This window comes from Acromyrmex echinatior, chromosome 6, assembly GCF_024713525.1.
Source record: "Acromyrmex echinatior isolate Ae372 chromosome 6, ASM2471352v2, whole genome shotgun sequence".
Taxonomy (NCBI): Eukaryota; Metazoa; Arthropoda; class Insecta; order Hymenoptera; family Formicidae; genus Acromyrmex; species Acromyrmex echinatior.
The window spans coordinates 15,666,397-15,953,075 of NC_141857.1; the positions used below are offsets into that span (position 1 = coordinate 15,666,397).

At 36.0% G+C, this 286,679-nt stretch overlaps 10 protein-coding genes, 1 long non-coding RNA gene and 4 pseudogenes across 15 annotated transcripts; 9 read left to right on the top strand and 6 right to left on the bottom strand.

Annotated features, from left to right (window-relative positions):
* The first annotated feature begins 9,165 nt into the window (after positions 1-9,165).
* LOC147909571 (uncharacterized) lies at positions 9,166-15,966 on the top strand. Its single transcript, XM_087406828.1, has 2 exons — positions 9,166-9,501; positions 15,955-15,966. The coding sequence occupies exons 1-2, from the start codon at positions 9,166-9,168 to the stop codon at positions 15,964-15,966; spliced, it is 348 nt and encodes a 115-aa protein (XP_087262954.1).
* Positions 15,967-17,148: 1,182 nt separating this feature from the next.
* LOC105144954 (uncharacterized) lies at positions 17,149-22,311 on the top strand. The gene has a single exon (XM_011054218.2). It carries the CDS (start codon positions 17,149-17,151, stop codon positions 22,309-22,311), a length of 5,163 nt encoding a protein of 1,720 aa, XP_011052520.2.
* Positions 22,312-23,902: 1,591 nt separating this feature from the next.
* Positions 23,903-35,920, top strand: LOC147909572 (uncharacterized; annotated as a pseudogene).
* A 27,686-nt stretch (positions 35,921-63,606) lies between these two features.
* LOC147909573 (uncharacterized) lies at positions 63,607-67,815 on the top strand (annotated as a pseudogene).
* Positions 67,816-81,314: 13,499 nt separating this feature from the next.
* On the bottom strand, positions 81,315-199,200 carry Gclc (glutamate--cysteine ligase). Of its 4 annotated transcripts, none has more exons than XM_087407203.1 (10): positions 198,868-199,200; positions 144,840-144,949; positions 113,691-113,876; positions 113,437-113,609; positions 101,484-101,698; positions 100,978-101,346; positions 96,397-96,744; positions 96,025-96,206; positions 95,732-95,934; positions 81,315-86,117 (listed from the first exon to the last, which is right to left on the bottom strand). In XM_087407203.1, exons 1-9 carry the CDS (start codon positions 199,015-199,017, stop codon positions 95,757-95,759), a joined length of 1,911 nt encoding a protein of 636 aa, XP_087263329.1. In that variant the 5' UTR covers positions 199,018-199,200; the 3' UTR covers positions 81,315-86,117; positions 95,732-95,756. The 4 variants fall into 4 exon arrangements, with proteins under 4 accessions (XP_087263329.1, XP_087263328.1, XP_087263327.1 ...); XM_087407202.1 differs by lacking the exon at positions 81,315-86,117 and adding an exon at positions 92,345-95,183; XM_087407201.1 differs by lacking the exon at positions 81,315-86,117 and having other exon boundaries at positions 95,212-95,934; positions 198,868-199,199.
* LOC147909574 (uncharacterized) lies at positions 102,071-113,430 on the bottom strand (annotated as a pseudogene).
* On the top strand, positions 126,696-130,635 carry LOC105154241 (uncharacterized). The gene is made up of 5 exons (XM_087407205.1): positions 126,696-128,951; positions 129,178-129,226; positions 129,337-129,620; positions 129,708-129,941; positions 130,091-130,635. The coding sequence occupies exons 2-5, from the start codon at positions 129,195-129,197 to the stop codon at positions 130,402-130,404; spliced, it is 864 nt and encodes a 287-aa protein (XP_087263331.1). The 5' UTR covers positions 126,696-128,951; positions 129,178-129,194; the 3' UTR covers positions 130,405-130,635.
* Positions 141,329-143,277, bottom strand: LOC105154236 (uncharacterized). The gene is made up of 4 exons (XM_087407215.1): positions 143,207-143,277; positions 143,079-143,100; positions 142,023-142,680; positions 141,329-141,873 (listed from the first exon to the last, which is right to left on the bottom strand). Exons 1-4 carry the CDS (start codon positions 143,275-143,277, stop codon positions 141,560-141,562), a joined length of 1,065 nt encoding a protein of 354 aa, XP_087263341.1. The 3' UTR covers positions 141,329-141,559.
* On the top strand, positions 153,764-156,214 carry LOC147909575 (uncharacterized). Its single transcript, XM_087407200.1, has one exon. The coding sequence runs from the start codon at positions 153,764-153,766 to the stop codon at positions 155,783-155,785; it is 2,022 nt and encodes a 673-aa protein (XP_087263326.1). The 3' UTR covers positions 155,786-156,214.
* On the top strand, positions 163,122-164,532 carry LOC147909576 (uncharacterized). Its single transcript, XM_087407206.1, has one exon. It carries the CDS (start codon positions 163,122-163,124, stop codon positions 163,674-163,676), a length of 555 nt encoding a protein of 184 aa, XP_087263332.1. The 3' UTR covers positions 163,677-164,532.
* Positions 164,617-165,158, top strand: LOC147909577 (uncharacterized). Its single transcript, XM_087407207.1, has one exon. It carries the CDS (start codon positions 164,623-164,625, stop codon positions 165,145-165,147), a length of 525 nt encoding a protein of 174 aa, XP_087263333.1. The 5' UTR covers positions 164,617-164,622; the 3' UTR covers positions 165,148-165,158.
* Positions 199,201-207,930: 8,730 nt separating the features above from the next.
* Positions 207,931-213,327, top strand: Arfip (ADP ribosylation factor interacting protein arfaptin). Of its 2 annotated transcripts, none has more exons than XM_011052651.2 (6): positions 207,931-208,132; positions 208,426-208,629; positions 208,703-208,888; positions 209,313-209,634; positions 209,712-209,889; positions 209,957-213,327. In XM_011052651.2, the coding sequence occupies exons 2-6, from the start codon at positions 208,428-208,430 to the stop codon at positions 210,107-210,109; spliced, it is 1,041 nt and encodes a 346-aa protein (XP_011050953.1). In that variant the 5' UTR covers positions 207,931-208,132; positions 208,426-208,427; the 3' UTR covers positions 210,110-213,327. The 2 variants fall into 2 exon arrangements, with proteins under 2 accessions (XP_011050953.1, XP_011050954.1); XM_011052652.2 differs by having other exon boundaries at positions 207,932-208,132; positions 208,721-208,888.
* A 23,778-nt stretch (positions 213,328-237,105) lies between these two features.
* Positions 237,106-239,580, bottom strand: LOC147909578 (uncharacterized; annotated as a pseudogene).
* On the bottom strand, positions 238,981-247,413 carry LOC147909579 (uncharacterized). The gene is made up of 4 exons (XR_015545392.1): positions 242,954-247,413; positions 242,137-242,311; positions 240,417-240,542; positions 238,981-239,824 (listed from the first exon to the last, which is right to left on the bottom strand). It is a non-coding gene; the product is annotated as an uncharacterized LOC147909579 (long non-coding RNA).
* A 16,581-nt stretch (positions 247,414-263,994) lies between these two features.
* On the bottom strand, positions 263,995-264,807 carry LOC147909580 (uncharacterized). The gene has a single exon (XM_087406829.1). It carries the CDS (start codon positions 264,805-264,807, stop codon positions 263,995-263,997), a length of 813 nt encoding a protein of 270 aa, XP_087262955.1.
* Positions 264,808-286,679: the final 21,872 nt, after the last annotated feature.

Genomic DNA, 286,679 nt, shown 5'->3' on the forward strand with positions numbered 1-286,679 from the left:
AAGTGCAATTCTATTTATTTTATAATTAAATACTTAATGTTCCTTTACATATTTTTTTTTGCAACTGTAACATAGTTACTCGAAGGGAAATCCTATGGCGGCTCTGGCGGTAAGCGCCAATTATCTTTGTAGTTTGATCGAATGACGCTGGCGGCATAAGAGAGTAAGTAAGAAAGTCGATTAGAGAACTACCATATATGTAACGAACACAATATAAATAAATATTCTTTTTAACGGAAAGCTACGAAGACTTCTTTCTTGTTGTGACTATTACATTTTTCGTAATGAGTTCGCACTGTGGCTCGTGAGAAGAAATTCTCACACGAAAGACACCACACTGCAAGCGGCCCAGAATTCGCATCACTGTCGCGCATCTTTAAATAATTAAAGAACGCGTAGCCTTTAGTGTGAGCATGAAATTCGTGCGGCAACCGTTGACGAGACGTGTCACAAACTGCGAAATCGCGAATGATGGGAGGCAGTGCGGAGAAGCGCAAGCACGGCGAAATGCTGCCGAGTACTATACGCGCAATCATTTGCGGCCTGTCTAATTGTAAAACTAACGTTCTCATAAGCTTGCTCGAGAGCCCTAAGAGAGAGGCGTACGTTTCGAAAACGTGTACGTCTATTCGAAATCGCTGCAACAGCCAAAGTATCGATATCTCGAAAATTTGTTTACATCTATCAATGAAATCTACTTTACATTCTCCAACAACAGCGACGTCGTTCTACCAAGCGAGGCGTGCCCAAATTCTATTTTTATCTTTGATGGCATGGCATGCAACAAGCAGGATGCGGTTAGAGAATACTTGTCGATGCCGTCACGCAAACGTTGACTGTTTCTATCTCTGTCAGACGTACGTGAGGATACCTAAACATCTGATACGCGACAATGCGAACCTGTTAATCCTATTCAAACAGGATTGTACTAACTTGAAACACGTTTACAACGATCACGTGATACCGACATGTTGTACGATCAATTTTATTTGTTATGTCGCGACTGTTGGCAAAAAAAATATGGATTTTAGTGATAGACGAGGATAGTGCACTTAAGGGGATGCTGGAGTGTCCTGTTTTATCATTAATTATTAAAGACTTTTTTCTCTTAATTGTGTTTATGGATTGAAAAATCCTTCTCCACAATTAAAGTATCGACAACAACGCAATTCGCTACATTTGAATACGAAAAAAAATTGAAAGAAAATTGAAGACAGTTTTGTTATCGACTTCTGTAGTCAACACGTCACAATATGTGTTGCATATAAGAGTTTCAGATCTTGCACGTTAAAATGTAGCTGGCGAATTGTAGAAAACCTGAAAGAACAATCCTATGCTTTTAAAAACGAGGTAGAGATTTTAATATAAGAGAAAAGAGTATCCGAAAATTTCGTTTGTATATTATAAGTGAAATTGATGTGAAACCATAAAACCGAGCAATATTTTAGTTCCGAGATATTCCGACAGCGGCGCTGTCATGAAAAGTGCGCCGCTGAATCATAGAAATGATCTGAATTATCGATCTACTCAGGCACATCAATAAACTCTGATCAAAATTTTTTCTTTTGAGAGGAAAAATAATAATAAAATTAATATAATATGATATTAGTTATTTCAATTTTGTTAAAATAATTTCTTCTTAAACAAGAAATGTACCATATTATTTACATATGAATACAAATGAAGATAATTATTTTAATTGCACTGTTCTGTCTTAACATACATTTTATTTAGTAAATTATTGATGCATATATATATAAAATAACAGATATATATATATATATATATATATATATATATATATATTGTGACGTGCGTTTTCCGTCCGTCACAAGGGCCGCATGGCCTGATCGAATAGTGCAGTATAGCGTCCTGGGTCCTCTCACATTTTGGGGGCGGACGCATCTGCGCTTTCCCCGCGTCGTCATTCGTGTATCTTACGCGTTCCGCGCCGTTTTTATTTTCCCGTTTCGGTGTATTCCCGTACCGAGGGTTACAGAGACTGGCGACTCCCGTGACCTTGGCGGAGTGACGCAATCTCACCGGGGAGAAGAGGAGGAAGAACGACAAGGATTGAGAGTCCCGAGACGACCGCTGAGGACAGATCCGCCGGAGGGCACGATACCTGGCCCCGGGTCGCACGCAGGTGATATCCTTCCCGCATCGTTACGCTTTTTTTTTATTATCGCAAAGCATTTTTTATCGCACCCTCTTCCAGGTGCAAAGCGAATCGAGAGTCGGCACGACATGACGGGGAAGGCCACTCTGCGCTACAAGGACGGCGAGAGCCCCGGATAGGCGCAGGCCACGAGGCGGCCTGAGAAAGACTACCGTGATCTCTCGAATTTCGCGCGCCAGGACATGCGATGGACATGACGCGGTTTCCGCGATTAGCGGAAAGCTGCGGGGCCACGCGCCAATCAGGCATGATAAGGACCCCTCGCGGTGATAACGAGCCCTGCGTGCGCCCGGGAGAATTAGCGCCCGGCACTTGAACTGTGGCCCGCTCGGAGAGAGCACGCGAGAGGACGCAGGACGCTAGCGGATTACGAGCCTTCCAAAGTCAGCTAGAACGAGCACCTACGAGGGAACCGCGGTGAAACGAACGTCACCTCTGTAAAGTCGCCGGGTTCCGCGTCCGGGAGGCGTAGCTATCGAATTTATATCGGATATCTAAGAGTGAGTGCTCACGTGGCCTCATCGTGTACTAGAGTTTCGCGGGAACAGAGTACGCCTCCCGGAACGGCCCTTGTCGTCGGGATAACTCTGGGGCGTCCGCCAAGGCCACAGCCTCGTCATTTGTGTCGGTTTTTCTTTTATCGCGGAATATGTTACGTCGAAGCTCCGTGCCGTAGTATTGTCGCGTATCGTATCGTCTCGAGCGTCTGTAACGTAAGATTTGCCTGTTTATTCGATTTTCTATGTCATAGCCCTTAAGATCAATTGATAATCGCAATTGATGAGTGTGCGTATTCTGTCATATTGAGATTGTGTATTGCCGAGCTTGCACGTATTCGAGCCTCCCTTGCATCTCGGCTGAGCAGCGCGAGGTTCCGCGAGCTCGCACGAGGTCACGCCGTGTCCACGCTATAAGCTGCCGAATTCCTTAGCATTTGCGAGGCGATTCGTATAATTCGCGAGAGTATTTCCGTGTGGCGTGAGCTCGTGTCGCGAGAATGTAACGAAATTGATACGCCTAGTGTAAAACTTCGGGCTTATGTAAATCAGTTGTTGCGCTCACATAGAATTTATCGTCTCGGTTGTATCGCCAAATGTAAATGTGAGTCGAAGACTCATTTAATATATTTGTTACTTTTGTTACTGTTAAATTCGTGTGTACTTTATTCTCGCCCCTATTCGCTCCTCCAAACGATCTGCTATCCTCGACCACGAACCGCCCCCTCTGCCATTTCCGAGGCTGAGCTGCCGGTTGAGAGCCGTCGACATTCGCAGCTCATTAAAATAGCATAAAGAAAATATCACGTAACTTCTGGAAAGTGTGGCACGCTCGCTCGTGCCTGGCGCCTAACTATTATTTTGTAATTATGTGCCGCCCTTAAGAGCGGTCGCGGGAAGACGCATTTTTGTCACGTTTCGTTTAACGTCACCCGGCATCCGATCGCCTGCGAGAACCTTAGCTGTGAATGTGCGACGAAGTTGCGCCACGCTCGTGAGTGCGGTTGCAATATATATGCATCAATTATTATATATATATATAATAGATATACATACATACGCGTGTACGTATGATGCGTGTGCGTGCGTGCGGACGGGCGGGCGTACGTGCGTGCGTGCGTGTGTTTGTGTGTGTGTGTGTGTGCGCGCGCGCGCGTGTATGTGTGCGCGAGCGTGTGTGTGTGTGTGTATATATACAACACATCTCTAAACTTTATTTACTGAATTATTTACACGTACATACGAGGTCTGTTCAAAAACTATCGCGAATTTTGTGTTTTTTCAAAAATTATTTATTTCTTCATGAATATCTATTTTGTAGTAATAGATATTCAAAGTAATCCCCATCAGATATTATACACTTGTGCCAACGTTTTTTCCAATCCTCGAAGCACTTCAAAAAATCATTTTTTGTGATCTTGTTCAGCTCCTCCTTCGATGCCGTCTTTATCTCCTCAATCGTAGCGTAGCGTCATCCTTTCATGGGCCTCTTCAGTTTCGGGAACAAGAAAAAGTCACAGGGGGCCAGATCTGGGGAATACGCTGCGGCATCATTAGTGTGTTGTTTTTGGCCAAAAATTCACGCGCACAAGCAACGATGTGTGAGCAGAGGCGTTATCATGATGCAAAAGCCAATTTCGCGGCGACCCATCTCATGCCCAAATCATTGATAAAAATCGAATGGCATGAGCCAATCGATATGTTTAGGTCCTCAGTAACTTCTCTAACGGTGATTCGACGATTGGCCAATACTATTTTCTTCACTTCATCAATGTTTTCGTCTGTTGTTGACGTGCTCGGGCGTCCGGCACGCTCTTCGTCGTTCACATCTTCTCGGCCCTCTGAGAACATTTTGTACCACCGATAAACGTTGCTTCGGTCCAAGGTAGCTTTACCATATGCCACAGTCAACATTCGGAATGCGTCCGCGCACTTAATTTTGTTTTTCACACAAAATTTGATACAGATTCATTGATCCATTTTTTGGAATAGGCAAAAATCGAAGACGAATCAAAACACGTGCAAGCAAAGCAGCTGTCAAAAATTAATTGAACATTCAAAATGGCCGAACTTGTCGGCATAAGTGAGAGACATGAGTACCAACATAACGCCACAAAAAAATCGAAAATCGAATATACGTAACCCGCGGAAATTCAAAATTCGCGATACTTTTTGAACAGACCTCGTATATCGGGGCTCGGTGCGCGATATGTGTTTCGATTGAGCTTCGATTTTGCTCGGATGTCGGAATAACAAGCGACAATCTCGTAGCAGACGTATAAATGAAATTTTCGAGTACTCATTACTCTTATATTAAAGCTCATAACTCGTTTCTGCAAGCATAATATTATTCTTTGAGGTTTTCTGTAAATCACCAGCTACTTATTTTAAACGTGCAAAGTCTAAAATTATTGTATAGAGCACATTTTTTATTCAACTCGGATGTCGAAATGTCGACTTAGTAAGAAACGCCATTCCTCTTATCACGCGCAAGCGAAGTACCTATTTAACTACAAAAATGGATTGAATCATTGTATAAATCAGTAATATATTATCGGCTGAAAACGCTATAATAATAATATATTTTTGTATATATAAAAATATATATTAGGATCGTTGTTTAGGAAAGGAATCGTGCGTCCTTGCTGCATCGGCGATGATGTCAAACCAGAATCGATAGAAATCACATTCTTGAATTGCAGAACGAATTATTGAAACAGAAGTACGACAGAATGAGAAAAAACAAAAAAGGATAGAAACAACTTCGATTGTAATCGGTAAGGCTCCGCACGCTGAGTTGGGCTCATCGAGCGAAACAGCGAGTCTATCCTTTAGAATCTGTCTTTTTCTCTATGATCGCTTGTTTTTAACGACCGAAAATGTTTTCTAGGAAATTTTGCTCAACGTGTGTAATTAAGAAGAGAAAGAACATTATAGATAACATATAAGTTAATTATACTAATCCTATATCCCTCCAATTTATGTATAATAACAAAAATAATTTCAAAACACGATAATTTACGAGATATTGATATTTCCATGATTTTCCATGAGCGTTATATACCACGTTCATAGAAATGATTTGCAAGACATCGACATGGTCTCGCGCGTAAAGTGCGAGATCTGAATGTTAGAGATCCCACGATCGATTCTTTTTTTTTCTTTTTTCATAATTTTTTTTTAAATAAGTGACATTGTTAATAAACACATATTACACGCTAAATATATTTTTATTTAATTATTGAAATTATATGTGTATTTCTAAAAGTTTTAAACTGAAAATTGTAGCAAAAAATAATTCGACGTAGTATACGTCGAATAGATAGAAAACCAGTATTTTTATATGTAAATGAGATCTATTTACTTTTAGAAAAAATCCGAAAAGAAATCATGTTTCTATAATAATGTTACGTTTGATGTCGATCAGTATTTTCTGTGAAATGTTTTTTTTTATAACTATCATCTGAATGTATGAAAATTCTGATAATTAATCAAATCGCAAAAGTGCGATGATTAATATAATTATAAGGATGATGTCAATATAATTTTATAATTAACAAATCAAAAAGCCTTTATATGTGCCTTTATATGTATTAGGTGTTGGAATTAATTCGTAGCGTTTTTTAATGAAAGAATGTTATTTATTTCACATGAGCATTAAAAAATACATTAATGAAAGTACTTCCCATCACTTGTAAAACGCTACGAATTAATTCCAACACCTAATAATATACAAATAATTTTTTATTTATCTATTGAAGTGATTCGGTATTCTTTCTATAGTTATTAGAGTACATGTTAAATTTTGGGCCGACTTTTGAAGCGTCGCCTTCTTTTCCCTCGCCACCGCCGCTCAATACTCGACGGCTGAGCCGCACCGGATCACGCGCGAATGTGTATCTCAGGAGTGTTGCACTAAGAAATATGCTGCGACCGTATCCAGCAAATTATCAATCCTTTACTTTCCTTAGTTTTCTGTGATGTCTTCTTTATTCAATATGCCTTCTTTATTCACATGTTGAAAGAAGACATCACAGAGTTATTGGAGTTAAGTCATCATTCCAGTTAAAAATTTTCGTATTTCGTTCTGTGTCGACTCTTATTAGTCTTAAATTGATATTATCAGTATTCTATATTAAAAGATATTACATTTTGTGGCACATAAGTGTGGTCAGTAGCTCTTTGAAAGAAAACCGAGTGTATCATAAAAATAATAAAATAATATTTTAAAAGTGCATTATATTCAGTAAAATGTATTTACTTATTACTATGATATCGAATCACTATTATGAAGAAAATAACAAGGAAAATATATAGGAAGGAAAATATTTTCATGATAATTTTCATGTTGGAAGATGTATGATCGCAGCATGTTTCTTATACTGTGACGCTCCTGAGATGCACGTCCGCGCGTGATCTAGCGATTCAGCCGTCGACCGTTGAGCGGTTGTAAAGAAAAAATAGGCAGCACTTCAAAAATTGATTCGAAATGTGTAATTATAATAGTTCCGAGCATACTGAAGGACACACATAATTTCTATAATTTTATAAAAATATATTTGGAATAATATGTTTATTAATAACGTTATTTATTTAAAAAAAAAAAGGAAAAAGCAGGATCGAATATAGGATCCTCAACATTCTGATTTCGCACCTAACGCCTGAGACCACGCTGAATTTTTGTGAATCTCCTCTATGAACGCGATACATAAAATACACGGAAAATCGTAAACTATATCTCGTCAACTATCACGTTTTGAAATCATTTTTGCTATTATACGTTAATGAGGAAGGTATATGATTAACTCTTTCACTTACAATATCGTGTGAGACTCGTGATAAAAAAATCGGGCCAAATATAAGTCATTGGTGATAGCCGTGGTACGTCTATCGAGCCAAACGTAAACAACACGTTCCAAGCTGTTAATTATGCCATCGTAACTTAAATCGTAGGGTTAATATAATTTATTAAAAATTATGTATTATCTAGAATGTCTCTTTCCCCCTTATGATACACGCCAAGCGGCCGAGATCGCCGAGAAAGTATTTTCGGTCGCTAGAAACAAGTGACCACAGAGAGACAGACTCATTATTTTGTTAAACGAGCCCAGTTCGACGTGTCCGCGCGGAGACTTACCGATTACAATAGGAACTTCTATCCGTTTTTGTTTTTTCTCTGTCTCGCTCTATCGAGACGACAGAAAATAAAAGAATTTTAAATCACGAATACGGATGCCAGTTCTCCGTTTTTTTTGCCAGAGACTTCGGTTTCTTGGCTAATATTCGATACTCCAGCAGACGTGAAAATCTCCAATTTTTATCGTCTCGGCATACGACGATCAGTACCGACGATAGAATCGTTGGAGAACATTTTCGAAATGATGGACGAGTCCCTAGCAACAAAGGTTCAAAATCGGTTGCAAACATCGGAAGGTCGAGAGGCGTTGCAAGTCGGCTTGGACCCGCTGAATCAAAAGTATGTCAAAGCTGAGGGGAGCGCGAGATAAACAAAAGAGCGGTATAGATTATGTTTACCTACACAAGGATGGGTTGATTATATTTGGCAATAAACATTTCGACGTGGATGATGCGAACAACATAATTATGTATCGACGGCGTATGATACTCCGGTACACTGGTCTTGTAAAGACGTTAGAGTTAATTTTCAAGAAAATTCCCGACGATCTCCTTTACATGGGAAACGATATGAACAAGTACAAGAGCATGCTACAAGTACAAGAGCAAGAAACAGAAGAAGAAATCTGGAAAGGGATTACCTCACGCAATGATAATGTGATCGATTACGTGCACTGGGACGATCCCAACGAGCTAGTGAATCGTTTACGATTGCTCGACGCTTCGCACCGAACGGGCAACAACGCTCACGACAACGAGATGCTATCGATCATCAAGGAACTTCGCGAAGCCGGTCTTATAAATTAAATCGCATATAGACGAAACGAACGAGTCAGTCGAGAGGCGTCAGCAAGAAAAAATACTTTTACCCTGTGTATTATGCGAAGGCGCGTTATAATTTGAGGATACGACAATCTATGGCAAGATGATTTCGTTAAGATGCACCCATACTCGAGCTTCAACAGAGGCCACTACTACATACTCGCCGTCATCGATGTATTGAGCAAGTACGCGTGGGTCGTACCGCTCAAAAGCAAGTGAAAGCGAGACGCCTGATTCTATCGCTAAGATAATTCAAGTGAGTGGAAGATATTCTAAAAATTTACAAACGTTTATAGGGAAAGAATTTTATAACGCCTATGTAGAAAATCTTGGAAAAATACGATGTTAATCACTATTCCACGTATTCAAAGCGTCAACGTATTCAAGCGTTGAAAGCGTCAGTGATTGAGCGGTTCATTCGCACGCTCAAAAACGACGTGTGAAAGATGTTTACACTCAATGACAATTACAAGTGGGTCGACGAGCTGCCGCGTTTCAGATTACAATGCGCGCAAGCATCGCACTATCGGCATGCGACCCGCCGACATAACTCCCGCGATCGTTGAAAGACTCTTGGACACGATGTACAGCGCGATAATAATCGCTGGTCCGGCAAAATTCAAAGTGAGCAATTCGGTACGCGTGAGCAAGTATAAGACGGTTTTTGAGAAGGATTACACGCCAAATTGGACCACCAAGGTATTTACGATCGGTAAAGTGCAGCGTACCAATCCCGTAACCTATCTACTCGAGGATTATCGCAGAAAATCTGTCGCTGGAGCGTTCTACGAGCACGAGTTACATCGCGCTATTCATCCGAACGTGTATCTCATGGAGAAAGTACTGCATCGGAAAGGAGACAAGATGGTAAGTCAAGTGGCTGGGATTCGATAGATTGCACAATTCATGGATACATAAAAACAATATCATTTGATAAAATTTTGATTCGTGTATTTTTTCTACATATAAAAATATATATCAATATAAGTATATAAACGTATATTTTTATTACTTCCCATTCATCATCTTCGTTTTGGAATATACAAAATACATATTATAATTATTTGTAACAACTTATGTATGGAGCAAAATACATATGTACACATAGGTAGTAATACAAATATAAATGTAATACTTATATAAATGTAAAAAAACATAACTAAAGTGTAAATTAAAATAATAGTAATACATAATAATACGTATAAATGATAAAAACATGAGACACATAAAGTGCAAATTAAAATACTATTTAGTAATATATTAATATTTCAGATCAATTGCGTTTAATGCCGACAACCATATTGGCACGTAATTATCACTTCTGAAATTAATTCATTTGTTTGAAAATATATATGTTCAACATCTTAATACTCAGACCGTAGTGGCGCTTCGGATTTTAAAGTAATGTTACTTAACATAAACGGTCTTGTTTCCTATTTTATTGTTTATACACGCGCGCTGAAAAAATGCGTTACTCTCTATACATATTGGTTATTGCGAAGAATTATTGCTAAGGTCTCGGTAGTCTACAGGCTCAGGACGCTCGCACGGAATGCAAGAGATCCGGGTTCGACTCCCGGCCGAGGCAATATTTTTCGCAATAAGTTTATTACAGTCAGTAGTTTACTCAGACCGTAGTGGCGCTTCGGATTTTAAAGTAATGTTTTTTATTTATATTTCTTTTACATAATTTTTTTCTTATTCACAAAAAACTACAGCTAACAGTTCGCAGTCGAGGAGCTGATTTTTATCAAAATAATCCTTAGCGCATATTACATTTGGTACATCTTTAGCATCAGTTACAGTAGATACGATATTCGAGAATCGTGTAAATTTTGTATCGATTTTCTTGACGATACCAACCAATTGATCGAATGCTAATTCAATGCATTGATAAGTTGAACATAAACAATATTGTTGATTCAGTCATCAAATGTCGGATGATTCCAAGCATATAATTTTAGCATTTTCAATCGTACTGAATCGCACTGTCAGCGCTAATAAAATTATCCTTGTGATGATTCTGAAGATAGTTTTGAATGTTCCAACGTTGTTCATAGAGTCCTTTCCATGTTTCGATAGATAGTATTAATTCGTTTCCACGATTATCTCCTATCGCAATCTCTACGTAGCTCGGGCCAATATTGATATCAATTCAGAAATTTATAGATAGAATTTGTATCTCGTATGTCAATGCATATTTCCTGCCTAGTATACGAACCGTACAGGCGCACTATGAAAAAAAAATATAAAAGAAACATTAAATAATTAATTAAATTGTTAATTTGAAAAACATTATAAGAAGAACGACTGTGTACGAATAAATCGAATAAAGTAAAGAACGCCGGTCAAAGTTAGATGTTACGAATATATTTAATCAATTTTTTATTCCAAATGTGATTGCGCGTCGATAATTGTCGGATTTTCAACACAATCATTATGAAACATTTTAATATCCCCTTCTAAAAAATAAAACTCCTAAAAAACGGAAAAAAACTTATTGCAAAAAATATTATCTCAGCCAGGATTCGAACTTGGAACCTTTCAACTTGTCGGGAAGAGTGTCTCAGCTAATTCGACCACTGAGGTTTCGGAAATATTCCTCGCAATAGCCGATATATATAAAGAGAACGCGCATGTATAAACATTATAAAAAGAATTATAAGAAGTTTCTTTCCGTTTTTTAGAGGTTTGTAACATCTAACTTTGACCATTAGGTTCTTTATTTTATTTAATTTGAAAAAGTATAAAAAAGCTGCAAAAGGGATGTTCAAATAATCATGGCATGAGATATTCAGAAAATTGATTATTACTGTCCCTTTTATTCAAAATAAAGAATCCTTCAGATTACAATTTTTTAAGAAATAATGCTATAATGCTTTCTTCACCCATAATTACTTATCGTTATCTTCGAAATATAAATAGCACCACCGGATTCGATCCCGAATTTTTCCAACTAGTTCGAAATAAATTAAATGTTCTTGGAGATTTTTTTAAGCATAGTTTATTATTAGATATTAGACGAAATACAAATTCAGAAAAGTTTAGCAGTGAATGCAAAAACATTAACATTCGAAGAATTGATTAATGAAAGAAATGTTATAGATCCTAAAAATATAGCTGATTATGCATTAGTTTTTATGTTAGTTTTTTATGTTTACATCTTTAACACATAATTTTCAACAACCTATTGTTGTATTTGGCTATGTTAGAACTACAAAAGGTTAAGTGTTAGCACAATTAGTCAAGCTATAATATATTTAGAAGAAACAGGTGCTTATGTGCATTATTTGTGATGGTGCTACGACAAATAGGAAAATCTGGAAAGAACTTGGCATTTGCGGAAATTTTGGAAATATCATTATTTTCCAAATAATTTTTTACGAAATATTTATATGTTTCCTGATGCTTGTCATTTAATAAAATGCATTAAAAATAGATTTTTGTCTCATAAATTGAAGGTAAGTAATTAAAAAATACTCAAAGGCATTCAGTTTGGATGCTTAGTGTTCTATTATTGTTCACATCAAATAAACATAGAAGATAAAGACAGAATGATGATTATGAATGCTTAGTTTAAAAAAAATGCATAAGTGTCAAAACTGAATGCAGTCAGACAGCAAGCATCCAATATTTGAATAGCGATTGACACACATAGCAGTGCCTACGTTAAATATATTAAATTAAATATCTTTCGAAAGTCTATTAGTTATACTTACTTGTTTATATTCAGTTGTATTCAAACATTAACAATTTCTTAATATTTTAAATTTAAATATTTTATTTTTATAAATGCATGATAATTTCATTGATTAAGATTATTATAAACTTTTATATTATGAAGATTGTAAGAATACAGGAAAATTGCGTATTGTTCCCAAATTCACAATCAATCATATTAATGATCACACAATCAAATAATTAATCCAACTAATCAATGAAAATGAGAGTTTCTTTGGTAACTCAGATATAGTACGTGTTATGCTTGGTAAAAAACAATTGAAATAATATTAGGTGTTCAAATAAGTTTCCGCCGTTAGACAAAAGACAGCGCCACTAGCAAGCTATGGTTAAAATTGTCTGATGTAAAACATTATATCGTAAGGTTGGACATCTGTTAACAACATAACCTTGAAATACTAGCGATTTTGTATCAGCATCATATATTTTTTTTTGTGCGAAAATGCCGAGTTTTGAGCCGAATAAACGTCATTTGGGGGAACTTTTGATTTATTTCTTTAATTTGAAGAAATCTGCAGCTGAGGCTCATCGATTGTTTGTAGAAGCATATGGTGAGGCTGCCTTAAGTGAGAGAAGTTGTCGTGAATGATTTCAAAAATTTAAGAACGGTGAATTTGACGTCAAAGACAAAGAACGTAGCGGAAGGCCGAAAATATACGAAGACGCGGAATTGGAAGCATTATTGAATGAAGATTCGTGCCAAACGCAAAAAGAACTTGCACTTACATTTTGACTTACATCAATAAAACATTATGTATCATTCTTTCACAATAAATGCTTAATTTTTGATAAAAAACGGCGGAAACTTATTTGTACACCTAATATTTTTTTATTTTATAGGTATTTAGTAATAGTGTTGCAAAAGTTTAGAATTTTATGAAAAAAGAGGTCAACATTTTTTAAACTGTCGAGAAACAATAAATTTTACAATAAATTTTACAATAAATTTTACAAATAAATAACATGTTCGATGCATTAAATTGACGTATTCCAAGTCAAGGAGTGACATTAACGAGTAAAAATTTTCAAATAAACTAATAAACAATTTCTTATATTAAAAAGAAAGATATTTTATTGAATTTGTTTAATCAAAATAATATATATTGTACTTTAGGTCCTTAATGATTCTTTAAAGTGGTTAAATGATTGGGAAACTGAATTAATCAATAAAACAATAACAAAAGACGAATTTTTAATTGATACACCCGCACAAGGTTTGATAGTTATATTAACATCTAAAATAAATTTAATAAAAGACTTAATAGAGAAATTTAATTTTAAATATGTTTTACATATTTCAGTTTTTAAGTTACACAAAACTGTTTAGAAGTGTGAACATTTTCTCTAAATATGTGTATATCAAAATATATCAATTAAAATTGATAATTAATCTATTTCAAATTCTTATATTACAGAAATTTTTTGGAATTGTTCATCAAGCTGGATGTCAAAACGATCATCTTACATTTCCCACATTTCTCCAATTATATCGTCTGTTGTCAATATATAAAATAGTAAAATCTCCCAAATTTGGGAATTGTTCTATGTACCGAAAATAATATTGTAATTCGCCATTAATTACACGCGAAGAATTTAAATCTATTTTTAATAGATGTTACGTCCAAACCCTTGAAAATTTGGTCAAGGAGACAATGAGGGAGAATGGAGAGGGTGTGGAAGGACGGTTAGACTCAATCTCACAGGTATGCGCGGAGGCGAGCACCTGTGAGTCGAACGCACCTTTTCAGTCCCAGAATATGGATCAACGTCCGAAGGGATGCTATGACACCTGTTCCGCTGGACAGTGCGAACATCGATCCTATTTTTTCGGTCAAGGAACTTAATCCTTTTAACCCGGGACTAGACCTCGTGCGATCTCAGGTATTTGAGGGAAGTGAATGCGAGAGGTGATGTTAATAACAGACAGGGGAATACCTTAAGTTACATTTATTAATAAAATGCAAAATAATAATAATAAAACAAAGGGTTTTATATATTATAAACTTCTCTTTACATAAAAAAAATGTATATTATATATTATAGCTTATGGATGTATGCGTGTATATGTATGTTGTGTGTGTGTGTGTGTGTGTGTGTGTGTGTGTGTGTGTGTGTGTGTGTGTGTGTGTGTGTGTGTGTGTGTGTGTGTGGAGAGAGGAGAAAAGATTAGCGGGTATGGAAGGCGAGAAAAGTGTTGCAGGAATACATCGGGATGAGGTGCTTGTAGAGGACAATGTAAGGTGTGGGATTTCCGGGGAACTAATCTGTCCCCTTTGAAGGAGGGGGACGTAAAGAATCGGAACATTCGATCCCAGTCGATCGGTTCGGGATTTAGTCGAAATGAGAGGGACGAAAGTTGATCCGAAGAAGGAAGAGGGAGTGGGAATCCTTCTTCGTGAGGAGGAGGGGTAGAGAATCGTTCCTCGAGAAGAGGAGGGAGAGGGAATCGTTCCTCGAGAGGAGGAGGGGGAGGGAATCGTTCCTCGAAAGGAGGAGGGGAATAACCAAAGATTTCTTGGATATCGAGATCGATAACAGGAGAAGAGGTGAGGTCCAACGGTTGTGTTGATGAATAGGAGATTTCTGCGAATTGTTCGCCAGTTGATTGTGGCGGCGCGATTATGAGTGGTCCTAGGGAACGGTTCCGCCTACTCCTCCGGTTATAGGAGGGTCGTCCGTGTTTCTTGATGGTACGCACTATGAACCGACGGATTAAAATTGAAGTACGTTCGTTGGAAACGCGTGTATGTATTCATGCACAATAAATGGGTTTTTCCATGCGGGGAAACGCGGGGGTGGACTGTAAATAATTACGACTTTATATTTAGTAGCTGTCCCCAAGATATCAGGTAGGTTCTAGGCGAGTGGCCAAGAAGATCCGTAGTCAGCGAAGAGCGTCCGAAGGGCAGTCGCCGTATGGCTGGTAACTTCAGTTGTTCAGTTGATTTAATTTAAGTTCGCACTCGGATGGGATTGCAAACTGGCGTGATTAGCGCGGGTTATAATAATTTTCGGACTGCCCGAGACAATGAGTAACTGAGCGCGAACTTCATTGACGTGGACCGAGTGATTTAAAATTCTGTACTGACGCTCTGCGCTTCCGCGAGACCTCTATTTATATCCCAAAAAAAGGGCGTTGTGCCCTTTGTCTAGGATGCAAAAGTTAGTTGCAATGTCATAGTTGCGAGATTTACGATTTTTATAAAGTTATATCGTTGTTGATCTAAAGTACATAGTTAGAGTAGTTTCGAGAAGAAGAGAAAGTGATTTACGGTTTTCCTTAAAGAACCAAGATTGCTCCGAAACGGATGATGAATTCTGTTATTCTCGCGGAAAATATGGCTAGGTAAACAAACGGTTACCGTGCGCAAATAGGTTTGCGTGCAAGGCTACCATTGTCTGATTTTAGATAACGCTCCCGTGGGAAGTTATCCTATGCGTTTTACGATTTTTTAAGTTCAACGTGGCGCCTGTTTTCTAAAATGAAATTGTTAGTCAGTCTCGGATGACAAAGCCTAGATTTTCTATTGCGTGACCTCGGTACATTTATAATGTCTTTTGCAATCTTGTCTCTTTTAGGGCCTACATTAAGGTTGTTATTCCTTCCGGGTTGATTGGCATTTATGACTTTTCGCGGAGCCTGTCCGGTTCTTCTTTTCAATTCTGTCAGACCGTTATCAGAAGGCTCTGCTCGAGTCTCGCAGACGCCAACCATAATCGCGACGTGGAGCCGAAGGAAAAAAAATCGTGGCGTCTGTAGGACGTAACATAGAAATACTACAGCTTACATAGAAGAACATGTTAAACAAATAAAATCAAAATTAGACGGTTTTATTGAAACATCATAGTGGGTGTTTGAGATCGGTAATTCGAAAGGAAAGCAAGAATTCTTTCAGTTGATCGACATTAATTGTCATTGAACGCATGCACAAATTGAGCTCGTGATTTCATCTCAAACATGATTTTAATCCTCGTTAAAATCATCAAATTCGTCGTTCTTTGTTCTTTTTAAAAACAATTCGTTACACGCAAACAAGTTGTCGTTACCGGCAACGGACAATCGAAGGTTCTAGAACAATTCAATTCGCGCACGCGAGCGCCGCGCTCCGACGAATACATCACGCGCTGTCACCAATCCCACGCACGGATTTTCTGTCGCGCATGACTATTACGTTGAACGTCGCTAGAAAAGAATCCAAAGCGCCAATCAATTTTGTACACCTAATGCCACGTAATAATTACGATTGTGGCAAATTTTTATTGGATTTTTCCCAAAAGGGAAAGCTCAGGCCGAAAGCAATAAATGCTTCGATCTCGCCGTCCTCCTTCTTACTTCCAAAAAGTTCTTAGAGTTCTTAGAGTCATAATCTCGCTTCGTAAAATCGCCGTGCTAACCGTTTAGTGAAATCGCTATAAACCGAAACTTTCGAGAAGCGTCGAGAAAATTCGCCGAGATTTTCCATCACCGCGATTCCAAACTCAATTTGGAAAAGGTGACCGCATTTAATATTCTGTTAATCTAATCTTTAATTAATTATATCTTTTGACTTTGTAACTGAATATATTAAAGAAATTCTTTTGTTAAATTACAAAGAAACTGAGTTGATTTTACTGTCGTGCATCATACCAGCCGTGCGCCGAACTCTCACTCGAATTTTTCCGCGCGGTGCGCTCTCGCACATTTTCTGGTCCTTCGAGCCGGATTCTCGCCGGCATCCGCAGTGTCGAGTGCATCGCGTTCAGTTTGCTAGTGCTGAAAAGAAAGAGTGAGTGATGGGTAAGAAACTGCAGAATTTGCTGACGAAGCAAGACGACCTTCGCGATCGCATGGCTCAGTCAGTATCAGATCTGGAGGAGCTCGGCGCAGCGAACATTACGCTGGCAGCCGCCGAGACAGTCGTCGGTCTTCTGGATGGATTGTGGGCGAAATTTGAGGCTCAGCATGAACTCATCATAGAGCATCTTGAAGATGCATTCGCGGAGAGCGAATACAACTCGACCAGAGTCGCTAACTCAGCGAGAGTGACGTACATCACGCAACGAAGTCTCCTTCTCGACCATGTTCGGAAACTCAAGGTGAAGGAACCGAGCTCAGCTTCCAAAACAGAAGGTAATGAGTCTTCCGGAAAACCGTCGCTGCCTCGCCTCAAGATTAGTTCTTTCTCTGGCGCATTCGAAGACTGGCCTATCTTCCGAGATCTCTTCCAATCCATTGTCGGAAACAATTCATCAATCTCAGCAATTGAGAAATTTCATTACCTGAAAACTTGTCTGGAGGGTCCTGCCAAGGAACTGATTCAACCATTAGCGATGACCGAAGACAACTATCCACGCGCATGGGAGCTGCTAAGCGAGCGGTACGAAAATAAGAGAGAGTTATCTCGCTCCAATTTCTCCAAGTTTACCGCCGTGGCTAAGATGAAGAGCGAAAGTGCGGAGGAGCTCAACCGCGTCTTCAACGCCTTGACCAGGGTAGTCAACGGCCAGGAGAACATTGATAGGCCTATCAACTCTCATGGCTTCGATCTACTAACTCATCTTGCCGTCGAGCTCTTCGATCCAAGAACTCGCCTGGAGTGGGAGTCACTCTCACGCGCCTCGAGCGACATGCCCACTCTTAAAGAGCTAATGAACTTCATAAACCAAAGAGCACTTACTCTCACAGCCGCCAAACCACAATCGCTCAAGGTCTCCGACAACTCGTCGCGATCCGCCAAGTCGCATCACGTCAAGAAACACACCGAGTCTTCTCAATGCGTTCTATGCAAGAGTAAGCACCACGTGATGGCGTGTGAAGAATTCAAGAAGAAATCCGCGGCCGACCGCAAGGCCGTCGCCGAAACTCACAGGCTGTGCTTCAACTGTCTCGGCTCTCATACATTCGCGAAGTGCCAGTCGACGAAGACGTGTGCTACGTGCAAGTCTCGTCACCACTCAATGTTACACGACGCGTACGCTTCACCGAAACCTCAAGAAGTCAGCTCACTGTCGGCGGTGCGCCGCGACAACAATCACAAGGCCATTTTGCTTGCAACGGCGCGAGTTTCCATCGCTGATCGTCACGGCAATCAGCACACCACACGCGTGCTCATCGACCAAGGTTCGGAAATTTCTCTAATTTCCGAGGCTCTGGTCCAACGCCTACGCTTGCCACGCTCTCGATCCTCAATCGAGGTCATCGGCATCAGCGGCAAGAGCTCCGGGCCCAGCCGGGGAAAGGTGACTCTCAAGGTGACCTCGGTAACAACAGGGACCGACTTCACCGTCGGAGCCTTTGTTCTGCCACGTCTGTCGCTTTATCAAGGCTCTCACGCAAGGATCAGAATGGAGTGGCCACATCTGAAGGGGCTCCAATTGGCAGATCCCGACTACGCAGCAAACGACGCTATTGAGTTGCTTTTTGGAGCGGAAGTATGCTCAATCATTCTCCAGGATGGTCTCCGCAAGGGAGGCCCCCAAGCGCCTATCGCTCAAAAGACGCTGCTCGGCTGGATCTTATCGGGAGGTTGCGACCGAGTAAACAACTCAGCACAACGCCACTCGCTTCAGTGCACAGCAGATCACGAGTTGGCCGACCTTGTGCACCGCTTCTGGGAGCAGGAGCGAGAAGTGCCCGCTCCCGTCGCTCTCACGCCAAAGGAGCAGCAATGCGAGGACATCTTCGCGCTGCAGCACCAACGCACTGCCGAAGGAAGATACATAGTGCGACTACCTTTTGCATCTCCGCCGACGACGCTAGCTGAGACGCGAAGACCTGCGCAACGACTCTTAGTCGCCATGGAGCGACGCTGCGAGAGAGACGCACGATTCGGCGATCTCTACCGAGCCTTCCTGAGGGACTATGAAGACCAAGGTCACATGGAGTTGGCGCCAGAACCTCCGAATTCCAATGAAGATCGGTGCTACCTTCCACATCACGGCGTCCTTCGTGAGTCCAGCACCACGACTAAGCTGAGAGTCGTTTTTAACGGATCGCAGCGTGCAAGGTCAGGTGAGTCACTTAACAATCATCTGCTGGTGGGGGCTAACCTGCTGCCACCCCTCGCGAACGTGCTTTTGCGGTGGCGGTGGCACCGATACGCGCTAGTGGCCGACATCGAGAAGATGTATCGGCAAATTCTTGTGCATCCCGACGACCATAGACATCAGTGCATCCTGTGGCGACACCGCGTTGATGAGCCTGTACGCGAGTTCACATTAAAAACAGTTACTTACGGTCTCGCTTGCGCGCCATTTCTCGCCATTCGCACGCTGCGTCAGCTCGCCGATGACGACGGACCGCGTTTCCCTCGAGGCGCGAGTGCTTTACGACACGACTGCTACGTCGACGATATCGTAACCGGAGCGCACGATAAAGACGACGCTATCGCGCTCCAAGTCGAGCTACGCAACCTCTGCATGGCGGGCGGGTTCCCTCTCCGAAAGTGGGCCGCCAACTGTCAGGAACTTCTTCGCGACATTCCGCCTGAGTACTGTCTCACCAGAGACTCGCGGTCGTGGGACCTAGAGAACCACTCCACGCTGGGATTGCGCTGGTATCCAACCAGGGACGAATTCGCCTTCTCTGTTCCTCGTCGCACCGTCGTCACGTTCACCAAGAGAAGTCTGCTGTCGGAGACCGCTCGACTCTTCGACCCGCTCGGATGGCTGGCTCCGGTAACCATTCAAGCTAAAATTCTGATTCAGTCGGCCTGGCTACAGCAGCTAGAGTGGGACACACCATTGCCGTCAACCATCGCTGGAAAGTGGAAGCGGCTCTGGGAAGAACTTCCACTGCTTGAGAAGGTCAGAGTCGGCCGCTGGCTCGGCACCGGCGACACGAGCTCTCAACTCGAACTGCACGGCTTCGCAGACGCGTCCGAAAGAGGTTACGCCGCCGTGGTGTACCTCCGTATCACCGCAAACAACCAAACGAAGACTCTGTTGTTGACCGCCAAAAGCAAGGTCGCGCCGATCAAGCTCGTTTCTCTCCCGCGACTCGAACTCTGCGCCGCCGCCTTGCTTACAAGCGTGCTCGTGCACACGCGCTCTGTGCTAAACCTGGCGACAACGCCAGTGATCCTGTGGTCCGACTCCAAGGTCACGCTCCACTGGATTCGAGGTCACGCCTCGCGCTGGAAAACGTACGTGGCCAACAGGGTGACACGAATCCAGCAGCAGCTTCCAGAGGCTCAATGGCGTCACGTCCCGGGCAAGGACAACCCTGCCGACTGCGCCTCCCGGGGACTGACACCAAGTGAGCTCCTCAGCCATTCCTTATGGTGGACGGGCCCCGCCTGGTTGAGCGGGAATTCGTCGCTATGGCCAAGCGTCAACCTCGAGCCCATCAAGGACGTACCAGAGCGGCGGGCCGCAACACTCGCAGCAGTCGTCAGGAGCAACCTCGAGCCGGAAGAACTGCTCAGATTCTCGTCGCTTCACCAGCTGCTCAGAGCGACTTCCTGGTGCGTGCGTTGGCGTCACCGCGGTCGCGCGGTCGGCTCTGTGAACGGTCAGCACAACGGGTCGGCGCTTCTCCCAGCTGAACTTGACGCGGCGCTCATCAGGTGGATACGCATAGCGCAGTCACCTTGGCATTACCAAGCGGAGAGAGCAGCTCTCGAAGACAAGCGCGACCTTGCCAGATCCAGCCATCTGCGAACCCTCAGCCCGTGCATGGACGAGCACGGAATTCTGCGAGTTGGAGGGCGTCTCAAGCACGCAGCGCTGTCGTTTGACGAGCGACATCCGATCATCGTGCCTCCAGGGTCATGGCTCACTCGCCTGCTGGTGGAAGCCTACCATCGCCGTACTCTCCACGGAGGAGTCCAGATGACCCTGGGATTGCTACGCCTCCGATTCTGGATTCCACAAGGTCGAGCTGTAGTCAAGCGATGGCTGCATCAATGCGTGACGTGCACTCGGTGGAGGGCTGCCACTCCGCAATCAAAAATGGGGAACCTTCCTCCAGGGAGAGTGACTCCTGCACGCCCATTTCTTCACGTGGGCATCGACTACGCCGGGCCTATTTTCATCAGGACGAGCAAAGGGCGGGGGCACAGCGCTCACAAAGCATTCATCGCAGTTTTTGTCTGTTTTAGCTCCAAGGCCGTTCACCTTGAGGCTGTTTCAGCTTACACCACCGACGCCTTCCTGGCTGCGCTCCGTCGATTCACATCTCGCCGAGGACTGTGCTCGGACATATATTCGGATTGCGGCACCAATTTTTTGGGCGCCGACCGGCAACTTCGCGAGATGCTTCGAGCCTCCTCGGCAGAAGGACAAAGGATCGCACACGTAGCTACATCGGAGTGGATCCATTGGCATTTCAATCCCCCGTCGGGACCTCATTTTGGTGGACTCTGGGAGGCGGCCGTGAAATCGGCTAAGTATCACCTGCGCCGAACCATCGGCGAAACCAGGCTCACCTTCGAGGAAATGAGCACCCTGCTCGCACAAGTGGAAGCATGCCTGAACTCAAGGCCCATGTATGCACTCTCAGACGACTCCGACGACCTCACGGCTCTGACACCAGGTCACCTGCTCATTGGGGCACCACTGCTGGCCATTCCGAAGCCGTCCTTATCGGACAAGAAGGAAAATTTTCTTTCCAGGTGGCAACTTATTCAGCGAATGCGAGACCACTTCTGGCAGAGATGGTCACGCGAGTACTTACACACTCTGGCTATCAGACCGAAATGGACCAAGGACGCTTTGCCACCACGCCTTGGATCGCTATGCATCATTCGCTCCGAGCTCTCACCACCAAATAAGTGGCCTCTGGCGCGAATCACTCAGCTACATCCTGGAGACGACGGCGTAGTGCGAGTGGTCACAGTCAAAACCGCCTCATCCGAATTAACCCGTCCTTTGGTCAAATTAGTTTTATTGCCAGACGAGGCTAACGCGTTTATCTCGCACGCTAATGCATCAAATGTAAAGAAGAGCTTGAATTGATCGCGTGTATTTTCGTGAATCATTTTTTCAATGTTATCTGTCATACAACTCTCGTTTACGGTTCAAGTTCTTCCACGAATTCATTGTATTGTATCGCTTGTCTTATTTACAGTTTTTGTAATCTCAACGAGCTCGAGGTAACGTCAATACATACATCGTCACGGAGATGACGAGGCGGGCGGGAATGTTTGAGATCGGTAATTCGAAAGGAAAGCAAGAATTCTTTCAGTCGATCGACATTAATTGTCATTGAACGCATGCACAAATTGAGCTCGTGATTTCATCTCAAACATGATTTTAATCCTCGTTAAAATCATCAAATTCGTCGTTCTTTGTTCTTTTTAAAAACAATTCGTTACACGCAAACAAGTTGTCGTTACCGGCAACGGACAATCGAAGGTTCTAGAACAATTCAATTCGCGCACGCGAGCGCCGCGCTCCGACGAATACGTCACGCGCTGTCACCAATCCCACGCACGGATTTTCTGTCGCGCATGACTGTTACGTTGAACGTCGCTAGAAAAGAATCCAAAGCGCCAATCAATTTTGTACACCTAATGCCACGTAATAATTACGATTGTGGCAAATTTTTATTGGATTTTTCCCAAAAGGGAAAGCTCAGGCCGAAAGCAATAAATGCTTCGATCTCGCCGTCCTCCTTCTTACTTCCAAAAAGTTCTTAGAGTTCTTAGAGTCATAATCTCGCTTCGTAAAATCGCCGTGCTAACCGTTTAGTGAAATTGCTATAAACCGAAACTTTCGAGAAGCGTCGAGAAAATTCGCCGAGATTTTCCATCACCGCGATTCCAAACTCAATTTGGAAAAGGTGACCGCATTTAATATTCTGTTAATCTAATCTTTAATTAATTATATCTTTTGACTTTGTAACTGAATATATTAAAGAAATTCTTTTGTTAAATTACAAAGAAACTGAGTTGATTTTACTGTCGTGCATCATACCAGCCGTGCGCCGAACTCTCACTCGAATTTTTCCGCGCGGTGCGCTCTCGCACAGTGGGAATGCAACGATTATTATTGAAGATCATAAATTAGCACCTGTACTTGATTGCATAATTATTATATCTCGGGTTTTATAGCAAAAAAAATGATAAAGCAAACTGTTCTATGTAAAACAGCGTTCATACAGCTTACAAATTTTATACCAGAATTAGTAAACCTAAAATCTTGAGGAAGAGAGCTGATACATCCTAATCATATGCTATATGCACTTTTTCAAAAAACTGAATATTATTTTAGAAAAAAACTTAGATATCTAACATTTACGAACAAACTATTGATGCTGTGATAATTAATTACACTTTCATATTTCCATGTAATGATCATAAATTAGACGTAACAAGTTATTGTATTTATTATTATGTAACGATGCAAATACGTCAATACACACGCCAAATAAATAATGATTTATAAAAAAAAACAAGCACGATTATATAATACTTAAAAACATATATAATTAATTTTAATTTAATGAATTTCTATTTACCTATAAATTTCTATTTATAATTAATTTCTTTTTTCCGATCATAAAATTTTCAATTCGTTGTATGAAATCTTTTTTCAAATCAGCGAAAACATAGGTGCCCGACACATATGCTATCTAGCGGTTTACTATTCAGTTACCTCGCGAAGAGATCAATGATTTTAAGAGTGGATACACCTTATATTCTTATACCGTGGTTTAGGTACATCATGGTACATAATCCGTATCGTATCAATACGGCGTATTATCAACAGAAGAGAGAGACTGTGGAGACTTTTAGTTAAAGACGATATACATGACTGGTATACTATAACTGGTTCTATAAAAATACAGCGTATGATTTTCTAACCTGAAAATAGTCATTATAAAATTAAATATTAGACAGTAGCTGACTGGATGTTCAGTTAAATTGGACAAATTTCTATTAGGACCATACATTGAACAGATATACCATAGTTATACATCCATGATTATGTAGGTATTCGTGGATCATCGGAATTGCAACGGTTTCCATTTCAGAAGTCAAGGATAGCAGGTGGCAGTATGCAACAGGATGGATGACCGCTTCGAAGCACTATAAAATTAGTTCTCGAATTTAAGGAAAAACCTTTTTTTTATCATAATTTTATGATGTGTATTCTGGAATAAGATATTAATCAATAATAATACCAATTTTAACAATAAAACTATAAAATTAATATACCATTGAAAACATTACTAACCAGTGATAAAATCCTCAGTGATAAAATATTACCATTGGCAAAAAGTCATTCAGCTTGCTATAAAATATTATTGAAAACGCCATTCATTTTCAATGAGTTTTTCAATGATATTTTTAATAGTAAAATCATCTGTTTTTTTTTTTTTTTGCGACGGGATATCATCCTTATCACATAACTCTTGTACAGGAAATAAGCGCAGACGATCACAGAATGCGAGCAGTGATACATTTTTAACTAATCGAAATTAAAAAATTTTTTCAAGATGCTAGGAGATAAATAATAACTTATTTGTCATTTATTTATAAAATTTTTACGTTTTCTTAAAGCAGAAGATTTTACTGAAAAACAAACTGTTCTCAAAGTACTCGCCTTTGTTAATGCATTCACTACAAAAGAAATAAAGTGTGATTTTTAGAATATAAAATATAATCCTGCGAGAGCATCGCAGATTAAACAATGACTCCAAAATTCACTCGTTTATTGAGCCCTCGATTGGAACTGAGCTATGCCTAAACTTTACTTTATATTGAAACATTAATTATAGAGAAATTTGAAATTGAGGTAACAATTATTATCAGAGCTGGGAATGTAAAAAGAAACGGATTTTCGCATAGACGTAGTACGTGATCCCCCCCACCTCCAATTATGATTGCAATTGTCACCTCAATCTGAAATTCCTTTGTAATTAATATCTCATTGTAGGGTATCATTTGGCACACAGTTCAGTCCATAAATTGAAGACCCAAAAAACGGACGAAAAAAACCCCTTTTTTGAGGTCTTTTCAATATAGATATTAAATTTTTTTTCATTAAATTCTAAATTATTTACAATCAGATCCGCATCTTCAACAAAATCATTTAAAAATTCTGATAATTTTTCATCCTTTGTCATGCCATGATAAAGACCAATCATGAAAACTTTTGTTTCTCTTATATTTATAATTTTCCCTAAATAATAAAATGTAAATAGAAGTTCAGATAAGGCTAATAAGAGTTATACAATATTGTAAGAGCGAAAAATTAGGAGAAGCAGATAATCCTAGATGTTAGCTTCAATTTATTTCGAATGTTTCAGCTAACTTTAGAGTCTTCATCAGCGATTACAAACTAGAAATGCGAGTATATCAAGAAATACATATAATATTGAGAACAAGTAACTTACAGATTGGCAGAAATGCAGCATACATTACACTGCATAAATTTTTTAATTTAACATTATGAAACAAGAAAAATTATCAAATAATAAAAACAGATGACTCATCTCAATGGGAAAACGAAAAAAAGAAACTCAGAAATAACGATTTACAATAATATTAATAGTTAAAAAATAACACAGTATATTAAATATATATCGTTCTTCTGAATATGATTTCGTATGTACAACATAACGTGTCATTTTATAAATTGAACATTACAATATAACACGGGAATAACAACAAGCACTGGAAATAAATATAACTAAGAGCATCAACTAATATAACAAAATTCGAATGTTAATTTTGTTTAAACATGTCCAATAAGGAGATATACGAGTGATGCAAACACTCAATGTCCGTTTTTAAATTAAATCCAATCATTTGCATATAAATATGAGACATTTCTAAATTTAATCACTTATTGAAAAATTTTTCCCTGTCAAGAATTTGGACATTCTCCCAATCGAAATCATGATTTCCAAGTCGATTTTCTGTAGTTACTGATTGGTTTCTATTACTACTTTTCATGTGGTTTTGATGCTCGGATATTCTAATGCCTAATTTTCGACCTATTTAACCACATACGAACCATCATAGTCTTTGCACGGAATCTTGTAAACCACATTTTTATTTGAAAATTTTGGGAGAATGTCTTTTGATGAATCTATTAAGATTATTCAAATTGGAAAAAGACAGTTTCACATTAATGTTCTTGACAATGGAAAAGAGCTTTTCAGAAATCGTTGGAACATAAAATAGAATGAATCATTGAACATTATTAATGGATGTTAATGAACATAACAGTAGTGGCATTATTCCCCTTCATCAGTAATTTATGAAACAAAAATTTTAATCGAGAATTGATAGTGTTGAAAACAAAGTCAATCGGATAGATTATTTAATAAAGTGTTGACTATAAATTTAATATTCTTAAAGTGAAATTTCGGACTCGAAAGCAAAACAGTGCTATCAACCATTCCCGTTATAATACCTCTTTTTTGTGAAATCGGATGTGAGGAGAGATAATTCAAATAACGTCCCGAAAAAATAGGCTTATGAAACCAATCAAATTCTAATTTTCTATCTTCATTGATGATGATTGTCAAATCTAAAAAATTGATTCTATTGTCCCCTATTTTCATTAAAAACTGAAGACTCAAATTAAAAATTGTAAGTATTTTGAATGGAAATTCCTATCATCTCCAATGCCTTCACTTCTAAATCCTCCATCATCAAATTAGCAATAATCAGAAATATATACATAGAGATGAACCCATAGAAGTACCGAATTTTTGTTTGAAAAATTCCCCATTAAAAAAACATCGAATCTGAAACAAAATATCAAAATCTATAACATTTAAAAATTCTTTTTCCGGAAATGACGTTACATTTCTAAAATATCTTCATCTCTTGGCTACATTGTAAGTCCTTGCTTATTCTAATGTTGGTGTGTTGGTGAACAATGAAACAACATCGAAGAAAAATTAAAACCATATCTTTATCTATAATAAAATTGTGTCTACTAATTTTTGTTTTAATTGAAAGCTATTTTCTATGTAAACGATTTAGGTGATTTATTTGCAATTATTGAGAGTATAAATTAGTTCGGTTCGTTTTCCAAAAGATGGCCCCGGCTGTTATGAATGGTTCATAGTGACAACTGATTTTGGCGTTTTCAGAGAAATTAGACATCTGCTAATAATATTCAGTTTATATCGCTTTGAGTTTCATACAAAAACCTTGATTTTTACTGTGTTTGAAATGTCGAATTTTGTGTAATAACCAAGTTTAATTGTTGCTTAACCAAGCAGCATTTGCGGGAGGTTCTAATTTTCTACTTTAATTGGAAGAAAAGTGCAGCTGAAGCCCATCGAATACTTGTCGAAGTTTATGATGACAACTGATAAATCATGTAGGGAATGGTTTCGACGTTTCAAGGATAGAGATTTCAGCGTTGAAGACAAGCCTCGCTCTGGACAGCCAAAAAAATTCGAAGACAAAGAATTAGAGACATTACTCGAAGAAGATCAAAGGACGCAAGAGGAGCTTGCAGAATCATTGGGAGTAACTCAACAAGCCGTTTCTGCACGATTGAGAGCCATGCGAATAATTTAAAAACAAGGATGGATGCCTTATGAATTGAAACCGAGAGACGTTGAAAGACGATTTTTCACTTGCGAACAGCTGATTCAAAGAAAAGGTTTTTTGCATCGGATTGTGACTGAGATGAAAAGTGGATATTCTACGACAACCCCAAGAAGAAAAAATACTACGCTAGCCCGGTCAATCGTTGCCATCGACCTCAACATCAACACCAAAGCCGAACATTCATAATTCGAAGATCATGTTCTGTATCTGGTGGGATCAAAAGGGTGTTGTTTACTATGAGCTGCTGAAACCTGGCGATTCCATTACGGGCGATCGGTATCAGCTACAATTTGATTCGTTTGAGCCGTGCATTATGAGAAAAACGGCCGGAATACGAGCAAAGACATGATAAAGTTTTTTTTTTCATGACAACTCTCGGCCTCATGTCGCAAAAGTCGTAAAAAAATATTTGAAAACGCTCAAATGGGATGTTTTATTGCACCCGCCGTATTCTCCACATTGCTCCTTCTGATTATTGGTTGTTCCGAAGAATGCAGCACGATTTGGCAAGTCATCGGTTCACTTCTTTCACAGAAATCAAAAATTGGCTCCAAAATTGGATCGCTTCCAAAGACGAATCATTTTTTCGAGATGAAATTCAAAAATTGCCTGATGGGAAAAAGTAGTAGTCAGCGATGGACAATACTTTAATTAATCTATTCATTCATTTTGTTTTGAAATAAATGCATTTTTGAACACAAAAAAACGGACCTAACTAATTTATACTCCCAATATTTTCTGCAAAAATAAGTCAGCGGATATAAAGGACTGTCCAAAGAAGAAACTATAATCCGAAAAGGACAATTCGTTTGCGTATCTTTGGAAGATCGTAAACTCTAAGAAGGATGCCGTCAGTGCAAAGTAGTTTTTTGTAAATTTGGTAATCAATAAATCCTTTCTTTTTCCAATTGGATAATACTTCTCTCGTCCCTAGCGAGAATGTTAATAGAATTTTTTGTTAATTTAACATTCGTCTCTATATCACTTAACATCCCCATAATTTCTGAAATGTAATTATTCTTGTTTAAAACTACACTGATGTTATCTTTATCCGCTTTTATGAAAATAATATTGGGATTCTTTTTAATGAATTAAGCTGTGTAACTGATTAAATTCTTTAAACATTTGGCAATACCATTGTTTTCAAAGGGAACCGATAAAAAGTTTTTTAAAATTGGAGTAATTAAATTTTTAGTTTTCATGATTTCATGCAGTAATTTTTTTGATGTTCTCAATATTTTTAATGAAATTCATTAACACTCTCTTACACAATTATTGACAGGAACCGAAAAATTCCTCTCCAACTATAAAAGAATTTGAATTTTCTTTGGAATAGCCGTACCTGATAAATTAATGAATCAATCCTTCCTTATTGTTTACAATGACGACTCAGTTGATCTTTCTAAAAATTCTTTCGGTTCTAATTTTACCTCTAGTTGATTATTCATTGCAAAATCATTATTTCTATGTAATGAGTACCTAAGTTTATCTGAATAACCTTCATTGATGTGATTATTATTATTATTATCATTGTTCGCCAATGTCTAATAATGAACAGGAGTTAAATCATTATAAATTCTTTTATTTAAAAAAAAAATTCATTTGAGTTTTTTTGACAAACTCATTTCTTCACTTCTCAAATGGCGTTGAAACGTATCTTCTTGTTTCATGAAAAAGAAACTCCAAATATGTAACGGAATATGTCCTTGAATTTTTCTCTTAAGGATTAAAATTTGTTTCTTCAAATAGTCAACAGTTTTGTAAGCATCATTCAATTCAATTTTTAAAATTTTCACTATAAACTGGTTATTAAAATAATTCATTCTGTGTTTAGATTTAAAATGAAAGAAATTAAGTTTATAATCTGACAAATATCTAAGAATTGTTGTGGAACAATTTTGTTGTCTATACATGCTTTTTTAAATCTAATATGGATCTTATTTTTAATCAAGAACTTCTAATGTTTAATTATGTCCTTCATAAATTTAACCGGTATAAATCCGAATGTAAAAACAATTATTACGTTTCGCCCTCCATAGAAACATAATTTTATTTTCTTTTTTTGTGTCTTTTCACGCTGAATTATTTATTTTTTATTATTTAATCTCATATCGTCTATCTAAGGTATTTCTAAGCGAGAAACTTATCAAGCGTAGTATGATTCTATCGTACCCACCGCGTGACACGCACGTCGCATGAGTCAATTGAAACACCTATGAGGCGCGTGCCGCGAACCGATGTATTGCGATGAAATTCCAGACAAGATAACTCCACGCGGAGTTAAGAAATCGTTCCTATATGATGGGACTCATGTCATCGTCATCCTATACGAGGTTTAAAAAAAACTAATTCGAAATCGATTAATCAAAACAGCTCAACGCCTGTAATCTCTCAGAATAAGAATAAGCTATCGCGCACCAATCACGGCTCACGACGCGCGTGACGCTTGTCGCTCCGAATCCTTAATAGAATTTCAGCCGCTCTGGCCGAGAATATTGTTAATTTCGAAATCTAACGTTATGTTAATATGTTTTTGATTTACTATCTTTTGATCATCATAACCGCCTTAATTAGCTTGAAACAGATAAGTAAACGCGAATTTGTCACGTTAGCGAGTGTCGACCAATGAATCGGGGAAGGAGCAGCGTGGACCACGGAGAAAGGCCCAAAATTTAATTTGCGAATTATTTCAAAATTCTCAGTTAACGCGAAACAAATTTGATCCGTCAGTTCTAAATTGAATTCGTGGCAACCGTGCCGAATTGATGCAGCCCGATGTGATTAATATTTCCATATGAAAAATCATTTTCCGAATTCGTATTACCAATTCCGAGAAATTCGAGCTCCCCCTTTCTCCCGACTCGCTAGCGCCATCGACTGGCGCCTATATAAACCGGGCGAAAACCGAGCCCGTCGATTAGTTCGATTAGTTCGGATTAGTCCACAACAGCAGCTCAGTCATTATTCTTTCAACAGTCACTAAAATATCTCTTAATATTCGCAATACATACAAAGGGAAGGAATGCATGTGTTTCTTGCAAGTTTGCTCTTTCATATACTCAGGTTGATCGTGCTTGTAGGAGCTGTTCGGCCCTTTCCCTTCTCCTAGACTAATTGCGCTCGTAGGAGCTACTTAATCTATCCTTCCTCAGAATTGACCGTGCTCGTGCGAGGGGCTGCTCAATTCTTCCCTTCATTATTATTTTTTTCTTTTATAATTTATTTCCAATTCTGCTTCTTTTAAATGCAATTATTCAACTGACCGCGTCAGTAATTTAAACAAAATATTTTCGCTAGAATGACCAACCAAGGGATTCACATTAATTTAATATAACCAGAGTGTCAGCCAATTCAGTAATTCAAACTTCAATACAGTTATATTCAACTCTCATTCAATCCATTCCTTTATTCTCTCCCGAAGGGTATAATATAATGAGACGGTTTGATTTGTTCGGATCCATCATCAATTTTCTTGCTAAATGAAAACTAATCAATTTAATTCGTTGTTATTACTAATTCTCAATGAACCAGCGATTCACTAGCGATAATGACGGAATTTGAAGCTCATTTTCTAAATTATTCAATCAAATAATTGATAAGAAACAATATCGAATTTCATCTCAAGAAAACAATAACTATTGATTTAAAATTTTAACAAGGTTAGGCAACTCAATAATTCAAAAAATTCTGAAATGCAATTTGGTGTGCAAGTAGAGTCCAATATTTATTATTTTATTAAAAACTTACAATTAATTATAATTAATATACATTTGATTTGCAAATCGCACGATGAATAAGATGTTGCATAGAACTTCATTTTTTAACGTTAAATGAACAGTATCACATTGATAATCTTGATTATTTTGCAAACCACACAATAAATAAAAGATATATAGTGTTTTGTAGGGCATTGGACTATTAACGGAATAAGATGATGCAATTAATAATCTATTTGTGTAACATCTATTCGTAAATAAGTTTATGTAATCGTGTATTTTGATTCATATAAATATATCCGAGGAAATACTATTTCCAATTTCATTTGTGACAACAATCAGTCACCATTCTGTTAATAATAATTGCTTGATAGAATTCTCTTTAAAATGACGTCATTTAATTTTGCGAATGTAATAAATATGTTAGCAACTACATTTCATTGCGAGTATAACACAAACACCTATAACACCGTTTGAAATTGAAATACATAATGAAATTCACGACATTCTGTAAAATGTTCAAAATACTCGTTCGATATTATTATTAGAACATGATTACGTGTTGGATTTTGCCGATCCACGAATCAGAATCCACGTGAAACACAAGTTGTAGAGTATATTACGGCTGCAGAAAAAGAAGAAGATGAAGATAGTTTTGAACCTGAAGAATGCATTATTGATGATAAAAATGGCAAAATCGACTTCAGTTATAAGAGAAAAGCTATTCAATTTTGGAAGGATGGAAAAAAGACCTGTCGAAGTTTAACTAGTGTACAATCCAAGTTTCGCAAGGTTAAATCCTTAAATCAACTATACAAGTGGGAGACAAGGTAGAGAAAGGTGGAACAAATGCAGATAAATTCGCATTTAATACGGAATACGTATTGCAAAAGTTTGAAGAAGATTGTGATAGAAGATCTATTATTCATGACATTTAAGATTATGAGCCTTGGAGACAAAGGCCCAAGTTGACTTACTCAAATTTAAAACAAGTAAATGGTAGATTTGGAAATTCAAGAATGTGCACAAAATTGTTTCCCGCAAAATAACAACATTCAGGATTCAATTTACCTAAAAATATTGACAATCTAAAAGATGTCGCACAATCGTTTGTTTCAAATGTAAGATCTAACATCTCAGCTATCGGAGTTGAAGAAATTTTATAATGCAGACGAGAGTGACTTCAACCTTGAAATACATTCTGGGCGAACATTGGCGAAATTAGGAACAAAAACAGTTGAAACAATGATTCAATCGATATCTTCTACAACACATAGTTACACTATCATGCCGATTATTTCAAGTGGATCTCTTCTTTCACCACTATATATAATGTTAAAAGAATCTACAGAAACATTGGACAGCGAGTGCAGGAAACTCTATTCTGCCCAGTTAATATTTACATTGAATCGTCGAAGTCAGGAAAACTTATGACGAAATACTTCAAGACAGGTTTAGTGAAGTGTATCTACCGAATACTGGTCGTAAAAGCATGCTTCTACTCAACCTGTGGACATTGTCCGAGTCAGCTAGAATACATTCTTGAAGATAAAGAAATAAAATTTATGACTATTCCAAAGAAAACGACAGGCTTTAGATGTGTTTGGTTTTAGGATTTGGAAGAATTTTGTGCAAACGTTTTCCGATAATGTAATTCTTCAAGAAAAAGATATCAATTTACACTCGTGTAATGACATAATTAAACTGCAATCATTAACCCATAATCAATTTTCTTCGCCTAGATTCAAAAATCTCTCCCAATATGCTTAAAAGCGGTTATTTAACAACGCACTTCGGCGAATTTCCCTGTAGATTTCTGTTATTTCAAAAATGAAAAGCATGTAGTATTTGTGAAAGGGCCGCTTTTATGCGTTGTGCATGGTGTGGCGAGTATTTTTGTTTTCAATATTTTTATGAAGAATACCATTACTGTACTAATTACAATCCATAATTTAAAGAACCTCTATAGTTTTATAGTATCTCGCAATGTATAATTAAATTACAAAATATGTACAAAAAAAGGATTATATTATTAATGTCATATATTAATAGTCAAGAGTCAAACACATTCGTATTATTGAAAATGTAAATCGGAATGTCCAACAAGATTATCAATATTACTTTGCACAATTTAATATTAAAATAGAGTTCCACGTATTATCTTATCATGCGGTTTGTAAAATAGTTAAATAAAATAACAAATAGTACAAATAGTGTACATATGTATGTTGCACTTATTATGATTCATATACCTATATCACTGCGATTGTTTTAATTAATTTGAGAATTTTATCTTTCATACATACAGTTGTCAGTACATACTGTTTTGTATATTTATTCCCTTTTAGAATTCCAGAGGCTTCGTTCCATGGATATTACTGATTCCGATTTTTTTCTTCTATGGCAACATAACGTACGTCCAGGCACTTAACAAGGAAGTTAGGCAACTCAAAAATTCAGAAAATTTTGAAGCATTGCGTGGAAATAGGATAGTTCATCTGGAACACAAAACTATTTTTTATTCGTGCGGAATTACTGTTGATACAGTATCTTTTTTTTCACTATGTTGCAAGTAGCTGTTCTTAAGATCAAAATTAAATGCATGATATTTTATAAAAATAATAATTTCTTTATTCATGCTTTGTTTTTAATTGTCCAAAGTGTTTTGTGCATACTTTCATACACTATAAAAATATTTGAAACTGGTTTTGTAAGCAGTTTGACAAACTATTATTACTATTATTATGTACTATTATTGTTATAGTTGTTATATAAAATTGTTATATAAAATTCACTCTTATTTCAATAGTTGCTGCTATACTGATACTGTACTGGATTGCATTGTATTTGCCTTTCACGCTATTTCGCATAGCCAACGCGGTATGAGACTAATATGTACAGGGCTCGTAAATAGAGAAGTTTTCGTTTATATTTGAAAAATGGATTTTTGGAACATAATTATCATATATATCGTCGTTTTCAGCGTAAAATTTAATTTTAGTTATAATACATAAACGTTAAAATTTAAAAATAGGGGTTATTATATTGGTGGTTATTATACAATAAATAATTATTAGATGTACAAATAAATTTCCGCCGTTTGACAAAAGACGGTGTCACTAGCAAGCTATGGTTAAAATTGTCTGATGTAAAACATTATATCGTAAAGTTAGACATCTGTCAACAACATAACCTTGAAGTACTAGCGATTTTGTATCAGCATCATATATTTTTTTTTGTGCAAAAATACCAAGTTTTGAGCCGAATAAGCGTCATTTGCGGGAACTTTTGATTTACTTCTTTAATTTGAAGAAATCTGCAGCTGAGGCTCATCGATTGCTTGTAGAAGCATATAGTGAGGCTGCCTTAAGTGAGAGAAGTTGTCGTGAATGGTTTCAAAAATTTAAGAACGGTGAATTTGACGTCGAAGACAAAGAATGTAGCGGAAGGCCGAAAGTGTACGAAGACGCGGAATTGGAAACATTATTGAATGAAGATTCGTGCCAAACGCAAAAAGAACTTGCACTTACATTTTGACTTACATCAATAAAACATGTATCGTTCTTTCACAATAAATGCTTAATTTTTAATTAAAAACGGCGGAAACTTATTTGTACACCTAATAATTAAAAAAAATTTTATTACAGTTCTGTAGTACTTATGAAGCCATTCAATTTTTAATGTGGAAATTTTTTTCTATCCCTTATAGTTCCGATGATATTCGCTTCGAAAGAAAAAAACCGATTTTTTTTTAAAGGGATGTTTCATCCTCTAAAACTGAAATTCCACAAACAAAAAATAATTCTGTGTTACGGATAAACAACTCTATTTGTATAAAAAGTTTCAAAATTTTTTGAATTTTTGAGTTGTCTAACCTCCCTTGTAAGTCATTTATAATAAATCAATTATTATAAAAGATTGATATAACATACGGTATGCCGGCTCTAGCGGACTCATGATTTGTCGTTTGACTTAAGGGAATGCTGGAGTGTCCTGTTTTATCATTAAATTTTAAAAACACCTTTCTCATAACTGTGTTTATGGAAAAATCCTTCTCCACAATTAAAGTATCGACAACAAAGCAAATCGCCAGCTACATTTGAATACGAAAAACGAAAGAAAATTAAAGACTTACAGTTTTGTTATCGGCTTCTGTAGTCAACACATCACAATATGTGTTGCATATAAGAGTTTCAGATCTTGCACGTTCATGAAAAGTAGCTGGCGAATTGCGGAAAACCTAAACGAACAATCCCATGCTTTTAGAAACGCGGTAGGAGTTTTAGTTTAAGAGAAAGGTGCATCCGAAAATTTCGTTTGTATATTACGAGTGAAATTAACGTGAAGCCATGAAACTGAGCAATATTTTAGTTCCACGATATTCCGACAGCGGCGCTGTCATGAAAAGTGTGTCGCTGAACCATAGAAATGATCTGAATTATCGACCTACTCAGGCCCATATCAATAAACGTGCCCTGATCAAAGTTTTTTTTTTTTGAGAGGAAAAATAATAAAATAAATATGATATTAGTTATTTCAATTTTGTTGAAATAATTTCTTCCTAAACAAGAAACATACCATATTATTTACATATGAATACAAATGAAAATAATTATTTTAATTACACTGTTCTATCTTTTATATACATTTTATTTAGTAAATTATTGATGCATATATATAAAATAACACATATATATATATATATTAGGTGTTGGAATTAATTCGTAGCGTTTTACAAGTGATGGGAAGTACTTTCATTAATGTATTTTTTAATGCTCATGTGAAATAAATAACATTCTTTCATTAAAAAACGCTACGAATTAATTCCAACACCTAATATATGTATGTATATGTATGTATATATATATGTGTGTGTATATATATATATATATATATATATATATATATATGTATATTATATATAATAGCATAAATACACACGCGTGTGTGCGTGTACATATATACAACACATGTCTAAATTTTATTTACTGAATTATTTACACATGCATATATCAAGGTTCGGAACGCGATGTGTGTTTCGGTTGAGCTTCCTTTCTGCTCGGATGTCGGAACGACAAGCGGCAATCTCGTAATAGACGTAGCATATAAATGAAATTTTCGAATATTCTTTGCTCTTATACTAAAGCTCGTAACTCGTTTCTGCAAGCATAATATTATTCTTTGAGGTTTTCTGTAAATCGCCAGCTACTTATGCAAGGTCTGAAATTATTGTATACAGCACATTTTTGACTCGACTCGAGTCTTAGTAAGAAGCGCCATTCCTCCTATCGGTCGCGCGCAAACGAAGTAGTATCGCTATTCAACTATAGAAATGGATTGAACCATTGTAAATAAACCAGCAATATATTATCAGCCGGAAACGCTATAATAATATATTTTTGTATATATAGAAATATATATCAGGATCGTTGTTTAGAGAAGGAATCGTGCGTCCTTGCTGCATCGACGATGATGCCAGAATCGATAGAAATCATATTCTTGAATTGCAGAACGAATTATTGAAACAGAAGTACGACAGAGTGAGACAGAGAAAAAACAAAAAAGGATAGAAACTTCGAGTGTAATCGGTGAGACTCCGCATGCCGAGCTGGGCTCATCGAACGAAACAGCGAGTCTATCCTTCACAGTCTCTCTCTCTCTCTCTCTCTCTCTCTCTCTCCCTCCCGCCCCCCTCTCCTCTCCTCTCCTTTCCTCTCCTCTCCTCTCCTCTCCTCCCCCCCCCATCTCTCTACGGTAGCTTGTTCCTAGCGACCGAAAATGCTTTCTGGAAAATTTTGGCCGCTCAATGTGTATAATTAAGAGGAGAAGGAACATTATAGATATAAGTTTTAATAAATTATGCTAATCCTATATCCCTCCAATTTATGTATAATAGCAAAAATAATTTAAAAACACGATAATTTACGGGATATTGATATTTCTATGATTTTCCATGAGAGTCATACGAGTATACCACGTTCATAGAAATGATTTGCAAGACCTCGGCGTGGTCTCAAGCGTAAGATGCGAGATCTGAATGTTAGAGATCTCATGATCAATTTTTCTTTTTTCATGATTTTTTTTTGTTTAAGTGACATTGTTAACAAACATATATTACAGGCTAAATATATTTTTATTTAATTATTGAAATTATATGTGTATTTCTAAACGTTTTAATTTACTTTTAGAAAAAATCTAAAAAAAATCATGTTTCTGTAATAATGTTACGTCGATCAGTACTTTCTGTGAAATGTTTTTTTTATAATTATCATCCGAATGAAAATTCTGATAATCAATCAAATCGCAAAAGTGCGATTAATATAATTATAAGGATGATTAATATAATTATAAGAATGATGTCAATATAATTTTATAATTAACAAATCAAAAAGCCTTTATATGTGCCATTATATGCAATATACAAATAATATTTATTTATCTATTAAAGTGATTCGGTATTCTTCCTATAGTTATTGGAATACATGTTAAATTTTGGATCGACTTTTGAAGCATCGCCTTCTTTCCTCCCGCTGCCGCCACTCAATGCTCGACGGCTGAGCTGCACCGGATCGCGCGCGGATGTGTATCTCAGCGTTGCATTAAGAAATATGCTCCGTACCTTCTAGCAAATTATCAATCCTTTACTTTCCTTAGTCTTCTGTGATGTCTTCTTTATTCAACATGCCTTCTTTATTCACATGTTGAATAAAGAAGACATCACGGAGTTGTTGAAGTTTAAAATTACGCATCTCGTTCTGTATCGACTCTTATTAGTCTTAAATTGATATTATCAGTATTCTATATTAAAAGATATTACATTTTGTGACACATAAGCGTGGTCAGTAGCTCTTTGAAAGAAAACCGAATGTATCAATGTAATGTATAAAAATTATAAAATAAATATTTTAAAAGTACATAATATTTAGTAAAATGTATATACTTATTAATATGATGTTCAATCACTATTATTAAGAAAATAACAATTATATAATAAAGAAAATATTTTTATGATAATTTTCATGCTAAAATGTCATGATAATTTTCATGTTGGAAGGTATGATAGCAGCATGTTTCTTATACTATGACGCTCCTGAGATGCACGTTCGCGCGCGATCCAGCGGTTCTGCCGTTGACTGTTGAGCGGTTGTAAAGAAAAAATAGGCAGCACTTCAGAAATTGGCTCGAAATGTGTAACTAGTTCTGAGCACACTGAAGTACACATATAATTTCTATAATTTTATAAAAATATATTTGGAGTAATATGTTCATTAATAACGTTATTTGTTTAAAAAAAATTAAGAAAAAAAGGAAAAAGCAGAATTGAACATAGGATCCTCAACATTCTGATCTCGCACCTAACGCCCGAGACCACGCTGAGTTTTTGCAGACCGCCTCTATAAACGTGGTACATAAAATACACGGAAAATCGTAAACTATATCTCGTTAACTATCACGTTTTGAAATCATTTTTGCTATTATTTATTAATGAGAAAGGTATATGATTAACTCTTTCACTTATAATATCGTATGAGACTCGTGGTAAAGAAATCGGGCGAAACATAAGTATCATTGATGAGAGCCGTGGTATGTCTATCGGGCCAAACATAAACAATATGTTTCAAGCTGTTAATTATGGTACGCGCCATTGTAACTTAAATCGTAGGGCAAAGGATTAATATAATTTAATAAAAATTATGTATTGTCTATATAGAATGTCTCTTTCCTCCTTACGATACACGCCAAGCGGCCGAGATCGTCAAGAAAATATTTTCGGTCGCTAGAAACAAGCGACCACAGAGAGAAGGACAGAGACAGACTCAATGTTTTGCTAGACGAGCCGAGTTCGGCGTGTCCGCACGGAGACTCACCGATTACAATCGGAGCTTCTATCCGTTTTTGTTTTTTCTGTGTCTCGCTCTATTGAAATAACAGAAATTGAAAGAATTTTAAATCACGAACACGGTTGCCAGTTCTCCGTTTTTTTTTTTTGATAGACTTCGGTTTCTTGGACTAATATTCAATACTCCAACAGATGTGAAAATCTTCAATTTTTGTCGTCTGCTGGAGTATTAAATATTAGTCCAAGCTACCGAAGTCTGGCAAAAAAAAAACAAAGAGCTGGCAACCGTGTTTGTGAATTAAAATTCTTTCATTTTCTTTTTATTAAATTATATTAATCATATATCTTTCTCATTAACGTAGCAAAAATGAAAATGCAAAAATGATTTCAAAACATAAACATTGATGAGATATACAATAGTTTAAGACTTTCTGTGCGCTATATGTACCGTGTTCGTTGAGGTGATCCGCAAGAACTCAGCGTGGTCTCGGGCGTTAGGTGCAAGATCACAATATTGAAGATCTTATGTTCGATTCTGCTTTTTCCTTTTTTCATAATTTTTTTTTAATAAATAACGTTATTAATAAACCTATTATTATATTATATTACTCCAAATATACTTTTTATAAAATTACAGAAATTATATACATGTATTTCAATGTGCTCGAAATTAATTGCGCATTTCGGGCCGATTTCTGAAATGCTACCTACTTTTCCTTCATATGTATATAAGTATATCATATTCAAAGCAAAATGTTTTAGCAAATGTGTACACTTGTAGGTCAATGTGTACATTGACTAATAGCAAGTTATAATAAGTATATTTTTACTAAATATACTCTGACTGTGACTTAGATATATCTTCGGATGTAACCATGTATTTGAAATACATGTATACACGTGTAATGTTATAGCACTTTTTCCTTTATTCCCAATACCATTTTAACTTAGGATGTAACATGTATTGTCAGTACGTAAATACATTGCACATACATATGTAGCTATTCCATCTCTTTTTATTATGTTTAATGGGCCTTTTACAATTATAAGCCATAAATCAGCCATAAATAAGAAGTCAGAAAAATTGACTGTAATTGATCAATTTTTAGCTTCTGACTTCTGATTTGTAACTAATGACTTATTGTAGAAGGCCCATAAAAGAGAGATAGAAGTTACTCATACTTAGCTGTTCATGCAGATATATAATATAGACACATTAGTGAATATTAGAATTATATTTTATGTGCATTATGATATACACACAATACAAAAAATAAAACAATAAAATATATTTCTAATTCATATTCATATACGTGTGTAGCTACTTCATCTCTTTTTGTTACGTGTAACAAAAAGGTGTACTGATCTTCTATTTTCTACGTTGAAAAAATAAAAAGAGATATGTTTTTTTATGGTCAAATATACAGATATTAGTGATATATGCTTTTATATTTTCAATATCAGAATATACATACAACTAACATAAATCAAAGCTAACGAGAATCAAAGATGATCGGACGTAACATCTTAAAAAGATAATCAAATTACGAATTCTCTGATAAATCCTCACTTTATGTGTACAGATATATTCATTATATATATATATATATATATATATATATGTGCGAGAGCGCACCGCGCGGAAAGATTCGAGTGAGAGAACGATACAAGATTGATATGATACGCGACAGTAAAGAGAACTCCGTTTCTTTGTAATTTAACAAGAGAATTTTCTTTAATATGCACAGTTACAAATTCAGAAAATATAATTAATTGAGTATTAGATTAACAGAATATTAAATGCGGTCACCTTTTCCAAATGATATTTGGAATCGCGGTGATGGAAAATCTCGGCGATTTTCTCGGCACTTCTCAAAAAGATTCGTTTTATAGCGGTTTTCATTAAGCGATTAGCACGGCGGTTTTTACAAAGCGATATAGTAGCGATACTATGACTCTAAGAACTCTAAGAACTTTTAGACTCTAAGAACTAAGGACTCTAAGAAGGACGGCGAGATCGAAGCATTTATTGCTTTCGGCCTGAGCTTTCTTCTTGGGAAAAATCCAATAAAATTTTGCCACAATCGTAATTATTACGTGGCATTAGGTGTACAAAATTGATTGGCGCTTTGGATTTTTTTCTAACGACGTTCAACGTAACAGTCATGCGCGACAGAAAATCCGTACGTGGGATTGATGACAGCGCGTGACGTATTCGTCGGAGCGCGGCGCTCGCGTGCGCGAATTGAATTGTTCTAGAACTTTCGATTGTCCGTTGCCGGTAACGACAACTTGTTTGCGTGTAACGAATTGTTTTAAAAAGAACAAAGAACGACGAATCGCTTGCTTTTTTTTCGAATTACCGATCTCAAACAATATATATATATACATATATATATATATATATATATATATATATATTGTATATATATATATATATATATACACAGCGCGACAAATATGTTCCCGGACACGAACCACATCTCAGCAACCAGTGGCGACATCTGTGCGTTCAAACATGCATTTTAAAGGTTGAACATTTTGCTATCATCTGTCAAAGTTTCATTCATTTTGGTTGACATATAACGAAGATATGACAGTTCATATTAAACAAGATTTTGGTCGAGGTAGAAATTTTAGTATGGAATAAAGAGCAGTGATTAAATTTAACGCAAAACTTGATAAAAGTGCATCAGAAACATTCCGATCGATGCAACAAGTTTACGGCAGTCAATGTCTAGGTACAATTGTTTTTGAATGGCATAAATGTTTTTTGGAAGGCAGAGAGATCCTTGAAGATGACAAAAAATCAGGACGGCCAATTTTGGTTCGAACACCCGAAATGATCGAAAAAGTACGTGATTTTGTTGCAAACAATCGCAATGCATCACTAAAAATGATGGAGGAGGCTTTAAATATCAGTAGAGAAACGATTCGAATCATATTACATGAAGATTTGGGTAAAACGAAGGTTTGTGCGAAGTTTGTTCCACACACATTAAGAAGCGATCAAAAACTTCATTGATTGTTCGTCAATGTTTGGCTCGAAATCGTGTCTCTGTGTTAAACCATTTACCGTATTTACCTGATTTGGCCCCCTGCGACTTCTCATTATTCCCAAAATTGAAATTGAAATTGAAAGGACGCTTTTTTGATGACATTCCGACCATCCAATCAGCTTCTACACAGGCACTAGAGGCAATTCCGCAAACTGAGCTAGAACATGCATTTGAATCACTATTGAATCGCTGTAACAAGTGTATTGAAGCCAGAGGAGAATATTTTGAATAATAAAACCAAAAAATATGCATATTGTTGTTTCAATTATGATTTTCAGGCTCTGTCCGGGAACATATTTGTCGCACTGTGTATATGGATATTCATGAAAAAGAATTACATTATGTATGTGCAATGTCGTATTCATTTATTGATACCATATTATTATTACCTAAAATGGCATTGGACGTAAGGAAAAAGTGCTACTACGGCTTCGTATCGATATAACTATTAAAGTAAAAAATCTGTACTTTACGTATATTACAGATTTTTAATACTGGTATATATTGGAACACGGCCTACACTGCATGTGTACATAATACAACTGTATTTCTAAGGTCCGATTCTACAAATATAAGATTAACTTCAATTACGGTTTATTTTTTTCTCAATTCTAAAATTGGAAAATTTTCCAAAATAAATTTTACATTTGTGGAACCGACCTTAATACACGTCTTTGCTAAGATGGTAATGTAGGAAACGGAATAAAATTATCGATAATTAATCGATCGAATTTCCTGCATGATCATATTAACTCAGAGGGCGTAAGCATTTTATACATTGGAAATAAAAACCTGTAACATCGACCTTGATTAACTTCAGCCTTCGCTCTAACATCCCCTTAAGGCTTGTTCCCACTCTGATCATACTTTCTCTACTCTAACAACCACTCCGTCACTTTTTCAATCCTATGTCCTGCTCGCGCACATGAGAATTTGTTATACAATAGCATAATTGGTGACAGCGGTGAGATAGTAACGAGAACCGCTGCATCCTAACACAATAAGTAAATATCTAATTACGTTACCAAACGCCACTCGTAACGTAATACACAAATAACAATAAAATTAAAAAAAGAGAAATTTAAGTTTCTCTGATGCATTTTTTTCAACCAATGTGAATAAAAAAACGATTATAATAAATATATAAATATAAATATAAATAAAGACTCTCAATCTTAAACAATAAATATAAACAGGAGTTCAAGTAAGGCTAATGGGAGTCATACGCTGTTGTGAAAACGAAGAATTAGGAGAAGCAAATAATTCTAGGTGTTGCTGGTTATCTTCAAGTAATATATTAGGTGTTGGAATTAATTCGTAGCGTTTTTTAATGAAAGAATGTTATTTATTTCACATGAGCATTAAAAAATACATTAATGAAAGTACTTCCCATCACTTGTAAAACGCTACGAATTAATTCCAACACCTAATAATAGTGGCGGTTCTCCCAGGTCCTCTGAAAAGGGCGCGGGGAGGAGGTGCAGGGGATACTGGTAAGGGCGGGGAAGGGAGAGGAGGCGTGGGAAGTTCTGATACTATCGGTGTTTACTGATATGATGAGTCCCAGCGCTATCAGTGTTTACCGATATGATGCCCACACCCCGCCGCAGGCGTCAGCGTCAGCGGCAGTGTCAACGCCACCGCCGTCACTCCACACCCCGCCGCAGGCGCCAGCGCCATCGCCGCTGCCGCCGCCTCCGCCGCCGCAGACCCCGCGTTCATCCTAAAGTGCGTTTCAGCAGCCGCCGCGGAGTCCATTCCCATCCCAAAATGCGTGGCAGTGTTATAACGCAAACAAGAAATATTAAAAAAAAAAAGAAAGAAAGAAATATATAATAAAAAAATATTCTTACTTTCTCCACACCCTCTCCCTCTCTGTTCTCCTCCTCCTCATTCTCCGCTGAATTCTTATTCCTCTTCCTCTTCCTCCACCGTCTCCTCCTCCTCCTCCTCCGCTGAATTCTTATTCCTCTTCCTCCACAACTTCATCGAGATTGTCGATGAGGTGCTTGAACGCAATTCTGTTAATGCGCACATGAGTGAGGTCGTCTACTTCAGCGGCAATCTCAATAAGGTAATGGAACAATCCTAATTGATCTACATGTAATTGAATGAAATCAATTATGATATCACTCTGAATCTCCTCTGAGAAAGAGAAGGAGGAGGAGGAAGAGGAGGCAGTCTCCTCAACTTTTTGTAGTTCTTTTTGCATGTTATAGCTGCACAGTAAAAAAAAATTATCACTTCACTTAATCACAGAAAATGTGCAACAATATTCTACCATTAACACTAAATGATAGAATATTGTTGCACATTGGGGAAAAAAATATCACTCACGTTATAACAAGTCTTGCGCGCAGACAAAGCAGGACAAAGACTGACGTTGAGAATCTTTGCCGTTGAGAAACGAACCTGCCTAGGATTTATCTATAGGGGGGCAGTTGTATATAAAACACTTTAGATCATAAGTCACGAAAAGTTATCGCTATAGCGCGTCGAGATATAAGATGAATGAATGGATGGAAAGTAAAAAAAGTATATACATAATGATATGAACAAAAACAAATTTTTTTATTCACATATTACATCGTTTCTTTTTTTGTATTAAAAAACTAAAGCCAATAATTCGCAATCGACGAGCTGATGTTTGTTAAAGATGTCACAATCGCGTATAGCGTTTTTGGACGCGATGTTGGAAAATCACGTATACTTGACATCAACTGTATCGACGAGTCGGGCTAATCGTTCGAAAGTTACATAGATACACCCATCAAACTCAAACATCGTATCGTCGTTTCGGTCATCACCATGCGTACGGACGAAGAATTGAGACGTACGAGCGTAGCATCGTTCAGCATGCAAACGCTGACAATTAGTAGTCCAACGCTTATAAAATTGTCCTGGTATTCGTTTCGCAGCATCTTGTAAATATTTCATCGCTGCTCGTAGAGATCCTTCCACGTTTCGAGAGACAGCAGCAGTTCATGTCCGCGATGATCTCCCAGGGCGATCTCCACGTAACGTCAATAAACGCATCTCTCGGTGGACCAATGTTGATTCCAATTTCCAAAAATTTGTAGCCCGTAGTCATCAGATCGTAACGTCTGCTCAATAAACTCACCTTGCGATACTCCATGCTATGTACATACATAATGTTAAAAATGTTTCTTTTGTGTATAGAATGTTAAAACTTACTGCAGTCCTTCTTCGTTTCGTACGATGCGTTACTGTCTTTAGCGAAGTACATTTTTTCAACCATTCATACAAGCGAGTATCGCAAGACTAATTGCACTCGCATAAATTGTGACGTATATATAAAACTTCTAGAATCGAAGAGGGGATAATTCTCCCATCTTTCTAAGAATTGCGAACATGTCGCATGTTTATCGCATCTTTCTGTGTATTTTTTTTTGTCCGCGAGTTTATCAATGCTTATACTTTATGATTTATATTTTGATGATATCGATGACATTGATGATGAGCACGTTGGCGACTTTGACGCCTTTTCTCCAGGACATTCCCAATATCTCGCTTTTTTCTTCGATAACGGTGGACTTGGCGACAACGGTACCCCTTTCGCTAGATTGATTTTCGGCGTATATATTCTTTTACTCGGTCCATGTTTTAACGTTCGTAATTGAAGCTTACGATTAAATGAAAAAAATCTAATACATTGTCTATATACATTGCATATATGTACTGTCAGATCAGATATGTCGTGACGCGTTTAACAGAAGTGTCGATGTTTTCGGATATATACATGCATACATACATACATACGTACATATGTGTTCATACATACATATACGTTCATACATATACGTTCATACATGTACGTTCATACATGTACGTTCATACATATACGTTCATACGTGTACGTTCATACATCCACGTTCATACATACAAGTACATGTATTACAAAGGAAGGGAAAAAGAAATACGTAATAAATACGTTAAGGTATTTTTATTTAAAAAATTCTTTTGCAACCATCAGTTATATATTTTCAATACATTTTGTAACGCGCAATTCTGAACATGTTGCCCACATCGCATAGTATTAGCAACATCCAGCTTAAAGATTCCATGTCTTCGTAAATTGCATTAAGGTCTCGATGTACATGCGTATGTCTCGCTCATCGTCTAAAAGCATATTCCACAGTCACGTTCGTTTCTCGCGTTCCTTAACGTACACGATAGCATCATCTTCAAATACAGCTGCTGTGATCAGGCATTTTGCCTCGTTGTACCTCCCGTCCTCCCATCCATGGTGATAAGTAGTCAACTAGGAAGCGCAAGACCTGTCGGATCTTGTCAAAAATTTCCATGGCATGGAACTCATAAAAATATAATGTATGAGAACGGTCCCCTGTTTCAGCACCGCCACTTCCTTCACGATAAATTTTTTGTTAACAATGAATCCTTGCAGATCCACGAACGTTGGCACGAGCATGTTATCGAGAAGATTGCGATCAATTGCGACGTATCGTAGATCTTATACCATGTCAGAGGTGCACTTAGGATATTGTGCACAACGTTGGTCAATGGATTACTGAACCACGCGATCGTTTATGATGAGATAATAGATTGTTGTATTTGCGGGTACATTTTCTTTACATTCAAAGTCTAATCTCACGTCCATGGTACCACCTCTTGACTGATTCGTTCTATCGAGAGCAATCGATAATCACGAATGGACCATTATGTAAAAAAGAGACTCGGCTCGAGATACTCGTATCCATAGTAGAAATGCGCGTACAGAATACATCAGAATATATATCGCACATCTGTCTTTATCAAAATCTAGATTTAAGTCATCGTACGGATAATATTCCGAATTCAGGTAAAGTTTCGCATTGGTTAATGCAAGTCGTTGAATCGACTTACTCCTCGGACATGACCTGTTTGCATAGCGAAAATAACGTAGCGCGACTTCTCGAGCTGAATAGCCGTCTTGATGGTCCACGAATCCTTGGTTGCTCAGCAAGAGCGGAAACTCGTGCAGATCCCACGAGTGAAAAGCCATGCTCAGATATCGTCCGCTCTTCAAAGCGCGCAGCATCGACAGTTTATTTATCTCGCTCAATAACAGTGCGGCATTCGCCACTGTACTTTGAATAATTCGAGCGTTGGCTCTATCGCCGGATCTCCCGTTAGACAATTGTTGCGCGCTTGTATTAAAATCAACTCGAGACGAGCGTTGATCACCACGCATTTGTAATCTTCGCAAAATCTCAGCAGTACGTAGAGCGGTACATAGAAATTAAAGTATCCGGCTGCAGTAGTCTGCGCATCCCAACCAGCATTCCGTAGAATCACGCTTCTGTCGGATGACACTGTTACATAGTTTTTGAACATGCTAGTTATGCCTGTTACATTTCTGTTACGGTCAATCTCCACATCATTAAGTTCATATCGAATCTCATCGAATATGAACGTGACGCAATTATTTCCCACTACCACATGAGCACTCTGGACCACTTTGTTCTTCGTCAGTTTTCCTTCGACATATAGAAAGCTTTTGTATGGCAGTGTATACAGATCCTGTTGCTGTATGGGTATTCTTATTTCGTCACTGTACCCAAACGTTGTGTTGGCGAACGGGCTGAGTATCAATCTTAACGATCGTGGAAGATCGACTCGTCTTTAATGTTTAAGATATCAATCATCTCAAATGTTGCGCACCGCGAATCTCAAAAACTTTAAAAATGTAACGTTCGATGCGCTGAGTTTCTTCCTCTTCCTGATGCAGCTGAATGAGCGAGTGTTGTCGAGCTGTAGCGTCACCGACCTTGTAAAGAATCCGTTATCTCTCTGCGTACGCTCCGTTCCGTTCAGAACAAGCATTTCACACTCATGTTATCATTGTCGTACGTGCAATCTAACGGTGATCTCTTCTCCTCGAAAATTGAGCAATCGTCCGTTCTGATCGACGATGCGTATCGTTAGATCTGTAATGCTCCATGATCGGCAGGTAAATGATTTACGTCGGCCTTTCCGACATCTTATATCCTGGCGGCACGCTCGGCGAAAATTCATGTATCGTGTGTGCGCTTTTGCCATTGCTGTACGCACTCACGGTCACGTTACACTTTACGCGGATAACGTTTACATTCATTATGTTGATCGACACGTCCGATTCGTGCCACCTTCGGTTGCAGTATACACTTCGACGAAAATCCCAACAGCGATCCAATGATGTTGGACTTGCCAAAATTTATTCTGTATGCATCTAATCTCACATCTCATCGTGTTGCAGTTTGCACGGAGCGTAATTGGGTATTCTCTATCCTCACTATTATCATCATCATCATCAGTGTCATTGTCACCACCCACTACATCAACGATTTCAAGTGCGTCGCGATGCAGACGTTTTCATAAAATCGCGTTTCAGAAATTCATTTATGTCTCGCACTTCGTACGAACCCTCGAGAATTGTAATTTCCGCGTTGTCTTTGGTGAAATAAAATTTGTTGTTCGATTCGTTCACGTTCGGTATCTTGTGATAAGTTTCAAAAATCGCCAGATCGAGCTCGTAATCTCCGTCACTCAAATCTATGACGGGGAAATAATTCGCCGCGAAGACGGTACTCTTTCCGCTCAGTGTAAGCGTCAACGCTAAGCGTCAACGACATGACTGAAAGAGCGTTCGACTAATACTAAGATTTCACAGCACCTCGTCGAGCTTTTTTAAATTCACGCGCGTCTACCGTTTGTAGAAACCGCAGACACATCTATCCGCAGAAACTCTGATCGTATATCTTATAAGACGTGCGATTGTACTCTATCGTCGTACCGTTCTCGATATATCGCACCAGTTCCTTAGGCGTTCGAAGATTACCGAAACTGTCAAAATACACGATGCGATTGTTCCTCTTCACGTACGCTATCCAGTGAGTACTAGGCCCAGTCGCATCGTCCAGATTCACGATACCGCTTTCGTTTCGGCGCACGCCGCTCGTCGGTAACGTGTTACGCATGAAAATGCCTCTAAAGTATGGTACGCGTACACATCTCGCGAGCTCGTTCAATTGTAGATTGGTAGTTGCGCCAGATGGCATTTTTATCATCTTTTTGACGTTTTTTTTTTCTTTGCAGCTACGCCCTGTCCATGTTTGTATGGACCGAGATACAGTCCGCGACCCTATTCCATCGCGCGATTGTGACGTTGCAGTTCTTCGAGCTGACGTCGCGTGACTTTGCTATCGTTTACCGCTTTCGCTACGCTGGCCGCTCCGCCGATCAAGGACCCGAGTGCACCCAACATTGGCAGAAACAGTACGCACTATCTCGTTTCGCCGTAGGAAGTATCCGCTTTTTCGTCGCCTTTTTCTTCGTCATCTTCTTTTTCTTCGGTTTCATGCCCTTGCCGATCTTGGCTTTCATCGCTGCCCAGACGGCAGCTGCGGCGGCTCTCTCGCTCAGAGCCGAATCTCTCGCGACCACGCGTCCTAGCGCTTTATCGGAGAGTACCATGTCCTGCGCTTAAAGACGGGAGATACAGAAAGAAATTTAACGAGTTCACGATACTGTAACGTGACTAGTCGTTGTCGATACTTCGCCAGAGACGAACATGGCTGATGTGCGCGAGCGTGAAAAAATCGCGAGAGAGATCGAAAAGACGAGCGAGTCGATCCGCAAAAAACATCGCGCTCTGAAAACCAATAGAATCGAGGAGGACATGGCATTGGACAGACATTTTAACCCTATTATCAAATCGCTGCGACAGATCGTTGACAGCCCCGGTGTGCGCGCGATAAAGAGACAGTCGCGCGATAATGACTCAGCGTCTGCCTCCAAGCGCGAGAGGAAGAAAGAAGAAGAGGAAAAGGAGGAGGAGGAGGAGGAGGAAGAGGGAGAGAAAGCGAGTGAGACGTTCGAGCATTTCCGCGATCCCGCATAAATCCGATGATCAATCGCACGATCGTGTACAGCGGATAACCTCCACTCCGCGTAAAATGATCGTACCGGCGATAGAATCGTTGGATAATCATTTTCGAAACGGCGGACGGCTCGCTAGTAACAAAGGTTCAAAATCGGTTGCAAACGTCGGAAGATCGAGAGGCGTTGCAAGTCGCTAGGTCAAAAACGTCGAGGCTGTCCTGAGGGGAGCGCGAGATAACAGAAGAGTGGTATAGATTATATACGGCGTTTACCTACACAAGGATGGATTGATGTTTGGCAATAAACATTTCGACGTGGATGATGCGGACAATGTAATTATCGACGGCGTACGATACGCCGGTCTTTACGTTAATTTTCAAGAGAATTTCAAACGATCTCTTCTACATGGAAGACGATATGAACAAGTACAAGAGCATGCTGCAGATGACGAATGCGCACAAGCATCATTCGCAGGGCCGATTATTGAGCAACAGGGGATACAAGTACAAATACGTAATCGCGCCATTGATGTCGATCACACCCAAGAAACAGAAGAAGAAATCTAGAAAAGGATTACCTCACGCAATGAACGACAACGCGATCGATTACGTGCACTGGGACAATCCCAACGAGCTAGTGGAGCGTGTATTGCTCGACGCTTCGCACCGAGCGGGCAACAACGCTCATGACAACGAGATGCTGTCGATTATTGACTAACTTCGCGAAGCCGTCTTATTATAAATTAAATCGCATATCGACAAAACGAGTCAGTCGAGTGGCGCCAGCAAAATTCAAAGTGGGCAAAATTCGGTACGCGTGAGCAAGTACAAGACGATTTTTTAGAAGGGTTACACACCAAATTGGATCACTGAGGTGTTTACGATCATTAAGGTGCAGCGTACCAATCCCGTAACTTATCGAAGACCACGAAAAATCCGTCGCTGGTGCGTTCTACGAGCACGAGTTGCATCGCGCTATTCATCCAGACGTGTATGTCGTGGAAAAAGTACTGCGCAGGAAGAAAGACAAGTAGTTGGGATTCGATGGATCGCATAATTCATGGATACACAGAAACAATGTCATTTGATAAAATTTTTCGTGTATTTTTTTTACATATAAAAATATATATATTAATATAAGTATATAAACATATTTTTTTTTTATTACTCCTCACTCATCATCATCTTCGTTTTATATCTAGCGATTATCTAGCGATATCGCGTTTCATAGTCTCGTAAACATCGTCGCATTCTATATAATAAATGAGACTGTCTGTGTCGGTGTACATGATTGTTTTTGTCGCGATAAATCGGCATGTACGTGTCGTGGTGAAATTCGTACAAGCAGACTTTCGATATGTCAAATATGCACATACCCACGTAAATCTGTTTGTTAAACTTCATCTCGAGTTTGCACATTTCGACGGCGATCAAATTTTCCGCAAAAACGTTACGGCTGTGAAAATTCGGTTTCGCGATCATTGCCTCCGCGCCGTCCGTCCGTCCCATTTTGTTATTAATTTTACATCAACGTGGTTGCACACATTCTCTATGATCTTACCGAACACGGCGTTGTTCATTAGTTTATACAAATTTTTTTCGAAATCGTTTTTCGCGAGCGTTCTAAATTGTGTATTGAGTTCAATGTAACCGCAGAGCCATAGAGATTAAGCGAATTGTAGTACCCGGTGGATCTTTATTACGCGAAGACTGTGACGAGTATGTTGCTGCAGGTTGCGGTAGTGGATGACGTAACACTGCTTATCGTACAACGTCGCGAAGTTTATCTTCGCGCTTGCCAGGCGGTTTATCGTGCGTTGGTCAGAAAGGTAGGTCAGTGTGTTGGTCGTGTAGATGCTTCGGATACTCGAGATCGACTTCGAGAATATAACCAGTAGGTGAATCCGGAGCGATCGCGTCAAAGTTCGCAGCGTCTTCGACCATCGAAATTCGGCGTATGGTAAAGGTTGACATATTGTTCATCCGTACAGATTATTCACATCGTAGTACATCAAGTACGACGATGGTTTCGATGGATCGAACAAACAAATGTACTTGTTGTTAGCCTGCGCATATATGCCAGAGCATTGATTGAGGCCGCCGCGTATACCGCGCTCGATGAACATGATCATATCAATATTAATGTGTAACTCTAATCTTACGCGTGTATATTTTAGCATTTTTGGCGTTTTGGTTTACGTGAAACCTGGCAATGTATAATAATGCGCGGGATCGAGTACAGTAACTCGCGATGCAACTATTGCGGAAATTTTCGAAAATGTCTGCTAATAACAAGACATCAGTTTTCAAGTACAGATCACTGTACTCGTCGAGCATTCGGATGGAGCTTCCAGATATTCGCAGCGTGAGCGTAATCGCTTTCGGATACTGTATCGCCTGTCAACGAACTGAAAAATAATTCGCGCGGTGGTGAGCGCATGTCCTGCAATTTTTTGACGCAATCAATGTACTTGTACGAAAAGACACTTTTTCGTGTGAGTAATTCAAATTTTTCGTCTGATAATGTTGGAAATTCGGAACGTACAATTTTTAATTTATCTTTTTCGAGATACGATGCCAATTTATTGAGGCTTGCATTTAAAAATTTCAAAGAATCAATGAATCTTAATTTTATGCAATTTTTCTGAAAATTATTTCATTTTTGTCTTTGGTGCTATCGACATGTTTAGTGAATGAAATATATTTTTCTTTGATTATCACTACATGTATATCTACATGTCCATCGTACGTGGTAGCAATTTCCTTAATAATAAAATTATAAAATGCGCGTCGTAGCCTGATAAATTGTGAAATACGACTGGAATATAAAACGAATTTTTATAATTTAAATTACAATTCTCTCTGTCGAATGCGCTGGACCACGGTATCTACTGGTGAGATGACAATGATCGCGGACTCACGTGTCGTCCGGCGCGAACGTTTCTCGCAAATGTGACAACGCGTCGCGCTACGGTACGCCTCCCATTGCTGTTAGATAACGTTTCCATGGGCGTTGGCGGATATGATATTTTTCGCGATGCGCCAAATCATTGAATTGTCGCGCGAATCACGCTATACAGTCTTTATCGCGACGGAAGTGATACGATAATAATGCGTCATTGTACGCACATCGCACATCGTAGTAGCCTATACTAAACGCATCATGCTTGATACATGTACGACGTCGCGTCTTCCTTGTCGGATTTCGTCTTGCGTAAGACGCACTCCAGATCGGCGTAGACGATGAACGGCACTCGTTCCCGATTGTTATAGTTGTCGAATTCGAGCCACCTGTCGTCCTCGCTCGGCAGTCGCATGGCGCAGTCATTGATCTTCTGGCAATCCACTTCGTGCGGCTGCAATTTTTTGCACGAACTGAAGTAATGAAGGCACCTGCAAATAATAAATTCTTTTTTACTGTTTCTTATTGACTATTTTTATTATACTTACCGATCACAAAAATATTTCCTGCTCTCGTTCCCAGTAATTTGTGATCTTACAAGGCGGGATAGATTTTTTATCCACGCAAAGTGTCTAATGTTGTAGTTGCGTGAATATTGTAGATACAGGAGATTGACATGCTTCTCTTTCTTGTCATTGGTGAGCCACAAAGGAAAGACCTGTCTATTTTCGATGCTATACACGTTGATCGACACCGCGTTCAACCGTTCGAATTTCGGAATGTCTTTTAATGTCATTGGAAATTCGATACCCGTGAGATTTAACACTGCAATGTAATGCGGGTATGATAATTCCCGATTTACATATCTTTCTGCAGGGTACAGAGCAGCGACCACCGACCACGTGAAACATGCATTGTCCGTCGAATAAACACTGACCCCTCGTTTCGTCGCTATTTCTCGCGACACTTCGATGTGACATCCCGCGTGCATTGAATTATGCTTATTCACATTCACTACCAAATTGAGGTTCGTGATAATGCCCGCTGTTGCGTTCCTGAAATTCTTCGAGCGATGCTAGGATAGGCGACGACGTGTCGCTCCTACCACTCGCGCATATCAGTGCAACGATGTATCTCGCTGTTCTTTGTAATTATGCTTTTATAGCATGTTTATCCTTCGTCGCAAACTCGTTGAACGCGGTTCACTTTTACACTGCCATGTCTTTCTACAGCGTCTCGCACTCGCTCGAGCACTACATCGCCAGCATCTTCTAAAAACTGCCGCTCGATGTGATTAGAGTTTATCACCGTACCTGTCAATATACGACTCTCAAATGCGGCGTCGATTTCTCACTAGACAAGAGATCGTTCGTTGCCACTCGCGTACTCGCCATCAATGTGCACGAAACGTCGCTCCAATTGCAACTTTGCACCCGCGAGTCGCGCGATCCTCACCACCGCGGTTTGTCTGTATCCAAAGGCGCGGACGCTTGGCACGACAAAGTTCTTCAAGCTGCTCGATGCACTCGTCGCATCGTTGCAGCCACGAGAAACACTCCACCAGAGTAGCGACCTGGCCGTACTGTTCTAGCAGTTCGCGTTCCACTCGCTCGTGGTTTTCCATGTTTTTTTTTAATGTGTGCAAAGTGGGCACATGCTGCACGAAAATATAATGTACAAAGGCAGTCTGCAATTCGTGGACGACATGCCGTCTAGCCTACCGAAAGAACCGGTCTCATACACCCTGACGTGATACACACAGACATTTTTTACACACGTGAGACATTTCTCCATCGTTAATGTCAGCTATACGAATCATACATGATGTTTATACGGTTAAAGAACCACCCGTTGTATAATAATTGTGGATCACACAGTGCTTAGTACGAGCATTCAATATACAAATTTCTGGAGACGACATGAATTTTTTTATGCGATCCATTTCACTCGCTCATATCACTAGCGTATCCACTATTGTCGGATAGCATTTCTTCGTCGGACGACTCTTGGTCTATTATATTCTCAAAGTCTACTTCCATTTCATCAAACACTTCGTCTCTAATATTCGCGTACTGTTCCTCATCCATATTTCTAATATATTCTGCTACGTCGACTCTGTCCTCAATGTTACCGATATTCTCGAACTCTACACCATTATGTCCTCAAATTCTATTTCCATTGCTTTAAATAACATGTCTGTATTTACACCATCCATGTCCTCAACGTCTGCATGATGTCAGCCATACTTTTCGCATTACACTTATTACGATTCGGTAATCTTTAAAAACGTCAACTTAGGTGCCGCGCGCTTATGACCCATTATATATTCTATTTGCGACTTCTTTGTCCCTTTGTCTACCCTCCCTATTGCAACATCGGTGACGTGTCATCGATCTCTTCTTACAAAAAAATATCGTTATCGGCGTCTTTCTCTCTTAACGCGTCGCGACGTATCATCGATCTCGCAGTTCTTCCTAGATAAATATCATTATCGACGCTTCTGACCTTGCGCTCTCTTTCAATTTGGAGCGAGTTTTATAGTTAATTTTGCGTCCGAATGCGAATTTTACTTAATTTCTTATGTTTTTATCTACGTTATAACTCTATTGTTAATTACCATTGTTAATTTATTTGTCACATTAATTTATTTGTCACATTGAAAATGATCCAACAAGGATCGAAACGTTTGTTTTGTTCACCTTCTGATTGTCAAATTATATTTTATGTTTTTAATTTTATGACATAGTTTTATTTCATTTTTTTAACTATTTATACAGTTTGTCAATTTATGTTTTAGGCTCGTAGCCCTTTTTCCTTTTTACTTATTTTGATTTATTGAGCCTTATTATTTTTATAATATAATATAATATATAATATGATACACACACATATATATATATATATATAATATATATATAATATAATTTTTTTTTCAGATGTCTCCACTACTTTAGCTAAATTGGAGATTCACAGCCAGGACGTATTTTTTACAAATCGCTCGTTTTAACAATCTCCTAGGTATCTTCTCACGCTCTTTGCTGTAGTCCATGTCAACGTATCGATGTCAGATGATCATGATATTGCAAAATCATTAAATCCTTTTCTGTATTACTCATTGGTAAGCGCACTATCCTTATCAATCAAGAAATACATATCAACCTAGAAATCTATATTTTTGCCAACATTTATGACATAAATCGCAGAAATCTTTATAGAATATATCGATATTCACGATCATTGTATACGCGTTTCATAGATACCATCCTTTTTAAACAACAGATTTGAATTCGCGCATAAGATGCTTCGGTATCTTTGCGTACGTCTGACAGAAATAGAAGCAATCGATGTTCGCGTGTCGTCCCATTGCAAAGTACTCTCTTATCGCGTCCTGCTTGTCGCACGCGACGTTATCAAAGATAAAGATGGAATTCGGAAGCGCCTCGCTCAGTGGAATGACGTCGATGTTATTGAATGTAAAATAACCGATTTCCTCGATCGATGCTAACAAATTCAATTCAGATATCGATATTTCGATTGTTGCAGCAATTTTGAGTATACGTTCTCGAATCGTACACCGTGCGGATTTTCCGGGCTTATCAGCACGTTCGTCTTGTCGCAATTTGACGCACCGCAGATTATAGCGTGTGTAGAGGCCGGTAGCATGTTGCCATGCTTACGCGTCTCTTTATCGGTTTGCACTTTGCCGTCGAGATTCATCACTTTGATGCCCTGGCGCACAAAACCGCATTTTTTCTTTCCACAAAATATTGAAAGCGATATCGCGAGAGAGTCTATTTATAGAGTCACGTAGAGCGAAATCGATCAGTAATCAAATTGTTTCTCGTCGTATCAGATGATCTGCACAGTTTAACCTCCAAAGAACTGGAATACATACCGAAAATTGTACTGCGAGAGTTTGAAAATTGCATAGATCTGTTGTGGAACAGATTATCAGAATATATACGAGCAGATTCGGAGGTACGATGATACCATCGGTACTTGAAGCATTACAATTTACTGAGTCATCAAACGCATATCGATGGTCCGGCGCTTCTGATAAAGAATTGCAGCGAATGTCGTCGAGAGGCTTGTTAAATCATGCATATAAACGTACTTCCTTTCGAACTACAGATTCCCGGATATCAGTTTTGCGCTCCGGGAACGCGATTGGAAAAGCGATTGAATCAAGGAATTAATTCATTGGATGCATGTCGCGAGCACGACATAGCATATTTGCACAGTAATGATCTCACTGAACGACACGCGGCTGACATATACTCGCCGAGAAGGCGCGGAAACGCATTACCACGAGTAATTCGACTTTTAGAGAGAGAGCTGCAGCCACAGCAGTTTGGGTAGCTATGAAGGCCAAAACGAAGATTGGTATGAGTTCGAAAACAGGAAGAGCATGCGGATACTTCCGACGGCGAAATGCGGCGGCGTCCTATCTGTTCTACCGCTACTCGGCATTCTCGAGTCATTGATCGACGACGCGGCGGAAGTCGCCAAGGCAGTAAACGATAACAAAGCGGCGCAGCGTCAGTTGAAAGAACTGCAACATCGTAATCGCGTCATGGAAAATCGCGGAGTTTATTTTGCTCCCTACAAGCGCGGACAAAGTATCGCGCATAGAAAAAAAAACGATGAAACGTTCAAAATGCCGAAGGGAGTAACTACCGATGTGCAACTGCAATTTACGAACCGTATGCGCGATTCCATATTTTAGAGGCATCTTTATGCATACTACATTACCGGTCGAAACGAGAGTACGTCAAAACGAAAGCAGTATCGTAAATCTGGACAATACCAAGGGATCTGAACAACCCGATATAGATTGGGATTGCGAAAAGAGGGAATCGCGTCATGTACTTTGATAGTTTCGGCAATCTTCGGCCGCTGAAGAAACTCGAACGATATCTGGCAAACAGTGCAATCGAGTACAATCGCACGCCTCATCAACGTTATAGCCAGAACAATTGTGGGCAGCTTTGTCTACAGTTTCTACGAACGGTTGACAAGCAGTTCAAGGACCGACATTGTATTGTTTAACTCAGTGCTCGTTTGAAACATGTCGCTGACATTTACGCTGACCGGCAAGAGTAGCGTTCTCGCCGTGAACTACTTTCCAGCGGTAGATTTGGTGACAGCAATTACTCGGTTTAACGAACTTTGAAACGAACTTACTCTAGCAAATGTAAATTAAACAAACAAGTTTTACTATGACAATGAGAAAATACGAACGAGAATTATATGAACTGCGTGATATAGAGCAGTATCTGAAGCGTGAAATTTTACATTCTCACGATGCAAGGAGGATGAAGAGTTACCGCTGGTTATTCGCGCCAACAACATATACGATGAAAAGTGAGATCAAATGCGCCTATCGAATAAATTTTGCAAACATTAACTCGCTGCTGGGATTTTTGTCAAATCGCGTGCTGGAGCCGCGACAGTAGCACGAGTCAGATGTGCCGATAAATCAATGAACATCATACGAATCGAGTGCAACGTGACCGCGTGCGTACAGCAACGACAAGTGCGTGCACGCGAATTTTTGCCGAACGTGCTACCGGGATATAAGATATCAGAAAAGCCGACGCAGATCATTTACCTTCCCATCGTTGTATGGAACATTACGGATCTGACAATTCGCGTGGTATACCAAGACAGTCGATTGTTCGATTTTCGGGGAGAAGAGAGTTAGGTTGCATGTACGGCAGTGCTAACGTACATGAGATGCTTGTGTTGAACGAATAGCCGAAACAGATGAGAGATACACCTTTTATTGGAAAGAAACTCCCCTAAACCTGAAAAGAAAAAAACTCACTGCGTCCGTTGCATTCTTAAAGTCGTTGGGTTTCATACGAAATGGCTAATATCCTAAATATTACCGGTGAGCCGATCTTTGACGACCGCATCGTCAAGATTGAGACTCATACGTACAATCCGTATACTAACACTATATTTGGACATAGCGACGAGATACGGATACCCATACAGCAGCAGGATTTGTATACGTTGCCGTGTGACAATTTTCTCTACATCGAAGAAAGATGGTGAAGAAGAAAAACGATCAGATGTCGACGACGAAATAATTGGAAGTATTAGAAATAATTGCATGGCGTTCATGTTTGATAAAATTCGATATGAACTCAACAGTGTGGAAATTGATCACAATAAAAACGTCGGAATTATCAGTACTATCAAGAATTATGTGTCGATGACGTAAGATAAAGCTTTGATTGCTCTGAACGCAGGATGGAACTCTAGATCTGACATGGAAGAAGGACACTTTAATTTTTGCCAACATGATGTTGGACTTTTGCAAGGATTACAAACGCGTGGTCGTCAACGCTCGCCATGAATTGATTTTGATACGAGCGCGCAACGCATTACAATTGCTTGGTGGGAAATCCTGTGACGGAATCTGAGGTTGAATTATTCAAAGTACAGCGGCGGATGCCCCACGCTGCGTTAAAAGAAATCAATAAATTATCAATGCTGCGAGCATTGAAAAGCGCTATCTGAGCATGAGTTTTCGCTCGTGGGATCTATACGAGTATCCTCAGTTACAGAATACGATCAAGTATTCATGGATTGTCAAAACGGTGACTCAACTTGAAAAGCCGCGATATGTTATCTTTGCTCTACAGACCGATCGAAAGAATGTCATGTTACGAAATGTTAGCGTGTTCGACGATTGTAATTTGAGTATCGTGAAAGTATATTTAAATTCAGAATTTTTTTAGAATTTTTTCAGATATTTTTTTAGAAATTATAGAGTTATAAAGAAGTGTTATATATTTTTAATATATCAGAAATTGAATAAATGTTCCAAAAAAGAATATAAACTTTCTCAGTATTTTTCGTAGGTGTCATAATTCATATAAAAATTCTGCGAAAACTTTGCATCAGGGCGCGATGAAAAGTGGGACCGCTACAACTGTACAATTGCTACGCAACCTTCGTGACTCCCTCATAAACATGAAATTATCTTTTTTCGCGATCTGTACTTGCTTTTACTTGCTTTATGCTTAGCACGTATGTGATTAGAAATTCCTAAAATTCCTGTAGTGATTATAATCTTTATAAAAACTTTTTATAAAGACTTTGCAAAATGCATACATCTTTGTAACTGTAAATACAGTAGTAAATACTGTTCCTACTCCGTATAAATATTATTAATTAGCGTTTTGAATTAAAAATATATAATACGCCATACTAACATTTTGTTCGCTTGTTCGTGACTAATATTACTTTGAATTTTTTGTATATAGTATTTTAATTACAACAGTTGTGCAAGTTTTGTTTAACGCTTTAATATTTTTAAGTTGCTTCATTTAAATACCTGCTTTATTTCTTTCCTTTCTTTCATTCCTTTGGAAATGTAAAAAATTGTCAAATAATTATGATTCATACGTGACTTATTAGATAATTTCCTCCTAATGGAAAAAAACTACCATCTTCTCGCGGTTTCCGTCGAGCAATAATATGGACATTAATATTGATTTATTATTCAAGAATGTTTATAAAAGGTATGTAACACACCTGTTATTTATTAAGATTGCATGTACAGTTGCGTTTTGTTGAACGATTTTGATTTGTAACATATGTAAATGAGTGAAAATATGTGAAATAGTTTCAACACTTGACTCCTGTCCACGTTCCTGGCAAAGAGTAGATTCCTTATTTGCCAAACTTTCAATTTTAAAGCGCTTTTTCGTTTATTTTTCTGCGTTAATTCTTCAACTACAATTTGTATACATTTTAGAAAGGCTAGAATCAAAAAGAAGAGCACAAGTATCTATGACAGAAGAAAAATTTAAAATTTATTTAAAAAAACTTATTTAAAAAAACACAGTAAAAGACTCATTTTGTGTGCGTAGTTCAGAATTAATTTATAATAAACATGAATATACGAGTTCTCATAATTGCCAAATAAAAATTGAAATATTATATCTCTGAGTACATGTATCAAAAAATTGAAAAAAGTAATAAAGACATTAGAGAAGAAAAAGAGCAGTTTATAAAGTTTATTTTAAGATAAAAAAAAATTATAATGTTTTTCAAACGTGAAGTTCATAATCTTTCGAGTATACGCACAGAATTTGTTTGGTAGAACATTTGTATTGATATATATAACACATGTTGTTTCAAAATTTTAAAAATTAGTACTTTACAGTAAAAGAAAATAAAATATCGCAATTAGTATTAAAAAAATACATTTTAAATGGTATTCTCTATTCTGAAATACTATTATAGATGGAATTTTTTTGGTAGAACTTAATTGATAGAATTTTGATAGAACAGTTAGTTTTTGAACACACATTTTCATCAAATGTTTAAAATTTGCATTTTATAGTTAAAAAAAATTGAAACGATTATTTAATCTATATTAGATTTTTTCTTATTATAAAATTACATTTTTTTAGTAATAATAATATTGATAATTAACTATTAATAATGTCATATTAATATTACGAATAACATTAATATATATTTTATTAATATTTATTAATGTTAATGTTCGAAATACAGCTAACACGGACAGTTTTTGCAGATTTGCTGTACGTGCGATATGCAGATCGAAAGCTTCTAGAAGGATTCCAAGCGTCTTAGAGGTTTCCAAAACATAAACTCGGCCATCATCTCATCAATAAAGTCGAAAAATAATAAGCTAAGCTGCACGTAACATGTACGCAGATCTCAACCGCTATAACGGCGAACCAACTCAGATCGGTCGCAGCGCACGCGCGATCGCATGACGCAAAACGCGTAATATGCGTACATCCCAATCAAGAATCCAGATTTAGCGGGCGCGCATGGCAATAGCGTACCACTTGGCCATCGCGCTCGAAATTGCCAATCGCCGCCCAAAACAGAGGGTCACCTCAAAATTTTCAATTTTGCGAATTTCATAGGCGAATGCAAGAGGAAGCCTTTGTTCTTCAAAGAGAATAAAAGGCAAAACCGAGAAGCAATGACTCTCTTTTTCTTCGCTGTTCTCGAGTCAACGCTTCGCTACAAGTGCAATCGCCTAGGAGACGCTCCGCCGCCAGAAAACCGCCGCGTTTGATTCGCAATTGAGAATTCGCGTAAAGCAAAATTCAGCCAAAACGCCGTCTCATTCAAAATTTTCTCGCTATCGCTCTCGCTCTAACTCGCTGTCGAACAGTTAATATTATGAAAAATATTATGAAATTATTGAAATATGCATTTTTTAAAATAAAAAGTAAATGACTAATTAGACTAATACTCGTTTTTACTCTTTTTAACTCTAAAATGCCAAATTTTCAAATTTTGAAAAAAAAAATATCAAGATATACACGATCGTATTTCCAAAGAAATTATGTGAGTGCACTAAAAAGATATTACAAAAAACATCATGTTTGAAACACATTTTGAATTTTTTAACGTTAAAATCATTTTTGCTTAATGAGAGGATTATATGATTATTAAAATTTTTTTAAATCTATCGTTATGTAGAATGTATGTGTCCTTTTTCTCTTATATAGGAACACACCGAGTGGCCGAGAAAGCATATTTTTGGTTTTCGATTTTAGTAGAGGAAACGAACGAGACAGTGAGAGAGAGCTCCCTTTCGCTCTATTATTTCGCTTGTGTTTACAAGTTACTAGTAGAGCGAGAAGGACGGGCGCTCTCTCTCTCGCTGTCTCGCTCGCTCTCGCGTAGCGGCGAAGTCGGCACCAATACGTACGCGACTCGGTACCAATACGTGTCTGCTTGGTGGGGTAGAAGAGATAGGACTGGTTTTCTGTGATGCCGAAAGCCAAATGTACACCACTGCCTGGTGGAGAGGACCGGCGGCGGCGGATCGCGCCTAGCGGCCATTGTCCCGCTACACGTTTTCACCGCGACAAGGATGCAAATTTCCGCACATACCCGCTGCGTAATTTCCTGGGACATTCCCCACATCGCATCTTCCCAGAGACATCACGTACTGTGACATCATTCTCCGCACATCCTCGTGATATTCCCTCGTCCAATGACGTCATGCACTATAACGTCCACTATAAAATCCGACTTCGTGACGTCATCCCCCTTATTTTGTGACGTCACTCTCTCTCTGTGATGGCATTTTCTCGTCTAGTGACCACCTTTTCCCCTTCCCGCGGACCCTTTCTGCCGCGGATACCCCCTTGCCCGCCCCCCCTCGAAGTTCCCGAATTAGAATCGGCCTATATACTCTACTAATAATGAATTATATAAAAATATATAATAAATTAGGAGTCAATAAAATACACTCATAAACAAGAAATAATTGCATAATCTTTATTGTCCAAACTCTTGGAAATTTGATCAAGGAGATAATGAGGAAGAATGAAGAAGGTATGAAAGGACGGTTAGACTCAATCTCACAGGAATACGCGCAGAGGCAAACATCTGAGTCGTATGCACCTTTTCGATTCTGGAATATGGATCAACGTCCGAAGGGACGCTATGACATCTGTTTCGATGGACAGTGCGAACGTCAGTCCTACTTTTGGGTATAAAGAACTTAATCCTTTTGACCCGAGACTGGAACTCGTGCGATCTCAGATATTAGAGGGAAGTGAATGCGAGAGGTGATTCCCATGAATAAAAGACAGCTAGGCAAACATACTAAGTTACATTTATTAATAATAAAAAGAAGGAATATTAAAAGTTTTTACATATAATAAACTTTTTTTTACATAAGAATAAGAAATTTAAACATATACTTAATACATAATGGAGATGTGCGTGCGTGCGTGCGTGCGTGCGTGCGTGCGTGCGTGCGTGCGTATGTATGAGAAAGAGAAGAGGAAATGGTTAAGGGTATTGGAGAAGAAAGTGATGCAGAAACACATCGGGATAAGGTGCTTGTAAAGGACGATGTAAGGAGTGGCGTTTCCTGGGATATAAACTGTGACTATTCTATCCCCTTCGTTGGAGGGGGACGAATATAGCCTAAATAGCCGATCCCAGTCGATTGGCTCAGGATTCGATTGAAAAGGAGGAGTTTGGAAGCTGAAAGGAGGGAAATGAAATCGTTCCTCGAGAGGAGGAGGGAAATAATTTAGGATTTCCCGAATATCAGGATTGATGACAGGAGGAGAGGTGAGATCTAAGGATTGTGTCTGTTCTAACGTTGGTGAGTAGGAGACCTCGCGAAATTAGTCGTCGGTCGGTTGTGGCGGCGCGATTGTGGGCCAAGGGGGCGGTTCTGCCTACTTCTTCAGACGTAAGGAATTCATCCCTGTTTTTTAATGGATGTACTAGTACGCACTACAATCCGAAGGGTTAAAATAAAATATGTGTATGTTTCGTCAGAAACGCGCATAAGTGAATATAAATGTGTTTCCATGCGGGGAGACGAGGGAATCAACCGAAAGGAATGGCGACTTACTTGTTAGCTGGCTATCCACAAGATATCGGATAGCTTTCGGTTGGTATGTGACCGAGCAGGTCCGTTGTCAGCGGAGAGCGCCAGAAGGGCAGTCAAACAAGGGCAGTGTTTCGAAAAGCTGCCAGTTAATTGTCAAACTGCAGAAATGTTTATAAATATATATATTTAAATTGTAATTTTTGTAACGCAATAAACTTTCTCACTTAATTTGACGTTCAATTTAAAAGAAGTTGAGGAACAGTGATGATAGTGTTTATCTACATACGTTTCTTCGGATTCAGTGCAAGATGCATTTAGATATTCCTCTTCGGCTTCATCTTTTCCAAAAATGAAGTCCCTTTTAACTTTACATTTAAACTTCTTTCAATTGGATTAAAGAGTACTTGATAGGTCGTTACTCAATATTAAAGATTGGTTTGAAGGCCAAAATACGTAATCATTTTTGACCCACTGATGTGGGACGTACGAATACTCCATTTTCGTTACATATCGATGTTTTTTTTATTATAGCCACAACTATAAAGTGATTATTACTCAACACTTCGAACACTTTGTGTTGTCTCCTTATAATATCACTGTCTGTTTTGTAGGTCAGCGTGAATCATTTAAGGTTCGTATATGTTTAGCTGGCTCACAATGAAACTCAACACTTGAATATATAAAGAACGTATATTACATTCGCAAAATTAACACAGAGTTTTCTCTCAAAATTGTGTTCACTTGCGTGTGTGTGTTTATAGTTCATTCGCACGGATTGTATGTTGCTCATGCGTGTTCATTCGTTGTCTATAGCACGCGATTTATTCGTTCAGAGCGAATCATCCTGAGCCGCTGTGCGGCAATGCCTGGGGATGTTACTTGATATTCGACGAACACGACTACGCCTGAGGTCGTCACCTTGAGTCGCTATACACACGCACACAGCGAATATAACTAATTGTCGTATAGTAATGAAACCGATTTCGATTATTGCAACGGGAACGACTGACTTTGACTGCTGTCGTGGACTGTCCAATCTCGATGACAATATTAAGACTGAGATCCGTCCATGGTGGAAGGGATATAATATGGTGTGCTCACTTTGCAAGCATCTCTCTCTAAATCTCCGCCGTTTCTGTCTATGAATGTCGCATAAGATTCAAAGGCTGCCAATTGTGAAACGCGAAACGTGGGATAGTAGTCTTTTTATATTAAAACTGTCTTAGGCCCGTATTTATAGTCAAGCTCAAGACAACGCTTCAAGATCAAGATCATCTTGATCAAGATCATCTTGAAATGATATAATTACAAAATAAGACGATCTTCATGAAGAAGATTTTGCTTAAATAAATCTTATTTGATTTGAGATCGACTTGGCGAAGACGTATTTAAAACCATGCTTATTTTTAATTCGGCTGTTTCCATTAGTCCCTTCAATAGGAACACTGAATTCAAGGTAAAGTTAATAGTTTTATAAAGTATAATTTTATGTGTAACTCATGTATAACCCATGCTCTCTATGGTTACACATATGCACTAACACTCCTGCCTACCTAACTTAACAAACAAATGAAGCAAAGTGCTGTTCATGTTCTTTGATGCTGTTCTAAACCAAGTTCTAAACCAAGAATTATGATAATATATTTTATTTTAAATAATCAAGTAAGTAAAATATTATTAAAATATAATTCTGTTGTGTAATACTTCTTTATCTATAAAAAATTATTAATAAAAATATAATTTTATATAGAATGTCATACAAGGAGAAATCTAACCTCCCCAGTAAAAACAAGCATTACACGAGTTTAGAACGTAAAGTATTTTTGCAAATACTCAACGACTACAAACATATAATTGAAATTAAAAAAAATATACAACGATAATACAGCGCTAAAAGATAAAGACTTGACATGGAATGAAATATACAATAAATATAATCAATCTGTCTTAATTTCTCAAGAGGTAAAAAAAATGTATATATAAATGTATATAAAAGATTGTAAAATTTGATTATAACAGAGGACTGTTACTCAATTAAAGAAGTTATGGACTAATTTAAAATAATCTTAGAGAGAATTATTAACAAAAGAAAAGCAATCATATTTAGGGGGACTGGTGAGGGGCAACTGGTAGGGGACCACCACAAGTACAAGTTCCAATACCATATAGCACTACATCTTATGAAACAGCACCTGTTTCATTTATCAAATACGTCTGACACAGAAATCAACGGTGTGCAATGACAATTTTATATACTGAGCTTTTTATAATCTTAATATAATTGTATTATTTATATAATAAATATATTTTAGTTAATTGAGACTTAAGCTAATAGCTATCGGTGATAATCAAAATATAGAATTGGATTCGGATAATGAAGATTGTATAAATACACACAATAGAAACTGTGCAAAGTACTTATTATTACTTATATTTATGTGTATTGTATATTGTGTTGTATATTATATATTGTGTTTGTGTGAAGTGTGTGATCTCTAAATCTCATGAAGTGAAATCTGACTCGAAGAGATTGAAAATTGAAGCAGTCTTCGAAAAAAGAGTGAAAATACTACCATTCTTGTATAAGAAAGATTTGTATTTTCAATGAATGAGACATTATTCTTTTGAAGTAATATCTCACTGTAAAAGAATGATGTCTCATTCCAAAAGAATGAAAATCTGCCACTTTTAAACAAGAATGGTAGTATTTTTACTCTTTTTTCAAGACTGATTCAATTTTTTCTCTTCGAGTCATATTTCACTCAAAGAGAGAGAGAGAGAGAGAGAAAGAGAGAGAGAGTTTTTACACACACACACGCGCGCGCGCGTATTTAGTTCGTCTTCTACGAAGAAGGATGATACATTAACAACTTTGTATAGTAGAGAAAAACAACAAACAAATATGCACAAAGAATAACTATCTAACGTATTGGATAATGAAAAATTAAAACAAATACGTTCTTTAAAACGAAAAAGGGAAACCAAATTGTCAAACACAGAAGAAACATTACATATGAAACGCATAAAACGAATAATGGAACAAGATCAATAATTAGCATATTAAACAAAAACATGAAGACAATATAAGTATGAAAAAAAATCATTTAAATGAAATTCACAATTAGAATTGCAACACTCAAGGGGATGCTGGAGTGTTTTGTTTTACCATTAATTATTAATTATTAATTATTAAAGACTCTTTTCTCTTAATTGTGTTTATGGATTGAAAAATCCTTTTGCACAATTAAAGTATTGACAACGACGCAATTCGCCCGTTACAATTGAATACGAAAAACGAAAGAAAATTGATAACTTACAGTTTTGTTATCGGTATTCTGTAGTCAACACGTCACAATATGTGCTGCATAAAAGTTTCAGACCTTGTTCATAAAAAGTAGCTGGCGAATTGCAGAAAACCTGAAAGAACAATCCTATGCTTTTAGAAATGAAGTAGAGGCTTTAGTATGAGAGAAAAGAGTCTCCGAAAATTTGGTATTTTTGTATTATATATTACGAGTGAAATTGACATGAAGCTATGAAACCAAGCAATATTTTAGTTTCGCAATATTCCGATAGCGGCGCTGTCAAGAAAAGTGCGTTGTTTGCTGAATCATAGAAATGATCTGAATTATCGACCTACACAGACCCATATCAATAAACGTTCTTACGTATTCTGATCAAAGATTTTTCTTTTGAGAGGAAAAATTATAATAAAATAAATATGATATTAGTTATTTCAATTTTGTTGGAATAAATTCTCCATAAACAAGAAACGTACCATATTATTTACATATGAATACAAATGAAGATAATTATTTTAATTGCACAGCTCTGTCTTTTACATACATTTTATTTAGTAAATTATTGATGCATATATATAAAATATCGTGTGCGTGCGTGCGTGCGTGCGCGCGCGCGCGCGCGCGCGTGTGTGTGTGTGTGTGTGTGTGCATATAGTAGCATACATACACACGGGCGTGCGTGCGTGCGTGCGTGCGCGCGTGCGCGTGTATGTATAAGATCTAAGGAGTCTCCAATTAAATACTTATAAAAATAAGTTGCAAAAAAGATGTGATGAAAGATGTTATGTTTAAAAGAAGGATAATTACATCGCCAAACCTGTTTGTGATTAAAGACATTTATGACAAAAGATGTTATATTTAAGATAACTTCATTGCCAAAGCTGTTTGTAATAACATATTTATGATAATGTTATGTTAAAATGTTATGTTTAAAAATGAGATAATATAAAATATAAGATTAAAGTAATAAATCAATGTTTCTGTCAATTATGTGTAATAATTTTTATTATAATCTTCCTCTTATCCTTTTTTTTTTTTTTTTTTTTTTTTTGATAACGGAGGGGAAATGCCTGACGCATACCCCGAGCCTCGGGGAAGAGCCCGGGGTTATGTGGGGCTTGCACCCACTAAAACCCCTCCGAGTGTCCTTACCTGGCCTTGCATGAGGGACTCCCAAGAACGCGTGCAGCATACTTCTGGGAGTCCCTCAGGCCAGTCGGCTTATTGCCGACTTCTATTCCCGCCCGGGGATTTTTATGGCGTCGTCTGAGAGACGACGTGACCCCGGGCGGTGCTTGGCACCTTCGACTTTATTCGGGCGCTGGGGGGACACCACCCCCTGCGCCCGCCGCCCCGGTTGGTGTTAGGGGGGCGGGAGTTGGGGATCACGGCCCCCGCCGCGATCCCCAGCCCCCCGAGGGGCGCCAATCAGAAGTTTGGCGCCCCTCATGCTTCGGCGCCGCGAGAGGAAGTCTCGCGGCGCACCCCCCGCGCGCGGCGGCGCAGGGCTCCCCGCCCGGTCGCGCATTCGACGCGGCCGGAGGATGATGAGCTACTGCACCCCGCGCACGCGGAGGATCTTCCTCTTATCCTAATTATTTTAATAGAACACATATGTTAAAAGATATACATTTTTATAATATTATATCAATAAATAATTAAAAACCTACTATTTTTCATAAAAATAACTTTTGATATAATATTTAGTATCATAAAACTAATATTTAACTTGGATTATTGGCTAATAAATGATTAATCAGTTTCAATATAATCTACTACTTTATTTTTAATTAGTAGTATACTATTCGAAAATTCATAAGTCGAAGTAGTCATAAATAAAGGAATACATGTATATAAAACTATTCTTATAACTAATATATATCAACTATGCGCTTATAATATATACTGTAACATTAATGAATAACATATGAAATAGTATATATGTATATATATATAGATACATATACACGACATAATATAAATTTTATCTGAACAATCATTCAATGAGAGCATTTCGTACAAGAAAACCTTCTCCAGGTTGATAATGAGGCTCGACCACACATATCGGAATTTCATTATTTAAATTTTCTGTTTCTTCATTATCTTCTAACTAATCATTTAAAATCAATGAGATATTATGGAGAACAACACATACCATCACAATTGATATAGACTTAATAATAATAGTAGATTAATAATTTTGTCGTAAGCCCTTTTAACAAACAAGGAAATCTCCGTTACCAAATGTCCTTTCGGCAATTCTCCTTGTTTTTCCGTGAAGCGTATTATAACTAAAACAAAAAAAATACATATAAAATAATTGTATCGTGTGTGCGTGCGTGCGTGCGTGCCTGCGTGCATGTGTGTGTGTCAATAATATAATTATATAAAAGAATTTTAGTTATAAAATATATGTCAAACCTTATTTCTTCATCCGTTGTAGGATTATCAATTGGTGTAAGTAAAAAAGGTAATGCGGAATATTATTATATATATATATATATATATATATATATATATATATATATATATATATATATTCAGCATTTCCAACCAGCATTCCATCCAATTCCCTTTGCCTATATATGTGAGAATTTTGAAAAATTCGACTATCGTGTTCACTTCCTAGCCATTCAGGTACGATATCTAAAATTCTTTGACCCAACAACAATCTACAGAGAGAAAATGAGATGAGATATGAGATGAGATATATAGTTTTTATTTTATATATGCTCTTTTATACGAAATATTTTCTTATAGCGTTTTTCATTAGCAAAACCTAGTACGCACTCAGTGCACATTAAAGCCGTTGTACACTAATCTAATTTGAATATAAAAGTGAGATCTCAATTGATAAAGTATATATCAAACAGGTAGCTCATCAAGAGTTCACTGAGCGCTCAGTGAATGATCGTACTTCAATGCACTCTATATTTTCAAATATCATAAAAAAATATATTGAGAATTTCGCGATTTAACTCATTTCTATATTTTTATTATATTAAATATACATCTTTACATCGATTTATATACAAAAGCTTTAAAGTGCACTGAGTGTGCATCAGTTCTGCCAATGAAAAACGCTACTAAATTATTTATACATGTATATACATAAACATTCAAAGAAAAGTTTTCTTTCCTTTTCTACTTCTGAAAATCTCATCAACATTTTGAGATCTTGTATGTACCAAACGAATATGAGTGCAATCTATTGCGCCATCAGTACTAGGTAGACCTATGGCTCCATTACCACATCCAAGTTCCTTAAATCGTTTATTTTCAAAACGTGATTCTTGTGATAACGGCATTTTTATATATCGATTTAATGTAGCTAGCTAATAAAATGGACACTCTAAACACAATTTGTGAAATTATTGATTGTGATATTGTTATTATATCCCCTAAAACAAATTGCAAAAAATATATATTTTTTACATTATTTAATAACTTATTTTTATTATTGACATATATATAATATTGTGTGTGTGTGTGTGTGTGTATATACGCATACATACATACATACATACACACACACACACACACACACACACACACACACACATATATAAATAATTTACATACCTGAAAACTTGCTGTTGAATAAAATCATAAACATATTAATAATTGTAGAACAGGAGATATTGGCAAGCCTCGATTGTTTATTTTAGCAAATCCTTCTTCTATTAAAGATAAAATACCAAACATTATTGAATTTTTGGAAAAACAGAATCTTCTTTTAAATTCCCATTCACTGTAGAATTCAAAAGGATTTTGATAATCACGGAAATATCGCTTAGGAGCACGTATCAGCCTTTCTTCTTCATCATTTGAAAAATTTAACTCATCCATCTCTAGATTTCGCAGATTTTCCAAATCCATTGTCATAACAAGAGGAGTTTTTTGTCATTCTACCGGTGAAAATACAAGCTTTCAAACCGTCCTTTAAAAAATTCCAAAACAAAATGATTAGGTTAAGCTTATAGCACATATAAACGATGTAAAATAGAAGAAAGTATAAAAAGCAGAAAAATGCAGACCTCTATTATCAATCTAGGTCAATTATACATAAAAGTACAACCGAAGCAACTATTTACAAATTATCACTCGCTTAATATTCCAAAAACCATTGCTTAAGTCCTTATATACATTTTCGTGAAGATCCATTGCTTAAGTCCTCAGACACATCTTCGTCTTATTTATCAATATGTACGTGAAATAAGGCTATCTTAAATGACTGAATTCATAGTTAACAAGGTAGCCTCAATCAAATGCTTAGATGTGATTGTGAATCACATTCAGACTTTTCCAAATAAGATCATCTTGAACAAGGTATGCCTTGAGTACTTGCTTAAATTCTTTTTTTACTATGAATCTAGAGGAATCTTAAGACTGTGCTTAAGGCGGTCTTAAAAATAAGTTCTGACTATGAATACGGCCCTTTAATAATGTCTTAAGATGCTAATACAGTCCTCGGATTGACTTATGACATTTTAAGATTGTACTTAAGACAGTCTTAAATGTAAGAATCGACTATACCGGCCTGTTTCGCGTCGTAAAATTGGTGAAAACAGATCGTATTTATAGTTTTAAGACAGTTTATGCTCTAACGAGGACAAGTGTTTAAGCGCAGTCGCGCGCAATTCGCCTAGATACCTATCTGTCATGCGGAACGGCAAACGAACAGTGTAACGCCTGTCCGTATCGCGAGAAACATTTTCCAAGAAATAGGCTTCGCATTGTTTTCCTTTTTCAGACGGAAGTCTATCTGTAGCAACTTCCTCGATTTTCCAGAATTTAACCAACTGTTTCTTTAAATTCGTTAAACAATAATTCGCGGGAATTAGTGAGTCTTGCAATGATGCGTTTCCGGCGACCACTCTACTTAACCTGGTTTTTTGCAAATGCAGATTGTGATCCTCATGGGATAAATTGATTTGGTCGATCAAGAACAACGATAGCGTGGCATAGCTTGCTCCGATTAACAAATATCGATAGCCCGCGGTACATGAAATTCCGGATCTGTAAGTTTGATATTCGAGGGTACTTTAATAGTGTCTCGCGGAAATACCTCCCCTGGACTCATATCCGTAATAGTTGGTACCGTTAAACACATTTACAAAAATCAATGTTTTACAAAAATCGTTATACACCAATTGTACGGTAATTTGCACACCCTTTGATTGGATGCTCGTATCATTAACTGCATCGATTGATATAGGCTATCTGACCACCAAATTCAAGCGTTTCACGACGGACTCTGATATGAAATTCAGTGGCACACGTGTCTAGGAGTGCTCGGCACTTCATGTTGTTTTGCTTATTATCCCGGATGTAAACTAACGCACTCGTCATTAACTGCGGAGCGAATTGTGATATTGTCATGAGATTCGTTGTTCTAACATCCGATGGCCCAATGTATAGTCATTTAGGCATAGACGGTTCAGCATTCGAAACGTCAGATTTTATTGCATGTTTCTCAAGATGCAAAAGTGTGTTGTAGCATATTATGCAGCTAGAAAATTCACAAGGCGTCTCGCGATGGGATCATATGTAATTATAACAGAATTTCACAACCTTTACTTTCTCGATACGCTCGGATATAGGCAACTATCTGAATTTATCATAAAAATAAGGTGGACACTGTTTATTCTTACACATTATGCAGTTACGCGATACCTTAGCTACGAACGCTTTATTTGACTACTTCGCATTTTTTGGCCGACGATTCGCCCTTGCATCTTTCCACATTTATCTTCGCCTTTTCGCGACGCGCAGATCGCGATTTTATATACGAATTCGTATAATTGCTCAAGCTTGGGAAATTCGTCTCTCTTCAACATCGCCTTCCATTTGTCTAACGCGAATCTTGGTATTTTATTTTCTATGAGATACACGATCATCTCAGGAGAGTAATACCTAAAGTGCTCAGTGACGCGATATGCTGTTGAGCGTCGTCGATGAGCTTTATTAAACCGCTGGTATTTTTTTCTCCTGCACAGGCAAATTTACTAACCTGGAGAGATGTCGCGAGATTAAAATCCGTTTGACATAGGAACGTTCTAGCAATTCCCACGCACTTGTATAACTCATTTCATCAACTGAGAAGATATTTACTTTATTCGTGGCCTCACCTGTCAATGCCGATTTTAGATAATATAACTTATCTACGTCTGATAGATTTGAATGCGAACCTATCATGCTAGCAAATGTTTTTAAACGAAAGCCATTCTTCAAATTTCCCATTGAACATAGGCAGCGGCGCTTCCGGTAATTTTATTCGTCTTCTTTTCGTCGCGGTCGCGATCAATATGTTGTCAACGCTCGTTGTTGCGTTGTTGAAGTCCGACGTGTTTGCTACGCTTAAAACGTTTTCGACTCTACTTGCGAGATCGTAGTATCGCTCTTGAATACTTATATAAATTCCGTTAGATAAATATCACTCGGATCTAACATCACAAGTCATGATATTCCTCGAACGAATACAATTCCTTCAAACGAACAATACGCAACTTCAAAGCGGCGTTGTCGATCTTGCCTTTGTCGAAGATATTCGTCAGACCGATAATTTGTACCTTTAAAGACGTGCGCCTTTGCATGAGAAGTTTGAGCTTGTTAGCCATGATTACAATTCGTTACGAATTAAACTGAACGACTTACACTTGACTGATTATACCACTGATGATGATCGTTCTCGATGCAAGACAAAATTGCCTCTCGTTCGGATGGTACGATCTCGTCCAGAAGGCCATATATCTCGTCAATCAAAAACTGTGAATAATCCAGAGGCTGCGTGAATTGTTCAGAGGCCGCGTGAATTGTCCAAAGACCGCGTGCACAGATCTCACAGGAGGCACCAAAATGTTCTGTAGGTCAGCGTGAACTACTTAAGGATCGCACTGTCTTTGCATGTGTTTAGCTGACTCACAATGAAACTCAACACTTGAGAGTATATAAAAAAACGTATTTCACTCGCAAAATGAATACAGAGTTTTCTCTCGAGATTGTGTTTGCTTGCGTGTATGCATTTATAATTCACTCGCACGATTGTATGTTATTCACGTGTTATTTGTTGTTTATAGCGCGCTCAGGGCGAATCACTCTGAGCTGCTGCATATCATGCGATTGACAACGCTTGAGGATGTCGCATGATATTCGACAGACACGACTACGACCTGAGGCCGTCGTCTTGGGTCGCTATACACACGCACACGGCGAATATAACTAACTATTATATATCGTACAGTGACAAAAGGACTAACCGATTTCGATTATTGCAACGGGAACGACTGACTTCGACTGCTATCGTGGATTGTCTGAACTCGACTGATCTCGACCAAGACTGAGATCCGTCCGAACGCGCTTCCCGATAGGCGATTCACAAAAAATAAGTACGATGATTCTGCGGCTTAGCGTCAAAGGAACACGTATCGCGGCTCCTTTTATGTGCGTGGACGAAATAAGCGTTTGATGTATACTCGAGATCAAGAACACCGAATCCTTTCTTAATATGATGTTGTCATATTATATGCAATTGTGTGCATTTGCCTACGTATGTGCATGTGTTGTCCGTCTATCATTTTTGTTTGATGCATCGTGCATAATGAAAGAACGCATAACATTGTCTGTAATAATATCACAGAACACACTATGTGTTAATTGCTATGTTGACATAACCTCTTTATATCGATCGGAACAATCAGTCATGACTTTGAAATCGATCTTACTTGTAAATAGGGAAATCAGACTTAATAGTAGCAATCTCTGTTGGTCGACAAGACGACTTCAAAATCCATAAATTTGAAATCAAAATGCCTTGATTAAGATTTGTCTTGAAAATTAGATATTTGGCCTTCGAACAAGGAAATTTGACTTATAAGTTGAAATTCTGATTAAAACATAAAATTAGCCATGAAAAGGAGAACACAAATGTCCGCCATGTTTTATAAAAATGATTTCTGAAAACTAAGGCATTAAAAAATATGTTATTTTTCGAGTAATTTAGGCTGAGAAAAAAGTCTATTTCAAGATACTTTTTAATCCAGGTTCGAGATTAAAGTTTTATTGATGTTCGAGAGTGCGCGACAAACGCGGATGAAGAGAGTAGACGAAATATTCTGGTAACGCCACGAAAAAAGAGCTGTGGCGAAGGTTGACTCGCCTTTTTATCAGCCTGGCGAGACAAGGCGCTTTTTCGCAAAATGCGAATGAGGAGGCTCTAAAATTAAAAATTTGAAGTGACCCACGGGCGCCAAGAGCGATTGACAGTTCAAGGCCTCTTTCACGAAAAGGAGTCCTGTGATCATGCACGAAAGAAAATCCACTCGCGCGCTTTCGCCTATCTATCGTTAAACTTGAGTAGCCGTTAGATAGCTGTATGTTTGTGTATGACATGAGTTTCCCATATCATACACAAAGAATAATGAAATAAATAATTTGAAATATGAAGGACGCAAATACAAAATTCATACAGATTTTCTCTGCCGGCATGCATTGCGCGATCATCTTTCGATCTGAAACAATTGACCTATATGCAAAACTTATGATTGCTATGTAATTAACAATTAAATATTAATTATTTAAATTATTTTTTTTTCAAAAGTTCCTTGATACTTAGCAGTGTAAAATTTAATTCTGTAAATTTTCTTTCGTACTTATTTCTGTCACATATCATACGATATTTAGTTTCAAAATCGACGTAACGTCGGACTCTGTTAATATTTTATTCGAGATTATTGAAAAGATGTAAACATGTTATGAGTGGTCAAACTATGGTAGCCCTGGTGACAGAGTGGAAGACTACTATGATTCGTGCGTCTAAATTTTGTTAGATGATATACCGCTATACGGATATCTTGAAAGCGAAAGCTGGAATTAATTAAATTGGTCAAAATAAGGTCGAAATTACTAAAATGTTACTAATATCTGACCTTCTTTTAGATCTAATTGACTAAATTGGAATATGACCCCTAAAGCAAAATGCCTTGCATTATCTGATTTCAACCATAAAATGACATCAACTTTTTTCCCCACTTACCATCATTCGACGTTGATTCGTGTAAATAAGGCTTGGTCGAAAAAACTTTTTGACCTAATAGAAGATCGAATAGAGGTTATTTCGCCGTATTTTGCTGCTTGAGTACATTTTACTAAATTTAACCTTTCACATGTTTCTTTGCTTAACAGCGGCGCTGATTTTAACCTAACTTCATGAACAAACTTTACTGGATACGTTTTGTTACGAATTCAATTTCAAGTGTGCATGAGTTTAAAACTCCTAACTTTAGACCGTGACAATAGCTTTTACCGTTCCAGTTTCTTTTCTAATCTCAATTTTTTATAAATTCCTTCTGATATTATAATACATTTATTCTCGCTCCTGTATCTAACTTAAATTTTACTGTCTTGTTACAATCTTTAATGTGTATGTTTTCATAACATTCCGTATCAATATTATTAATGGTTAATGCGCTAACAATACCCAGATAACCAAATGCGGATTGTCCGCACGGCGAGCGCGCATATCACATATGCGTCATCATATGAGACTTATATTGGTCGCATACGTGCCCGCACAATAATCGCTTTGTGAGCGCAGACGTGCGAGTACTCTCACGTGTGTAACCTTTACAACGCATGCAAATACGTTCTCATTTAAGACTCATATCGCTCGCACGCATGCTGACACTATAATATTAATATTCGAAAAAAAATATATTATTCATATTTATGGCATACAAATTTATGCATGCCCCTTTTATATCGTGCGGGCAGCATGATAATAGCATGATGATACGCACGGCATGATTGCTTTAATGTGACTCTGTGCTCGCACACATGCCCCCATCACGTCATACGGGTAGCAAGCAGTGATGCGTAAAATACTCTTAAAATTTATCTAGATACAGATACAGTTATATGTATGAAAATTCATCTAAATATAGATAGGAGAAATTGAGGAACTGTGCATACCTAAATTTATGCCCTGGAATGGTTTTCCAAGTTTAAAGCAATATAAGTATGAAAACTATAAATATTCTTTTACCATTATCTTCATCGAACAAATTTTCTTACAATAAGTATTTAATCAAAAGGAAAAAACGAAAAAGTGAACAAATTTCTCGCACATCGGGTAATTGTGCGCAAAACAAAAATCGTAAGAAATGAATAAATTGTGAAATATTGACAAAGAAATCAGAAAATATATTCATTATATTGCAATATAAATATATATTAAACATATTTTAAACATATATTGTATATATATTAAGAAAAAATACAAAACTAATATAATAATGCATATAGACTCTAGCAAAATAAAATGGCAAAATAAAATAGTAATGCCAAGAAGAAACGAAAAAATGAATGCTAGTCATAATATGGAAGATGGGTAATTGTGCGCATTTCAAAACGCTTGCGCATAGTTGCCCGCCGCGACCTGACTAGGTACGAAATATGATTATTTCAATAATTCCTAATCAAATTTAATAAATAACAGCTCAAAAGATGCACATAATAACGTACTTTAATAACGTATGCAACTTTAAACAAACAAATTAAAAATACGGATTTACCACCTTATTTTCTGAATGCTAAAATAACAAGAAAAGACGTGATTTCGCTTTTTTGTATTTCTCTGGCTAGCTATTTACATCTAATATCTTGTAGTTATATCTTAAGAGGACGACCTCCTGCGTAAAAATTTCATCACGTTGATGTCTTCATCTGTTGAAAAAGTATCAAAGCAGGATACACACAATTATCCGCTGCGCACAATTCCCTCACACACTTTCCCCTATAAATACACATATTAAGATGTATATAAGTATAGATATTAAATACTTTGAAAGTATCTTCAGATGCATTTCAAATACTCTTAAATTCATTTTATTGTAGTAATGGTAATGTGTAAAAAAAGGTATTTTAAATAAATCATTCATTAATTCATTTTTGTTACGTTTATATAGATAATTGAAAACTTATAATTATCAATAAAACGATTTAAGATAAGAATTATAAGACGATATTATTCATCATAGTTTTATAAATTAAAAATACTTCAAGCACTTTCAGTTTAACTATACATGCGTTAGAAATTTTTATCTAAGATCACTGGCTGCATTCAGTAGAAAAATCAACTATATAACTGTAAAATTCTTTAATATGACTGATTTGCATTTAGATCCTGTGAGGAACTAAAGGAAAGATCATGTTATAGAATTTTGCAACAGCAAATCTACTTTTCTTCTGCGGAATGGAATCATTCGGAAATCACGCATAAAATAAAAGAATTATGACTATGCTGGAGAAATGTATCTGAAAAATGTACCATCTAAAATTCAGATGGTGTATTTTTTTATCTATATAGATACGTACAAATACTTTAATAAAAATCATAACGTGATATGCACGGCATGATTGCATAATGCGACTCATTGTGGTCGCACGCATGCCCTCATCACGTCATGTAAGCAGAGTGATTTCATTATGTGAGCACGATGTGACATGCACGCGTGAGAGCATTATGAGCTCGAATTGTTATCTGGATATGTTCTACATCTATATCACTATTATCGCCTTAATGTAATACACTTGTTACTAACTTTTATATATTCTCACAAAGTGATTGGTTTTTTACATTTAACACACTTCTTGTCGTAAAATCCGGATATTTTCATTCGGTACAGTCGGTTAATTTCTCTCTTAGTGTTTGGAAAGCATTTTGTTGTTCCGCTGTCCATTCGAATTTCGTTCCTTTTTTCGTTAAATTTGTAAGAGGTCTTGCTATTTTAGAAAAATTTAGAAAGAATCTGTAATATCCTGCAAGTCCAAGAAAAGATTGAATATCTTTTATTTTTCTTGGAGTAGGAAAATTGTTTACAGCGCTTATTTTAGCGGAATCAGGTCGAATGCCATCTTCCGTAATAATGTGTCCAAAATATGTCACTTCTTTTCACAAAAACTCATATTTGTCTGAATAAAGTTTCAGGTTATTTTTACAGCAGTCGTTGCATTACTTCAATTAATCATTTATTATGCTCTTTTAAATTTGGTTCATATGCGACTATGTCGGTTTTATATTCCAGTTAATATTGAATTCATTAGCTGTTGAAAAGTGGCGAGCATATTTCTTAGCCTGAATGACATTCGATTGAATTCATAATAACCATAAGGAGTAGAGAAAGCTATTTATGCTTATGGTCTTCATGTATCGGGATCTGATAGTATTATATATCTGAAGCTAAATCCACCATTGAAAAATATTTCGCATTACCTAATTGGTCGAGAATGTTTATAATATTTGATAATGGGAAAGAATCGCTTATCGTGAGATCGTTTAAATTACGAAAATCTACTACGATTCTTATTTTTGTTTTCCAGATGCGCCAATCTTTTTTTTGGACGAATAAGGGGGCGTTCCATCGACTCGTGCTATACCGAATAATTTTTTCTTCGAGCATTTTCTTTATTTGTTTATTTGCTTCTTCCTCATATTTTTCTGATAGCCTATATGGTCTTACATTTATTGGAGCACTATTCGTATGTGTATTAATATCATGTGATATTGCAGAGGTACAAAATAAGATTCTCCAAAAATGACAAATTTTCCAGAATAAAAAAATCATTCTGAAAAATATCGCAAAAGTCGTCGCAAATGTGTTGTAACGTTTTGCTTTTCTCTGTATTCAAGTGCTCGGTTTGTAGTTGCTTGCGTAAGCGCTCCTTCCGTATCGCTGTGTCACTCAACTGTACGTCTTCTAAAGTTATGCGAGCTGGGTGATTATGTCTATCGCTATTTCCATCGTATTGAGTATGCTAATAGGGCACTTATACTCCTATGGTTCTACGAGGCAACAATCAATAAATATTCCGAGTTGTATTTCCTCAGAGTTAACAATTCCAATTTGGTTTTTATTTGTTGTCACTCGTACGATGATTTCGCTACAGAGCGTTAATGTTATTCTCTTATACGAATGCAGTTCAATGTTACTTCACGAATGTGCACATGTCCTTTTTCGAGATTACACTTGGCTCGGTACTTCTCTAATAAAAAGTCTGTTCCTTCATATTCTATCGGAAAATCTGCTCTTTTTGTTTATCTTTTCTTTTTTTCTTTTTTACGCGTTATGCGATTATTATTATTATATTTTAATCAATTTCCCTTCCAGCCTCTGCATTGTTCCCTTTAATCTTTTACTTCCATCCTTCTATCGAGTTCTATCGTCCTTATTCTCCAATATTGATCGAACTATTCGATAAATTCCATATCCTCTATTTAGAAGCTCGCCTAATCCGCGAACTTCACTCCTTCACTCTTTTATTATCTGCTAAATCCTCATTTCCTATCTAATGCAGAGCTTAAAACAATTGCTTTTATTTTTTCCATTAAAATCTCATAGTGGGTAACCGGCCACCTCGTTCACATCTTTTCCACGCAACTAAATGCCTACGAAGTCAGCGATTCAGAGAGGCCCATCGGCTCCTCGATAAAATCTATCAAGCATACCTAATTTAAATAATGTGCGAGAGCGCACCGCGCGGAAAGATTCGAGTGAGAAAACGGCACAAGGTTGATATGATGCACGACAGTAAAGAGAACTCCGTTTCTTTGTAATTTAACAAAAGAATTTTCTTTAATATGCTCAGTTACAAAGTCAAAAAATATAATTAATTAAATATTAGATTAACAGAATATTAAATGCGGTCACCTTTTCCAAATGATATTTTGGAATCGCGGTAATGGAAAATCTCGGCGATTTTCTCGGCACTTCTCGAAAGATTCGTTTTATAGCGATTTCACTAAGCGGTTAGCACGGCGATTTTACGAAGCGAGATTATGACTCTAAGAACTCTAAGAACTTTTAGACTCTAAGAACTAAGGACTCTAAGAACTTTTTAGAAGTAAGAAGGAGGACGGCGAGATCGAAGCATTTATTGCTTTCGGCCTGAGCTTTCTTTTTTGGGAAAAATCCAATAAAATTTTGCCACAATCATAATTATTACGTGGCATTAGGTGTACAAAATTGATTGGCGCTTTGGATTCTTTTCTAACGACGTTCAACGTAACAGTTATGCGCGACAGAAAATCCGTGCGTGGGATTGGTGACAGCGCGTGATGTATTCGTCGGAACGCGGCGCTCGCGTGCGCGAATTGAATCGTTCTAGAACTTTCGATTGTCCGTTGCCGGTAACGACAACTTGTTTGCGTGTAACGACTTGTTTTTAAAAAGAACAAAGAATGCCAAATCGCTGATTTTTATCGAGGATTTAGATCATGCTCGAGATGAAATCACGAGCTCACTTTATGCGTGCGTTCAATGACAATTACTGTCGACTGAAAGAATTCTTGCTTTTCTTTCGAATTACCGATCTCAAACAAATAATAATAACTTAAATAATAATAAAATTAATGACAATAGGAGTCCTAACAGCCTAGTTAGCAATAATAATAACAAATAAATCCAATCGTAGACCCTTTTTCCCGCAGCGTTCCTCCCCCTCCAAATCGCTCTCGTTCACCTTCACTTCCTTTCTCTCAACCTGTTTCCTCAGTGCGTGCGTGCGTGCGTGCGTGTATTAGTGCTCTGTGTTTTTAATGCAAGACATATTGCATGGAATAAAACTAAAAAAGAATAAAAAAGGCGAGGTATTCTTCAAATGAGCCTTAGATGCTGGTTTAGAGAGCTCTACATACAAGAGCGATTCCAACTTGTATAAGACCGCAGAGTTCATCCTCTGTACACGTTTATTTTGATAATAGATATCTAAGTTATAGAGCTGACGGACGGTTAGTGAGAATGTCACCTTATCATATCATCTTTACATACAGATGTCCAAACATCAGAGAAGCAGAGAACAAAATGTGTTAGTACTCTCAAGGTTTATTTTTCTTAGATAGAATCTCAAATTATGTGATGTTGATAGATTGCAGGTATACATGGAGACCAGATTATGGTCTATAATTCCCAATTTCCTATTTGGAACCAATAATAAATCAATTGTTGAATAGACTTAATGATATCATACGTAGCGCTTATAATTTTTCTATGCGTAGAGTTAAAAATCAGAGAAAGAGAAATATACAGAGTGTCTCAAATCACTCGTCCACTCTTTTTATCTCCGCAGGATAAGATCCAATCAAAAATATGTTCAGACCAAAGTTGTGGGATTTAAAAAAATCTATTTATTGATCATATCAGTTTGAGCTTGGTGGATTTGCCAAGGTCAGATCACATCGATTTTTTAAAATGAAACATCATACTTTTTATTCTAGAATCTAATAGCCGATGTCAAGAGCTTTCCAAAATCCTATAATAAAGTATCTTTTGATTAAGTAAATCTCGAGTTATGAAGATTAAAAGTTACAGTATCGCCGGCATTAGCTTTATTCAAGGTGTACCGCATGGAGGTTGCCCGGTCGGATTTACTCGTGTGTGTATGCATGCGTAGGTGCGTGCGTGCGTGCGTGCGTGCGTGCGTGCGTGCGTGCGAGCGTGCGTGCGTGCGTGCGTGCAAATTTTACCCTTGAAAATGAAAAAAAAACTTAAATACGATCATTTTTCGCGGAGTTATACTTATTTGAATTTATGCGAAATTTTGACATAAATTTATCTATGCGATAATTTAGTTGACGAGTGTATTTGAAAGAGTTATTTATAACAGAATTGTGGGTGAACTCAACATAGAAGAAAATTTGACAAAGAATTAGTATGGTTTTAGAGTGGTAAGTCTATCACTGATGCTTTCATTAGACTTAGGGATATAGTTCCGAGGGCAATTGGAAATAGAAAAGTTATCGTTGCGATCAGTTTAGATATAGCAAGTGCGTTCAATTCGATATCTTGACCGACCATAATGCAAGCCTTTGAGTTGACGAGTTAAATATAACAACTTATTTAAAAAGAATAGTTGTCGTGTATTTAAACGATACGAAACTCCTTTATATCAACAATAAGGGTGTAATGGTGGAATCGATAATCACACGTGTGGAGTTTCACAGGGCTTAGTTCTGAGTCCACTTTTGTGGAATATGACTTATGATAGAGTGTTAAGAGTCGAGCTTGATATAGGATGTTCAATTATACGTTATGCAGATACCACTCTGTTGATCGTGGAAGGGGACATAGTCGACTGTGCAATTCGTTCAGCACAAAAATTGTGTTACTATAGTGACTGATAAAATTCAGGAGTTGGGATTTAAAGTTGCTCCTAGTAATACTGAGGCCGTCATTTTTTTGCGTTAGAAGAGTGGCAATTGAAAATAGGCATATCAATGTGCTAGGAGAGAATATTTATGTAAAACTCAACATACGATACCTTGGTGTTTTCGTGGTAATTTAAAATTATCATTCGTCGAGCATTTCAAAGAAATAGGTAGGAGAGCAGAAGTGTTGGTGGGTTCACTTAATAGAATTTTTGCGAATCTTTCCGAATCCCAGCGAAGCAAGACATATATTATATGAAAACGTAGTTTTATCAGTAATTATGGGGGCACTTGCTTGGGGAAAGAAAGTCCTTGCGAATAGAGGAATAGTTAGAAAGATGGACAGTATATTAAGGACTGTGGCAATTAGAATAATAATGCATATAGGATAATGACCGGAGAAGTAGCGCACCTCTTGGCTAGATTTCCTAAGTTCGAAATGGTAGTTAGAAGATATGTAAAAATATATGAAGTTAAAGACTTTATAAGGAGAGATGCATTCAAGTCGGACAATGAGAAAAGAAGCTCTTCTTCAAGAGCAGGCAAAGGAACAGGAACTGGATGAATAAGGAAGGAAAGAATGACAGGAAGGAAAGAATACGTCCGGGCCTCTATGATGAAAAAGTAAGAGCTACAGTTGATTATCAATCAGCGGTTTAGTAGAAATCATGGAAAATTAACTTTCCATGTGATACAATTGATAACGGGATACGAGTGTTTTGAAAAATTCTTAAATAGCATTAAAAAAGCTAACATCAAAAAGTGTTTCTATTTTTGAAGCGCGAGTGCGACGATGTAGAACACACGTTGGTCCATTGTGCAGCGTAGAACAAAGAGAGAGTATTAGCGAAAAAGATAGATGGTGAAATAGAGTTGGAAGCAGTAATTAAGCTGATGTTGGAGAGGCAAGAAGGATGGGACGCATTTGTCACTTTCGTAAAGAGTATAATGTAGCAGAAGGAAGAAGCGGAAAGGAGCGACAAGCCTTAGACTATGATCACAAACGACGTCGCCACTCGGGTCGATGGATGTTGGGACAGATAGCGGATAACATTCACTGCTACAAATCTAGATACCTGCGCCAGATTATTAAATATTAGTACAGATTATTAAATATTAGTACTGGAACGTAGAAAAGGCCATAACAAATGTATTATCACGTCGAACACGGTGTGACTATTGGGGAAGGATGGGGGGGGCGTTTGAGAAAAATACATACCTTACGGTAATGCCAAGACGTCCAAGACCCTCATAAGGTTGTAAAGAACACAGAGGAGATTTTAATGGCTCAGGCAACCCGTAGATATATTATATAAAACAGTTTGGGTGTGCGCGGAGCACATCCCACACTCCCCCGCCCCGGCTCGACCTATCGAGGGATCTATGAAGATTTCCTCCTCTTTAACAAAAAAAATTTCATCGATTCATCGATAAGACTTAGGACTAATAGAATGACTCATAGAATCAGCTTTAAGCATTGATAAAATTAAAAATAAGGTATTGTTGAAAAATATAATCAAATTTTGTTTGTTTCATTTAATAAAAATATATAATTGAACATCATGATTTTGTCAATTAAAAAAAATTATAAAACAAAGCGACGAATACTGATTAAATTGATGTGAATAATACAGGAATAATAATAAGGAAATAATAATAAGGATAATAATAAGGATAAGTTATAAGTTAGATTAAATTTACAACCCCTATAGCAAAAAAATTACAGCAATAATGCTGCAACATTGCAGCGATATTGCTACAAAATTTGTAGCGATATTACCACAAATTTTGTGTTGTATGAAAAGGTTTTTATATTTATGTACCTATCTTTTTAATATGTTCGGAAATATTGTACATGTGTGAAGGTAATATTATTTTATAACGCTCTGTACAAATATAATTCAGAAGAAACAGAGTTATTAATGTAACACGTATGTATACACACACAGACTCACGATTTTGAAGCGAATACTGCAACAGAGAACATTTGAATACATTATGGCATAAAAGTAACTATTATATTTCTACAAAACATTATATGTCCTGCTTTAGATTATGTTTAAAAACAATATTATAAAGTAATTCATAAAACATTATCTTTTTCCCATTACTTTCTGTGAACATTTTTAAACATTTTTTTAACGTTATAGGAACTTTATCTTTTATACGCGATTCAAAATAAAATGCAATGAATACGAGTATGAACACAAAAATTGTCTCTCATAAAAGACAATTTCTAAGATTTCCAATAAGGAAGTGTTTAACCCCCCTTAAAATGTATTTTTGATCATTTTCATGAATAATCAATTCATAACGCATAAACTAAATGTTCCAATAGCTTTAGGAAGACGTCTAACATTGAAATATGGACTTTTATTTTTCTGAAAAAAATCGAAAAATGAAAAAGCAATTTCGTGAAAGTCATATTTATTCAGATTTACACTAATTTATTATATGATAGCCATATCAGATCTAACATTTCGAATTTTTGAAATCTGACTTTAAATTCGCAATCAGCCCAAAAAACATAGAATTGCAAGATTTCATATCCGTCAGATAGAAAAAATATGCTCTTCAAAGAGTAACGACCAATCGTATCATCGATCATTGATTTAGATTTGCCAACGACTAAATTTCGTGTACCGTCTTCCCTCAGTTCGAGAGGACAGTAGCGAATGAGAACGCATCAAGACTGATCCACGAGAAATAAATTTAAGAAAACTGAACATACAAACTCTGCTAAATTAACGTTCCCTCGAACCAGTGAAACAAATAAATATGCGACGATAGATTAAAGGCTTTTATATAGTCCACATAAATAATTGTGATGACTTTTACATTAAGAGACACCTTTTCGATAACCTTGACCTTGACATGTATTATAAAGATGAAGGTACTGACTCAACTTTTTCTTATAAATTAATTGGCGATCTCTTATCGTTTCTAAGATATTAAAAGTATAATTTTATTAATATATCTTTATCTTAAAATATCAAATATTAACAGACTTATAATCTTAAAAATAAAAAAAAACAAATTTAAGACTAATTCGAGTTAAAGTCGATGAAGGTGCCAAAGATTAAATTCAATTTAAAGATTAATTCCATAGTGTTAATCTTCTTTACGGCTCTCTTTGTAGCCATTATCAATAATGATACATCTCTTAAATCGTAATCATTGATCCTTCCGTCAAAAGTGAGTCACTATCAGGTTCCCAACTGCAGTGGAATCTGATTTGCAATATTACAAATTAATAACTAGTCAATATTAATGAAACTAAATCAAATAACTCACCTCAAACGGGAAGTTCAACATTTAAATGGAAGTTTTGGAAGTTTCCATTAATCTTAATTTATCTTAAAAAACAAACCTGGATAATTTCGACCTTGACATATGTCCTCAAGATCATAATTCTGAGTAATATCTTTTAAAAGATTTTAGTTGATCACTGCTATCAATGTATTAACAAATTATTAACAAGTTATTAACAAAATAAAATACTAAAGTAAGACGATTGTTCAGTTCGACCTTCATGTATGCATGCTCTGTAGCCGCATCCCAGTCAGAAATGATAATGAAATCGACATCGAATCGATGTCGAAAGCATCAAATCGATGTCGATTGATGTCGAATCGACGTAGATTCGATATTGATTTCATTATCATTTCTGACTGGGATACCCATACATTTTATGTATAATATTAAATTAAATCTCACTAAATGACTGAGTCTACAATATACATATTAAAAAAAGAATAAATACAAAATATACTAAAAAGAATAAATACGAAAAAGATTAGACAGACCTCTACGCAAGGTAGAGTGTATATTAAACATATTTATTAAATCATTTACCAAATAAATATAAATACTAGCTTCAAATAACTCTGATTCTATATACATGTAATACGTATGTACACTATCCATCATATACAGAAAATAATGAAATTTTGAATGAGTTTTATATAAATACAAAAACTATAAGAAACCGCCGTCTTGAAAACTATAAGAGACCGCCGATTAATTTATAAGGAAAAGTTGATCAGTTCTTCATCTGTAACAAAGTCAAGAGGTTATCGAAGAGGTGTTCTCTAATATAAAGAAATATCCTTATAGTATATAAAATTTTGATCGCTTGTTTTTATTAACTAATGCTACTATATAATATACTGAATAATATAGCGTGTATGGCATTTTGTAATATGCTTTATTGTATCAAAAATCTAAAAGAAAAAAAATCATTTACGAGTGGAAATTAAAAGTAACTCATGTTAACTGCCATCGACAATGTAAAATTAGTAAATAAATAAATTGTAAGATAGAATTATCTAGAATCACCAATTTTATTTTATTTGATGTATGCATAGTGGCATTTCTCTACGTGCTTGAGCGTTTGACTGTTCTGTGATTGGCCCTTACGGCCACGATGATTTGATCGTCCCACGCAACTGGTTTTGTAGTTTTTGCGTGATAAATCGCGCATAGAAAAAAAGTGGAGCTAAGGCACGGCATTGCCTTGCGGGGAACATTCTGGATTTATACGAAGAGGAGAAGGTGTCTGAAAATATCACTGTGTCGTGCTCGGGAGAGTACCATCCTTTTGCCCTCCTGCATCCTCAGGAATTACTGGTTACGACGCCTACGGGGGCGTTTACGGGATTATCCTCCGGTTTCCCTATTCAATAAAAACTTATCACGGAGAAATATCCGTTTATCTCAGCTTAGGCAGTTAAACTCGAAGTCTCATCTCAATCTTACAGCCTATTAGTTATAAAATCTCAGAAGTGGGATATACCTCGAGTTATTGCCGGAAGTCCGTTCAAGCCGACGCCGTAGAGTAAAGTCGTGATTGGTTCGGTGGTTTAGCCATTTTGTTGCTGGAATATTCAGCCTATCTAGCTGTCATCTTCCTTGTAACGTGTTCGTGCAGGCTTACCGTCACTTCGTGTGTCAGATCTTTTGACGTGTTTAGTGCTATGACATCCGCTATGAGTAACTCCCAAGCATCACTCGATAAGCTATCGCTAAGCGAACTTCAACAAAGATTTGCTAATTTAGGCATCGCCCTATTGGACAATCGTGATGTGCCTTGACGCGATAATGACATGCCAGGAAAGTAAAGCGCGCCGCGGTTGGGGTACAACGCTCGTTTTTGCGCTAGTGACATTACCGCAACTCAAGATGTGCGTGCTCGTGAAGACATAGTCTGTGATTTCACACAAGTGTTACATAATATGGCCCAGCAGTTACAGATACTCACCAGGCAGCAGTCGAAATTCGCGGACTTCTTGACAGGACAGAAAGAGTGTCCACGCCTGGTACTAAGATTTCGCTGGATATGCCGGTGGAAAATTTAGACCGTGCATCGTTGGCTTACTCCTCTACAGCCAACATGCCGAATGTATCAGGTAGTGATGAGGGATCTAGCCGCAATCTACGCTCACGCTTACGTCTATAGCTTAAATCATAACCTTGCTCACTTCTCAAATATCGCCATTTGAGATAAGGCGCTGAGGATGAGGACGTCGAGCTGTGGTTGCACAAAATGGACCGTATTGCCTCAATCCACGGAGCGTCGAACAACGTCGAACTGTTCGCGGCGTCAAATAACAAAAATTGGCTCGACATTGATTCGAGCTTGATACCGAACTACTTATTGAATCATGGCCGGTATTCGAAGAAGCCTTGATCAAATATTTCCGTCGACGTATATTCTTTAGCGCGGACAATGCAAAGGATGGAGGCGTGGAAATGGAGCTCAATAAAGAAAGTTTTCAAGAATATGCGATGCAAAAGCTCAGGCTCATCCGACCGTTTCACCTCTCAGAACAGAATTGGATACAGTTACTTACAATCGATATCGGCAGTCTTTCTATTCGTAGTTCTGCAGCCGCCTTGGATGTTGACTCGTTAGACGAATTCCTGAAAAAAATGCATAAGATCGCTTGTAGTTCACTCGCCAGGAAGTCTCAATCTTCGCCAACGTCGTCTATGCTTATTGCAAAACTCCGGGTCATCTAAGAGCCGACTGCTTCAAATTGAAGAGAAAGAAAATATCGCCGAACGCGATCCTTGCTACTCCCGTCATCCCCCGTTGCTGCAGCCGAGAATGTCCCGCCAATCGCCGAAGACGACGACTCAGAGTGGGGTGCGTCGAGGAAAACTCTCCCACGGAAATTAAGATAAGTTATACGATTGTTAAAGTTAATTCCCTTAATGGATTCAATTGTAATTAGTTCTAGACACCGGCTCTCCGATTTCGTTCATTCGAGACTCAAAGCAGTAGTCAGTTCGAACATGAAGTTCGATGATATCAGGCTAAGGTCTTATCGCTCTATTAATGATTCGCACATTAACGTCATAGGTTGATTGACTCTAGTATTTCTCTGGATATATTACCGAATTTGCTAATGCAAATTAAATTTCAGATGATTATTAATGGTTCTTGGTCTATTTCCATTGTATTAGAAATTTTTTCGCCATCAATAATTTAGTTTTGGTATACAAACCACTGGATGTGGATACAAACAACTGGATACAATTATTCGATGAAGTTGCCTCTGTAGAAGTCTTGGTCAAAGGGAATGAATTGCCAGTTGAGGTGCATGCGCATGGATTTTGGACCCGAGACAAGATATTATGCGAGAAATTCGTGACACTCGGGTCGAAGAGACTAAAGATGATTATTTTATAAAGGTAGCCCTTAAGGACATGTCAATTTACGCCTAGGCGCTCAGCGTTTCGCGTATGCTAAGTAACTCGACATTCGTATGATAGTAGACGACCTGCTGTCATGGAAAATTATTAGAAAAAGCACTTCCTCCTTCTGTGCGCAAGTTGTTTTGATCCCTAAAAAGAATGGCTTATCGCGGTTATGCGTGAACCTGAGGCCGTTGAATGTTCAAGTGGAGAAGCAGAAGTAGCCCCTTCCCTGTGATCGTTTAGCGCGTTTAGGAAGCAGAAGAATCTTCACTTTGCTGAATTTTAACCCTTATCCTATTAACATGGGTTACTAGTGACCGAGCAATTCCTGTTCGTGTAAATTTCTTGCAAGCTCGATGAATCCGGCGCTTGTTATCTCCCCGTAAAAAAAGTTTGTGGTGTGGATCGTCGCCCTGCTGTGTACAGCAGGGCGACGATCTGTCATCGATCTGTCTATGACTAGCATGCAGTTCAAATAAGACGCTAGTGATTCATATTAGTATACAAAGAGTGCTTTTCGTGTAAAATAAAAATTGTGTCAAAATCATTATAAATATTCTGTTTTCATTCTAAATTAATATCCGAATGTTTGTTTTCATTTAAAAAAATATTTTTCTAAAAGAATTATTTATTTTTTAGACAATAGATAAAGCTGAAGAGGCGAATCATGCCTTTCTTTATATATTTATCTAAATATGTAGTTACATTATATATTTTTTTTATTAAAAAATACATTATTTTACAATAAAATAAAAAAATGCATATTTTAACTCGATTCTTCCTTGTTGAAAATTACTCATACTTATGCGCTCAAATAATTCAACTTTTTGTACAATAGGATTCGAAGTTCTAGTATTTTTTTTTTTCAAAACATATCTAAACTATAAAACCCTGGAGTCATTATTTTATATTCATTTATTATGAAAAGTTATTATGAAAGTTATAATTTTTTAAATCAAATGCCATTTTTTCCCAACTTATGAGTCTTTCGGTAATTATAAATTATACTACATTTTATTATTTTCCAAAATGAAGTTCCAATATTTATTCTAGAAAGTTGAAAGTGGTGAATTTTTAGAGATTTTTTTTTAATCATTCTGAATAGGTGAAAAAACGAACAGATTCTAGTGATTTTTATTTTACACAAAACACCCTTTGTATTCTAACACTAGCATCTCACTTGAATTGCACGCCAGTCACAGACAGATCGACGACAGATCGTCGCTCTACTGTACACAAATCTCCCTCACCGCAAACTTTTTTTACGGGAAGATAACAAGCGCCATCGCGCGGATAAGCGGATTCATCGAGCTTACGAGAAATTTACACGAACAAGAATCGCTCGATCATTAGTGATCCATGTTGGATGAGGCATCAAATTGTAGCTAGTATGATAAGAGTTAAAGATGGATTCCATCATGTTAGCATTCATCCAGAATATACAAAATTCTTCATATTTGCCACGCCGGACGACCAATGCGATACACTAAACTACCTTTTGGATACTCGGAAGCCCTGGCAGAGTTCCAGAAACGTCTCGTTCAAATCCTTCGGCCTCTCATCCGCGAAGATAAAGTACTGGTCTATGTTAATGACGTAATACCTTCGAGCTTCGTAGAGGAAAATCTGCAGATTCTGTCCCAAGTTTTAAGATTATTCAAGCAGCACAAACTCGAGCTGAATTATTAAAAATGCCAATTTTTAAAAACAAGGATTGAATACCTGGGATACATTCTGTCGGGGCATTGAAAATGACATCCTAAATGACCGCCACATTGAAGCGGTCAAAAGCTTTCCTGTCCCCAAAAACGTTCAACAGCTTCAGCAATTCATCGGTTTGCTCAGTTTTTTCACTTCATAATTTTGCGTCCAAAGCCAAGCCCTAATGCGTTACTTAAGAAATTCACTAAGTGTGAGTCGGATAAGACGTGTATACAATGTTCGAATTATTGAAGTCAGCGCTTATTACATATCCAGTCCTTCGGCTGTACAATCCGGAATTAGATATAGAATTACACACCGATGCGAGTTTCATCGCCTTAGCTGATCCTTTTGCAGAGACAGGAGAACAATATTTTGGCCCCGGTCGCTTTTTACAGCCAAGCCACTAATTTTGCAGAAAACCGCTATCACTCCTTTGAGCTTCTATTGGCGATTGTAAAGGCAGTGGAAAAATTTTATATTTATTTATACAGTTTTTTATCTGGATTTTTCAATTGTGATCGACTGTAATGCGTTGGTCGATGCTGTCAATAAGGCAAGTGTTAATCTCGTATTGTAGGTGGAGTTTAAAGTTACAAAATTATCGATTTAAGCTGATAAAAGAGATGAAAAAATGGCTCATTCGACGCATTGAGTCAAATAATCGCGTCGATGGAAGTTCTTCTTCTGGAAAAGGTGTTGCAGTATAAGCAGCTCGCGGATTCAGCAATCCGTGCGATAGCGGATGTCCATGAGAACGCAGAGTATGACAAATTCTCTTTGATTGAGAGTCTATCAGAAGATTAATGACTCGCACAGATTTGTTGTATCGGAAGTCATGGTTGCAAACGTCATACGTGTCTATCACGACGAATGCGCACATTGTGGGACTGACAAAACAATTCAGGGCAACGCTAATAATTATTGATTCCCCTCACAAAAGAAGGTGCATATTGATAATTGTCTCACGTGCCTTATGGCTAATGTTTCGGTTCATACTAGGGAGAGTGAATTGTTGATGCTGGAAACACCCATCGTCCCGCTAGGCGTGATTCATGTAGATCACTTCGGCCCTTAAGTGGAATTCCACGAAGGGAATTCAAGCATATCTTTGTCGTCATAGACTTCTTTACACGCTTCTCTTTACACGTTTCCGATTAGAACATGCGAAATCATTGAATAATAACTATGATTTTTTATATCTTTGGTAGCCCTTCCGAAATCGTGTCTGATCGTGGAACGACTTATATACTCGCCCGAATTAGCCAAATTTATACGTGCAATTATTGCGATGTAAAAGCACCGATTAGTAGCTGCACCGTGGGCCAATGGAATAGTTGAGCGCGTCAATCGCTTTTTAAAGTCATCCCTACGTAAGACTTCGGAAGTTCGGAATCGCTGGTCGGATAAGGTTGGTAATCCAGTACGTAATAAACATTTATCATTCTGCAATCAAAACTCTCCATCTAAATAGCTCCTGGATTACGAGAAACAAACCGTCAGGATGCGCGGATTGACATTTTTTTGTCCAGTCTTTCTAAAGACATTCTAAATGACGTAGATATTACGGGTCGCATAGATATTAACGCTGCGCGTAATGTTGCGATCCAAGCTTCCAATAGACTTCGCGCTTACAACAAAGCCTTACGATAAACGATACAAGTCATCCATTACGTATAAGCAGGGGGATTATATACTCGTACACGACACAGTAGTAAAGCCTGGTGAGAACAAAAAATTAAAGCTGCCATATCGAGGCAGCTTTATTCGGTCACGAAGATTTTAAACAAAAATAGATAAGCCATTCAAGACATTCCCGGGTTTAAAATTATTCAAAAGCCATTCGGTTTTATCCCCCAATCAAACTCTGGGTTAAATCGGTAGCTTTTTGACTTTCCACTAGACTCACCTTCATGCCGCTCTAGTTCACAAGTTCTAGTTCATAAGTTTTAACTCATAAATTTCATACGCATATATATAACCTAATATTTTATTTTTGTATACGTTAATATTCTCAAAGTGTATTATTTCTACTAGAGATTAAGAATGTTCGACAGCGGCTATAATCATTTCTCAACGAGATCACTAAGTTGCTCCATGTACAATTATTTATTTATATTCGTTCGCTTTTGGAAACCTATAATTGTGTTCGAGTCGAACAATGTACAGGCTGGCCGAGCTGTAAGATAGAATTATGTAGAATCACCAATTTTATTTTATTTGATGAACGCATTGTGACATTCCTCGCGCTTGCGTATTTGACTGTCCTGTGATTGGCCCTTACGGCTACATGATCTAATCATCCCATGTAACTGGTTTTGCCATTGTAGCTTTTGTATGATAGAAAGAAAATGGAATGAAGGCGCAGTGTTGCATTGCGGGAGGGGGGGGGGGCATTCTGAATTTGTACGAAGAGACTAAAGGTGTTTGAAAATACACTGTGTCATGCTCGGGAGTATACCCTCCTTTTGCCCTCCTGCATCCCCAGGAATTCCTGGTTACGACCCCTAGCGTTTACGGAGTTACATCCTCCGGTTTCCCTATTCAATAAAAACCTATCACGGAGAAGTATCTGTTTGTCCCAGGCTTAGGCGGTTAGACTTGAAGTCTCATCTCCGCCTTACATAGATGAATCTTAAAATAACAAATTATTAGAAATTAATTCTGTTAATAAATCATGAAACTTTTAATGGTTTAACTACATACATACACTGTATTATTAATATATTATACAATTAAACTTATTATTCAAGTAGTAAATTTTTCAATATACAATAGTATTGAATTATACAAACAAATTAAACACAAATACAATATATGGAATGTGGGATTTGTTGATTTATCGTTACATAACAACATTTCATATAGCAATATTAACATTTTCTTTTATAAATATAGATATTCAATACTGTTTCCACTTTAAAGAACTTGTTAAAAATTACGAAAATAAACATTTCATTATTATACATTTATATATAGTAATATCAATAAAAGCAATGAATAACAAATGGAATATAAAATTACAAATATAAAATTATGAAACTTTATATTTTATGCTATTCTCCTATTATTTCTTCCTATTATTTAAAAATATAACGTAGAAATGTATTTATGTAAATATACAAGTTAACGGCATAAAATATGCGTAACAATATTACAAAAGTATAAATTTAATGATTTACCTGAAATGTTTCGACATAGTCATCGTTAACAATTTGTTGCTGAACACTTTTCTGCTTTAGCAACAGCAGCAGGTATGGTATCAGTAGTTTTAGATGATACACACTGTCCGAGTAATTCTGGACACGATATATCATTGGAAACAATGCTATGGATTTTTTTTAGTAAATCATAATTGATGCGCTGCGTTATTACAGCATCGTGCCTATTTACACATATATTTTATTAAAATTATGTCGTTATAGTGTTTAAAAAACAATACCGACAGTTCGAAGAAAAAAGAATATTTGCTTACTTATATTCAGGATGCAAAGTGACCTCTTTTCTCAGCCAAGCAGCAGTTGTTAAAAGCTCACCAGAAGCGCGTTTCTGTATTAATTTTAAATATCTTTGGATAGTACAATGTGTATCAGCATCTACATTCATGTTAGCTAAATACGAGTTTACAAGTGGTACGAGACCAGGAAAAATGCCATTCTGAAAAAACATGAAATGGTAATAAAATTCATTTATAAAGTGTACTTTTATTCTTAAATTCTTATAGGAAACAGACAAAATATATATAAATATATAAATTAAGCATATAAATATATATATATATATTTAAAAAAAAAAGAAACGTGTACACCTACAAAATATTTTTATGTATCTTTTATCTGATAAATACCTTTCCATTAATAATTTCATTAATCGTAAACTCAGTATATTCGGATTGAGTATTATCAGATTTTATATCGGAAGTAATATCATGACGAAACCAAAATTTCTCTACTTTCACTGCATTTCTTTTCTGCGCCCTGGTCATATTTTGATCAACTTTGCTAATTGGAATTAAAAGATTTAGCTTGTAACTCAGAATGACTCTTGTTAATAGTACTGTGAAACAAACTATCGCAGCATTCTCGAAATCTGTGATCTGAACTTCACATGGACGGAATTCTACACGCCAACCGATAGACGAGTTTGGCGGTGGTGGTTTAAAACGCATGGTTTGCCAGTTTGTAGATTGTATGTTCTGAAATAGTATTATAATTTATGACACAATAGAAGCATTTACAATCACAGTATCAAAAAATTTACATTAGAATTAAATCGGTCATTTCAGAAACTCTATAAATAAAATCTATTTAAAAACTCTTATTTTTCGAGAACTGAAAAAAGAACGTTTTATTAATTTTTATAACTGTAGCACTAAAAATAATTAAAAATAATTTTAAAAATGCCTCATATATTAAAAATTATCAAAATTATCTCATATATTAAGTGAATGAAACATATCAATTTTAAAACTAATTTTCAAAAAGAAAATTAACTTTAAAAATATATTAACTTATGTTTTTGAAGGAAATGAGCATACATATAATGTGCATATGTATTGTCACGAGTATTGCACAAGCAGGAAAAGTAGAGCGTTAAGATGTAAGCGATTCGGAAGCTACTAAGAATTAAAGAAAGATTATAAATATTAATTTCGCAAATTGTTTAAGAAAAATGTAGCGCAAGGACTTAATTGCGCGATCGATCCATAAAACTCGACGTTGCATCCTTGATCAATAATCAGAATGCTAATTTGACAACAATGGCCTGCAGAAGAACGAGATATCGCGGAACTAAAAAACGGGTGGAAGTCAATAATAATTCTCATTAGCGTCGCGTTACTTTCCCCGTTCAATGTTCAGAAAGAGTACAGTCGCGACGTATTAATTGATAATGTGCATAAGTAGTTAAAACTCGACTAAGTGTATTGTTAAAATTATTTTATTGTAAAGAAATCAAATCGACGATAGTATCAAGTTATTAATTGTGCATCCTGAAATCCGCTCGATTCCGAATCCGGCATCGTGACATTGCACAACAATATATATTTTGTATAATTTATGTACATATGATTTATTTAGGAAATTCCGTAAATATAAAATACTAAAAATATTATAAAGAACATGTTGTAATCTAAAACAAAAAAGAAAGATATTTAACTATATTATTGAAAAATATTATACAATTCTAAATATACATAATTTATTAAAAAGAATAATCATAATATTGAATTTCAATATGCTAAAGTAATTTATTATTAAGTATTTAAAAGGAGTGCCTGACAGGATCCAAAAATAGTTTTTTTTTTTTCATAAATCAATAATACTTTTGGAGAATATTTTAAAATTTTTCTAAAATTTTAGAGCGAAATTCTTCAGTAGATTTAGCGCTTGTAACAGCATGTAAATATTAGACGTATTGCTTATCAAGAAGCAATCCTATTTATATCAATTTATCAATCAAATAAACTGTTAATGCGATGGATGGACATACTCAGAACGCGAACGCAAGTTTTTAATTCGACTTTCTGAAGACTAGCACCAAAGTACCTCAATTGTGGTGTAAAAATATTCAAAATCGCCGCTTTTATTGCCACTGGTACTTTCAACAAAAAATATTCTGCCGTTTTAAAAATCATGAATGAATTAGAAATTAATATTGGGTCAGAAAACAAGCAGCATGTATGATGCACAACAAACTTTCAGGCAGAAGCGCCGACTGAGTAGCACAAAAAAGGGAATAGTTCATTTACATACTGTAGCACAATTGCTCACTGTCCAATGTTGCCAGGAGTTGGAAAATTTTCTCTTAAATTTGAAGGTCTTTTTCTTTCCAAGGGATTTTTTGGAAGTATAAGAAGAAGTTTAGGAAAATTTTTGGCTTCTTGTTTTTTTCTAGGAGAAAAATACAAAGAAATATTCAGATTACGACTAAAAAAAAACATTGAGAAAATCGCAATATACGGATAACTTTCGAACAGACCTGGCAATACTATCAATCACAGCGACTTCTGCGTAAGGAGTTTTTTTTTCTAGCATTGGCTTGTGCGCAAGTGGCTCGTGTGCAATTGATATATTAGGTGTTGGAATTAATTCGTAGCGTTTTACAAGAGATGGCACAAGCAGTACACTATTTCGTTGTTACCTATAGTTCTGTATACATTGTAAACATCTATCATAGGACGTCATTTGCCGTACATAACCTTTCTTGAAATCATAAATAACAATACTGTATAATTCATTGAATATGTCAAAATTTGTGCCAGATAAAGTGTTTTTGCGGGGAGTTTTGCTTCATTACTTTAATATGAACAAAAGTGCAGCTGAAGCTCATCGTATTTTAGTGGATGTGTATAGTGAACATGCTCTGGCTGAGCAAACGTGTAGGAAGTGGTTTGCACGTTTTAAAGCTGGTGATTTCGACTTGGATGACAAGGAGCGACCTGGTCAGCCGAAAAAATTTGAAGATAACGATTTGCAGGCACTGCTCAATGAAAACTCATGTCAAACACTTAAAGAATTATCTACGTCATTGGAAGTTGACTTCTCAACAATAGGAAAACGTCTTAAAAGTTTGGGCATGATCCAGAAGGAAGGACATTGGGTCCCATATGAATTGAAACCAAGGGATATTGAGAGACGTTTTCTCACGTGCGAACTGCTGCTTCAACGGCAGAAAAGAAAAGGTTTTTTGCATCGGATTGTTACCGGTGACGAAAAGTGGATCCATTATGACAATCCAAAGCGCAGAAAGTCATGGGTTAAGCCCGGCGAACCATCAACATCAGTGGCAAAGCCCAATATCCATGGCTCAAAGCTCCTGCTCTGTATTTGGTGGGATCAGAAGGGTGTCATATACTACGAACTGCTAAAACCGCATGAAACCGTTACTGGAGATCTCTACCGACGGCAACTGATGCGCTTGAGCCGTGCATTGAAGCAAAAACGGTCGGAATACTTCGAAAGACACGATAAAGTCATCTTGCTGCACGACAATGCTCGCCCACACGTTGCAAAACCGGTAAAAACATACCTGGAAACACTTAAATGGGAAGTGCTACCGCACCCGCCGTATTCTCCTGATATTGCACCTAGCGACTACCACTTGTTTCGATCATTAGCTCATAGCTTGTGCGAGCAGAAGTTCACATCTTACGAAGATTGTACAAAATGGTTCGATTCCTGGATTTCATCTAAAGATGAACAGTTCTTCCGACGCGGTATTCATTCACTGCCCGAAAGATGGTCAAAAGTAGTAGAAAGTGATGGGAAGTACTTTCATTAATGTATTTTTTAATGCTCATGTGAAATAAATAACATTCTTTCATTAAAAAAACGCTACGAATTAATTCCAACACCTAATACATCCCACAAAAGAGACACTAGCAGCACGTAGACTAGCCTAAATTGTTCGGAATGAATTTAATGAAGAAGCAGAAAAGTTATTGTAAAACTATTGTATGCCCCTGGAATAGATTAGTCCCCAAGCACTGTAGTACTTAAGAACTATACTATTCTTTTACATCGAAAACTTTAAACGCGTTTCCTCAAAATCTATTTTTAGCATTTTCTTCAATTCATTTTGGGTATACGATTATAAAAAAAGCAAATAACTTTGTATAACGCTCATTAATTAGATAATGGTCAACTCTCCTCGATGAATCTAAAAAGTTAAAAAAAATCATTAACAATTTTTTTTGTATGAAAAAAGAGGCTACCTAATGAAAATCATAACTTTTTTTTCAAAGTCGCATAAAATTTTATTTTTATATATTTTTTTAAGTTTTCAAGTTTATTTAGGAAAAAAATTATATGAAAATTAAAAATATTTCTTGATTTTTGTTTCAGAATTAAAGTCATCAGTCAAAATGTACACAAAATGATGACGTCGACAGCCAGGCGCAAACTTGTTAATTTTTTTGTTATTTACAATACCTTTTTGTATACAAAAAATTTAATTACATTCTTAAAACGATAAAAAAATATTTATTATTTCATTTTAAAACATCGCGAAAAATCACCTATTTTTCGATCTCCTAAACCAGGCGCCCTCTCTAAGGCCCGATTGCATCGATCCAACGTTATTTTGACTTTAAACGAAATTTAAAGCTCTCTTTTTTCTTTTTTAAAACTGAGAGAGAGAGAGAGAGAGAGAGAGAGAGAGAGAGAGAGAGAGTGAATTTTAAGCCTCGCTTAAAGTAACATTGGTGCAATCGGGTTTTAAAATAAAAGGAAAATATATAAGTCATCACAAGTTACTGCTTTTCACGTGAATGTAAATTTGATCTAGAGAAGAGGATGCTAATGTGGATTTTTAAAGAAATTATGTACCTATCTCCTCGATCTGATTCTAAGTTCTTTATTATCTTAATTTCGAAAACAAAAATTAATTTATGGAGCTTCTGAAATAACCTATTCAATTGTAATCTCACCTCAAAATGATCAGTATCTTCTAAATCGTTCTGATGAACTTTTTCGGAAAATAAAGACACACTATCTCTGATAAACAGATGAGCTATATGTTGCGCAAGCAAATGATCAATTCCATTATCCAAAAGCTGTTTATATATCTCATCGTCATACGTTAAAGGAACATCATTATATTTTTCACCTTGTCTGCTAAGGTACGAATCAATAGAATCGTACCTAGACTTACTGATTTTAAATTTGTTTTCTTTAAGTGGTTTTAACCCTCGTTCTTCTTGTGTTCTGCAGTCTACTGATGAAGATATGACACTCCATCGACAATCAACATCACTTATGTAGCCTCGATAAAACGGACTGGCAGCAGTTAAAGCCAACTGTCGAATGTTAAAGAAATCTTCTGTAACGTACGTATGAAAGAGAACACTCTATATGCCGCTATTATATTTAATAAAAAGGAAGAAACCAAATGAACAAATAAAGAAACCCAATGATGATATTATTTAACACTAACCATGATGGGACATAAAGGTGTTAATTGATCGTATAATGTTCTTGCTTCTTCTATGTTACATGCTTGAAAAGTAAGTTGCAAACAGCAACATCCCATCCCAAAACCCATTGCGTCCATATAAATACAATTATCTTTAGTTACTTTGGAGGATCCGTCATTCCCCTTGGTAGTAAAATCTTCTTTGAATAACAATGGTACACTTTCATCTCTGTAAACTAGAAAGATGTATTTATATTAAGTGGGAAATTAAAAATTTTGTTAAATATATTATACCTATATATTAAGTATATACTATTATATTATAGTACATTACATAGGACATTATTTATCAAATAATATGATAAAATTTAGACCAATAAAAATAAATCTAAGTATAAGAATTACATTATATTTGGTCAAAGCGGATTATGTTAGTGCTTAAATATTTCTTGTATGAATTTATATACATATCCGATTCTGCAATTGCGCACCGAAATCTTTTTCCGATTTTGAAACGCCATCATGAGCAGAATTAGAGTAATAATGTTACTTCGTTAAGGGGATCCTAAAGACAGTTAGTCATATTGAAAATAACATTTACACACAGATGATTTATATGTTATTTATATTTATATGTTATCATCATTACATTATTGGCTGCGTTCAACGGAAAAAACTGCTCACTGAGCGTTTACTGAGCAAAAAAGGGATTAATATGTTTATTTATTATAATTCATAATGTAGAATAACTTGATAATCTTGTATTATAGATAATCTTTAATATCATATTTCTTATTTATTTATTACTGTTTATTATTTCTCTAATGTCGTATTTGGGTCGTAAGGTTATGTAGCTCAGTGAGCAGTGAACGACTTATAATTATTTATAATATTAAATAACTCGTAAATTATTAATTTTTTTATAATTGTACCTTAATACTTTTATGAACAGAATAATGAAATAAATCAATTGGTGGAAAGAAAACACATAGTTACTTTTAAAAAAATATGCAAAAAGGATAATTTTTTAAATAAGCAATTATGTATTTTTTTCCATCAATTGAGTCATCTCATTACCCTGCATATAAAATTATTAAAGTACGATTATCAGAAAATTAATAGTGTACGAGTTATTTAATATTTTATGTTAATATATGCCAGAAAAAAGTATAAAATATCTTGTAAACTATTGGTTTTTTTATCACTACCTTAATACTTTTATATGCAGAATAATTAGAGGAACACATATTATTTTGTATTTAAAAAATCATACAATTCTATTTAAAAAAGTGGAGGTGAACTTGAAATCTTCGTGCCTCCACCCATAAAAAACTATTAGTAGTATATTGTACCTTTCTTGATGCTACAAGTATATAATTTTAATAAATATATTATTTCATATCTTTAAAAATAGCAGAAATATTCTAAAGTTACCTGACCCTCTTTGTATATAATATCATATAAAAAAAAATATTTGTTTTAATCGGCCATTCAGTTCACAAATTTCTATTTCATGCCAAAAGCACACCCCTAAATTTTTATCAAAAGATTTTACGTTTTAGAGTCGGCTAGTAAACGATTTTTAAATCAAAGTTTCGATTTTCCTTACTACATATTTGATTTAACACAAAAATCAGGTTTAATCAGAATTTTTAATGTATGTTTTTTTGGTCGCTGAACACGATGCAATAATTCGATTATCTCTACGATATATGCCTTAAGAAATGCAGTCCGATTAATAAAAAATGACCAAATTTCGAGGTCGATTTGTAGCAAGATTCTAAGCGTTTAAATAGGTCATTACTCCTCTCAAATTGTAGGTTTATTCACCCTGAATAAGATATCTAGTTAAAATTTTGCCTAAAGTTAGTTCTAAAGTATGTTGCTTTGTGGTTTTGACATCCTCAAAATGTCTCAATTGACAATAAGAAACTCAATTAGAAAATGAAATGACTACATAATATAAAATAAATATCATTTAATTAATTGAAATAAACTACATATCAAATAAATTACACATCAAATAAGGACAAAAATAGAAATAGAATTTCAATGGAATCATAATTGGTGATTCAAATAATTCATAATATATTATCGAAAATTTTGATAATTATACAAATAAATTTCCGGATAGCAGATTTACGTATTAAATCTTGTAAATTTTCGTATTAAACCTTGCGAATTGTTCCAATATTCGCTCTGTTCTGTTTTGAACACGATGGGAAAATCTGAAGGTTATATCTCATTTCAGATTTTCCTTCAGTGATCTCTAAATCTTTGACGTCTAAATGTTAATATTTTAAAAAAAGCTTTGTGTTCTTTGACATGAAAAAGAAGCTTTTAAATTAAGAAGCCAATTAAAAAAAAATTTTTCTTCGTCAGTCTAATATATGTATACTAGGTGTTCAAAATAAAGCGTTACAAATTTTTAATTATTGGAAACACAGCATTATTGAAAAAAATTGTTCAGACAAAAGTTATAGAGTTCAAAAAGGTCTATTTATTGATCTTATCAATTTGACCTGAGCTGGCGTCGCCAAGATTAAGTCAAGATCACCTCCATTTTTTTTAATGGAATATCCTACTTTTGTTTCCAGAATCTAATAGCTGATGTTGAGAGCTTTCTAAAACGCCTTTTCTGCATTTTTTCGGCACCTTTTCTATACTTTTTTATACATCTTTTCTGCACTTCTACACTTTTTCCGCACCTCTCTCCCGCCTTTCTACTTTTCCTGCATCTCTTCCACACCTACTTTTTCTGCACATCTCTACCTTTCTCATACCTCTCCCACATTAATTTCTTATTTCTTCTACATCTCTCCGCATCTCTTCTCACCGTTTCCGCAACTCTTTTGCATCTCTTCCGCACCATTTCTACATCTCTTTTGCATCTCTTCTACATTTGTTCTGCATCTCTTCGTTTCTGCATACCTTTTGCAATCCTTCTACATCTCTTTTGCATCTTTTAAGTATCACTTCTGCACCATTTCCGCATCTTTTCGGCACTTTCCGCATTTATTCCGTACTTCTTCGCAGCGTTCCGGTGCGTCTTCCGCATCTCATCCACACCTTTTTCGCATCTTATCTGTCTGCGTACATTATTTATTTACAGCTATTTATATATATATTGTACGTTATCTATTAATCTGTCAATGTTATTTATCTATTTATCGATATTATCTATCCATCTTCCGATGTTATCTATTCATATTATTTTATATATATTCTATATTATTTTCATTTGGCTGTTTATGATATTTATCATCTACCTATGTTATAATCTATCTACTCATCTATGTTATCTATTCACTTTCTCACACTTTTGACATTTTTTTCGCATTCTTCTCTACACTTTTTCACATCTCTTCTACATGTGGACAACAAATATGGAAAAGTTGCATTGCTGTCGTATTCAAAAACGTGCGATAGTACTTTGCGTTAATTACCGCCGAAGTTATTACTAAAGAGTATGAAAAGAAACGAGAAAAAGAAAATGACTATCTCGCAAATGTCACGTAGTATTTGTATAGATTAAAGAGCACAATGAATGAATTAATAAAAATAGATCAATATACAAAAAAATTTATATCCTACATGGAAAAGAACGGAAAAGTATGCAATAGTGAATATTATGATGAGATAAATATTATATTTATCCAAATAGCTAAATTTGCTGAAAACATCTTGTAAAATCTTGCTGCAAACCTTATTAGCAAAAAGAATACAAATTGGCAGCAAGATTTGATGTATCAAATAGTATCGGCAATTTGCCAGTAAATATGTAACAAAATTTGATGTCACAACTTGGCAATAAGATAAGAATATCAATAGAATTGTTTTTGCCGTCAATGTCAGTCAAAATAATATTTTTAGTACGTAGCTCTTCGACTCACGTGTCGCTTTTAATGCTCGAAATGGTACCGCAAATAGTATCTTGATTCGCAGTGAAATTGCATGCATATGAATCATCAGATTCTTCACGTGTATCAAAAACACGTCATGTTTTCCACATTCCGATTTAACTTTATCGGACAATGAGTGTGAAACATCTCTTTTCCCGCGAGATACGTAACTTAATTCTCTGGCGATATCGGTGCAAATGTAAGAACATTGGGAGGTCGTATCGATAATCGAAAAAAACAATTTTTTCCCGCGTAGAATATACCTTCATCCGAAGAATCTGGAGGCAGACATCAGGTCTTTCGCAAAAGGTGACTAAATTATGTTCGTCCGCCATTTTTTTATTGTCGTCCGGTCTATTCGCGGGTGCGAGTTCTTTGCGAGATATGTCCGGACACATCAACAACACGTGTCATCTCGTACATCAATCGCATTTTAACCTTGTTCTACATTTTTGCGCAATGTGACCGCGAATCAAACAATTCAGACAAGCGTTTTCTTTTTTAACGATATCTTTACGCTCATCTAACGATAACTGACGTGCTTTCTCGCAAGCGAGACTCTCATGACTCGATTTACAAAATATACAGACTGCTTTTCTTGGAAACGAGAAGGACGCTCGCGCTTGCCGTTTCTTTTGATGATTCCGTCTTGCTCTTCGGCTTCTTATTCTTTTCTTGCTCCATCGGTAACCCAAATCCCGTGTCATATCAATGCGTTCCTCGTTTTCCACTTCTAACTAGAAATTTTAACAATCTCGCTACTCGATCTGTGGTTTCTTGTTCGTTCCTTTCCGTCGTTTCTCTTTGCCCGCTACGTTGCCATGCCCGTAGGACTTCTTTGGGGAGGGACGACTCGACCAGAGGATACAACATAGCGCATTTGTCCGTGATTACACCAAGTGTCTCCAACGCGCGTATGTAACACTCGACTTTGTCGTAAATGCCGGAGAGTGCCGATTTCTTGTTCCCCTTTATGGCGTTCTCTAATACTAGACCAAGTAATTCGTGAACGTAAAATTCTATCACCATAACGTTATATCATAACGTCCGAAATGATTTTTCAAACTCATTATTACGCTTTAACGTAATTCTCTCCTGTGGGAGGGAAGCTTTTCACAAGTTCATTCACGCGTTACTTTGGCTTGCAGCAAATATTGGAACTTGTCTTCGTAACTTATAGAGGAATTTTCATGTATCTTCTTGAACTGGTTCCAAAATGGCAGACATTCCTTGATATTATCACTAAATTTTGATAATTCGAGCTTAGGGAAACTTTGACGTTTTCGTAGTGTTATTCGGTATCGTTCTTGGTATGCCTTCGGTCGTCGCGGCCATCATAGTCGTTATTTTCATTTTCGCAGTCAGATACTGCGACTTGTATGTATCATCCGACTCTATGTCTCTTGTGATTGCCTCGTCGTCTAAGTCTGATTGGAAGAGCGCTTGGTTATACGTCGAATGCATCATGTCTAGTTTTGTCATTTTGGTTTCCAAGAACTGGAATGCGACCATCTTATCTTCTTTCAAGCAGTCTCCATTTTTGTAGTGAACACTGAGTGCTTTAATGAAGGCCATTCGAAAGACTTTTCTCTGTTTCTTAACGGCGTCTATCTTGTCTCCTGCTGCCTTGCACACACGTCGATTTCGCAACAGACCCTCGTGTGAAAATGAATCGGCTCACTATCTTCCCCGCAATCCTGTCATGGTCACCAAATGTCAGGTAGGATTGAGGGACACGGGGGGGAGTTCTTCTTTAATTAGTGCCAAAGGATATTTCACACGGATACAAGCTTTATTGTCACACACGTCTTACAACAACGATACACCTCAGTCTCTGCGTTCTATAACGCGCTTCCACACTAAAAACGCCACGCTGCTTCGAGTTCGGGAACTATGATGGCAAATCAATAAGTACCCGTGTTAGTAATGAAGACGCAAGCTTTTCACAAAAATTTTTTTATTTTTTAACGTAATCCCCTTTTAGGAGGATACACTTTTCCCAACGCTTTTGCCATTTTTTTTAACCCCTCAGAAAAATACGATTTGTATTTTTTTTCGAACTCTGCAAAATAGACCTCTGTTTCGGCGATAACCTCCTCATTCGACGTGAATTTCTTACCACCGAGCCATTTTTTCAAGTTTGGAAACAAGAAGAAGTCACAGGGGGCTAAATCTGAAAAGTATGGTGGATGCGGCAGCAATTCGTAGCGCAATTTGACCATGCTTTGAAATTGATAACCGCATTCGCTTGTTGTCCACCGTGAGCAATCGCGGCTGACCCATCGGGCCGACAGCTTTTTCATTCCCAAGTTATCATGCAAAATATTGAATGCGGCGTTCCGTACGACACGCCTACGGTCTCTGCTACTTCATGCACTTTCGTTCAGCGATCAGCGAGAATCATGTCGTGGACTTTTTCAACGATTTCCTCAGTAACCACATCTGCCGGGCGGCCTAGGCGCTCCTCAAAAACAGACGAACGACCACGTTTGAATTCGTTGAACCAATATCTGACGGTTGTCATAGTGAAGAAGTGGTGAAGAGTTCCCATAGACGGCATCCGACTTCATTTTTATTTCTTTGCACGTTTTTCCATCCAAAAATAAGAAATAAATCACGGATCGATATTGCTCTTTTTTCATTGTATCGGAAAACATCAAACACGCTCACTATGAATTGTTGTCAAATCAAGACTATTGCATGAATCACTCTGAAATTTTGTATGGAGTCGTTTGAAAGATGATAGTACACGATAGTAATGCCAACTTGCATCAGCAACGTCGCCTGTCTTGAAACACGGGTACTTATTGATTTGCTCTCGTACACCCGGTCAGATTGTTTTTTGAACCGTCCGGGACAGTTTAATAGAACCTATACTCGCGCTTATTTCCTTAAGATAAAGCAACAAGGCTCCGCGTAAGCCCTACTCCCCACTCTACAAGTTTAATCTTAATAGGTAATAGTTGAGAGTTTTAATAATTTATAATAAAAATTCCTTAGTCTTCCTTAATTAACATCCTTATGCGAGGTGAATCTACTATATTCTGAATCGTATATCTAAAATTGATTTAATTTTATTGGAAGAAGAAAAAAAGAAGAAAAAGGTATTCGTCCTCGCATTCGGGAAGATTTCTATTTGCTGTTAATTGCTTAATTGCTAAACCCTAATACACATCGCTAATATAATGTACGCTTTTACTTATTATTTTATAGAAAGGCTTCTTTAAGAGATCGTGGGATATTTTTAAACATTCTTTAGGGTATTAGATGTACAACTTTGCTTCCGCCGTTTTCTTATAAATGGCTTTAGCGGTAAGTGGTGGTCGAAATAAATAGATCATATAATAAACTTGGGCATCTGTCAACATAACCTCATAGAAATATTAGTCGATTTGTGTCTACATCAAAGTTATTCTCGATTGAAAATGTCAGTTTATGAGCCAAATTCTCATCATTTGCGAGAGGTTTTAATTTTCTACTTCAATATGAAGAAATGCGGCTGAGGCTCATCGAATGCTCTCAAATACTTATGGTGAGGCCGCTATTAGTGAAAGAACGTGTCGTGAGTGGTTTCAACGCTTCAAGAACGGTGATTTTGACGTCGAAGACCGGCATGAATTTTATTTTCAAGGGAACATTTCTTATTTTTTTTATTCTAAATATTACATTCATGTTTTTAATACTTCTTTAGTTCTTTAATTTTTCTTGTTAAAGCCATTTGGAATGGAATAGAAAGATAATTCAATAGGAACACAAAGATATACCTATAGGTTTCATTGTATAAAAATTTATAATAGTACCACTTGGAATATATTCCTTAATTTATTATGTTTGATAGGAGTTTTACCTTTCACCGGCGAACGCAAGGTCTCGGGAGACGCGCGAGTTACAGTTGTAGTTAATCTTTTTTTAATTGTGAAGAAAATAAATAAATGGATATATGTTTCTATGATAAATATGTATTTTTATTTCCCCTTCTACATATTTGAAATAATTTACTATATATTATAATAAAAAACTGCTTTTCAAACGTTTTAAAACAATTTCATTCTTGGATCACTTTTGATCCTGCGTTCGCCATGTGTGCGAATATTACGACGTCCGCTGTCCGAGGATTAACTTGGCGCCAATTGTTGATATCAAATCTTTTATACGAATGATACATATCATTAGAGTTAATATTATTTATTTAATGTGATATAGGATTTAACTTAGCGCCAATTATTGATATCAATAATAAGAATGACATATCATTAGAGATCAATAAGAATTGAGATCAATAATAAGAATGATATATCATTAGAGTTAAATACATAACAAAGTTAATATCAGTTGGTTTTACTTTTTAATTTGGTAGAATTTAACTTGGTTAATTAAAACTTTATCGTTTAATTTTTAATTTGCTTTAATTTGTACAACAGTCTTTTTCAAAGAGTAATAATTTTTAACAGAGAATTAAAGCAGCCATTGTTTGGGTTGGAATAAAAAGATCTTGTATAAAGAATATTTTTGATGAAGAATTAAAATTACTATTACTTGAGTTGAAATAATATTGTAAGATACGTAACGTATCACTTAGGTTCGAGAAGCACCTGTATTCTTAGCGCCTTTTTTACCTTTTTTTAAAAGTAATTTTTTTATACAAATGGTACATAAAATTTTGTGGAATTTAACTTAGTGTTATTGATATCAAATCTTTTATACAAATGATACATATAATTAGAGCTAAATAAATAACAAAGATAATACCATTTGGATTTTACTTTCTAATTTGATAGAATTTAATTTGGTTAGTTAAAATATAATATGTCCATGTAACATTTCTTCCCGGGAAGTTATAAACAAATAGAGATCGATGACCAATGAATTGCATTTTCATTATCATTTCCTTACAATTGATTAACAAATTAGAAAGATTATTACATTTTTTTAAGATTAATTTGGGAAATTTGGGAGGATTATTAATATTTCAGATTGATTGCGTTGAAAGTCCAACAACCATATCGGCATGTAATTATCATTTCTGAAATTAATTCATTTATATGAATATATATATTAGTTCAACATCTCAACACTCAGACCGTAGTAGCGCTTCGTATTTAAAGTTCCTTTAGTTTGTAAGCAGCAAACAGACGATCCGAACAATATCACCACCCGAAATGGACGTGTAGTGAAAAGGTCTGATCGTTTTAAATGTTAGTTATAAGTTACATATACATCATTTTATTTTAAAGCAACCCAGCGCTAATCATTTTGTAATACGACAAATCCTCCGCCAAAATATTTTCTTTTCTCGCAAGGAGGGAGAATGTCCCGGACGATAAAAACCAATCTGACCGGATGTAGTTCCCGAACTCGAAGCAGCGTGGCATTTTTAGTGCGGAAGCGCCGTTATAGAGCGCAGAGACTGAAATATATCGTCGTTATAAGACGTCGTTATATCACGTGTGTGATATAACAATATACAATAAAGCGTGATATACAATAAAGCTTGTATCCGTGTGAAATATACCTTTGGCATTAATTAAAGAAGAACCCACCCGTGTTCCTGAATCCTATCTGACACAAACCTTGAGGAGTATTGATTAGTCCTGAAAGGACACACCCACATTCATTTCCAAAATATAAAAGGAGCTGCCAAAAGCAGAAATTTGTCATTTAATTCATTCAATTCTTTCAATTTTATCAATTCATTCGAAAAGCAGAAGAAACCTATTCAGTATAGTGTGTGTGTGTGTTTTTGTTTGTGCGTGCGTGTGCATGCGTGCGTGCGTGCGTGCGTGCGTGCGTGCGTGGGTGGGTGGGTGGGTGGGTGCGTGCGTGCGTGCGTGCGTGCGTGCGTGCGTGCGTGGGTGCGTGCGTGCGTGGGTGGGTGTGTGGGTGGGTGCGTGCGTGCGTGGGTGCGTGGGTGGGCGGGTGGGTGTGTGTGTGTGTGTGTGTGTGTGTGTGTGTGTGTGTGTGTGTGTGTGTGTGTGTGTGTGTGTGTGTGTGTGTGTGTGTGAAACATTGTCAGACAAATAAGTATTTGTTTAATATAAAAAAATAATGTTATATTTACAAATATTTAGTAAGTATTACCAAATAGTAGCATCGATCCAACCGATGATTAAAATTTCTTGAATGTTATTCAGGATCATGATCTGAATAACATTTGTTCAAGGCCAAGACCATGAAAATTATTCCTATTATTTTCATTTTGATACTAAAAATTCGCTTTTGCGTGAAAATGAAAATAAGAGATACAATCTCTAATAATCTTGATCTTGACAAATGTTATCCACCAGATCATGATTCTGAATAATATTTAAAAGGTTTTAGCCATCAGTTAGACATCTCTGATAATGCTAATGTCGATGATATTCTTTCAAGCTTTATAATTAAAAAAGTACTTAATGATAAAATAACTTTATTATAGTATTTTAAAAAACTCTTGACATTAGCTATTAGATTCTGGAACAAAAGTAGGGTATTCCATTAAAAAAAAATCGATTTGACTTTGATCTGATCTTGGCGATGCCACTCAAGGTCAAACGGATGTGATCAGTGGATCTTTATAAACCCTACAACTTTTATTGAAAACATTTTTCTCAAAAATGCTTTATTTTTTCAAGATATTCGACCGTTTGCAAACTTTTGATACATCCTGTGTATTGTTTAGCAGAAAAAATATTTTGCCATGAAATTTATTTTGGCTTATATCTTATAAAGCCATGAAACCTGTTAACGAAAATTTCGCTCTCAAAACATTATGATACAGTTAAAACATTATGAACAGATAATTATACAGATAAAACATTATGAAAACAGTATACTCCTTATTCGCAATGACGATACATGTTGATATCTTATCATGCTGATATTTTATCTCTTAAAAAGTAATACTACAATACATTAGAATTTTTTGGTTTCTTTTTTTTATGAAATTGCGAAAACGTATACAGAATTGGATTTTAAATTGATTTTTGAAGAATTGTAATAAATAAGATTATAATTTTTCAAAAATCAATTTGCAAAATCTAGCTTTCGTAATTTCATAATAAAAAAAATTATAATAAATAAAATTATTTATGAGCACGAGCGTAGCATAGTGGACAGCGCGCGAGTCTACTATACTAGGAGACTCGGGTTCGATCCGCGGCAGATCCAAGAAATTTTCACTCATACCTCCTCTTCGGCGATCTGGTAAACTACCAAGAGTATCTATTCTCAAGAAAATCTCTCAGAGTGCCAGAGCGCGTTTCATGTACGGAATCAGAACGACGAAATGAATTTCCTACTAGAGAATTGAGTTGACTAGAATTCCGTTCCGTAAGAAATTTGTTTACCAGTAGTTTCATGTAGTTGGAACGGAATAGTAACGAAATGGAAAGTTACTTCAGTTACAAGAATTTTCGATATTTCGTTATTTAAATGCAATTAAAGCAGTAATATGCACAATTTGTGCAATTATCTTATCTATAACATTACTGTGAATACTCAAAAATATTGAATTATAAGAATAAAATATATTTTGTTACCAAAATTCCATTCTGTTACTATTCTGTTCCGACTACATGGGACTGGCAGAGAAACTTCTTACGGAAATTCTAGTTAACCCAATTCTCTAATAAAAAATTTGTTTCGTCGTTCCCATTCCGCGTACATAGGACGGAACTCTCAAACTGCCATTCGGAACCGATGTTAAATTGTAGCTCCCGTATGTCTGTGTATACTCTGCGTGCACATCACGAACATATATAAAGGTAGGCCCCGACTTTGAGATGTTACGCTATCGATGAATAAATAAAAATTATGTGCACTTCAATTGCATTATAGTACATATCGAATGAGATATCAGAATGAATTTTTATTTTGTCTTTAAAAAAAAATCGATATGAGTCTTTAAATGATTTTCTTAATTTCGAATATTGCAATTAAAGTGCTGCTCATGCAGTAATTTCAGCACGAAGAAATTTGTCTCCGATTAAAGGTTTCTATAATTTCTCCTGTCACCTTTAATATATGTTTGATTCTCAAAATATATTAAAAATATATATTAAGATACTGATGTGATTCATAATATTGTTACATACTAGGAATGTTTATAGCAACTTTCTCTCGACGACGTTCTCTAATGTTTCTGGTCAATGTCTTGAAACGTGGATGGCCAGGATATATAGCTTCGTCAGGAAAAAATAAACTCCTAGAAGCACCAGTATTGGGTGTAGGATGAGTAAGAGGGTCAGTAAAGTCAGGAGCTCCTACTCTGCAACATAAATAATAAAACTAATTTAAAAAGTACCACCAACTATGAAATATTATGGCAACAATATCTTTTCATAATTACCTTGGGAAAACAGTTAATGACATTAAGACTTCGTTAGGATGGAGTAATTTTGTTGCCTCTTGCCTTCGATAGCGCATATTAGCTTCAACAACGTTAAAATGAGCTAATAATCCTCCATATGGTTTTCCTGGAGTTCCTTCAAGCATATAAGCACCGTATTCTGGCCTCCAGAGTGATTTTACATTACTGTGAAATAACATTACAATTAGTTGATATTTACACAAATCAATCTTTGCGCATAAATAAAGTAACATAAAATAGCTCATAATTGGCAGGTTTTATCTTATAAATAAAAAATTCTTCAATTATGGCTACTTAACTTTTTATATTACAAATTAGATAAAAAAATTAGATAAAAGAAAATTATCCAAAGTTTACAAATTTTAAATTTTTGTGGGCTGGGAAAGAAAAGTGATTTCTTATAATCTTCGGTGTGCTGAATCCGTACAAATATTCTATTACGTCAAATTTTATAGAAAAATTAGAAGAAAACGTGTTTTTACACATTCTTAGCTAATGTATAAACCCATTATATTAAAGACTTCAAAAAAGATTCAAATAAAAGATTGAATATAATACTTTAAAATAAAAATATTAAATCTTTTACTTTTACCGTATCATCGAAATTCTAATGTTTTGTTTTATGAGTAAGTACATGCGTAGGATGATATAGGATTGCATTTAAGCTTACAGCTACTTTTCTTTTCCAGACAGCAAATGTATTTTTTTGTATTTTCATGTAATACAATTCATTTTTTTAACATATTTTTTAAATTTCAAATTAAATAAAATTACTTAAAATTGTCTTAATCCTTCATGGTCCTTCTGGGTTAAAATGACCCGAACATCATGTTTCACGTTAGATTTCAGAACCTTCCTGGCATTGAAAAGACGTATCTGCCATCGACTGAAGGTTTGAAACTTCAATTATTGATAAAAATGTTCAGCTTTAATCGGACCATTAGTAAGCGTCTAGCAGCCATTCGCACAAAAAGCGTTTTTCTCTTAGATTAAAGTGTTAGCAAGTGTGACCAACGCGTCATTTTTGTTAAAAAAATTTATGATTTATATTTTTGCATTAAATTGCAAAAATAAGCAAGATTGTGAGTGTCCTTCAAGTAAGTATAAAAAAAGATGAGGAAAGAATGTCCATTGTGCCTGTGACTGTGCCTACGATTTCACTTCAATATTAATAACAATAATAATTTTTACATTAATAATAATTTAAACAAATTGCCTTTTACCGAAATTTAACATCATTTTTATCTAAAAGACGATCATCTTCTACCTTCAAAATAAATACCTTTTTTGAAACGTGTGTAACCGTACTATTTTTTTTTTTTTAAATACATCATCTCAAGAGTATTAGGCTAAAACTACATTTAAAAATATTATAATGTTGACGAATTCTCTAGAGTTATTTAAAGGAAATGGATTCCACGCGGCCTGACTATATCATCCGCATAGAATCTCAAGACTCGCCGTCAACGAGATGGTTGAACGGAACAGTGCTCCGGGCAGACATTCCAACACGTGGAACGATCGCTGTGTATAAGAGAAAAATTAAAGGCTTCACTAAAAATCCAAGTCTCTAAACTTGCATCCTTACACGCTTAATAAATTTAAAAAGTTATGATTTTTTAAGTAAAAATGCATTTTTCCGAAATTAACATGTTTATGATTTTTTTTTAAGAGTTAAAATTAAATTTTTCACTACAACATGATTATTCCATTTTCTTAAAGAATAAAATTATATACTGTAATTTTTTGAAGAATGGAACCAATACTATTGGTTTAATAACACTTCAGAAACGGTTCGGATCATTTTAAACCAATGATTACCAAAGTAGTAACCATCCTGTGGCTTTTTTAAAATATGACCATGAAGGGTTAAACAACAAAAAAAAGAGCGCGTTCGTATTTTAAAATTTATTTAATTATTCTATACATATATTCGAGCTTATTTAATATATTCTAATATTTATATGCTATTATGAAACGTGTATAGGAAAATTAAGAGGTAGTTCCAAAAACCGACTACCGTCGGTTTTGGAGATACTTTGTACGGAACTTTATTTCGAGTTAAAATAAAAGAACGTAGTTCGCATGGACTTCTATGAAAAAGCCATTTTTTAAATAAAATAACAAAATGAATAGTTAATGTTCGTATTAATGATGAAATCAATTTTAATGATCTTAATCCATTAAGATCCATGCCTAATACAATCGTGATAGCACCAAACTGAATACATGATTCATAGCATAAACGAAAAAAAAAATTACCCGTATTTCTTCATTTTGCAAAATTGATTGTTTAAACGATAATTGTTTAAACAAATTGTTTAAAAATACCCATTTTTTTAAATTAAAAGTGCCATTCGATTCTACGAATTCGATTCTTATTGAACTTGAGGTGCTTTTTTAGATTTGAGTGAGTCTAAGAAAGCACCCCGAGTTCAGTGAGGCGAGGGGACTCATAGACATAAGCTACCTCAAAATGAGAGGAAAGACGAGTTGTCAAAATCGAAAAATCGAAGAACGATATGCAATACCCAGAACATGGACGGAAGCCGACTTTGCGCATGCAAACCGTTTATAACAATTGTTTGTAATAATTTTTTGCATAAAGCACCGGATCGAAAAAATACTAAGAATAAAAGTTTCTTGTTTTCGAACGTAGAATCGATTGGCACTTTTAGTTTTTAAAAATGGGTATTTTTAAGCAATTTGTTTAAACATTTATCGTCTAAACAATCAATATTTACAACCTATATTTTTATTACAAATTTATCTTTACATAGTACTTACAATAGAATGCATTTTGTAATATTGTATATCCAAACGACATTGAGAGAGAGAGAGAGAGAGAGAGAGAGAGAGAGATTTGGATCAAATTTTCAATTTAACAGGATTTATATTGAATAACCAAATCTTGGTTATTCTAATCAAACTTTAGTTTGAGTAACCAAATTTTGATTAGAACGACATAATTTTTATATGATAAAGTAAGAAAGTTTCTGTTAATCACAAATTAACAAAAATGATTATATTAATAAAACATTTATCTCAGTATACTCTATTTTAAAAGTGCCTTATAAACAGTTAAGATCAATTGATATTAATAACTGAATTATATTAAAGTATATGACATACCCTTTAAAAAAAAACTATTAAGTTTCAATAATTACTATTGGTGTTCCAATAGTTACTATTGAGACTCTAATAGTTACTATTGAGACTCCGATAATTACTATTGAGATTTTAATAGGTACTATTGAGACTCTAATAGTTATTACTGTGATTCCAATAGTTTCAGTAATATTGCAAGTAAACGTACAAGTACGCGCAATATGAAGTTAATGTTGAAATAATATGACATTGAAAGAATATACCTACAAAGCGATGTGCCAAAAATATTTTGAAAATGTTAACATATAGAAATATAGAGGAAAACTATCTATTATGATAGACGTCTAATATGAGATAGTGGCATTTCAGCTAAACTAATAAACGCTATCTATTGATTCCGCTACAAATTTATTACTTTTGGATTGAAAATTATTTACTGAAAAATTCATTAAATTATGTCTGTAGTCGTTGTAAAAAAAGGTTTTAGAATTTGGATGTCTTCAAGTTTCATTAAGATGAGCCTCTAAACCTTGTTTATTATTTAACATGTAAATATTTGGCAATAAATTCTTCATGTAGTGATAAAATAAGATCGTATTAATAAAAAAATACGGGGATGTTGAATTGTTTAATTACAGAAGTTAGATTTGATGGTAAAACCATAAGGCAAAATATGAAATCATAATATGAGATTTATATGAGATATTCAGGGTATTTCTAATATGAAATAACCTATGCTCCCATGTCATAATGAAAATCGTTGCTAAAGTATAAATGTTATTGTACAATAATAAAAAGGACCTGAATGAACATCGAATGCCTTTTTCTGCGATGCTTGATTCCAACTACCTGAAGACGAGTGTCCTAGGTACAATGCATCGTATTCTCATTTTGCGCGCAGCGGCGTTTATTGATATTTTAGAAACATTAATTAAAGTTTTTTAATTGCAATGCTGATCTACTTTACGTTTTATTATCGATTTCTTGGGGCATCTCGTATTAGGAGCTCAATTTTTTGACTTTGCGATTTACTCACTTTTTACATTTCTTTAATTTAAAAAAAAAAAAAAATTTGAATTAAGTTTACATAACATTATCTTAAAACTTATTAAATTCACTTCAAAATGACCCATTATTTTTTTTAATTCTGCCCATAGATTTCTAGCATTTAAAATGAACTCGGTATCTTATAATGGAGGTCTTTTCTACAATATTAAAAATGCAATAATAATATGTTAAGAGTTACGATAAGAACATATTAATTCTGTTCTCATGTCATTTTAATTTCATTTTTATCTCTAATTTTTCGATAATTTATACTTATTGCTCGTTTCTTCATAAATACATACATATAACGCTTTTATTATCTTAAATATTTTTGTCCCTTTTAATATTATTAAATTTATATTTTAGGAATAATAAATAGTACAAAAATATATGTATACTAAGAAATTTTATGTAGTTTATTTAACTTCTCTCTAATTAATCTTTTTATTGATTAATAACTATTTACCAACAGTAACTATTCATCAACAGTAACTATTCACTAATAGTACTAACTATTAGCCAAATAACCATTTTACCATTTGCCAATAGTTTTTTTCCATAAGGGACCTTATATAATTTCGTGATTTCCATGCTTATTCCATGATTTTGCACTAACAATGAGCAAATATGTTATTGATCGATAATGATTTATAACGTAACAATCTAATCGTTGCTTCGTTGACACGTACGCCGCGTGTGTGCTATAGCCCTAGTGAAAATGCAGAACTTTATAAAACATTGACAACTGTTCGATGACGATTTTTTAAGAGTTCATACGTTTTCAAATTTTATAAGAACGTTTACAGAACACCATTGGTTTTAAACACTTTCAGAACGCTTATAAAATACAGTATTGTTTCATGAAAGTTCTGTAATGCTAAAGCAACGCTTTTTAAAGGATACTCAGTAAACGCCGAGCACATCTTCGTGCAGAGAGTTCACTGTCAGACTTTTCAAACATTTAGCAAACGCTTTTCTCAATATCGTGAGACAAGCATTTTTCTTTCGTTCAACAAATGCTGTTCCAATGTGGCGAATTATTGAATCTCAGTAAACGTTTTGTAAGGCTTTTACGCAAAAAGCTTAAAGACGCCAAAAAACGTTTTCCTCAACCCCATAACACAAGCGTTTTTCCTTCGTTTAACAAACATTCTTCTACATATTCAAGCAGTGCACAACGCCACTAGAGGAACACAATAAAATTCAACTTCTCGCATTTAGAAAACCACATCAAATAGGAGGATAAAAGACGCAATGATGAAACTTCTCAATGAAAAATTTTGTACCTTTTTTTTTGATAAAATGTCTGTGTTCAGACTCAACACTTGAACTCAACGTTCATGTAAACATCAAACAAACATTTCTGAAACTTCTTATTTTCGTCAGAGAATGCCTTACAAAACGCCGCAGCGTTGCAATTTCCGCTTTATGAACACTCTACTGATCATTTTTGAATTCTCAATAAATTCCTGCAAACGATTCATGTAAATGTTAAACAAACATTTATGAAACTTCTCATTTTCGTCAGGAAGGCAAACAGACTTTCAATCTCTCTTGGACTGATTTCAAGCGATATTTCGATCATTTTAGCTTACAAGGGAAGAGCGCGAGCTTGAAATTACTGATTTTGAAAAGGTTTATACATGTTAAAGTACTCTAGTAGTAGAGTACTTTGGCAAAGAGATATGACGCAATTTTTAGCCGTTTTCAAGAAAAACCGGTTTCAAGTTTACACCGTTCCGCATATACCGCTCGCGTTAAATCCATTCTCGAGAAAGTGGCGTAACTCAGGCGCTCAGCTGTGGACTACCGATCTATCGACCTAGTTCGATTCCTGCTTATTACACTTTATTTTTCCAAAAAAATTTTTTTTATGTACACTGAATTATGTAAACACTGCGAAGATTTGAATTTAATTTTAATTTCAGAAATATGGCTCTCTCTTGACAAAAGTTTTAAAGAGAGGGTTCGATACGGTAAGGGAGGATAGACCTGATCGTGGAAGTATAATGATTGCGATTAGAAATAACATTAGATATGGAAGAGCACAAATTTTCGAGACTTGTGGAAGTAAGTGGAAGCTTGCGCGGTCGAGATCCTTGTGGGAGGCGAACCCTTCATATTGGTCTCGTGTTAGCGTCCGCCAAACGCCAGTCTTATTAGTGAATGGGAAAGATTTTTCTCGCAATTTCAAGGTAAGATCCTTTTTGGTGGAGATTTTAACTCCCATAACAATATCGTTTGGGACTCTGCCATACTTACCGTACTAGTGGTAGTCTGTGGGAGGCAATAGATGGGAACGATTTGTCATTGCTGAACGATGGCTCCCCCACTTTTCACTGTGCATCTTATCATACCAATTCTAATAGATTTGACTGTGACCAATGTTTCGTTTGAGTTAGTATTGAATTGGTATGTCGGTCCTGACCCATGGGGCAATGATCACTTGCCTATTACCATTGAGGCCCAAGGCAAATCGGATAACAGAATTGGGAATAGGAGAGTTTTGCATCTACACGCTAGGAACACAAACTAGGAACTTTTTCGTGACGTGATAGATAAGAAATTAAAACTTATTACGGACCTGGAATCTATGGAGACGGAAACCATGTATTCGATATTCACTGCCATAGTTGACGAGGCATCAGCTCGATTTCATCAGCTACTCCAGACGTATTGAGAGACGAGAATGTAAGGGGAAGCAAAGTCAAGTACTTCCTTCATGTCCATGGTGGACAAACGAATGTTTGACAGATTGCTCCATCTTCTTAAGCTTTGGAGAAGTTTAAGCAAACAGGTATGAGGAAAGACTTTATAACAACAAAAAAAGTGTAGCGGTTATGAGACAAGAACTTCATAGAATTAAACCAGATAAATTTAGAGATTTCTGTGAAGGCCTGAGAAAGGATTCAGATCCTTTGTTTCAGGTCCTTTGTTTGGAAGACAGTCAAAAGATTTCAATCTAGATACAAGAGACAGCTAACGAATATTCTTCGGGCAAAATGGTGAGGATTCTTGAACAGGTCGATGAACTGAGGGTAGGATGGGTTTGTAATAAGACGCCCTCGTTTGAAAGCGAGAATGAGTTACTAGACTCACTACAATGAGTTTCTAGACTCACCTCTGACGGAAGAAGAATTGTTGTTCGTTAGAAATTAGAAATCTTAATTAGGTCAAGTCTAGTCCAGGAATAGATAGTATCGATTATGTCATTATGAAGCAGCTGTCTCCTATGGATAGATATATATTTCTTCGCATTTACAATTCCATTTTTGCTAGTGGATCTTTTCCAGATTAGAAGAAGTACCTCTAATCACGTTTATACCCAAAGCAGAAGTTTCGGCCGATAGCTCTCGCAAGGAGCTGTCTACGCAAGGTAATGGAAAGAATTCTAAGTAATAAATTAAATTAATGGCAGGAGAATGAGAATAAGTTACCTAGGTCGTGGTTTTCGTAAAGGACTTTCATGCATGAATAATTTAGCAACTCTCTATACGGAAATTCTCAAAGGATACTTCGATGGCAGCTGCTTTCCTTGATATCAAAGCAGCATATGATAATGTTTTAATGAATATATTAATTAACATATTGAATCTGGGTATTCCCTCCACGTTCTGTTGCTTTATTTACAATTTGATATCTCTCAAGTAGATACGGGATAGATACGGAGAATTTTTTTAGTTTTTCAAAGGGCTGCCACAGGGCAGTGTACTGAATCCTATGTTATACGCTATTTACATCTTCAAATTGGAAGAGATCAACTCCCAAGAGTGTAAGATAATTCAATACACTGACGATGTGTGTATATTTTCTGTTATGGACTCGGTCGAGAAATCTTTGAATAGAATCGAAAGTGCAGTTGACATGATTTCTGCTGCGTTAGATAACCTTAGTCTTATCTTATCAGCAGAGAAAACTAAATTATGTGTATTTAGCAAGAATAATAAAGCTCTTAAAATTCAAGTCAAGCGTGATAACGGAGTTAATTATAATAAAAGATCTTTTTCAATTCGGGTTCAGGGAGAAGTAATTAATAAGCAAACTCTGATAAAGTTCTTAGGGATGAATTTACAATCTAATTTGAAATGATCTATTCACGTTAATTCAAATATCAAATTAATAATTCATATCAAAAAAATATCGTTGTATTTGTCCATTATGAATTATAAAGTGCATCTTTGGTGGGGCGCTGATCCAAGGCTACTTAGATTAATTTATCAGGCCTTGATTAGATCTAGGCTAGAATGTAGGAATTTCATGCTTCAGCATCTTTCGAATAAACTTTTACTTGAATTTAACAGTTCAAGTACCGAGCTCTTAGATTGGTCAGGAGTTATAGACAGAGTACTCCGATTAATGTTATTCTGTGTGAGGCGAAGGAGCCTCCCTACTTGTTAGATTCCCATACTTAGAGAGAAATTTCCTATCTAGACTAGCAACAAACTCTAGAAGTCACTTCCTTGAATCCTTGGAAGAGCTTAGAGAATTGGCAGAATACCACGCAGCGCATTAGTCGAGATTACTAGCCCGATTATTAGCTCAGGAGGACATAGATACTAAAAAGCACTACCTTCCTAACCATGATGGTCCATTATGCTTCTCAAAGTCGTCTGATGCTCTGCTTTTTCGTCCAGAGGTTAACCTTGAAAATGATAAATTTTTTGATAGACGTAAATATGATGCTGATGTCATTTTTTTAGGACTATTCAACGAGGAGATTAGTCTGTCCATGCCTTTTCATTGATGGATCATGTGTAAACTCACAATATGCTGGTTTTGCAGTGGTATCTTATAATGGATCTATCTCCGGATATAGATGAACGAGTTTTGTCTCTTCATATTGTGTCGAAGCAATAGTGATTCTCAACTCAGCTCCGGAACTAGGATATAACTATGGGTGGTCCAAGCTAATTATTTTCTCGGACTCTAAATCGGTCCTTAGTGCAGTTTGAGATAAATCACATCTCATTCTCTTTATTAGGGATAGCATCCTTCGTTTGATTAGAGACAGGGGAGATCAAACTCATATAGATTCCTAGCCACATAAGGATTTTGGACAACGAACAAATGAACAGACTGGCTAGGGAGGCTATTGTCTCTAGCAGAGATAACCAATTGGGAATCCCAGTTTCTGAATTCTCAAATCTATGGAACCAACAGATATACAATAAATTGTTTAGGTGGGCTAGCAATAAGTCGCTTACTCACAGTGCAGAATATTGTAACAACTATTTGGTGAAGTCCAAACATGTTTCGTTCAGAAAATTTTAAATAAAGAGAAGGATAGTTGCGACTATTAATAGAATTAGAATTAATAGAACGTCATAACTCAAATATGCAGGCATCCGATTAACGCCATCTAGCGTCAGACGATACAACCGTACATTCTGAGAGGTGGTCGATGACGACAATAATGATGACAATAATAACGACGTATCTTATTCTTAAAGGTAGATCCGGATATTATGTTGCAATATTTTCGCTTGTAGGGCACGCAAAGAAAAAATAAAAGCACATATAACATAATCGAAGGATAAGCTATCAATTAAGTGTACTTATAACTTAATCAGAGACAGTTGTTGTTGAGCTTCAATAATCTCGATCCGGCGCAACTCGCCGGCTCGTGTAAAGGAGCAGGACACTATCCCGCGTTATGTCTTAGCGCTCCAGATGTCGGTGCGCGACCTACACAATGTAAACAGAGCACAGAGATTTATTCTGCATTTTTCTGTATTGATTCGAGATCGCTTGAGAATGCTTTTCTCCAAAATTCTAAAATATTTAGAGGAAAAAATGGCCCCACTTGAAATCGACAAAAATATTTGTAATGTAATTATCGCCTTTATAATGCCAATAGTCATGGAAATAGAATAATTTCGATATAAACACTGTTTATGTTTGTTACTTTGCTCATGTCAATTTGCAGAATATGAAGTTATCTTATACAAGTAGGTAGAATAACACTCGATTACTTTGTAAAAACATCGTAAATATATTTTTTTTTTAATTTCAAGGCAAATGAGAATGAGACGCAGTAATTGGTGCGCAGATTCAATCATAAAACAAAAATTATGATAATTCTTTCGGCGTTTTAGTGAAAAGAGTTTTCACGCGATCTTGAATCAATACAGAAAAACTCAATATCTCTATTGAGTTGGCTATTGAGAGTATTAATAAGAGGTGGAATTTTTTGAGGGATAAGATCAACATCTCGAAAGATGAATTTATGATGGGGGGATCCGGTTGGTACTTAATTCAACTTATTTTAGCTTTGATGAGTAGTTTTATAAAATTTTGGTACCCCTATGAGATCGCCTTTCTCTCCAATAGTAGCCGATTTAATAATGAGGGATTTGGACGCAAGGACATTAGAGATTTTGAGTTTTCGACCTTGTTTTATTTTCATTATGTAGACGATATTGTTATGAGTGTTCCAAAAAATTTTATTGACTTTACACTTGAGATCTTTAATTTGTTACAAATTAAAATTTACCGTAGAATTTAGTGACGACAAAATAAATTTTTTGGATATTACTATTATTAATAATATAATAACAATCTAATTGAATTTGACTAGTACCATAAGCCTACGCATTCAAGAAGATATCTTAATTTTTTTCACATCCACTCTCACAAAAAAGAGGCATAATAATAGGTATGACAGATAGAGCGTCTTTACTAATGGACTTTAAATATCATAAAAAAAATTTCGACACATTATCAGTACATTACTAAAAAATGATTATCCGATTGATCTAATTTTGAATACTATTAACACACGTTAAAAAATTTTTATTCATAAAAGTACGATACAACCAAAAGAATCAAATGATGAAATCAAGAAAGATTGTATTTCTTGATTTGTACTACTATATATTCTAAAAATTTCAGACGAATTCAAAAGGATTAGTAAAACTTTTATTTAAAACCCGCTAAATTAGCTTTTACTAAATAAATTAAATAGTTTGATGAAGGGACACAAAGACATTCTTCCAAGAGAAAAGGGAAAAAAATGTTGTGTATAAAATCTCATGTAAATCCTGCGATGCCTCTTATGTTGAACAGACAGAAAGAAAACTTAAAACTAGATTGGCTCAACATCGTAATCATATTAATCGGAATAGTAACCAATCGGTGATCACAGGACATCAGATTGAACTTGAACATGACTTCGATTGAGAGAATGTCGCGATATTAGATGAAGAGCATTTTCTTAATAAACATTTAATATCTGAGTGTCTTCATATACTCATGCAACAAAATAGTCTCAATTTACACTCAGATACAGAGGGTATACATCAAACTTACATACAATTATTAAAAGACGTTAAATAATTATATGTTGTCGAGTTATACAAATTATTGTTTATGTATTGACTTTGTTCTATCTTCTTTTTATTTTCCTTGTTGACCTGATACGTCTTACTTATTACATAAAATGTATTAGTAATGTTTCGTTCTAACTGCGATTAACATGCGTTTTAACATGATACTCTTTTGTGATAATAAATTTTTAATTGTTTTTTGCTCAAACGTCGAGACAAATTCCTTCGAGACGAATGCCTTGGGGTGAGTCACCAGTTTTTTAATTTTAATTTTTAACTTGTTAGATAGAATAGTTTGAAATATTTATATTATAATTGTGTTAATGTTTTTGATTAGATTTTATAACATCAAATCTGTTAATCTGATGATGATTTCCTTGGACATGAAGGGAGTGATATTTTGAAATTGTATTGCTGAGGATAGTTTCAAAGTGAATTGAAACGTACTATTTTTTGGAATAAAGATTTAAGATTGCGTATTAACTACCACGCTGACTCTCATTCGCCCCGGTTTTTTTTTTTAGATATTTTGTTGTTGAATTTGGGAGAACCCGTAAGAATTATAAATTATTATTTATAATTTAATATTTACTAAAAGGAGATCGGATGGATATAAAATTATACATTGGTAATTGCTAACTAAGCCAGAAAATGATAATGAGAAAGCGATTTATTAATCACATAGTAGAAGGATGGTATGGTCGGTTTCAGCAAAAGCGCTCCTTTTGTGAATCGGGGTATCATTCAGATCTCAAGTCTGCCAACTGCGAAGAAATAAATGAGATTGTTATGATTGATTTCAATGCATCTTCATCACATCCCGCTATGTATCCTTTTCTCTCTTACTACGCAAATATTAAAATTTATTGTGTATCGTTTAAGTAATTATATAGTTTTATTCTCTTGTAATTTTTAAAGTACAATGTACGTGTGATTGATACGTTTAGTTTGAGCCCTCTTAAATTACACTGTCCAATTATAATCTTATAATTGTAAACTCATTTGTCATTTATTAAAGTTTCTTTTATACAAGCAAAATTCATTTTTATTTCAAAGTTTATCCTGCATAGCTGTATAAATGAATACATAAAGAAAATTCTAATTGCATTTTACGAATGTCTTCATAATAGATATGCGATTGGATAATTCTCTTTATGCGGTTATACAAGTTAGTCTAAACAAATTTTTATCTTAATATTTTTCCTTTTTTTATTATTATTATTATTATTATTATTATTATTATCCTTTATTTGTAAACTATAACACATTTTATTTTTTTTCAAAATTGTTTCATTTATCGGCATCTTTTTTTCTAATTTTTTGTTGAATCTTGTTCGAGATCGGTAATTCGGAAGAAAAGCAAGAATTCTTTCAGTCGACCGACATTAATTGTCATTGAACGCATGCATAAATTGAGCTCGTGATTTCATCTCAAGCATGATCTTAATCCTCATTAAAATCATCGAATTCGTCGTTCTTTGTTCTTTTTAAAAACAATTCGTTACACGCAAACAAGCTGTCGTTACCGGCAACGGACAATCGAAAGTTCTAGAACGATTCAATTCGCGCACGCGAGCGCCGCGCTCTGACGAATACGTCATGCGCTGTCACCAATCCCACGCACGGATTTTCTGTCGCGCATGACTGTTACGTTGAACGTCGCTAGAAAAGAATTCAAAGCGCCAATCAATTCTGTACACCTAATGCCACGTAATAATTACGATTGTGGCAAAATTTTATTGGATTTTTCCCAAAAGGGAAAGCTCAGGCCGAAAGCAATAAATGCTTCGATCTCGCCGTCCTCCTTCTTACTTCCAAAAACTTCTTAGAGTTCTTAGAGTCATAATCTCGCTTCGTAAAATCGCCGTGCTAACCGTTTAGTGAAATCGCTATAAACCGAATCTTTCGAGAAGTGCCGAGAAAAATCGCCGAGATTTTCCATCACCGCGATTCCAAACTCAATTTGGAAAAGGTGACCGCATTTAATATTCTGTTAATCTGATCTTTAATTAATTATATCTTTTGACTTTGTAACTGAATATATTAAAGAAATTCTTTTGTTAAATTACAAAGAAACTGAGTTGATTTTACTGTCGTGCATCATACCAGCCGTGCGCCGAACTCTCACTCGAATTTTTCCGCGCGGTGCGCTCTCGCACAAATCTAAAATGAATTTTACTATAGTTATACAAATATTATAGGTTTGCTCGCATCGCATGCTCCTATTATAACTCCTATAATTAAATTATAGCTCCTATTATCACTCCAAACGCGTTAAAATGAGCAAAAGCTATGGTAGGAGTATATTAGAGCATGCGACGCGAACAAACGTTGGTAATCTGAGTAGTACATGATAAAAAGAATCCGAATCTAAATGACGTGCATATAACGAAGACAACAACTAAGATTGACTAAACTATGATCTGAACGATTAGCGAACAAGCGAGAGAGCAAAGAATTAGAGAAAGATGCTTGAAAATTGAGCACATCATGTAATCTTTCCACCATGATTCGTCATCGATCTGTATTTGTTTATAATTAATATTTAACAAAAAGAGATCGAACGGAAATAAAATTATACACTTGTATACACTTGTATAAATTATAAATTATACACTCATTAATTAAGCCAGAAGATAATAACGATTTATTCGGCCTCAATCTCCATTTGTTTATAATTTAATATTTAACTAAAGGAGATTAGGATGCAAACAAAATCACATACAGATTTGTTAATACAAAATGCGTGATATTAGTACAAAACCTATCTTTTAAAAAATAAAAAGATAAAAAAGGACGCTAATATACGAGCTTCTTGAATAGAACCTTAATTACATTACAAATCTTTTTATTATTCCAACCTAAGTAATAGCAACTTTAATTCTTTATCAAAAATTATTTCTCGAAAAAAAATTATTGTACCAGATTAAAAATTAAAATCTAAGATAAAACTTTCTCTTTTAACAGTCAGTCTCAGACTTCCAATTGACATTGATCTTGACTTTGACCTCAAGGAGATTAAGGTCACTGACCTTTTCCATCACTGACTCATTAAAAAGTTATAAACAAAACGATTTTTACAAATATGTAATTTTCGAACACAAGGTACATATTATATTTCAGCAGTATTTTTCCTTGACGGAGGGAGCTGGGGATAGATCTCGCTTCACATGGAAAGTCATGGGCTCCTTGGCGGGGTGGGGGAGGGGGGAGAGTGGAATGAAATTCGCTTTGTGTGGAAAGTCGTACGCTCCTTGATAGAGGGAGGAAATAGGATGAAACTCAAAGGAAAATACTGCTGAAATATGTATTTTGTGTTCGAAAATTATATACTATTCATGAAAATTGTTTTGTTTACAACTTTTTAATGAGTAACGAGCGACGGAAAAGGTCAGGATTAAGGACAAGGTCAATTATAGATCACTTGAAGCTGACTGTATAAAGAAAAAGTTTTACCAAATCCAAATGATACAATCTTAACCCTTATGTTACCACCCAAAAAATGCCACACTAAAAAATTACCACCCGGGGTACCCGGGTACCCATGCAGAAATTTTGAGGTAAAACTGTCGTAAACTTGAAAATAAATTTATGTATTGGATGAATATTGATTTATTAATATTTCATAGAGATATTTCGAGCAAAGTACAATAATAAATTCGTATACAGTAACCTTTATAATCCTCTGCAGGTATAAGATTTAGGCAGCCGCACAATCTGACCCTTGTTTCGACAAGGCCAGGTGTGTTAAATTGAAAAGGTATTTAAAGAATTGAGAGGGGATAGTTGTTTGTACCTGGCGAACTAAGCTAATAGCGTTAGTCTTTCTCGTTTCGGAGCAGTAACACGTATCGCTTAGAGCAGTGAAACGACGCGTAGTATTTTCACAAATATTTTCAAGATCGCCGATTATTGATTCATATACTCTGAAATATAAACATTTTTATTAAAAATATTTACCTATATTTTTTTTACTTTCAAATTAGATTTTGTGTATAAAATAATGGAGGAACTGTCAAGAGCACAATTTCTAAGGTATGTAAAACAATAAGTAAAATAAATATATTTTTTGTATATTTTCATTGATTGCAGGACTGCTTCAAGTATAATTCTTTTAGTTTACATAAATTTATTTATCTGTTTAGATTGAGTGAAGCTGAAAAAAGAGAATACTTGAAAGTATTATTAGGTGATGAAGAAAATGAAAGTTTAGTATCATCTGACAGTGAAGACGACGAATGGCTTCCTGCAGATAATCTTGATCTTGAGGTATCTGATAATGAGCAAGAGAGTGATTACGAGACTGAGTTTCAGGAAGATGTCGGTAGTGATGAGGAGTCTGTAAATGAAGAAGCTGCAGAAGAAGAAAATGAACGTGAAAGCGAATCTGAAGAAGAAAATGAAGACGAGGCTGCTGCAACATCGCAAAGTAAGAACTATATTTTTATAGCTGCACATATATTTCTATTATATTTATTCATATTTTATTTATACTTGACATTTTTATCTGTTTTAGGAAGTAATAATACATCTTTTATTGCTAAAGACAACACAATTTGGCTCAAAAATGCACCGAACCTTCATCAAACACCTTCAAGAAATATTATTCGACAAAGAGCTGGACCACACAGAATCACAGAGATGTTATCGATTTCTGATACTTTCAAAAAAATTATGACTATGGAAATGGTAGATATTATTGTACGTTGCACTAACAAAAAGGCAGAAGCTTTCTATCAAGAATATAACGGTAAACATCCCGAAAGAGAGCCACATCCAGATGGCCGCTAGCTTTCTTTTTCAATATTCTCGACATTTCTGCTTTAGCGGCATACATCATTTATTATGAAAATAATAAAATGATTGAAAAAAAGATAAATCAAAGGAAAATTTTCTTAGACCAGCTTGCAGAAGAGTTAGCCATGCCGATGATTGAAGAGAGAGCTTCAAATCAACAAATTGTACGAAACCCAGCTACAAAATTGGCAGTTGAAAGCTACATTGACCGTCCTACAGTTGCAGCGGAAGTCGTTGCTGACAATCAGCCACGTGATACGACTGGTAGAAAAGTAGTAGTTGGAGCATGCCATATTTGTAACAAACAACCAATTAGGAAACGGCGAAAGACAAAAAAGAGCTGCGTTTCATGCCAAAAGCCAGTTTGCGATGAGCACATAGCAAAAATTACGAAATGTTTGGAATGTAATGAATAACTTTTGAAATGTAATAAAAACGTCATTTTCATTTAATTTGTTTAATAAATTATCAAAAATTAATAATATTTTATGTAATTTATTTATTAAAAATTATTGTATTTCCTCAATTTTTTTAAATCATAATACGTATATTTCACTATTTTTATATAAGGGGTACCCGGGTACTCAGGTGGTACATACATGTACTTTTTTTCAAATTATAATTTTATGAAGAAAAAAAAAACAAAATTTTTTTAATGCATGATTTGATAGAAAATTAGTCAAATCGTGAGGATCCGAGAGGATTTTAGCGTACGTCTTCAGGAAACAATTTATTTAACATAATGCACGCCGATGGGTACCCGGGTACCTGGGTGGTAACATAAGGGTTAATTTAATCAAGATAAATACTAAAAATAAAACTCAAGTGGTATTGTCTTTGTTTATTTAAATCTAATAATATGTATCATTCGTACAAATATTTGATATCAACAATTGGGGTCAAGTTAAATCCCATAATAAATAAATAATATTAATTCTAATGATATGTATCATTCATATATAAATAACACGTCAAGTTGAAAAAAGATGTTCCAACCTCTCCCCAAAAAAATAATAGTAACTTTAACTTTTTTCAAAAATATTTTCATTGAAGATCTTTCTATTCTTAGTCAAGTAATAGCTTTAAATCTTTGCGAACCAGGAGGAAAATTAATATGGATCATATCTGGATATATCTCAAATCTCATACTATACTTCATTATAAATATGCTATAATTTATACTATAATTTATTGTTAGTATGATTGATAACAATGCTTTCTCCAGTTGCATGACACCATGGCAACATGTGCGCGGTACTTTTTTTTTAAGAAGTTATAGAAATTCATTTTGCTGGGATATGCCATACTTCACCTGGATCGCGGAGGATTTAAAAATTGTTGCATAAAAATTGTTATATCACAAAGTTTACTTAACTCTAGTAATAATTTACTTAACTCTAGTAAAATTACCCCAAAAATATAGTAGTAACTTTAATTTATATAAACTTACCTTTTTAAAAAAAGCTAAAAAAGGCTCTGTGTGCACCTTGAAAGAAATTATTTATATGATAAAACATAAATATGATAAAACCTAAATGATACGTATTGAAAAAACCGCTCTACTAAATTAAAAAATAAAATCAACTGATACATATCATCTTTACTAAAAGTGATAAAATATCTTTTAAAAGTGGAACACAAGTGATATACACTATTTTTATTAAGTGATATATTAAAATTGATATCATACTGAGATATACGTTGTTTAATTTTTATCAAGTGACACTCGTTATATCTTTTTTTGTATTTTTGCAAAGTCTTCTTAATCTAACCTTCCAAAAAAAAAGTAACTTTCATTTTTCTTAAAAATATTTTCATTAAAGGTCTTTTTATTTTGATTCAAGTAATAATAACCTTAATTGTCCTTCAAAAATTATCACATGAAAGATATATCACAAAATTTACTTACTCCAGTGATATGTATTATTTATTCTTTTTCGAACAAAAAAAGTAATAACTTTAATACTTTAGTAGTATCATTTGTACAAAAGATTTGATATCAACAACTGGCGCCAAGTTAAATTCTACTATCTTCTTATTCCATCCTTTACCAAAAAATAATAGTAACTTTAATAAAAATAATAATCTTATAATGGCTCAATAATAATAAACAATAAATAACAAGAAGGGGCTACAAGCCAGATTTTTATGTATTTCAGATTCTTAGAACAACGTTTCAACTTTATTATTAGGTCATCCTCAGTGTAAAAAAATTGAACGCAAATTCGACAACATTAATAAAATGGTTAAATACAAATTATACAATTTATAGTTACGCAAAAAGTTGGTAGTATTTCTTCATATCAATCTTCCGCAACAATGCAATGTTTTTTAGTAACTTTAATTTTTCTTCAAACATATTTTTATTAAAAATCTTTCTATTTCAAATAATAATAGAGCTTCAATTAACCTTCAAAAATTATTACATAAAAATTATTGGGAAATTTGTTTAATCGGACACAGTCGTGTCCAAAAGTTAGGTTTTATTCATGAATTTTTTGGTTAATAACTTTTTAACGAATAACGAGCAACGGCTAAATCCTATTGGAGGTCACTCAAGGTCATTACCTTCTTGACAACATATGTCAAAGCCAAGGTTACCGAAGCACGGCTCCCCTTATCGACATATTTACCAAATTATTATCTTCCTATTTCGATCCAAGTAATATCACAAAATTCTTCTTTAATTATTATAATTCTAATGAGATATGTATAATTCATATGGTATTTGTTAATACAAAATGGTCAAATTTATCTTTTTAAAAAAAGACAAAAAAGGTACCAAGAGTATACGTGCTTCTCGAATAGAGTAAATGATATGTTAAATATCTTTTTATTATTCTAACCTAACAGTAGTAGTTTTAATTCTTCTTTGAAAATATTCTTATTCAAGATTCTTTTGAGGAAACCATAGACTTGAGGACCTGCTGATTTATAGTGGAAAAAATAAAAATGGAAACGGCGTGTGATATTATTGGGTCGTTATTCGTTAAAAAGTTATTAACAAAAAAATTCATCAATAAAACCTAACTTTTGGACACGACTGTGAAATTCCTAATAATTTTTATATAATAATTTTTGAAGGCTAATTAAAGCTCTATTACTACTTGAAATAGAAAGATTTTCAATAAAAATATGTTTGAAGAAAAATTAAAGTTACTATTTTGGGGGGAGAAGAGAGATGGAATAAGAAGATACTAGAATTTAACTTGGCACCAATTGTTGATATCAAATTTTTTGTACAAATAGGTTCACCAAAAATTGGAAAACATAAAAGGGATAGAGTATATCAGTGATAGACTTGTACAAACAACATTTCAATTTTAAGAGTTTTGGATACTTTATTAGAATGTTCATGGAAAAGAAAATACCAGAGGAGTGGAAAAAATGCGCAACGCTACATTTTTAAAAAAGGGATCAAGGCTGATCCTAAGAACTATAGAGGCATAAGTCTTTTGAGTTTAGTCGCGAAACTTCACGAAAATTATTATATATCGGAGGAAGTCGCATCCAATAGGCATTAGCGAGGAGTAATAGGGATTTCGCCGAAACAGATCCACGACGGATGCAATATTCATATTTCGCCAGATAGCCGAAAAAGCTATCGAATTTAACAAATCCGTCTTCATGTGCTTCATCGACCTTACACAAGCCTTTGACAGTGAGACTTACCGATGTATTAAGGCTATTGAAGAATCGAAAACTGAACCCATACATCGTAACAATCATTAAAGAATTGAATACCGATAACAATATCTTCATAAAGACGAGAAATAATCTCACAAAGAAAATATCAGTCTCAACCGGAATAAGACAGAGAGACAGTTAAGTTAGTTTAATACTTTTTAATATCATCATGGACGAAATTATTAAGGAGATGAAAATCGCTGATAAAGAATACAGAATGGGAAATAAAGAAATAAAAATAATAAATTATTATAAGAACAAAGGACTTAATTTAAACAACAATATCAAGAGTGTACAGGGCACTTAAGAGTCAAATATTTAATGTAATATTCTATAATTAAAAGTTATATATATATATTATATATATAAAACTTTTAATTATTTATAGAATAATAGTACATTAAATATACTTTTCGTTTGAGTTTTTGTTTTAAAAAATTCTTTCGTTATATTTGATTCTTAAGTGCCCTGTACACTCTTAATGAAAATAATCTACTACGCTGACGATGTCATAATAATATCTGAGGATGAGGATAACCTCCAAAGATTGCTACATCGATTTGAAGTGACGGCGGAAAATATATATGTCGATTTCTGTTCAAAAAACTCACTCGTGATAGCCAGAGAATCGAAGCGCTGTAAACTGGCGGTATATAATAAAAGCGTAAATCAGATCATGACATTTACCGGGTGTATGCATAAGTTTTTTCCGGTTTTTTGGTAAAAAAAACACGTAATTTTCAAGGGAAATTAATTTTTTTTTATTCAAAATATTGGTCATCGGCTTCTACACATTTCGCCCATCTTTCAGGTAATTTATGAATACCATGCCAGAAAAACTGCTTGTCTTTTGCGGCAAACCATTCGTCGAGTCATTTTCCAACTTCCTCGAAATTGCTGAAGTGCTGCTCTGCGAGCGCGTGCCCCATTGATGCGAAGAGGTGATAGTCAGATGGCGCCAGGTCTGAGGAGTACGGCGGATGCGGAAGGATGTCCCATCCAAGCGATTTCAAGGTGTCTTTCACTGGTTTTGCTGTGTGAAACGGCGCATTGTCGTGTAACAAAATCACTTTGCCATGTCTTCTGGCCCATTCCGGTCGTCTTTCGATTAATGCGTGGTTTAAATTAATCATTTGTTGGCGATAGCGTTGTGTATTAACGGTTTCGCCGGGCTTCAAGAGTTCATAATACACAATACCGCTCTGGTCCCACCAGACACAGAGCATGGTCTTCTTGCCGAAGCGATTTGGCCTTAGTGTTGATGGACCGGCTTCGCCAGGTGAAAGCCACGATTTTTTCCGCTTCGGGTTTTCAAAATAAATCCATTTTTCGTCACCCGTCACAATTCGATGCAAAAATGATTTCCTTTCGTAGCGTTGAAGCAGCATTTCACAAGTGACTTTGCGATTTTCCATTTGACATTCATTCAAATTGTGTGGGACCCATTTACCGAGTTTATTGATCTTTCCCATTGCTCGTAAACGTCTGCTGATTGTTTCTTGTGATACATGTAATGCTTCTGCTAATTGCCGTTGAGTTTGAGTTGGGTCTTCATCCAATAACTCCTGCAATTGCTCGTCTTCGCATTTTTGTGGTCTACCAGAGACCGCTCACTGTCTTTCACATTGAAATCACCATTTTTAAATTGTCGAAACCATGTCTCACATGTTCTAATCGATGGAGCGTGTTCACCATATGTTTCTACCAGCAAACGATGACTTTCAACAGCCTTTTTCTTTTGATTAAATAAAAAAAGCAATGCGTGCCGCAAATGTTCTTTTTCAGGCACAAAACTCGACATGATCACTGAACGATAAAACAAAGACGCTAGTTTTTGGCGGACTTAACTTGTATGTGTTTGTAGTTAAATGTCAGACGAACAAAATGGCGTATGTGCCAAATTAATACGCTGCGTACTTTTCGCTGGCGCCATCTCTTAGTTAAACCGGAAAAAAACTTATGCATACACCTGGTAAATATCTTGGAACTAACATCATAAGCAATAGAAACTTGAAAGAAGAGATTCAAGAGCAAACTACCAAAGCCATTATATCCATTACCTGCGCGATGTAATATAGAGAAATAAACATATGAGCTTAAAAAGTAAGAAAGCAAGATAAGGATATACAAAACTTGCGTGAGACCCATAATGACTTATGCCATCAAAACAACAAGACCACTAAACACCTATTAAGAATAAAGGAAGAGGATCTTAAGATACACTCGGCGAGATAGAATCCGCAATAAAGACATCTGCAACATTTGCAACATCCAATATGTAGTAAGATGGGCTAGAGTCAGAAGAGCATGAAGATACCATGTAAATAGGCTGGATGAAGATCGGCCAGCGAAAATTGCCAAAAATAGAAAGTCAAACACCTCCAAACTCCCCGGACGATCGAAATAATGGCTGGACATCAGCAGAAGATAGATATCATAAGAAGATAGACACACACTGGATAAAACACAGGACATGGTCCTACAATAAAAAAAAAATAATAAGAAGGCAAATATAAATGGAAAACGTAAAATAAAAAAAATACATAGAAAACGTTACTCTTCGCCACAGCAATCTCACTACACAAATAGTCTGTTTTCTAAATGTGAATCAATGGATAATCACTCATTTAGTGCCAAATACGTCACTGTTAATTAATGAATGAAATGTGGTATCCCTAACCTTGCTTCAATATATAAGATTCAACATATATATGATATTGTAAAATTGGAATTATAATGTGCTAGAACGTGCAAATATATTGGTATCTTAACTACATAATGCTTCTACATCAAACTTCTTTTCTTTTATAGTTGAATTTCACTGATTATCCAGTGTCAAATATGCTAATATAATATCCTGATAATTCAGTACCAAATATATCACTTCAGTAGATTATCCACTGATTCAGATTTAGAGAGTGTGTTTATCACACATGGATCGTAGGTACGACATTTTTTCTTCATCGTTTTTTTAATCCTTATTTGAAGGACACAATCTACATCTTGCTTACTTTTGCAATTTAATTCAAAAATATAAATCATAAATTTTTTTAATGAAAACGACGCGTTGGTCACACTTGCTGATATTTTGACTCGAGAAAAAACGCTTTTTGCGCGAATGGCTGTCATACGTATATTAACGATGCAATTAAAAAGCTAAGCACCTCTATCAATAGTTGAAGTTTCAAACCTCCAGTCGATGGCAGGTACATGTCCTTCCGATCTCAGGAAGGTTCTGAAATCTAGCATGAAAGATGATGTTCATTTTGATCCATAGTGATCAAAATAAATATTAAAAGTAAAACCTAAGTGGTACTATCTTTGTTACTTAACTCTAATGATATGTATCATATAAAAGATTTAATGTCAACAACTGGCATCAAATTAAGTTCCACAAAATTTTATTACTATTTGTATAAAAGATTTGATATTCTATTATAATAACAGGCGTCAAGTTAAATCCAACAAAATTTCATGTATCATTCGTGAATGATTACCATTTTAAAAAGATAAAAAAAAAGCGTTAAGAATACAGGATCCGATCAAATAAAAGCAGACACGACATGATTCCTCATGAAAAAATTAAAAAATATATATAGAATAAAATTTTTCGATTTTCTGCTTAGTTTTCGAGAAAATCGAGTGTAAAAATTCGCTGCATATGTCATTATGACTAAGCTACAGTTCGTCGAGCGACGTATAATGCATATAATGTTTATAAACAATATGTTTACACAGAATATAAAAGCTATTAGGTTTAAACAAAAACACAAAAAATTTTGGTGAACAAAATTTTATTTCATCAATTATGGTATTACTGGAACTGTTGTCCTTGTTATCGAATACTAACTGTGCCCATCTAATTATCGATGCCAGAACTCTCGGTAAAACATTTTGGTTTTTTAATTGTTCGAACATGTAATTAATTATGTGATTAATCGCTCGACGAATAATAACTTATTGTTAATCGTAAAATCATATGCAACGGATTTTCAAACTCAACTCTTTTCGAAAACTAAGCAGAAAATCGAAAAATTTTATTCCATACATTTTTTATATTTTTTTATAAGGAATTATGTCATACCAGCTGTTACATGTTATTCGATTGTAACATACAATATGTACTTCTCGAATAGAACCTAAGTGATACTTTAAGTATCTTTTTATTTCTCCAACCTAAGTAGTAATAGTTTTAATTCTTCTTAAAAGATATTCTTATTCATGATCCTCTTATTCCAACCCAAGTAAGCTTTAATTTTCTGTCAAAAATTATTAATCCTCGAAAAAAATCATTGTACAAAATTAAAAATTAAATGATACATTATTAATTAACCAAGTCAAATTCTATTAAATTAAAAAGTAAAACTCAAGTAGTATTATATTTGCTATTTATTTAATTTTAATAAAATGTATCATTCATATAAAAGATTTAATATTAACAAGTGGCGCCAAGTTAAATTCCACAAATTTTTATGTATCATTCGTATAAAAAATTTGACATCAATAATTGGCGCAAAATCCCATATCAACCATACCAAATTAAATAAAGAATATAATCCATGTAGTACTATCTTTAACTTTTATACAATGAAACTTAAGTGCATATCTTTGTATTCTATTGAAGGACCTTTCTATTCCAATCCAAATGGCTTTAATTCTTCTTTTTCATATCACATATTATTCGAAGACATTTTTTCTTCCAACCAAAGTAATAATTATTTAATTCTTCAAAACAATATTCAAAACGTTAATAACAAAATTGTGTTACTTTGCCCATTCGAGTGTTACTACAAAAAATTAAAGTAAATACTTGGCGCTATTAGATACATAGTATAACATAGTACTAAAAACATGAACGTAATATTTAAAATAAGAAAAATTACAAATATATATATTCCCATGAGAGTATCCAACGTATATATACGTATATGCAATTGGGTTGTACAGTTACGAAAATTGTACAAGCTACTAGGTTTAAGTCTAACAATTAGGTCTGTTTTTTATTCCTGCATTGTTTGAACTGATGCAATAAGTTGAACTGAAACAAATATGTTCAGATTCGTTTGTAAATCAATCAAGTGTGCGTGAAACGTGGTATAATTAATGTGAAAGTCAAAAGTTCACGTAAATGTGATACGTGATACAATTAATGTGAAAGATAAAATCCTTATTGTTATTCGGTGTGGATTTATGAGAATCTCGTTGAAATTCACGGTCATGAAATTATTCTACTCTTTTCCAGCTCGACTACGGTATGAAGATATCTCTACAAGATAGAAAAGGGAGAAAAGAAGAGAAAGAAAAGGATAGGGAAAACATGTTATTTTCTCTTATAATTAAAAAACAAAGCAAAGGATAAAATTTTGACAAAGGAAAAATTGTCTTAGAATTGTCAGGAATATCATTTTAAGGACAAACGTTTGTTCTGAGATGTATACCCTATATACTTAGATTTCATTGTACAAAAAGATAATACCACTTGGATTATATTCCATATTTAATTTGGTATAGTTGATAGGATTTAACTTGGCTCTTGTTGATATCAAATCTTTTATATAAATGATATATATTATTGAAGTTAAGTAAATAACAAAAATAGTACAGGATATTACTACTTAGGTTTTACTTTTTAATTTGATAGAACTTGTTAGTTAAGAATGTATCATTTGGGTTTTAATTTTTACTTTGGCACAATAATTTTGTTGAGGAGTAATAATTTTTGACAGAAAATTAAAGTTACTGGAATAAGAGGAAAATTGGAATAAGAGGACCTTCAATAAAAGAATATTTTTTAAGAAGAATTAAAATTATTATTACTTGGGTAGGAATAATAAAAAGATACATAATGTATCACTTAGGTTCTATTCGAGGACATATATTGTACTATTAGCGCCTTTTTTTTATCTTTTTTAAAAAGGTAATCATTTATACTAATAATACATAAAATTTTGTAGAATTTAACTTGTCAGTTATTGACATCAAATATTTCATACATATCATAAATGATACATATCATTATTAAAGTAACAAAGATAGTATCTACCACTTAGATTTTACTTTTAATGATACATATCATTATTAAAGTTAAGTAACAAAGATAGTATCTATCACTTAGATTTTATTTTTAGTATTTATCTTGGTTAGATGAGACTGTATCATTTGAATTTTAATTTCAATTTAGTAAAAGTTTTTTTCAAAGAGTAATAATTTTTGACAAAATTAAAGCTGCCATTACTTGAGTTGGAATAAGAGGATCTTCAATAAAAAATATCTTTAAAAAAGAATTAAAACTACTATTGCTTAGATTGGAATAATAAAAAGATACGTAACATGTGATTTATGTTTTATTCGAGAAGCACGTATATTCTTAGCGCCTTCGTTTACCCTTTTTTAAAGATAAGTTTCTACTGATATCACCTATCCTTCTGTATTAACCACCTTCTGTATTAACAAATGAATTATACATATATTTTAATGTGCTTTACTATTACTTCATGGTATTTAGTCATTTACTAACAATAGACGCAGTAAACATCGTGTTTACACGATTTTAAAAATGGAGCTTCCTACAGAGCATTTTTTAATCAAAAGAAAACGGCGATTGAAGGTCATAGAATTCTGATAAAAACTTATGGTAATGTTGCTCCATCAATTAATAAGATGTTGTGTGAACTATTAATCCGAAAGAAACTGTCACCGCTGATCGTTATCGACGTCAATTATACAAACTGAAACAAGCATTAGACCAGAAACGATCTCTAATTGCGAGTAAACGACGCAAAGTGATCTCTCTTCACGACAATGCTCGATCTCATATTGCATTATCATGAAGCGAACGCTATTAAAGCCGAAATGAGAAGTTTTACTGCAATCCGCGCATTCTCCAGATATTGCTCCATCTTCTTTTCACTTGTTCCAGTTCGATGCAACATGCTCTAGAGGATACTTTCATAATTTCGAAGATGTGCGAAAATTTGTTGAAAATTGGATCAACTTCAAAAAAGAATTTTTTTATCGTCGCGAAATCCATCTTTTGCCAGAAAGATGAGAAAAGATGTTATGTAAAACAAAGAAAAATATGTGATTTGATTAAGATATTCATTCATTAATATTATCTTGTTTAAATAAATCAGTTTTTGAGAAAAAAAATTCTCAAAATTAAATCACGCACCAAATAATAACTTTTATGTAATAATTTTTGAAGGATAATTAAAGCTATTATTACTTGAATCAAAATAAAAAGACCTTCAATAAAAATATTTCTGAAAAAAAATAAAAGTAATAGTAACTTTTTACTATTACTTTTTTTGGAAAGTTAGAATAAGAAGACTTTCAACGCAAAAATACAAAAAGATATAACGTATCACTTGGTAAATATTAAATAACGTTTTCACAATATAATATCAATTGGATTTTACGTATCACTTAGTAAAGATAGTAAGTATCAAATGGTTTTATTTTTTAATTTGATAGAGCAGTTTTTTTCCAATATGTATCATTTTGGTTTACTTAACCCTTATGTTACCACCCGGGTACCCGGGTACCCATCGGCGTGCATTATGTTAAATAAATTGTTTCCTGAAGACGTACGCTAAAATCCTCTCGGATCCTCACGATTTGACTAATTTTCTATCAAATCATGCATTAAAAAAATTTTGTTTTTTTTTTCTTCATAAAATTATAATTTGAAAAAAAGTACATGTATGTACCACCTGAGTACCCGGGTACCCCTTATATAAAAATAGTGAAATATACGTATTATGATTTAAAAAAATTGAGGAAATACAATAATTTTTAATAAATAAATTACATAAAATATTATTAATTTTTGATAATTTATTAAACAAATTAAATGAAAATGACGTTTTTATTACATTTCAAAAGTTATTCATTACATTCCAAACATTTCGTAATTTTTGCTATGTGCTCATCGCAAACTGGCTTTTGGCATGAAACGCAGCTCTTTTTTGTCTTTCGCCGTTTCCTAATTGGTTGTTTGTTACAAATATGGCATGCTCCAACTACTACTTTTCTACCAGTCGTATCACGTGGCTGATTGTCAGCAACGACTTCCGCTGCAACTGTAGGACGGTCAATGTAGCTTTCAACTGCCAATTTTGTAGCTGGGTTTCGTACAATTTGTTGATTTGAAGCTCTCTCTTCAATCATCGGCATGGCTAACTCTTCTGCAAGCTGGTCTAAGAAAATTTTCCTTTGATTTATCTTTTTTTCAATCATTTTATTATTTTCATAATAAATGATGTATGCCGCTAAAGCAGAAATGTCGAGAATATTGAAAAAGAAAGCTAGCGGCCATCTGGATGTGGCTCTCTTTCGGGATGTTTACCGTTATATTCTTGATAGAAAGCTTCTGCCTTTTTGTTAGTGCAACGTACAATAATATCTACCATTTCCATAGTCATAATTTTTTTGAAAGTATCAGAAATCGATAACATCTCTGTGATTCTGTGTGGTCCAGCTCTTTGTCGAATAATATTTCTTGAAGGTGTTTGATGAAGGTTCGGTGCATTTTTGAGCCAAATTGTGTTGTCTTTAGCAATAAAAGATGTATTATTACTTCCTAAAACAGATAAAAATGTCAAGTATAAATAAAATATGAATAAATATAATAGAAATATATGTGCAGCTATAAAAATATAGTTCTTACTTTGCGATGTTGCAGCAGCCTCGTCTTCATTTTCTTCTTCAGATTCGCTTTCACGTTCATTTTCTTCTTCTGCAGTTTCTTCATTTACAGACTCCTCATCACTACCGACATCTTCCTGAAACTCAGCCTCGTAATCACTCTCTTGCTCATTATCAGATACCTCAAGATCAAGATTATCTGCAGGAAGCCATTCGTCGTCTTCACTGTCAGATGATACTAAACTTTCATTTTCTTCATCACCTAATAATACTTTCAAATATTCTCTTTTTTCAGCTTCACTCAATCTAAACAGATAAATAAATTTATGTAAACTAAAAGAATTATACTTGAAGCAGTCCTGCAATCAATGAAAATATACCAAAAATATATTTATTTTACTTATTGTTTTACATACCTTAGAAATTGTGCTCTTGACAGTTCCTCCATTATTTTATACACAAAATCTAATTTTAAAGTAAAAAAAATATAGATAAATATTTTTAATAAAAATGTTTATATTTTAGAGTATATGAATCAATAATCGATCTTGAAAATATTTGTGAAAATACTACGCGTCGTTTCACTGCTCTAAGCGATACGTGTTACTGCTCCGAAACGAGAAAGACTGACGCTATTAGCTTAGTTCGCCAGGTACAAACAACTATCCCCTCTCAATTCTTTAAATACCTTTTCAATTTAACACACCTGGCCTTGTCGAAATAAGGGTCAGATAGTGCGGCTGCCTAAATCTTATACCTGCAGAGGATTATAAAGGTTACTGTATACGAATTTATTGTACTTTACTCGAAATATCTCTATGAAATATTAATAAATCAATATTCATCCAATACATAAATTTATTTTCAAGTTTACGACAGTTTTACCTCAAAATTTCTGCATGGGTACCCGGGTACCCCGGGTGATCATTAGTGTGGCATTTTTTGGGTGGTAACATAAGGGTTAACTTCAATGATATGTATCACTTGTATGAAAGATTTGATATCAACAACTAACGCCAAGTTAAATTCCACAAAATTCTATGTATCATTCGGAAAAAAAATTTGATATCAACAACTGGCACCAAATTACATTTTTACAAAATTTTATATATCATTCGTATAAAAGATTTGGTATCAGCAATTGGTGCCAAATTAAGTAAAGAATATAATTCAAGTGATACTGTCTTTAATTTTTATATAACAAAAGCTAAGCAATATCATTGTATTCCTGTGATATTGAAAGAGTTTACTTTCAATCTAAATAGCTTTAATTCTTTATAAAGGAAATTATTATATCGCAATTCATTCAAAAACATTTTCATAAAATTGCTTTACTTTGCTCAATTCAAGTGTTACCACAAAAAAAACTAAAAAAAATTGACACTATAAGATGAACAAATTTAATTTAAATAGAAAAGTTTTTTTTGTTAAAACAGTTGATCTTCTAGATCGAATAAGAAAAACTATGAAAACAATTAAATTTAAAAATTACAATAATAGTTCATAAAAATAGATAATGAAAGATAATTTTAATTTCAAAGTAATAATGAATTTAATCTAAATATTATACCTAATAATTTTCGTTTCATAACGCATGTCTTACAAGTTCAAATTTATTTATCTTAAACTTGCATTAAGAGCTTGCATAACTTTCATAACTTCTACGACTGTATAGCTCAATCGCATATATACACACACTGGATACTTTTACTCTCATGGGAATGTTTCTTATTTTTCTTATTATATATATTATATTTATATTTTTACTAATATGTTATTATATCGAGATTTAGCTAAGTGTTAGCTAGAATGCTAAGTGTTTACTTCTTTAATTTTTTGTGATAACACTTGAATTGAGCAAGGTAATGAAATTTTGCGATATAATTACATTTTGAAGGAGAATTAAATAACTACTACTTTATTTGGAAAAGAAAATGTCTTTGAATAATAATTTCTTTTATGAAAAATTAAAGCCATTTAGATTGGAATAGGAAAATCCTTCAGTAGAAATACAAAGATATTACTTAGATTTCATTGCATAAAAATTGAAGATAATACCACTTGGATTATATTCTTTATTTATGAAATTTAATTTGATACCCATTGTTGATATCAAATTATTACAATGATACATATTGTTAATTATAATATTGTTTATTTAATTTGATATGAGATTTAACGTGACGACAGTTGTTGGAATCAAATCTTTTGTACATTGTAGATTCATCATTGTAAAATTATCTGATTAACGGAGAAAACTAAGTAATTTTTTCTTTTTAATATACTTTAAGATTATTAAAATTGATGATTTCATCATTAATATAAACATTTATTATTCATTTTATTATTTAAAATAATGGCTTTTTCCTAGAAGTCACCAAAAATCCCTTTAAGAGTTTTCATTTTAACCTGAAATCAAACTTTTTATAAAGTTTCATCGAAATCAGAAGTAGTCGCGGTTTTCGGATGTTTATCTGAATTAAGTATTATAATATCAGTATATATAACTTAGACTTACTCTGGATCTTCAGTTTCTTTCTCATTTAAAATTCTTAATATTTCCATAGCTCTTAAACTAAGCTTCGCAGTTTTTGCATCATCATCAAATTTTACGAGTATGTATTCTACCTATATAAAAGTAAAAAATTATACTATCAGAAAGAGAGAAGTATCAACATATTCATTAAATACTAATGTGAATATTAAGCAAAAATAACAGGACAATTGGTTATATTAGATTATTATGATAATAAAAACAATATTCTTATCTACTAAAATAATAATTACATAATATACAATATATATTATCCTAATAAAAAATAAGCAAATAAGCAATGATCAGTAATATTGGGAACAAAGAAAAGGTGTAAAGAAAAGAAAAAAAATTATCAGCAGAGTGGATTATCTATTGAAAGGAAGATATAGAAACATCGATGTATTTCGCGATAAAGGACAATCTGTAGAAAGCACGCAGAAAATCGAGAAAGCAAGATGAGATTTGATAATTAATACTGAGAAATCATAATAATTGTTCATATACGAATCATAATTATATTTAATCATAATAATTATAGTATATATGAATCATAATAATTGAAAAAACTAGCGAATGATGTCGGGGCACCAAAGTTTAGAGTTTTATATTTTCATTATTCGAAGTATATTCTGAGTTTTCACGCTTGCGACAAAACAACTTTCGGCAAAAAGATGATCAGTTAATAAACAAAGGATTGATCAGCTGTTATCGCTAATTAACAAATAGTCGACCAACTATTATTATCGATCAACTTTCATTTTGATTTGTATTACCACTTTTATCGATAAGTGCACCTTTAAATGTACATAGATAGTTACAAATACTTTAAAATCTCAAAAATAAATTAATGCATTTATTAATAAGAGTTATTTCAGTTATTATAAGAGTTATTTCATTTATCGTTATTTCAGATTTGAAAATAATTTTGATTTTAATGATTTTCGAAAAAAAGGACTGATTGGATCATAATGCATTGTGACTTCGATTTTTTTCTCTCTCAAATGGTATTTTTGATCAAAGAACAGAAACCGTTTGGCTCAAATCAATTCCATAAGTTTCTAAGCTGCATTTTATCGATGCTGTTTTTGTATTAAATATTTTTATAATTTTTTGAGAATTATTTTATATAATTTATATATTGTTACAAATTATATTGAATCCTTATCTATAATATTTTTCTCAGAAACAAAAGTTTTTAACACAACTTATATAGTTGTAATTGACAATATACTGCTCTCATAATAAATTATTCATATTATACAAATTTGTATTGGCAAATCGAATATCTTTTTAAAAAATAACAAATTTGGATTATTACTTTAATGATTGTTTAGGACCAGATAAGCATTAAAAGCAACCGTTTATTATTCTGCTCACTGGAGAAGAATCTCGAAAAATTACATTTTAAACAATAAATGATGGCTATTTCAAAGATTTACTCTAAAAATTTTTAAAACATTGTTTAAAATATAATTTTTAGTAAAAATACAACTTATTATTTGTTTACTCCAATTCCTTCACTGTAATATTAATAATTTTCTTCCTTTTCATATCGTAATTCAGAATTTCGTTCATTTCATTTCATAAATATGAAATATTTATTTGTATTTATTGTAAATTTCAAATTTTAAATATTTTCTAATGTTGTTTATGACAAAACTTTGAAAAGAAATTTTGGAAATATTTATTGACTGATGTTTTTAATATTGTTTGTTTGGGTAATTTAATTAATACTGATTGAATTTATTAATATATGTTTATTACTTAAAATGTGTATTTCAAAAGCATACACTTTTTAATGATATTTTATCGAATTTGCAATTGAAATTACTCCTCAATTGAACTCAATTTAAGAATACAGCAGTAGTTGTTAGAGATTTCATGGAACCTTTTCAGTATCAATACTTATTCAGCATCGCGATATCCATCAAAGTATTCGCGTGGCCGGTCACTTGATTGCGCCGCGCTTGATGGCGCAAACTTTAAACGCGACGGTGATTCAACGGTTTCAAAGGCTCATCATTCAAACACTATTGACACTCAACATTTTGCTATTAACATTTTCGACTCAGTTTTTTATGAGGAATACGTATATGCCAGCTCTTCCGATTTATCTTATATAGGATTACCGGATTATCTTATATAGTTATCATAAAGAATCATGCCATTAATATGTTGACTGTTTTAAATGATGTGGATTTATGTTTTAAAATACATTCTGTGTGTGATATAGATTACTCTAATCTGTAAATTAAATTCTGCAAAAATGTGTAATATTTTTTAGATCAAGAAACACGGTAATGTCTTGACACTAAGCCAAACACAGCGATACTATCGTCTTGGTTTACGCGAGATCGCGAGTTACGAAGGATCGAGATTATTGGATATCTCAATAACGACTGAACCGATGAAGTTCTACATACGCTCGATCGAGCTTCCGCTCAAATTGTGTAATAAAATTTTTATTTTTTTTCTACGTGCTCTACGCGCCGAGATATTGCGACGCAAAATTCCGATGTGAAACTTTTAAGATTCGTCGTCGTTATTATTATCATATTCATGTACATCATCGTCCTTCAGCTAAGATGTAACATGTTTCGGCCTGCGCTAGTCATCCAGCCAAAATGTACTGTTAAACGTTTTGGCACGAAAGTGCGTTATTAGTGTATTAAGAAAGAAGTGCTGGGCATGCATGATAAATAATAAACGAAATTATACGCTGGTTTAATATTTGTGAATAACTCAGCTAGGAAATGATAATAAAAAACGCTTTATTTATACGTTTTTAACTTAATACATAACCAAAGGAGATCGAACGGAAACGAAATTATACACTATATTTGTTAACTAGGCCAGAAGATAATAATGACAAAGCGATCTATTCGTCATCGATCTCTATTTGTTTGTAATTAATATTTAACAAAAAAAGATCTAACTAAAATGAAATTATACACTGTTTTTATTAACTAAATTAAAAAATGATAATAAAAATGCGACTTATCGTCCTTGATCTCCATTTGTTTATAATTTAATTTTGTTTTATACAAAATAACAAATATAACAAGTAATATTTAAAATCGGATGGAAAAAAAGATTTACATAAAATTTAATATATATATATATATATATATATATATATATATATATATATATACATACAGTAAATTATATGCTGGTATTTCTTAATTATTATTCTTCGGAAAAGCAAATGATCGTCGTCTTGACATTTTTATCGACTCAAGTAATTATATCTTTAATTCTTCTCTAAAACTTATTATATAAAAATTATATCACAAAGAAAAAGAATCAATAACAGCCAATTTCGGCCCTCCAAATTTTGTACAAACACATGAAAATCTATTTCTTGAGGTCAATTATAAGATAAACTTTATAGAAAGACATGTACGTCACTACAAAATGCGTGATATCAATACAAACTTACCTTTTTAAAAAAGGTAGAAAAAGGTGCTAAGAATATACATGCTTCTGGAATAAAATCTAAATATAACCTAAGTCTTCAACCCAATTAACAGTTTTAATTCTTCTTCTAGGATTTTTATTGAAGGTCTTCTTATTCTAATTCAAGTAGCTTTAAGTTTCTGTCAAAAATTATTAGTCCTCGAAAAAAATTAATTTATCAAATGAAAAATTAAAACTCACCTGACAGTTTTAATTAATCAAGTTAAATTCTATCAAATTAAAAAGTGTTAAAAAAACCCAAGTGGTATTATCTTTGTTATTTACTTAACTTTAATGATATGTATTATTCGTAAAAAATATTTGATAACAACAATTGGCGTCAGATTAAATTTTATATCAAATAAAATAAATAATATTAAATTTAATAATATGTACCAAAGTAAAGAATACAATCCGTAACTGCGTTACCTTATCCATTCAAATGTTATCACAAAAAGTTAAAGAAATAAACACTTGGCAAAGCTAGAGCAAAGCTATCATGGTATAAGATAGTGCTGAAAAAATAAATATAAACGGTATAATATAGTGCTAAAAACATAAATATATAATAAGAAAAATGAAAAATATTTCCTTGAGAGTAAAAGTATCTAGCGTAGGTATATATTCGACGATCAATTGGGTTAAACAGTCGTATAAGTTAGCTAAAAAAGTCGTGCAAGCTATCAGGTTTAAGTGTAAGATTATAAGATAAATAAACTTGGATTTGTAAGACTTGTGTTATAAAAAAGAAAAAAGAAATAAATAGTAAATTTTATTTTTATTCGGCGTAAAAAAAACATTCAGATTAAATTTATTATTACATTAAAATTGTAATTATCTTTTATTATTTATTTTTTTAATTATTATTATAATTTTTGAATTGTTTTTATAGTTATTTTTATTCGATCTAACAGCGCCAAGTGTTTACTTTTTTAATTTTTTGTGGTAATATACTTGACTGTGGATAAGTAACGCAATTACGGATTGCAATCTTTATTTTAGTATAATTTGATGGGATTTAATTTGGCGCCAATTGTTGATATCAATTCTTTTATACGAATGATACATATCACTAAAATTAAGTAAATAACAAAGATAGTACTACTTGAATTTTACTTTTTAACTTGATAGAATTTAACTTGATAAGTTAAAACTGTCATCTGGGTTTTAATTTTTCATTTAATACATTAGTTTTTTCAAGGAATAATAATTTTTGACAAAGAATTAAAGAAATATAACGAGTTGGAATAAGAAGACCTTCAATAAAAATATCCTTGAAGAAGAATTAAAACTATTAATTGGATTGGACACTCGGATTTTATTCGAGAAGCATATTATATTTCATAAAACTGATACTTGCAGTGATAACTACGAGAACAAGTTAATAAGTTCTTAGAAAATCTGTCAGAGGGCTCGCAGTGTCATGTCACATTATTTTTTGACAAGTAGCATCTTTCAGCTGATTACTATCGAATTTTGAGCGGAATTCATCGCGTAGTTTCATTTCTGTAGACGAACAATCTTTGTGTTTTTTGCAAAATGGAAATGGAGTTTCGTGCAGTGATCAAACATCTAGAAGTGAAACGTTTAACGTCAAAGAAATCAAAGTCGAGTTGGATAATGTTCATAGCACATCTGCACCAGCGATTGTATACAATTGGGTAAATGAATTTAAACGTGGTCGTACATTCACATGTGATGCACCTCGTTCGGAACGTCCAATTGAGACTATGCCAGAAATCATCGATAAAGTCCACGATATTGTTTTTACTGATCGACGAGTGAAAATGCGCGAACTTGTTGAAGCCACAGGCATATTACATAGCACAGTGATTTCAATTTTGCACGAACAATTGGATGTGAAAAAGCTATCGGCAAAATGGGTACCGTGTTTGCTCACTGTGGATCATAAACGCGACAGTGTGATGATTTCAAAACAATGTTTGGAGATGTTTCAACGTAATCCAGATGAATTTCTGCGTCGATTCATTACTGGACGAAACATGGATCCATTCACACCCGAGACGAAGGAACAGTCAAAACAATGAACTTCACCGAGTGAACCAGCTCCGAAGAAGTCCGTGAAGTCGGCCGGAAAGGTGATGAGTAGGAATAATAGGCGGGTTCTAACTCAGGTCCTCTGAGGGGAGCGCGGGGCACGGGGGGTACTCGGTGGCGCGAGGAGTACTGGTAGGCGTGGGGAAGGGAGGGGGATGCGCGGGAAGTCCCGGCGCTATCAGTGTTTACTGATATGATGATACGTATCGCTATGTTGTGGTGTCACGTGTTATTGGGACCGCCACCACCACCGCCACCCCGCCGCAGGTACCAGTGCCACCACCGCCGCGGACCCCGCGTCCACCCTAAGTGCGTTTCGAACTGTCGCCGCGGATCCCGCGTCTATCCCAAAAAACAAAAAAAAATGCGTTGCGAGATCACCGCCACCACCCCAACACTCACCCCAAAAATGCGTCCACTATAACGTGGTTTGTCTAGAAGATCGGTGACACATCATCAATGTATCGGCTACATAAAGCGCCTTCAATGAGGGATAGATGATGATAATGAAATCATACTGAATTCTCACAGTTCTTTCTTTCAAGGTCAGAAACGTTGATAATGATATTTATCTAGGAAGAACCGTGAGATCACACATCGTCAGGTAACACATCGCGATGCGTTAAGAGAGAAACTGATAACGATATTTTTGTAAGAAGAGATCGGTGACACATCACCGATGCTGCAACTCAATAGGGAGGGTAGACAAAGGGACAAAGAAGTCGCAAGTAGAATATATAATGGGTCATAAGCGCACGGCATCTCAGTTGAGAAAAATTACCGAATCGCAATAAGTGTAATGTGAAAAGTATGGCTGATATCATGCAGATGTTGAGGACATGGATGATGTAAATGCAGACAAGTTATTTGAAGCATTGCAAATAGAATTTGAGGACATAATGGAGGATGTAGAGTTCGAGAATATCGGTAACATTGAGGACAGAGTCGACGTAGCAGAATATACAGGGTGGGCCATCTATTGGTACGTTTTTGAATTTCGTCGTATGGCAACACCGAACGAGCTACAGACCCGAAATTTTGACAGTTTATTAGTCATACCGTCCGCGGCACGAAACAACATGTTTTCTCTTGAAGAGCGTTTTGAAATTTTAAAAACTTATTTTCAAAGTCAGTGCTGTGTCGCCGAAACTGTACGAATTTTGAAAAGAAATATGGGTCGTGATAGAGCACCCACCGAAGGAGCTATACGCAAATTGGTGAGGAAAGTTCGTGAGAAAGGGATGTTAGTGGATGACATTATATTACGACTGTTTTGAGTGAAATTGGCGCCGAGGTAGTCCAAAATGTCATTAATAATTGGGGTGACCGAATGGCATACTGTAAGGCCAGTAGAGGGAGCCACATGAACGAAATCGTTTTTCATTCTTGACGCGGATACTTTTAGCTTCACAACAAAAAAAAAATTAATAAAAAATATCAATGTATGCTCATTTGATCGCATTTTTAAAAACGTACCAATAGATGGCCCACCCTGTATTAGAAATGTGGATGAGGAACAGTTCGCGAATATTAGAGACGAAGTGTTTGATGAAGTGGAAATAGACTTTGAGAATATAATGAACCAAGAGTCGTCCGACGAAGAAATACTGTCCGACGATAGTGGATGTACTGATAGTGATATGAGCGAGTATGAAATGGATCGCGTAGAAAAATTCGTGTCGTCTCCAGAAATTCGTACATTGAATGCCCGTACTAAGCACTGTGTGATCCACAATTATTATACAACGGATGGTTCTTTAACCGTATGCACATCATGCATGATTCGTATAGCTTAACGATGGAGGAATATATCACGTCAGGGTGCATGAGACCGGTTCTTTCGGTAGGCTAGACGGCTGGTCGTGCACCAATTGCAGACTACCTTTGTACATTATATTCTCATGCAGCATGTGTTCACTTTGCACACATTAAAAAAAAAACGTGGAAAACTACGAGCGAGTAGAACGCGAACTGTTGGAACAGCGCAGCCAGGTCGCTACTCTGGTGGAGTGTTTCTCATGGCTGCAACGATGCGACGAATGCATCGAGCAGCTCGAAGAACTTTGTCGTGCCAAGCGTCCGCGTCTCACCATTGGATATAGACAATCTGCGGTGACGAGAATCGCGCGACTCGCGGGTGCAAAGTTAGAATTGAAGCGACGTTTCGTGCAGGTTGGTGGCGAGTACGCGAGTGGCGAGTACGCGAGTCGCGACGAAAGATCTCTCGTTTGGCGAGAGATCGACGCCGCGTTTGAAAGCCGTATATCGACAGGTGCTGTGATAAACTCTAATCACATTGAGCCGCGGCGGTTTTTGGAAGACGCGAGAGAAATAGTGTTCGAGCGTGTACGAGACGCTGTAGAAAGACACGGTAGCGTAAAAGTGAACACCGCGGTCAACGGTGAGTTCGCGACGAAGGATAAACGTGCTCATAAGAGCATAATTACAAAGAACAATGAGATACACCGATTTGCGCGAGTGATACGAGCAGCGTGTCATCGAGCCTATCCTAGCATCGCTCGAAGAATTCCAGGAACGTGACAGCGGATGGGCATTGTCGCGAATCCTCAATTTGATAGTGAATGTGAATAAGCATAATCCAATGCACGCGGGATGTCACATCAAAAAGTGCCACGAGAAATAGCGACGAAACGAGCGGTGATCAGTGTGCGTTCAACGGGCAATGCGTGCTTCGCGTAGTCGGTGGTCGCCGCGCTGTATCCGGCTGAAAAGAATACGGATCGGGAATCGTCGTATCCGCATTATACGACAGTACTGAATCTCGCAAACATTGAGTTTCCAGTGACTTTAAAAGATATTTATAAATTTGAACGGTTAAACGCGGTGTCGATCAACGTGTACGGCATCGAGAATAAACAGATTCTTCCTCTGCGACTCACCAATGAAAAGAAGAAGAAACACGTCAACGTGTTGTATGTGCAAGATCCACGCAACGGTGTTGGACATTTTGCGTGGATAAAAAACCTATCCCGTCTCGTGAGCTCGCAGATTAGTGGGAAAAAGAACAGGAAATTTTTCTGCGATCGGTAAGTATACATGAAAAAAAAATTATTATAATTTTCCATCTTACTAATAAAATAATGATAAAAGTTATAATTTTTTCTTTTTTCAGATGCTTGCACTATTTCAGTGCCAACGAAAAATTGCAGTCGCACGTAATGGACTGCGAGAAGATGAACGACTCCGCTATCTGACTGCCGAGCGAGGACGACAGGTGGCTCGAATTCGGCAACTATAACAATCGAGAACGAGTGCCGTTCATCGTCTACGCCGATCTGGAATGCGTCTTACGCAAGACGAAATCCGACAAGGAAGATGCATCATCGTACGCGTATCAACAGCATGACGCGTTTAGCATAGGCTACTATATGCGATGTGCGTACGATGACGCGTTATCGTCGTATCACTTCCATCGCGATGAAGACTGTATAGCGTGGTTCGCGCGACAACTCAACGATTTGGCGCATCGAGTGAAAAATATAGTATCCGCCAACGTACCCATGGAAACGTTATCGAAAGAACAATTGGAGGCGTACCATAGCGCGACGCGTTGTCATATTTGTGAGAAACCGTTCGCGCCGGACGATACGAGGGTCCGCGATCATTGTCATCTCATCGGTAGATATCGTGGTCCAGCGCATTCGAATTGTAATTTAAATTATAAAAATTCATTTTATATTTCGATCGTTTTTCACAATTTATCGGGCTACGACGCACATTTTATAATTAAGGAAATTGCTGCCGCGTACGATGGACGTGTAGATATACTACCGATAACTAAAGAAAAATATATTTCATTCACTAAACATGTCGATAGCACCAAAGACGCAAATGAAAAGAATTTTCAGAAAAATTGCATAAAATTAAGATTCATTGATTCTTTCAAATTTTTAAATGCAAGCCTTGATAAATTGGCGTCGTATCTCGATAAAGATAAATTAAAAATTGTACGTTCCGAATTTCCAACATTATCGGATGAAGAATTTGAATTACTCACACGAAAAGGTGTCTTTCCGTACGAGTACATTGATTGTGTCGAAAAATTGCAGGACACGCGCTTACCACCGCACGAATTATTTTTCAGTTCGTTGACAGGCGATACAGTATCCGAGAGCGATTACGCTCACGCCGCGAACATCTGGAAGCGATTCTCCATTCAAACGCTCGGCGAGTACAGTGATCTGTACTTGAAAACTGATGTCTTGTTATTAGCAGACATTTTCGAAAATTTCCGCAATAGCTGCATCGCGAGTTACTGTCCCGCGCATTACTATACATTGCCAGGTTTCATGTGGGACGCCATGCTGAAATTTACACGCATAAGATTCGAGTTGCTCACTGACATTGATATGGTCATGTTCATCGAGCGCGGTATACGCGGTGGCCTCAGTCAATGTTCCGGCAGATACGCGCAGACTAATAACAAGTACATGTGTTCGTTCGATCCGTCGAAACCGTCGTCGTACTTGATGTACTACGATGTGAATAATCTGTACGGATGGGCGATGTGTCAACCTTTACCATACACCGAATTTCGGTGGGTCGAAGACGTTGCGAACTTTGACGTGAACGCGATCGCTCCGGATTCACCTACCGGTTATATTTTCGAGGTTGATCTCGAATATTCGCAGCATCTACACGACCGACACACTGACCTATCTTTCTGTCCAACGCGCGATAAACCGCCTGGCAAGCGCGAAGATAAACTTCTAGCGACGTTGTACGATAAGCAGCGTTACGTCATCCATTACCGCAACCTACAGCAATGTACTCGTCACGGTCTTCGCGTAACAAAGATCCATCGAGTACTACAATTCGCGCAATCTCCATGGCTTCACGATTATATTAAACTCAATACACAATTTAGAACGTCCGCGAAAAACGATTTCGAAAAAAATTTATATAAACTAATGAACAACGCAGTATTCGGCAAAACTATAGAGAATGTGCGCAACCACGTTGATGTCAAATTAATAACAAAATGGAACAGACGGTACGGCGCGGAGGCAATGATCGCGAAACCGAATTTTCACAGCCGCAGCGTCTTTGCGGAAAATTTGATTGTCGTCGAAATGCGCAAACTCGAGGTAAAATTCAACAAACCGATTTACGTGGGTATGTGCATACTTGACATATCGAAAGTCTGTTTATACGAATTTCATCACGAATACATGTCACCGATGTATCGCGACAAATGCAAGATCATGTACACCGACACGGATAGTCTCATTTATTATATAGAATGCGACAATGTTTACGAGACTATGAAACGTGATATCGTTAGATTCGACACGAGCAATTATCCGGCAGACAACGTGTACGATATGCCTCTCGCGAACAAAAAAGTACTCGGCCTGATGAAGGATGAAAATAACAGTGTATTAATTTGACCGAATTTGTTGGATTTAGAGCGAAGATGTACGCGGCGAGAGTGGATGGCAAGAAGGACATTAAAAAGGCGAAAGGCGTAAAGAATAACGTCGTAGCGCGAACGATAACGTTCGACGATGTTTGAACGAAGAGATTGAAATGACTCGCCGTCAATCGTGTATACGATCTAAATTACACGAGGTGTACACGATATCCGAATCGAAAATCGCTCTGAGTCCATACGATGACAAACGATACGTCGTACCGAACTCGACGGAGGCGTTACCATGGGGACATTGGCGGATACCTTTGTAATACAATATATGTATTGAGTATATTATATGTTGCTATTATATGTATTACTATTGTACTTTACACTTTTTTTTACATTTATACAAGTATTATTTTTTATGTATTACGATTATTGTACTTTCATATAATACAGGGTTGGCCATATTCGACGGAAAGATGTTTTTTTTTTTCAATCATGGGAAATGTCGTTACTCGATCTAACATCTCTTTCCCATGATTGAAAAAAAAACATCTTTCCGTCGAATATGGCCAACCCTATACATATCGCATATTTTTTAACATTTATATACGTATTATATACTAGTATTCTAATTTACTTTACTTATTTTATGTGTTATGTTTTTTATCATTTATGCTGCTCCATACATAAATTGTTACAAATAATTATACATTTTGTATACTCCAAAACGAAGATGATGATGATGAATGGGAAGTAATAAAAAAAAAAAAAAACGTTTATATACTTATATTCTTTTATATACTTATATTTTTTTATATACTTATATAGATATATTTTTTTACATGTAGAAAAAAATATGTGAAAAAAAAATTTTATCAAATGACATTGTTTTTGTGTCCATGAATTGTGCGATCCATTGAATTCCAGCCACTTGACGTACACCTTGTCTCCCTTCCTGCGCAGTACTTTCTCCACGAGATACACGTCCGGATGAGTAGCGCGATGCAACTCGTGCTCGTAGAACGCACCAGCGACGGATTTTCCGCGATAGTCTTCGAGTAGATAGGTTACGGGATTGGTACGCTGCACCTTAACGATCGTAAACACCTCGGTGGTCCAATTTGGTGTATAATCCTTCTCAAAAATCGTCTTGTACTTGCTCACGCGTACCGAATCGCCCACTTTGAATTTTGCTGGACCAGCGATTTTTATCACGCTGTACACCGTGTCCAAGAGTCTTTCGGCGATCGCGGGAGTTACGTTGGCGGGTCGCATGCCGATAGTGCGATGCTTGCGCGCATTGTAATCTGATACGAGACGCGGCAGCTCGTCGATCCACTTGTAATTGCCGTTGAGTGTAAACATCTTCCACATATCGCTTTTGAGTGTACGATTGAACCGCTAGACTACCGACGCTTTCAACGTCGAATACGTGGAATAGTGATTAACGTTGTGTTTTTTCAAGATTTTCTGCACACCAACGTTTGTAAAACTCCTTCTCCATATCCGTTTGTAAATTTTTAGGACATCTTCCACTTGCTCGAATTATCTCAACAATAGCATCAGCCGTCTCGCTTCCACCCTTGCTCTTGAGCGGTACGGCCCACGCGTACTTGCTCAACACATCGATGACGGTGAATATGTAGTGGTGGCCTCTGTTGAAACTCGAGTACGGATACATCTCGACAATATCAGCCTGCCATAAATCGTCGTATCCTCGAACTATGACGCGTCTTCGTGGAAAATTTCTTCTCGCCGGAGCGTGCAATCGACATCTCTCCGAGCTAATTTTTCTCTTTTCGCTGGATTTCTTTTTCATGATTCGACGTGTAATACAAAGACCAAAAGTATTTTTTTCTCGCTGACGCCACTAGACTGATTCGTTTCGTCGATACACAATTTAATTTATAATAAGACTGGCTTCGCAAAGTTCTTCAATAATCGACAGCATCTCGTTGTCGTGAGCGTTATTGTCCGCTCGGTGCGAAGCGTCGAGCAATCGTAGACGATCCACCAGCTCGTTGGGATCGTCCCAGAGCACGTAATCGATCGCATTGTCATTTAATGTCATTGCGTGAGGTAATCCCTTTCCAGATTTCTTCTTCTGTTTCTTGTGTGTGATCGACATCAACGGCGCGATTACGTATTTGTACTTATATCCCCTGTTGCTCAATAATCGGCCCTGCGAATGATGCTCGTGTTTGTACGCATTCGTCGCCAGCAGCATGCTCTTGTATTTGTTCATATCGTCTTCCGTGTAAAGGAGATCGTCGGGAATTCTCTTGAAAATTAACTCGTAAAGACCGGGTGAACCGGCGTATCGTACGCCGTCGATAATTATGTTGTCAGCATCATTCACGTCGAAACATTTATTGCCAAACATCAATCCATCCTTGTGTAGGTAAACGCCGTATACATAATCTATACCACTCTTCTGTTTATCTCGCGCTCCCCTCAGGACAGCCTCGACGTACTTTTGACCCAGCGGACCCAAGCCGGCTTGCAACGCCTCTCGACCTTCCGACGTTTGCAACTGATTTTGAACCTTTGTTGCTAGCGAGTCGTCCGTCGTTTCGAAAACGTTATCCAACGATTCTATCGTCGGTACGATCATCGTACGCGGAGTGGAGGTTATCGGCTGTACACGATCGTGCGATAGATCATCGGATTTATCCGAAATCGCGGAACGCTCGAACGTCTCACTCTCTTTCTCTCCCTCTTCCTCCTCCTTCTCCTCTTCTTCTTCTTCCTTCCTCTCGCGTTTGGAGGCAGACGCTGCGTCATCGTCACGCGACTGTCTCTTTATCGCGTGCACACCGGGGCTGTTAACGATTTGTCGCAGCGGTTTGATAGGCATAAAATGTCTGTCCAATGCCATGTTTTCCTCGATTCTACCGGTTTTCAGAGCGCGATTTTTCTTGCGGATCGACTCGCTCGTCTTCTCGATCTCTCTCGCGATTTTTTCACGCTCGCGCACATCAGCCATGTTCGTCTCTGGCGAAGTATCAACAACGACTAGTCACGTTACAGTATTGCGAACTCGTTAAATCCTTTTCTGTATCTCCCGTCTTTAAGCGCACTATCCTTGTCTATTACTAAAAATCCATATTTTTTTTGCCAACAGTCACTGCACAACGTGCAAAATTCGTCGTAAGACATGTCGGTGTTCACGTGATCATTGTAAACGTGTTTCAAGTTGGTACAATCCTGTTTGAACAGGATCAGTAGGTTCGCGTTGTCGCGTATCAGATGTTTAGGTATCCTCGCGTACGTCTGACAAAGATAGAAGCAGTCAACGTTCGCGTGGCGACCCATCGAAAAATATTCTCTCACCGCATCCTGCTTGTCGCATGCCACGTCATCAAAGATAAAAATAGAATTTGGGCGCGCCTCGTTCGGTGGAACGATGTCGCTATTGTTGGAAAACGTAAAGTAGCCGATTTCATCGATAAATGTAAATAAATTTTCGAGATATCGATACTTTGGCTATTGCAATGATTTCGAGTAGACGTACACGTTCTCGAAACGTACGCCATTTGGACTCTCGAGCAAACTTATGAGAACGTTGGTTTTACCACAATTCGACGGGCCGCAAATGATCGCGCGTATAGTACTCGGCAGCATTTCGCTGTGCTTGCGCTTCTCCGCACTGCCTCCCATCATTTGCGATTTCACGTCACAGTTTGTGACACGTATCGTCAGCGGTTGCAGCACGAATTTCATGCTCACACTAAAGATTACGCGCTCTCAAACGATTATTTAAAGGTGCGCGAATCCGCGAATCGCGCAGTAACAAAATGTATCTCGCTGTGTCATCCTTCCGATATTCGAGATTTGAGCGCCGAGCAGTTATATATACCGAAGGTCGTACTCTTACGCGTGTACGGTGAATACATCGAACACGTCTGGGACAAGCTTCCGGAACACGTGAAGGCAGATTCGGAGGTTCGAACTTATCGTCGCTGCGACGAACACTACAATCAGCCGTGGCAGCGGACGCATATCGACGGCCCTACACCGAAGATAAAGGATTGTAGCGAATGTCGGCGTCGCGCGGCAGTCTGCTAAATCGAGCGATAAACGCGCTTCCTTTCAAGTTACATATTCCGGGTTATCAATTTTGCAGTCCGGGCACTCGACTTACGAAACGATTAACCAGAGGAGACGCGGGCATAAATCCGCTGGACGCGGCGTGCCGAGAACACGACATTACGTATTCTCGAAGCAACGATCTCACCGATAGACACGGCGGACAAGGTACTCACCGATAAAGCGCTAGGACGCGTCGTCGCGAGAGATTCGGCTCTGAGCGAGAGAGCCGCCACAGCTGCCGTCTGGGCAGCGATGAAAGCCAAGACCAAGATCGGCATGGGCATGAAACCGAAGAAGAAATCGACGAAAAAAAAAGCGGATACTTCCGACGGCGAAACGAGGCGGTGCGTTACCGTTTCTACCAATGTTGGGTGCACTCGGGTCCTTGATCGGCGGAGCAGCCAGCGTGGCGAAAGCGGTAAACGATAGCAAAACCGCGCGACGTCAGCTCGAAGAGCTGCAACGTCACAATCGCGCGATGGAACAGGGTCGCGGACTGTATCTCGCTCCGTACAAATATGGACGCGGACTGTATCTCGGTCCATACAAACATGGACAGGGCGTAGCTGCAAAGAAAAAAAAAAACGTCAAAAAGACGATAAAAATGCCATCTGGCGCAACTACCAATGTACAATTGAACGAGCTCGCGAGACGTATGCTTGTACCATACTTTAGAGGCGTTTTCATGTGTAACGCGTTACCGACGAGCGGTGTGCGCCGAAACGAAAGCGGTATCGTGAATCTGGACGATGCGACGGGGCCTGGTACTCACTGGGTAGCGTACGCGAAGAGGAACAATCGCGTCATGTATTTTGACAGTTTCAGCAATCTTCGACCGCCTAAGGAACTGGTGCGATATTTCGAGAACAACGCTATGGTGATAGAGTACAATCGCACGTCTTATCAGACGTACGATCAGAGTTTCTGCGGACAGATGTGTCTGCGGTTTCTGCAAACGGTAGACGCGCGTGAATTTAAAAAGCTCGACGAGGTGCTGTGAAATCTTAGTATTAGTCGAACGCTTTTTTCCATCATGTCGTTGACGCTTACGCTGAGCGGAAAGAGCACCGTCCTCGCGGCGAATTACTTCCCCGCCATAGATTTGAGTGACGGAGATTACGAGCTCGGTTTGGTGATTTTTGAGACTTATCACACGATACCGAACGTGAACGAATCGAACAACAAATTTTATTTCATCAAAGACGACGTGGAAATTACAATTCCCGAGGGTTCGTATGAAGTGCGAGATATAAATGAATTTCTGAAACGCGCGATTTTACGAAAACGTCCGCACCGCGACGCACTTGAAACTTGATGTAGTGGGTGATGACAATAACAATAACACTGATGATGATGATGATGATAATGATGAGGGTGAAGAATACCCGATTACGCTCCGCGCAAACTACAACACGATGAAATGTGAGATTAGATGTGCGTACAGAATAAACTTTGACAAGTCCAACAGCATTGGATCGCTGCTGGGATTCTCGTCGAAGCGTATACTGCAGCCGCGAAGGTGGCACGAATCGGACGTGTCGATCAACATAATGAATGTAAACGTTATCCGCGTAGAGTGCAACGTGACCGCGGGTGCATACAGCAACGGCAAAAGCGTGCACACGATACATGAATTTTCGCCGAGCGTGGCGCCAGGATATAAGATATCGGAGAGGCCGACGCAAATCATTTACTTGCCGATCATCGCACGGAGCATTACAGATCTAACGATACGCATCGTCGATCAAAACGACGATTGCTTTTCGAGGAGAAGAGATCACCGTTAGATTGCACGTACGACGGCGACAGTAATAACGTGAGCGTGAAATGATCGTGCTGAACGGAACGGAGCGTACGCAGAGAGATAACGTATCCTTTACAAGGTCGGTGACGCCACAGCTCGATAACACTCGCTCATCCAGCTGCATCAGGAAGAAGAAACTCAACGCGATGAACGTTACATTTTTAAAGTCTTTGGGATTCGCGGTGCGCAACATTTGAGATGACTGATATCTTAAACATTAAAGACGAGCCGATCTTCGACGATCGCATCAAGATTGAGACTCACACGTACAACCCGTTCGCCAACACCACGTTTGGGTAGCGACGAAATAAGAATACCCATACAGCAACAGGATCTGTATACACTGCCGTACGAAAGCTTTCTATATGTCGAGGGAAAACTGACGAAGAACAAAGTGGTCCAGGGTGCTTATGTGACATTGGGAAATAATTGCGTCGCGTTCATATTCGATGAGATTCGATATGAACTCAATGGTGTGGAGATTGACCGTAATAGAAATGTGGGTATAACTAGCACGCTCAAAAACTATGTAACAGTGTCATCCGACAGAAGCGTGATTCTACGGAATGCCGGCTGGGATGCGCAGACTACTGCAGCCGGATATTTTAATTTCTGTGTACCGCTCTACGTACTGCTGGGATTTTGCGAAGATTACAAACGCGTGGTGATCAACGCTCATCACGAGTTGATTTTAATACGAGCGCGCAACGACAACAATTGTCTGACGGAAGATCCAATGGTAGAGCCAACGCTCGAATTATTCAAAGTACAATGGCGAATGCAGCACGTGTTATTGAGCGAGATAAATAAGCTATCGATGCTGCGCGCTTTGGAGAGCGGACGATATCTGAGCATGGCTTTTCGTTCGTGGGATCTGTACGAATTTCCGCTCTTGCAGAGCACAACCAAGCATTCGTGGGCCATCAAGACGGCTACTCAGCTCGAGAAGCCGCGCTACGTTATTTTCGCTATGCAAACAGGTCGAAAAAACGTCATGTTCCGAGGATGTAAGTCGATTCGACGACTGCAAATTAACAATGCGAAACTTTATCTGAATTCGAAATGTTATCCGTACGATGACTTGAATCTGGATTTTGATAAAAACAGATGTGCGATTCTGTACGACTTGTACGCGCGTTTCTGCAAGGGCTACTTCGGATACGAGTATCTCGAGCCGAGTCTCACCTTTACAACTTTTTTACGTAATGGTCCATTCGTGATCATCGATTGCTCTCGACAGAACGAATCAGTCAAGAGTGGCACCGTGGACGTGCGATTAGACTTTGAATGTAAAGAGGATGTACCCGCAAATACAACAGCCTATTGTCTCATCATACACGATCGCGTGGTTCAGTATAATCCATTGACCAATGTTGTGCGCAAAATCATCTAAGATGCACCTCTGACACGATATAAGATCTACGATACGTCGCAATCGACCGCAATCGACCGCAGTCTTCTCGACAACATGCTCGTGCCAACGTTCGTGGATCTGCAAGGATTCATCCTTAACAAGAAATTTATCGTGAAGGAAGTAGCGGTGTTGAAACAGGGGACCGTTCTCACGCATTACATTTTTACGAGTCCCATGCCATGGAAATTTTTGACAAGATCCGACAGGTCTTGCGCCTCCTGGTTGATTGCTTATCACCATGGATTGCAATGGGAGGACGGGACGATCCCGTACAACGAGGCGAAACGTCTAATTACGATGGCTGTATTTGAAGATGATGCTGTCGTGTATGTCAAGGGACGCAAGAAACGAACGTGGCTGCAGAACTTGCTTCTGGACGATGAGCGAGAACGCATGTACATCGAGGCCTTGGACGCAGTTTACGAAGACATGGAATCTTTATCTAATCTAGATGTTACTAATATTATACGATGTGGACAACATGTTAAGAATTGCGCGTTACAAAATGTATTGAAAATATATAACTGGTGGTTGCAAAAGAATTTTTTAAATAAAAATACGTTAACGTATTTATTATGTATTTCTTTTCCCTTCCTTTGTAATGTATAAACGTATGTATGTAGTACGTATGTATGTATATATGTATGTATGTATATATGTATGTATGTATAAACGTATGTATAAACGTATGTACGTATGTATAAACGTATGTATAAACCTATGTATAAATTCGTGACAAAGAAAAATACATAAAAGATAAAACTTGATAAAACGTGTCGCGACGTGTCCGATCAGACAGTACATCTGATAGTACATATATGCAATGTATATAGGCAGTATATTAGACTTTTTTTTCATTCAATCGTAAGCTTCAGTTACGAGCGTTAAGACATGGACCGAATAAAGGAATATATACGTCGAAAATCAATCGAGCGAAAGGGGTACTGTCCATTGTCGCCAAGTCCGCCAAGTCCACCGCCTTCGAAGGAAAAAGCGAGATATTGGAAATATCCTGGAGAAAAGGTGTCAAAGTCGCCAACATGCTCATCACCAACGTCATCGATGCCATCGAAATATAAATCATAAAGTATAAGCATTGATAAACTCGCGAACAAAAAAATAAAAAATAAAAAAACGTAGAAAGACTCGATAAAACGTGTTGCAACAGGTTCGCAATTCTTAGAAAAAGAGGGGAGAGTTATCCCCTCTTCGATTCTAGAAGTTATATATATATATATCGCAATTTACGCGGGTGCAATTAGTCTTGCGATACTCGCTTGTACGAACGATTGAAAAATGTACTACGCTGAAGACAGCAACGCATCGTACGAAACGAAGAACTGCAGTAACATGTAAGTTTTAACATTCTATATGCAAAAGAAACGTTTTTTTTTTTAACAGTATGTATATATTAGGTGTTGGAATTAATTCGTAGCGTTTTACAAGTGATGGGAAGTACTTTCATTAATGTATTTTTTAATGCTCATGTGAAATAAATAACATTCTTTCATTAAAAACGCTACGAATTAATTCCAACACCTAATATATACACAGCATGGAGCATCGCAAGATGCGTTTATTGGGTAGACGTTACGATCTGACGACTACGGGCTATAAATTTTTGGAAATTGGAATCAACGTTGGTCCATCGAGTTACGTGGAGATCGCCCTGGGAGATCATCGCGGACATGAACTGCTGCTGTCTCTCGAAACGTGGAAAGGTTTCTACGAGCAGCGATGGAATGTTTACAAGATGCTGCGAAACGAATATAAGGACAATTTTATAAGTGTTGGACCGTTAACCGTCAGCGTTTGCATGCTGAACGATGCTACGCACGTACGTCTCAATTCTTCGTTCGTACGCATGATGATGACCGAAACGACGCTACGACATATGTTTGAGTTTGACGAATGTATCGATGTAACATTTGAACGATTAACCCGACTCGTCGATATGGTTGATGTCAAGTATACGCGATTCTCCAACATCGCGTCCAAAAACGCTATACGCGATAGCGATATTTTTAACAAACATCAGCTCGTCGATTGCGAGCTATTGGCTTTAGTTTTTAATACGTAAAAAAAAAGAAATGATGTAATAATATGTGAATAAAAAAATTTTTTTTGTTCATATCATTATATATATGTACTTTCTTTACTTCCCATCCGTCTATCCATTCATCCATCCATCCATCCATTCATCCTATATCTCGATGCGATATTCTATGATAACTTTTCGTGACGGCACTTATGATCTAAAGTGTTTTGTATACAACTGCCCCTCTATAGATCCTAGGCAGGCTCGCTTCTCAACGGCGAAGATCGATTCTCAACGTCAGTCTTTGCTGAATTTGCATGCTAGTGAAAGTTTTAACGTGATAATATATAACGTGAGTGATTTTTTCCCCAAAGTGTAAAAGTATTCTACTATTTACGCTAAATAGTATTAGGTGTTGGAATTAATTCGTAGCGTTTTACAAGTGATGGGAAGTACTTTCATTAATGTATTTTTTAATGCTCATGTGAAATGAATAACATTCTTTCATTAAAAACGCTACGAATTAATTCCAACACCTAATAGAATATGTTTATTAAGTGATAATATTGTGAATTTTTAAAAAAATTTTTTTTATCGATTTTTTTAAGATTATTTTTCAACGATGAGCAACTTGCAAGATTTAATTCGAATTAGATACGAGTATCCCATGGAAGGGTAAGTTGTTTTTTTTTATCAAACATTTTAGTAATTTTTGCGCTTCATTTTAGTGATTTTGCATCTTTTTACTTTTCAGTACCTTATGGTCGACAACGAGCCGCAAGTCCGGCTACAATTACGGGACGAGGTGGAGGTGCAAATTATCCCCTCAGTAAGTATAACAAATAGATTTATTTTCTATTTTTTTTCTTTTTCCTTTTTAAATTCATTTTGTTCATTTTTCAGCCTGTATCTCGATCTTTTATCCAGATCAGAGGCTTCATTAACATAGCCACTTGGCGAATAAGAAGAAGCGAAAGAGAATGTAACCGGGAGAATCAAGTCGACATGTGGGAAGAAAGGGATTTCTTTCTAGCAGAATTATTTGGTCTCCGACCGTACGAACCTGATCCGGAGCCGGAAGACTGGAATTGTATCATAAATTTATATATGTGAATTTCTCTTCTTATATGTTACATGCTAATGTAACGCTTTTGTTTTACAGAAACGACGGCTATCATTTTTTAATTTCGGGACGCGGCGGTGGTGGTGGCACTGGTGCCTGCGGCGGGGTGGCGGCGGTGGCGACAGGCCCGAAACGCACTATAACTTTTCGTGACGGCACTTATAATCTAAAGTAATATGTGAATAAAAAAATTTTTTTTATTCATATCATTATATATATATATGTACTTTCTTTACTTCCCATCCGTCTATCCATCCATCCATCCATCCATTCATCCTATATCTCGACGCGATATTCTATAGTGATAACTTTTCGTGACGGCACTTATGATCTAAAGTGTTTTGTATACAACTGCCCCTCTATAGATCCTAGGCAGGCTCGCTTCTCAACGGCGAAGATCGATTCTCAACGTTAGTCTTTGTCCTGCTTTGCCCGCGCGCAAGACGTGAGTGATATTTTTTTTTCCCCAACGTGCAACAATATTCTACCATTTAGCGTTAATGATAGAATATTGTTGCACATTTTCTGTGATTAAGTGAAGTGATAATTTTCTGTGATTAAGTGAAGATAATTTTTTTTTATTGTGCAGCTATAACATGCAAAAAGAACAAAAAGTTGAGGAGATTGCCTCCTCCTCCTCTTTCTTAGAGGAGATTCAGAATAATATAGTTGATCTCACTCAATTAAATGTGGATCAATTAAAAGTGTTCCATCGCCTCATCAAAATTTCCGAGGTGGATGATCTCAGGCATGTATGCATTAACAGAATTGCGTTCAAACACCTCATCGACAATCTCAATGAGGCCGTGAAGGAAAAGAAAATGGAAGAGGAAGTAGAAGAAACTAAAGAGGAGAGCGTCTCCTCCTCCTCCTCTTTCTCACAGGAGATTCAGAATGATGATATCATAATTGATCTCTCTCAGTTACGCGTAAATCAATTTGAAGTGTTCGATCGCATCCTCAAGATTGCCGATGAGGTGGACGATCTAAGGCATGTGCGCGTTAATACAGGGTCCGGCAAAATGATCTCCCACATTTTAATCTTTAATAAAAACGCCATTGTAAATGCTATTTAGATTTTATTTTTATTAACTGAAAATTTATGCTATGCCATTTGTTTTTATTGAGTTTTGAAAATTACAGAGTCCAAGTGACGACCATTTTTTTCGATACACATTCGAAGCTGATTTCTAAAAGTTTCCATCACTCGAGCAATAATTTGAGGCGATATTCCTGTAATTTCTTGGCGTATTGCTGCTTTCAATTCGTCAATGGTTCGGGGGTGTTGAAAAACCTTCGCTTTCAGGTAGCCCCAAAGGAAAAAGTCGCATGGGGCAAGATCGGGTGAACGCGCAGGCCACCCAACGTCTCCACGTAACGAGATTACGCGTCCTGGAAACATTCGTTACTTTTCATAAATGTTTCGATAACGAAGGCACGATGCTCGCCCGTCCAATTCATGACGACAACTGAAATGGCAAGGCGCGAGCTACCAACCGACTACGCTAAGCTCCCCCTCTCTTCAATGGTTCAGGGACAGTGGCGGTGCAAAATGTGGGAGATCATTTTGCCGGACCCTGTATAATTGCGCTCAAACAGCTCTTCGACAATCTCGATGAGGCTGTGGAGGAAGAGGAAGTGGAGAAAGAGGAAGTGGAGGAAGAGGAAGTGGAGGAGGACTAAGAATTCAGCGGAGAATAAGGAGGAAGACGGAGAGAGAGTGTGGAGAAGGTAAGAATATTTTTTATTATATAGTTTTTTTCTTTCTTTTTTCTTTAATATTTCTTGTTTGCGTTATAATATTGCCATGCATTTAGGGAGTGGACTCCGCAGTGGCTGTTTGAAATGTATTTTTTTTTTTTAAGGATGGACGCGATGTCTATGGTGGTGGCCCGAAACGCACTTTAGGATGGACGCGGGGTCTGCGGCGGCGGCGGCGGGGTGTGGGGTGACGGCGACAGCGTCTGCAGCGATGGAGTGTTGGGTGACGGCGGCCCCCAATAATATATAACATCACAACATACGGCGATCATCACGGTATCATATCAATAAACACCGATAGCGCTGGGACTTTCCACGCCTCCCCCTCCCTTCCTCGCACCTACCAGTACTCCCCACGCCCCCCTCAGAGGACCTGAGTTAGAACCCGCCTATTATTCCTACTGTGATGGCCACAGTTTTGGGATGCAAAATTATACGCGATATAATTCATATCGATTACCTTCCGTCGAAGCAAACGATCAATGGCGATTACTACGCAGCTTTATCGGACCGTTTCAACAACATTTTAAAGAAAAAACGTCCCCGTTTGGCGAAAAAGAAAGTGCTCTTCCATCAAGACAATGTACGGGTTCACACGTGCCCGCACCGATAGCCAAATTCAACGAATTCCGCTACGAATTGCTTTTACATCCAGCATATTCGCCAGATTTCGCTCCCTGCGACTTTCCTATTTCCAAACCTGAAGAAATGGTTCGGAGGAAAGAGATTCACCACCAGAAAGCAACTCATCGTCGAAACAAAGGCTTATTTTGAAGGGTTGGACAAATCATATTATTCAGATGGCTCGAAAAAGTTGAAGAATCATTGGTTCAAGTGTATCGAACTGAAAGGAGAGTATGTTGAGAAATACAAAATCGATAAAAAAAAATGTGTTTTGGTATGTTTTTCTAAAAACTGATTCACTTGTCCTCGTATATTTCGTTATTTAAAACAATCATGAAATGGAATAACAAAATATGTTTATCACCGAATGTACAAAAACCTTTTATTAAATCGAAATATTACGTAGATATATTCGTTTATTTCATATATTCAGTAAAGTTATTATATGCACAGAAAGTAATTATTATCAGATTTTTATGAAAGTTTGCGTTCAATTTTATTCAACATTATAAAAATTGTCATAATCTAAGCAGTATCCATGAACAATCAAGAATTGTTTTCACCGTAATTTAATGATTAATGACTTTTTTTTTAAACAGAAACTGTAGAATAATTTCCACAGTTTCTGCTGCGGTTCAGTCTTATAACAGTAATCACAGTATGTCAGACAATACTATTGAAAAAATTCAAAATTGTGAGTTATGATGTGACTTTTTTCGTTCATCATCGTTTCACGAATAAGTCGACCTTGCGTGGATCCTCCCGGCTCGTAAGAGCGAGCGTATTTGGGTGTGAATGCTGATTTTCATGCGCCGTTTTAATTTCTTTAATTTTGTAACTTTTTGCGAGAATTTTGAGTAGGGATACAGATGCGAGGATCTCGATAGATGTGTTCTTGAATGTAATGAGCTGCCTCACCCGGTCATCGGAGAAGAAGAGGAGGACCACACAGGGGAAGACTGTTACCGAAAAGGCTCCGGAATACTCCCAGTGGCGGATAAGCGCAGGTCGCTATAATCATTCTATTTACGTCCGCTGTTTGCGCTCTTTTGGTGTCGACCTTGTCTTGCAGAAAAAATTTAGCGGATACCAGAATTTCAGGACGGGAGCCTCTTACATGGAAAAGCAGCACGAGACTCGTACAGAAAGAACGAAAGCATAGTGAAACAGCGAGCTGAAATAGTCTGCCAGACAAACCACAGCGGCCCAAGGTTCAAGAATAACAGCGAAGGACTGGAGAGAAACAAGATTTGATTAACAGAAGACTGATGAAATTAGGATTTCGCGCGGGGCTGCACGAAGTTACATGGCCCACATGATTCGTGAGATCACGCGAAGCGACTATGGGCCATTCTGGCACTTAGAGACTTCCCAGATTGCAATCGGGGAGATTGCCAAAGCTCCGACATGATACTGTGAAACCGAACATGATCCCAAAACTTCACAAAGGAGTGCACATTTTCAAAATCACGTCATTTCCGATTTCATTATGTCGGAACTTTGGCCGATCTCTACCTACAGGATTTCTAGGATGATCCAATCCTAAAGATTCTCATCGCCTGCGTATTACCTATCGAGAATATAGAGAGAGTAGTTATACAAGGGGAATTCTGGACTACAGATAAAGCAACCAACAGACGGCGCTGGCGGGTCGGTCGCGAGAAGAAACTTGATGGGGGGGGGGGGGATAGAATAAGGGAGCGCATAGAGAAATAAAAATATAAAAATGCTACGTAGAGAAAAGATGTAAAAACACAAAAATACTTACCTAATACTCTCATCCCCTGCTGCCTTCTTTGCAGCCGTCACCTCCACCACCTAATGTCCACCTCATCTACCGCCCCCATCCACACAGTTTTTTCAGTCCAAGCGGCAATCTCTGTCACCGTCGCAGCAAAAAATTGTAATAATTCCTCCTCGTCAGCTAAATCGAAGAAGTCGAGCATGAACTCGATCAATTCATCACTCGTTCAAAATATGAAATTAATAATCGGGAGGCTCTCGTCGAGAGTTTCACGATTAACTTCCTTCTCCACTTCGGTGAGAACATCCTCGTCAACAGAGACATCCTCCTCCTCAATTTCGCCGGCCTTCATGAGGAGGACATCCCCCCCCCTCCATTTATTTCTTTCAAATTATAGGATTCTCTGAATTTCATTTTATCATACACCATTTTAAATATAACTGATGAATCCGCGCGCGGACAAGATGTGGACAAGACTGACGCTGAAAAGCATTCTTCGCTGTAGCAAGACTGCTCGGGATTTACCTATGGCAGTTGATGCATATAAAACAAAGTAAATCAAAAAGTGTTGTCGCGAGAAGATCGACATAATACTCATGTGCATTCTATACTTATGATCTTTTCTCTCATTGCAGCTTCCTTGTGATTTCTTTTACTTATTCTCATATGCAAAATACATACATATATATATATATATATGTATATATATATATATATACACACATATATATATATATATATATACATACATATATATATACAGGGTTGGCCATATTTGACGGAAAGATATTTTTTTTTTCAATCATGGGAAACGTCGTTACTCGATCTAACATCTCTGTCAAAAGTTACAGTGTTTGCCAGATCTTTCCGTCGAATATGGCCAACCCTGTATATACATATATTTTTTATTTCTATTGTACTTATACGATTATATTCTAATAATGCTTTTAAAGCGAGCGCAGCGATATTGTCCAAACGCGATGATATCGCGATGATATCGCGATGATGCTGTCGGCACATGTAATATGATACCACGAAAAAGGTAGGAAGGAAAAGAACGAATAAATATCACAAAGACGGAAGGAAAGAATAATTTCAAATACTAAGACATACAGTTTAAATATCCGTTTATTTTTCATATACTATATATTATCATCCTAATTAATAATTCACATTCAATATTTGAATTTTTATCACAAATTATATGTTAGGTGTTTACCGTATCGTATTTGTTGTTTAACGTGACTCGCGATGACATCAATGTAATTTAATACAATAAAAATGTGTTTGCAATTTCGCAAGCGTCGACGTTTTATTAGATTTAGCGTAATCAAAGATTTTTCAAGGACATGCTGCGACAACATGTCACAACATGTTTCGTGGTAACATCACCAATTCGATTTAATATAAATGCGATATTGCCAAATAGTGTACATGTCACGTGACCAAATTTTTCACGAACATTCGACATGGTACGACATGGGATGTCACAACATGTTCGAGCGGTGACATCATCATCATCAATGTAATGTGATACAAATGTCACGTGACCAAGGCCGTGATCCGATTCCTGCTGATAACGCTCATGAGCGTCGTTTGTCTTCGTTTAACATTTGACGAACAACAAAGATAAAATGATTTTAAGCGTTGTGAGCGTGAATCGGACCGCGGCCCAAATAAATGATGTAAAATGAGAAGATTTAGACACAACGCGTCATTAGTCAACGTAAGCGATAACATGACGGCGATTTGATAGAGCAAGCGGCCCAGCTGAATACCAGAGAAGAATACGTCGCATGAAAACAACGATGCGACGAGCTCATAAAATCTGGAAGAGCAGAGTCGTGCCAAACGCCAGCGATTATCGATCAGTGAGAGACAATCAGTGACCGCATGTATCGTGTGACTCCAGAGTTTGACGGATTCGGTGCGTGGACGATTCGTGCACGTGGGTGCTGGATATGGATTTCGATAGCGCGAGATCGAAACAGCGTTCGAGAGTCGTATATTGACAGGCGCGGTGATAAATACTAATCACATCGAGTAGCAGCGATTTTTGGAAGACGCTGGCAGTGTAATGCTAAAGCGAGTGCAAGACACTGAAGACACGGTACTGTGAAAGTGAACAATGGCGATCAATAGCGAGTTTGTAGAGGGCGATAAACGCATCAATAAAAGTATCACCAGCCGAAACTTTCAAATCTTTCGAACAACAGATGTGCGCGAATGATACAAGCGGCACGTCATCGAGCCCATCTTGGCATCACTCGACGAATTTCAGGAACACGACAGCGGGCATTGTCGCGAATTCTCAATTTGGTAGCGAACGTGAATAAGTACAATCTCCCTTGCGCGCGGGATGTTACTTCGAGGTGCCGCGAGAAATTATTCCTAAGAAATCGGTGATCAGTGTGCGTTCGACGGACAATGCGTGCTTCGCGTAGTCGGTGGAAGCCGCTCTATATTCGGCTAAAAGTCATATATATGAATAGAAAATCGTCGTATCCGTATTACACTGCAGTGTTAAATCTCGCGGATATCGAGTTTCCGATAACGTTTCAAAACATTAAAAAATTCGAAAATCTCAACGTATCGATTGACGTGTACGGCATCGAAGATAAGCAGATCCTTCCTCTACGGCTCACAGGCGATAAAAATGAGAAATACATCAGTCTCTTGTACCAAAATTCACGCGACGATAGCATTAGCCACTTTGCGTGGATAAAAGATCTACCCCGTCTCGTGAGATCGCAAATTGCGATCAACTGGGAACAAGAATAAGAAATATTTCTGCGGCTGTTAAGTATAATAAGAAAAGCCAATAAAAAACAGTAAAAAGAAATAGTAAAAAATGATTTCTTTATTATTTATAGGTGCCTCCATTACTTCAGTTCGTGTGAAAAATTACAGTCGCACGCAATGGACTGTCAGAAGATGAATGACTGCGCCATCCGACTGCCGAGCGAGAACGACAGGTGACTCGAATTCGGCAACTATATCACCAGAACGAGTTACCGTTAGTAATATACGAGTATGTCGATTTGGAATATGCTCTAGAAAGGACGGATAGGGATCCTGAATATCAACGACACAAAGTGTTTAGTATCGCGTATCACGTGCATTGCTCGTATGACGCTCGTTGTCGATGTATCGATGTCGTCGTGATGAAGACTGTATAGCATGGTTCGCGCAATGACTCAACGATTTGACGTATCGCGTTAAAAATATCATATCCGCCAATCATGGAAGCGTTGTCTAAACGAGTACATGTTACCGCTGTATCGCAAAAAATGCAAAATTATGTACACTGACACAGACAGTCTCATTTATCACATAAAATACGACGATGTATACGATGCAATTTATCGAGGCTAGCATTTAGAAAAACTTATGAGAATCAATGAATCTTAATTTTACGCAATTTTTCTGAAAATTATTTTCATTTTTATCTTTGGTATCGATTTGCTATCGACATGTTTAATGAATGAAATGTATTTTTCTTGTGTAATCGATAGTACATTTACATGTGTCCATCATGCGTTGTAGCGATTTCTTTAATTATAAAATGTGCGTCGTAGCCATAGAGAAATTATGAAATATGATCGGAATATAGAGTGAATTTTTATAATTAAGATTGCAATTCGAATGTGCTGGACTACGGTATCTACCACGTTTAAGTGGCAATAATCGCGGATCCGCGTGTCGTCCGGCACGAACAGTTTTTCACACACGTGGCAATGCGCTGCGTTACGGTATGCCTTCCATTGCCGTTTAGACAACGCTTCCATGATTGGCGGATATGATATTTTTAACGCAATACGTCAAATCGTTGAGTTATTGCGTGAACCATGCTATACAGTCTTCATCACGACGACATCGATACATCGACAACGAGCGTCATACGAGCAATGCACGTGATACGCGATACTAAACACTTTGTGTCGTTGATATTCAGGATCCCTATCCGTCCTTTCTAGAGCATATTCCAAATCGACATACTCGTATATTACTAACGGTAACTCGTTCTGGTGATATAGTTGCCGAATTCGAGTCACCTGTCGTTCTCGCTCGGCAGTCGGATGGCGCAGTCATTCATCTTCTGACAGTCCATTGCGTGCGACTGTAATTTTTCACACGAACTGAAGTAATGGAGGCACCTATAAATAATAAAGAAATCATTTTTTACTATTTCTTTTTACTGTTTTTTATTGGCTTTTCTTATTATACTTAACAGCCGCAGAAATATTTCTTATTCTTGTTCCCAGTTGATCGCAATTTGCGATCTCACGAGACGGGGTAGATCTTTTATCCACGCAAAGTGGCTAATGCTATCGTCGCGTGAATTTTGGTACAAGAGACTGATGTATTTCTCATTTTTATCGCCTGTGAGCCGTAGAGGAAGGATCTGCTTATCTTCGATGCCGTACACGTCAATCGATACGTTGAGATTTTCGAATTTTTTAATGTTTTGAAACGTTATCGGAAACTCGATATCCGCGAGATTTAACACTGCAGTGTAATACGGATACGACGATTTTCTATTCATATATATGACTTTTAGCCGAATATAGAGCGGCTTCCACCGACTACGCGAAGCACGCATTGTCCGTCGAACGCACACTGATCACCGATTTCTTAGGAATAATTTCTCGCGGCACCTCGAAGTAACATCCCGCGCGCAAGGGAGATTGTACTTATTCACGTTCGCTACCAAATTGAGAATTCGCGACAATGCCCGCTGTCGTGTTCCTGAAATTCGTCGAGTGATGCCAAGATGGGCTCGATGACGTGCCGCTTGTATCATTCGCGCACATCTGTTGTTCGAAAGATTTGAAAGTTTCGGCTGGTGATACTTTTATTGATGCGTTTATCGCCCTCTACAAACTCGCTATTGATCGCCATTGTTCACTTTCACAGTACCGTGTCTTCAGTGTCTTGCACTCGCTTTAGCATTACACTGCCAGCGTCTTCCAAAAATCGCTGCTACTCGATGTGATTAGTATTTATCACCGCGCCTGTCAATATACGACTCTCGAACGCTGTTTCGATCTCGCGCTATCGAAATCCATATCCAGCACCCACGTGCACGAATCGTCCACGCACCGAATCCGTCAAACTCTGGAGTCACACGATACATGCGGTCACTGATTGTCTCTCACTGATCGATAATCGCTGGCGTTTGGCACGACTCTGCTCTTCCAGATTTTATGAGCTCGTCGCATCGTTGTTTTCATGCGACGTATTCTTCTCTGGTATTCAGCTGGGCCGCTTGCTCTATCAAATCGCCGTCATGTTATCGCTTACGTTGACTAATGACGCGTTGTGTCTAAATCTTCTCATTTTACATCATTTATTTGGGCCGCGGTCCGATTCACGCTCACAACGCTTAAAATCATTTTATCTTTGTTGTTCGTCAAATGTTAAACGAAGACAAACGACGCTCATGAGCGTTATCAGCAGGAATCGGATCACGGCCTTGGTCACGTGACATTTGTATCACATTACATTGATGATGATGATGTCACCGCTCGAACATGTTGTGACATCCCATGTCGTACCATGTCGAATGTTCGTGAAAAATTTGGTCACGTGACATGTACACTATTTGGCAATATCGCATTTATATTAAATCGAATTGGTGATGTTACCACGAAACATGTTGTGACATGTTGTCGCAGCATGTCCTTGAAAAATCTTTGATTACGCTAAATCTAATAAAACGTCGACGCTTGCGAAATTGCAAACACATTTTTATTGTATTAAATTACATTGATGTCATCGCGAGTCACGTTAAACAACAAATACGATACGGTAAACACCTAACATATAATTTGTGATAAAAATTCAAATATTGAATGTGAATTATTAATTAGGATGATAATATATAGTATATGAAAAATAAACGGATATTTAAACTGTATGTCTTAGTATTTGAAATTATTCTTTCCTTCCGTCTTTGTGATATTTATTCGTTCTTTTCCTTCCTACCTTTTTCGTGGTATCATATTACATGTGCCGACAGCATCATCGCGATATCATCGCGATATCATCGCGTTTGGACAATATCGCTGCGCTCGCTTTAAAAGCATTATTAGAATATAATCGTATAAGTACAATAGAAATAAAAAATATATGTATATACAGGGTTGGCCATATTCGACGGAAAGATCTGGCAAACACTGTAACTTTTGACAGAGATGTTAGATCGAGTAACGACGTTTCCCATGATTGAAAAAAAAAATATCTTTCCGTCAAATATGGCCAACCCTGTATATATATATGTATGTATATATATATATATATATATATGTGTGTATATATATATATATATACATATATATATATATATATGTATGTATTTTGCATATGAGAATAAGTAAAAGAAATCACAAGGAAGCTGCAATGAGAGAAAAGATCATAAGTATAGAATGCACATGAGTATTATGTCGATCTTCTCGCGACAACACTTTTTGATTTACTTTGTTTTATATGCATCAACTGCCATAGGTAAATCCCGAGCAGTCTTGCTACAGCGAAGAATGCTTTTCAGCGTCAGTCTTGTCCACATCTTGTCCGCGCGCGGATTCATCAGTTATATTTAAAATGGTGTATGATAAAATGAAATTCAGAGAATCCTATAATTTGAAAGAAATAAATGGAGGGGGGGATGTCCTCCTCATGAAGGCCGGCGAAATTGAGGAGGAGGATGTCTCTGTTGACGAGGATGTTCTCACCGAAGTGGAGAAGGAAGTTAAGCGTGAAACTCTCGACGAGAGCCTCCCGATTATTAATTTCATATTTTGAACGAGTGATGAATTGATCGAGTTCATGCTCGACTTCTTCGATTTAGCTGACGAGGAGGAATTATTACAATTTTTTGCTGCGACGGTGACAGAGATTGCCGCTTGGACTGAAAAAACTGTGTGGATGGGGGCGGTAGATGAGGTGGACATTAGGTGGTGGAGGTGATGGCTGCAAAGAAGGCAGCAGGGGATGAGAGTATTAGGTAAGTATTTTTGTGTTTTTACATCTTTTCTCTACGTAGCATTTTTACATTTTTACTTCTCTTCTCTTCTACTTCTCTTCTCCCTCATTCTATCCCCCCCCCCCCTCCCATCCAACAAGTTCTTCTCGCGACCGGTCCGCACATACATTGTAGCATAAACTTCGAAAAGATCGCGATAAAAAAGGACACAGGATCCTGTATGCTACCGAGGAAGTGAGAACTAAGGACGGCTACCAAAATAACGAAAGAGGAAGACCGATGAGACAAGCGTTGAAATATTATAAGACGACTATCTCGAACATTGCGAGATCGATCGGATCGCAAGTGTCGAGTTCGAGCTGAGAGGTTATGAAGAGCACCGCGAGTAGTGAGTAATTTGAATGCCGCGTGCCGCTTGCCCGGATCGCGAGTATTATAAAGAATCCTTGCGTTATTCTCGCACCCTTTCGCCACAGCCAAATCATGTATCGTTTTTTCGTGTAATTATTTGCTCAGTCGCCATTTTGCTTAGTACGCACCGATTTTGATTTTCATTGATTTTGCATTGTTGGGACAATTAATTGCCGCAAGATAATTCCGCATTATAAAATCCAAAAATCGCTTGTACGTGATTCGATGTATTCCGGCGAACTTTAATATCAGCCCAATCAGTGAATTAAGATCTATCTTCACGATAATTGTATCCCTGCTATCGAGAGATCAGATTGTTCTATTCTTATGAGCTCATATTATATCAGAAATTTGAACATTTTGTTAGAGCGTATAGGGTATTCGATAAAATACGCGAGATGGCTGGCCTATCCAATAATCCACGGCTTGTTTACGTATCTCTTACGATTATATCCCTCAATGTACTGCTGAAGTGATAAATATACATTATTTCTTTTTATTACTAATTTTTGTGATTTTAGTATTTTCTCTCACTCGTCCTCCGACTTATTCCCACTTCGAGCGAACTACCCCCTCTACCAATTCCTTAGCTGAGGGATCGGATTTCGTTCGTCACAATAAAGAATTATCGAGAATTGTTTGAGTTAACTAATATATTGAAAAGTAGCACACTCTGTCGTGCCTAACGCCCAACTAAAGTTCAGAAGAATATTCCCAGAATTGTTCTCTTTGAATTTTAAACATTTTTATGAAATGATAATCTGGGATAAATGTTAACCGATCTATTAAGAGTCGAGGTAAGATTGCAAATTGCCGAATGGATCCTATGAAAATGCGATGAAGTTGTGCCGTGCTCTTGAGTATGGTCACAAATTGCACAGCATTGCATTGATTTATTGGCACAATCAAATGTTATAGCTACAGTGAATGGTATTGAGAAGACATTGGACTTGATGTCACACTGCATTCTTTACTTAAAATAAAGAATGAAAGATAAATTTATTGAGAATATTGTTTCAAAGCAATACAATTAGAAAACACGGTAATTCCTCAGCGCAAAAACAAGCGCATTACCATATTCTTCTACGCGAGATCGCGAGTTGCAAAAGATAGAGGTTATTGGATCTCAATAACGATTAAACCGATCAAGTTCTACATACACTCAATTAATAACTTCTATTTGAATTTTGTAATAAAAATGCTTTTTACATTTTTCTACGTGTCCTATGAACGGAGATATTGCGACGCAAAGTTCCGATATAAAATTTAAGATACGCCATCGTTATTATGTTCATATTTATCATTGTCCTTCAGCCAAAATATACTGCTGGACATTTCGACACGAGAGTACGCTAGTCGTCATAATACTCTAGATATACTGAGAAGAGCAAAGGTCATCATTTTGCTACTTACTAATCATACCATATATCAATAATACTAAATGCTTATTGGACTACAGACAATTAGATCGAAAATAGTAAAGTTGTCAGCATTTCGGCTTCAGATAAAAGGATTGTGCTACTTTGATTTGGTATATCCAGAACTTAAAATCAGAATGTACTGCTGGATGTTTTAGCGCGAAAGTGTGTTAATTGATGCAAGAAACGCTAGCGATAAATGGTAAACAAAATTACGCTGGTATTTGTCAACTAGGAAATGATAATGAAAAGCAGATTTATTCGTCATCGATCTCTATTTGTTTATAAATTAATACATATTGTAACAAAAGGAAATCGAACGAAAACGAAATTATATTAGGTGTTGGAATTAATTCGTAGCGTTTTTTAATGAAAGAATGTTATTTATTTCACATGAGCATTAAAAAATACATTAATGAAAGTACTTCCCATCACTTGTAAAACGCTACGAATTAATTCCAACACCTAATATATTATAATTATATAATTATATACTAGGCTGCTGGAAAAGTTTCTGTAAACAATATAAAAAAAAATGTAAAATTCGGTAAATGGCTTTATTGTTTTTCGAAGTATTCGTCTTTAAGATCGATACATTTTTGCATATGCTCGAACCAATTTTCGAAGCATTTTTTGAGGCTGTAATCTCAGAAATTAGTGTACGAAATGTTTCAACAACTGCTTCAGGTGACTCAAATCGTCCACCACGCATCTTCTTTTTAATGTTTGGGAACAAAAAGAAGTCATTAGGTGATAAATCAGGTGAATACGGACAATGAGTCATCAATTCGACATTTTTATTGGATAAAAAAATCAACGGTTTGACGTGCTGTATGACAGCTGGCATTGTCATAATGAAGGATGATGCGACGATTTCGGTTTGTTCTACGCAATTCATTTATGACTTTTGGCAAACAAATTGTTGTATACCAATCAGTATTTACAGTCCTTCGATCCTCTAAAGCCACGGTTGCCACATGTCTGGTATAACTGAAGAAACAAGCAATCATTTGCTTGGCAGCACTGCGTGAACGAACAACGGTTCGGTTTTGTTGGTTTCGGTTCATTTTGAAATACCCAAACAGTGGATTGTTGTTTACTTTCGGGCTCATACGAATAGATCCATATTTCGTCCCCAGTAACGATGTTGTAGATCAAATTTGACCGACCTTGGTTGAATTTCTTGAGCATTTCTTTGCTCCATTTAACACGAGTCATTTAACTTATTTTTGAGCTTCGGTTTCAAATTGTATGGGATCCAACGACTGCAAAGTTTCCGTACGCTCAAGTGATCATGCAAAATCGTATTGCTTTCATGTCAATGCCTAAGGATGTCTGAATTTCGCGGTATGTCATATGCCGGTCTCAATCATTTCACGCACAGCATCAACAGACGTGGATGGATGACCTTCACGGAATCGTCACAAAGAAAGGTACGTCCACGCTGGAATTCGGCAAACTAATTATAAACAGTCCTTGGATGGTGCTTCATCCCCAAAAGCCAAATGAAGTCGATCGATGCATTGTTTCGGAGTTAGATTACATTTGTAATCGTAAAAAATCATTGTCCGAAAATTTTCACGCGAAATTTCCATCTTCTCACAAAATAACTTCTTTTAAAATACTATGCAAACAAAACTAGTTGGCTTGGGTACAAACTGTCAACTGAATTATAGGTTAAAAATGTCTAATTTTACGGATATGATATAGTAGCAGAACGTTAGCGCCACTGGCGTATTAGATTGCAGAAACTTTTCCAGCAGCCTACGTACTAATTTAATTATATACTATATTTAATATAATATTTAATATTGTTAATTAAATCAGAAGATAAAAATGACAAAGCGATTTATCCAACCTCGATATTCATATGTTTATAACTTAATATTTAAAAAGAGACATCATTGTTCAAACTTCTTTTCTTAGTAACTTTTTAACGAAGAATGGGCGACAGTTAAAATTTGTTGGAGGTCACTCGGGGTTGATATGTCAAGGCCAAAGTCATCGGAGCTAAGTCCCCTATTGTCGATATTTAGCCAAAAGAGAATCGGATGGAAACGAAATTATACAATGGTATTTGTTAATGATTATTCTTCATAAAATGCGTAATATCAGCACACAAACTTACTTTCTTAAAAAGGTAAAAAAAGGCGCAAAAAATATACGTCCTTCTCGAATAAATGTCGAACCTAAGTATCCAGCACAATTAATAATAGTTTAATTCTTTTTTTAACGATATTCTTATTGAAGATCTTTTTATTTCAACTCAAGTAATGGCAGCTTTAATTCTCTCTATCAAAAATTATTACTCCTCGAAAAAACTATAAGGCGTATAATTTTGCTTATACCGTTTTTTTTCGAAATTCGAGGCTTTATTGTAAAAAAACTGGTTATACATTTATGAAAGTTGTCCATCGCTGGCCACTACTTTCTTTCGGGCAGCGTACGAATCCCGCGTCGAAAAAACTGGTCATCTTTTGAGGCGATCCACGAATCGATCCAATTTTTTACTTCTTCATAAGACCGGAAGTGCTAGTCAGCCAGGCCGTGTGCCATTGATCGAAACAAGTGATAGTCAGAGGGAGCAACGTCTAGAGAATACGGCGGGTGGGGTAGGACTTCCCATTTCAACGTTTCCAAGTATATCTTGATCATTTTGGGGTTGAGCATTGTCATGCTGCAAAATCACTTTATCGTGTCTCTCGTTGTATTGCGGCCGTTTGTCTTTCAATGCTCGGCTCAAACGCATCAATTGCGTTCGATACTGATCGCCTGTGATTGTTTCAGCCGGTTAACAGCTCATAATATACTATGTCGAGCTGGTCCCACCAAATACAGAGCATGATCTTAGAGCCGTGAATATTCGGTTTGGCCGTCGACGTGGAAGCATGGCCGGCAACTCCTCATGATTTTCTGCGCTTGGGATTATCCCATTTTTCGTCCCCAGTCACAATGTGATGCAGAAAGCCCTTCCGTCTTTGCCTTTCAAGCAGCTGTTCACAAGCAAACAAATGCCATTCAACATCTCTCGGCTTCAACTCGTACGGCACCCAATTTCCTTGCTTCTGAATCATTCCCATGACTTTAAGACGTTTTGAAATGGCTGGTTGAGTCACTCCTAATGATCGTGCCAATTCTTTTTGATTTTGACAAGAGTCTTGATCAAGTAATGCCTTCAATTCTGCATCTTCGAAAACCTTCTCTCTTCTATCGCTATGCTGGTCTTCGACGTGAAAATTCCGTTCTTGAAGTGTTGAAACCTTACAACACGTTCTTTCACTAATAGCGGCTTCACCATAAATATTTGAGAGCATTCGATGAGTCTCAGCCGCAGATTTCTTCATGCATTGAAGCAGAAAATTAAAATCTCCCGCAAATGACAAGAATTTGGCTCGTAAAGTGACATTTTCAATCGAGAATAACTTTATGATGCAGACACAAATCGATTAATATTTCTATGGCGTTATATTGACAGATGCCCAAGTTTATTGTGTGACATCTATGATCTATTTATTTCGATCACCACTTACCGCTAAAGCTATCTATACGAAAAAGGTATAAGCAAAGTTATACACTTAATGTATAATGTACCAAATGAAAAAGTGTAATCCAGAGGCTACATTAATTAATCAAGTTAAATTCTATCAAATTAAAAAATAAAATCCAAGTAGTACTATCTCTTTGTTATTTACTTAATTCGAATGATATGCATCACATATATAAAATTTAATATCAACAATTGATGCTAAATTAAATTCCACAAAATTATATGTATCATTCGTATAAGATTTCGTATCAACAATTGTCACCAAGTTAAATTCTATATCAAATTAAGTAAATAATATATTAACTCTAATGATATGTATTATTTGTATAATAGATTTGATATTAACAACTGGAGCCAAATTAAATCCCATGTCAAATTAAATAAAAAATGCAATCCACAATTGCATTATCTTATCTGTTGAAGGGATAAACTTCTGAAAACCCCAAATCTCTGATTTCGCTATCTGATTGGTACACTACTGTATTTCGGTGCGCTGTTACAAAATCATGAAAATTATCGACAAGGTCATTTTCAAAGTCAAATTTGGAAACATTGATTTTTTTTACATTTTTTCACATTTGACATTAAAAATGATCTTACCAGCAATTTTCATAACGATATACATTATCAACATACTAAACTACAGTAGTATAATAAATCGCGCGCCTCAAAGACATTGATGATTTGAGATCATTAGTGCCATCATTCTCGCAGGCAAGTTGAGAGACATGATTGTCCCTCCTAATGTCGCGACTATAAAGCGCAGCTAGAGACTTTCAAATGGGAGAAGTCCCGTCTGGAGTCGGAAAACAGATATCTCTCGGAGAGGCTGGAAATGCCCTCGCTCCTCCCGTAAACCCCTCTCAAGAGATTAGTAACAGCTTAAAGCCCTTTAAGAAAGACGGTGTTGCCTTCTCCATCATCACCCGCAAAGGCCGCGAAGAGCGTAAAGACTTTTAAAGTTCTCTCCGCCAAACAGGTAGGCAAGCTCCTGGGCAGTACCAGAGCCACCCTGAAGAAAGCTGAGGAATCCGGCTCCCCAGCAGACTGTATGTTCCAAAGTGGTGGAGAGAAAAGCTCATTAAGCTAAAAAAACAGCTAAGGAGGAGAAAGCAAAAGAGCCTGCCAAAGCCACACAATCCTCCAATGATAAATCTGTGGCAAATCAGGGAAGCGCCAAGAGGAGAAGAGAGAATAGCAGCGCCGAATCGGGCAGGAAAGCTGATGTCCACCCGCCCACAGCGGCGGCAGTAATGCTCACATGCTCGCCTTGCAAGTATACTGAAGTGACCGCTAAAGCGAAGAATCACATCTTATTATAGGCTCTCAATATAGGGGCATTCCATGCTCGAAGGGCCCTTGTTTACAACGTAACCTGGCGAGAGCGGCACTGTTAAGGCAGACACTCTTGTGGCAAAGCTCCGCTAGGTCCTTACTGACGAATAGGGAGTTAAGGTGAATCAAAAAAGTCGAGCTATTCTTATCAGGGCTCGACGATTCCACTACGACAGAGATCAAGCCCTAGCGTCCTCTGGGAATTGCGACCTCTCAAGCTGGCGACCTTCAAAAAGGTCCCTAATGATTGAGGTCAGTCAGGGTCCAGCTCCTCCTTGTAGCGGCGAATAAAATCGCTAAGAAAAAATCAACGTGAGCTGGGTGCTGGTGCGCATGCGCGTGCGCCTTCTCCCGACTCGGTCCCTCCAGTGTTTCCGTTGCTTGGAGAAGGAGCACGTGCACGCCTAGTGCCGGGCTCAGGTGGACAGAAGCAGTGATCAGTATTGCTAGATGTGCCGTTTTTCTGATGCATGCGCATTGAGGAGGCCTAACGTATTAAAATAATGTAACATACTAAAATCATAAGAAAATAGATATTATTAGAATTCAAATCCTTTTCAAATTTGAAAATAACAAAAGAATTTTTAGAAGTACAAAAATCAGAAACACAAAAAATAGCCAGATATACATATATGGAGTTGTGCATGTATGCGAAAGTACATATAAGGTGTAGTAACAAGATATCCATTATTTTTGCATGAAATTGAAGGCTTTATTTAGTATAGTTAAAATGATCCGATTTAGGTCAAATATGTACCGTTTTGTTCGATAACTTATTGCCATTTTGAAGGTAATTTCATTATGCCTCTCTCATAGAAACCCTCGTCCCTATTGGTAAAAAACTAGGACAGTTGATTTTCACAAGCTTCTCTTGAGGCGAATTTTTCACCAGCAAAATCATTCGCCATAGACAGAAACAGGTGGTAATCACTTGGAGCCAGGTCCGGACTATAAGACGGATGCACAAGAACCTCCTAGCCAAGCACCCGGAGCTTCTGGCGAGTCACTATCGATGTGTGTGGCCTTGCGTTGTCCTGATGGAACACAATTCCTCTCCTATTGGCCAAAGCTGGCCGCTTATGGGCGATTGCTTCCTTCAGACAATTGTTGACAGTACAGGTCCGAATTAAAAGTTTGGCCGTAGGGGAGCAGCTCTAGTAGACGATTCCCTGCCAATCCCACCAAACACACAGCAAAACCTTCCTGACCGTCAATCCTGGCTTGACCACTGTTTGCGCCGGCTCACCGCGATTCGACCACGACCGTTTTCGCTTGACGTTGTCATAAGTAACCCACTTTTCATCACCAGTCACCATCCGCTTCAGAAATGGATTGATTTTGTTGCGATTCAGCAGCGATTCGCAGATAGAAATTCGGTCCATGAGGTTTGTTTGCGTTAACTCGTGTGGCACCCATACATCGAGCTTCTTTTTGTATCCAGCCTTATTCAAGTGGTTCCAAACGGTTTTTTGTGCAATGTTTAGCTCCTGGGCAATCGAAATAGTGCTTACATGACGGTCGGACTCGACGATTTCCATTATTTTATCGACATTTTCGACAATTGGTCTTCCAGAGCGTGGTGGATCTTTGAGATCAAAATTATCGGAACGGAATCGACGAAACCAAAATTGCGCGTGATTCGCTGTTATAGTATCAGGACCATAAACACTATTCACATTTTCAGCCGCCTGGCTTGCGTTTTCGCCTTTATCGAAGAAAAAGTAAAATATGGCGTATTTTCTCTTTACTGGTGTCCATCTTTGACGCGCGCTCAAACAATACTGAGTCAAGCAATCACAAAACTGTCTGAGAAGTTTTTTTAGTACGAAATTTTATCTTTCTAACCATCTAGCGTAACCCGATCGCACTTATACAATGCGAGATACAGATTACTAAAGCCATCTATTGGAAAAATAATGGATTTCTTTTTACTACACCTATTATATGCAATTATACAGAATTAAATAATTAATATTAATATAGGCATTCTAAGAATGGATTTGAACCAAGAAATAATTCGCATAACTTCTGTAATTAATAATATTTATATAAAAGACGAATTAAAAGAGGAAAGGAAAAAAATATTGATAATATGCAATAAAACATATTTTTTTTAATTTGAAACTAAATATTTTATTTGGCAGAAATTGTAACAAACATTGTCTTCTAACAAACTAATCTCTTCTTAGTCCGCCAAAATCTAGAATTTCGCCTCCACTGTTATAAATAATAATACACTACTGCACTACCATTGCGCATGCGTTAGAAAAGCGACACGTCTAGCAACACTGGTATTTCAGGTGCGATGGAGAAGGGCACTATCAAGGAGTGTTTCGCACTCAACACAAACTTGTGTTCAGCGTGCAAGTTTCTGAGACATGGTGACCATCGTATAGATGATAAGGTGTGCAAAACCTTCAAGAAAGGAGAGAAGTCAGGGGCTGCACTACCGTCGCTAGCTAAGCAGCAGGCGACAGAACAAGCACCGCCAATAGAAGAAGTGGAAATAGTGGGGAAGATACACAATCACTCGACATGGAAGTGGACCCTTCCCTGCTTAGCTCAACCGAGACTCCCTCTTGAGACAATCCCAGCGACGCGGCTGGTCAACGAGTCTTCGAAACTTCGGGGACTGAGTCGGCGAATCTGAAGGAAGCAGTAAACACCATAAATGTCTTGCCAAATCCTCTAAACAAATCTCAATCACGCCTACCAGGCGCAGGACATTTTTTGCATAAACTAGCGGTTGTCTCATCATCACTGAGCCTTACAGGATACCCGATTAACACCCGTGTTGGATTGGGGATATCACGGATTCGACAGTAATAATATGGCGGAGAAGCGCCACCATAGTGCTCCCCGCTCAAGAGCGGGACGTAGTACGCCGCGGCTGAGTAGAGGCGGTTTGTCTTAGTCAATGTGTACCTCCTATCTCGTCTCGGCTGGCCGGCTGGCCGGATTCGAGAGTGCTTTAAAGATCTCGGGAAGTTTGTCCGTGGACTACTCCCCAAACCTCTGATTGTGCCAGCGACTTCAACACCTGGTTCTCTACATAGGGCTGCGGGTATTCCAACGCTCGCGGCCGCAGTCTTGAGGAGTGGGTGCTCGGACTTAGCCTCTCCCTGGTCAACTTAGGGACGAGGAGCATGTGTCCGCTCGCAAGGCGAGTCCATTGTGGACCTGAGCTGAGCATGCATTGCATCATAGATTGAAAGATTGAGAGTCCGATCATAATACTATCGTATTCGATCTCCGTAAGACTCCAGGAAGATGTACATTTGAATAAGAGACAACCGCTTCCGGTGGGCACTTTGCAAGCCTCCCGATGACAGTGATCCGCGGGAGCACATGGTCCGCATCTCAGCCCGACCCGGACCCCGAACGAAGTTGCGAGGCGTCTCGAAGTGCTAATGCACAACACTTGTGAGGCCGCAATGTCGCCGGTGCGACAACGAACATCCCGCGACTGGTGGACGAAGGAGATAGTCGAGTTTCGGCGCTCCTCCGTCCTAGCGAGGCAATGTTTCACACGCGCTCGCGCAAGGGGAGACGCGGCTCGAACTGCGGCAGTGGTCGAGGGGTTCCGCAGCGCCCCTTTGATCATCTGCGGGTTGCCATTAAGAAATTGAAGGCAAGGTCTTAGGAAGAACTTCTCCGGGACCTCGAAAAAGTCGTACAAGATAGTATTGGAAAAGCTCCAATACATAGCACTTCCAATCCCTGAAGACTCTAGATCGGGTCTTGAGAGCCTTGTTCTCTGTCAGGGACCTGTTTCCCCTCATACCCGGACTCGTCAAATGGGTGATCCAACAAGCTCGGGGTCATTGCCGACAAGTTAAAATCGGCGGCTAGGAAATTCGAGGAAGCGTCCAAGGCTTCCGGGCGTGACGGGGTCTCCGGGAAGATATGGATTAGGAGAACGATCTGCCTATTGGACGATGTTGAAAACTCTTCGAGCGCATCATCGCTTCCCGGATAGTTCTGCAGGTGTCTCGAGGGAGTGATCCCGATCTCCACAATTTAGTTTTCATGGGAGAAGATCTATCGTGGAATTTTGCGTCTACAATCTTTTACGTGCCAAACAGTGGGGAGGGGTGGCGGAGTTGTTGGTAGTGTCACTTGGCAATCAATTAATGCCTTCAATCCATCCCATGAGATGCTACAGGGAAAGTCGCTAATCATTTTAGCCTCCCTGGGTACCTCAAGAAGGTGCTTCGGGACTGCCTTCGGGATCGGTCTGCTATATTGCCTCGGCAGAACGGGGAGACACTTACAGAGTCCCACAGAAGTCGGTCTTAGAACCATTCTTATGGAACCTCGCATACGATGTCCTCCACACGCTCATTCCCGCCAGCTGCAGTCTGATCTGCTATACAGATGATACTCTGATCGTGGTCGGGAGGGGGGGGGGGGAGAGGGAGAGGATGTAGGAGGAAACTGCCGTGAAGGCGGAAATTGCGATTGCTAACATCTTTAGACACATAATGGCGGTGGGTCTAGAGATGACCCCCCCTCTCCCTCCCTCAGAAAACGAAGGCTATGTTCTTTTATAGCAAAGCCTCTGGAAAGCCATCTTATGTGGAGATCCTCGTAGAATCTTCCAAGATAGAAATGGGCCTCAGATTAAAGTACCCCGGACTCACTCTTGGGCTCACGAACGGTGGAGCTTCGATCCGCACTTTAGGAATGTTACTCCACAGGCGGGCAGAATGGCGGCAGCTTTGGGACACCTATTGCTTAACTTGGGCGGACTAGAGTCCAAATCTGGCGATTCTGTGAACGTGATATAATCGGTAATCTTTTATAAATCACCAATAAGCCCAAGAAATGGAGGATAATAGGCGTCTCCACCGCCTCGTCTACTGGTATAGCAAAAACTCGCAGTCCGGGTATCCCGAGCTTACAGCACCGCGTCACGTGCTGCGATCACCGTCCTTCCATCATCGACCTGCTTGCCAAAGAATGCGCCGTGGTTTATCGGCGCGTGCAGCGAGTGAAGGAGAGGAGAAACACTATGACCGTGAGGACGGTAGACATAATAAAGCATATACCCTTATTAAAGAGGAGAGACGATGAGAGAGTGGGAGAAAGCTCTCTTAAATCCGCTCTTCTAGGGTAGACAGCAATACAGCCTCATTTAAGGAAGTGAATGAGAAGCCCATGATGAGCCCTCTTTCACATTGTGCAGGTTCTCTCCGGACGTGGATGTTGCTGTGCGAACTTGCACAGGATCGAGAGAGAAGTGTCCTCTCCAGTGTTACCACTGTGACGCCGGGGAGAACATAGCGCTCCATATCCTCGTGCAGTGTCTAACGTGAAGTGTGGAGTGTCAAGTCCTGATGGCCATAATTGGAGCGGACTTATCGCTCCCGAGCGTCATCAGCAAGATGCTCAGGAGCGAAGAGGCGGTGTCCGTCTTCTGCCTCGCAATCATAAGGCAGAAAGATACCGAGAGGATGAGACGCTCCCCCCCCCCCCCCCCAAGGGAAGGTCCCCTGCGGACACACCAAGATGTCTTGCCAAACGACGCTCCACTTCCCCTGCGAGGAAGAAAAAGGGGATGTTGGGCGCACCTGAGATAGATCGGAGACGAGAGGGTGGGGTATATACATTATAGTCTTAAATCTCCCAAGGGCGAGAGGATTCAACATCCTCTTTGAGAAGTTAGAAGATTTTCCCTACGTATAAAAAAAAGGGAAAAGGAGATGGGGTGAGAATTGCTTCGTGTGGAAAGTCGTGCGAAATGTGAGGTGAGAGTCGATCAATGTTAAATGTGAAAAAATATAAAAAAATAGTTTAATATTTAACCTTGAAAATGATTGCCAACAATTTTTGTGATCATATTTCGTAATCAGCGCATCAAAATAATTGCATATCAATCGATAAGAAAATCGAAGACTTTAGGTTTTCGGAAATCCACTCCATTCAAGTATTATCATAAAAAGTTAGAAAAGTAAACACTTAGCGTTGCTAGATCACAGTGTAACATAGTACTAAAAACATAAATGTATATTTAAAATAAGAAAAACGAGAAATATTCTTGTAAGCGTAAAAATATCTAGCATAGATATATAATCGATTGGGTTAAATATTCGTATAAGTTACGAAAGTTGTGCGAGCTATTAAATCTAACAATAAAATAAGTAAACTTTGATTCGTAAGATTTGTGTTATAAAAGAAACAGTAAACTTTATTTTTATTCAGCGTAAAGAAACATTCAAATTAAATTCATTACTACATTAAAATTGTTATTATTTATTATTATTTAATTGTTATAATTATTATTATAATTTTTGAATTGTTTTTATAGTTTTTATTATTCGATTTAGCCAAAGTGTCAAGTGTTTACATCTTTAACTTTTTGTGGTAACACTTGAATGGACAAGGTATCGCAATTATGGATTCCTTATTTAGTTTAATATGGAATTTAACTTGGCGTCAGTTGTTCATATCAAATCTTTTATACGAATGATGCATATTATTAGAGTTAAGTAAATAACAAAGATAATACCGCTTGGGTTTTACTTTTTAATTTCCTAAAATTTAACTTGGTTAGTTAAGAATCTGGGTAATAACACTTATTTAATTTCTCATTTGGTACATTAGTTTTTTTCGAGGAGAATAATTTTTAAATCCATATACAAATCAAACTAATTAAGACTTATAAATCAAAGAACTAGAAAGGATACGGGCAGTAAGAGTCAAGCGCAGAAAACGTCGCGCAAATAATATATAGTGTGAAACTTCTTTATTCAAAACACGCTTTAGTGAATAAGCGCGTTTTAGTGAATAAAGAAGTTTCATTTCAGCATAAGTTTACGTATCATTCCTCGCTTCTGACATCACGATTCCAACATGGCTGCCGCAACTACTTAAGTCTATTTTTTTACATATTAGGTGTACAACTTTGCTTCCGCCGTTTTCCTATAGATGACTTTAGCGGTAAGTGGTGGTCGAAATAAATAGATTATAAACGTCATACAATAAACTTGGGCATCTGTCAATCTAACCCCTAGAAACATTAGTCGATTTGTGTCTGCATCATAAAGTTATTCTCGATTGAAAATGTCAGTTTACGAGCCAAATTCTCGTCATTTGCGAGAGGTTTTAGTTTTCTGCTTCAATATGAAGAAATGCGGCTGAAGCTCATAGAATGCTCTCAAATACTTATGGTGAGGCTGCTATTAGTGAAAGAACGTGTCGTGAGTGGTTTCAACGCTTCAAGAACGGTGATTTTCACGTCGAAGACCAGCATAGTGGTGGAAGAGAGAAGGTTTTCGAAGATGCAGAATTGAAGGCATTACTTGATCAAGACTCTTGTCAAAATCAAAAAGAATTGGCACGATCATTAGGAGTGACTCAATCAGCCATTTCAAAATGTCTCAAAGCCATGGGAATGATTCAGAAGCAAGGAAATTGGGTGCCGTACGAGTTGAAACCGAGAGATGTTGAACGACGTTTGTTTGCTTGTGAACAGCTGCTTGAAAGGCAAAGACGAAAGAGCTTTCTGCATCGCATTGTGACTGGGGACGAAAAATGGGTTCATTACGATAATCCCAAGCGCAGAAAATCATGGGGAGTTCCCGGCCATGCTTCCACGTCAACGTTCCAAACCGAATATTCACGGCTCCAAGATCATGCTCTGTATTTGGTGAGACTAGCTCGGTGTAGTATATTATGAGCTGTTAACCGACTGAAACAATCACAGGCGATCAGTATCGAACGCAATTGATGCGTTTGAGCCGACCATTGAAAGACAAACGGCCGCAATACAACGAGAGACACGATAAAGTGATTTTGCAGCATGACAATGCTCGACCCCAAAATGGTCAAGACATACTTGGAAACGTTGAAATGGGAAGTCCTACCCCACCGTATTCTCCAGACGTTGCTCCCTCTGACTATCATTTGTTTCGATCAATGGCACACGGCCTGGCTGACCAGCACTTCCGGTCTTATGAAGAAGTAAAAAATTGGATCGATTCGTGGATCGCCTCAAAAGATGACCAGTTTTTTCGACGCAGGATTCGTACGCTGCCCGAAAGATGGGAGAAAGTAGTGGCCAGCGATGGACAACTTTCATAAATGTATAACCAGTTTTTTTACAATAAAGCCTCGAATTTCGGAAAAAAACGGCGGAAGCAAAGTTGTACACCTAATACATTAGAATTAAAATTGTTCTTCTCTTTTCTTTTTAACATTTATTCTGTATTTAATTCTGGATTAATATAGGATTTTTTAAATCTATTTGTCATTCCGAATGGTTTAGACGGAGTTCAATCAGTTCCACAAGATGTATTGAAAAGTGCTTATTTGTGAATATTAATAGCATCCAAAGCTTCATGACAAGATTTAGCGATCATGGAGGTGAGTTACTCGCTACTTATTTGATTGAATTTAAATTTCTCAAGTATGTGAATTTAAAGATTCCACTAAAGTGTTGGCGCGGTAAAACATCCCATTTGACCGTTTCCAAATATTTTTTTACGACTTTTGCGACATAAGGCCGAGTGTTGTCATGAAGAAAAATAACTTTATCATGTCTTTGCTCATATTCCGGCCGTTTTTCTCGCAATGCACGGCTCAAACGAATCAATTTGTAGCCGATATCGATCGCCAGTAATGGAATCGCCAGGTTTCAGCAGTTGATAGTAAACAACACCCTTTTGATCCCACCAGATACAGAGCATGATCTTCGAATCATGAATGTTCGGTTTTGGTGTTGATGTTGAGATTGATGGCAATGATTGACCGGACTTAGCGTAATATTTTTTCTTCTTGGGGTCGTAGAATACCCACTTCTCCAGTTACAATTCGATGCAAAAAACCTTTTCTTTGTTGTCTTTGAATCAGCTGTTCGCAAATGAAAAATCGCCTTTCAACTCTCGGTTTCAATTCATAAGGCACCCAATTTCCTTGTTTTTGAATTATTCCCATGGCTCTCAATCGTGTAGAAAGGCTTGTTAAGTTACTCCCAATGATTCTGCAAGCTTCTCTTGCGTTTGACTCTGATCTTCTTCGAGTAATGCCTCTAATTCTTTGTCTTAGAATTTTTTTGGCTATCCAGAGCGAGGCTTGTCTTCAACGCCGAAATCTCCATCCTTGAAACGTCGAAACCATTCCCTACATGATTTATCAGTTGGAGCAGTGTCACCATAAACTTCGACAAGCATTCGATGGGCTTCAGCTGCACTTTTCTTCCAATTAAAGCAGAAAATTAGAACCTCCCGCAAATGCTGCTTAGTTAATACAAAATTCGACATTTCAAACACAGTAAAAATCAAGGTTTTTGTATGAAACTCAAAGCGATATAAACTGAATATTATTAGCAGATGTCTAACCTCTCTGAAAACGCCAAAATCAGCTGTCACTATGAGAATATTGCTGAAGAAGACTCCAAAGAGAACCGAAACGTTCAATAAGTTCTCAAGACTTTAAATAAAAAAAATCAAATGGAATAACAATTTACTTGTTAAAAATTTTATTGCGCACCTCTTTCCGCGTACACTCTCATTAAAGAGATTAATTTTGTCTCTGCTATAATATAAATTATATAAAAAGATAATTTATATTTTTAATTAAGGGTGCAGGAAAGACTAATACTCGTATTCATAGGCCTTATATTTATTATAAGATTTTCTTAAAGTTATCTTTAGATATTCTACAAATTATTTCATTGGCTGCTGAGCATCTAAAGATAAATTTAAGGAAGCCCAAAGTATGACTATGAATACGGGCATTAGGAGACTAAAATAAACGTTTGAATTCCCAAATGTTTCATATCTATATGCAAAAGAATGGACTTAACTTAAGAACGGATACGGAGATGCTTGTACCACTCATATGCCTCCTTATTAGATACGTTTAAACAAAATTGAAATTTGAACTTTATTTTATTAGTTGATATTCTTAGTTGCATTTATTTTCAATACATGTTTAGTTCCATTGTAATGTTTAATTTTAAACGACACGTCACGACGAACAGACGCGATTTTATACTTAGAGGAATGATTTGATAGAACATATATTTGATATATATTATAACTTTCTATTATATTTAATCTTAAAATTGTAAATCTATGTTTCTGAGCTTCGTTTTTTGTTTTCTATTGAGTTGAGTTTGTTTAATTTTTTTCTTGTCTTATAATAGCAAATTATAAATTTATGTGTATTGATTGCTGCAATCTGCAAGTGACTTGCTTTCAATAAAAAATTTTTTATTACTGTATTCGCTGAGGATCACTTCAAAGTAAACCAAAATGTTCGATAAAATAAATGAAGATAACCATCAACACCTGAGTATTATTTGTATTTCCTAATTCTTTACTCTTACATCAGCATTTGAATCTTATTAGCCTTATCTGAATTTTCACTTTGTTGACTAAGGAGACTACTAGTCAGAAACAAATTTTTTTATCTAAGATAATGGCTAAAATACTGCACGAGTAATATTTTAATTATGATATTCGTCATCAGGAAAAAGTCACTTAAAACTCTTGAAAGCTCGTACAGAGAGAATCGAGGTACACATAATTCTATTATAATTGTCCAAGAACCAATTTGAAAAGATCGGCTCTGTCTTCGCAACTTCATAAAAAATGCCAAAAATGTCTCATGTGACATCATATTACTTTTAAAAGAGATAAAATATCAGCATGAAAAAATCAGGGGTCGGTCACATTTCAAATAACTTTTTTTATTAAGGGAGTGCAAATAAGTTTCCGCCGTTTTTAATCAAAAATTAAGCATTTATTGTGAAACAACGGTATATAATGTTTTATTGAAAGTATTGCCTTTTAAGGCTATCCAATTATCGATCCAATTTTTGGTATCTTCATATGATGTGAAGTGCTGCTCAGACAGGCCATGCGTCATCGATCGAAATAGATGGTAATCGGAAGGGGCAATGTCTGGTGAATAAGGCGGGTGGGGTAGAACTTCCCAATTGAATGTTTCCATGTAGGTTTTGACTGGCGCCGCAACATGTGGTCGAGCATTATCATGCAGGAGAATAATTTTGTCATGCCTGGAGTAGTAGTGGACGCATTTTTCCTTGAGTGTTCTGCTCAATCTCATCAATTGTGTTCGGTAGAGAGCCCCAGTAACGGTTTCGTTTAAGCATAATACACGACACCAAGCTGATCCTACCAAATACACAACATGAGTTTTTTTCCATGAATATTTGGCTTGGCTGTCGATGTTGAAGCATGGTGATCCCCATGATTTCCTCTTCTTTGGGTTATCGTAGTGGATTCATTTTTCATCACCAGTGACTATATGATGCAAAAAACACTTTCGTTTATGCCTGACAAGCAGCATTTCACATATGGAAAATCGGCGTTCAACGTTTCTCGGCTTCAGTTCATATGGAACCCAATTCCCTTGCTTTTGAATCATTCCCAATGATTTCAAACGATGTGAAATTGCTTCTTGAGTCGCTCCTAATGTAGGTGCAAGTTCTTTTTGCGTTTGGCACGAATCTTCATCCAATAATGCTTCCAATTCCGCGTCTTCGTACACTTTCGGCCTTCCGCTACGTTCTTTGTCTTCGAAGTCAAATTCACTGTTCTTGAACTTTTGAAACCACTCACGACAACTTCTCTCACTTAAGGCAGCCTCACCATATGCTTCTACAAGCAATCGATGAGCCTCAGCTGCAGATTTCTTCAAATTAAAGAAGTAAATCAAAAGTTCCCGCAAATGACGCTTATTCGGCTCAAAACTCGACATTTTCGCACAAAAAAAATATATGATGCTGATACAAAATCGCTAGTATTTCAAGGTTATGTTGTTGACAGATGTCCAACCTTACGATATAACGTTTTACATCAGACAATTTTAACCATAGCTTGTTAGTGGCGGCGTCTTTTGTCAAATGGCGGAAACGTATTTGTATTCCCAAAATATGTATTTTAAATTGAAAAAATAGAATTAGTATTGTACTTATTTAGTATTGTACTATTGTGCGCTAACAATTGATATAAATATATAAATATATATATATTTATATATATATATATTTTATATTTGTATATTTATATATTTATCTCAATTGTTAGTGTACGAAATACAACGCAGATTCCTATTGCCTTGAATTTGTACAGTTATTGTATTATATTTTGAATTGAAGAAATCTTAATTTTTATTCTTGTGTTTAAAAAATTAAAATAAGTTATTATAATATTTTGAGAATATTGTATATTTTTTAATGTTATGAGAGTATTCTATGGATATTATATATGTCCACTTGTATAAATATCCTTGATATATTTCCTTTAACATATCCCTATTAAAATATTTTAAAATATTTTATTATTAAAATATTTATTAATATTAATTATTTTTATATTAGTGCAATTTGAATTCATCCAGTAAACGAAAATGTCTTATCAGTCTATGCTGCGTCTTGTGCTTAAATAACATCGGTGTGATTGTATATAAGCAATCCTGCATGCCAAAATTATTTTCAGTCTCTAAACATATATTTAAACTGAACCGATGTAACAGTTTTACAAATTAAGTAAATGTTGTTATAATACTTTTTAATGTTCATACAATATTACAATAACAATAATGTTACTTTTAATAATCATGTAATATTATCAGGAGTGAACATACAATATATAACTATGCATTAATATTTCAAGAATATCATTCATATAATTAATTTTATGTTTAAATCATCATTAATATCTATCATATAATTTCAGTAAAATATTCTTCAAATGTTATGTTTAATATTCTGGAAATGTGCCTAAAATGTTATATAATATAATATTAAATAATATTATATGCCTATAAGGGATATAATACATAATCTATAAAAATATTGGATGTCAATTAATCTGGTATTCTAATATTTAGTGTTATATATTGTAATGTTCTACAATTACACAATTATGTAGCTGACCGGAAACGCATTGACAAGAGCAAGAATACAAATTAGCAGTTGGAATTATCTGATAAATCGATATATGAATGATATACTTATTAATACACATTTTCAATAACGATTTATCTGTCACAATTATAGATCGTTATTAAAAATATGTATTAAGTATGATATCATTCACATACCGATTTATCAAATAATTCTAACTTTACTTCCTCTTACCAACGCGTTTCTATATCAGTAATTTTTGTTATTTTTTTAGACAAATGTCTGAAGCAAGTCTTAAGGATAGTATCTGTAAGATGTCATAAATGGGCACATAAGACATCTTAAAGACATCATATAGTAGGATAGTTGAAATAAATCTGAATTTTAAGATGCCTTTATGATGTCTTATAAAATGTTCCAATGTTCTCTGAGTTACTTCAGATTTTTTATTTGAAATAAGTCACATAATTATTTTATCGAGTCCTGAAAAAAATATATTTGCATTGCGAATATATAAGAAGTATAACATTTTATTTATTATGATGTTTTTAAGAGCAAAATTGTAAAAGGACCCCGCACCAACCTTCTGGATTTCGGCTCTCGGAAATGAAAATGTCTGAAAATTTTGTATGTTGTCCTCCTTACTATGAATAAATGTCTCAATGGACACAAAGTAAAATAATGCCTAAGGACTGAATTATGAAGTGCTAAAATATGAAAATGCATCTATTCGCTCGATGATAATCGGTAAGATTGTAACATATTCTCATGTGTGCGCGTGAGACCGAGAATCGATCCAACCAATTAAGGCAAAGCTGATACAAACATTATACATGTAATATACAGGGTGCGGAGTCCTTGGCTTTTTAGCATATTTCACAGCTAAATAAAGCACAAAAATAAAATAAGCATAAAATATAAATCAAAACAGATTTCATAGCAAAATATTGTATTTCTTCTATAAGACAATATATAATAGAACATGATAAAGTGCAGATGTAATTACACCACAAATAAGGTAACAATGGATGCATCCAGAAGTATAATTGCTCACTTAGCGTTTAGTAAGTTTTTGCATCTGATTGACATATTCCATTAGATCTAAAAATATAAATCAAATAAGTACAAGAGCTCACTGAGCACTCAGTGAACGGTCATGCTTCTGGAAGCAATAAATGAGTTAGCTTGATGCTCCTGCAGACCTTTAATTAAAACAGAAAATAAGCAAAAAATTATTATTAAATTGTCTTCTTCTAGCTTACCAACATTAAAAAACAAAGAAAAAAAATAAGAATCAAGCGACAATTTTTTTTCTCGGAATATATTCTATGAATAAAAATATACAATTTTACAAAATTACAGAAAAATCGGAGGTGGGAGCGTTATACTATTTTATATTAACCTTTATATATTTCACATATTTATTGGCAGTCATTCAAATATTTATCGCAATATCACTGGAAAATGGATCAAAGATTTTCATAGGAAGGTTCCATTTTTCTTTCCATTGTTTCCTATGTTCTATATCTATTATATTAGCATCAAGACACTATACTGTGTGTATAAATCTTTAATAAATATGCAAAATATACAAAGATAAATATGTAGTATTGGATTGTATTATGATGAATGTGAAGTCCTGCGTGTAATCAAGAAAATATTAGGAATATGAATATTGAGACTTTAAACTATCAGACAATGTATATTCTGGTGTAACTGGTTTCTGATAAGTTAAAATTTCAATACCTATTTGTGTTCCTTATATTTCTTTCATTATTCTGCGCAGGCCCTTAACATTGCAATGAATTGAATGTTAAGGTTAGGTGATAATGAGTTAGCACAATTACGATGACGTGACATTTCAAGAATAGCACTGTAAATTAAATCGATTTTAGTACAATATATACTGCAATTTGTGGAATCATATATACTACCTCGTCGCCCCACTTGAGAACGTCTCCCTGTCTATCTCTAAGTCTCTTGTACAGATTGATAAACTGAATAACCCCATGTTTGCGCACGTGATCGGACAATTTCTTCGTCTCTTCCCAGCTCAGGGGGCTTCCTTCAGAGAGCAGACCCATTTTCAGCTCAAATTTTTTATTACTTTTAATAATTCAACGCTGGAAAAGAAATTCGCGAAAAATCAAGTTTCGTGATCACCTTCACTTGTGCAATCAGTTACAACTTGATCACTTTCGCTATCACTCACTATCAGTCGCTAATGTAATATGCTAGGCTGCGTTCGGAAATATCACACGAGTGACCTCGTGTATCAAAAAGAATCGAGGAAGGGTGTCTTTTCATGCGATGCTGAAACGCTCGTTTTCTAGCATCAAGAAATATTGAACCTAAACCTTTGTAATCTGTAGTGAGGAGACAACCGATTTCTGCCATGTATATCACTATTATTTATTCAGGAATTTGAAATTCAATATGTTTAATTATAAATATCACACATAGAAGACAGAATATGTAAATTTAATTCAAAAAGAAATTTCACATAATATCTTTTCACATAATATATTACAATATATTGGGTCATCTAAAAAGTATCCGCGGTACTTTGTCACTAGATATTGTATGGGTCATCTAAAAAGTATCCGCGGTACTTTGTCACTAGATATATGACCATCAACACACATCTAGTGACAAAAAACCGCGGATACTTTTTAGATGACCCAATATTACAATAGATGAATATTCAAAGTATTGTATTAATTCATGTTTATTAATTTATCTCATTTTCTTCGCTTTGCATGTTGGAATTTCAATAAAGAAAATTTTCCAATTAAAAATACACAAAATAAATTTCACATTACAAGAATGTTGGCCCAATGCTGGAAAGTTGAATAGAAACGAACTTTTTAGCGCTAACCATAAATAAAATTTGTGAACCCCAACAAAACGAGCATCAAGCGTTTGCATCATATGAAATGTAGACTACATTCCGTTTCACGCATGATGCGCATGATGCATCATTTGTGATGCATTGCCATTGTTCAACATTCGATGAATAACAAGGATAAATAATGCATGCGTGAAACGGAACGCAGCCTACATTTCATATGACGCAAACGCTTGATGCTAAACTCACATTCATTTTGATTTATAACGCGGCTATTTTAAATTAATTTGTTCCACCACCAACAATGTTCGAGAGCGAATCAGAGCGAGAGCGCTGACGTGAAATTTTTAAAATGATGCGGCATTTGTCTAACAATATTTCTTGCGAATCACATTCGGCGGTTTTCTAGCGGCGGAGTGTCTCCTTGGCGGTGCACTAATAGCGATGCGTTAACTTAGAACGGCGGAAAACTGAGAGCGGCGGAAAACTAAGAGTTGCGGAGAACTAAGAGTTGCGGAGAACTAGGAGTTGCGGAGAACTAAGAGTTGCGGAGAACTTTAAGAGTTTCGAAAAACTAAGAGTTGCGGAGAACTAAGAGTTGCGGAGAACTAAGAGTTGCGGAAAACTAAGAGTTGCGGAGAACTAAGAGTTGCAGAGAACTAAGAGTTTCTTTGTAATTTAACAAAAGAATTTTCTTTAATATGCACAGTTACAAATTCAGAAAATATAATTAATTAAATATTAGATTAACAGAATATTAAATGCGGTCACCTTTTACAAATTGTATTTGGAATCGCGGTGATGGAAAATCTCGGCGATTTTCTCGGCACTTCTCGAAAAGATCTGTCTTATAGCGGTTTTCACTAAGCGGTTAGCACGGCGGTTTTACGAAACGATATAGTAGCGAGACTATGACTCTAAGAACTCTAAGAAGGAGGAACGGCGAGATCGAAGCATTTATTGCTTTCGGCCTGGGCTTTCTTCTTGGGAAAAATCCAATAAAATTTTGCCACAATCGTAATTATTACGTGGCATTAGTTGTACAAAATTGATTGGCGCTTTGGATTCTTTTCTAACGACGTTCAACGTAACAGTCATGCGCGACAGAAAATCCGTACGTGGGATTGATGACAGCGCGTGACGTATTCGTCGGAGCGCGACGCTCGCGTGCGCGAATTGAATTGTTCTAGAACTTTCGATTGTCCGTTGCCTGTTTGCGTGTACTGAATTGTTTTAAAAAGACGACGAATCCCTGACTTTGACGAGGATTAAGGTCAGGCTCGAGATGAAATCACGAGCTCACCTTATGCGTGCGTTCAATAACAATTACTGTCGGTCGATCGAAAGAGTTCTTACTTTTTTTCCGAATTACCGATCTCAAACATTCCCGCCTGCCTCGTCATCTCCGTGACGATATATGTATAAAAGTTACCTCCGGCGATGCTTGTTTGATCGAGAGCGATTACTGGCTGCAAATTTCTTTTAAGAGTGCGAACATTTGATTTACGCGGTAAATCATTTCATTGTACTTGCTGTTCCGAATTTTTAACCTGAGTACTCGTGTACGACACAGCACGTCGGCGCACACGTACTTGCGTAAGTACTTGCGATGCGATGAACGCATTGAGATTACAATAAAACCGTAAACACGTACATAAGATACGCGATACAATACAATGAATCCGTGGAAAAGCTTGAACCGTGAACGAGAGTTATATGATAAAATACAATTGAAGCAATGATTCACGAACGTACATCGATCAATTCAAGCTCTCCTTTATATTCGATGCATTAGCGTGCGAGATAAACGCGGTAGCATCTTCTGGCAATAGAACTAATTTGACTAAAGGACGAATTAATTCGGATGAGGCTGTTTTGACTGTGACCACTCGCACTACGCCGTTGTCTCCAGGATGTAGCTGCGTGATCCGTGCCAGTGGCCACTTATTTGGCGGTGAGAGTTCGGAACGAATGATGCATAGCGATCCAATGCGTGGTGGCAAAGCGTCTTTGGTCCATTTCGATCTGGTAGCCAGAGTGTGTAAGTACTCGCGTGACCATCTCTGCCAGAAGTGGTCTCGCATCCGCTGGACAAGTTGCCACCTGGAAAGCAAATTTTCCTTCTTGTCCGACAAGGAAGGCTCGGGAATGGCCAGCAGTGGTGCCCCGATGAGCAAGTGACCTGGTGTCAGAGCCGTGAGGTCGTCGGAGTCGTCTGAGAGGGCATGCATGGGCCGGGAGTTCAGGCATGCCTCCACTTGTGCAAGCAGGGTGCTCATTTCTTCGAAGGTAAGCCTGGTTTCGCCGATGGTTCGGCGCAGGTGATACTTAGCAGATTTCACGGCCGCCTCCTAGAGTCCACCAAAATGTGGTGCCGAAGGGGGGTTAAAATGCCAATGGATCTCCTCTGATGTAGCGACGTGTGCGATCTTTCGTCCTTCTGACGAGGAGGCTCGGAGCATCTCTCGAAGTTGCCGGTCGGCGACCGAAAAATTGGTGCCGCAATCGGAATAGATGTCCGTGCAAAGTCCTCGGCGAGATGTGAAGCGACGGAGAGCAGCCAGAAAAGCGTCGGTGGTGTATGCTGAAACAGCCTCAAGGTGAACGGCCTTGGAACTAAAACAAACAAAACTGCGATGAACGCTTTGTGAGCGCTGTGCCCACGCCCTTTGCTCATCCTGATGAATATAGGTCCGGCGTAGTCGATGCCCACGTGAAGAAATGGTGCAGGAGTCACTCTTCTTGGAGGAAGGTTTCCCATTTTCTTGTACTTTATTTGGGAAAATAAATCCGTAAAGTATGTAAATTAATGTTTTTGAATTGTAATTAGTTTATTTATAACCAAAAAATATACGAATGTTTAATTTATGTGTATTTTAGTTTATAGATTTATTCGCTGTAGAAGTTTAATACATAAAAGTGCACAAAGGGTACATATAATATAAGTACAGAACTGTCAAGAATACGAATCATCACATGAATATGAATCACCGCAAAAGCTTGAATATTTTTAACAGATCATTCAGCTGGGGCAATGTTAAATTAGCGGCACCCAACTGTACCCAATATATACTTAAAATCGTGTACTATGTGCACTTCAGTCATTTTGACGCATCAGTTCTGAAATCACGTTACTTTATAGTCTAACAATTTTAATGAAACCAGCAGTGCTATTCTCTAATTTCATAACGACACTGGGTGTGTTCCTATTTGCTGATTTCCACAGGGATATCATGAAACTTGATCTCTGGATGGAAAGTGAAAGGTGAAAACTTCAATCATTGAAGTTAATGGAGACACTTTTCACTTTTCATCCTAGGAAAAAAGTTTCATGACCTAGTATCCAGTAGCCATGTTGTGTTACTGGGAGGAGCGTTCCCTTTCTCTAGTAAAATGTTGTAATAAAAACATAACCTAAATTTGCGCTTCGGAGAACAGTTTTCTTGGGCGTGTTTATTTATTAGGTGTATGACTTTGCTCATTCGGTTTTCGTATAGATGGCTTTAGCGGTAAGTGGTGATCGAAATAAATAGATCATAGACGTCACACAATAAACTTGGGAATCTGTCAACATAATCCAAAAAGAAACATTAGTCGATTTGTGTCTGCATAAAGTTATTCTCGATTGAAAATGTCAGTTTACGAGCCAAATTCTTATCATTTGCGGGAGGTTTTAATTTTCTGCTTCAATATGAAGAAATCTGCGGCTGAGGCTCATCGAATGCTTTCAAATATTTATGGTGAAGCTGCTATTAGTGAAAGAACGTGTCATAAGTGGTTTCAACACTTCAAGAACGGTGATTTTCACGTCGAAGACCAGCATAGTGGTGGAAGAGAGAAGGTTTTCGAAGATGCAGAATTGAAGGCATTACTTGATCAAGACTCTTGTCAAAATCAAAAAGAATTGGCACGATCATTAGGAGTGACTCAATCAGCCATTTCAAAATGTCTCAAAGCCATGGGAATGATTCAGAAGCAAGGAAATTGGGTGCCGTACGAGTTGAAGCTGAGAGATGTTGAATGACGTTTGTTTGCTTGTGAACAGCTGCTTGAAAGGCAAAGACGAAAGAGCTTTCTGCATCGCATTGTGACTGGGGACGAAAAATGGGTTCATTACGATAATCCCAAGCGCAGAAAATCATGGGGAGTTCCCGGCCATGCTTCCACGTCAACGTTCCAAACCGAATATTCACGGCTCCAAGATCATGCTCTGTATTTGGTGAGACTAGCTCGGTGTAGTATATTATGAGCTATTAAAACCGACTGAAACAATCACAGGCGATCAGTATCGAACGCAATTGATGCGTTTGAGCCGACCATTGAAAGACAAACGGCCGCAATACAACGAGAGACACGATAAAGTGATTTTGCAGCATGACAATGCTCGACCCCATGTTGCGAAAGTGGTCAAGACATACTTGGAAACGTTGAAATGGGAAGTCCTATCCCACCCGCCGTATTCTCCAGACGTTGCTCCCTCTGACTATCACTTGTTTCGATCAATGGCACACGACCTGGCTGACCAGCACTTCCGGTCTTATGAAGAAGTCAAAAATTGGATCGATTCGTGGATCGCCTCAAAAGATGATCAGTTTTTTCGACGCGGGATTCGTATGCTGCCCGAAAGATGGAAGAAAGTAGTGGCCAGCGATGGACAATACTTTGAATCATAAATGTATAATCAGTTTTTTACAATAAAGCCTTGAATTTCGGAAAAAAACCGCATGAGCAAAGTCATACGTCTTATATTTATGAATGTTGCAATTAAGCTGAGAGGTATTGTGTTTTTATATTTGTTTCAGTTATATGTTTTAATTAGATGATGCTGTTATTAATCGTTTCCATTGTTAGTGACTGATTTCTTGTAAATCATGAAAAATTTTTTGTTGGTCATTTTCATCTATTATTATTCTTTGTTATTATTATTGTTATTAATATAATTTATTATTTTTCTATTATTTAATATATGTCCATAATTTTGTGTTTTCTAATGTCATGTTTTATTTTATGATATATTTCTTTTTCTCTTCTTTCTTCAAATATCGTGCAAAGAGCATTAAACATCCGTATAAGTTGTAATAAATAAATGAATAAATAAATAAATAGATAAATAATTAAACATCATATATAATTAAAACAAACGTGATTTATAAATCAAAACTTATGAAAAGAAGAGCATAAAACGGCACAAGATATTGTTTGTGATATTTAATTATCATTACATTAATAAAACATTAGACGTTTCGGCACAATCTGGCCACAATCTTCAGTAAATTCACAAAACTTCTTAAAACGCAAAATTACATATATCTGACATTAAATTCAGCCGTCGTGTAATATAATTATGTATAAACGTGTTTTTTCATCTTATGAAGGTGCATCGTACAACAATGTTGCAGCGCCAATTGTCATATTGCGAATTATGAAGAACAAGAATTTCCAGATTCTGTTTTACAGAAAAAATGATGAATCTTAAGTACTTCCTTTACACAGATAGAAATTCGTCGTGACATTGTGTATTATTATTTTCAGAAAATAATAATTATTTACAACTTTTTACTAGAGAAAGGGAACGCTTCTCCCAGTAATACATCATGGCGGCTACTGGATACTGGGTCATGAAACTTTTTTCGTAGGATGAAAAGTGAAAAATGAAAAATGTTTCCATTAACTTCAATGATTGAAGTTTCCACCTTTCACTTTCCATCCAGGGATAAAGTTTCATGATTCATATCCTGTACTGGAAATCAGCAAATGGGAACACACCCACTATCGATATCTTTATGTCGTTGTGCAGTTTTTTTATCATATAAAATATCTGTGCAACGACACTGTAACGATAACACTGTCGTTCAAAATTATAGATTATGCATACAGAGTTGCGTTCCAAAATTCAACTCTGTCAACTCGAATATTATTTTATTCTTGTCGATCATCGAATGTTGAATAAATATAAAAGATACTCGGAGTTGACAGAGTCAAGTTTTGGAATGCACCCCCCCTCCCCCCGGGGTCGATACAGGTTTGTTCGCGTCGCATGCTTCAAATTAATCCGGAGAGCACTTGGATCACAAGTAAGATGGCGATTGGAGCAGTTGGATTCTAGAGTCACTATAATGAGAGTCAAAAGTGTCAAAACATAACTTTCTCCTTAGGATTGGTCCTGAGTTCATGCGATGATTAGTGAAAACGTGTGTTTGTACAAAGACACCGTGTACGTGTTAATGAAAGCAAGGTTCTAGCAATGGCGATTTCTTCCGGTTTGTTGTCTCAATTCTCTTTCATTAAGCCGGTTCTACATTAACTGCAAGCCGATCGCAAGTTTGTTGAGGCAGCCAATCTGAAGCTTGTATTTTGAAATCAATGCTTCATATTGGCTGTCGCAACAAACTTGTGTCATTAAATGGAAAGTACCCAATAATGGCTCTTGCACATAAAACGCGACAACGGTTGCTGCACGAAAATTGGCGCGATAGCCAAGGTCTCACTTGCTTGGAAATAGTAGGTATATAATTTCCACCGCACGACAAAAGTTGAATTTAATTCAATTTTTGCCGCGCAGCGGAAGTAATATTGAGTCATCTAAAAAGTATCCGCGGTTTTTTGTCACTAGATGTGTGTTGATGGTCATATATCTAGTGACAAAGTACCGCGGATACTTTTTAGATGACCCAATAGTTCTTAGCTTCATCCAGTTTTCTATTGGAAGATACGATCAATTATTCATGCAAAAGTCCGTTTGGTAAATTTAGGTTATATGACTAGCAAATGAGAAAGCAATGGATGCTCTACTGCTTAAACGAATGCACCCTTTCTCTTTTACACGTATCTTAAGTCTTGTTCATTTTGTCTCTCGGGAGTTGCTCTAAATGAATCCAACGTACTTGAAATATAGGATTCATACTGTGTACGACATCCGTTATACGATGTCCGACATTTATCGTAAGGCCTGTTCTACAATAGAAACGTAAGCGGTAAGAAATTAACCAATCATAATCGCTTATTTTTCTCACACTTAACTGTGATTGACCAATTTCTTACGGTTTACAACTTGCGACTCTAGAACAGGCATAACAATTACTGGATTCATACTGGATCCGACGTGTGTCGTACGACGCTCTGCAATCAATCAGAAAATAAGATTTTTGTATCATCGATACAAAATAAAATTCTGCTTTCTGATTGATTGCAGAACATCGTACGATGAATGTCGGATCCAGTGTGAATTCATCAAATGAATGGAATCAGATGTCATACTTGAAAGCCTATATTTCAAGTACGATGAGTTCATTCGGAGCGACTCCGAGCAGCTCCCAAGAGACGAAACAAACAATACTTTGGACACACCTTTGGGTCATAGGAGATATAGACAATGTTCCCTCCATGTCTATATGCTCTAAGTTTCTAACAGTAAAGACACTTAATGACGGAGTCAATCAGAATTATATTGGGTCATCTAAAATATCCGCGGTTTTTTGTCACTAGATGTGTGTTGATGGTCATATATCTAGTGACAAAGTACCGCGGATACTTTTTAGATGACCCAATAGATACACATCTCGTGTATATGTTTACATGTATCGCAGAAATTAAGATAATTCAATAAAAAGTTATTATTTAATATCAAGTATCAAGTGCATGATGTAAACTAAGCTTTTATATCCATTGTAGATTACGTTCCAAAACTTCTTCTCTGAGGAAAATTTACTGGAAATATATAGTATACGTAACGTATACTATAGCATATACAATAAAATCTTCCTCGGAGAGGAAATTTTGGAGGACGTAGTCCTAGTTAGCACGTGTATCAAATTCACAATGTGGCCATGATAGAGAGTGATTCACTTGTACACCGTAGCAATTGCCAGTCACAGCGACTTCTGCCTAGGGAGTTTTTTTTCTAGCGCTATAATTGGCTTGTGCACTAGTAACTTTCTATTGAAATATCTTAATTTCGGTGATATGTGTGACATATACATGATATGTGTATTTAATTAATCATTTTTAAGTATATTGTACGAATTTAATTCGTCATTCTTTAAATATTGCTGAAATTAAAATAATTTAATAAAAAGTTACTACGTGTATCAAGTGCACTATGTAAACTAGGCCACTGATTAGTACCTGTATTAAGTGCACGATGTAAACTAGGCCTATGGCAGTCTGAAAAAATTCTCTTAAGGCATATCAAATGGAAGTCGTACTTGTGTGTGTGTGATAAAGCGTGTCTATGGTTTACGGTAATTTTGGTTGTAATTATATTTCTCATGATAGTACGTCTCGAACGGTACATAGAGCGAATGTCGTGAGCAGTGACCGTATTTGTTACAATTTCTGCCAAATTGTTAATTGTAAGTATATCGCAGTGTTAACTGTTACTGAATCTTTCGAAGGCTGGATGACGTTCAACTTTAATGTAATATGAAGCGCGAGTGCTCTGTTTATTGATTATCTAAGATTCATTTGGTATTTCAATTTTTAGAAAAATTATTTGAATGTATCTTAAAAGTAATAAGCACATATATCTCTCATGTGTTTTGTTTTCAATGAGTTTCATTTTAAAACATTTCAACATTTCAATCCAAAAAGTTTATATTTGAATATGAAGGCAATGGTATTTGTATAAATGTTTACTTTATAACAGAAATGTCCCATATTACGGCTACGTCAAGTGGAATGGAGCGTAGTATTCATGAAATGTTGAAGGATGCACCCTCCTTAAATGAAAGTGATAGTGCTGTACATACTGGAACTCCTCCTCCTCATGTACCAAACAATTGTAGCAATGATGGTCATCCAAGGCCAGCCACTATAAACTTGAGTCTAGGAAGTCCTACTACTCCGATTTGTAAGTATCAAATATTTTCTTGCATGTATTTATTATTTAATGAGATGATACGGCTTTAAAATTGAAGTAAAAGACATCTGTATGCCTACAGCAGTAGCAGTTTCACCGAGTACACCTGTTCAGAATGGTGATACACAAACCATGCGTACCACCCAAAGTAAAATTGAGAGTTTGAAAAATTGGAGTATTTCCACATACAAATGCACCAAACAATTAATGTATGAAAGATTAGGGAAAACGTCGCGTACTGTGGACTTTGGTGAGTTCTTATCTAAGAGAATATTCATATGGTAATATTATTGAGACTTTCATGTTTTCAGAATTGCCAAAGAGTTTGCGAGTTATTGTTGTGTAGTCATCTATTGTTAATGCTAATATTTCTTGAACTTTATTATTTGCTTTATCAAGATAAGAAGTACATTGATATCGAGTATGTTCCTTGTCCTGATAAAGGACAATAATTCACAAATCCTTTGGAACTTTCGAATATTCTTAATAAATCATTGTTTCTATATATTAGGTGTAGTAAAAAGAAATCCATTATTTTTCCAATAGATGGCTTTAGTAATCTGTATCACGCATAGACGAGATACAGATTACTAAAGCCATCTATTGGAAAAATAATAGATTTCTTTTTACTATACCTAATATAATAAAAATATCTATTTATTTTTGTATTTTAGAACTTGAAACACAGATCGAATTGCTCAGAGATACTCAGAGAAAATATTGCAATGTTTTGCGATTATCACGAGCTTTGGCATCACACTTTCATCACGTTGTTCAGACGCAACACGCTCTCGGAGAAGCGTTTTCTGAATTAGCACAAAAATCGCCTGAACTTCAAGAGGAATTTCTATATAATTCGGAAACACAAAGAAATTTAACTAAAAACGGCGAAACACTTCTAGGGGCCTTAAATTTCTTCGTTTCCTCTGTGAATACCTTGTGTAATAAAACGATAGAGGACACGCTGCTCACAGTAAGACAATACGAAACTGCAAGGTATGCGATTTTTATTTTAGATATATTGCCATTTCATGTCAATTTTAGTCATGCTATATAACGTGATAATTACTTAGGATAGAGTATGATGCATATAGAACAGATCTAGAAGCTCTTGTGCAAGCTACAAAATCAGACAGTAATAATGTGGCAAGATTAGAGGAGGCACAGGCTAATTATGAAGGACACAAGCAGAATTTCGAAAAATTGCGCTCGGATGTTTCCATTAAATTGAAATTTTTGGATGAAAACAGGGTATTTTTCCTTTATAAATTACTAATTGGCTAATTAATCTCTTCTAATAAATATGTCACTATTTTAGATTAAAGTAATGCATAAACAACTTTTGTTATTCCATAATGCTGTATCTGCTTATTTCTCGGGGAATCAAACTGCATTGGAAGCAACTCTCAAACAATTCAACATCAAGGTGAAATCCCCAAACTCTACTTTACCGTCGTGGCTGGAACAGTAGTCTATTTAAATTGATTTCATCCTACTGTAAAGGATATGAATATACAAATGCGACGTCTGCCGAATTAGTCCAAGTTGTAAAACGCAGAAAGTAAAGGTAAAACAGTTATCAAAAAGAATTCGACGTACATAAAAATTGTCAGTATTGTGAGCTGCCGTTGAATTTGACTACTTAATAAAGAGTGAAAAAATTACGAGATTCATAATGTAGAAACAGATTGTGAATTCAAAGTATAATATCGATTATTAATATTATTTTACATGTATGTACAGGGTACCCCATTTTAAATGACTACCTCAAATTTCTCTTGAATAGTGTATTTTAGAGAAAAATATTTTAAAAAAGTTTTGTGACTTCGAGGGAGACATGGTAAGATGGTATCATTGTTTTGATCGTGGGTGGCGTCAAGATAAGGGCAAGATCACTTTGAATTTTTTAAATGGAACCCTTCATTTTTCATTACATATTCTTATAATTACCTTAAGAGCTTTTCAAAACACTATAATAAAATATTTTTTCATTAAGTACTTTAGGAGTTATAAGGCTTGAAAGTTCAGTACCATCGACATTAGCATTACCCAATGTGTCCGACTGACGGCTAAAACCTCTTGAATGTTGTCCAGGCTCATGATCTGGATAACATTTGTCAGGATCAAGGCCATTGGAAGTCATTGTACCTCTTATTTTCATTTTTACGTAGTAATGCAAAAATGAAAATAAAAACAACCTCTAATGGCCTTGATCTTGTGATCTTTGTGACAAATGTTATCTAGATCATAATCCTGAACAATATTTAAGAAATTTTAGCCGTATCGAACACTTTGAGTAATGGTAATACTGGTGGTGCTGTAATTTTCAAGTCTTATGACTCGAAAAGTACTTAATAAAAATAAACTTAATTATAGTGTTTTGGAAAGCTGTCGAATGAAAAATGGAGGATTCCATTTAAAAAATTCAAAGTGATTTTGCCCTCACCTTGACAACGTTACCCAAGGTCAAATAAATGGTCATCTTACGTCTCCCTCGAAGTCACAAAACTTTTGTCTAAAATATTTTTCTTTAAAATGCACTGTTCAAGAGAAATTTGAGGTCATTTAAAATGGGACATCCCGTATATATGTATATATACATATATCTCGAACATTCCATGTCAAGTGAGCTACCCGTTTTTGTTAAGAAGAATACTTCTTATTTTAATTTAATACGGCTTAAAATCTTTCTTGATATATCTTTATAACCCCCAAGTTACAAGTTGTTATCTCTAATGCTGATTCTACAATGAGTCGGTAGTCGGAAATCTTAAGTCTTAACCAGTTTTAACCTAAATAATTGACTATGATTTTTCGCATCTACCAATTGTTATACAGCGAATCGTTTAGCTCGACTAGTAGGAAGCATGATATAAAGATAAGAATATGTGCGTGCGCATGTCCACGCCCCTAAAGCCAATAAGAATTGTTCACAAGCGTATGCCATCATTAAACAAATTTTAATATGTGCTTTTAAGCATGCCTTTCAATTCAAAAAATTTTCCAACTCCTTTCAATTCGACTCATTTTTTGTCTTATGATGGTAATTTCTACATCCTTTAACTGCATAATGCATTTTGAATATTAAATCACTCGAACTTTGCACTACAGAATTTATTCGGCATGTGCTGCACGTGTTGGTGACTATGAGTGTTCCGATATACATTGTCAGTACTGAAAAATTGTTTCGCTATTTGCAGATATGCAGCGCGCTGCGACAGCGTCTAGTTCCCTTAATGACATCATCAGAAAGATAAATTATGGCTGTGTTCCAAAATTGATTGCTGCAGATATGTCATCATAAAAATATATTACCAACATTATTCCAATTTTAGTAAGCCTGCAATTGGTACGAATATGCATTTCAAATTGAAATACTACTATCTTGGATGCTGCTTCACCTCTTCAGCCGCAGCTGAAATGACAACAAAATTAGTAACGTCTTTACTCTCTCGCAACACTGCTACAGCATACTATGATGATTTTTGGAACGATGTTGACAGTGCTGCCAGCGCTAGCAAACAATTTTGAAATACAGTCAAAGGCTGCGTTTCGTTATTCACTGTCAATACTAACAATATGACGTCATAAAGTACTGCACAAGCGTTTCGAAATTACTAATAGTACTTTTATGACGTAGCAACGTTGCATAATGAAATGGATTTAGTAGTACTTGGCAGTACTGTGTAAAAATGTATAAATATAATCTATAAGTGTCAATGATGAGTTTAATGAAATTTTCTACATCTTCTTTACTTACTAATATGTCATAATTTTTTTTATTTCGCCATCTAAAAAACACATTTTTTTTCGATTTTCCATTTTATTGGATTTCGTCTCTTCACTGCAATTGTCTGACCTCGCCAGCTGCAGTAATAGAAGTGACTCAAAAATTTATGACGTCATATAGATGCAAAAGTATATTGGAAGTAGTATATTGGAAAAGTATATTGGTTTACTGCGACATATATTGGAACAGCATGTTCCAATACTGATAGTGAATAACGAAACGCAGCCTAATGGCTCCGGCACACCAGCGCGATATTCGTCGCGCGCGACACGCGATATCCAATAAAAGTATATTTTTACAATGAAAACATTAGTAACTGTACACTCATTGGATATCGCGTGTTGCGCGTGATGAACATCGCGCTGATGTGTCGGAGGTATAAGGAGACCACTTACGTTAATAAAAGTGGACCGATTTTGTGTTTCGAGTTAAGTTTTGATTCTCGACATTCATGGCACTTGTGAACTTGACAGTCCTGCGCATAATGAGTGCGCCATAGGAAAAAGTGTCACGAACACTTCTATTATAACACTAGACTGCTAATTCTCCATTTTTCTTGTTGTCAGATAGTGGATGCATTCAGGGAGACACTATTCACTTGCGCTATGGACACAAACACTACCAACACTGTTCGTGGAGTTAATAGCGCGATAGCGTTAGTAAACTCCATGAACGATCATAGCGTAGCGTTTAACCAGAGAGATTTAATATTCAAAGTTAAGTTAATGTAGAGGATTCTATTTTTAATCATCGACCAAACTTTTCTTTGTAATTTAAATTTTTAGGGTTTTGTAAAGTAAATTTTTAATTTTCGTAGTGAATAACAGAATGCAATCTCAATTACAATTTCTATGATAACTTGCCGTGAACAACGTAAACTAGAAAAAAAAAATTAATAATTACACTGAATAAATTAATCAAATAAAAGGAAGAATCTTTGAGCATTCGTCATCAATTTGAGAAGAAGTGTATCTATATCTAAGGATCTTAAGCATCTGCAGCGGAATACCCTGCCGCGCTATACTGCATAGTAACTTTTTTCCGTATATGGGAATTAAAAATCACCAATAACAAGATTATTTATGACTTTCATATTTGTAATGAAATCAAATATACAAGTTGAACTCTGCAGAAACTTTGAAAAGTTAAAGATATACAATGATTGTGAATGATACACAAACAAGAATTACGTTCACTCCAGCCTAGTGGCAAGCCATCAATTGCAGAGATTGAAATTGAGATTGCATTCACTACGATAAAATTTGAAATTTACACGTTACGTATTTATACTCTACGAAATTCTAAAGAGAGAAAAGTTTGGTGCCACTCGAGATCCCCACATTAATCTAACTTTAACGAATGTGAAACGCTAGCACCGCTAATCGTTCACGGATCTATAAACGCTAACGCTACCAATGCACTACCTCGGAAGAAATAACATTGATAGCGCGCAGTTGTGACGTAATACCCTATCATTAGTGATGTCATGATCGCACTCCATTGGGTGCGTTCGAGGAGACGCTATTCGCGCTATTTAGCGCTATAAACTGTTCGCAGAACTGCAGATAGCGCTAACAAACACGATTCGTATAAACGTGTACAAACACGATAATTTCATAATTTTTTATATTTTTGTCAAACTTGGCGAAGAAATTCTTCCTTTTTTGGTAGATGGCGTCATAAATTGTGACTCAGTTATAAGTAGATTATATACCCTGGTCTTAGCGATTCTGTTAACTCTTAACGACAATCGTTATGCAGCTTTTTTACTCTACATTAAACGACATCAACGACTGTCGTTAAGAGTTACAGAATCGGCCCCTTAGTCGTAGTACAAGTTAACTAACTTTATCGATTCACCGACAAGGCTTGTTACAATAGCGTCGCAAACTGTAAGCCGTAGGAAATTGACTAATTACAGTCAGAATATAAGAAATATAATCGACTACGACTGGTTAATTTTTTACGACTTACAGCTTGCAGCTCTATTGTGTAATAGGCTTAAGGCCCGTTCTACAATCAGTCGTATATCGATGTCGGCTGTCGCTAGTCGATTGTAAAATGTCGTATGTTGTATGTCGCACATGAATACGACTTGCTATTCTACAATTGAGTCGTTGATCGAAGTCGGAAAGTCGGAACAAATGTAAAGAATGGATATTGAAACGTTAAATATATATTCAAATTTATTATTAATTTGGACGCAAATTATATGATTATAGAATAATGCGATTCCACCTGCTTGACGATTACTATGCATTGATTTAATTAGTTTTATAATATTGAAAAGGATCAAAACGATGATCGAAACATATATTTCAAGTTATTAAACTTGAATGAATTTATATACACAAATTCATCCACTATCAGCTCTTACAGGCATTTCTTAAGTTTGATACAAAAAAATTAAATTACAAGATATTTTTATATTAAATAATAATAATTTAACAAATAAAAAATTACCTGACATATTTATATCATAACAGTTCCTCAAATTTGTGGATATTTTTTGCCACAAATCTTTTTTTGCTAACATTTTTAAAATCCACATCGCTTTATCATACAAACAATGATTTTCGCGAACAAAATCAATAATTATTTCATCTACATTCAGTGATTCCATAATATAATATAAATATATCCATATATCCAAAAATATTTATTTATCCATACACAAATGTGTCCGAAGATTATGTTTTATCTCGTCGTAGGCGGAAAAGATGGGAATTGACAATCTTCTATTCCGACAACGACAGCCGACTTGCGACAACTTCATTCGACAGCCAACAATTTAGTGCGCATGCGTACGCCTGACTCCGACATATGATTGATTATAGAACGGGCCTAAGACTTAAGACTACCGACTACCGACTATTTATAAAATCAGCTTAATAGTTTAAATATGGCGTCACAATAAATATTTCATTTACAATGCCTGAAGATTTGAAGTATGAAAATTCAATAAAATCAACAGAAAATGTTAATTTTTGATCTACTACATTACAGATTAGCCATTTTGTATTAAAAAAACAATAAATCTGCTGACGAATTCCTAATAAGCGATACAAAAAACCCTCAAATGATTTTTAGAAAAATAAAAAATTGCTTAATTTTTCGTCCGCTATATTGAATTTTATTGTTGCCTCAAAATTACATTTGAGATTATCAGTATTTTGATATTTTCTTAATGTTGAATATTATTTATCTTAAGAATATCAACTAAAAAGTGTATGAGAACCAAGTCAGACCTTCAGGCATATGTCAATGCCATATGTGTATTTGAACTATTAGAGATAACTTTTATAAAATAGAGATATCAAGAAAGATTTTAAGTCGTGTTATGTCAAAATAAAAAGTGTTTTTCCTAACAAAAAAAGGCAAAATAATGCATTAAGATTTTTCGAAAATTACGGTAGACACGAAAATATGTTTCAAACAAAAATTGTATGATTCCGAGGAGAGATATAAGAAGATACTATTGATTTAACCTTGGGTGACGTTGCCACAAGATCAGATCAAGATCATATCGATTTTTTTAAATGGGATACCCTATTTTTGATGGCAGATTCTAATAGCTGGTATTAAGCTTTTCAAAACACTATAATAAAATTATTTTTCATTAAGTACTTTTCGAATTATAAGGCTTGAAAATTACAGTACCGCTGGCATTAGCATTATGCAAGGTGTCCGACCGACGACTAAAACATCTTGAATATTGTTTAGCATCATGTCCTGGATAACATTTGTTAAGATCAAGGTCATTACACCTGTTATTTTCATTTTTATACTAAGAATTTATTTTTACATAAAAATGAAAATAAGAGATATAACCTCCAATGGCTTTGATCTTAACAAATGTTATCCAGGACATGATCCTGAATAATATATAAGAGGTTTTAGTGGTTGATCGAACACTTTGCGTAACTAATGCCGGCGGTATTGTAACTTTCAAGCCTTATAACTCGAAAAGTACTTAATGAAAAATAACTTTATTACAGTATTTTGAAAAGTTCTTTGACACTAGTTATTAGATTCTAACATCTAAAATAGGATGTCCCATAAAAAAAAAATCAATTTGATCTTGACAACACCATCCAAGGTTAAACTGATAAGATCCATAAATAGAATCTCTAGGACCTCTTTTTAGGGTGCTATTTCATTATTTGTGCATTTTTATCCTATGATAAATGTGTGCAGAACAGAGAGATCTTCTCTCTATCTTGTAGCCAATCAACAGGCTTGAAAAATGTGTCGTACGACAAAAACGTACATATGAAGTAACAGCCTTATACCTCATAACTTTTATTTGAAACATTTCTTTCACAAACGTCATCCTCCCGATAAAATCCGGAGTAATCCGATAAATTCCAAATTTTTTTGAATATCCTATATATGCATGCGTGCGTATATGATATGATACTACGCGCAAGCGCACGTATATCATCACATTAATTTGTTTGAAAGAATTATACATATAGTAGAGGAATCTCTAAACAACTTAAGCAATGTTTCGATAATTTCTAATATTTAATGTTTAAGATAGAGGCAATAGTGGAGGGGGATATTTAATTTTTATATGTCTCACAGGAGTTTCAAAATGTAAATACATAATGTGATGTAACACAAAAATAGATCCTTCTATTTTACAGTATATTGTGGGTAAACGAATTATTTATTATCATATTATCACATACATAGTGAGCATGTAGCTTAATAACGATGAACATGCTCTCTATTTTAAAAGAAATTAAAGAAGCTAATTTTTAAATTACACATATTATTTATGAAAGTTTTAAATTATAAAGTGGTAAAGGATTTCGCACACTAGGGCTGCGTTCCACTTAACGCTCACAACGCTCATGGAATCATTTCATTTTTGTCATTTATTAAATGTTAAATAAAGACAAATGATGCTTGCAAGTGTTAAGTAAAATGTAGCTTTGATAGCAAATTGTCTTTATGAAAAATTCGCACACACACAAACACACGCGCGAACTCAAATTTTGAGATTTTATAATAAATTATACGTCAATCAGAAGTATCAATAAAGACAAGAAATTTGTCTCTAAAAAGCATAATAAATAATAATTTTTATCAAATAATTTTTATCAAATAATTTTTATTGAAAAATTAAAATAAACAATAAATAAACATTCATAAGCCAAGCAGGTTTATTGCTAAACACTAAATAAAATCTTGACATAAATAAAAGCACAAACGTTTTGATCCTCTATCGGATCATTCTCAATATGAATACAATTACAAAAAAGTCAGTACATAATATTTTTACATAATATTCTTACAAAAATTTAACTATTAGGTTTGTAAAATTAAACATATAATAAAATGTAAAATTGCTCTTACAATTTTTGTTTGCAATTCTTGTGAGTGTAGTGAACGACCGTATAACAATAATCACAGTAGATTGCAAATTCGTCAATATGTGAAGTCAAAAAAATAAAATTCGTTATAGTAAAAAATATTCTCGAGATTACTATGGATGATTAATGATCAACATCAAGAAACGTCATAAAAAATTTGCGGAATATTAAAATCGTATAATATCAATTAAAAAATAAAGCACGTAAATCCTGAGGAGAAATCATTATATTAATGGAACTCCTCTTATTGAATAAGAAGATCCGCAAGGATACATTATTAGCACTTGTAATAAATGAGAACTTTTAAACTGGAGCTCAAACGATATTCGTATAATGCAAGATAAAGGAGAATATTAAAAAGAGACTTTTTGCCCAAAGATATAAGTAAAAGGAATAGTGTTTTTTATAGATTTCTGAATACGATAATATTAATAAAAAGTTCGAGATTAATAAGGGACACCTTGAAAATTGAATATGATATATTTAAATAAATTTCAATATTCTTGCTTACTTTTTAAGATGTTCCTTAAATGCTATGAATGATAATTTTTAAATAATTTTATCATATTTAGAAGATCAAAATCTACAAAAAAAAAACACAAAATTAATAAATAGTAAACCCAGGCCAATACATTAAACGAGCTATAGTTAGATATAACAAATAATACTTATTATTCACAAATTATAATCTTCCAATGATATGTTTCAACGGTATGTTTCGACTATACTTAGTCCTTATCAGCTGCAGAAATACATAATTACCCTATATATCTAATTACATTAACATATTATAAGGATCGTATCACGTTCGAATTACAAATAGTATAAATATAAATGGTATATGGTATAAATATTAAATGCTATAAATATAAAAAATATAAACAGTTAAATGATAAATTTAAAAAAAGACACCAAATCTCTAGATGACATATATGTTTATTTGTTAAATTTAGTTTGGAATAATAACAAAAACGACAGCGCTTAGTTCCTTTGCCTTTTGATATTTTGACATGCATACATTATCAGTTGTGTTTATACTCTCTCACAGTAAGGATCTGTTTTGCATCAATTAAGAATAACCGATTTTAAATTCTATACTTCACATTTGTAATGGAATGCTGCAAACTTGCCAATATATATTTTTGTATTTTATCTTCATGACTAATGTAAATGGTGCATAATTTTTATTCCTTATTCCTTAATAATTAGTTACAACTTCATTTAATTTGTTAATTTGTTTATATAAACTTGAAAGCATTTATTATTTATATTCAGTGTGTACTTTTGTTCAAAAATTTATATATATATATATATATATATATATATATATATATATATATATATACAGAGTGTCATGAATATACGGCCCCAACTCGTCCCGAGTAGAACGGACTAAACTGAGTAGAAAAGTCCTCTGCCTGCAATGCTCGCAATAATTAACGAGATATTAACGTTTAAAGATAGCCGAATACGTGCTTAGGGGCTCACCGCCGCGAGCCTTTAAGCTCGAACGGCGCGGAGCGCCTGCTAGGCTATTTCCGCTCCTCGTGGCCTGCGTGCCATGTGCTCGGTGGGCCGTACCTTCGACAATAGTAGGTCGGGTGGATGCGCGTATTCAGCTATCTTTAAATGTTAATATCTCGTTAATTATTGCGAGCATTGCAAAATGGTACTTTTCTACTCAGTTTAGTCCACTCTACCTGCTCGGGACGAGTGGGGCCATATATTCATGATACCCTGTATATATATATATATATATATATATATATATATAAATTTTTGAACAAAAGTACACACTGAATATAAATAATAAATGCTTTCAAGTTTATATGAACAAATTAAATGTTAAGGATATTTTTAAGTCACAAACTAATTTCTCTCTTTTGAGATTTGAAGTCTCTATAGATTTGATCAATTTCTGACGATATTTATTTGGTTTTCTACCAATATTAAGGACATACAAACAACCTTTATATAATCTGACATCAAGTTACATCTATAATAAGACTGGAAATTTTTCAATATAAATTAATTCCTAAAGACTCCTTAATGATACAAAATGGTTGGATATAATAGGGCAATAGAAGTCAAGCACGGTAATTCTTGTGCAAACCAATATGATTAACAAAACAACTTTAATAATAATTAATACGCTTACATCTCACTTTTGAGCTATCCTCAGAAGCATTATAATGTTGTAATTACAAAAAATTGTTTTAAATTAATTTATTTCAGTGAGACACCTCCACCTATTAACGGAAACTATAATATAAAAACGAACTCTAATAATAATCTAAAATGTATTAAAATTATTGAAAGGTAAATTTGTTGAGAGGAAAGCAAAAATTTATTGTAAAATAATAGAAGGTAGCTCACTAAAACAAAAATTCACCATATCGCAAACACTTAAATTCCATCGGTTTAGTTAAAAATCAGTCTTTGACCATTCAGCGAATCACTGTCAATTGAAATTAATGGATAACTTTTAATACACTAAAAACGTTGATCGCAAAGAAAAAAAAAGAAAGAAAGAAAACTCTGATATTAATTATAGTCCAGACGGACATCAAAACCAAAACTGAATCTTTAATCTTAATGTAATGAAGAACATTGATTAGCTTTGGCAATAACGCTCCGAAATTTATAGTCCATCTACAATTGGAAAGTAGGCCTTGGAAAGCCCCTCCAAGTCTATCTGCAAGTTGAGGCTACATGTTTCCTGATGTAGCATCTTTGACACCAATCTCTTTCTGTACTGGGGTTTCTCAAAACTGCAATACTTTTTCAATCGAACTCGTGGTTCTTTTCCAATCGGTGGTTAGTTATGACTGAATGTGTGGTTGTGTTTTACCGAATACGATTCCTGTGCTCAACTATTCTCGTCTTCAGTTGTCTTCCTGTTTGTCCCACGTAGCTCGCATCGCAATCTTTGCAACAGATCTTGTACATCACATTAGATTTCTTTTCATGCGGAAGAGGATCCTTATGTACCTTGACGAATTCACGCAACTTATTAACACTATAAAATGATAATATTAATATCCTCGCTGTTTAATCTATTGAATTCGGAAAACATCGGAACGTAAACCATGAAGGCCTCGCGCTTTCGCTATTATCATTATCTTGTTTCTTTCTCTTAAAATTAATAATATTTCAATACATCGTGAAAACAAACGTGGTTATAATTTTAAAACGTATAAAAAGAAGAGCATAAGAAACCACCACACAAGTTATAGTATTTGTTTTAAATTAGAATCTGGAAATTCTTGTTCTACACTTTTCGTGATATGACAATAGGCGTTGTAACATTATTGTATGAAACATCTTCACATAGAAAAGAACACGTTTATATAATTACAACACACGACGGTTGAATTTAATGTCAACTATGTAACTCTGCGTTTTAAGAATATTATGAATTTACTGAAGATGGCCAGATTATGGCCGAAACGTTTAATGTTTTAATTAATGTAGTAATAATTAAATATCACAAACTATAACTTGTGCGGTGGTTTCTTATGCTCTTCTTTTTATACATTTTAATAATGTTTCATTTATTAATATCAAAAATGAATTTTAATAATAATAATTCTCCAACAAGATTTTAATTACAAAACAAAAATGATCAAGATATTGTAAAATTTAGGATTCGAAAGTAAAATCACTCTATCTATCAAATTGGTAATCGTGCCTCTCTTTTGAGAAATCGGGTGATAAGACAAGAAATTCAAGTATCTCCCCGAAAACGTTAATTTATGGTACCAATCAAATTCGATTTTATTATTATTATTTATTATTAAAGTACCATCCAAAAAATTTAATCTATCGTTATCGATCTCCATGGTAAACTGAATCCTCGGATGTTGAGAGTTCAAAATGAAAATCGAATCAATCAAAGTGGTAGATACCGCCATAATTATATCGTTTACATATATCTATAATAAAAAGGTAGCGATGATCGAACATACGACTGTACTTTTAATAGGTGGAGGTGGCTCACTGAAATGAATTAATTTGTAAAAAAATTTTTTGTAATTACAAACATCATAATGTCTCTGAGGATGACTCAAAAGTGAGTCGAAACATGCGTATTAAGCGTATTAATTATTATTAAAGTTGTTTTGTTAACCGTATTGATTTGCACAAGAGAATTACCGTTTTTTGTCCTCCTATTGTCTTATATCCAATCATTTTGTGGAAATTTCTTCTTTTATTCATAATGACTGCCCTTTCTCGCTTTTAACCAATGAATTGGTTCGGAATCATGACTCATTATTACATCGCCTGATGTTTAATAAGTTTGACTACATATATTATAATATGGTTGTGTTATACTGTCTTTTGTAATAAGGTAAGATTATCCTTATAAAATTGATTATATTATATTATCTTTGTAACTCGAACGTGAGATGATCCTCATAATATGTTAATTAGATATGTGGGATAATTATGTATAATATTTCTGCGGCTGATGAGAATTAAGTATAGTCGAAACGTAGTATTGAAACTTATCGTCGGAAGATTATGATTTGTGAATAATAAATATTATTTGTTACATCTAACTACAGTTTGTTTAATATATTGGCCTGGGTTTACTATTTATTAATTTTATTGCAAGTTATACGAGCGAAAAGAATTGATTATTAATAATCAATTCTTAATTTATATTGTAAAAACACTATTTTTTTTTACTTACTCTTTTTGAGCAAGCAAAAATTTGTCCTTTTTTTTGGAGGATATTGAAAAAGATTCAATTTTTGTCTAAAAGAATGTAAATAAAAGAAATTGTGATTTTTGTAGGTTTTGACTTTCTGAATATAATGAAATTATTAAAAAATTCGTAACATTTGAAGAACATCTGAAAAAGTAAGCAAGAATATTGAAATTTGTTTAAATATATCATGTTCATGTTCAATTTTCAAGGTGTCACTTATTGATCTCGAACTTTTTATTAACATTATCGTATTCAGGAGGCCGAAATCTATAAAAAAAACGCTATTCCTTTTATTTATACTTTTGTAATTGTTGTGGTGGAGATACCTCTGATAGGAAGCGGATCCAGGTAAAAGAATATTCGGGTCTTTATGTCTGTGATGGGCGTTGTGAGAGCGCGGCTACGATTCTCATGTGTCGCCAGGGTAATGTCCGTGCCTCTGCTTTGTACCTACAGGCGCCTCGGCGTTATGCTTTTGGGTCGCACTCGCACAACACTCTCCCTTTTTTATTAAAGGCATGTTATTGTTTTACAATCGCACCCTGACTCTTATTGTACTCCATATCTACTCGGCGGTTTTTTCGGTCTTGTGTATTTATGCGGCGACGGTTGACAATTCCTCACGCTTTCTTGTACATTCGCTTGTATGCGGTTACTCGCGTCGCACCCCGCCAAACTAACCAGCTCGCCCGAAATATTTTCCGACGAGTGCTCGCTCACGTGCAACAATCACCTGCGCGAGGAACTACGTGGTCTTCCTTGCTCGTAGTGGTTTGATGTTCCGTTATCATATCGTCGGGAACAATAGGTATTTCGCTGTTACAGATAGTCTCGTCCCTGTACGGCGCCGATATTAAATGCCAACGATTACATCGCACCGCGTTGTCTCTTTCGGTTTTTACAAATTCGAGTTCACATCTATCTTTATAATTTCGCCGTACGCACGCATGTCGACTATCCATACTTTCTCACCCTCATGGAGGGTCTCAACCACTTGAAAATTTCTTTACTCCGTGATGCTTGTTATACATGTTTTCTTGCTTCCCCTTCCTCTCCTTTTCTTTCAACGCGCTTATGTTCTTTAAAGCCTAAATTTTGCGGAAATGTCAATACGCGCGATCTGATTTTACGCGAGAACATCAGCTTGTGAGAAACCCGTTTTCTAGCGGGCTTGATCGGTATGCAAGTAAGCTTAAATACACATCTTTATATTTTTTTAGGATGGATTTTGCTATCTTAACGGCCGCTTTCGCTGCGCTATTGCTTTGCGAGAACTTCGGCGAACTCGTTACGTGCCTGAATTCGTATTCATCCGTTTTTTGAACTCTGTGGAAAACTGAGTTCCGCAATCGCTCCGAACTATCTCGGGGATGCCGAATCTCGCAAATAAATTTTTGCAATGTTCGATTATTTCTGCCTCGATCATGGACTTTAATGCGCATATTTCAAAATATCTCGAGTAATAATCTGTTGCAATCAAATATCATTTGGAACATTGAATAAATCTAAACCGATTTTCTGCTATGGCCGATCTGGAAATTCCTCTCTGGTAAACGATTCTTTCCTGTTACCTCTCTCTTCGATACAGGCGGGACAGTTTTTGATCACATTCGTCAACTGTGTGCTTAAACCTATCCATCAGACTATTTGGCTCTGTCTCTACACTTACTTATATCCAAGTGCCCTTTGTGAATCTTTTGCAGCATTTCGAGTTATAAAGGGAGTGGTATGATTAACCGTGAACCAAAAAGGAGATATCCTCCGCAGCAGGAGATTTCATCTTTATGCTGATAATAAGATAATAAATAACCCATCTGCTAAATTTCTTTGAAGGCTTGGATAAGCAATATTGTTTTAATCTTAAACATACACCGTTGGTTTCCTGCTGTGTGCGGATTCTTTCTAAAATATTTTTTGTTGCTGGTAAGCCATCTATGATAAAATTTATATAAACATTGAGGTCTTCGGAAATATCAATTTCTTTTGCCTCCCTGTTTTCTATCGGATTTCTCGACAGAGTCCGCTAGGACCAGCTGTTTTCCTGGTACACATACCACGCTATACGAGTAATACATTAAACGCATCCGCATTCTTTGTAATCTCGGAGTTAACTCGTCTAAATATTTTGTTTGCAAGATTTGAACCAACAGTCTGTGATCGGTTTCGAGCGCTACTTTGACTCCTACAATGAAATCTTTAAAACGGTCTGTTGCGAACACTAAGGCTAATGTCTCCTTTTCAATCTGGCTATACCGTGCATCTGGCTATTTCGCACGCTATGAGTGTTCTTAATGAGCATATGCTACTATTTCGCGATTTTTTCCCCATCCTCTTGCATCAACACTCCGCCTAGCTCGTAGCTAGAAGCATCCGCTTGAACCACGATTCTTTTGATAAAATCGTAATGAGCTAATGTCGGAGCTTCCTGAGCGTATTTTTTTTACTTTGCGGAATGCTTTCTCCTGTGCCCCAAACCAACCGAAGGGTACTCCGTCTTTTAGCAGTGAATTGAGCGGTTCTAACAACGAGGATTTATTTGGGATGAATTTGCTAATATAGTTTACTATACCTAAAAATTGCAGCTTCTTTATCTTTGGGAGTTATCGCCAGAAAGTTAATTATCGCGTTTACGCGCTCGGGCAAGATACTAATCCCGTGTTCTGAAATTCTATCCTAAAAAATTTATTTCACGTACACCGATAATACATTTGTCTTTGTTGAGCGTTATTCCCGCGTTTTCTAACCTTCCCAGTCCCGTTCTTAGCATTTTGTCGTGTTCTTCGACGTTCTGGCCGTATATTAAAATGTCGACGACCACGATCACATTTGCTATGTCAAGCCTAACGCCTCCGTGAACTCTTTTGAAAAATAATTTGATGCGCAGTTTATGCTGTATGGCAAGCGTGTGTGTATATACCTTCCGAACCAGGTTATGAACGTCGTTAATTTTTTACTTTCTTTATCTAATTTTAATTAGTGATAGCCGGTTTTAGCATCGAGCTTGGAAAATATTTTCGACCCTTTTAACTTTGCGAGCGTGACGTCTACCTTCGGTATCAGGTGTACCGTGCGTCTCACGCTCCTATTGAGAACCGTATAATCGCCGCATATGCGTATTTCCATTTAATTTCGAAACTATCACTATAGGACTGCACCACTCTGTCGGGAAACCGACTGGGACGATCACGCCCTTATTTTGTAGCGCGTCTAACTCTTTCTTTAACTTCGGTAATAAAGGTAATGCAACTGATCGCGGTACGCTTAGTGCGAAGGGTTTAGCCCCCTCTCTCGTGTGAATAGTTAACTCTTTACTAAATGAACCTAGGTCTCTGAAAATTTTTGGAAATTTTTTCCCTACATTAACTTTCGATGATGATAGTGTCTGGCCTTGTTGGCTCATTTTTCCTAGTCACTATTTCACTTAGTCACTATTTTCTTTAGTTTTATTTAGTTTCGGATACGCGACGTTTCCTTCTGACGCAGCGCGGTGCGGCTCACGACTAGGTTAGATTCCGTCGCATGTACACTTCCTTCTCCTTTCCTTTCGGATGCGATTCCTCTAATCTTAATTGCAGTCACGCACTTCTAACACCATGTTGTGGTGGAAGTATCCCTGATAGGAAGGTCCAGGTAAAAGAATACTCGGGTCTTCATGTCTGTGACGGGCGTTGTGAGAGCGCGGTTACGATTCTCGTGTGTCGCCAGGACAATGCCCGTGCCTCTGCTTTGTACCTACAGGCAGCACCTCGGCGTTATGCTTTTGGATCATACTCGCACAATAGTAACTTTACTTTTGTGAGCAAAAATTGACTTCTTTTTAACATCCTCCTTTAATCCTTCGTATGGTATTATTATTTTTGGTTATCTTCCTAACACTAGGGTTTGTGGAACTGTCTGCAACTTTGTCACACTATATATCACGCTATCTCTGGACTAAATACGTATTTTTTAGCTCAAAACGTGTGAATTTATACCTGATCACACAAAGATAGATAAATATGAATCAAATAAATAATAAATATGAATTAAATAAATATTTTATTTTTAATTAATCAGAATGCTTTTAAGAAATTTTATTGCAAAATTCGCAAAAAATGACTACTTTGGATAAAAATTTCTCAAATTTTTAAATTTAATGTTCAAGCAAAAACTTGTATCAAAAAAATTTTTTTAGTTGACTCTTTGGACTAACAAAAAAAAATAATACGATATGAATCGCTCAAAAAAGTAATTATTTGAACTATCAAAAATCGACATTTTTGAAGAATCTATATATTTTAAGTTTACAATTAATAAATAAAATTTTATTATTTGAACAATATAAAAAAAGAATAATAATATAAGTAGATAAAGGATTGTATAATAATGTATAAATATTATTATAGTATTATTATAGTATTATTATAGTATATATAATTAAGTTTATTAGGATTTAGTTTAGAGAATGATGCAACATTCGCTCCAAAGCAATAAATCCGCCCCGGCCGAGCGATCTCCGAAAATTGACAAAAATTATAAAATTACTATTTATTATATTGAAATATAATTCTTTTTAGTTCTTGAAATATAATTCATTTTCGTGTACTTACTTTTATACTATCCGAAACTCAATAAACGTATATTTAATTCAAAATAAAGGGAATCTAGAACGCAGAAAACAAGCTAATCATATATGAGTCCCAAGTACCTTCTTTGAATTTTCGTGCATTCTCATCGAGAATCACGCAAAAAAAAAATACTTGCAGACTTATCATATCAGTTAAAATTTTGGTAAAACTGCAGAAAAGGGAAGCACCCACCGAGGACCTTAACTGTGACATATGTTGTCAAGGTCATCACCCTGAGTAACCTCCAACAACCGTTTTAACCGTCATTCACTGTCGCTTAAAAAATAATTAACAAAAAGGTTTAAAAAATAATGTCTTATTTCTACTATAACGAAAGTTGTAAACTTATATAGAATCTCGCTTTGTTGTTGAAAAGTGTATGTGTGGATCTAGTGGTGGAGTGAAAGTCATTTCGCGTTAAAAAAACCTAATCCTAACCCAACTCATTTTTTGGTGTGAGGTGGCCCTCATTTCGCGTGGAAGGTTGTAAATTCATGTTGTTTCGTATTAAAAAACCTAACCCTAACTGATTTTTTATTTTCGCATGAAAAGTTGTACATTCAAGAAGCAAAGTTCTATTAGGTTTACAATCTTCTACGCGAAATGGAAGTCACCTCGCACCAAAAAATAGAATGGATTAGGGTTAGGTTTTTTTTTAACGCAAAACGATCCCACCTTCCTCTCTGCTTGGCGCACAACTTCCGTCGCGAAGCGACTTTCGAAATGATGACCTTGAGTGATCTCCAACAAGACTTCGAAAGTTGCTTTATGTGGAAGCAGGGGGGGGAGGTTAGTGAGATGGAAGTTGCTTTACGTGGAAAGTCATTACGTAAGCAAGGAAGGGTAGGATAGTTTCTAATTATATTATATATAGCAGAAATAAAACATTATTTTTTCAAACCTTTTTTTGTTAATAACTTTTTAACGAATAATGAGCGACGGCTAAAACTTGTTGGAGGTTACTCAAGGTGATGACCTTGATAATATATGTCAAGGTCAATATCGTCGACGTGCTCCTCTTTTCTGCAGTTTTACCAAAGTTTTTTTCAGTCTCAATCTGGGTTTTCAAATTATACAATATTATAAAAAAGTTACAGCAATGTAAAAAATCCCAAAGGGTACGTTGAACCCATGAATATCATACTAGGGTTAAAATGTCGATTCAAATTTATTTTGTATTATATAAATTTACATTATACGTGAGTTCTAACAAGTTAAGTACCCGAACTCATCTTATACAAATGTCTACAATTAGGTCTCATCCAAACTCAAATTGCAGAGTCTTCTATATGAGTTTTTAGATGTTTAACTTGTTGAAACTCGTAACGAACAGTGATAATTACACTGATAAATTTCGCATTAAAATTTAAAAAATTAACATCATTTAATGTCCCGAGATTAAACTATAATTGCTGGAGACTTTTATTTATTAAAATTTTTAATCCCATGCACTAAAATTTAAAATTATAAAATTTAAATGAATTTTATCAGGAGACAATTTTTTATAAGGTAAGGGAGAGGCTAAAAGTCGGCACCGGGGCTAAGCGGGCATTTGAATTTTGAGTGGCAAAAATATATTTTATACTTTCCAATTTATATTGTAGATGACATCTCATGTGTCTACTTTACCAACGAAATTTGGTTAGTTTATGTGCCGCGTTATTATGTTTAGATAGTCAAACGTGTTTTCGATAGTCAAAAGTAATTTTTGAGATTTCATTTTTCGAATCGCATCATTTTTTGTGTATATGGATAAAATGAAGTTACAAATACCGAAACTTTTTATTGCCATCTTCTAGTCTTATAATCACTCTATAAAACGCTAATAATCATTTGACAATGATAAAATCATTGTCTGTTTACTTTATTATTGAAAAAAAGATACCTACTTAGCCCCGGTCTCTCCTACATACTTTAAATTTATTTTCTATTTATAATATTTAAAAATTATTATTTAAATTATCAAATTAATTTGTTGAAAGTAAGAAAATGATTGAATAAACTGGAAATTTCAATAGGGATTAAACGTAATACAAATGTACTTACATTAATTGAACGATTTTTTGTAATAATGGAATAATTCACATTTTGTAAAAACGAACAATAAATGTAATTTATCCTATTACTTTTTAATTTTTGAATTTATTTTCTATTTTTACAAAATGTGGATTAGATCATTGTTGCAATAAGCCCTTCAATTGTACACTAAAAAGAAAGGAAGAAACATACAATTTTAACTTCAGACTATTTTTCTCTATTATAAAAATTTTTATACAACAGGACAATAAGAGTCAAGCATGGTAATCTTGACAAATCAAACGATTAACAAAATAATTATTAATATAAAGATTATGCGTTTCTTCCGTGTCCAGATCCATTCTTGGAATGCCAACATTTCGTGAACCTTGTAGTCCATTTCATCAGGGCAAGATTCACGAAACGTTGGCATTCCAAGAATAGATCTGGACATGAAGGAAACTCGCGAAACGCATAATCTTTATATAGAAAGTACCCATGAAAAGTTTATTAATAATTAATCTGTTTATATGTTTTTTTTTATATTAGGTGTTGGAATTAATTCGTAGCGTTTTACAAGTGATGGGAAGTACTTTCATTAATGTATTTTTTAATGCTCATGTGAAATAAATAACATTCTTTCATTAAAAAACGCTACGAATTAATTCCAACACCTAATATGTTATGAAAAAATTTTTTTCTTACAAACTAATTTATTTTAGTGAGCTATCTCTACCTATTAACGAAAACTATAATATAAAAACGAACTCTAATAATAATCTAAAATGTATTAAAATTATTAAAAGGTAAATTTGTTGGGAGGAAGAAAAACGATTTATTGTAAAATAATAGAACGTAGCTCACTAAAACAAAAATTCACCATATCGCAAACATTTAAATTCTATCGATTTAGTAAAAAACTAGTCTTTGACCATTCAGTGTCAATTATATTTAAATTAATGAATAACTTTTAATACGTAAAACGTTAATTACAAAGAAAAAGAAAAAAGAAGGAAAGAAAATTCTGATATTAATTATAATCCAAACAGATATCAAAACCAAAATTGAATCTTTAATAATTTAATCTTAATGTAACGAAGAATGTACACTGATGTCAATCAGATGATGACAATCAGTATACATTCTTCATCACTAAATGCCACTGAGGGTCCAAAGACTCCAAGGCTTTTTCAATCGTATATATATTTTATAATCTCGCTGTAAATCGAATTTTTGGGTTCATCAACCGTTAGTTTAGATCTCCAACTGTCGATTGAAAAGTTCGCGGCAAGTCAGTCTCTGCATAACAGCCGAGCAGAAACGACGCATTTCGAGGCGGAGTATAAAATATCCCAGTTTGTTATTTACGTTGTGCAAAGTGAAAATCGAAGCGATTATTTATTCACGTTTTGTAAATTTCATCGTTTTAAATTGTAAATATTATATTACTGTTCGCGCTATAATTTCTTAGTGTTGTAATTATAACTTTTTCACGAATAATTACATGGAGTATAATTTGTAGGGATGCACCGGATTGTAAAATTATTGGATATTGAATATCTGGATAGAATGTAACATCGAATATCCGGTATCTGCTTGGATATATATTAAATTCAACTGGATATATTCGGGAATATTAATGATATCCGGCTATCCGATCAGATAAGTAAAAAAGTGCCGAATAATATTGGATACCGGATATTTTCTAGATATTCGGTTCATCCCTAATAATTTGCCTTCGTGCCACAGGCCGATGTGCGATAAGCACCGCGTTTACTTTTGCGTCGAATGGGTTAGAATAAAATCCATGTTTATATGTTTTTATATTTTTTATAATATTTTTACTTTTGTAATTATGTGTCCAAAAATACTTCATTCATAACTTTTTTACTAAATATTGTATATTAGGTTAAATTAATTGTGTTTTTTCTTTCTCTAAAATTTTCTTATTTATTTCGCAAAATAAGTATCTTTTTTAGAATATCCAGTGTCGGACTTAACTTTATCTAAAAAAAAATGCTATCTCAGGAATACAACCCTAAATTTTTAGTAAAAAATATTAAAAATAACTATACGGTTTATTTGTTTAAAAAGAATATATACTTCTTAAATTTTAACTAATTTTTTTTTTTGGTATATTTACAGTAAAATTTCACCATAACTGCAATTACATCTTCTTTTAGAAGCTTTGAAGTGTATCCAAACAAATTTTCAAAGCAAAATATTGAAAACTTTAGGAATAGTATACACTTTTTCACGCTGGGGTCCAATTAATCCCGTGGCATTTAAAGATTAAGATTAAATTATTAAAGATTTAGATTTGATGTCTGGACTAATAATTAATATCAGAGTTTTCTTTCTTTCTTTTTTCTTTTTCTTTGGAATTAACATTCTAAGTATTAAAAGTTATCCATTAATTTCAACATAATTGACATTGATTTGACATTGATAATTGACATTGATAATTGACATTAATTTCAACATAATTGACATTGATTTGTTTTTGACTAAACCTATAGAATTTAAGTGTTTGAGATATGGTGAATTTTTATTTTAGTGAGCTAACTTCTATTGTTTTACAATAAATCCTTTTTGCTTCTAAAAAATTTACCTTTTAATAATTTTAATACATTTTAGATTGTTATTAGAGTTCGTTTTTATATTATAGTTTCCGTTAATACATGGAGGTGGCTCCCTAAAATGAATTAATCCGTATAACAAATCAAACTAACTAAGCCTCCTTATAAATCAAAGAATTGGAAAGGAGAATGGGCAGTAGGAGTCAAGCGCAAAAGACGTCGCGCAAATAATATATCTATGAAGTGTGAAACTTCTTTATTCACTAAAACGCGCTTACATGTTTTGGCTCACTTTGAGCCCTTTTCAGAGACAACACAAACTAACATAAATAAATTGTAAATAAAAATTATCCTGTCATAGTGAGCCTACTCCCCTACCTCGAGAATTTAAATGCCAGAATTAAATCCAAAAAGAGTGAAAGAAAAAAAAAAGAAAAATGAACGAAAATAAGGAAATGATGGAAATATCAGAATAGAGAATATGATAAACTAATTTATCAAAAAACTTTAAGATTAGAATTAATTATCCCGAAAATAAGGACGCTCATCCTGATTACAAATCACAAACTATATTGCAAACATTACTATGAATTATTCAAAAATCAGTTCTTGATATTTTAGCCAATCAGTATCAGATACAGTGAATCACTTTTAATTTTAGCTAGTATTATTCAAGGTTACAAATGGAAAAATTTAACATTAAAACACTAATCAATTTCATGAAAATGAAAGTTGGAAAGTAATAAAAAATCACGCTAGAAAGACTCATTATTGCGTACGAACCACACTGACTGGCTGGACATGACAACAATTCTAGCGTTTGTAGCTTATGATCGGAAGATAGGCCTTGGGGAGCCCCTCCATATCCGTCTGCAAGTTGAGTCTGTGCGTCTGTCTCCTGATGAATATCATCTTCGAAATCAATCTCTTCTGTAGTGAGGTTCCTCGTCCAGTATTGTAATGTTGTTCCAATCGAAATCATGGTCCTCTTGTAACTGATGCTCCGTTATGACATTACGAGTAGAGGTGTTCCATCGGATGTGGTTCTTATACTCCGTGATTCTTGACCTCAGCTGTCTACACGTCTGTCCCACATAACTTGCATCGCAACTCTTACACGAGAGCTTATAAATAACATTCGACTTCTTGTCACGCGGTAAGGAGTCCTTATGCATCCTAATGGATTCTCGCAGTTTAATACTATAGAACGATACCCTCATGCACTCGCTATTCAATCTGCTTAACTTCTCAGTAATACAACGAACGAAAGGAATAGTGAACCACGAAGACTGCACTGCTTCAACCCTATTATCATTAATACTCTTCCTATTACTAGTCATAATTTTCTTCAAACAATTGTTAATATTCTCAAATATAAAGTTCAATGGATAATCATTCTCTAACGATACTTTAATAATGAAATACAAATTATCAAAGTGAAATTTAGGATTTGAAAGTAAAACTACCCTATTAATTAATCCCGCGATTGTACCTATTTTTTTTTAGGGTGCTGTGATCAAAAATTCAAATATCTATACGAAAAAGTCGGCTTGTGGTACCAATTGAACTCTATCAACTCATTAGCCCTAATCACTGTAACATTCAAAAAATTCAATCTATCACCCCCTATCTCCATAGTGAAGTCTAGGATGCTGAGAATTAAAAATATCAAGAATGGAACTAACCGAAGACATAGATGTCGCCAATATGTCATCAACAAACTTATAGTAAAAGGGCAACGGAAACCGAATCAAAGACAAAGCTCTAACCTCCAGCTTTCGCATAACTAGATCCGCGATGATGGGAGATAACAGGGAGCCCATAGAAGTCCCGTAATTCTGCCTATATATAACACTATCAAAAACAAAGAAAGTAGAATCTAAAACAAACTGAATCGCTTTGATAAATTCCTTCTCTGATAAACAATTTCTAGTAAATAAATCGCCAATGATCTTTAATAGTCAATAAGGACGTTAATAAAGAGGCTCACAATATCCAGTGACATTAAGTGAAATTCATCACTCAAACGTCTATCATCAAATTCCTTAACAAGTTTAAAACTATTTTCGATATGACTATCTGCCTTAGGGATTGTTTTTGTGATAATATTATAAAGAAATATTGCTAACGAATATAAAGGGCTATTTATCGAAGAAACTATTATATGAAAGAGGCAGTTCTGCTTATGTATCTTCGAAAGAGCGTAGGCTCTCGGAAGTATCCCATCATTACTTAACTTCTATAGTGGAAGCTATACTTAGCTATATATTTTTTTTCATTCCAACTAACTAATAAAGCGCGTAAGCCCGTTACCATTCTCCTCGTCGGATCTCTTTCAACTACCGATAACTAGCGACAATTAGCAACAAATTTAAATTCTCGAGCTCACCATGACAGGATAATTTTTATTTACAATTTATTTATGTTAGTTTGTATTGTCTCAAAAGTGAGCCGAAATATGTAAGCGCGTTTTAGTGAATAAAGAAGTTTCACACTTCATAGATATATTATTTGCCCCATGTCTTCTGCGACTCCTACTGCCTGTATCCTTTTCAGTTTTTTAAAATGAATTAGTTTGTAAGAAAAAAAACTTTTTTGTAATTACTTCATACTGTTTCTGAGGATGGTTCAAAAGTGAGCGAAACATGTAAGCGGATTAATTATTATTAAAGTTGTTTTGTTAACCGTATTGGTTTGCACAAGAATTACCGTGTTCGACTCCTATTGCCCTGTTGTATCCAAACATTTTGTATCATAAAGAGTCTTTAGGAATTAATTTTTTTCTATTACATTATATCATTTATAATACTATATCCATTATATTTTGTTTAAATAATAAATAACAAGTAGACCAGATATAATAAAATAGTAAATTTCAAAATTAAATGCAAAGTAATAAACAAACGTATGAAATGTATCGAGTCGGATTTAACAAGGAGAAGTTAGGCTCTGCTCTTCACCGATTTTGATCAAACTTGCAGCGATGTTAGAAGAGCTTACCAAGAACACTTGTAAAACCTTTTTCGCTAATGGGTCTTAGAAGCCAAATAATGAGCATTTAAAAATCTGGAAACAGTCTAATATGTCGGAAGGTACGCATTTTTGAGAAAAATGTCTTAGACAAAAGTGATAAGATTTAATAAGATGTATTTACTGGTTTTATTGGTTTCACCTTAGATGGCATCGTCAAGGTCAAGTCAAGATTGAGTCTAAGACATTTTTCTAAAAAATGCGTACCTTCCAAGATATTGATAAGACTGTTTTCAGTTTTTTGATATATTTTTAAATGCTCATTACTCGGCTTTTAAAGCTCATTAGCAGGAACGGCTTTACAGGTGTTCACTTGATAGGCTCCTCTAACATTGCTGCAATTTTAATCAAAATCGATGAAGAGCAGAGCGTTTCAGTTTTCAACTTCACCTTTTACTTAAGTTTTTACATAAAAAGCTTATTTCTGCCTAAAAAATGATAACAGCATCTTGAAGTAAAAACATTGAATTTTTTTTTTCTTTTTAATGAATACTGTACATTACGCCATTCGTCTTTTATCAGTCAAAGTCAAAAGGACTATTTTTACTTCAATATTGATCAAATCGATGAGAAAAAGTACAACATCCATCAAAAAAGCAAATTAAAGATAAAGGTTCATGCTTTCGAAAGCTGTAAACAGTATTTGTCAACAACTTCATTTACGGCATGAAACTTTGCAAAGTTCGCAAAAAATTTTGAAATTTAACAGTTCATCGTTTGTAATCGTGTGTAGCTCTATAAAAATCGTTATTTAAAGTACAGATCTGGAAAGTAGAGATTTCAGTACAAAATGCTTTTTTGAACGTCTCATTATGTGTGTGTATTTCTGTAAAAGCTACTCATTTAAAGTTTACCTATTTTTCAAAGGCGTGAGAAGTGATGCTTTAATTTCTGCGCGTAGTGTACTATATCAATTATATTTGTTTATAGTTGTATATTATATTTGTTATAATTTATTTATATTAAAGAAATTTCATTTTATGTAATAAATAATAATTGTAAAGGAAATTTTGATAGATTGTATTTTTCAAAAATTTTCGCAATATTTAATTTATATTTACAAATTTTGGCACCGAGCATTGTGAAGAGAGCTAGTCATTTTCTTATGTATTTATTTAAAAATTATAACAGAATAAAAATAATATGACAGTTAAACAAACGAGTTAGTTACTTATGCTTGTATTTTATAGTGAAAATACATACATAAATTTCAATGCATTAAACACATACACGCAACAAACACATAATTTACATACACATAATTTCTTGATTTTGGAAACTTTTGAATATCTTTTATTACAAATGTAAGGTATTTTTAATGATGATCATTTCTTTTTTGCTACGAAGTGATGAAAGTGATCATTACTAAAATTAATTACGATTAAAAAACAAAAAAAAATAAGTAGTAAAAAGCATAAATCTTATATACATGGGCTTTGTTCCAAAATTAACTGTCAATGCTGAAAAACTATAGTGCACGTAACATAAATTACAGGTTTTCGGTACTGGCAGTGATTTTGGAGTGCGTGCATGATGCATCATTTGTCTTTGTTGTTTACCAATTAATAAAGAAGGATAAAACAATATATCATGTACTTCATGTGTAACTCGGAAGTAGAACGCATTCTTGGAGTACAACCATGAATGCCCTTTTTTTGTTAGATAGAAAGAGATAGTAAATGCGTTGTATCTTCTATCCTTCGTTATATCAAATGTACGATGCGCATGCTCGAAATGAAAAACGATCAACAATTTCAAATATATTAAGAGGTGACGTTTTAACCAATAGGTTATAATTGACGAAGTCCTACAAAAATGATAAAATGCTATGTGTTTATTGGAGAAAGAATGACAATATTTTCTTTTATTTGTGAGTACTTAATAAATAATTATGATTTAAAATGTAATAATAAAACATGATTTAAATTTATACATATTTATATGATATGCTCGAGTTTGCGCAGTATATTTTCATAAAAAGATAGAAGATATATTTTCTTGCTTCATCAACTCGGTCCTCTATTTATAACTATAAGGTATCCATATATAAGATCTATGGTAAAAAGATACGTATTATTATGTTATGTTACAAGATACGAAGATGATTCTTTCAATATGTAAATAATATTTAATGAACATTTCATATGTGTATGATGTATACAAGTAAATGTACGATATCACAGTCTCAGAAAATCACTAGGTTTCATCTTGTTTGCATTTGTTCTTTAAGAAATAACGTAAAGATATTTGATAACTCTGGCCTGTGTAATATGTAACACTGCTATGTTCATATATCTGTATATATTTTTTGCACTAATTTGTAAAGATATTGTGAATATGGATCCTTCAGTTTATATATAATTTTATGTAATCAAGTTGCATTCTAGGACATATTGGAAAAAAAAGCAAAACCAGCTACCATGATCTTTTTAATTATTATGTGATAAAAATGACATTGTTTTCCATTAATTATGTAATTTAAATACTTTATTATTTATAAAAATATGTAATTGTACTGAAATTGTGTTCCTAACTATGATGTTATCATGTGTGTATATTACATGTAAACAAAGTCTCTTAATAATAAATGACTTATATACTTATATGAAAAAAAAAAAAAAACACTTCCCTTTTAATATCTTTTTTATAAAATGTAATTCTGCAAAAACGGACTGAAAGCAAGCAGGGTTGGGAAATTTAATACTGTAAGATTTCTTACATTTTCTACAAAACGTATATTATATACATTAAAATTTTAAAACTCATTTCATATGAAAGTGAGCATTGCATAATTGGATCACTGAACCAATTAATATCCTCCTTAAGGTTCCTGAGTAATTGCCACGATATCGCTTTAAAACATTTGTAAAAATCAACGAAAACTTTTTTTTCTCCTTTGAGTCAATAAATCTTAAAAGGTACGTAAAGAGAGGGCAGGAAACACACGGTCTGACAGCTATTAAAATATATATTTTTACGTATAAAATTCCAAGATAACTATAATTTCTGTCCATTTTTAGAACTTTCATAAGTATGAGACAAGTTATATTTTTCATAATTAAGGCTATATTCCAAAACTTTCTCTCCGAAAAAGATTTTATTCTATATGTAGTATACGTTACATGTATTAGAGAGGACGTTTTGGAATGTAGCCTAAATAAATAATAACGAAATGGCATGCAACACAAATTTCATCATTGAAATGTCACCTTTCCACGCCTATAAGTTTAGCCATTTATCGTAGCGAGGCGCTGCAAGTAACTGTATTATTAAAGCTCTATGCAGGGTTGCCAGATACTTGACAAGCGTCGTCGCCGATGGAGGGCTCTCTTTACTTTAACTTTAACAGTATTTGCCAATGCCAATAATGACTTTTCCAAAAATATAAAAATATATGAGAACGCAAAAGTTTGTGTAGTTTTTCAAAAAGGAAATATGTGTACTTACGCCTTTTAAAAAGTTATTTAGGCCCAGTTTCACAACTCACGATTAACTCTTAATGAAGTTGAACTTATTTCTCTTTTTTCAATTCTAGAATTAGAAAGAAATAAGAAATAAGTTAAACCTCGATAAAGAATTAAGTGAGTTGTACACCTCAATTTTCATCACTCGCATCCTGAATGTTAATCCTTCCTCAAATGCATTTTCCTTCTCAATATCATTTGCGGAACATGAAACATGAGGACTGTTTACTGTTTCATATATAGCAAACGTGAATAGTTTCAACATTTTTTTCAAAATCTTTACAACAGCACTTATCGACTACAACCAAACGAATACGAATTCTGAGCAGAACAATAAGCATGTTAAATCCTAGTCGATTACGTGGCTTTGTTTTTATGGCATTCATATAAGAGAATATGAATTCTCGCGTTCTACGGCTACATTTGAGAAAGGAAGGCAAAGAACACGCAGAGCAAATTGCCAATGTTGTCCAACTCGTTGTCCACTGTTGTCCAAATTGCCAATTCGTTGAAAGGATGATCTCCTGCATTAGTAAGCTTCTTCATTTGAACTCAGAATTGTACTGAATTTGAAAGCTCTGTATCACCGAATTCAGATAGCCAATCAATAAATGGAAGTTTTCGCCACTGTTCTTCAAGAACTTCTTTGTTTATATTTGATCCTGAAGTTTTTATAAATGGTAAGTAATTAAACTCTTCGTAAAAATTGCAGTTTATTTTTACAGAATACAATATAAAACTAATCTATGAGAACTAGTAGAAATTCTTTGAAGGCAAGTTGGTCGACGAAGGCAATATTTCGGATGCAAGAATCGCACTGCTTCTAGAACAAAGACATTTGTAGGCAGTCTGTTGGCGAGTTCTATGCATAAAACTCTTAAAAACTTTATCGATCCTTCACCTCATTCATAAAGTGCTTTTTCCGAAATCTTATATTGTTGCGCTTCAATTTTAAAGTTATCTCCATAATCAACGAAATCAAGTGATAACAAGCAATCATTTTGATTTAAATATTTTTTTATTGATTCTAAATTTTGAATATTTAAATGCTTGCTACTGAAAGCAGAGAGTATAAATGTAGGTTTTAAAATACGGATAACCAGCGATAATAGCAGAACTCACAGATCTCCAAACAGTTTAGTTACTTCACGATTCTCTTTTTGAAATAAGAGATTTACTTCTATAATGGGACGTAAAAAAAAGGAGATATAAATGGTTCAAATTGTTTTCGAACATATCCCGTAGAATACGTGCCATGTAACACTTATTTTCCTTCTGCATTGCCATAATATTAAAATGCTGTTTTTAATTCTAACTATTGATCTAAAATGCTTGCCATAGCCCCATGCCAAACTAACCATCTAATTTTTGATAATTTCACAAGCTGTTAGTTCATTGCTCCCTTGTTTATCGTAGTATATAAATTGTTGTATAGAGATTTACGAAGCGGAGAACATGAAAACCAGCTGTTGGTTCTCTAATAAGAAATTCCAGCGAACTAGCCAATTCATCAGAATTACTGATTAACTAGCCATTCATTCATGTTTTTGATTCTGCCAGATAAAGTGAATGACACATGCATGGTATCAATTGAAGCTCTGGGACCTGAAAATTGAAAAGTCTAACTTTACAATTTGAATTTCAGATTTATAATTATAAGCAAATTTAAAATTTAATTGGATATACTTCTAAAAAATTTTTTGAAAGTTGTGAAAATTATTATTACCAATTGATAATTTTACTTTGAAATATTGAAATTTTACTTCAAAAATTTGAAGTTAATGAAATTTCGGAATAAAATTGTTAATTAAGAGCATTTTTATGATTTCTAAATAGCTTTTATTCTAAGAGATAAAAGAGGTAAGTTTGAAAGACATAAGCATATATTTTTGGTTTCATACATAACGATCACGGAGAAGTCTATATAGGGAATGATTGCAGCCAATCATAATACTCGCATTATCAGTACCGCGTTACCGAGTCCTACCATATTTTTAATATCAAGTTTTATAGTTGCAAGATATTCTATTGTAGCTTTATAAAGATCTTTTGCACTAGCTTCAGTTAAGCTGATACAGCCAAGAAAGTCGGTAATAATTTGCTCTCTTTTTACTAAAGTACCGGATACAGAATGCGAGATATTTACACACTGACAAGTCAGTGGATTCGTCTACTATAAGTGAATAGCTTGAATCACCTATGTCACTTATGAGATCCATCAAGAGGGCTGGAGCTATGACTTCAGAAATTAGCTTCGAACACTTTGTGCGATGTATTCGAAGTTTCTCCAAACTGCTTCCTTTTCCTAAACTACGCAAAAGATCTGTCAAATGATCATTACCTCTAATTGCTGTATGTATAGCAATATGAACAGTAAGTTTGATATCTATAGTTTTCGCTTCTATAGCTGCAGTTGTGTTTGAAACAATTGATCATTTTGATATTTATAATATACATATATACCAGGTGTAGAAGTATGAAACCGGAATTTCTTTATATATGGCACTAGCTATCAGTTTAAGGACCACAAGACCAGCATCTGCAGCGCCATCATCTCTCTCTAACAGCTGACGAAGATTTCCAACATACAACCCAAGTTCCATACACTGGATATATTTTTTCTATATTTTTTTCTAACCTTAAACATGTCGAGTTTTGTGCCTACGAACTACGATTTGCGGACAGCATTGGTTTTCTGTTATCATTTGAAGAAAACTGCTGCAGAATCGCATCGAATGCTTGTCGAAGCTTACGGTGAACATGCTCTTGGTAAAACACAGTGTTTCGAGTGGTTCAAAAAATTCAAAAGTGGTGATTTTGACGTGAGAAACGAAGAGCGTGGGAAACCACCGAAAAAGTTCACAGACAAATTGCAAGCCTTATTGGATGAAGATGATAGTCAAACTCAACAAGAACTCGCGGATCAATTGAATGTAACGCAGAAAGCCATCTCCATTCGTTTGAAAGCTATGGGCAAGATTCAGAAAGTGGGAAAAAGGGTTCCGCATGAACTGAATGAAAGACAGCAAGAAAATCGAAAAACCACTTGTGAAATGCTGCTCGACAGAGCAGCAACAAAAGAAAGTCATTTCTCCATCGAATCGTCACAGGTGATGAAAAATGGATATATTTTGAGAATGCTAAGCGTCGTAAATCATGGGTGAATCCAGGCGAACCATCGACATCCACTGCAAGACCAAATCGCTTTGGAAAGAAGACAATGCTCTGTATTTGGTGGGATCAGAAGGGTGTAATCTATTATGAGCTGCTAAAACCTGGTGAAACCGTTAACACTAATCGCTACCGACAGCAAATGATCGATTTAAATAGAGCATTACATGAAAAACGACCGGAATATGGAAAAAGGTAACACAAAGTCATTTTACTTCATGATAATGCTTCATCACACACAGCAAAACGGGTCAGGGAAACGATCGAGGTGTTCAGTTGGGAGATATTAGCGCATGCTTATTCTCCAGACTTGGCTCCGTCCGATTATCATCTATTCGCATCACTGGGACATGCTCTCGCTGAACAACACTTCAATTCGTATGAAAATGTACGAAAATGGCTCGATAACTGGTTCGCTTCAAAAGAAGAACTGTTTTTTTGGCGTGGCATTCATACATTGCCGGAGAGGTGGGAAAAATGTATAAATAGCAATGGAGATTATTTTGAATAAAAAATTTTTTATCATTTTCAAACAACAGACGTGTAATTTTTACAAAAAAATTCCGGTTTCATACTTCTACACTTAGTATAATATATATTAGGAGATAATAGCCGAAAAATTAGAGAATTTAAAAATAAATTTATTAATGAAATAACTTTACAAATTACAATTTTATTATTCTCAATTGAGAGAATACTTGTGAATAAGTACAATATTTATATTATACAAAATAAAAAATACTTACCATATTTTAATTTAGGCTGAACACGCACATTTAGATTATTCATTTTCGTTGAAGAGTTCGGCACGTTTTATAAGATCTGCATGTTGTGCACGTAAATTTATTTCATATACTTTACATCATATACTTTGCCTCTTATCGATTGTGGCAAACGTGTCTTTGTTCTCTTCTAGCCAATCTATAAGTCCATACTATAACTTTTATTATTTATTCATTTATATTTTAAACCTTCGTCGGTATTGTTAAGTAATTTAAGCCGTAATCACACCACAAATTGTTTATTACGATTGTTACAGTTGCTGGTTTTATTTTAGCAATAATGATGCAACAAGTGCAGATTAGCTGTAACGTGATTGGCGAAAATAGAACCAACAATCGGCAACCATAATCGGATTTAGGACGCGATAGAGAACTTCCCGCAATACATCCGTTTTCTTAACATTTACAATCAAAATATTGATAATGGTGTGTCGTTAAAGAGTTAATTTCAGATTTTGAGAAATTAATTTCAGAGTATTCACTAATTTATATGTTTGAAATTAAATTTACAATTGATACTGTTACAAGAAGGCCCTTGAAATTAATAGATCTTGGCCAAAGATCATTTGATTTCATAAATGAGCGAAAATTGATAGCATTTTTTTTTAAACAGCACTCTTTAGAGTCGCGGTTCGATTCAGGCTCAGAACGCTCATGAGCATCATTTGTCTATATTTAACATTTGATAAACAACAAGAATGAAATTATTTTCAAGCATTGTGAACGTGAATCGGACCGCGGCCTAGGTGTCAGTTCAATTCTAAAAATGTTGATAACTAACCTGTAAAAATCTTTTCTTTTTCCCATTCTTTGCGATAGTGTTTTTTGTATTTTCCGTGTTTACCCATCTTCAAATTCGCGCGTTAATACCTCTCAGATCTCCGGTTAAGCTAACCACAACCCAGTCGCTACGCGTAGTTTAGCGCCGAGACACTACCAGTGTCTCTAGACCGAGCTAACAAACAGATTACGTTCCAATACTTAACTGTTAGCTATTAGTAGTATAATAAACGTCACGTGCACTGTATATTGGGTCATCTAAAAAGTATCCGCGGTTTTTTGTCAGTAGATGGGTTGACCATCAACACCATCTAGTAACAAAAAACCGCAGATATTTTTTAGATGACCCAATTATTATCAGCACTGGCATAAGCCATATCAGGAGCCTTGCAGTAGTACCAACAAAAATTCAATAGCTGCGTTCGGCAATAACAGTTGTTGTTAGACAGATCAGATTTCAGACTTAGACTCAATATATCTTTCTATCCTCTTCTATCGAAAGAAGAAAAGTTACTGAGCAGGACAGAAATATACATCTTCCGTTTTTCAGTACCAATATTGTACAATATTTCTGTCCTGCTCAGGAACTTTTCTTCTTTCTGCGCATATGCCAAAACAGAATAGAAGCGAACAGAAATACATCTTCTGTCAGTCTTGCTCACAGCTTGACGTCCGTATTCCCTTTCTAATAAACTCAATGGCCTAGTTTCCACCGAGGATTTAATAAGGATCAGAATGTAAGAATTAATCAACTACGGTCAAGCATTCCCCTATCGTTCGATTGTAACAAGGGAATACTCACTGTAATTAGTTGATTCTTACATTTTGATCTCTGATTTAAATCCTCGGTGGAAACTAAGCCTATGTTAAGACTGTACTTAAGACGGTCTTGAATATAAGATCTGACTATGAATACTGACCATAGAGTCAGTGTTGTTAGACGGGCCGGATTTCAGACGCATGCGCGTCCAATGTAGTTTCAGTAACGTATCAGTCACTAGTAAATAGGAGATCATTAGTCGCTTAGGATTGAAAATGTTAAAAAGTTTAATATATTTTACATATTTTATATAAAAAATGTTGTCAAAATTGTTGAAAATTTTAATATATTTTACATGTGTATACATATATAGAAATATATTTATATATATGTATGCATATGTAAAATATGTAAAATGTATTAAAATTTTCAACATTTTTGAAAAAATTTTACATAGGCGAGTAATTGGGAGTACAAATTAGTTCGGTCCGCTTTCCAAAAGATAGCTCCGGCTATTGTGAGTGGTTCATAGTGACAGCTGATTTTGGCGTTTTCAGAGAGGTTAGACATCTGCTAATAATATTCAGTTTATATCGCTTTTTATACAAAAACCTTGATTTTTGCTGTGTTTGAAATGTCGAATTTTGTGTTAACCAAGCAGCATTTGCGGGAGGTTCTAATTTTCTGCTTTAATTGGAAGAAAAGTGCAGCTGAAGCCCATCGAATGCTTGTCGAAGTTTATGGTGACATTGCTCCAACTGACAAATCATGTAGGGAATGGTTTCGACGTTTCAAGGATGGAGATTTCAGAGTTGAAGACAAGCCTCACTCTGGACAGCCAAAAAAATTCGAAGACAAAGAATTAGAGGCATTACTCGAAGAAGATTAGAGTCAAACGCAAGAGGAGCTTGCAGAATCATTGGGAGTAACTCAACAAGCCGTTTCTGCACGATTGAGAGCCATGGGAATAATTCAAAAACAAGGAAATTGGGTGCCTTATGAACTGAAACCGAGAGACGTTGAAAGGCGATTTTTCACTTGCGAACAGCTGATTCAAAGACAACAAAGAAAAGGTTTTTTGCATCGGATTGTGACTGGAGATGAGAAGTGGATATTCTACGACAACCCCAAGAAGAAAAAATACTACGCTAAGTCAATCGTTGCCATCGACCTCAACATCAACACCAAAGATGAACATTTATGGTTCGAAGATCATGCTCTGTATCTGGTGGGACCAAAAGAGTGTTGTTTACTATGAGCTGCTGAAACCTGACGATTCCATTACGGGCGATCGGTATCGGCTACAATTGATTCGTTTGAGAAAAAAATGCCGTGCATTGCGAGAAAAACGGCCGGAATACGAGCAAAGACATGATATAGTTATTTTTCTTCATGACAACGCTCGGCCTCATGTCGCAAAAGTCGTAAAAAAATATTTGGAAATGGGATGTTTTACCGTACCCACCGTATTCTCCGGACATTGCTCCTTCTGATTATTGGTTGTTCCGAAGGATGCAGCACGATTTGGCAAGTCACCGGTTCACTTTTCCAAAATTGGATCGCTTCCAAAGACGAGTCATTTTTTCGAGATGGAATTAGAAAATTGCCTGAGAAGTGTTCAAGAATTCTATTAACGACAGCGTATAAGATTAGCTATCGAGTTTGCGAAGGTCGGAGGATCTTATGAATTTTGATGTCTAAAAAGTCTTGAAATTCTTGAAAATGATGTTGCCTTTTTGCACTGTTTTTAAATTTGGTAGTATATATTGCGTGCTAAAGCTTTGCAAGTTCGTGACACAATTCCTTACATGCTTCGCTAGCACACAGGTGAAGCGAGTGACAAATACATTTAAAAATAAATATACCGGGACATTTTTCCATAAATTTACTAACTTAAACTGTTAAAACGCAACAGTTTACGAGATATTTAATTGTTTACGATTTTTCATGCACGTTATATAGTATATATATATATCCCCTTCATAAATTCGAGTAACAATAGTTCAATAGAATTTAACCGGAAAAATATTATAAACCAGCATTTCTTTTCACGAAAATTTCTAAAGACCATCAGAAATAAAATGTGTATGTTCGAGACTCGAGATTTGTAAAGAAAATATGCGAAAAAAAATCGAATAATTGCAAAAAGCATGTTTTTTCGCTTATAAAACGAAAGATATTATGAAAGATTGTATGAAAAAAAATCGCTATAAAAAAATTTAGGTATTCGAAATAACTACAAAATGAAATGTGGAAACATTAAATTCGATCTATTAATTCAGTAGAAAAAAAATAAAAAATACTTTGATGAAAAAGCTCTTTTTTTCATTCGCTTCCTGTTCATTGAGATTTGAATGTAAAGCTTTGAAATTCTTGTAAAATGTAGCCCTCGTAATGACGAACAAATCTAGCCCCGAACAAGCCTGAAATGTTTATCAGTTTTTGCAAAAAGCTATCTGTTCACTAAAAGCTGTCTGCGGAAAACTTAATTTCTTCATCATTGAGTAGTTGTACAACAATTTACAGCGGTGATTTTTCTTCTTCAAATGTTGCACTATCACTTAATAACAAAACAATTTTTTGCAATTAAACTATTATATAACTTTAAAAAGTGAGTATTTTTTTCATATAAAAAAATGGAAATAATTTCGTTAATATGCATTACATCAAATAGCCATGTGAAGCATTCGAAATCTGACATTTTTTTTAAAATGAAATGAAAAAAAAAAGATTAGCCTCGCTCGCGTTCAACTTTCCAATGGTTTTAAACTTTTCGAGACTTTTGTGAAGAAAAATACTAGTTTATAATTTTTTTTCGATAAAATTCTACTTCTACTGAACTATTCTTGCTACTCGAGTTTATGAAAGAGAAGTATACTGTATAATGCGCATGAAAAAACGTAAACAATTAAATATCTCGTAAACTGTTGCATTTTAACATAATTTATACTATTCTGAATTAATGGGAGGGGTACACTATTTCTACAATTTATTAAAACTTATATGTTATTTAGAATGCCTTCGTCCCTTATTGATGCCTAGGGTCGCCGAGCGGCCGAGAAAGCATTTTCGGTCGCTAGAAATAAGTGATTAGTGTGAGGAACTCGCTGTCTCGTTCACTCTAACAATTTATGGTTATTTTTGCGTGTAAAATTATACATATGTATCGGAATCAGACGTTCTTTTAGACATGTTTTTAGAAAATATATTTTTATTCGTACATTGATATTAACCTGAAAATAATTAACCTGCGTAGGAAACATATTTCTAGAGAATTATCTAACATTAAAAATATTAATTATAACATTATACAACGATCGGATTATGAGATGAGTGGTGATGCCTTTAATGCACCCTTGATTACAAAAAACGTTTTTGATAAAATGATATCAAATAAAACAGATTCGGTTTACAATATCAAGATCGATCCTGGTAGCTTTAATACAAAATTTGATATCTCAAATACCAACGAGAAATGGCTCATTAATCTGTGTAAGGTTGACATTCCAAATAAAGCTAAAATAGTTTTACAATTGGGTCAACATTTTAATTTATCTAATAATTTAACGAATAAAGAACGAATTACACGTGAGTTCATTAAATACGTTGAATATAACTTGTTTAAAGCTGATGAGGAAATTTGCAAATCGGTCAGAAATGAGACATCCCACATCCTCAAGTCTATTAATAATTGTGATACTGAATCAGCTGAAAACAAAATTGTGAAAGAGGGTGTAAGAGAGGTTAAACGATTCATCTCAGAGAATCCTGAGATTTTAATCACGAAAGCGGACAAAGGAAACACCACAGTAATCATGAATCGTGAAAATTATCGGAAAAAAATGTATGAAATTCTTAACGATCAGACGACATATAAGGTAATAGATAAAGATCCTACAAATAAAATAAATTTAGAAATTAGGAACTTATTAAAAAATTGGAAAAATAAGGGGTACATTGACCCAAGCATATACAAAAAATTATGTTTCTGATAGCGAACTTCCGAGATCTTACGGACTGCCAAAAATTCATAAAGAAGGTCATCCACTAAGATTAATTGTTAGTTGCATTAACAGCACCTTTTATCCATTTGCGACCTTCTTAAAAGAAATTATCGATAAGAATAATAATAATAATTTTAGTTATGTTAAAAATAGTTATGATTTGGTTGACAAACTTAATGGAAAGGTTATCGAAAAAAATTTTAATATCATATCATTTGACATGGTCTCCATGTACACTAACATTCCTACGGACTTAGTATTAAAAAGCATTGAATGTAGATGGAACTTGATTGAAAATAAGATTTCGATTCCTTTGCATGAGTTTGTTAAAGCAGTTGTGATGATAATTAACGTTCCACGTTTTTCAGATTTGAAAAAAAATATTTAAGCAAATTTTTGGCATGCCGATGGGCTCTCCTCTATCACCTATACTAGCGAATATAGTCTTACAAGACTTAGAACAAGAAATTTTCACTACTAATAATATCATCTCTCTATTTTATTTGCGATATGTCGATGACATTGTGTTAGCTGTACATGAGGAAAAGGTTGAGGAGGTTCTAGATTTATTTAATTCATACCACGACAGACTTAGATTTACGGTTGATTTTGGCGATGAAAACGGTATCAATTTTTTGGACATTAAAATAATGATTCAAGAAGGAAGCATCATCTTTGATATGTATAAAAAACCGACTAATTCGGGGAGATATTTAAATTATTTCTCGAATCATCCATTAGCACATAAAAAGGGAGTAATCATTGGGCAGTTTGACAGAATTTTAATGTTGTCCCATTCCAAATTTCATGAAAAGAACATTTCGGATTTAATTCACACTCTTCTCAATAATGGCTATCCTCTCAAATTCTTATTTTCGACGATTAACAATAGAATAAAAACTTTGGAAAATAGAACTAATCCAGAAAAAAATCGTGAAATAATGAATATGATGCCAACAAGAAAAAATTTTTCACGATACCATATTTGGGCAAAGTTTCTGAAAAATTTAAAAAACTTTCACATGTGTACGGTTTTAATATAGCTTATAAACCTATGAATAAAATGAATACATTTATTAAGACAGGAAAGGATTCTTTGCCTAAGGATGACCAATGCGGAGTAGTTTATAAAATTAATTGTTTGAATTGCGAATTGTCATATGTTGGCCAAACTAAGAGAAAATTAAACTCGTATTAAAGAACACAAGACTGATATTAAGAAATCTACTTCTGAGATATCAATTGTTTCACGTCACCGTGTGAATGAAATGCATGATTTTGATTGGGATAACATTAAAATTTTAGATACAGAACAATCATTGATGAAACGAAGAATTTCAGAAATGATACACATTAAAAATCAAATAAGTGGGATCAATAAACAAAGTGATACTGAAGGTTTGCCTGATGTTTATCTTCCTCTTCTAAAGAAAGATCTCTCTCACACTTAATAAATAATTCTAGAACTTTCTAAACTATTTGACTCATGGATATAAATAGCGGAAAAATATGTGATACGACCAATAACAACACATAGTGTCACGACAAATTTCTATCTGTGAAATGAGTATACTTGTAATTCATCGATTATTTTGCTGTAAAACAGATAATGTTTCCTTTGTTTTATTAACTCCGTTTTAAAAGATATTAATAATAAAATAAATTATTGTAAATTAGAATCTGGAAATTCTCGTTCTACACTTTTTACTACATGACTTCTGACGTTCTAACATTATTATATGAAACAGCGTCGCTTTGATGCAAACACGATCTTTACAATTATAACACACGATGGTCGAATTTGATGTAACTCTGCGTCTTAAGAATATTATTAATTTTACTGAAGATGGCCAGATTGTGGCCGAAACGTTTAATGTTTTTATTGTAATTCGTAATGCAAGAATAATTAAATATCATTAACTACATCTTGTGCTGTGGCTCTTTCTTTTCATATTTTTTATTTAAATTGTACGTCGGACGGCATGTCTCGCTTCGACGTTTCATAAATTGTACTTCTATTCACCTTCTAAAGTAAACAAAGAGTTATTAGATAGATTTGTGTGGAATTGAAATCAGTCTTTATTTAAGCATTTAAGAGTGAAAATAGTATTCTTCGACATGGCGTTGTTATTCTAACATCGAATTGGCAGATATCCATTACATGTATGGGAAAGTAATGGAAATTGCAGAGAAGCTCAATGTCTATATCAACAAATCTTCCCTCAAAGATGATGCCTTGCTAAAAATACCTTCAGTTCGGTCCATCGTCGACTTAGAGAAACAGGATCTTTCTTATTTAATACAATTAATCGAGGACGAAGCAGAATTATTAAAGCAGCTACAATCGAAAAGCAAGTGATTAGACGAGTCATAGAAAATGCAAGACTTAATACTAGATAGATTGCACTAGAAATACAAAACTTTTTTTCTTCTCTCTGTGGAGGATATTAAACGAAGCTTTTTTGCATTCTTATCACATACAACGAGTACAAGTTCTCTTACCAGCGGATTATCCATCACGAGTAATTTTTGCTCAGTAGTTTGCAACAGTGTACTTTTCCAAATTTTAAAGTGTCGATACTTTTTACAGACGAAGCAAATTTTTCACAAGTTATTATAACAAATTATCATAATAATCATCTATGGTCATACGAAAATCAGCATGATATTATTAAATCTCAACATCAGCATAAGTTTTCGTACAATGTATGAATTGGAGATTTCCTTCTTGAACCGATTTTTCTTCCTAATTTAATGTTAATAACTACAGACAATTTTTGGAAACGTAACTCCTTCTAATATTAGAAGAAATTCCACTACAGATACGCAATCAAATGTAGTTTATACATGATGAAACTCCAGCATTCAGCCGCACTGCTCGAGAGTTTCTGGATAATAATTACATCAATAGATGAATTGGTAGAGGAGAATCTATTGTTTGGCCTGCATTTCTCCCTACATTTGAATCCTTTGGATTTTTATTCATGGGGTCTTAAGACCCTCATGTATGATATTCCTGTTGTTACTATGGAAGTACTCCGAATTCGTATTATCACACTTCGTGTGAAAAAATACGAAATATTCTGAGAATTTTTGAACGTCTTTTGAACATCTATGCGACGTCGATTCGAAGCATGCATCGATGCGGAAAGAAATTATTTTCAGCAATTTCTGTAATGAAGATAGAGATATAAGTATAAAATAAATAATAAATACAAGTATTAAATAAAATATACATATAAAATAAAATATAGATATAAAACTGTTGTGTGTTTCGCGGATTTTCTCCGTGTCTAGATTCATTCTTGGAATGAATGCCAACGTTTCGTGAGCTTTACAGTCCATTTCATCAGGATAAGGAACAGCCTGATACTGAGCTGTTCCTCCAGGCCCTTCCTTTTTATATTACGCTGCTTGTTGGAATGGGGATAGGTGGGAAGAGGGGAGTAGGTGGGAGAAGAGGTGGTGGAATTTGGTTGGTCTTCAATAATCGGGAGAATGTCTTTCATATTTTCATATTTTATTTATGTTGTAGCCATTATTTAGATCTCTATTTAGATTATTAGGGTGTTTTTGTATCTCTATAGCTTCTCTGTACTTTCTTGGAAAATATGATGTAACGTTGGCTATCGTGGTCGCTTTGTCAAACAATATTTGATGTCCTGTTTTGATGTGTTCTGATAATGCCGACAGCGTGGCGTGTTTTAGCCTGACATCATGTTGGTGTTCTTTATCCGTAGGTTGACCAGTTCTCCCGGTCCAATGTACTTGTCCGCAGGAACAAAGTATTTTGTATACTCCTGCGAAGCTGAGTGGAAGTCTTTGATCTTTAGGGTTTCTTGAGATTTGTCCTATCTTTTTGTGGATGGTTTGAAGATAATTTGGATATTGTGTGTGTTTAATATCCTGTCAATCCAATCTGTTATTCCTTTGACATATGGAAGAATAGATAGGATCCTGTCGTCTGGTTGTGCGTCAGAGATCGTTGTCTTGTTTGCATGTTTATTGATTATCTTGGTTATGTCTTTTTTGTCGTGTTCGTTTTTATGTAAGGCTAGTTAGGTGGTTGAATTCTGTCTGTAGATGTTCTTTGTCAGAGATGGTGAAAGCTCTATGTACAAGTGAGCTATGTACAAGTAAGTTGATTACTGACTTTTTGTGCTGGATGGTGGTGCGACTCGGCATATAAATATCTATATGTGTTGGTTTTTTGTACACTTGATAGCCTAGGATGCCATCGGCTTTCTTAGAGACAAGAACGTCTACGAAAAGGAGTTTTCCGTTTTCCTCTATGTCTATAGTGAAGCGGATATTTGGATGTTGTCTGTTGAGGAAAATAAGGAATTTTCGAAGTTTGGCTCTGCCATATCTCCATATCACGAATGTGTCGTCCACATAATGGAACCAAACTTTTGGTTTTTTTCGGTGTTTTTCTAAGGGCCTCTTTCTCAAAGTGCTCCATGAAGATATTGGATTACAGGAGAAATAGGAGAGCCCGCTGCTCCTGAAGTTTATTCGTAAAATTGATTGTTATAGAAGAAGTGGTTGTTAAGCAGTGCTCTATTAATGCCATACACTTCCCGACATACAACTCATTTCCTAGCACAAACATTACAACCCCTCACTGAAAAGTTCGAATCACACATAACCAATTCAACGGACTTCATACAAAAAATCCAAAGAATCCGACTACGTCTCACAGATCTACTCGTAAACTTTGACGTAGAATCCCTTTTCACACTAGTCCCAATAAAACACACAATAATAAACATAATAAAAACCTCACATGAAATCTCCTCCGACCTCATCTCGCTAATAGAGCACTGCTTAACAACCACTTAACAATAACTCTCTGACACACGACCAGACGATAGGATCCTATCTATTCTCCCATATGTCAAAGGAACAACAGATCGGATTGACAGGATATTAAACAAACACAATATCCGAACTATCTTCAAACCATCCACAAAAAGATAGGACAAATCTTAAGAAACCGTAAAAATCAAAGACCTTCACTCAGCTCCGCAGAAGTATACAAAATACCTTGTTCCTGCGGACAAGTATACATTGGAGAAACCGGGAGAATGGTCAATCTATGGATAAAAGATCACCAACATGATATCAGACTAAAACACGCCACGCTGTCGGCATCAGAAACACAATCGAAATAGGACATCAAATATTGTTTGACAAAGCGACCACGTTACATCAGATTTTCCAAGAAAGTATAAAAAAGCTATAGAGAACAAAAACACCCTAATAATCTAAATAGAGATAATGGCTACAACATAAATAAAATAGGAAGACCATTCTCCCGATTATTGAAGACCAACCAAATTCCACCACCTCTTTTTCCACCTCCTCTTCCTAGCTATTCCCATTCCAATAAGCAGCATAATATAAAAAGGAAGAGTCTGGAGGAACAGCTTAGTATCAGGCTGCTCCTCGTCTTAATGAAGTGGACTGCAAGGCTCACAAAAGGCATTCCAAGAATGGATCTAGACACGAAGAAAAAAAACCCGCGAAACACATAACAGTTATATAGAAAGCACCCGTGGAAGTTTCAAGAATAATATAGATATAAGTATAATATAGATAATAATATAGATAATAATATAGATATAATAATATAGATGTAGATATAAAATAATAATAATATAGATATAGATATAAAATAAAAAAATGTTTATAATTTGGAAAGGAAATGTTTCCGAACTCACGTTTATATGACTTTTTTCATCCTTACAATGAGTGGAATATGCTCCTAAAGTTTGGCCAACTATTTCTGAAATATTCTGCATATGTATATATAATATATGAGACACAATATATGAGACATAATATATGAGACATATTTTATTTAAATTTATATTTTACATAAAAATTGTTAAATGTAACGTATTTTTTCTGAGATTATATTAGGTGTTGGAATTAATTCGTAGCGTTTTACAAGTGATGGGAAGTACTTTCATTAATGTATTTTTTAATGCTCATGTGAAATAAATAACATTCTTTCATTAAAAATTTTAAAAACGCTACGAATTAATTCCAACACCTAATATAACGTGTCGAATTATTTGCAGTATATTATTTGATTGCTTGATTTAATATGTATTCTTATTACAATAAAATAAATGTACAATAATTATATTTTATACATTATTAATGTTAAATCGAATGATAATAATAATTATCGTACATTAACCGTCGAAATAAAAAGTATCAAATATTTCTTAATTATTCATTTTAATGCTCTATATAGATAAAGTTGATAAGCAATATATGTAAAAAGATACTTGATTTTTCTTATATATGTTTAATTGTTGTCTTATTCTGTTTATAAAATTTTTTTATTTATATAATATAATCTATTTTTTTATATTAATCTGTGTATATCATATTTTATTTCTTATTTATTTCAAATGAAACTAAGTAATCTCCTATTTTTTGTCTTTAAATGATTCAATACTTATTATCATTAGACTTATTATCAAATATTATATTTTAATATTTAGGTAAATGTTTAACGCACAAAAACATAATATACATCAAAAAAGGCTATGCCCATTTGGATCTCGACTAAACATTGAGAGTGAATTGAAACAGCATTTAAACTGAACTAGCTAAGATTGTAGAGCATAAAAAAAGGAGAGCATTAAAAAGTTCCCTATGCACAACTTTGTAAAATGAGTCTCTTGAGTGCTACAACTGTCCAAAGTTCGCTATTATGACTATGTATTGTATAGCATGTAGGATTGGTTTTATTCGATTTCTCGAATCATTTAGTATTTGGAATATATCCAATCTTCGATATATTCAATCACGAAGACAATTAAAATTCATTTTGGAACCCAAATGAATAGTTATAAGACTCCTAACTACTCAGCCAAGAACTCTTGATGGTGGCAACACAGAATCAGACAGCGGTCTGGCGAAACCGGTAGCCACACACTTAAAGCACGAGCCCATGTCCGTGTGTTTGCCTGCGGCGCTTTATGCTCTTTCTTTTCATATTTTTGAAATTATATTAGGTGTTGGAATTAATTCGTAGCGTTTTTAATGAAAGAATGTTATTTATTTCACATGAGCATTAAAAAATACATTAATGAAAGTACTTCCCATCACTTGTAAAACGCTACGAATTAATTCCAACACCTAATAACTACATTCATTTTTTACATTTTTTAAATAAAAAATGTTTATAATTTAGAAAAGAAGCGTTTCCGATCCCATGTTTATATGACTTTTTTCATCCTTACAATATGCTCTTAGAGTTTGGCCAATTATTTCTGAAATACCTTGTATATATATATATATATATATATATATATATATATATATATATGTCCTAGGTATATATGTCCTAGATAGCAAGGTATCGTCTATTTAATGTAATTAATTGATCATTCTTAACGAATCTAACGTCCTATCATCGTAAACATGGATTTGTCACATAACGTTATATTAACATCGAAAATATGTCATTTTAAATGTTTGTGGAACTTTATGACTATGCTAGTTAAAATTATAAATAATGTAATTATGCTTATATTTCTTAAGGGGATGCTGGAGCGAAGGCTGAAGTTAATCAAGGTCGATACAGGTTTTTATTTCCAATGTATAAAATGCCTCTGAGTTAATATGATCATGCAGAAAATTCGATCGATTCATTATCGATATTTTTATTCCGTTTCCTACATTACCATGCAACGATACTGTGAACGCGGGTCATGCTGGTTACAGTTGATTGACTCGTATAACGCCGTTGTTTTCTACACATACAGTGTAAAACGATATCATCACAAACGATATCATCAAAATGATATATGTATGCATATACATATACACACACATATAAAAAATTTTTACTTCTCATTCTAAGAAAAAAGATACATAATCGATATCATGGTCACATCATTTTCTCTTTAGAACTAATTAAGAAAAGGCGTTCATCGTATCTAAATCCACGTTATTGTAAAAACTCTCTATTATCTTTGAAGTTCTATTGTTGATACGTCATTTAAGTGCATTCTCCAGGTTTATTCCACTAAAAAAAATGCAAATAGATGACCAGATATATGACGCGGTAAAGTAAAATTCTATATTACATTCTGTGGCATAAAAACTGTGATCAGTAGCTCTTTGAAACTGAATGTATTATAAAAATAATAAAATAATATTTTAAAAGTACATTACATTCAGTAAAATGTATTAAGTTATTAATATGATGTTCAATCATTATTAAGAAAATACAATATTATGTAGGAAGGAAAATATTTTCATGACAATTTGCTGGAAGGTATGGTCGCAGCATGTTTCTTATACTATGCTCTTGAGATACACGTCCGCGCGTGAGCGCCGTCAAGTATTGAGCGGTTGTGAAGGAAAAATAGGCAACATTTCAGAAATCCCGAAATGCGCAATTAATTTCAAGCACATTGAAGTACACGTATATAATTTCTGAAATTTTATAAAAAGTATATTTGGAGTAATATGTTTATTAATAACGTTATTTATTAAATAAAAATTGAAAAAAGGAAAAAACAGAGTCGAATATAAGATCTTCAATATTCTGATCTTGCATCAACGCCCGAGACCACGCTGAGTTCTTGCGGATCACCTCGACGAACGCGGTACATACAGCGCACGGAAAATCGTAAACTATTGTATATCTCATCAATGTTTATGTTTTGAAATCATTTTTGCTATACATTAATGAGAAAGATATATGATTAATATAATTTAATAAAAAGATGTTACGTCCAAACCCTTGAAAATTTGGTTAAGGAGACAATAAGGGAGAATGGAGAGGGTGTGGAAGGTTAAACTCAATCACACTCCTGTATACGCGCGGAGGCGAATACCTGTGAGTCGAACGCACCTTTTCAGTCCCGGAATATGGGTCAACGTCCGAAGGGACGTTATGACACCTGTTCCGCTGGATAGTGCGAACGTCAATCCTACTTTTTCGGTCAAGGAACTTAATCCTTTTGACCCGGGACTGGACCTCGTGCGATCTCAGGTATTCGAGGGAAGTGAATGCGAGGGGTGATGTCAATAAAAGACAGGGGAATACCTTAAATTACATTTATTAATAAAATGAAATATAATGAAACAAAGGAATTTTATACATTATAAGACTTCTCTTTATAAAAAAAAATATATATATTATAGCTTATGGATGAATGCGTGTATGTGTGTGTATGTGTGTGTGTGGAGAGGAGAAAGGATTAGCGAGTATGGGAGGCGAGGAAAGTGTTGCAGGAGCATATTGGGATGAGGTGTTTATAAAGGACGGTTCCGCCTACTCCGGACATAGGGAGTTCTTCCGCGTTTTCTAATAGTACACACTACAAACCGAGGGGATAAAATGACGTATATGTATGTTCGTTGGAAACGGACGCAAGTGTACAAATGTATGTGTTTCCATGCGGGGAAACGAGGGGATGGACTGGAAATAATTACGACTTACTAGCTGTCCCCAAGATATCGGGTAGGTTCTAAGCGAGTGGCCAAGGAAATCCGTCAGCGAAGAGCGTCTGAAGGGCAGTCGCCGTGACGTATGGCTGATAACTTCAGTTGCGATTTGGTTACAAGTTCGCACTCGGATGGGATCGCGAACTGGCGTGATTAACGCGGGTTATAATAATTTTCGGACTGCCCGAGACAATGAGTAACTGAGCGCGAACTTCACTGACGTGGACCGAATGGTTTAAAATTCTGTACTGACGTGAACCGGGTGCTTCAAAATTTCGTACTGACGCTCTGCGCTCCCGCGGGACCTCTATTTACCCCAAAAAAAGAGCGTTGTGCCCTTTGTCTAGGATGCAAAAGTTAGTTGCAATGTCACGCGAGATTTACGATTTTTATAATGTTCTATCGTTGTTGATGTAAAATAGTTAGAGTAGTTTCGAGAAGAAGAGAAAGTGATTTACGGTTTTCCTTAAAGAGCCAAGATTGCTCCGAAATACGAATGACGAATTCTGTTATTCTCGCGGAAAATATGGCTAGGTAAACAGATGGTTACCGTGCACAAATAGGTTTGCGTGCAGAGCTACCATTGTTGTACTGTTTTAGATAACGCTCCCGTGAGAAGTTATCCTATGCGTTTTACGATTTTTTAAGTGCAACATGGCGCCTGTTTTCTAAAATGAAATTGTTAGTTAGTCTCGGATGACAAAGCCTAGATTTTCTATTGCGTGATCTCGGTGCATTTATAATGTCTTTTGCAATCTTGTCTCTTTTAGGGCCTACATTAAGGTTGTTATTCCTTCCGGGTTGATTGGCATTTACGACTTTTCGTGGAGCCTGTCCGGTCCTTCTTTTCAATTCTGTCAGACCGTTATCAGAAGGCTCTGCTCGAGTCTCGCAGACGCCAACCAGTCGCAACGTAGAGCCGAAGAAAAAAAAATGGTGGTCTATAGGACGTAACAAAGAAAATGAAAGAATTTTAATTCACAAATACGGTTGCCAGTTCTCCGTTTTTTTTTTGCCAGACTTCGATTGCTTGGACTATATTTAATACTCCAGCAGACGACAAAAATTGGAGATTTTCACATTTGCTGGAGTATTGAATATTAGTTCAAGAACCGAAGTTTGTTAAAAAAAAAAAAAAAAAAAAAACGGAGAACTGGCAACCGTGTTTGTGATTTAAAATTCTTTCAATTTCTGTTGTTTCGATAGAGCGAGACAGAAAAAACAAAAACGGATAGAAGCTCCGATTGTAATCGATGAGTCTCCGCGCGGACACACCGAATTGGGCTCGTCTAGCAAAATAATGAGTCTGTCTCTGTCCTTCTCTTGCTTGTTTCTAGCGACCGAAAATATTTTCTCGGCGATCTCGGCCGCTTGACGTGTATCATAAAGGGGAAAAAGACATTCTAGATAATACATAATTTTTATTAAATTATATTAATCCTTTGCCCTACGATTTAAGTTATGATGGCACGTGCCATAATTAACAGTCTGGAACGTGTTGTTTATGTTTGGCCCGATAGATCACCACGGCTCTCATCAATGATACTTATGTTTGGCCCGATTTCTTTACCAAGAGTCTCACACGATATTGTAAGTGAAAGGGTTAATCATATACCTTTCTCATTAATGTATAATAGCAAAAATGATTTCAAATCATTTTTGCTAATGATAGTTAACGAGATATAGTTTACGATTTTCCGTGTATTTTATGTACCGCGTTCATAGAGACGGTCCGCAAAAACTTAACGTGGTCTCGGGCGTTAGGTGCGAGATCAGAATGTTGAGGATCCTATGTTCGATCCTGCTTTTTCCTTTTTATCATAATTTTTTTTTAAATAAATAACGTTATTAACGAACATATTACTCCAAATATATTTTTATAAAATTATAGAAATTATATGTGTACTTCAGTGTGCAGTCGGAACTAGTTACACATTTCGAGCCAATTTCTGAAATGCTGTCTATTTTTCCTTTACAATCGCTCAACAGTCGACGGCTGAACCGCTGGATCGCGCGCGGACATGCATCCAGTTATTGGAGTACATGTTAAATTTTGGACCGATTTTTGAAGCGTCGCCTTCTTTTCCCTCGCTGCCGCTGCTCAATGCTTGATGGCTAAGCCGCACCGGATCGCCCGCGGATGTGTATCTCAAGAGCGTTGCACTAAGAAATATGCTGCGACTATACCTTCCAGCAAATTTTATCAATTCTTTATATTTCTTAGTTTTCTGTGATGTCTTCTTTATTCAACATGCCTTCTTTATTCACATGTTGAATAAAGAAGATATCGCGAAGTTATTGGAGTTAAGTTATCATTCCAGTCTAAAATTACGCATCTCGTTCTGTGTCGACTCTTATTAGTCCTAAATTGATATTATTAGTATTCTATATTAAAAGATATTACATTTTGTATATAAGCGTGGTCAGTAGCTCTTTGAAAGAAAACCGAATGTATCATAAAAATAATAAAGTAATATTTTAAATAATACATTATTCAGTAAAATGTATTTGACTTATTAATATGATGTTGAATCACTATTATTAAGAAAATAACAATTATGTAGGAAGGAAAATATTTTCATGATAATTTTCATGCTAAAATGTTGTCATGTTATTATGATAATTTTCATGTTGGAAGGTATAATAGCAGCATGTTTCTTATACTGTGACGCTCCTGAGATACACATCCGCGGGCGATCCGGTGCGGCTCAGCCATCAAGCATTGAGCAGCGGCAGCGAGGGAAAAGAAGGCGACGCTTCAAAAGTCGGTCCAAAATTTAACATGTACTCCAATAATTATAAGAAGAATACCGAATCACGTCAATAGATAAATAAAAAATTATTTGTACATTGCATATAAAGGCACATATTGGGTCATTTAAAAAGTATCCGCGGTTTTTTGTCACTAGATGGTGTTGATGGTCATATATCGGGCAACACTAATCCGATTGTATCAAACGAACGCGCGTCTAAAAGATGACATTTTAGGTTACATTTTTTGTAAACAAAGTTTGGTGATTCATCAATCGTGTCAATCGTGTTATATTGGTTTGAAAATGAGTGAAATTTCTGAAGAAATACGCGATGCTTTTTTACTACAAAAAAGGTAAAAACGCAGCACAAACATGCAGACAAATTTGTGAAGTTTAGGACGCGGATGCTGTAAGTGAACGCAGGACGCAGGAGTGGTTTGTTCGATTTCGTTCTGGAAATTTTGATGTCAAAGATCGACCTCGCTCTAGTCGGCTAGTCACTGAAAAAGTCGATGAAATTTTGCAACTGGTCGAGCAAGACCGACATGTGAGCTGTCAGGAGATAACCAATGCACTAAGAATCAACCATGTGACAGTTTGGAATCATTTGAAAAAGGCTGGTTACGCAAAGAAACTTGATGTTTGGGTGCCACATGAATTAACGCAAAGAAATTTGATTGATCGAATTTCCATCAGCAAAACACTACTAAAACGCAACGAAATCGACCCATTTCTGAAGCAAATCATCACGGGCGATAAAAAATGGGTGAAATACAAGAATATCGTTCGTAAAAGATCATGGAGTAAGCGCGGCGAACCATCACAAACGACTTCAAAGCCTGGATTGATGGCAAATAAGGTGATGCTGTGTGTATGGTGGGATTGGAAGGGATCGTCCATCATGAGGTGTTACCACATGGCCTAACGATTAATTCAGAGCTCTACTGTTCACAACTGAATAGATTACAGGAAGCGATTAAGGAAAAACGACCAGAATTGATTAACAGAAAAGATATTGTCTTCCATCATGACAATGCCAGACCACACACATCTTTGATGACGCGCCAAAAATTGAGGGAGCTTGGTTGGGAAGTTTTGATGCATCCACCGTATAGCCCGGACCTTGCACCGTCTGACTACCATTTGTTTCGATCTCTGCAGAACTCTCTTGATGGAAAAACATTGGCCGACAAAAGAGCTGCCGAAAATCACTTGAAAAAGTTTTTCGCCGATAAACTACAAAAGTTTTACACGGATGGAATTATGAAATTACTTGAAAAATGGCAAAAGGTTATAGATAATAATGGCCAATATATACTTGATTAAAATTGATTTTCAATAAAAAAAAATTTCATTCAAAAATTGAACAAAAAACCGCGGATACTTTTTAAATGACCTAATATAAAGGCTTTTTGATTTGTTAATTATGAAAGTATATTGACATCATCCTTATAATTATATTAATCATCGCACTTTTGCGATTTGATTTGATTATCAGAATTTTCATTCGGATGATAGTTATAAAAAAAACATTTCACAGAAAGTACCGATCGACATCAACGTAACATTATTACAGAAACATGATTTCTTTTCGAATTTTTTCTAAAGGTAAACAGATCTCACATATATCTTTACATATAAAAATACTGGTTTTCTATCTATTCGACGCATACTACATCGAATTATTTTTTGATACAATTGTCGGTTTAAAACTTTTAGAAATACACATATAATTTCAATAATTATGTTAGTAAAAGGACCTTGATGTCCTTGTTGCGCTATGTGCAGCGCTATTTTCTTTTCGTCAGAGAACTTGTATCTCTGCCTTGTGGCCTGTCGATCCGTGTCGCTTGCCTTGTGGCCCGAAGTAATTCAGCAGTGCGTAATAAAAGAGGCAATTTACCTTATGTGAAAATACTTTAATGTCTCTCGTGTTTTACACTCGCGTCGTATATTATACAGATAAAATAATAAAACTCTTGTGCACCGGTCGTGCACGTGTTATTAGCGAGGAGGTCGCACACGGAAGCTTCGAGAAAACCTGTGAGAAGCGCGGCGGTTTACACACAGGTAGCATAGTCGCGCGCATGCCCTCCCCTTCGATGGGCCCCATCAGCGACACGGCACGTCACTAACACGCCACAATCACGCCGCAAAGCCAACGGGCTGGTATCAAGCCCGCTGAACCACACACACACACACTGAAAAGCGCCAACATACCGCCGCCCTTGAAAAAATCGCCTTTCAATAAATACAAAATGAATATGTTTGATCCACAAAATAATATCATGTTGTCAACGATGAAAATAATAATGCTAAGATATGAACATGGACATCAAGAGATACATAGAAAACGTCAATTTTCGAAACCTTAGTTCTCAATTGGAAGTAGACAGAGACGAGTAATCGGTCGCTTATAACTGCCGTTAGAAGTACGCATTGTTACAACGCGTGCTATGGTATCCTTGCCTGGATGTATGTCTTGAATTCTTCCCAGAGGCTATGATAGTGGAGGAGTGTTATCTTCCTTGATGATAACTATTTGGCTGATATGTATGGAGGGTTCGTTTATCTGCCACTTGGCAGATAAACTACGCTCCTGGCATTGGTGAAGGTACTCGCGGGTCCATCGTTTCTAAAAATGTTGCCGCAATAGCTGTATGTACTGCCAACGGGAGAGACGGTTTACAGGTACCTCGGGATGGCTCTGGATAAGCTGTGAGAGGTGTACCCACCAAAAAGTGTCTGGGAGTTAGAGAGGTGAAGTCGTCCTCGGAAAGATCCTCGGAAAGAGGGGTGAGAGGACGCGAGTTCAATATCGCTTCAATCTGGATGAGCAATGTTTCCAGCTCCTCGCGTTTCAAATTGGAATTCTTTGTAATGCGAACCAAATGTCGTTTGGTTGCCTTCACGGCGGTTTCCCATAAACCCCCATGGTGAGGAGAGCGTGGTGGGATAAAGTGCCATTGCACTCCTAAAGTTCGGGTTTGATCTTGGATATGTTGTTGAGTTGACTCATTACGTAGCAGATCCCTTAACTTGCTCAATTCGCGTTTGGCGCCGACGAAGTTTAATTCATTGTCAGAAAAGATGTCTGAAGGGAGACTTCTTCTTGCTATGAACTGCCTGAAGATGTTTAGAAATGCTTCTGACGACAAGTTAGACGCCAACTCGATATGGATCGCCTTGGTGGCCAAACAAATAAAAATTGCGATATAACATTTTATTAGTTTAGTGGACCTTAGCTTCTAGCACCTTCCTTGTAATAGAGGGGGCCGACATAATCCACTCCACATTGATCAAATATCTTCGAAGACATTTTAATCCGCGGCAAGTTTCCCATAATAGCGGAAGCGAGTTTGGTGAACTCTTGAAACAGACAATACATCTCCTGAGAATCCGTCGAATGATGTTACGCGCGAAATGAGCCAGTAACGCTCACGCACCGCGGCGAGAGTAGCTTATGGTCCGGCATGAAAGTGCCTTTCATGCTCGTGTATCACAATTAAGCGGGAAAATGGATGGCAACAGCATGGGATGCTTGGAGGCATAAGACAAGGAGGATTCTCTCAAACGACCGCCGACACGTAAGATGCCGGAATCGCCAAGAAATGGATTTAATTTTAAGATGGGACTGTTTGTAGGAACAGCCTTGTGGTTGCTAAGTGCCTTCACTTCACTTGGAAAATGTCTCGTTTGTATTATTTTGATTAGACGATAAATTGCCTGTTGCTGCTCGTTGAAAGATATAGGTGATATAGGAATGTTCTTGTTCTGCAAAGATGAGATCTCCTGAGAATGGTCGGATAAATCCCTTGAACTCTTGGAACCTTTTGTAAAACGAATCATGTACGCAAAGACTCGAATGAGTCTGGTAAAGTTTGAATATCGATAGAATATGACAGGTTCTTGTGCCAGCGCTCATTGCAGTAATAGCCTTAAGTTTTCGCTTAGGAACGCTGGCCACGTTTGCAGGTATAGTTTCTTGAGGCCAGCTTTCTCTGTCACGTCCCAGCCAGGAGGGCCCCGACCACCAGATTTCCAATTACGCTAGGGAACCCGGCATGACACCGCGGGACAATGGGTCCGCGGGATTGTCCTGACTCGGAACGTGATTCCATTGCTGAATCGATGTTAATTCTTCTATCTCACCAATGCGATTTGTCACGAAGGTTGACCAAGATCGATCGCACGATTGCAACCATGATAGTACAATTGTAGAATCCGTCCATAAATGAATGGATGCTATTGGACAGGTGAGACATTTAGAGATTTTGTTAATAAGACGAGCCAGTAGCAATGCACCACATAACTCGAGGCGCGGAAGCGACAAATTCTTCAACGGTGCCACTCTGGACTTGGAGCAAAGTAGATGTGTGCAATAAGCATCGTTAATTGAAGTGGAGCGTAAATAAATGCATGCTCCGTATGCAATTTCGCTAGCGTCTGAGAATCCATGTAGCTCCAAACTGGTATATTGTTCTGTGATTGTGACAAGACGAGGAATGAGTATGCCACGCAGTTTCTGTAATTCCGTCTCGAAGTACTTCCATTTGGTATGTAACTTTAAGGGAATCGATTCATCCCAATCAAGCCTGAATCGCCAGAGGTCCTGCATGATGGATTTGGTAAGTAATGTAACTGGACCTAACAACCTCAAAAATGAGAGATATGCGTGATAAAATGCTTCGTTTGGTAGGCGTCTCCAGAGGAGGCAGATGATTGATGAACGAATACTTGAATACGTCAGCTCGGTAATCTCATGCAATGCCCAACGCCTTTTTCTCGGAGTTCTTGTCTGAGGATAAGGTGAATTCTCTTGACTCGCTAGAATTCTGATCCTGGAGGCCAGAAACATTGGATGCCCATTTTCTAAGCTCAAATTTCCTGGAGCAATGCCGTCTCCTTCTTGATAGACAGAGCTTCATCTATTGAGTCGGCTCCGGTAAGGAGATCATCCACGTAGAAGTCTCTCAATGCTATTTACGACGCCCTCGGATAGCAATCCGCACTGTCCTCCGCTAACTTTCTCAGGACTCTGATAGCCAAGAATGATGCTGATGACATACCATAAGTGACAGTGAGTAATTCGAAAGGCTTGATGGGTTCATCTGGCGCCAGAAAATACGCTGCAATAGTGTCTGAGTTGAATCGATCAGAACTTGAGAGATACATCTTTGCTATATCGGCGATGAGAGCGATTTTGAATGTTTCGGAATCTGGCCAAAATGAAAAAAAGATCTTCTTGTAGCGTGGGTCCTACTCTCAATGCGTCGTTTAAAGATAATCCGGTTGTGGTTTTGCATGAGTCGTCAAATACCACCCGGAACTTGGAGCTCGTTTCATTTTGTACAGCATGATATGGAAGATAGAAAGCTGGAGAGCTATGGTTTAGCATCGTGCTACTGGTCACCTCCTTCATGTGATTCAAGCGAATGTATTCATCCATGAACCTCTTGTATTCGTCGTACATGCGGGGTTGAGCGATGAGCCGCTTCTCCAAAGATTTGAAACGTTTTAGAACGATGTCCTTGGATTCTCCCAATCCATCCAGCTTGTCTTGCTTTGTTGGCAATTTAACGATAAAACGCTCTTCTATATTACGCTTTACGCCTTGCAGGAATAACTCTTCAAGCCTCACAGCTCTTTTCCTCGAGAGAAAATGGTTTAGGAGTGGTATCATGTTTAACCTCCCAAAACCGATTTAATGTGAGCCTTAAGTCATCAAGTGAGATTAAATGAAAATTAAGAGAAGAAACAGATCCGATTATGTCACTTGGTGTGATACCAGAAATGATCCATCCAAAATGTGTCTTTTGCAAGGTCGGCTGATTTTTTGATTGTTTGATCTGACTCGCACAAATGAGCCTCCAGAAGGACTCGGCCCCGATTAACATATCAATGCTTGTCGGTACGTTAAAATTAGGATTAGCGAGTTTCATATGTTTTGGAACAGACACTTTGCATGGGTATGAAGTGCTGTGACAACTGCGTTATTTTTGGAAGCATCACGCAGTCCATTTTTTCGGAAAAATTATTAAAACGTGATTTAACGCAAAGATTAACTACTTTATTAGCGTGGATTATTTCATTCATAACTCCCGCCACCGATACATCAAGAGGTCGCTCCCTGAGCTTCAAGCGATTTGCCAATTCCTTCGTTATGAAATTCATTTGAAAACTGCTGTCAAGTAATGCTGGACATGAATGAATCTGATTATTGGAATCGTATACATAGATAATTGCAGTAGACAGTAAAATATTTAACGAACGATGACCTGATGTACATTGCGTGGCGACGGGGAGTGGAGGATTGATAGCTTGACCTGCTGCCTGCGTGCTCGATCGCGATATATCTGAACTATTCGGAGCACTTATGCGCAATGTGTTATGTTTTTTACCACATTTTCGGTACATACTCGACTTACATGCTTTCGTTTGATGTGTGTTCGATCGCAAACAATTGAGACATAAAATGTGCTTTTTTCGCGGCCATAATTCTATCTTCAACTGATAAATTGAAGAATTCTTTACAATGATATATGGAATGATTTTCCTTGCAAACAGCACAAGAAAAATTGGATGTAGCGACATTTGCGACAGATGTAGACCTTGAATTGCTATTATGCTTAGATGCGATACTACTTGTTACGTTATTATAAAATCTACCATATACTGATTCCAATGCCTGGCACCAGAGAGTTCAAGAATTCTATCTGGCATCAAGAATTCTATTAAGCTCTTTAAATCTGGCAGCTCTTTTCCCTTGATACTTAATTCCCATGCCTTGCTGGTGACTACATCCAACTTACAAATGATAAGATGAATAATTAAATCATCCCAATAATCAGTAGGCCTTCCGAGAGCGCGCGCAAATGTTTAAGAACAGTGTCTAATAATTCACAAGTCATGTTGTGATTCTTCTTACGTACAGCTAGTACCTCGAATAAAGCGCGAACATGCTTTTGAACAATCCATCTTTGTCGAAACGTCCTTGATCGTCGCCCATGCTTCATAATAATTGGCTGCAGTGATCTCTATAGATTTAATTATATCAGAGGCAGTGTCCTTTAAGGAAGACCTCAGGTAAGGAAATTTTTCAATTTCCGCTAAATCCTCATTAAAATGAATTAACTGTTCAAAGGTATCCCTGTAGGAATAGACCAATCGTCATATGCACCTGTAAAAACTGGTAACTCGATTTTAAGCAATTTAACACGCGTTTCCCTTGATCTCGCTTGTCCATTTATGTTCGATGAAGTTGGCGGAGATGCGTTTTTTTCCATACGCTCAATAAGAGCGGTATAACAAGCCATTAACTGGAAATAAGAACTTCAAAATTGTCGCGCTGTTGCGCGTGCTGTTCATGGAGAACTCTTTTATCGGTGATCAAGGGATCTGCGTTTTCAAGAATTCCTATGCGAAATTGAGCTGCTTCGAATTGATTCCACAATTCCGATAGTTTTTGCTTACGCTCAGTGAGACCATGCTGCGATTCGCAGTTGACGTTGAAATTATCGATAAAAGTCTTTGACCGGGTAACCGCGGACTTTATGTGAGCTCTGTTAATTTTTGCATCTGCTAATGGAAGTGTTTCCATTATGAAAAAAACGTTAAATGTAATGCGATATTGACTGCGTGGCAACGCGAAGCCGTTATAAAATTACAATGTGACAGCCTGACCAATGAAATGTAAGGTTTTATGAAGATGCAAATGGCCGCCTGTGCCGACACGAATCTAGTTCCTTCTAATAACACAAAATGGTCTTGTGAGCGAGAAAGATAGCATACAATATGGCTGCTCTTGTGAGCGAAAGTGATGCACGACAATATGGCGGCTCCCGTGAGCGAAAGTGATGCACGACAATATGGCGGCTCTTGTGAGCGAAAGTAATGAACGACAATATGGCGGTTCTTGTGAGCGAAAGTAATGAACGACAATATGGCGGTTCTTGTGAGCGAAAGCAAATACCTCGTTATGCCGAAGTCTAATTGAACACGATGCGCCTAATGCGCTCTTGTAAATATAAAATAAAACTTTCTTACCTCGCAATGTATGCCTGAGATAAGACTTATGAGTACTTGTCGTGTGCGATTTATACGCTTGTACGCACGTAGTCTTAGAAAAAAGAATGTAATCTGCATGTGTATGCGATACCTGTGTATCCGGCTCGAAGGATCAATGTTAGTAAAAGAACCTTGATGTCCCTGTTGCGCTATGTGCAGCGCTATTTTCTTTTCGTCAGAGACCTTGTGGCCTGTCGATCCGTGTCGCTTGCCTTGTGGCCTGTCGATCCGTGTCGCTTGCCTTGTGACCTGTCGATCCGTGTCGCTTGCCTTGTGGCTACACCCGAAAATAATTCGGCAGTGCGTAATAAAAAAGGCAATTTACCTTATGTAAAAATACTTTAATGTCTCTCGTGTTTTACACTCGTCGTATATTATAAAATAATAAAACTCTTGTGCATTGGTCGTGTACGTGTTATTAGCGGGGAGGTCGCACATAGAAGCTTCGAGAAAACCTGTGAGAAGCGCGACGGTTTACACGCAGGCAGTATAGTCGCGCGCATGCCCTCCCTTTCGGTGGGCCCCATCAGCGACGGCACGTCGCTAACACGCCGCAAAGCCAACAGGCTGGTATCAAGTCCGCTGAGCCACACACATACTGATAAGCGCCAACAAATTAAATAAAAATATATTTAGCCTGTAATATGTGTTTATTAACAATGTCACTTATTTAAAAAAACAAAAAATTATGAAAAAAAAAGGAAACTAACTCTAACATTCAGATTTTGCACCTTACGCGTGAGACCACGCCGAGATCTTGCAAATCACTTCTATGAACGTGGTATACGAGGTGTAGCTATTAAATAACGAGACTGACGCTGCTACAGAAGAAGTACGCATGCGCCAAACGCCAGCGACCGACAGCTGTTTAGCGTGAAGCCTTCTCTTTCGAATGCAGTACCTTTCGCTTCTGTAAACAAATCCGTAGCCTTCTTTCGCATTAGAGTTGTTTTTTGTTTCGCCGGAAAAATGATAAGTGTAACAATAGAGCAACGAATTGTTGTGAAATTTCACGTGAAACTTGGAAAAATCGCTACTGAAACTTATAAATTATTGAAAGAAGTGTATGGCCATGAATGTTTATCGCGTGCACGTGTTTTTGAGTGGTTTAAGCGTTTCCAAGACGGCCGAGAAGATGTTAAAGATGATTCACGCCCGGGTCGCCCTTTCACGTCGAAAACGGATGACAATATCGAAACAATCGGTAATCTGGTTCGATCCGACCATCGGATAAATATTCGTGCGATTGGTGAAACTGTAGGAATTGACAAAGAATGTGTACGGCAAATTTTACATAACAATTTTAACATGAAAAAAGTGTGCCAAAATGGTACCTAAAATTCTCACGTTTGAACAACAAGAAGCTCGCAAAAATCGTTGTACTGACACTTTGAATGCCATTGAAAATGACCCAAACTTATTGGAAAGGATAATAACATTAAATTAAAATAACATAAAATTAAAAGGAACAAGATTTGAGTCTGTTGAAGCTGTGAAAGAGAAAGCGGCACGCGTCCTGAAGGAGCTGACAGAAGAAGACTTTCAGCTGTTTCAAACAATGAAAGATTCTCATGGAGCGTTGTAGGGATAGAGGAGGGGTGTATATTGAAGGTGATAATAAGTAAATATGTATGAAATGAAAATAAAATGTTTTACAGCGTCAGTCTCGCTATTTAATAGCCACATCTCGTACAGAGTCCGGCAAAATGATCTCCCACATTTTAATCTTTAATAAAAACGCCATTGTAAATGCTATTTAGATTTTATTTTTATTAACTGAAAATTTATGCTATGCCATTTGTTTTTATTGAGTTTTGAAAATTATAGAGTCCAAGTGGCGACCATTTTTTTCGATACACATTCGAAGCTGATTTCTAAAAGTTTCCATCACTCGAGCAATAATTTGAAGCGATATTCCTGTAATTTCTTGGCGTATTGCTGCTTTCAATTCGTCAATGGTTCGGGGGTGGTGTTGAAAAATCTTCGCTTTCAGGTAGCCCCAAAGGAAAAAGTCGCATGGGGCAAGATCGGGTGAACGCGCAGGCCACCTAACATCTCCACGTAACGAGATTACGCGTCCTGGAAACATTTCCCTTAAAACGTCCTTAAACGCCTGTCCAATTCATGACGACAACTGAAATGGCAAGGCGCGAGCTACCAACCGACTACGCTAAGCTCCCCCTCTCTTCAGTGGTTCGAGGACAGTGGCGGTGCAAAATGTGGGAGATCATTTTGCCGGACCCTGTATAACACTCATGGAAAATCATGGAAATATCAATATCTCGTAAATTAAAATTATTTTTGCTATTACACATAAATTGGAGAGATATAGGATTAACATAATTTATTAAAATTTATATGTTAACTATAATGTTCCTCCTCCTCTTAATTTGTACATGTTGATCGACCGAAATTTCCCAAAAAGCATAGCGATCATAGAGAGAGAGAGAGAGAGAGAAGGAGGGAGGGAGAGAGAGAGAGAGAGACAAACTCTGAAGGATAAACTCGCTGTTTCGCTCGACGAGCCCAGCTGGGCGTGCGGAGTCTCACCGATTACAATCGGAGTTTCTATCCTTTTTTGTTTTTTCTCTGTCTCACTCTGTCATACTTCTGTTTCAATAATTCGTTCTGCAATTCAAGAATGTGATTTCTTCGATGCTGATTTGGCATCATCGCCGATGCAGCAAGGACGCATGATTCCTTTTCTAAACAATGATCCTGATATATATTTCTATATATACAAAAATATATTATTATTATAGCGTTTCCAACCGATAATATATTGTTGGTTAATGATTCAATCCATTTCTGTAATTAAATAGCAGTACTTCGCTTGCGCGTGATAAGAGGAATGGCGCTTCATAAGTCGACATCCGAGTCGAATCAAAAATGTGCTGTATACAATAATTTCAGAACTTGCACGTTTAAAATAAATAGCTGGCGATTTACAGAAAACCTCAAAGAACAATACTATGCTTGTAGAAACGAGTTTTAATATAAAAACAATGAGTATTCGAAAATTCCATTTATATGTTACGTCTGCTACGAGATTGCCGCTTATCGTTTCGACATCTGAGCAGAATCGAAGCTTAACCGAACACACATCGCGTTCCGAGCCCTGATATATGTATGTGTAAATAATTCAGTAAATAAAGTTTTGACATGTGTATATATATGTATACACACACACACACACACACACACACACACACACACGCGCGTGTATATGTATATCTATTACATATACATATATGTATGTATATATTTATATACATACATATACATATATATATATATTAGATCATTCAAAAAGTATCCGCGGTCTTTTGTTCAATTTTTGAATGAAATTTTTCTTTATTGAAAATCAATTTTAATTAAGTATATATTGGCCATTATTATTTATAACCTTTTGCCATTTTTCGGGTAATTTCATAATTCCATCCGTGTAGAACTTCTGTGATTTATCGGCGAAAAACTTTTTCAAGTGATTTTCGGCAGCTCTTTTGTCGGCCAATGTTTTTCCATCAAGAGAGTTCTGCAGAGATTGAAACAAATGGTAGTCAGACGGTACAAGGTCCGGGCTATACGGATGCATCGAAACTTTTCAACCAAGCTCCCTCAATTTTTGAGGCGTCATCAAAGATGTATGTGGTCTGGCGTTGTCATGATGGAAGACAACACCTTTTCTGTTAATTAATTCTGGTTGTTTTTCTTTAATCGCTTCCTGTAATCTATCCAGTTGTGAACAGTAGAGCTCTGAATTAATCGTTAAGCCATGTGGTAACACCTCATGATGGACGACTCCCTTCCAATCCCATCAGCATCACCTTATTTGCCAATCCAGGCTTTGAAGTCGTTTGTGATGGTTCGCCGCGCTTATTCCATGATCTTTTACGAACGATATTCTTGTATTTCACCCTTGTATTTTTTATCACCCGTGATGATTTGCTTCAGAAATGGGTCGATTTCGTTGCGTTTTAGTAGTGTTTTGCTGATGGAAATTCGATCAATCAAATTTCTTTGCGTTAATTCATGTGGCACCCAAACATCGAGTTTCTTTGCGTAGCCAGCCTTTTTCAAATGATTCCAAACTGTCACATGGTTGATTCTTAGTGCATTGGTTATCTCCTGACAGCTCACATGTCGGTCTTGCTCGACCAGTTGCAAAATTTCATCGACTTTTTCAGTGACTGGCCGACTAGAGCGAGGTCGATCTTTGACATCAAAATTTCCAGAACGAAATCGAACAAACCACTCCTGCGTCCTGCGTTCACTTACAGCATCCGCGTCCTAAACTTCACAAATTTGTCTGCATGTTTGTGCTGCGTTTTTACCTTTTTTGTAGTAAAAAAGCATCACATAGCGTATTTCTTCAGATATTTCACTCATTTTCAAACCAATATAACACGATTGACACGATTGATGAATCACCAAACTTTGTTTACAAAAAATGTAACCTAAAATGTCATTTTTCAGACGCGCGTTCGTTTGACACAATCGGATTAGTGTTGTCCAATATATGACCATCAACACCATCTAGTGACAAAAAACCGCGGATATTTTTTAAATGACCCAATATATATTTTATATACGAGGTCTGTTCAAAAACTATCGCGAATTTTGTGTTTTTTCAAAAATTATTTATTTATTCATGAACATCTATTTTGTCCCCTTCAAAGTAATCCCCATCAGATATTATACACTTGTGCCAACGTTTTTGCCAATCCTCGAAGCACTTCAAAAAATCATTTTTTGTGATCTTGTTCAGCTCCTCCTTCGATGCCGTCTTTATCTCTTCAATCGTAGCGTAGCGTCGTCCTTTCATGGGCCTCTTCAGTTTCGGGAACAAGAAAAAGTCACAGGGGGCCAGATCTGGGGAATACGGTGGCTGCGGCATCATTAGTGTGTTGTTTTTGGCCAAAAATTCGCGCACAAGCAACGATGTGTGAGCAGGGGCGTTATCATGGTGCAAAAGCCAATTTTTGTTCTTCCACAAATCCGGGCGTTTCTGGCGGATTGCTTCGCGCAAATTACGCATAATTTGCAGGTAATATTCCTTATTGACCGTTCTACCCTGTGGCAAGAACTCATGATGCACCACGTCCTTGCAATCGAAGAAAACTGTAAGCAAAACCTTCACATTCGACCGAACTTGGCGCGCTTTTTTCGGTCTTGGCTCGTGCGGCAGCTTCCATTGGGATGATTGAGCTTTGGTTTCCACGTCATAACCATAAACCCATGATTCGTCACCAGTTATGACCCTCTGGAGCACATTTGGGTCGTCGCGGATAGAATCCAACAGCTCTTTAGCAATGTTAATGCGATGCTGTTTTTGGTCGAAATTGAGCAATTTTGGTACGAATTTCGCGGCGACCCGTCTCATGCCCAAATCATTGGTAAAAATAGAATGGCATGAGCCAATCGATATGTTTAGGTCCTCAGCAACTTCTCTAACGGTGATTCGACGATTGGCCAATACTATTTTCTTCACTTCATCAATGTTTTCGTCTATTGTTGACGTGCTCGGGCGTCCGGCACGCTCTTCGTCGTTCATCTTCTCGGCCCTCTGAGAACATTTTGTACCACAGATAAACGTTGCTTCGGTCCAAGGTAGCTTCACCATATGCCACAGTCAACATTCGGAATGCGTCCGCGCACTTAATTTTGTTTTTCACACAAAATTTGATACAGATTCTTTGATCCATTTTTTGGAATAGACAAAAATCGAAGACGAACCAAAACACGTGCAAGCAAAGCAGCTGTCAAAAATTAACTGAACATTCAATATGGCCGAACTTGTCGGCATAAGTGAGAGACATGAGTATCAACATAATGCCACAAAAAAATCGAAAATCGAATATACGTAACCCGCGGAAATTCAAAATTCGCGATACTTTTTGAACAGACCTCGTATATGTATCAATAATTTATTAAATAAAATGTATGTAAAAGAACAGTGCAATTAAAATAATTATCTTCATTTGTATTCATATGTAAATAATATGATATGTTTCTTGTTTAGGAAGAAATTATTTCAGCAAAATTGAAATAATTAATATCATCTTTATTTTATTATTATTTTTCCTCTCAAAAGAAAAAAACTTTGACTAGGCATGTTTATTGATATGGGCCTGAGTAGATCGATAATTCAGATCATTTCTATGGTTCAGCGACGCACTTTTCATGACAGCGCCGTTGTCGGAATATCGCGGAACTAAAATATTGCTTGGTTTCATGGCTTCACGTCAATTTTACTCGTAATATATAAATGAAATTTTCGGATACTCTTTTCTCTTATACTAAAAGATCTTCTATACTAAACCCCTATCTCGTTTCTAAAAGCATAGGATTGTTCGTTTAGGTTTTCCGCAATTCGCCAGCTACTTTTTATGAACGTGCAAGATCTGAAATTCTTATATGCAGCACATATTGTGACATGTTAACTACAGAAGCCGATAACAAAACTGTAAGTCTTTAATTTTCTTTCGTTTTTCATATTCAAATGTAGCTGGCGAATTGCATTGTTGTCGATTTTACTTTAATTGTGGAGAAGGATTTTTCAATCCATAAACACAATTAAGAGAAAAGAGTCTTTAATAATTAATGATAAAACAGGACACTTCAGCATCTCCTTAACATGGTTACGCACATTCTTCATCTTACCAAAAACCGCGTTATTCATTAATTTGAATAAGTTTTTCTCGAACTCATTCTTTGCTAAAGTTCTAAAATTTGAGTTATATTGAGTTCAATGTACTTTCGAAGCCATGGAGATAGCGCGAATTACAGTATACGATGGATACTACAATTTGCGACCTTTGTAATGCGAAGACCGTGACGAGTACATTGCTGCAGATTACGATAATGTATGACATAACTTTTTATCATACAATGTCGGGATCAATACAATGAGCTTCTCCTCTCGCTTGCGTGGTTTCTCGCGCGTTGGACAAAACGGTAGATCGGAGTGCGCATCATGGACATGTTGCGGATTTTTCAAGTCGACCTCATGAACGTAACCCGTCGGTGAATCTAACGTGACATTCATAACATCAAAATTGTCTACGTCGTCGATCCAGCGAAAATCAGCGTATGGCAATAGTCGACACATTGCCCAATTGTATAGGTTGTTGACGTCATAGTACATCAGATATACGTCGATAGTTTCGATGGATCATATGATTGCATATATTTGTTGTGGGCCTGCGCATACCTGTTTGAACATTAACTCAAATCGTATACGTAGGGCACTATTTATATTTTGAGCCTAAAAATAAAAAAACAGTAATTTGAAAATGACTTTATTGTTTTTCAAAATATTCTCCTTTATGATCTATACACTTCTGCATGCGTTCGAACCACTTGTCAAAGCATTTTTTCCATTCCGCTTCAGACACCTCCAAAACATGGTTTTTGAATGCATCAACGGCTTCTTCTGCCGACGAAAATCGTTGTCCACGCAATTTATTCTTGACGTTCAGGAACAAAAAGAAGTCATTTGGTGCCAAATCAGGACTGTACGGCGGATGACCCATTAATTTGATTTTTTGAGTGCTCAAATAGTCGGTTGTTAGACGAGATGTGTGACAACTGGCATTGTCTTGATGAAGAATGATCCGGCGGCGCTTGTTTTCCTTATTTCACCGAAGATTTCCGGCAAACAAATGGTTGTGTATCATTCAGAATTGACCGTTCTACGTTCCTCTAAAGGCACTGTTGCCACATGACCAGTTTTTCCGAAAAAACAGGCGACCATTTGTTTCGAAGTGCTTCGAGCGCGAACAACTTTTGTTGGATTTGGTTCATCTTGAAACACCCATACAGTCGACTGCTGTTTAGTTTCCGGCTCATACGCATAGATCCATGATTCGTCACCTGTTACAATCTTATACACGTCTTTTGAAGCACCGCCATTGTATTTCTTAAGCATTTGTTTGCACCAATCGACACGAGCATCTTTTTGAGATTTTGTCAGATTATGTGAGATCCAACGAAAACAAACCTTTTTCACGGCTAAATGATCATGCAATATTTTATATATGCTGGTGGAACTAATGCCTAAGGTTGTCTCAATCTCGCAGTATGTCACATGACGATCTTGCATTATTAGTTTTTGCACAGCATCAATGTTTTCTGACATAACTGATTTTGGATGACCTTCACGACTTTCGTCGGTGAGCGAACAGCGACCACGATTAAATTCGTTATATCAGCGTTTCACAGTGGCAAAGGATGGGGCTTTATCGCCAAAAGTGGAAGTTGATCGATGCACTCCTGTCTTGATAATCCACGTCGAAAGTCGTAATAAATCATTGCACGAAAATTTTCACGAGTTAATTCCATTTTTTCGCTGAGACGCAATTTTCAAGTAACTGTAAACAATACAAATCGCGCTCAAATAACAAAACGTTCTGAAGAAGGTTGTGATCAAAAATATCAAACTTTGTAATGAAAACGTCAGATGGCACCTGACGGCACTCAGTGTTGCCAAGGCTCAAAATATAAGTAGTGTCCCTCGTACAACGTTCGATGAATAGAACCATGTTAACGTCGATAAGAAGTTTGAAATCAACGCGAGTATGTTTCAACATCGCGTCCCACATAAAACCCGATAGTGTATAATAATACGCAGAATCGAGTCCATAATTTATGATACAACTATCCCGAAAATTCTCAAATATATCAGCCAGCAACAATACATCTGTTTTTAAATATAGATTACTGTATTCACCGAAGGTTCGAATGGAGAATCGCTGCCATACGTTCACGGTGTGCGCATAATCACTTTCGGATACACTCTCGTCCGTTAACGAACTATAAAAAGATTCGCGTGATGGTAACTCAGTTTCCTCCAACTTTTCGACGCAGTCAACGTAATCGTACGGAAATATATTTTTTCGCGTTAATAAATCGAAGTTTTCTGATAAATTAAAAAATACACGTTGCATTATCTGTAGTTTATTTTTATCGAGATACGATGCCAATTTTTCTAAACTTGATGCGAGAAATTTAAACGAATCAATAAAACGTAATTTTATACAAATTTTCTTTTGAAAAATTTCATTTTTGTCTATAGTACTATATACATGTTTCGTAAACGAAATGTATTTTTCTTTCGTTATCGGTAATAAATCTACACGCCCTTCATAAGCGGTAGCTATTTCTTTGATGACGAAATGTGCGTCGTATCCCGATAAAAAAACTATGAGATGTGAATCTTTATAATTTAAGTTGCAATTTGAATGCGCGAGATCTCTATATCGCCCGGTGAAATGGCAATGATCACGTACCCGTATATCATCTTTTGCGAACGGCTTCTCACACACATGGCAGTATATGGCAGTATATGGCATTGTTAAATTTTATCCAACCGTCTCGCGTAAAATCTACCATAGGAACATTAACAGACAGAATAGTATTTACATTATGCTAAATTTTTTAATTTCTCGACGAACAATGCTATGCAATCGTTATCGCGAAATCGATATAGCGAGTCATCGTACGAGCAACGAACAGTACGTTATACTAAAAACTTAATGATATTGATACATGTAGCTTAATGTTTCCATATCTTCCTCTTCCATCCTTTCCAGAGTGCATTCCAAGTACATAAATGGGACGCGTTTCTTTCTGTAGTAGTTGCTGAAGCTCAACCACTTGTTATCCTCTCTGGACAGCCGGATCGCGCATTGTTAAATTTTCCACAGTTTTTTGCGTGGATCTCCAATTTCGTGCTTGTATGAAAATAGTGCAGGCATCTGGAAAATAACACAAATTTTTATTATTATTTAAAAAAAAATGTTGCTGAAAATATTTATAATTTTTTTCTTTTTTAAATGTATACGAACCTATCACAGAAATATATTCTATTCTTCGTTGCTGTAATTTGCAATCTCACAAGGCTAGATAAATCCTTGATCCGTGCAAAATGTCCTGTATTATCGTTGGATCCTATATGTACAATAGATTGATGTGTTTGTCCCTCTTTCGGTCGGTGAGCCGTAATGGAAGAATTTCTTTTTGCTTCTAGATTCAATATACATTGATTGAGATGTTATTCTGAATTTTTTTATTTTATTCAACATTATTGGGAACATAATGTCTGTTAGATTTAATACCGTTGTATAATGAGGATACGAAGATCTGTGTTACTTCTAGCTGGATGTAGAGCGGCAATCACTAACCAGGCAAAACATGCATTGTTTATGGATATCGCACGTTGACCGCTCTCTTCATTTTAATTTCTCGCGGGAGTTCAATGCGATGCCGCGTGCAACGGATTGTACTTTGTTTACGTTTACGTAAATGTTAATCAGTTAAATTCAGAATAGGCGACAGGGTCCACCCGCTATCGCATTCCTGGAATTCCTCCAGCGATGTCAGGATAGGCACGCGCGACGCGTACCATGCAAATCGGACGAACGGAAGAGTTCATAGTTTCTCGTGCTCACACTTTTATTCGCACGTTTATCACCCGATACAAATTCACTATTAAACACTGTGTTTATCTTAATATTATCATGTTTCTGAATAATACTTTGCACACGTTCCAGTATTATCTCTCTCGCATCTTTGAAGAATTGGCGAGGTTCGATGTGTCCAGAGTTTATCACGGTATCGATCAATATATGGCTTTCAAACGCTGTATCAATCTCGCGCCATCGTCCTGCGCTATATCCGGCATCCATTTGCACAAACTGCATAGTATCTTTCAAATTTTCGAGTCTCGCGATACGAGTGATCAACGATTGTTTAACATCAATCGATAATCGCGAATTTAGCGCGATTCTGTTCCTCCAATAATTCGATGAAATTATCGCTGTTCCACGCAAGAAATTCTCCTCGCATATTCAATTGAACGGCTTGCGCTATGAGATCACGTTCCGTTTGATCCATATTAAAATGTACTGTTTTTCAAAGTCATTAAAATATAATTTTCACACAGTCACTAAAAAGTATAATTTTTGCACAGTTGCATTAAATATCTTTCACATTGTGCAAATAGGATATAGATTGCATGGTAATATTTGATATAGCGGATCTCGACATTTATTACAATACTTGCAGTCAATATGTACAAACATATATTGTCTAATAACATGTTGGCGAACAGCGTGAAGATGTAAAAATAAATCATGCATTCTTATGATGCACGATGAGCAAAACTTGTCTGAAGAATGGTTTGAAGTATATAAATAATAAAAATATGTGACATCCAAGTATTGATTTCAGCTCGCATTATTGAACGACTTGTTACTTCAGCATGACTGTTACTGTCACAGTCACTTTCATAACATAAGTCTGCGATATCATAATCTGATTCTAATTCTGATTCTAATTTTTTTTCATCAATTTTAAATTCATCTTTTAAATCTTTTAAATCAATTTCTAATTCTTCTTGAGCTTTATGTTCTGCTTCTACTTCTACTACATCTTGGTATTCCATCTTGAATAAAACTCAAAGAAAAAAATTTTGGAAAAATTGAAGATTCGCATATGTATTTCCTCAAATCTTTCAGTTTCACTACTGACAGCGTGTATACAAATCTCCCTATTTTTATATGCTAGGAGTTGCATTTTTGTGAATATTCTTTTTCCATTATCGAATTTTTTGCTTTTGTATCCTTCTAGGTGATTCATAGTATGGTCTAATGTCTTCTACATCGATAACTAAGATATGTAAATAAATAAGATATGTAAATTCCACATTTTTGACAAAAGACTAGATGGAAACGGGATATTGATGGTACATTATTTTCATGAACAGACATACTTTATTGTTATTGGCGTCGATCTCTTAGATAAAAAAAAGATTCGATGTTATTGGGACATCTAAAAAGTATCCGCGGTTTTTTAGATGGTCAACACCATCTAGTGACAAAAAACCGCGGATACTTTTTAGATGACCCAATATTAAAGTGCATTCTTAGTACATGTGTAATTATGCATTAGGTTTAATTACACAGTTACATTAAAAATTAACTTGCATTTTTTTTAAGATAAAATTCTAGATTGGATACATTGCTTAAAACTCATCTTTGAAAAAAAATAATGGGAACAGACAGACTTTATTGTCGTTGGTGCCGACACCTTTAGATAAAAGAAATTCGATATCGTTAGAGTGCATTCTTATGGTGTGTGTCAATTTGGTATCCTTCGATATTGCAACTGTTCTTCAAAGTATAATGTATATAAAAAAAATCCCCTTTATTTTAGGGTGTGTAAAAAAAATGTCAAAGGGAACACTGTTTAAAAGAAGAGCTCCGGGTAACGTTATCGCATCAGAGAGCTTCAATAGAGTTCAGACAGTTATTGCTAATTTTAAGTTCTCCGAGAAAATAAAATATCTCAAACCATAACTATTATGTTCCAATTCAACAGGATGAGATGTGCAAGAGGCAATAAGTTTAATTTTATAAAATATTTCTACTTATACGTACTATACAGTATGTATTTTTGTAAGATCTATTTACATGTTTTTTTTTTCAAAACGCACGCATGTTTTTTCTCAAACATCGTCTAGTACATCTTCGAAACCTCGTTACATGTTTCGTATCTTGATGAGGAAATACATTGACATCGACAACATACAAATTTCTGGACATTGGGATCGTTTGTGAGAAATTCACTAGATATACACACAGAGATACAGCGTCAGGGCTGTGTGGCTTAGTGGCAGAGCGAAAGTCTACCAATTCGGAGGGGAGAACAGGCCTGAGATCGAGACGAGGAGCGCCCTGATATTTTTCTCTGTTGTCGTCAATTGTTTACAGAAGTGAAATTAGTGTGCCTAATCCTAATCTCTCAGAGAAAGAAGATCAGGATTTTAGAAAAATGTTCTAGAGTCAGTTGCCCTATAAGGAATCGGAGCCGGTGGCGAGAATGCCTGAAGTGTGCTCGATAAAAGAGGGACTGGGACTTGGATACAGAACAAGGACAAAAATAATAAATAGCTCAAATGACTAAGAGATGCCTAGACGGAGAACATGAGAATTGATTGGTTGCCTGGTAGATGGCGGTCATACCCCGAGGATCCCGACGACCTCTGGAAGAAGATTCTGGATATGACAAGAAAATGCCATGGGGACATTCCAAGTCGAATGTGTTGTCAGGCGGGTTGAGTCCATTAAGGACTTGTCCAACAACAGTTACGGTCTTGATTTAAACATTCAAGGTTGAATGTGATGTCAGACGGGCTGAACTATAAGAAATTCACTAGATATACACACAATAGCGATACCAACAGCGTCAGGGCTGTGTGGCTCAGTGGCAAAGCGAAAGTCTACCAACTCGGAGGAGAGAACAGGCCTGGGATCAAGAGCGCCGACGAGGAGCGCCCTGATATTTTTTTGTCGTCAATTGTTTATATTAGAACATATAAAAAATAAGAGCATAAAAAACCACAGCACAAGTTATAGTTTGTGATATTTAATTATTATTACATTAATTAAAACATTAAACGTTTCGGCCACAATCTGGCTATCTTCAGTAATTCAATAATATTCTTAAAACGCAGAGTTACATCTAGTTGACATTAAATTCAACAGTCGAGAGTTGTAATTAAATAAACATGTTCTTTTATATGTGAAGATGCTTCATACAGTAATGTTACAACGCCAGTTGTCATATCAAGAAAAGTGTAGAACAAGAATTTCCAGATTCTAATTTAAATAAAATTGTATATATTAAAATCTTCTAGTCGGAATATAAAGAAATAGAATCATTACCTGTTTTACAGCAAAAAAACCAAACGATGAATCTCAAGTATTTCTTTTACACAATTAGAATTTTGTCGTGACATTATGTGTTGTTATTTGTCCTATCATGTATTTTACCACTATTTATATATCTGACTCAACAATTTAGAAAGTTCTAGAATTATTTATTAAAGGAAAGAGACATCCTTCTTTAGAAGAGAAAAATAAACCTCAGGCAAACCTTCCGTGTCACTTTGCTTATTGATATCACTTGTTTGTCTTTTTATATGTATCATTTCCGAAATTCTTCTTTTCACTAAAGATTGTTCTATATCTAAAATTCTTATATTATCCCAATCTAATTCATGCATCTCATTCATACGGTGACGTGAAACCACAGAAATTTCGGAAGAAGTTTTTTTTATGTCGGCCTTATGTTCTTTAATCCGAGTTTTTAATTTCCTTTTAGTTTGGCCAACATAAGACGATTCACAGTTTAAGCAATTAATTTTATAAACTACTCCGCATTGGTCATCCTTAAAAATTTTAGTATTATATCATTTGACGTGGTCTCCATGTACACGAATATTCCGACTGAATTAGTATCAAAAAACATTGAACGTAGGTGGAATTTTATGGAGAATAAGACTTCAATTCCTTTACATGAGTTTATCAAAGCAATTATGATTATAATTAATTCTACATTTTTTAGTTTTGATAATAAAATATTTAAACAGATTTTTGGCATGCCAATGGGTTCTCCTTTGTCCCCCATACTGGCAAACATAGTTTTACAAGATTTTGAACAAGAAATTATTACCACGAATAATATTAATTCATCTTTTTATTTTCGTTATGTGGATGATATCGTATTAGCTATACATAAAGAAAAGGTTGAAGGAGTTCTAGAATTGTTTAACTCATATCATGAAAGGCTTAAATTTACTGTGGACTTTGGCGATGATAACGGCATACATTTCCTAGATGTTAAATTAATGAGACAGGAAGGAAATATCATCTTTGATATTTATAAAAAAACCTACCAATTCTGGGAGATATTTAAATTATTTTTCGAATCATCCGTTAGAACACAAAAGGGGAGTTATTATTGGGCAATTTGATAGAATTCTATTCTTATCCCATCCTAAATTTCATGAAAAAAACATCTCTGAATTAATTCACACGTTTCTAAGTAATAGTTATTCTTTAAAGTTTATATTTTCAACAATAAATAATAGAATTAAAACTTTGGAAAACAGAACTAATTTAGATCAAAATCGTAAAGAAATTAATAATGAATGTGACTCTAATGTTACTTCAAAAAAATTTTTCACGGTACCATATTTGGGGCAAAGTTTCTGGAAAAAATTTAAAAAACTTTCATATGTGTACGGTTTTAATATAGCTTATAAACCTATGAATAAAATGAATACATTTATTAAGACAGGAAAGGATTCTTTGCCTAAGGATGACCAATACGGAGTAGTTTATAAAATTAATTGCTTAAACTGTGAATCGTCTTATGTTGGCCAAATTAAAAGGAAATTAAAAACTCGGATTAAAGAACATAAGGCCGACATAAAAAAAACCTTCTTCCGAAATTTCTGTGGTTTCACGTCACCGTATGAATGAGATGCATGAATTAGATTGGGATAATATAAGAATTTTAGATATAGAACAATCTTTAGTGAAAAGAAGAATTTCGGAAATGATACATATAAAAAGACAAACAAGTGATATCAATAAGCAAAGTGACACGGAAGGTTTGCCTGAGGTTTATTTTTCTCTTCTAAAGAAGGATGTCTCTTTCCTTTAATAAATAATTCTAGAACTTTCTAAATTGTTGAGTCAGATATATAAATAGTGGTAAAATACATGATAGGACAAATAACAACACATAATGTCACGACAAAATTCTAATTGTGTAAAAGAAATACTTGAGATTCATCGTTTGGTTTTTTTGCTGTAAAACAGGTAATGATTCTATTTCTTTATATTCCGACTAGAAGATTTTAATATATACAATTTTATTTAAATTAGAATCTGGAAATTCTTGTTCTACACTTTTCTTGATATGACAACTGGCGTTGTAACATTACTGTATGAAGCATCTTCACATATAAAAGAACATGTTTATTTAATTACAACTCTCGACTGTTGAATTTAATGTCAACTAGATGTAACTCTGCGTTTTAAGAATATTATTGAATTACTGAAGATAGCCAGATTGTGGCCGAAACGTTTAATGTTTTAATTAATGTAATAATAATTAAATATCACAAACTATAACTTGTGCTGTGGTTTTTTATGCTCTTATTTTTTATATGATTTAATATTAGAACCACATTAGTTTTTAAGATATATGTTTATACTAGGTTATATTATTAAAAATTCATAAAGATATTATCATAATTAGTTTCTAAGTTGTGCAATTAAAAATCGTAAATACCATATCTATTTAATAAAATCGTGCAAAAAAAAAGAAAAAAAAGAGCACAACGGGAAGAAGAGAGAGCACAAATAATAAATATAGGATTGCAACGGGTGGAAGAGAGAAAACTGTACCTTACAATTGGAGAGAGAGGACAATAATTTAAAGAGAGAATGCAACGGATGAAAGAGAGAAGGAACGAATTCCCTCTTCCCCTCTACGGATTCCATTGACGCGCTTCCCCCTCCATCGAACCCCATCTGTGACTTCGCCCTCCCTATCTGCGACACCAGAGCCATCTGCTGATTGTTGTATTCGCGAGTTAGAATTCCTATAGTTATCTTACTCGTGCGCAATCGAGTCCGTGCGTAATCGAGTCGTTGCACAATCGGATCCATGCGCAATTGAGTCCGTGTCCTAATGTAACACTGTATGCCCAATCGAGTCTGTATTCGATCGGGTCCGATCGATAATGCGCGCAATCGGGATTCTCTCAGTAAATCACATATTAAATTGCATAAGCATTTTAATATTTAAACTGTTGAAGACTTAAAAATACAGAATACAAATAATAGAGAGCATACAGTCACAACGCTAGATGTTTTAAACGGAAAAACATTTAGCGTTATGGCTATATGCTTTGTTCGAGAGTAAGATAAAGAGAGAGAGAGAGAGAGTTTGAGCGGGAAAGACGTTTTGAGCAAAAATTCAACGCGAATGTTCACGTAACAGATTACGAATATTTATTTAAACAATTCACAAAGTTGATGATTTCACAAACATGTGTAACAAATTTTAAGATGATGAATTTAATACAGTATAGCACAAATAAACGCGAATGGAAATCAACGTTTCCCTTTTACAGGCGAATACCTTTTCGAATCCCTATAACGAGATGAACGCGACGATTTTCTTTCGGCGTCTCAGAGGCGATTTATCTAGATTGCGAAGCGTTAACTGCGACTAAGGCTTTGATCACTATTCAATTTGGCCTTTTATCGACTTGATCGAACAAAGGCTCTTTTCGTCAATCGCCTATAAGATTCCTTAAAAATATGAATTTTGAGGTGACTTCATGATTCGGGCAGCGATTGGCAATTTTTAATGACGATGATCAAACTGTATGTTATTGCCATGCGCGTCCGCAAAATCAGCGACTATGATTGGGGTGTTAGCGAATTACGCGTTTCGCTTCACACGAGCGCGCGTGCGCTGTAATCGATCAGAATTGTAATTGCCGTTTTTAACAATTGGTTTTTGTGTATGTACAACATGCAGTTTTGATTATACTTTTGATTTTAACAAAGAAAGGTGATCGTCAAATTCATTTGGAAGCTTCTAGAACAATTTTAAATGATATAGCGTTTCTAGATGTTTCTAAACTACATATCATACGTACATTAATTCCGTAAAATCAGCTTTACGGATGCTAATCTCGAACATCCCGCCCATCTTGTCAAGTAGTGACGAAATTAATACTTACGTTCGGCAAGCGTGTAGATGTCGCGAGTTCGATTGATTATTTGACAGATCGCGCTTCAGGTGGCGCGAACTAATCATGATTGCGCGTGTAGCGCACGATGTCGCGGAAGCCTGTGCTTACATATGACCAGAGACGTGTTTTTTCAAAATTAAAAATGATAAGGAATTATTTGAGAAATACAATGATGCAGACGCGGTCATGGAATTTAGCTATGATATCAGTTGAAAAGAATTGGACAGTTTTGATTACATAATCAGAATATTTTCAAAAACTAAAACTAAAAAATATAATACAGTACGTTACATTAAATCAATATATTATTACAAAGGAAAATGTGAAATTTATTGTATTCGTATCATCGAAAGTTGCGAAAAGTAAATAGATGAAAATAACGCGAATATTACCGCGATTACACGCGCGTAAATTGACGCGAGTATAATGAATTAGATCGCACAGTCTAATACAATGTTGCGTGGATTTTGTTGCTCTTATATGTCCGCGAGTGGAGTAGCGGCACTAATTTTACCAGAGGTCGGATGAGCTCAGATGATGTGCGAACTGTTGCTACCCGGGTCACATCGTCCTCTCCTGGATGTACCTTTGTGATGCGAGCTAAAAGTCATCTGCTTGGTGGTGATGTCTCTGAAATTATGAGGCACAATGAGTCAATCTGAGGAGCAATGCTTACCTTGCATCACTTCGAGCGTGAGGTCAAAGAATACAGGTACTCGCGCGACCACCTTTTCCAAAAGTGATCACGCATTTTTTTGAAGATGCTGCTAACGAGAGAGAGAGAGAGAGAGAGAGAGAGAGAGAGAGAGAGAGAGAGAAAGAGAGAGCTGGTTGCCCTTTCTGTGACCGACGGTTCTGAAATGGCTAGCAACGAATCTCTGATAAGTAGATGTCCTAGAGTGAGCGCGGAGAGATCGTCGGGATCGTCATAATGCCAGCAAGGACCGAAAATTCGGGCAGGCTTCCATCTAAACTAAGAGAGTGCTTATCTCCTCGTAGGTGAGCGTGGTGCCGATTACTCTTCGAAGGTGGTACTTTGT

Coding starts and splice junctions, on each gene's coding strand:
- LOC147909571 (XM_087406828.1), top strand. CDS start 9,166: ATGCGACCCGCCGACATAACTCCCGCGATCGTTGAAAGACTCTTGGAC.
- LOC105144954 (XM_011054218.2), top strand. CDS start 17,149: ATGGGTAAGAAACTGCAGAATTTGCTGACGAAGCAAGACGACCTTCGC.
- LOC105154241 (XM_087407205.1), top strand. CDS start 129,195: ATGGAGGAACTGTCAAGAGCACAATTTCTAAG. Junction 129,227..129,336: donor TCAAGAGCACAATTTCTAAG/GTATGTAAAACA, acceptor TTATCTGTTTAG/ATTGAGTGAAGCTGAAAAAA. Junction 129,621..129,707: donor GGCTGCTGCAACATCGCAAA/GTAAGAACTATA, acceptor TATCTGTTTTAG/GAAGTAATAATACATCTTTT.
- LOC105154236 (XM_087407215.1), bottom strand. CDS start 143,277: ATGTTACCACCCAAAAAATGCCACACTAATGATCACCCGGGGTACCCG. Junction 142,681..143,078: donor ACCTTTATAATCCTCTGCAG/GTATAAGATTTA, acceptor CATTGATTGCAG/GACTGCTTCAAGTATAATTC. Junction 141,874..142,022: donor TTTCTATCAAGAATATAACG/GTAAACATCCCG, acceptor AAATTTTCTTAG/ACCAGCTTGCAGAAGAGTTA.
- LOC147909575 (XM_087407200.1), top strand. CDS start 153,764: ATGCGATGTGCGTACGATGACGCGTTATCGTCGTATCACTTCCATCGC.
- LOC147909576 (XM_087407206.1), top strand. CDS start 163,122: ATGCTCGTGCCAACGTTCGTGGATCTGCAAGGATTCATCCTTAACAAG.
- LOC147909577 (XM_087407207.1), top strand. CDS start 164,623: ATGGAGCATCGCAAGATGCGTTTATTGGGTAGACGTTACGATCTGACG.
- Gclc (XM_087407203.1), bottom strand. CDS start 199,017: ATGGGTCTGCTCTCTGAAGGAAGCCCCCTGAGCTGGGAAGAGACGAAG. Junction 113,877..144,839: donor AAAGAAACTGAAGATCCAGA/GTAAGTCTAAGT, acceptor GTTATTTCACAG/TAATGTAAAATCACTCTGGA. Junction 101,347..101,483: donor CACCTTTATGTCCCATCATG/GTTAGTGTTAAA, acceptor AACATTCGACAG/TTGGCTTTAACTGCTGCCAG.
- Arfip (XM_011052651.2), top strand. CDS start 208,428: ATGTCCCATATTACGGCTACGTCAAGTGGAATGGAGCGTAGTATTCAT. Junction 208,630..208,702: donor AAGTCCTACTACTCCGATTT/GTAAGTATCAAA, acceptor TTGAAGTAAAAG/ACATCTGTATGCCTACAGCA. Junction 208,889..209,312: donor GTCGCGTACTGTGGACTTTG/GTGAGTTCTTAT, acceptor TTTGTATTTTAG/AACTTGAAACACAGATCGAA.
- LOC147909580 (XM_087406829.1), bottom strand. CDS start 264,807: ATGTTTCTGGCCTCCAGGATCAGAATTCTAGCGAGTCAAGAGAATTCA.